General features: G+C 44.9%; 3 protein-coding genes across 16 annotated transcripts; all 3 read right to left on the reverse strand.

Annotated features, from left to right (window-relative positions):
- Nucleotides 1-225: 225 nt before the first annotated feature.
- Nucleotides 226-54558, reverse strand: STIMATE (STIM activating enhancer). Of its 3 annotated transcripts, none has more exons than XM_019947607.3 (8): nucleotides 54249-54558; nucleotides 18554-18602; nucleotides 16385-16480; nucleotides 12833-12954; nucleotides 7659-7771; nucleotides 6542-6619; nucleotides 5643-5792; nucleotides 226-3823 (listed from the first exon to the last, which is right to left on the reverse strand). In XM_019947607.3, the coding sequence occupies exons 1-8, from the start codon at nucleotides 54406-54408 to the stop codon at nucleotides 3707-3709; spliced, it is 885 nt and encodes a 294-aa protein (XP_019803166.1). In that variant the 5' UTR covers nucleotides 54409-54558; the 3' UTR covers nucleotides 226-3706. The 3 variants fall into 3 exon arrangements, with proteins under 3 accessions (XP_019803166.1, XP_073667334.1, XP_019803167.1); XM_073811233.1 differs by lacking the exon at nucleotides 54249-54558 and adding an exon at nucleotides 19043-19400; XM_019947608.3 differs by lacking the exons at nucleotides 226-3823; nucleotides 5643-5792; nucleotides 6542-6619; nucleotides 7659-7771; nucleotides 54249-54558 and adding exons at nucleotides 7778-8945; nucleotides 19043-19315.
- A 1403-nt stretch (nucleotides 54559-55961) lies between these two features.
- SFMBT1 (Scm like with four mbt domains 1) lies at nucleotides 55962-188385 on the reverse strand. 5 transcript variants are annotated; one of them, XM_073811222.1, is made up of 23 exons: nucleotides 188158-188383; nucleotides 172492-172524; nucleotides 117663-117817; nucleotides 108378-108472; nucleotides 97489-97729; nucleotides 93698-93838; nucleotides 90851-90939; nucleotides 87443-87689; nucleotides 86644-86738; nucleotides 86032-86133; nucleotides 83986-84136; nucleotides 81488-81570; nucleotides 79006-79132; nucleotides 77831-77944; nucleotides 75820-75862; nucleotides 73570-73634; nucleotides 71214-71353; nucleotides 70355-70464; nucleotides 69102-69277; nucleotides 64721-64899; nucleotides 64295-64540; nucleotides 63305-63433; nucleotides 56767-62189 (listed from the first exon to the last, which is right to left on the reverse strand). In XM_073811222.1, the coding sequence occupies exons 3-23, from the start codon at nucleotides 117688-117690 to the stop codon at nucleotides 62049-62051; spliced, it is 2742 nt and encodes a 913-aa protein (XP_073667323.1). In that variant the 5' UTR covers nucleotides 117691-117817; nucleotides 172492-172524; nucleotides 188158-188383; the 3' UTR covers nucleotides 56767-62048. The 5 variants fall into 5 exon arrangements, with proteins under 5 accessions (XP_019803190.1, XP_073667323.1, XP_019803187.1 ...); XM_019947631.3 differs by lacking the exons at nucleotides 56767-62189; nucleotides 172492-172524 and adding an exon at nucleotides 55962-56631 and having other exon boundaries at nucleotides 188158-188385; XM_019947628.3 differs by lacking the exon at nucleotides 172492-172524.
- A 9610-nt stretch (nucleotides 188386-197995) lies between these two features.
- On the reverse strand, nucleotides 197996-255429 carry RFT1 (RFT1 glycolipid translocator homolog). Of its 8 annotated transcripts, none has more exons than XR_012334633.1 (15): nucleotides 255307-255429; nucleotides 251903-251988; nucleotides 249736-249852; nucleotides 248401-248590; nucleotides 247723-247824; nucleotides 243955-244092; nucleotides 237042-237120; nucleotides 232746-232796; nucleotides 231897-232027; nucleotides 230628-230772; nucleotides 224909-225014; nucleotides 219449-219698; nucleotides 218837-219120; nucleotides 209888-210007; nucleotides 197996-207170 (listed from the first exon to the last, which is right to left on the reverse strand). XR_012334633.1 is itself a non-coding variant. In XM_019947686.2 (13 exons), exons 1-13 carry the CDS (start codon nucleotides 255367-255369, stop codon nucleotides 218953-218955), a joined length of 1626 nt encoding a protein of 541 aa, XP_019803245.1. In that variant the 5' UTR covers nucleotides 255370-255429; the 3' UTR covers nucleotides 215704-218952. The 8 variants fall into 8 exon arrangements, 3 of the variants coding, with proteins under 3 accessions (XP_019803245.1, XP_019803246.2, XP_073667337.1); XR_004528574.2 differs by adding an exon at nucleotides 212129-212277 and having other exon boundaries at nucleotides 197996-210007; XR_002178945.3 differs by having other exon boundaries at nucleotides 197996-210007.
- Nucleotides 255430-288231: the final 32802 nt, after the last annotated feature.

A 288231-nucleotide genomic window follows, 5' to 3' on the forward strand; every position in this document is an offset into this window, starting at 1 on the left:
TAGCTTTTACTCGCATTAACAGGGAAGTGGAAATGGCAAGAGTATGTTTGGTTTGTTTCCCCTTGGCAGGTTTTGGCTTCCACATCTGCCAGAAGGAGATGTCAGATTCATTCTCACTCTATTTTCTGGGGAGAACCTTCTAACTCACTGGGGACATTTTCTTGACCCCCCACTAAGCTGTTTCAACTTCACAGAACACACAACCAACAACCACAAAAGTGATGGTTTCTTTTTTTAAAAAACTGTAATAAGATGTCAAACTTTATTGTAAACCACTTTACAATGTTAAGTACATCGTCTTCCCTTTCATTTCAAAAATGTGTTTCTGTGAATCGTAACACCACAGATTTAACCACCCGCGCTGGGAGGGCAGTGGAAGTCGGTCATGGTTTGCTTACGTAGGTCTGACCTCTAATAAACTTCATGAAAAGAGAAATCAAATTAAACCAACCCACCCACCCACTCAGGAGCTCAAGGCCCCTCCCCAAGAGCGAAGCCCTTCAGAGCTGCCAATGTTTCACAGGGTAAAACACAGAGCTCTCCACTCCTAGTTGGAAATGTGTGAAACTTCTAAAGGCCAGCCCTGCCCCCTACAAGGTGGCTGCCTGGCTGACGGCAAGTTCCCAGAGCCGTCTGCATTTGCTTGGCTGCAAGAAGGCCAGTGAATTGCAGTCTGGAGGGCAGAGAGAGCTGCTGACAGCTGCTGCTCCTTCCAGGCTCCTGGGGCAGCCTTCAGATGGGGACTCTGGGCTACAGCCTCCAGGCCCACACTGAAGAGGGGAAGAAATAACCTGAATTTGAGCCTTTATGTATTTCCCCTTTAAAGGCATGACAGGTCAACCTAACCCATGACTCCTTGTTGTCAGGAAGAGGCACAGGTTAAAGCTTGAGGCAGGAGGCCACCAGTGTGCCCGAAGGCTAATTGACAGGCCTTCACGTGGCAGGTCTTTGGGCTGAGCAGACCAAGAAGCCACTGCCTGGGATCTCACCAACATCCCTCCTTGCCATTGTCAACAACCCACTGTCAGTGAAAGGAAAAATGGGCAAGAACGATCTCTTCCATTCGGATACGACAGTTCTACCTCATCGGGTTATTTCTCTCAGTTACAAGAAACTTGTTCATGGCCTTGACTTACAAGTTTCCATTATGGGTGGCTTGGCTGAGGTCCAGATTTGGACAAATCAGACGGATGGCGCACAATACACAGTTGGTGTTTTGTGGTTTCTCAAGCACAAGGATGCTTGCCATGTGGCAGGTGAAGAGCTGCACCTCATAAGGCACCTTGGAGCAGGTGGTGAGGAAGCTTATCCTAGGGATAAGGCCAAACACATCAGGCCACGCCGTTTAGGCCCGCACGCTGACAAGGCCCTGTACGATCAGACTCCCTGTTAGACGTCCATGTCCTAGTTAGCCAGCTATACAACTGACGCTCAGAGACTAAAGCCCTTTCAAAACCAGGATACAGGGAGAAACCACTGCTCGCTCGCTACCTCTTTGTCCCCCAAACCCACTGCCCAGCAGGCGCTGGGATGAGCCTTGAGATGAGCAGATCATCTGGGGTCTGTATAACCCAGTTTCCATCCTTTACACCTGTGGCTTCCCCACCCTCGTCCCTGGTTTGGAAACATGAGGAGCTCAAGACTGAAAGTGAAGCTCAGATTCTGGGCTCAGGGAGGTGCAGAAAACAGCTGTGGCCAAAGGTTATTCAAACCAAGACAAAACAGGAGGACAGAGTAAGGCAAGTCAGCGATGCCTGCCACCTACCGGGACCGATGTCAGTCCTGGTCTTCCCAGTGGGGAGCCCCCCACTAACACAGCGGAGGGTGGGAGGGGGGAGGAGCATAAAATGAGAGCAAAGCTAAGGGAGAGTGGAGATGGGCTCCGATCTCACCCTGCTCTCCTCTCCAGCTGCAGGTGCCCAGCGTAACAGAGTCGCCGCCCACTGCAATTCAGGTCCCAGCTCCTCCGGCCCTCTGGACTCCTACAGGACGACAGGCTGAGAAGGCCTCCGCAAGGCTTGTCCCTCCATGACCCACACAGGTGAGACCGTGGGAGGCAGAGGACAGGCCCAGGATGCCTGGTTTAACAGCGTGGCTCACATGCCACAATTCAGACACAATCTGTTTGAGTGACACGTTTTTATGTAGGTTTTTAGGTAGGAACCTAAAAAGAAGGTTCTGGGTGGTGTGGCCTCCCTGCACTGATCTCACTTCCAGCTCGCACCTTAGCCACGCGGTTCTCTATTCCTAAACTTCCATGACTGCCTCTGGGTTGGGACAAAACACTGGGCTGCTGCTCCCACAGCAGGGCAAGTGCCTGGGTCTGCCCATTCCACTGCTGGGCAGCAGACTCCCAAAGACACGGGGCCTATGCCCATGCTGGGGAGTGGGGGCTACAAGCTTTGAAACACCTCGTCCTGCCTGTGGACGCAGAGAGCAAGCTCGCTCACCTCCACCCGCTGCTCTGGAGGATGTGAAAAACAGGATCACTTGGTCAGACAGGCGTTCTCTAGAAGATGAGTTGACAACACTAAGCTGACAGGCAAGGCGTAGCCTGAGAGGAAGTTCCCAGAGCTGGGTCCAGAGCCTGGTTCTGAAGGCTGCACCATGGGAGGCGGGGAGGCCAAGACTGTGTTTTAAACTTCAGATCTGGAGGCTCTGAAGAGAGGCAGGGAACAAACAGGAGTGGCCTCAGAGTCTCAATTTCTCTGGACACAAAATCCTCTTACTTACGCTTCTTTTTCCAGCATGTTTCAGTAAGACCTCTAACCTGCCGGCAGAAGTGCCAAGGAGCTGGTGGGCCCTGGGCAGAGCCCTTCCTATTCCACCCTCACAGGGCCCTGGATCCACATTTGGACTGGCCACCTCCTGCTCAGGCCTGACCTTTGCAGAACCACCGGGTTTGTTGATTTCAGATGAGGGCCCACCTCCCTTCCTACCGGAATCATTTACCTCATCTGATCGTAGATTACCTAACAATATGCCAAATAAAAAATTCCCGACTTTTTCCACCCACCAGTTCACAACCCACGAAAGGCAAACAAACCCATTTCTTTGGGGATTAAAAAGAGTTTTTAAATACAATAGTATGAAAATATAACTTAAAAATATAAAAGTTAACAGTATACGGAAGACTTAAAAATCTATGTTTTGCCCATGAGTCCCATAGGAAATAAACATATACTCAAAAAACATTAACACTGTGACAGCTCATAAAACCAGCTATAGAAATCAATAGTTACAAAAGCCATTTCGAGTAAGAAAGCGTTGCGGTTCCAACCTGGTCAATGTGTAACTTTTAGCCCCCAAACGTGTTACGTCTTCACATTCCCCCGAGCCTTGGCGAAAGGCTCCACCCACGGTCTGTGTGCACGTGAGTTCTCATCCTCGAGGCCACCCGGCCAGACGCAGGACAGGGCTTCTGGGTCCCTCACAACACCGCTTGGGACGACAACACACAAACAAAATGCCTCGCTTGCATATTTGGTCAGTGTTTGTAGTGCAACTGAGTGGGGACCTCCAGCTGCCACGCCGGGCCAGCGGCCTCCCTCCCTCGGGTCACAGTAGTCTAGGAGTGGGCAGAGACCGTGGGAGGAGTGGAGGTAGAAGAGGGGCAGAGAGAGGAGGGGAGGGAAGACGCAGCGGAGTGACCCTTGGCCAACTGGCGGCTGGCCGGGCCCCGACCCGACCCCAGCTTGAAGATGCGTCATACAGGCAGCCCGAAGCGGTGCTTCTTTTTCTTCACGGACTTCAGGGGGGTCAGTCTCCGGAGGTCCTCCTCCACATCGGACTCCTCCATCTCGTCATCGGCCGAGATCAGGATCTGAGTGGTGGAGAGGGGTGGCCCTGAGTCACTGCCTGCAGTGCCCTCTTCACCTACCCACCCTGGACCCCAGCACAGAATGCCAGCCTGTCTAGGAGGCCTCAAGTGTCGGGTTTCTTTAGGAGACGGTGATGGGGAGGCCCTCTTTACAGAGTGAGACAAGCTGGCCCACCCCAGACTTTTTTTTACACCACGTACATCCACGGGCTACTGATACCAGTGCTGAGTCGATACGCCTCCCCTCTGCTCCCGCTTCTCCATCCAACCTCCGGCTGTGACCGAACCCACGTCAGAGCAAACTTAGCCTACGGTCATCCTGGCAAAAAAGCCCAGTCTTCATACATGGAGCCCTAGGTCCTTGAAATTGGTTCAAATACAGCAAAAGCAGACTGAAAAGCCCCGTTCTGAAAGGAAAACACCTGTGGGGCACAACATAAAGCAGGGAGATTTCAGAGTGTCTGCTCTGAGCCAACCTGGTAAACTTCTGAAGACAAACAGAAGCCCTCCGCTCTTCTGAGCCCCCAGAACGATGCAGCCACGCAGCTAGGGCATCCAGGGCAGACACTCGTTCACTGCCCACCTGCCTGGCTCCACAGACCTCAGAGCACCAGGGAAGGACTGGCACAGCCCAGGTCAGGATGGAGAGGCCCGAAGCGCACCTATGCAAGGGGAGCTCATTCTCCTCCCCGGCAGGGCGGTCTCACCACCCCTCCCTGCAGGGCTTCCTGCCTCCAGTCTTGGTCCCCTGATCAAACACTCTGGCTCCCTATCTGCTGCACAAGCACATTCCCATTCCTCACCCTGGATCACAAAGCACCTTGCCCAGCTAGCTCAATCCTCTGCCTGTACCTACTTCTTGTCATTCCGTCCTACCCTCCGGAATATATGCTACTCTGGCCACAGTGAATTTCACATTAGTACCCAAATGCCAAACCACATGACCACAACCGCTCAGGAGCAGCTGCTTCTGCCTGAAACACTGTTTGTCATTCACCTAATGTTCACTGCGCTGTTACAACCCGACAGGCCTCGTGCCAGATTCTAGGGACACCTAGAGAAGAGACGGGCTTCCCCTCTGTCCTCCATCTAGTCAGCTTTCAAAGCTCCCTCCAGGACGCCCCCAAGAGCTAAACCAACTGTTCCAAGTCCTCACAGGGCTTTGTCAACGCCTCAACCTCCGAACTTATCGCAGAGTGCTACGATGGGCTGTGCAGGCGGTCATCTTCCTTGTCCAAAAGTCTGAAGGCCTCAGCCATTTCTGTACCCCCATCCCCCAGCGCAGTGCAGGTGCAAAGTGAGTGCTGTGGGCTGCCTAGGACACACAACCTCGCCTGCACGCTCCTATTTATGACCACCAATCTCCCTGAAGTCCAAATATTTGAACTCAGGAAACTTGAAAATACGGGGAGGTAAGGTTCTCCCTGGGAGGTCTGGCTACTCCTACAGAAGTTTCCTGGTGGCTTAGCCAACACTTCCCTTGCTCTTTGGACAGGCAGGGATTCAAACGCCTTGATGCTTAAAGGTCGACGACCAGGCCCACACATCCGTGACGGCTTCCCTGGAACAAGGCAGCTCCTCCCTTTCCTGTCTTTCTCCACTGACAGAGGGGCTACTGGAGGCAAGCCACCCCCAACAGATGCTCCAGCTCCCAGCCCTAGGAAGGCCCACGGGACAGCAGGAGTGGGTCCAGGCTGGATGGGAGCTGTCAGCCTCCTCTCCCTCCCGCTGGCTGGCGCTGGACTCAGCACTCAAGAGAAGGACAGATGCAAACACGAGACCAGACCCCTCCTGGGTCAGCGGCACGAGGGCTTGGCCCTACCTCAGACTCCGACTCCTCGTGGGACGCGGCCCTTCGGTAGCGGACCTTGCTGCCGTTCCTCGAGTCCTGGTTGGCTCCCCTTTCTTCTAGTTTAGCTTTCGTCCTTCCCTTTCTCATGAGGAAATTGTCCACTACCCAAAACATCAGAGCCTGGGGGAAGGAAAGTGCAGGTTACTCCGGGATAAGCCATTTGTGAAACCAAGCTGAGCAGCCCCACACCCATCCTTCTCACCCCTGCTCCAGATCACAGCATCGAGAACCAGGGAAAGGAAAACATCCGGGCCCCCTGCTCTCTCTCTCAGCAGTCTACGAAGAGATTCCCAATCTCTATGTCCCTTCTTCTGTTTCACCCCAAGGGGTTCTGTGGTGGTGACTGATGGGGACAGCCTGCTCCGGGTGCCGCAGCAGTTGGCAGAGCGGGGCCTGAACCAAGGTCTCCGGACTCCTAGTGGGGACTCCTCCCCTGGGCCAAGCAGTTGGCCGGCACACCTGCCACATCTGTCATCCCCAGGTTCCTTTACCGTTTTCTTTTCTTATTTCTTAATTTCTAGCCAGAGTGCTCATGAGTTCCTCTTGGAGCCCTGCGGTCAGGAATAAACGACGGGGGTGAATTCCTGACGATCTTAATCTTAATCTAGAAGCTGCTGTTACACACAGAGCAGGGAGGGCAAGACAAAGATCCCAGAACCCTTCATTTTGCACAGAGGCCCCGGAGCAGGGATGTGCATGTTGAGGAAGCAATCCTGCTATTTCCAGGTCCGGGGTGGGGATAGGAGGTGGCAAATGCTTGCATGGAGGGACCCGAGGACTATAAGGTGTTTTCTCCATCAGACTCAGAATTCTGACAGATGCGGGAATGCAGGGGGCGAACAGGGTAAAAAATGCAACAAGGCACTGACATTGACAAAGAAGGGGACGATCAGCATGACGATGGCCAGCTTCAGGTCTGGGTTTTCAATGGGATTCAACAGGGCCACCTGTAAAGAGAAGCAGACTCAGTGAGGGTGGAGGAGACCCCAGAGAAAGTTTGGGGCAGGGGTGGGGGAGTGGGGGGTTGATGCGGCACTGGAAATCACCCACGAGGCCTTGCGAGGGGGCTTAGCTTAGACACTCCCCCCAGAGCCCTGATGAGAACAGCACCTCACACCCAGGGCCGCACAGCCCCCAGACCTGACAGCTAACAAGGGACTGACGCCCTTGGAGACCACTGGGAGCGGTTAGTGCTTGAGAAGTGAAGTGACGCGGGGATGGGGGACAGGGGTGGGGCGGGAAGCACTTTACGAAGCAGGCACGGGGTGGGGTTGGAGAGTGTGAGGAGAGGAGGAGGTTGGTGGGCGCTCATCACAGCTACTAGCAATGAGGTGCCGACCACTTTCTAGCAGAAACCCTGCACCCCAACCGCCTCCTCAAGGGCAACAGCTCCCAAAAGCCTTGGTTTATTTTCTTAAAAAAATAAATCTCAGCCACAAATAAAACCAAAGCAGGCCAAGATCTGAGTTACTTGTCCCCAGAGTCTCTTTGGCTGGTTTCCTGTGGGCAGTGGAAGCTTAACTGCACAGCCCTGGGGCCAGAGGGCAGGGTTAGGAACCATGGGAACCTGTGACCAGCCACACTGCCTGTGGCACCAAAAGCTTGGTTAAACCACTGGCCAAGAGAGGTGTATGAGGAAGCACCTGCAAACGGAGAGAACACCCACTGACAACACTTACAGTTAACCGACCACCGTAAGCAAGCCCAGGGTGGGGACTGTATTTTCATGGGCTTTATATATTCCAAGGCTTAATCTAGAGCAGACGTGTATGGCCGAAGTGGAAGGATGCTACGTAAAAAACTGACATGTTACTGCTCTTGATAGGTAGCCAGGAGCTGCCCCATCAGAATCAATCCAGGTGTATTCATGGAGTTAAAAACAACAACAACAACAACCAATTTGGTTTCCCAATAGGGCTGGGGTCGGGGAGTACTGTCCTGCTTAGCGTCTCGAGGAGCTGGTAAAGAAGGGAACAGGAGGCAAACCTTCTTCCACTGAAGTATGAGGAGGACAATGAAGACGACAGATTTTTCAAAAATCATGATCACGATGTAAAGGGCACACTGTCCAACCCAGGCTCCGCACTGCAGAGGGTCTCCTGCAGGGAGAGCGGGCTTGGTCACGCGGGGCGCAGACACCAATGCCCCGCCCCCCCACTGCCCACAGCTCCTGTGAGCCCTCACACCCCACGCCACCCCAGAGCTCCTGAATGAGCCCTCCAGAGCACCAAGAATCAGCTCGGCCGAACAAACAAGTGTGGGTGTTTTAAACAAAATCAGAGAATTCCTAATTTGGAGACACCAAAGTGGCCTTTCTTCCAAGACAGCCCTAGATATAATTACAAAGCACTAAAGTTAGTAAGTGCCCATTGCTGGAGCTCAGAAAAGCTGGCTCTTTTTGTCCACTGGCAGCAGAGGCTGTGTTAAGCAAGACTGCTATTATTATCTGTTGTTGATTTTTCCAGTGGCTGTAGTGCTACCCATCCTTTCCTCCGTCCATGAGCGGGCTGAGGGTTTGAATCATGAAGGCAGCAAATGACCTCTCTGTTTGCCTCCTACCCCTGGCCCACTCTCCCGGCCATTCCTGCTGCCCTCAGCCCTGAAAGCAGAAACCTGACTCTGGGGAAATTCAGATTCTGTCTAGCGGGGCACCCCAAAACACCTTGGGCTGGGGACATGGAAGAAAAGAGAGGAGCCAAGGTGAGGAGGTGCTGTGACAAAGGTCCCTCTGTGATCCCATTGGTCACTGTGCTAGAGAAACAGCACAGGAATCACAGGAATCCAACAGTCCGTACTGGGGGACACTCAGTGCCTCCAGAAAGTTTCAAAAGGGACTTGATGAAGGGTGGAGGACCCCTCCAGGGAACATCCTACATCCTCAGTGACAGGCAGAACCCAAGGGATGGGTGAGTCCCTGGGAGCCACAAACGCCTCCAGAGCGAGAGACCCAGGGGAGAGTGGGGGGGTGGGGGGACGCCGCCAGGGGCCACTCTGGAAGCCCTGCCGGAGCTGTGTGACCACGTTGGCCCGGAGAGGGCTAGAGAGTAACGCTGCGGGGGAGACAAAGGCCCCAGTCCAGGCTGTGAGGAGAATCTGGCCTCCAGAGGAACATCCGGCTTCTCATTTGATTCTGCAGTTTCTGCAGCAATCCCTGTCCAGCATGGGTGCCGGAGGCCCGCAGCCTTGCCAGCTGTATGTGGTGGAAACGCAGTGGACACCTTCCAGCAGCCGTAATGGACACAACCCCAGGCCATTCCCTTTTCTGGAAAACCTCTGGAGAAGCGCACAGAAAACATGCAGAAAGACGTCACTGCCTCTTCTGCGGTGTCCTATTTACTTTCACATTTGAGCCAAAAAGCCATTTCAGAAGTGCAATCTCTCCTAACTAGATTTTTAATGGAGTTTTGTAATCCTTTCGGTAAACTACCTGATGTTATTGAGGAAAGTCCTCAAGAACAGCAGCTGAAAATACTTGTTAAAAACTGTTAAGTGAAACGGGGGACAGTCAGACAGAAGCACTTGGTAGGATTGGGACTGAATCCCAATCTAGTCTGAATTGGGACTAGTGTGTTTAAAAGTCAACATAACGAGTTAACATTTAATATCAAAAGAAAATATACTTGCTCAGAGCATGCTCACTTCATTTGCTCCAAGTTTTAAGTGGCCGACAGAAAAAGAAGATGCTTTTCCTTCTCAGGGGGCCTCACACTGCCCCCTGAATTCCACTGCTCTGAGTTTCAGAGCCACAACTTAAGAGGCAGCTGCCTCTGTTTTTCATGTAGATGCTTGAGTAAGAAAGTCTAAAAACACGGTGAGGACTTCCCTGGTGGCACAGTGGTTAAGAATCTGCCTGCCAACGCAGGGGACACGGATTCGAGCCCTGGTCCAGGAAGATCCCACAAGCCACGGAGCAACTAAGCCCGTGCACCACAACTACTGAGCCTGTGCGCCACAACTACTGAAGCCCACATGCCTAGAACCCATGCTCCGCAACAAGAGAAGCCTCCACAACGAGAAGCCCGCGCACCACAACAAAGAGTAGCCCCCACTTGCCGCAACTAGAGAAAGCCCATGCACAGCAACGAAGACCCAAGGCAGCCAAAAATAAATAAATAAATAAACAAACACAAATAAATACATGGTGGAAAAAAAAGTAAAAAGTCACATGTGACCCCACTCTCACACACCGTTTCCTCCAAGCATCCAGCCCTCGTAGCCACAGCTGGAGTGAGCGCACATGAGCTGGTTTTTCTGGTTTGTTTCATTTGAGAGTCTGTCCACAGCCTCGTCTTTTAAGGACAGACAAGCCAGGCATTCTCGCGTGCTCTGCTTTTTACCACACTGGACACACTGAGGTATGTGGGCGTTTGTTTTTGTTGGATTATTTCCTCAGGATAAATCACAGGGATGGATGGGACCAAAAGGACGGAACACGTCTGTAGAGAGGTCTCTGGAGGGAGCACAGGGACAGCGGCGGGCAGCAAAGTCCACACACCACTGGTGCCCAAAGGACAGAGACCTCGTTTTCAGGGATTCTGCCTAAGGAAGAGCAGCCTGGTCTTCAGACTGCAGACACCACGTACTCCCTGGACCCTGTCTCGCCCCTCAGGGCTGTGTGGTCTATTCCCCACGGCCCATGTTTTTGTTAGCAAGTTCACCTTCTCTTCTAGGGACCATGGAAACACCTAGAAAACAAGCCCCTTTTCTTCTCTCACCTGAGAAGAGAGCTCTGTGGCCTACCTGGAACTACTGCCTCAAGTGGATGGGCCGGTTAACAGGTGCAATAGGTAGAATAATGTCCACAACCTAATCCCCAGAACCCGTGACTATGGAGCTACTGTGGCAGAGACTCAAGGCTGCAAGTGGATTAAGGCTGCTGATCAGCTGACTAAGAGAGAGCAGCCTGGCCTATCCAGGTGGGCCCAATGTAATCACAAGGGCACTTTAGAGTGGAAGGAGGTGGGGGAAGGTCAGAGCGATATGATATGAGAGGAAGTCAACCTGCATCTGCTGGCCCTGAAAATGGAGGAAGGGGCCACGAGCCAAGGAATGTAGGTAGCCTCCAGAATGTGGAAAAGGCAAGGAAACCGATTCTCCCCTTAGAGACGCCAGAAGGAACCAGTCCTGCTGACACCCTGGTTTTAGTCCATGAGACCCATGTCGGACTTCTGAACTACAGACAGTAAGATAATAAATTTGTGTTGTTTTAAGCCACTAGTTTTGTGGGTAATTTGTTTTAGCCGCAAGAAAAAATAATAGAAATTGACAGAAATAGAAACCAGGTAACTGACATCCACCACCCTTCCTCAGCCTGGGGAGGGAGGACCCGGACGGTCCTCGATAAAGGGCAGCTTCACGTGGAAACACCCTGGCTTGAAGACTCTGGTTCCCAAAGGCAGGGGTGGGATGACGCAAGGGCAGGGGCTGAGGCAGGCTAAGTGGGTGGAGGAGGGTGGCATGGAAACAAGAGGTTTAAACAACCACTGCCTTCTTCCTTTCAATCTCTCTTAAGGATGCAAACAAAACACACTGGGAATAGGTGGTACCATAATGTCCAGCGTATCAGGACCAGACTTGGCCTCCACTCCCAGGTCAATGAGAGGCATGACTGGCTACGAGTGGCTCTCTCGTAGCACTGCTCAGCTACAGTGGGGTCGAGAGCCCTGCCTTCCGGAAGGGATCTTAACAGCAAAGAAGAAGCTATGAGCACTGCTCTTGGAGATGGTGGAAGGATTGCACATCTCAGTGTAGTAGCCAAGAGGCCCTCCAAGCTGTGCACTGTCTGGGTGAGCTTCCTGTGTCACTCAACCCCTGTGGATGCCTATCCTATAAATGAGGATGATGTTGCTTTGGTCCATGTGCGCTGTGGTCCATTTCCATCCTCCAAGTTGAGGAGTCAGTGACTTGGAGCTTCTCTGCAGCCCTCCCTGGAGACACAGGGGCGCACGCTGTGTGTCGGACACTATCTTAAGTCAGTGACTCATCAGGCATCAAGTAACAAGGCTAAGAAAAGCCCTTCCCTGAGCTCATCTCCCGTCAATGGAGACAAACAATTACTTAAGATTTCTAGAAATACCCAAGGCACTCACAGCCAGCTCCACGAACCGGCTCCCCTTTTAAATGTCAGTCCCTTGTGAGTCTTCAGCCATGTAGGAGTGAGCGGCCATTGGGCCCAGAGCCATGAGCTCTTCAGGAGGTGTGACCAGGAAAGGAGAGTGGGATCCAGAATCCCACGGTCGTTCCATCACAGAATCCCTCCTTCTTGTCCCACGTGCCCCTCTCATGGCAAAGGCTCCACTGATGTTGTTCCCATGAACGGGAGCTCCTGGCTCCAGACAGCAAGGCCTGTTGTGAAGGTGGGAGACAGCTAAATCCCCAGAGCGGGGCAAGGCCAAAAGAAGCCCCTCTCACCAGCAGCCCCGCTGAGGGCACATCGAGCTCTTTCTCTGGGGGTACCAAGTAAAAGGCACTGCATTTGTGCCCGGAGCCAGCATGAAGGCAGCTTCCTACCCAGGCTATATCCCATGGGGTATGGCAAGATGGAGTGGGTCAAAGCTGGGCCAGCATCCCCAGGTCACCTGTTTCAAGCTGTGTCTCTGTGAGTTGAGGATTCACCTGGTGTCCCTGGTGACCGTACATGCCAGATGCTGGGGTGGGGGCAGCCCACGGTCAGCAAGGTGACTTGGCCCCAGGGTGGGGGGATGGACACTCCAGTCCTGACCTTGTGAGCCCCTGTAGTGGAATGGCCCAGTGACAGGACAAGCACAGACATGCAGCAAAAAGAGGGGCAACTCCCAAACTGAGAGCCGCCTCCCATCTCTCTAGTGAGGTGGGCAGGTGGTATGAGCCTGGTGGGAACTGTGGCAGAGTGAGGTGGCCTTACAGCCCTGCAGGTGAGGGCTGTGCCCCTCCCTGCCTCTAGGGTGTCTCCTGTCTCCTAGGAGCCTAGGCAGCGAAGCAGGCACCCACCTGCCTCGGGCATGTGGCAGGAGGTTGGAGCTCAGGCTCCAGAACAAGCCTCCCCACCACACAGAGGACACAGCCACCAGCTCTTGGACCTTCTCCGAACCCAACGGCCTGGAGGGCTGTACGGGGCAAGGAGCAGAGCCCCCTCCAGGAAGCCCCCTCCACAGCCCTGTCTAGCGTCCGTGGTACGTTACCATATTCGCCAAAACGCAGGGACTCCCACTGCTGCCACTCCACCAAGACGCTGACGGCGCGCACGCCCATGTAGATGAGCAGCATGCCCACGGTGGCGTCCAGGAGGAAGTTGATGAGGTACCTGTGAGGAGAGGGCACAGTGGCACCATCAGGAAACACCACCCAGGGAGCTGGGCCCACGTGCTTCCAGGGCCAAGGTCAAGGCTGGGGACCCAGCACTGTTTGGTCCTGTTCTGGGAGGTGGGAGCCTCCAGTGTGCCTGTGCAAGAGGCTGCAGGGCTCACCTCCGGGAGCCCAGGAAGGCCTCACGCCCCGGGACAGTGCACTGCTCAAAGTGGATGGAGGAGCGACCAAGAAACTCAAAAGCCCTCAAGTGTTCCTGCCAAACGAAGACTGGGACAGAGTGCCTGGAAGCAGCCAAGGAGGCCGGCAGCAAAACAGAACTTAATCGATAAAAATAATTTGTGCCATAACTGTTCACTCCCTGGAGGCCCAGCCCTCCCAAGGCCCCGAGACAGTGCTGCTGCAGCAGAGCAGTTCAGGAAACGGCCCCCGGGGTTTCCTAGACCAAAGAGGGCAGGGCCCTGTGGCCCCTGCTCATCCCTGTGCTTCAGAGCTTGCCATGGAAGCAAGCACAAGTAAATATTTCTAAAGAGAGAGCTTAACCCCCCATGGAAAAGACAAGATGATGGAGGAAGGAGAGGAGGGTCAGAAGAGCATGCCCACCCTGACCTCTCGTTCTTGTGGGGTCTGTTTTCATCTGTCCGACACACACTCCTTCCCTCACCAAGGAAAGGCCCCTGGCTCACTGGCCTTCCCTCGAGGGCCCTGAACACAGGCTGCAGCTCTCCAGACAAAGCAGGAGACAAGCAGTCACGGGGTCAGGTGCTAGCCCTCTAGATGCCACATGGCTAGGAAACCCCCCTAGGGAAGCTCTGGATACCACAGACCAACTGCAGCACTGCTGAGCTGCTCAGGCTTGAGACATTTTATGCAGGCCCATGGCCCCAACCCCAAGGCCCAGCCTCAGCGGCCTCAGTGACATGCACAGCACTCTGAAACCTGAGGGAGCATGTGCTGAGGGGGGAAGGGGGCGGCTGCCAGTGCCCTGGAGTGGTGAGAAGACCAGAGGGAGGGGACGGCCTTTTCTTCCTGCCTGCCCTTCCTCTTTAAAATCACAAGGGGTCACTCTCAGACCACAGACCAGAGGAGGCATAGCGACTGCTTCCCAGGCAGTTTCTCCAAGTTCACAGCTGAGCTCTGGCCCTAGGCTAAAGCTGCTCTCAGATGCTTAAACTGCATTGGTTTCAAGTGGTTCTGACATCTGGGACCCATCCTGAAAATATCAAGAGAACCTGATACACATGCATGCATTAGTTCATTCATCCCTCACCAAACACTGATTCGAGTCTACTGCGTGCCAGGCCTTAGGAATAAAGACAGAAAGCTCTAGACTCTATACGCAACACAGGTGACACTGGCAGCCAACAGGGTATCCTGTGGGTCCCGGAGCCAGACTGGCTGGGATCAAATCCCCGCTCCGTCACTCTTGAGCTGTGTGAACTCAGTTAAGTTATATAAATCTCTCTGTGCCTCGGTTCTCTAACTGTAAATGAGGATAATCCAAGTATCTATATTGCAGGGCTGTTATGAGGATCAAACGAGTCAACATACGTGAACAGTGCCTGCCACGTATCAGGTGCTACACAAATGTGCTGTTACAATCACAGCCCCGCGGATGCCACAGAAGCCAGACTGCCACCCAGAGCAGTACCCCCAGCACGGGGCACCCCTGCAGCCACAGGAAGTTGTTCACCCTCCTCTGTTTGTACACTTCTCCTCTCCCTGAATTGACTGGCTTCCCTTCTAGGTCTGTAGAGTACCAAGACGCCCCAGGTCCAGCCCAACCCTTCCCCCACTTGTAAAAAGTCACAGGGCTATTCGCGGATGATGGGGCTGCAATGAATCCTGCTGCAGCACTTGCTCTTCCACAGGCCAGGACCTCTCCACTCTGTGGGGCAAGGCCTGCTCTGCCTGCCTAGTCTCCCTCCAACAGCTCTTCAACCGACTGCTGGAGCTCACCTGTCTTTCCTATGTTTTAACGACAATATCCTCTGATTGAGCTATTAACATCTTCATTGGCAAGTGCCTCTATGACTTCCACCGTTGCATGTACTCATCATCTCATGAAACCTTCATGGTGATCCTGGGGATCTGGATGAGGAAACAGAGGCTCAGGGAAGTTGAGCTGCCTTTCCGCTGATTGGCCTCCCATTCAAGGGCTCTTTTCACCACACCTAACTCCATTTTGGGCCTTTTCTCCTTTGGCTAAGCACTCCAGATCTGTCAGCAGTCCCCTCTCCATCCCAGCTGTGATTCAGTTTGTCAAAGTCCACCAGTGACCAAGGCGGCACCAGGAGACAGGGTTCCTCACCCCAGTGCCTCCAGGGTGAGCAGCTGGCTCTCAGCATATCCTGGCCAACCAAGAAAATCCACCAGAGGATGACACAAGCTTGCCGCTGGGCTCAAGGGTTAGAAGAACAAGGCCCTTTCCTAATCAACTGCCCTATGGGAGGATCGCCCTTCCGGCCCCATGCTGTGGGACTACACCCTAACAGATTACAACCTATCCAGGTCTTAAGGTAAAAAACCCTGGGGAGGGAAGACTTTACAACCTCCTTCTGAATCGGGACCTGAACTAAATCTCAAAATTACACACTGTCACCGAACAAGAGAAGCTTAAAGGAATCTTCCAGTTCAAATGGTCTTAAATATACACTGAACCTCTTGGCAAGGGACTCACCAGCCCTCCACCCCACTCTCCCTCAGAGGCACAGCAGGGCTGGGGGGCATTCCAGGCAGAGAGCAGTGCGAGCAAAGGCAGAGAAGCAGGAGACAGCTGGTGGAGTTGAGGGCCACCAGGAGCAGCCCAGCATGGCTGGGGCACTAAGTTTGAGCGAGGAAGGCAGCAGATGGAGCCAGGATAGGGAAGGGGAGCATCCTCTTCTACTCCATCTGCTAAGAGTAGCACTGTTCGGGTGCTGTCCGCAAGGAGGACAGGTATCATGGCCCAACTGGGGTTTTAGGCAGACAGCTTTGGGGGCTGTGTGGAAGGCACACTGACTGCACTGACAAGGCAGAACCACCCATGGTCTTCAGGTCAAAGAGGTCAATGTTGGTCAATAAATGGTCAACAATGGCTTTGACCCTGAATGGCTGACACCACAGAGAAGCCCCTATGTGTACTGCTCCAGCACAGACACTCCTTTGGGGCATTATGTTGCTTTGCCAGGGGCTGCTTGGAAACTGGGAGACATAAAGGCACTAGAAGGCCAAGGGACAGAACTTAGGTTGATTAGCAGAAAGCCAGAGCACAGGGCAACTGTCACTGGGCAAAACCTTAACACCCAGCACGCACACAACAATCTCTCAGATGAGCACAGAGACGAAGGGGAGTTGCCCCCTCCCCAAGCTAGAGGGAACATGACTGGCCGCAGAAAGCAAGGCATGGAGGCGCAGGTGATGTTTGCACTCAACTATGGGCCACTTACAGTGAACAAGGGTCCTCTTCAGTGAGATCTGCTAGGTATACATTTGCAAAGTGGATGAACAGCATTCCTATGGCTTGTTTGGAAGTGTCTAAAAACCTGTACAAAATAGAATCAGCACTTATTATCACTCTGACAGGAGGGTAATAACCAATTTGGGGAAAATGATAAGTCTGAAACATGAAGAAAAAAAAAAAAAAGCCACTGGGGAGACCCCAAACTTCCAGTTACGAGTCACCTCTTCCTGGGACGTTGGGACTAACTCAGGCTTGGCGTTTCAGCCCCCTTTCAAAACCGTAACACTGCATCCCTGAAAGGCCACTGATTAATAACACAGATTTAAACACACGAAACACGTTTAAAATGTGTGTTTTCACTTTCTCTTTTTCTTTTTTTTTCTTTTTCTTGCGGTACGTGGGCCTCTCACTGTTGTGGCCTCTCCCGTTGTGGAGCACAGGCTCCGGATGCACAGGCTCAGCGGCCACGGCTCACAGGCCCAGCCGCTCCGCGGCATGTGGGATCTTCCCGGACCGGGGCATGAACCCGTGTCCGCTGCATCGGCAGGTGGACTCTCAACCACTGTGCCACCAGGGAAGCCCTCACTTTTTCATTTTTGTTACTTCAAAACAAAATGCTTGAACGCAGCTTTGGATGGGGTCTGAGGTGCCTCTACTTTAAAGAGCTCCCAACCGACTTCACACACAAGCTGAATGATGTGCAAGCTTAACGAGACTTGCACTCATCCAGCACTGCCTCTGGAACCCTAAACAACCTTCAGCTGCTGCCGCTTAAACAACGGGCTCGTTTGGGGCAGACAAACTTTTCAGTAAAGGGTCTGAGAGTAGATATTTTAGGCTGCGGGCCATCGTCCTCTGCAGCAACTACGCACTCTGCTGCTGCACTGTAAGAGCGGCCAGTCACTAGCAGCCCACTGACACTTTATTTATGGAGACAGACAGCAGTCAGATTGGGCCTGTGGGCTACAGCTTGCCAGCCCTTGGACTAGAGGACAGGAGTTTCAGAAAAGAAAAAACAAAGTTGGTAGTCGCTGGGACAGGTGGCAGGAGCACTGTGGAGATAACGTGGGCCCTCAGTTTCTCCTCGGCCATGAGCACCTGGGGACCACTCACAGTTTGCGGTCGAGGAACCTTTGGATTGTGGTCACCTCTCTTGGCCTCCCAGGCTGGGCATTCAGAATTGGGCCAGGCCACTGACAGGAGTGATAAAGGGGGCACACAGGCATGGGTCTCAGGGCTGGAACAGACCTTAGAGATTATCCAGACCAACCCTGCAACTGAGGCCTGAAAATCATTTCCTAAAATCACGGCAAAGTAGGAGCTACCAAAGGGGATTGTGTGTAAAACCCAACTCCACATTCCCCCAGGCCCCCCACCTAAGCTAGATACCCAGACTTGAGAGAAACCGACTGGTGGAAAATAAAAACGAATTATCAACATTGAGAAATAATGCACTGAAGATCAATCAAGAATATGCTTATAATTTTATTAAGGGGCCTTTATCACAGAGATTTATCGGAAGTTTCCTCTGGAGGGAAAGTAGCTATTGTTAGGACAGGTGCAAGAAAGATGGCTTCTTGAGGGCATTATGTTGTCCCGAGGAGCTGGCTGTCTCCTTCTAAGTGATTTATTTTTTTGGAGTTTTGTCTTTGGAAGCTATGTCTGAAGCTTTAACCACCATTTCTATGAAGGAAAAACTGTTGCCACAAGGTCATCCTGGGACTAAGAAAGACTAGTTTTGGGGAGAGGGGCATCTACATGGTACATTTGACTTATCTCCAAATTTAGATGATTTTTTTGCTTATGCATAGAGAGTCCAAAGATTTAACATAGTCCAACAACAGGCAGACATAACTAACAAAGCCTGCAGCATGGACTGATACATCTGTATCATCTTCCACCTCCCAAAACTAGACAGCAGAGTTATGACAGAATCGCCACCATATGGCTGTCACTAGCCCTATAGTGGGCTCAACAGTTATCTGGAGAAACAGAAGTGCTTTCATATTATACACAGTTCCTGATGATTAACTGGACTAATGGATTTCAACACTTTATGTTATGTATAATTGCTCACATTCCATGCCCCCCCCAAAAAACTCCCCCCCAAATAGTCAAAAGCATTCTAGGAATGAGTTAATATTTAAATACGCACCATATCCTCCAAGGACGTCTTTCATGCTTTGGTTCTCTGAAGCGTTTGACTGAAAGAAAAGATAGATATTCAGTACCTTTCTAGAGTGATAAGGAAGCAAAGTGCATTTAACAAGCTGGGGGTTCTCGGCACACTCGGTGTTTAAAACCACTGAGTCAGGGTACTTGCTCTTTAACATGGGATGATGTGCAAGAAGCCATGAAGGTCTCAGAGGCCCTGTTGCTACTGACCAGTGGACTCTTCCGAACGGGCTACTTAGGAAGAGTGGCTCCTCACAGCATGTGGAAAATTGTATTTTCTTCTTTGTGACAAGGGTCGCTCAGACAGGGGCTGGAAACCGCAAAGGGGAATGTAGCTACTTCTAAGTTCAGGGTCCAACGACAACCCATCCATCCGCCCACCCACCCAAACGTTCACAGAGTGCCGGCTCCAAGCCAGGCGCTGTGGAGACAAAGGCAGAGGCAGCTGTAGGGGAGGGCAGACACGTACCCGCAAGGGTGGCGAGCGCTTGAGAACAGATAAGTCTGAGGCAGAGTGAAGGCAGGAGCCCGCCTGCCTGCCTGGAGGAAAGGCACCAGTCAGGAAGGTGGCCAAGCCCAGTCCTGGGGACCGGGGACGAGGCTAGCAAACGGACCAGGGAGGGGAGAGAACAGCCGTTCTGGACAGAGCACACACCATGAGCTGACAGGCACAGGGACATGACGTGACAGAGTGTGTGTGGCATAATTTGATTTGGCTTTAATATAGCAGGTAACAAGGGAGACAGGTTGAGCAGCGTCCTGAGTGCCAGGCCAAGGAGCCTGGAATGAATCCTGCTGGGAAGGAAAAGCCAGGGAAGAGACCTAAGCAGAGGCAAAGACACGGTGGAAATGGCGGAAAAGCGGCTCTGAATTGTGTAGATGGTGGGTTTCTGGAGGTGGAGAGGACTGAGCAAGGATGCTGATTGTGTCCCAGCACCGGGCAGTGGCACTCCCAGCACAGGACAGTGGAGGCGGGACGCTCATTCAGCAACAGCCTGACCACGTCGAATGGCAAAGGGCTCCCCAGACTGACATCTTCACCTCAGGTGGGTCTGAGACATAATCGTTTACACTGAAGGAAACAAAAAAGTTCTAAGTGTCTTGTCCTCCACTGAAGCCCTAGGCAGACTTCTTTCTACAACGACTCTATCCACTAAAACAAACAATGCAAGTGCCGCATGTGTGATGTTCTCCCACACAGAAGTACCGAGGAAGAAACAGACATGATGGTAGCAGGCAAGAACAGACTTCTGGCAGAGCCCCAAGCTGCAATGAGGATGCAGGAAGAGGAAGGCAGGGAGAGAGAAACGGGTGGCCAATCAATAAGCCCTACTTCTCTAAATAAATACAGGCAGCCCCTGGGTTGCAAAGCAAGGACTGTCTATGCACAGAAATGAAATGTCTGGTGTTTAGAGACATTTTGATAGAGAGACCAAAAAGCAGGTGAAATTGTGAGGAGGGCTCTCATCCCGTTGACACATGACAGATCCAAAACATCAACAAGGCCGAAGAGTCTTGAGGGAGGAGCTGAGGGAGGCCCAGAGGTTCTGCAAGCATCCTCTGGGCTGAGGGGCTGGGGGCTCAGGAAGGAGATGCGGAGGGAGCTGGGCCAGGACAAGCCATCTGGAGGGAAAGCCCACAGGCAGGGCCAGAGCGCCTCCTGCTCATGTGTTCTTCTCCTCAGGGGAGTCTGTCCCCATCAGCATAAAATAAAGGACATCAAAACATAGCCCAGGAAGAATGTCCTCATTCTTAGGAGATACATGCTAAAGTACCAGAATGGGTACAATTTACTTTCAAGTGGTTTAGGGGGAAAATTATACATTATTTATGATAATTATATATAATAAATATATTATAAATGGTATAACTTGTAATTATAAATAATTACACTATAATTATAAATAAATACAAAGTAATTATATAATATTTATAATTATATTAATATAATAGACAATAAGTAAAGAGAAGCAAATACGGTGTTATGCGCCAAATTGTATTCTTCCTCCCACCCCCCTAATTCCCATGAAGAAGTCCTACCCCCAGGACCGCAGAATGTGATTACTTGCAGACAGGGTCTTAAAAGAGGTAATGAAAGTAAAACAAGGTCCATGGGTGGGCCCTAATCCACCATGGCTGGTGTCCTTACAAGGAGATTAGGACACACACATAGACTGAGGGGTGACCATGTGAGGACACAGTGAGAAGACAGCCACCTGCAAGCCAAGGAGAGAGGCCTCAGGAGAAACCAAACCTGCTGACACCTTGACCTGGGACTTGCAGACTCCAGAACCGTGAGGAAGTAAATTTCTGTTGTTTATACACCCATTCTATACTTTGCTACGGCAGCCGTAGCACACCAATACATGTGGCAACACAGTAACTGATAAACCGAGATGAAGGACGTTTGTGTATTCATTAAATTTATTTAGACTTTTTTTTTTAGGTCTAACATTTTTTGAAATAAAAAGCTGGGAAGAAAACACACTCTAGAAGAATGAACCAGTCCAAGCGTTCATCTGGCAATATCGATCAAAACTGTTAATACCCACACCCCTTAACCTGCAGTGCACTGACAGGTACGTGTCGCACAGGTCTTACTGCAGCACATGCCAAGATGTATATAGGTCTTCACTGTCATAACAAAAACCCAGGAAGAAGCCATCAATGTGGGGTCGGGTATATACATCACGGTACGAGGCAACACCATGCAGTTACTAGAAACAAGGTAGATCTGCATGGATTAATATGGGAAGACTTCCAAATTATATTAACAAACTGCAGAATAATATGCCTACCATGATTCTGTTCAGACCCATTTTTAAAGAATATATATTTCTGCTGGTGTTACGCAGGGGTTTTTTCCCTAGGATATGTAAGTGACTGTTAACAAAGGCTTCCTATGATGAAAGGAATTATGGGTCAGGGGACCCATAGACTTTTTGTATCATTCTGAATGGTTTAAACATTCTTCCATGTTCATATTGTTTTTATTTCCAAAAAAAAAAAAAGACAAGCCTGTGTCAGAGACTTGTATTAATGTAGCAAAGTGGGACATGGGAGAAGTGATGTGACTCACAGCTGGGCTCTGGTTCAAGAAAGGGAGAGGAAGGGTGTGTGCAGGCTGTCCGTGTGCGGGAGCGCCCTACATGGGACTCAAGAGTGGATTCAGATTCTTCTGAAGAGCAGACATGTGGCTCCTGCCTTCTCCCTCTCCATGTCCTACGCCCTTTCCCTAGAATATATGAGTCTAAAATCTTTTTTTTTTTTAAATTAAAGGAAGAAGCAGCATTAAGAGAGCTACTCTAGATCTAATTTGGAAAAGAACAGAAGATCCCGTTCACCCAGCCATGTGTTATTGAGGGGCCTGCTGTGCTATGGGGCCAGTTCAGCAGGCGACGAAATAGACAAAACCCCCCACCTTCCTTACTTTCAAGGGGGGAGAGAGGAGTAAACACAGAGCATGGCAGGCAGCAACAAGGGATAGGAAAGCAGGAAAGGAGTGAAGGGGCCTGGGAAGTGGATTTGCAGGGACAGATGAGGAGGCCCGGAAGGTGAGCATCAGTCAGTGAGAATCACCCGTGTCTGCGGAATAGCCGTCAGGCAGAGGCCAGGGATAGGCGGGAGTACGGGACATGAAGTCAGGCCTCCCAGGCCTGTGGCCCAGGGAGCAAAGGCTCCCCTTTGCCTGCAGTGACGAGGGGGCAGCTGCAGGGCAGGACGCTGTGACCTATAGTCGAATAGGCTCACCCCTGCTGCTGTGCTGAGCAGCCTTCAGGGAGACCAGTATGAGAACCCACGGCGAGGCAGTGGTGGCTTAGCCAGCTAGCAGCAGGAGAGGACGACAGGAGGTGGGATCCTGGCTGTATCTTCAACACTAAGCCGACAGGACTTGCCGACAGGGTGGATGGGGGGGTGTGAGAGGAAGAGTTGTCCAGGACAACTCCAGAGCTGGGAACTTACACTGTTCCACTGCACTTCTGGTTCTGGTTTGGTGGTGGTGAAAGGTGGGAAACTGAGGGGACACAAGACTTCTCTGCAGGTAAGAGATGAGGAGCTGCCTCCAGGTCCCTGATGGACGACGAGCCAGGTAACCGTTCCCAAACAGGCCTGTTCCCCACGGGGCTGTGGCAGCTGCTCCCTCAGAAGCTCCAGAGAGTGATTCAGGCTCGGCCCTCGGACAACCGATCTTTTCTCAATTCCTGGTGCTTCCACAGGATGGAGAGAACTCAGACGGTGCAAGAGGGCAAAGCAAAGGGCAATCCATCCTTTCTAACGTATCCACCAACATCCCCTGAGGCCGGAGGGCTAGTGGAGGGGAAGCAGGCACACCTCAAAGGTAGGCCAGGCCCCTGACACTCTGCGACACTGGAGCTGGAACCCAAGGTCGACGGAGCAGCGCCCAAGAGAGGCCCTCGTGAGACAAAGAAGGGGGGGTGGGGGGATGTTGAGAGTGGGGGACAGACAAGGGGGCCGTTGGCGCGCGCAGCCCTCGGGGGGCTCCCAGCAGGCTGTCTGCCTTCATGCACACACGTCCCAGAGACAGGTGTGGGGCCCCATCGCCAGAAAAGCAGTAGTGGCCAATAGCCAGAGAGATGCGCTGTGAGTCCTCTGCTACTATGTGACTTTATGTAAAAAGAAAAAAAGGAGGGGGGCCTCTATGATCTAGCAGGTTGACCTCAAAATTAAACAAGAGAAAACAGGTGGAAGCAGCTGGCACAGAACATGTGCTCAGGAAAGCAAACCACACCCTGCAGGCCGTGTCCTGGACCGTCTTCCCTCTCCTCCCCTCTGTGTCCACTCTTCCCAGACCTGGGGCCCAGCCACCCCATCCTGGTCCTGGTCTCTGAGAAGCGTGTGACCTAGGGTCTGCCAGCCACAACCTGACCTCTCCACACCAGCCGCCCTCTTGCGCCTGCAGGCAGCTCAGGGTTCTAGGAATCCCCCCAATGTTCTGAGTGTTCCTCTGTGGCTCCTTTCTACCTCCCAATGGCTCTCTCCTCCCTCCACAGGCTCTCCTTCCTCTGCTTGACCCTTGGGGAGAAGCCCCCCCTCTCAGGGTTTCTATGCCAAGGGTTCATCAGCCTCCTCCCCCAGCCCTGGCCCCCAGTGACCCTCCAAGTGCAGCCTGGTCCCGCAGAGTCGTGTCTCCTGCCCACCCTGCCAGTCCTGCCTGGCTTCCCCGTTTCTGCATAGAATGGAAGTCTCCTCACCTCTGGGGCCTCCATGGTCTCCTCCCCTGACTCTGTCAATCTCTCCCACCAACTCTGCAATTGAGGAGGCATCTGGATGTGTCCCTTTCCCCGTTTCTACCACTGAACTAGTCCAGGTCCTCATGACTGCTTTCCCATGCCAGTGAGACTGCCTCTTCCCAGGCTTCCCAGTCGCCTTACCCACCCACCTGCCCACCCATTCCCCTCCCCATCCCACCCACAGCCAGCAGGTACTCTGTGCTGAGGATACTAAAACGCATAACACAAACACAGTCCCTGCCCTCAAGGAACTTTCAGTGTAATTACACTGCACATCATTTAACTTACCTGAAACACAGCTCCCTTCTTTTCCAATCTTACTCATTTTTGAATTAAAATACATCTTTTGGAAGAGGTAAAGTGTATAAAATCCAGAGAGTACATTCTTTTGGTTAGAACTTGTAGGGTACATCTTTTTCAATCTCCTTTCTTTCAACTTTATATTTAACGTGGGTCTACTGTAAGCAACATATAGCTGAGTTCCCCCCACTCCAAATGTGGCTGGCAACTGAAGAGTGGTCCTCAAAAAGGTATGTCCAAATCTTCACCCTCAATACCTGTGAATGTGACCTTACTTGGAAAAAGGGTCTTTGCAGATGTAATTGAGTTAAAGGTCTTGAGAAGAGATAATCCTCAATTAACGGGAGGTGTGGGGGGTCCCTAAATCAAATTACAAGTACCCTTATGAGAGAGAAGAGCAGAGAAGAAGAAGGCCTTGTGAAGACAGGAGCCTAGGAACCTCTGAAGCCACCAGAAGTAGAAGAGGCAAGGATTCTCCCCCCTAGAGCCAGTGGAGGGGGTATGGCCCCGCTGACACCTGGATTCTGGACTTCGCGCTTCCAGGACTGTAAGAGAATAAATTTGTTTTGTTAAGCCAAGAAGTTTGCGATTATTTGTTATGGCATCCCTAAAAAACTAATCAGGCAATTTTTTTTACTTTTACTTTTTGTTTTCTTGGCCGCACCCGGATTGCTTACGGAATCTCCCTGACCAGGGATTGAACCCCGGGCCCTCGGCAGTGAAAGCACAGAGCCCTAACCACTAGACCACCAGGGAATTCCCTTTTCTTTTCTTTTTCTTTTTAAATTAAATTAATTTATTTATTTTTGGCTGTGTTGGGTCTTGGTTGCTGTGCAAGAGCTTTCTGCAGTTGCGGCGAGCAGGGGCTACTCTTCGTTGCGGTGCACAGGCTTCTCATTGTGGTGGCTTCTCTTGTTGCAGAGCACGGGCTCTAGGCACCTGGGCTTCAGTAGTTGCGGCACGTAGGCTCAGTAGCTGTGGCACGCGGGCTGTAGAGTGCAGGCTCAGTAGTTGTGGCTCACGGGCCTAGCCGCTCGGCGGCATGTGGGATCTTCCTGGACTGGGGCACGAACCTGTGTCCCCTGCATCGGCAGGTGGACTCTCAACCACTGCGCCACCAGGGAAGCCCTTAATGAAACTTTTTGCTTTGACAATGTGATCACTGAAAGGCAGCCTCAGCATGGCTGTAGAGTGCACTCATCAAGGCACGTGGGCGCCCAGGAAGCAGCTCAAGTGAGGTTGGCAAGACTGCCACCTGCCCTCCTCTCTGCCCACCTGTTCTGGGCCTCGGCTCACACCCTCCCCTGAGGGTACCAGGGCATAGTGCTCACTCTTCCAGAAGTTTTGTGTTTTTGGTGCCGCACAACAGGAAGGCAGTATGGGTGATCAGATTCTACCTGTTTCACACCGGCAACCTCGTCACTTGGTTTTGCACACACCTCTCTGAGTCAGCACCTAGAGGGCAGGTACCTGGCAATCCACTTCCCTGTCCTCCTCGGAGCCTCGCCAGTTGATGCCCCAGGGACTTGCTGAGTGGAGGAAGAGAGATGGGATTTTATACAGGGGTGTTTCCTTTTATATCACAAGGAAGAAGACCTAAGAGGTGGCATTGCAAGTCAAATCACAGGAACTGGAAGGGAAATAATTTCCTCAAAGCAGCTGCAGTCCTACTTAGAAACCGAGTCATAAAAAGCACAACTGTTTAGAAATTAAACCGCACAATTTAAGACAGCCATGTCCGTGCCGGGCGCACCCTGAGAGAATTAGAGTTAGACGCGTGTAAGGGGCAGTAAGAGGCTCCTGACTGGTGAAGAGAAAGCAGGGCTCAACTGAATGACAACGGGGTAAACTGGGCTTCAGAAGATGTGATTACCAGGAGGTAGCAGTCCCTTGAGCCCCTCTTTATCTGACGGCACTTCCCAAACCAGCATGAGGAGGGTGTAAAATCACCCCTGCTGCGGATACAGTACAGGAAGGGGCCTGTGAACCCGGCAGGCTTCTTGGCAGAGAGCTTCTCTTTGCCGTGAAAATCCACCAAGGCAATTCAGTTACAATATAAAACGTGTGGGACATTCACATTCTTACTGCTAAAGTGTAATCTTGAAGCTAGAAGGTGATCACAGACCACACAGCAGCCACTTCAGCATCTGGCATTTCACAGAGTGATACAACAGAAGACACCCTGGATGGTGCCACGTCACAGGCTACGGAAATGAGTTACAGGCTCTTCACCAGTCCCTGTGTGAGATCTCGGGCCTCGGGATGTGAGCAGGTTTCCACCCCCTGGGGTGGGGGAGGCTCCAGAGACTATGAGCTCATGCTTTCTTGTTCATCCCTGGGGGCAAACCCTCTCCTTCCAATGACCTGCAGCCAGAAAAAAACCCAGAGTTTTAGAGCCTTCTGCCCAGTGACAGGCTGCTGACCAGGACGACACTCTGATGGCCTCATTTCTCAAGCTGTACCACGGTTCAGTGGCTCACGCAACAGAGGCTTCCTGTCGAGGGTAACAGGCTGTTTACCAGGGCAAATGGCAAGCAGCCCCCACCCGTGCCAGCTGGGGATCAGTTCATAAACTAGGCAGTTTGGAATCTGAGTCAGAGCCGGAAGGGTCCTTGAGGGGCCAACCTCCTCGGTGTAAAGGGTGAGGAAAGTGGGAGGGAAGAGCTGATTTGTCCAGGAGCACCAGGTACTTAGTAGTGGAGCTGGGGTGAAATCCGAGCCACCTGAGACAGGCCTCCTTCTGTAACTGGTACCGGCTGGGCCAGTGACCTCAAACCACAGCTTGCTGGCTCTGTGTTCCCAGGACCCCAATCCCAAAGGACAGAAACTCCTGGGGGTGAGTAAATCCACCCTCCCCGATGGAAGCAGCAATCTAGGAAGAACCCAGAAGTGTTTCTGCACTTTCCCTAAATTATAAATGATCATCCCAATATCCAAGCCTCCTTAATGCTCCCTAGTGGTGTGAAAACCCCAGCGGTACTCAGTGTCTTCAGAGCAGGGAGAAAGTTCCAGGAAGACACTGAGGTAGCCTGCTGGTTGCCCCCCAAACCCACCGACCCCTCTCTTTCTCACTAAGGAAGTCCCTTCGGTAGCTTGCAGACTGTGTCCTCAGCCTCCCCTGCAGCTGGGTGCGGCTGTGTGACCAAGTTCTAGCCTAGGACAGCTGTACACCCAGACTGGGCTGCTTTTCAAGAAGTGAAGAGCCACGTGATTCTTACAAGGGACTAAAGGCAGTCCAGCTGGGGGTAGTTTGAAATCTAGTCCCGGCTTTATCAAAAGTTTTATTATTTTAAGCCAGTCACTTAACTCTTCCGGGTCTAAGTGTCCTCAGCTGTCTACGTCACAGGGTCAACGTTGGGACAAAAGCAGCTGTAGCAGGTGAGTGGTGTGACTGCCTCACCACCACCCTTCGTCAGGCGTTCAATCCAGGATCTTACATCATTACTTCTCATCTTCACAGCAACCGTGAAAGGTATCATCCTTGTTTTACGCATAAGGTCAGAGGATCTGCCAAAGGCCCAAAGTGGTACAACCAACATGTGCATCTACATCTACCTGATTCCAGCACCCACATCCTCCCCCCACCCCACCCCCACCAGCCAACCCGAGGAAGCCTAATCCAAGACAACGCTGGTTCTTGTAGGGCTGGACCGCAAGGGCAGAGAGAGCCCAGGAGGCTCCCTGAGGTCAGGGCCCACCTCCTCCCCGTAACATGTCCTCACGACTCTGGTTCTCTTCCCTTAAACACCTCCACACAGCAGCTGGAGTGAGCTGAGATGCCATGCCTTGCTTAGAAGCTTCCAGAGTCTACCCCACCTCCCATCCCTCAGGGAACACAAGTTTGACTTTTCAAGTTGGCAAACAAGGTACCCGTGGCCTGGCATCTCCCAACTTAGTTGTCACTCACATTGTCCCTTTGGCTTGGGAGGGCCTCCACATTTCTTCTCCTGGAAAACTGTTAGATTAAGTTCAGACAACTCTAAGACATGCCTCCTTTGCAACGGGGCTAAGCCTCCTGCCTCCCTCTGGCTCCTCAAGGTCTCCTATGCACACCCCTGGATTAACACTTCACGTGCAATACTAAGGCTCTGTCTCTCCCGCCAGACAATTAGTTAAGGAGGCACACGCCTCCTCAACTTATTCGTGTTTACACCCTCCGCACCCAGCTCAGCACCTTTTAGAAGGAAGCAGGAACTGACCGAACAAATGGAGCAGAGCACACTGGGCTTCGCCACAGGCCAGAGGAGGTGACACCTTAGCCCTCAGTGTGCAAAGCTCTGGGCTCAAAACCTCACGTCAGCAACTTACGTGGGGCCAGGGAATGTTGTTAACCTTTCTGGGCCTCTATCTGCCTCTCTATAAAGTGGAAGAAATTACAGCACCCGGTTCACCTCAGCATTAGCAAGACAATATATTCATAGAGTATTTAAAACTGTGCTTTATACTTAGCAAGTACTGTGCACATCACAGCAAGAAGGAGTAGAGGTGCTACTGTTAGAGGAACAGTGCATCCTCAGGTGTAAAGCCCAGCTGCAGACAGCAAGAAAGCACTCATCTGATTATAATTTGTAGATCCAGAGCCTCCCTAAAATCTTTTTTCTTATAGATTATAAATCATTGTGGTAAGTTTGGAAACCAGAGAAAGTGAAATTTTCTAAAATGTCACCATCTGAATACAACCAAGATCATTAGTTGTTATATCACTGTACTTCTGGTTCCAAATCTCCTGGCCTGCACTTCCCACGTGGGACCAGAACGAAGCTATAGCAGGCTGTGCTCTCTGTTCCCTGGTCCGTCAGCCTCCATCAGCCCCAAGGGTTGGCCACTGGAAGAACTCTCCAGATGCTGGTGCTCTGAAAGGTGAGCACTGAAGAGTGGTGACAGGGACACCCTGGGCAGAGCGGCAGGGCACAGCTCAGGCTGGCACGGCTGGGCCTCCCGCCTCACCACAGCAGGCAGCGAACACGGGACATGCTCAGGCAACACCGAGGGACTGACAGGACAGAGGGCTCAAGACCAGCTCGGAAGGCTCAGAAGGTCACTGGGGAAAAGGGCTGGTTCTTGTCAAGACACCTCACGCTGCTCTTAGCTGAAGATGGGAGATGCACCATGAAATCAACTCAGGGCCGCTACAGAATTTCTTCTACAATCAGAGCGAGGAAAAAATTTGAACCGACACGTCACCGATTCAAGAAACCATGGAATGAGACCCTGTCATCACACTCCGATCCAGGGGGAAGAGCAGGTTGGTGCTGCTGTCCCACAAGCTGGCTGAGCAGGTGCCTGCAGTGGGGGTTGCGGGGGGGGGGGGGGGACTGGGGTCAGAGTTCAGCTGAGGGTGTCCCTCCACTCCACTTAAAACTCGCATGGCCACAAATCTGTCAAAAGGCAAACTTTATACTTCAGAGCTGTGCACTTTATGTAAATGACACCCCCATAAAAATTTTAAAAACAAACACAAAGCCCTCCCATGCCTTTCTACAGCAGTTACAATAAAACGCATGCTCCTTCTCATGGCCAAGGTATCGCGTCACTTTGGGTTCTCTCTGCTTCTCTGACTTCATCCCCTCATCCCCTCCGGCCTTCTCTCTATGCACCACACTCACCTGGCTCCATCCTGCCGCAGCTGCACTTTCTGTCTGGGACACTTTTCTCCCAGTTTGCCAAGTGGCGGGCCCCTCGTCTCACTCTTGTCCCAGTTTCCGGGACACCTCCTTGGAAGCCTCTCCCAACCACCTCAGCTCCAGGTGTGCGCATCCTGCCTTGCCCCCATCCCTCAATCTCACTTCCCTATCTCGTTTTCTTCACAGCACTAATGCCTCTCACCTCAGAAATTCTTTTGTGTTTTCCTGACCACTGTCTTTTTTCTCCCCACTAGAAAGGAAGCTCTGTAAGACCAGGAACTTCTGCTCTGCTTACCCCACATTCCTAGCAGCTAGAGGGTGCCTGGCTCTTAAGAGGGTGCTACACAATATTTGTTGAACAAAGGAATTCCTTCAGTCTGTCACTTAAAGACATAGTTATTGAGTACCGTCCAGGTATCTATTTTTAATTCAATAAGTTCCATGAATTTGCACAGTGAGTTCTCCCAGAAGTTTGGTTTGCAAACCATTAGTCCTGCAACAGGACTAAAATTGCTTAGCTTTCTCTTTGGCGCCAAAGTAATCTGCCAGCAAGACTGCCAGAGGACACTACTCCGGATCTTTCCTCCTCCTAACTAACCACAAGGCAGGGTCAACCATCCTGTCAAGGCCTCCCTCCCCATATCTGGCCTTAGATGCAAGAACCGGACACTCTGTAATCAGTTTAAGTGCCCATGAATATTTTCTGTAAGGACTCTTTCTGGACAGATGAAGCCGAGGTTCTAAGTCAGCCAGCTTTAATCCTCCCATGCGTGGGTGGGCCAAAGGCTGAGAGAGAAGCGAGAGAAAAAGCTAAACTGTCTGGCAAATAAATATGCTTAGCCTTCTAAACACGGGGCCTCCTTAGAAGCACAGCTTCCCTGGGAGCAGGGTGGCGGTGCCATTTGCTACAGCTGATGACCTCAGCAAGGGTGGGAGTGTTCCATGGGGAACTCTTGGATGGAAAGAAATGATGGCTGATAAGCACACAAGAAGATACGCAACCTCAATAAGGTCAATTTTTAAAATGCAAATTAATAATTATTCTTGCCCAGATTAGCAAAGATTAAAACATTTGGTGAAGATATTAGGAAACAGGCACTCTTTAACTGCAGGTAGAAAAGTAAATGGTACAACCACTAGGGAAATGTGTGGAAGTGGATCTGTGATCCTGGTCCCCAGGATCATTAAATTGACGTCAGGATGGTCACAGTGAATGGAGCCTCCTGGGACCAGGGATGCTGTAGGCAGAGATGTTAGAGATGCTGCTGGAGGTGGACGAAGAGGTCTCCAGGATGCAGTGTGACTTTCAGAAGCAGGAGGAGCTACAGACCTATAAATATTCCTAATGAAGGCTTCATGGGTAGTGTAAATTCTCCTTGAACACTGACGGAAGCCGCAAGCGTTCAGGAATGGGCTGTCCTAGAAGGACTCTGCCCTGAGAGCCAGTGTCCCTGGGCAACTGGGGACCCTCTAGGCCTAGGGAACTCACAGAGATTTGCTGCATCTGCTCTTGCTGCGTCACCACCACACTGCTAACTGGATTCCTTGGCCAAATACATTTACGAACTTCATTTGATCTCCTAGTAGACGGAGACATGCATGGTTTTCTCCCTATCAATCCACAGATCACTTAAAAAGTTGCAGCAGATATTTTGGTAATGTCTATTTTGATTTTAAATATTTACACACTGCGGCCCAGAAAATCCACTTCTAGCATTTTCTTTTATTGTTACACTCATACAAATACCCCAAAGTCTGTGTAAGAGTGTATTGCAGCTTTGTCTGTAAGAGTGGAAGACTTAAAAACCACCTAAGTGTCTATCAATAAGGGAGGGGTTAAATGTAAGTTATCATACAGTGGAATTCAACTGTTAAAAAGTGAGGTAGAAATGGTACACTTGCAGTGGCTGAATTTTATGCTATATAAATTACACCTCAGTAAAGTTTTCTAAAAAGTGAGGTAAATCTATCTGCATTGACATGGAAAAATGCCATGTCACCGAAAAAAAAAAAAAAGCACTCACTACCTGGCTCACTCATGGAAAAAAGCAAGTCACCAAAACAGTAATGTGTCATTTTAGCCTATTTTTATTTTAAAATGATATATACATGCAGAAATTTGAAGGCACACACAATAAACTGTTAACCATGGGTAGCTCTCTAGCGCATGGAATTATAAGGAACTTCTGCTTTTTATGCTATGTATTTCCATAATGTTTTCTTTAGTTGTTTACAAAGAGCATGTTTGTGGTAGGAAAAAAAAAGGGGCTAAAAACAATTAACCGAGAAAAAAACTTCTGTTGCCAAAAACAATAATTTAAAAATGACAATAATACAATTTTGCACGTTAGGTTAATTTAGAGCCTTCCTCAAATCTAACTCCTTCATAAAATTTTTTTCTACCAGAAAAGCTTCCAGCAGGCAGGACTCACTAGAGATAGGAAATATGTCACTTCAGCCCATTCAGTCCACGTCAAGCAGGGGCAAGGATCATTACTGCGCCATTTGTCATCCCTGATGGACAAGATGTTCCACCATGCTCCTGTCAGTCAGGTCAGGGGCTCCCCTCACACCTGATGCTCACAGGCACAGGTTCAAATAAAATGCTTATCGTATATGTTTATATTTTACAGGATTCCCCAGATTCCCTGCCTTTTCAAAATTAACCAACCAATAATCAATCCTGATTGTGCTGGGTAAGAGGCCTCTGACTACAAAATTTCTTTACACAGCCCTCCACTGCAACCTCAAGGCTAATCAAACAGAAAAAGGAGTGGCCCCAGAGTCTGTTTCTCAGAGCTCACACCTGCAGCCTGGGCCCAGTGCCACCATGGAAGATGATCGTCGGCTCAGGCAGTGCAGAAGCTTGTCAAGCTTGTCTCACTGCTGCTTCCGACAGGCAGAGGAAACACCCACTCGCCCCACTGCTCAGTGATGAGCTGCAGACTACAGGGTGGGTTTTCATCCTTGTAACCCAAGGCTCTGAAATGATTCCAGCTGCTCAGGGTGGTCCAGACTCAGCAGAGAACAGAACATATACAATGGGTATAGGGACGTCGTGTTCACACCTTGAGCCTGGAAAGAGAGGGTGGAGGTCCAGCTGTACATTCACCCACCAAGAGTTAAACAGAAGCTGAGGACTGGACACAACGCTGCCACTCACTACCTGGCTCACTCAGCTCCAAGAATCTTACTAGGAGGAAAACCCCAGTGTACTGTTTCATTCATAAAGATGACTCCACTTGCCCTCTGACCTTCTGCAGGTCATATACTCTCAATGCCACTCCCTGGCAGTGGTGAAGGGGTCCCCCGGCCCCTCATCTCCCTCATCCAGTAGCCGCTGTGAACACTTTGGAAGCTGTGTGAGGGCAACTGGCCGAGGACAGGTTCACACCCAACAGGGTCTCCAACCAAACCCTGCCTCACCTTCGAAGAAAAACAACCTTGTCTCCTACCTAAACCCAACATGCATGGCTAATTCACCTGAGTTTCTAGGAGGGTTTCTGAGAAAGCCTCGTCACGTACGGTATCATCGTCATCATCAGAATACTGAAGTCTCGAGCTATGCCAACTCAATCACTCCTCACATCCACCCTGGGAGGATAGTATCATCCCAAGTTCTAGATGAAGAAACTGAATCTCAGTGCAGTTAAGGAACTTGCTGAAGTCTCACAGGTGGCAAGTGGTCGTCAGGACCAGAACCCAGGCCACTGCTGACCCTCACTCCCCACAAAACAAGTCTCAGCATCAGGACCGCCTGGGCTTGGCCCCTCGGTATAAACTGCAAAGTTTCTGAAATGCAAACCTCTATGTACAATCCAGACAGCATTAACAAAAGTCAAGAACAGCCTCCCGAAGAGAATTCACTCAGAAAATTTAAGTATAGATAGAAAAATAGTTCAAAAACTTTGTTCTGTACTGACGGTAGCTACAGCATATATATCCACAATACATGCATCATCCAAAATTTCAAGGCTTGCAGTTAAAGTCAATTCAAGTCTTAATGCAGGTGGAAACTGAAACTGTTTGCTGTTGAAGTTCGTTGGTACAGGCAGAGGCCACACCGGCTGAGGCTACAACAGGTCTCTGACAAGCGCTGCCCAAGGTTGGTTGCTCCTGCCACCACTCGGCCTCCCACACACAGCCCAGGCTCTTGGGCAGCCCAAGCAGCTGGAGCGGGGAGGGGGAAAGCCCCAGGTCTCCCAGCGTCTGCAATATCCCTCCACCATCCCCACAGCCCTATGCCCCCTCCCACTGGCTGCTGCTCCAGGCTCTGTGCTCCTGGGCTGTCAGGACCAAGTGCCACAGTTAGGAAGGTCTGCTCACAGACCAGAGAGGCTCCCACCGCCCATGCAAGTGAGGGGCACCGCTTTGTGAGAATACCACACATTTACCCAGCAGAAGACTCTTCCTCTGGGAATGTACTGGGGCTTCACCTTCTAACTGAAATGAGCTGATAAGCACCCTTAGCAGAGGAATTAATAGAAGAGCAGCTCTTCTCTTGATACCACAGTTATAAAACTACATTTAAGACCTTTTCCCTAGCTTCTCAACTCAGGGCAGCTGGCATCCAGAGTCTTCTCTTTTTCAACAATATACGTTGTGTAACCAACCAGAATCTGAGCAGAAGACAAGCAACAGAGTTCATTTCCTCAGTCCCAAAGCCTGGGAATCAGGTGTCAGGGCAGCAGAGACCAGCTGAGAAAACCTTAACTTTACAATAATATCCTGACTCCAGGGAGCCTTGGGACCTTAAGTGAAGAAATCATCAGTCCCCTATGAACTAAAATATCTGTAAGTCCTCCTTGGCTGGCAGTGGGAATCCCATCTAGAGTAGTCTGTCAGATGCTTCAGGCACCTTGGGTTCCTCTCACAGCTATTTTCACCTCTTCTCCACTTAGGAAGAACAAGTGGCCTGGGTGAGAGGAAGGAGTGATAAATGAGAAGTGTGTACGTCAGTACAGGTTGAGAGACGACATAATAAACCACAACCCCCAGGACTGGGCCCCAGGCTGTCCTAGGAAAGGCGGGTCTGGGTCAAATTAGGATTCCTGTACTCCCAGTGCTCTCTCTGTTCGTCTGTCTACTGGGATCCCTCCAATTTACCTTCCATGAGAGCGCTGGAAAAACCCCCACCACATGGCGTGGTGGTCATGAGAGGCACCATCAAGTTGTTCTGCATCCCTTGTCCTATCATGCAGGATGTGCATGAGCGGCCTCAGGGATGCCGCTAGGCTAGGCTGACAGCTTGGCTGAAGAGCCGGTGGAAAGGAAGTCAGCCTCCATCTCCTTCCTTGAGGGCTACGAACCACACCTACAGGTGGTGAGGAGAAGCCACCTGAGTGTGCTGGGTTTTGGAGAAGCACTTGCTGGGTGATCCGGGATTGTTTCACAATAGTGTCCGCCTTTGTTCCAGCCTTCCTAGAAGTCTAGAATGAACATAAATGAACCCCAGAGAACCAGCATGCCTTGGTCCTGCTATTTCTCACTTGAAACAGGCCTGCCAATGCCAGCTCCTGATCAGAAAGTCCTGGCACAATTCACGAGACCTCAGGAAAAAAGGAGGCATAGGGCCCAGGTCAGGCCTGCCTACCTGTCCTCAGACTCTCCAACTCAGCAACAGTGCTGGGAATATGCTTCCTTTGGGCTTGCTCCTCAACCAAGCTACCCGCGGGAGACTTAGCTAATAAGCACCTTACCACACCTGACACTGTGCAAGCAGAGCCAGAGGCTGAACCCCTGATGTGGGTGGACAAGGACAGAGCTCACTCATTTACTCAGGAAATGACCAAACGATCTGACACAAGAATCAGGATAGTGCTGACTGTGCCTAAGTACATTCTAGGGGCAAGGGAAGAGAAGGTGGCTCTGGAGAGACTTACTGAGTGCTCAGGGCACTGAACAACAATTCTATACAACTCTGTAGAACAAAGCTCTATACTGTATACAGGCTAGAACTTGAGCACTTCCTCTCCCTTAGCATTGAGATATGAGCCCCCCTTTGAAAGAGGGAGGAGAAGGAAGATCAATTGCCTCCTTACAGAAAAGCAACTTGAGAAGACTGAAAATGTGTAAAAAATCACCTGCACAGAATGAGCAGGCTCCACTTCAAAGATTAGCCCCTATTTGACTCCCACACACAACTCAAAGCTCATTATACAGCAAATTAGTCTGAAATTTATCTTGTATCAACAATCCAGTGTGGAATGTAGAAACTCTGATTTCCTACCGGTTATAATACAAGCAGTGAGCCAACAGGCTGGCTTGCTAAAGACGAGGTAAATAATAAGAATACAGGCGGACCTCATTCTACCGTGCTTCGCAGATAACTATGTTCTTTACAAATGGAAGGTTTGTGGCAACCCTGCGTCGAACAAATCTATCGGTGCCATTTTTCCAACAACATTTACTCACTTTGTGTTTCGGTGTCACATTTTGGTAATTCTCTCAATATTTTAGACTTTAAAATTACTATATTTGTTATGGTGACCTGTGATCAGTGACCTTTGATTTTACTATTGTAACTGTTTTGGGTTGCCACAAGCAGCGTGCATATAAGATCGAACTTAAGCCATAAATACTGTATGTTCTGACTGCTCCACCAGTCGTTCCCCTGTCACTCTCCCTCTCTTCAGGCCTCCGTTCCCTGAAACACAACAATATTGAAGTTGGGCCAATTAATAACCCTGCAGTGGCCTCTAAGTGTTCAAGTGAAAGGAAGAGTCAGTCAATGCAGCAAACGTCACTGCTGTCTTGTTTTAGGAAACTGCCACGGCCACCCCAGCCTTCGGCAACCACTACCCCGACCAGTCAGCAGCATCAACATCAAGGCAAGACCCTCCACCAGCACAAGGACTACTCCTTGCTAAAGGCTCAGATGATGACTAGCATTTTTCAGCAATAAAGTATTATTTATGTTTTTTTTTTTGCGGTACGTGGGCCTCTCACTGCTGTGGCCTCTCCCGTTGCGGAGCACAGGCTCCGGACGCGCAGGCCCAGCGGCCATGGCTCACGGGCCCAGCCGCTCCGTGGCATGTGGGATCCTCCCGGACCGGGGCATGAACCCATGCCCCCTGCATCGGCAGGTGGACTTCCAACCACTGCGCCACCGGGGAAGCCCTAAAGTATGTTTTAATTAAGGTGTGTACATTGCTTCTTTTAAATTAAAAAAAATATTTATTTATTTTTGAACGTGGAATGGGTGAACCTTTCAAGGGGAAACTTGAAGCTGTTGCTTTACTTTTCAACTCAATCTTAGCTGACACTCTCACGCTCTCTGCTGACCTAGGTGGCTAACAGCCCTCCAAGGCAAGAAAAAAGAACAAGGCACTAGATGCTGTCACCAGTGTTTCTGTCCATCCCTACAAGAGCTTTCCCTTCCCCTATTCTACTGCAACAACCAAAAAGGTATTGTAAGCTCAATTCAGGTTCTCACTCACCCAGACAAGGGGACATCCTATCAGTGCCATGAAGTCTACTGACGAGGGCAGCATGGACCCAAATGATGCCCTGGAGGGGTATCAAGAAGGACGTAGGGCCTGGTATTTATAGCACGCCTCGGCAGAGCAGGGAAGGGTGGAGGAGCTGACAATACAGAGGAGGCACTGGGATCACGATTTCCCAGCATGCCCTCTAAGAGCTCAACGCCACACTGCTGCACTGCTATTTGTTAATGTGGTGAAAGTTATTCTTAAAGTTAGGAACACAACTCAATTTCTCCCCAATTTTGTAATTTGCTACCATCAGACTTAACTCTTGAGATTATAACTAAAGATGACAAAACTTGTAAAAGCTTCCAGGAGCTGAGTTGATATGGCAGCATGTAAGGACTGGAGGCACTTGCTTTGGGTAAAAAAGGATCATCCTTGTTTTTTCTTTTTCCTGCCTTCATTTATGAAAGATACTTCTCACCGGATATAGAATCCTAGGTTTACAGGTTTTTACTTTCAGCATTTAAATATGTTGTTCCAGGACTTCCCTGGTGGCGCACTGGTTAAGAATCTGCCTGCCAATGAAGGGGACACGGGTTCGAGCCCTGGTCTGGGAAGATCCTGCATGTCGCAGAGCAACTAAGCCCGTGTGCCACAACTACTGAGCCTGAGCTCTAGAGCCCACGAGCCACAACTACTGAAGCCTGGAGCCCGTGCTCCGCAACAAAGACAAGCCACCGCAACGAGAAGCCCATGCACCGCGACAAAGAGTAGCCCCCGCTTGCCGCAGCTAGAGAAAGTCTGCGCGCAGCAGCGAAGACCCAACGCAGCCAAAAATAAATAAATTTACAAAAAAGATGTTCCATTGTCTTCTGGCTTGAATAATTGTATGAAAAGTCTGTATTAGTTCTTATGTTTATTTCCCTCTACATAATGTCTTTTTTCCTCTCGTTGCTTTTTACAATTTTGTTTTTATTATTGTTTTTCAACAATTTGATTATGATGTGGCTTAGTGTGATTTACTTTGTGTCTATCCTACTTGGGGTTTGTTAAGCTTCCTGGATCTGAGTTTACATTTTGGTTTTTTTTTTGGCAGTGCCTTGTGGCTTGTGGGATCTTAGTTCCCCGACCAGGGATCGAAACTGGGCCCAGAGCAGTGAAAGCACCCAGTCTTAACCAATGCACTGCCACGGAATTCCTATGTGAGTTTAGTTTTCATCAGCTTTGGAAAATATTCGGCCATTACTCTTTTTTTAAATTAAATTAAATTTTATTTATTATTTTTGCCTGTGTTGGGTCTTGGTTGCTGCGCACAGGCTTTTCTCTAGTTGCAGTGAGTGGGGGCTATTCTTCGTTAAGGTACACGGGCTTCTTATTGCGGTGGCTGCTCTTGCTGTGGAGCTTGGGCTCTAGGTGTGCAGGCTTCAGTAGTTGTGGCACGTGGGCTCAGTAGTTGTGGCTCGCGGGCTCTAGAGCGCAGGCTCAGTAGTTGTGGTGCACAGGCTTAAGTTGCTCCACGGCATGTGGGATCTACCCGGACCAGGACTCGAACCTGTGTCCCTTGCATTGGCAGGCGGATTCTTAACCACTGTGTCACCAGGGAAGTCCCTCAGCCATTACTCTTAAAATATTTTTTCTGCCCTTTTTCTCCCACCTCTTCTAGAAATCCAATTACATGTTGGACCTTTGATATTGTCCCATGAGGCTCTGTTTATTTATTTATTTTTTTGCGGTACACGGGCCTCTCACTGCCGCAGCCTCTACTGTTGCGGAGCACAGGCTCCGGACGCGCAGGCTCAGCGGCCATGGCTCACGGGCCCAGCCACTCCGTGGCATGTGGGATCCTCCTGGACCGGGGCACGAACCCATGTCCCCTGCACTGGCAAGCGGACTTGCAACCACCGCGCCACCAGGGAAGCCCTCTGTTCATTTTTTTTGGTCTTTTTTCTCCCTGTGCTTCAACTTGTAAAGCTTCTGTGGTTGTATTTTCAATTCACTAATCTATTATTCCTCAGAGTCTAATTTTCTGTTAAGTCCATCCAGTAAAATTTCCAGAAATTATATTTTCAGTTCCAGACATTCCACTTGGTTCACTGTTCTATCTTCCACTGTGCTCATTATTATTTTTTAGATTTAATTAATTAATTTATTTTTGGCTGCATTGGGTCTTCATTGCTGCATGCAGGCTTTTCTCTAGTTGTGGCGAGTGGGGGCTACTCTTAGTTGTGGTGCGCGGGCTTCCTATTGCAGTGGCTTCTCTTGTTGTGGAACACGGGCTCTAGGAGCGTGGGCTTCAGTAGTTGTGGCTTGTGGGGTCTAGAGCGCAGGCTCAGTAGTTGTGGTGCATGGGCTTAGTTGCTCCGCAGCATGTGGGATCTTCCTGGACCAGGGCTTGAACCCATGTGCCCTGCACTGGCAAGGAGATTCTTAACCACTGCGCCACCAGGGAAGTCTGTATATATTCTTTTTATCTGCGTACTTTTGCTCAGCGTACTCAACCATGTTGTTTTATCAGTGGCTCATTCCTTTTAGCTGCTGACATGGATTCCACTGTAGGAATATACCACAATTTGTTTATCTGCTCATGTGCTGATGGACATTTGGATTGTTTCCAATTTGGGGCAATTATGAATAAAGTTGCTATGAAAGTGCTTTCGTGGACATAATGTTTTCTTTTCTCTTAGGTAAATAAATATCTAGGGGTAAAATTGCTAGGTGGTATGGCAGGTGTAATTTTCTTTATAAGAAACTTTCCAACAGTTTTCCAAAGTAGTTGTACCATTTTATATTTCTGCCAGCAGTACTATAAGAGTTCCAAAGCTCACAGTCTCTTCAACTCTTGGTATCGTCAATCTTTTTAATTTTAGCCATTCTTGTCGGTGTACTGTGGTATCTCATCACTGTTTAATTTGTATTTCCCTGGTGATTAATGATATTGAACATCTTTTCATGTGCTTACTGGCCATTTGTATATCTTAATGTCTATCCTTTGCCTATTTTAAAACTGCATTGTCTTTTTACTGAATTGTAAGAATTGTTTACATATTCTGAATGCAAATGCTTTGTCAGATATTCATATTGCAAATATTTTTCCCCAGTCTGTGGCTTACCTTTTCATTTTCATTACAGTATGTTTTGAAGGCCAGAGATACTTAATTTAGATGAAATCCAATTTATTATTTTTTTTAATGGTTCAAGCTTTTTGTATCCTAAGAAACCTTTGCCTTTCCCAGGGTCACAAAGATTTTCTCTTACGTTTTCTTCTAGAAGTGTTACAGTTTTCACATTTACATCTAGAGCTGTGATGTATTTTCACTCAATTTTTTAAAAAGTTTATTTATTTTTGGCTGTGTTGGGTCTTCGTTTCTGTGTGACGGCTTTCTCTAGTTGTGGCAAGTGGGGGCCGCTCTTCGTCGCGGTGCGCGGGCCTCTCACTATCACGGCCTCTTGTTGCGGAGCACAGGCTCCAGACGCGCAGGCTCAGTAGTCGTGGCTCACGGGCCTAGTTGCTCCGCGGCATGTGGGATCTTCCCAGACCAGGGCTTGAACCCATGTCCCCTGCATTAGCAGGCAGATTCTCAACCACTGCGCCACCAGGGAAACCCTTTACTCAATTTTTGTGTATGGTATCAAGGCTTGTTTTTAAGCCATGTACTCTTTTTTTCTAGGGCTAGATAAGGCATGGCTCTTTTGAGGTGTCTAGTGAATGCCCCCAGTGTTCAACAACGTCTCTCACGTTAACTGGAAAGAAAAACCTCTTCCCGTCCTAAATAGTCCAGCTCATAGTGAAACTGAGCAGGGCCCTGTGAGGCCCCCAGGCACGGAGGTCTTTTTTGTCCCCCGTTTCTTGTAGGCAAGAATCCAGCCTCCATGACCTTATTCTAAGTTCCAAAGGGCAGATTCGAACAGTTGCTAATCAAGGGAGGAGCAGGCAAGAAACCACTTGAGGCAAGATTAAAGGGACCAGAGAAGCTCATCAAGATCAGGAGACCACCTGAGACGAGACTAAAGGAGTGCAGACCCTATACACACCCAGATCTTGTCAGAGACCCCATCCTTGAACCACGGTTGTAAAACCCTCATCAAATCATCTGGGGTTGGGACACACAGTTTTTTGAGGCAGGAGCCTGCTGTGGCCCCCTGTGCCGGGCAAAGTAATAAAGCTATTCTCTTCTACTTCACCTAAAACTCTGTCTCCAAGATTCAGTTTGGCACTGGTGCACAGAGAGGCAGAGCTTTTGGTAACAACAGCTTCCCCCTTGCTCTGTCTTTTGAGTTTCACCTATGCACACACAGATTAATATCCAGAAAAGGAGTTGAGACCTCTGAAGAAATGTCTTGAGCTTTTCCTCTATGTAGCCCTTTTTTCTCCATATTGTCCCTGAAATTTCCAATTGTTCTGGCTTCCTCAACTTTGTCTTCTCAACTCAGCAAGGCTGCTGGACTCCAGGTTGCGCCTCACTACTCTGAGATCTGGAAACTACCTCCAGCAGAAAGCTGAGGGGAAGACCAGAGGGCTCAGTTCATTATTTTCTTTTCCCTCAGGGATCCTGAGCTGCCTGTTGTCCAATTTCTGCAAACGGTTGTTTCATAATATTTTGGCCCCTTTTCTGACTGCTTATAGAAGGAGGGTGAGTTGTATACCAGTGGCCCCTTCTCTGGCAAAAGCCTCTTCATCTACGTTTGCATGGGCTCAAGTGTTCAATTTACCCACATAGGAAAGATTCCTCCAGCTTCAGTGACATGCCCTACTGGATTCCAATCTCAAAATGAAAAGCCTTTGGCTTTTCCTAGTCCACCTGTCATGCCTAGAAGAATAACTGCATTGATGCTCTCAGCGAAAAACCAAGCCGATGAGGGACAATGAGAACCAAATGGTGTTGAAGAACTCCACACACAGAGGACATGGAAACCCAGAGGTTAGAGAAGCAGCGTCCCTGCACCACGAATTGCATGTGAACACTGCACACACAGCAGTGAAAAGCCCCAGCACTGGAGTGAGACCCACCGGGTTTGAATTCCAGTATCCCACTTATTGGCTGCCACAACCTTAGACAATTCAATTAACCTCTCTGTGCCTCCGTTTCTCCAGGTATAAAATAGGGTAATACGAGTACCCACCTCACGTGGCTAATGTTAGAAGTAAATGGTAAGGCATGTACAGGGCTTGGCACATAATGAACACTCTACAAATGTGAGTGCTAGTATTGTCACCAGACCCAAAACTGGCCAAAGCACCTTCAGAGCCTGTGGTTCTGCCCTCCCACCCAGAAGAGGCTTTACAAGGAAGACTGAAAATAGATCCTACATTTAAATGGTCTCAAAATGCCTCCCCACAATTTACTTATTAAGTACTAGGGGGAAATGTTTCCTTCACATTGGAGACACTCAGAGGAACCACCTTACCCAAGATGTCAGAGAATGTCACCAATACTGGGATAAACCAACATCAGGTGCCTGAGGGTCTGACACACTGAAGAGGGCACAGCATCACTTATGCAGCATCCCCACCAAAAACACACAGCCTGGGTGTAATCATGAGAAAACATCGGACAAACCCAATCTAGGACATTCTACAAAGTCACTGGCCTGTACTCTTCAAAAGCATCAAAGCTAAGACGACAATGAAAGGCTGAGGAACTGTTATAGACTAAAGAGATGTGACAACTGAATCCAAAGTATGACCCTGGACCGGGAGAAAATAGCTATGAAGACAGTACTCAGGCAATTGATGAAATCTGAATATGGACTGCGGATTGACAATAACATGTTAATGTTAAACTTCCTGAGCATTAATAATTGTACCATGGTTCTAAAAGAGAACACCTGTGTTCTTAGAAAATGAATTCTGAACTATGTAGTGATTAGAGTGTAGTGATTAGAGAAGAGAAAGATCTCAGTTCCCCCACCTCCTAAGCCCCGTTGCTCTCCCTCTGAGCAGCTTCCCAGTAGGGAGCAAGCTTCTGCCTTGGCCTTGAGCACCAAGCCAGGGTGCCAGCACCAGCGCGGCAGCCAAGCCAGCCCAGCCCAGCCCAGCGAGAGGCAGAGCCATGCAGAGGCCTAACCTGTACAGTACAGACTGTATGTCCTTCAACTTCAAAGGAGAGTAGTAATGGCTAAGGTCGTTAGGGAGCGTGCTTCTTGGAAGATGCGGAGGAGATGGCGAGGTGGGGTGGGAGGAGAAAAGCACTTAGGGGAAAGAGGACTGTGGGTAAGGGGAGGAGGAACGGGTCTGGCAGGTGCTGGGGCTGAAAGAAGAGCAGCAGGTGGCATCTTGCTGCAACCCACTGTCTGGTTTCATGGCTGTTCTCCTTGGCCTGGGCTACAGTGCAGACTGTGGTGGCTGGAATGTCTGTAGCAAAGAAAGAGCTCAGAAACGAAGATGGGGGCACCAGGTCCAGGAGCCCGGCTGTCCTTCAAGATGCAGGATGCCATCTTAGTCCCAGGCAAAGAAGGACCCACTGCATAACACCACTGGCAGCCATGGCCAGTGGGAGCAAGGACCCAGGAGCTCCTGGTATGGTTCAGCGGTCCACCTGCTCTGAACAGCGTCAGACAACGCCCCCCGGCCCGAGCTCTCCTTGCCCTCACGCCTCACATCACTGCTGAGCAAAATTCAGCCTGAGCCTTGTCCACGCTGGCCCGGCCCGAGAACCTCCACTGCTGGGAGAACAAGATCACTGTATAACGGCTGCACCCAGGATGCTGTCCCATCCGCAGCAGTGGTCCTTGAACTCAGGCAGGTCCTTAGCAAGACTACAGTGCTTGTTGGATGTTTCCCCGGAGATTTTTACCTATTTGGTGTATTAGTAAATTATTTAGTTTAACACATGTTGAGAAAAACAAATCAATATGTAATCTGCTAAGCAGACTGAGACGCAGTTTAACATTCCTGTTTACTCTAATTTCATGTAACAGAACTGGATGATTTTTTTTTTTTTGCCAGTAACTGATGAGATTTCTCACAGAGAATTTGGGGACAGAATTATACAAGCAGGGCTCTTGCCAGAATAAACACATTCATTTAAGTCTCCCTACACTGTGTCTGTGGGACCCCAACACCCGGCCCTCGTCACCAGCCTGAGGGTGGGGCAGCGGTGGAAACAGCAGACCTGCAGTCCTCAAGCCTGCTGTCTGGAAACCCCAAGAGCAAAATCCCAGCCGGAAGGTCAGCGCATGTGTGCAGCGTGCCGTTCAAGGGAGTGCTGAGTGAGTCTCCGCTCCATGCACGGCCTAGATGGAACCACCTGCAAATATTTTAGCTCCAAACTCACTACCCAGATAGAAAAACCTGCTCTCATGCTCTGATGCCGCCGGGGCCAAGACACAGCGTACGCGGGGCTGGCAAGAGGCTCGTGTGTGCGCTCCCACTGTTCTCTCTTTCCTCAGGACCGCGGCCCGGCTTGTGTCATTTAACCCAGGAGTCGTCACTGCGTCATCTTTCTGCATCATTTTTCACGTTATTAAGCGAAAATGTCTTCAAAGAAAACGGAAAAGCCCATGAAGAACACTGATGAGCTTAAGAGGCTGGAAAAGCCCACGGACTAGAACACAAGCTGGGGGGAAATAAAGCCTTTTGAGAAAGGTAAATGTGTAAAAAACGCATGTGTCCCAAACTACTGTGCACACAACTTGGTCCATGAGAGAGAACAGAGAAAAAACATGAAGCTCTTGACACCTATCACTCATTGGTGATAGGAAAAGCCACAAATCCTCGAAACCAAGTCTTTAGAAGAAATTTTAGAGCCAAGGAAAACACTGGTTGAGCACCCCAGCCTAACCCTTCCTCCCCCCTCTCCCTGGGGGAGGCTGAGCCTCGCCAGCTCCTGCTTCCTCCTCTAGCAAAGTGGCTCAAGTGGAACCTGACCACAGCGCAAGATGCCCTTTAGAATGCAAAGGATGCTCTAAATCAAAGGGAACACGGTGGGGGGGTGGGGTGGGTCATGTCGGATAAGCTGGGGCTGCAGTAACTCAAATGAGAAGTCCTTTTCTCACAGGCAAACATGCGATTTCAGGGGCTGGCAACCCCGCGGTACTAGTGCAGGAGTTCTAGAACTTGCTGAGGACTGGAGTTCTCACGGGAGAGGTTCTTTAGCAAAGCCCAACCCCACCACAGCCTGGGGCCCCAAAGGGGCTAGAGGTTTCCAGGCTTATTCTCTGTGACCACACCCAACAGCTGTCCACAACCAAGGCTGAACCAAAAATCCAGGGATGGAAGCATCTCCACTTTGTCTACACCTGTGTGGAGTGTGGTGGACAGCCAACAGAAGCCGGTTACAAATAAGGAGCTGCTTCCCTTATTAGCTAAAAGCAAAAAGCAATGTCTCCAGAGCCACACGGCCTGGCTCTACCACTTCCTGGCTGTGTGACCTTGGGCAGGTTACTTAACCTCCCTGTGACTCAGTTTCCTTATGTATGAGAGGGAGACAATATTAGCACCCACCTCTCAGGGTGGCTGTGAGGACTAACTGGGCTAATACACGATGCCTGGCACTGAGCAGGCCCAGCAGGTCTGCCCACATCATCACACCACCTATCTCAGGAGGCACACTGCCAATAGGCTAGGGGGCTGGGAGAAGGTCAGTGGGTTCCCCTTTCTTTTCCTGCAGCCCCAAAGATACAAACAGTAGACCTTCCCTGGGAGACCCCATGAGGTCTAAAAGGAATGTGATGAAACTGCTTTAAAACAAAGGTTCTCAAAGAAACAATGCAAAAGGAGCCTGAGGTAGGGACTTCCCTGGCGGTCCAGTGGTTAAGACTCCGTACTTTCACTGCAGGGGGCGAGTGTTCAATCCCTGGTCAGGGAACTAAGATCCCACATGCTGCGTGGCCCGGCCAAAAAACAAAACAAACAAACAAAAGGAGCCTGAGGTAAACACAGAACCTGACTTAATTCACCATCCTTTTTAAATTGTAGAAAATAGGCCTGAAATTGAAAAAAGGCGGCTCTCTGGAATCCCTCCAAGCACACTGTCTCTTTTTCTGGGAGCCTCTGTCCCCACTATCTCCAGCCCCCAGAACGGATGGCCACGCTTATGATCTCCTACCTGGACCTTTGCCCTCACTACTCCCTCTGTTTTGAGAGCCCCTCACATCTCCTTCACCTCCAGTATTGTGACCAAGCAGGGCTTCCTCAGAGATGGTTCCCAAGGTCTCCTGGCAGAATCCCTCATCACTCCTCTCAAGTCTGTTCAAACATCTACAGCCCTCTTCACACTGCAATGGAATGATCTGCCAGCACGCACGCAGCCCACTCCAGCTGTGAGTCCCTCAGGGACAGGGGACTGGGTCTCAGCTCTTCTTTGTCAAGGCCACACTTGGCACCCAGGTCCTTAACAGATCCATTCTGCTAGAGCTCACATCAGAGTCTGCATGTGACTGAGTCTACAAACTGAACAAATGTAGGTCTTAACAGGGGTGATTTTCCCCCCAAGGGACACTGGGCAATGTCTGGAGATACTTTGGGTTGTCACAACAGGGGTGGGGGAGCTACTGGCATCCAGTGGGTAGAGGCCAGGGATGCTGCTAAACATCCTACAATGTGCAGGACAGCCCCCCAAAACAAAGAATTATCTGGCCCAAGATGTCAATGGTGCCAAGTTGAAAAACCCTGGGTTAGATGGATAACTTCCTAGCAGTGGAGTGATCTAAAAGAGATGCACGGACCACTTCTATGTACACAAGAAGAAAAGGATAACTCTTAGGGGCCATCCCTGACTCTTAAGATTATTAACTGTGCTCCTTATAATCATATAGCACCAGGGAAACAAATTCTGTGAAAACTTGCCGGTAACTTGAAATACCGAGGGCCCTGGAAACCCCTCCTCACGAGTTACAGAATGGACTCATGTACGCCTCCCTGCAGCTCCGGGAGGCTCCGCCTCAGAGGCTGGACCTCACTCCAGGGTGGGCTCGCCATCCTCACACAGCCAGGGCAAACCTTCACAAAGGCCAAGGCCAGAAAAGTGAACCTAAGATGGAATTCAAACATGCATGGAAGGACTGGTAGGTCTTTTCAAATTGATACGTTTAACGTTACCAATAGCCACAAAATAATCTGAAGTTCCAGATAATACTCTGGACATAAAGAAGAATCGTTAAGAAAGAAACTCGGAATTATACAAATAGGAAAAAAAAAGCGGGGGGGTGAAGTAGCCAGGGATAGAGAGTAATAAGTGCACCCGTGGAAAGGGGTGAAAAAAGGCATCGGGGGAAGTGGCTGAGAGAGACTGGGGCCTGAGGGACCCGGCTTACATCTCAGCTCTGCACCTACCAACCGGCACCTTGTGCTACACACTTCACCTGCCCACTGTCCTTGTTTGCAGAATGAAAACAACACCTCCCTTCCAGGTTCCTGTGAAGCACTGTCAAGTGCTGAGCACAAGAGCCGGCATACTAGGGACTGAGTAAAGAGCCAGTTGCAGGAAAGTGGGCTCCAGCAGCCAGTGTTACCACCTGCTACCACAGGACCTGGGTATGTTGAAGCCAGGGACTTGGATGCAGGTTCGTCACCTGTAAATGGGTTGCCCCAGTCCACCCACTGCCCGCTCAGGGCCCACATGAGACTCCGTAGGCGAAAACACAAGAAAGGGTCAGGTGAAGGAAGGAGATTATTACTTACACCAAAGTCACCTGGTTTGAGTGTCTGCTAACTTGGAATTGGCAATCGCTATACTGTCTGGGTTACAGTTTTTTTTTACTATTATGCAGTCTAAGAGAAGAGGGCTAAAGGTAAACATGTTGAGTAAACAAGACAGAAAGGGAAATGTTTAACCTAATTCAGAAAACAAGTTACTCAAGCACCTGTGAGATGTTCTTCAACTGAGTTCTGAATGTGAATACTGTAATGACAATGAGGATGACATCCCCCCTCCTACTATGGAGGGCCCAACATGTGCCTGACACTAACCCAGCTTCCTTACACACACCCTTCTAATCCTCAGTTCCAGAAAAATCATCACTCCCATCTTGCTGGGGAGGAAACCAAAGCTTCAAGAAATACGTGGGTTGCTCAAGGGCAGTATGTGGCAGAAGCAGAAATGAAACCCAGGTCAGATGGGTTCCAGAGCCAGGGATTCTGCTATTTTTAACCATTTGTAAAACTCCTTCAACAGGAGGAGACTTCATCTTCATGCAAACACTATACTAACTGCAGAGGATTTTAAACAGCTCATTAAAGCAGTTGATAGGTTCCAATAGAGCAACACTTGAAAAACAAAGGTATTTAAAAGGCAAAAAATGCATTACAACTCAGATTGTCCCCTAATTCAGATAACTCCCTCCTGCCCTGATTTTATTCCAAATTAGTGAAGTTTTATTATAAATAAAGGCCATCACCATTATGGATAAATGCTACCAGATGAATCAGCATTTAGAAAACCGAAAACTTTCTGAAAATAAAGACCCCCTAACGGGCCTCCATGCTAATGTTGGCTGCACTCCTTTCCCCTGTGGGCACAAAAGCAGCCTGGGACAGAATGCTCTTCCTGGGCCTTGGCTGGCACTCCGGGGTGGGGTAGGAAAGGAAGGCGACATTATTGACCGTGTGATGGGTGCCAGGCCCAGAGATGGCACCTTCACATATGAGCTCCAGCTCCATTTCAGCCATCACTGAGTTTCGTTATTTTACCAGAAATGAAAAGTTACCGGGAAACAGGATATTCACAAGATCTCAAAGTATTACCACCAGAGAGATAATGTATTAACTGCAAAGGGGAAAATGTACCCTATAAGGGAGAGAGCTGGAGACGTGCCCTCTCTGCCCAGTAACTGACCTTATCACTAACAGTGGGACTGATGTCACGTGCCACCTGGTGCTGTGTAACATGAAGCACGCAACACTGCTCACGCAGTGTTCTCGCTGTAAAAAAGGTTATCGCAATCTAATGGCTCCTCCAGACCAACTCAGGAAACAGGGGTCCATGAAACGCCCCAAAACCGCAACAAGGTAACACCCAGACAACTCCAGAAGGTGGGGCACCGTCCACAACAACTGGCCAGGACACTTCCAAAGGCAATGTCAGTAAACAACAACAAAAAACAAAAAAAACTCGTGTGTGTGTGTGTGTGCGTGTGTGTGTGTGTGTGTGCGCGCGGTCCACACTTTGCACCTGGTTAAAAACATAACCAGGTGCAAAGTGTGGACCTTGATTAGATCATAGTTTTTAAAAAACTCCAGCTATAAGAGACCTGTGATGTTAGGGGAAGTGTGAATATTAGATATTAAGTGATATTGCAGGGTTATACATTTTCTTAGGTGTGATCATGAAACTGTGGTTATGGGGACTTCCCTGGTTGTGCAATGGTTAACAGTCCACCTGCCAATGCAGGGGACACGGGTTCCAGCCCTAGTCCGGGAAGATCCCACATGCCACAGAACAACTAAGCCCACGTGCCAAAACTACTGAACCTGCGCGTCTAGACCCCGCGAGCCACAACTACTGAAGCCCGCATGTCTAGAGCCCGTGCTCCACAACAAGAGAAGTCACTGCAACAAGAAGCCTGAGCACCGCAAGGAGGAGTAGCCCCCCACTCGCTACAACTAGAGAAAGCCCGCGCGCAGCAACGAAGACCCAACATAGCCAAAAAATAACAAATAAAAAATAAATTCATTAAAAAAAAAAAAAGAAACTGTGGTTATATAGACAACTATTCTTATCCTTAGGAGACTCAACTGAAGTTTTTAGGGATAAAGTGTGATGCTGGTTGCAACTTACCTTCAAATGGGTCAGCCAAAATAAAAAAGTATAAAGAGATAAAGTAAATGTGGCAAAAGGTGAACAATTTCTGAATCGAGGTGGAGGGCAGATAGGCATTCATTGTATTATTTTCATCTTTTCTGTATACTTGACATTTTTTAAGATAAAAATTAGGATGGCGTGGGGACAGGTGATCCCAGGAAAGGTTGTCCCAACATGCCTATGTCTGTACAGAACACAAAGGGAGGCCAGTTCACCACGCGCCAGAACAGCAGGGACTCATTTGAGATTAAGATTTCAAAGCTGGGGGGCTTCCCTGGTGGCGCAGTGGTTGAGAGTCCGCCTGCCGATGCAGGGGACACGGGTTCGTGCCCTGGTCTGGGAAGATCCCACATGCCGCGGAGCGGCTGGGCCCGTGAGCCATGGCCGCTGAGCCTGCGTGTCTGGAGCCTGTGCTCTGCAACGGGAGAGGTTACAACAGTGAGAGGCCCGCATACCGCAAAAAAAAAAAAAAAAAAAAAAAAAAAAAAAGATTTCAAAGCTGGGTAGACTAGTCTGTGATGTTACTTTGGGCCTCAGGAAAAATGCTATCATTTCTCAGCACCATCAGTGTCCTCATAAAACAATGACACCTTCTCTCAGTTGGATAGTCCCCAAATCTGTAACATGAAAATAGGCAGGTAGATTTATCCAAGCTCTCAAAATGCTTGTTTTGTTAAAAAGCCAATCCTGTCTACACTTCAGCCCAGGACTCTGATGGTGCATGGTGAAGGAGGCTTGAGTCTGCTTTGCATTTACAGGTCCTGAGAGTAAATATACCCCTAATGCCAACACACACACTGGCCAATACTGACCTTTTGCTGATGGCTGGGCCACTGCCCTGTACTGGAACACACAGGGCAGCTCCAGGACTGCTCAGTTCTGCTGTGCTGTGACTTCACTGAGTCACACACTACAGATAAAGCCACCAAAACAAGCTGCTCGGCAGGAAGAGCATGACAAAGGTCCCTCGTTTAAAGCATTTCCTTCTACTCAGACCCCCGACGACTTTCAGTGACACTCCAGAAAACCTAGAGGGGGAAGGCCCTTTAAAAGCTTGCCTCTGAGTTTGTTTGGCTTTCCTTGGACACACAGGGTACCTTAGCCGAAGCCTCCGGAAAGTTCACCCCCTGAACAAGGCGATGCTGACACTGGGACATGCCAGCAGATGGCGGCTTGTATGTTTATGCAGCTTAAAGAATCAGCTATATAGATCAACTGGCACACCAACTCTCAACTGCCTGGCCAGAGACGTCTGGAAATCCGCACACAGTGAGTCGAGCACCAGGATGAGAAATCCCTGTGAGAATCAAAATCCTCTCCTGAGATATAAGAGGGTCTTCCTCCAGGTAACCCTTACTTCTAGGTAAAAAACACAGCAACCTGTAAATGGAGAAAAAGTAATTTTCTGGGTAGAAAAAGAAACATAAAAACAGTGGTCTGAGGATTCACTGAAATCAGGATGTGAAGTGATGAAAAATACCACACAGCCTGTCTGGCAGAGAAATGGGTCCATCCTATACAACAGAGCTGGTCCAACAGGAAAACGGAATAGTGCCTGCCCCAAGAACCGCGGAGTTGTCAGAAGTGTCCGAGCCCATTGCCCTGGAGGAGGAAAGCACTGGAACGGAAAAGACTGTGACTCCAAAGAGGAGAGGGACTGTTAGTTTCAACTGCTCAGGAGAGATGACTGGTATTTAAAATGTGCTTGGGAACTTCCCTGGTGGTCCAGTGGATGAGACTCCGTGCTTCCACTGCAAGGGGGCACGGGTTCGACCCCTGGTCAGGGAACTAAGATCCCGCATGCCACGCAGCATAGTCAATTAAAAAAAAAAAAAGAGAGGGAGAGAGAAAAAATATGCTTGAAGAAACCAATGATGGAATTGACAAAGGATGGAGTGGCCTCATCTTAACGAACCCAGACCTCCCTCAAGGGCTGCAAGGTGAGCAGTCTTTTCATGGGAGCCTGGCACTCCTGACAGCAGCTCTGCCAGACTGAGGAACAGGCACTGTGACCAGGAAGACAGCCAAGCAGCTTGCAGGAGCAATTCCTTGAGACCACCTCCACTCCCTTTCGTTTTCCCCAATAAAGTCCATTTCAAAATGTAAAGCAGTTCCTAAGAGATTTCCTCCTCTTCCCAGCCCTGCAAAATGGAAAAGCGCCACAGTTCTATTTTAATAGAACCAAGAAGTTAAAGAGAAGAAAGGTACTTCCCTGACTGGGTCTCGATCAGTGGGACTCCCCTTGGGCTGGTGTCTGCTTCTAGGTGGGAGAATAGGGCTCTCGATCCATGTCCATGCCTGTATTCAGGGCAGACACGGCTCTAGCCTTTCCAACTCTTCCCCCCATCACCCCTACTCACCACTGTCCCAGGACCTACTACCCAATGCCACAAGCTCCCTCCACATCTAGCCTTACACTGAGCAAGAAACCACTTCCTAGTTCCACCTTTGCATACGGAATATACCAACCACGGCGGGATTTGCACTTGTGCTCACAGTGAAGATTAAGAAGTGACTGTGTCCCTGAAGACTCGCAGGGCCAGCACCATCACTCTGAACACATTCAACCCAGCACACTTCTCAGCTGTGAGCAACTCCGCCTGTCATAATCACATTTCCCTCTCTGAATCACAAGTATCAAACCCCAGGGAATTAGTGGGGCCATCAGCACCAATCAAACCCATGAAAATAGCCAGGGCTATGCTAAGAAATCTTAGGTCAGGGAACAACACAAAACCTAAGCCTGGAGTTCCTTTAGGGAGAAAGGAAGGCCAGCTGGAGGAGAGAAACGTGGGGAGGGGAGTGCAGACCCACGCACAATGTCTCGAACATACAGACATACAGTTCATGCACCCAAGTCAGAAGCTGATTTTCGCTAAGTCATCACAAATTATTACTGTGGGAACAAGTGGGTATTTGTTCAGCAGGGAAAACAGCAAGGCAAGTAGAGACTAAAAAGGAGAGAAAAAGTAGCAAACATATACAGTCTGGGACTTGTTGCAAGACTTACGAAGGCCAGGCAACCAGAAAAAAAGTGGTGTCCAAGAATAGCCTCTTCAAGGTTCCCTAAAGCTTGGGAGAATTCACCCAAATAAGCCACACATCATAAACAAGCAAAGCTGCAACTCCAGCAACTGGACCCTACAAGACGCACACACACAGCTGCAGGATCCTTCCCAGATGCCAAGGAGCATAACTTCTGCAGGAACTTCCCATTCTGCCCACGTGAGCACAGTGGGGAAATTTTGAGAACAAGTCATTTTGGAAATAACACCTCTGTCAAAATAGTTATAACTCTTCCTTTCCCCGAAATGCAATCACAGAGCTACTAGGTCTCTTGTCACTTTAATAAAAGGAAGGATGTACACTAAGAAAACATAACCCCTCAACACGTGGCACACATGACAACACGTTGGAACTTCTAGTTTTCCAGAAGGGCTATCTGGGGCTTTCTTCCCCATTATGAAGCTCTCAAGGAAGGGCCCCTGATGACTTAGCACAGGAATTCTAAGACCTCCTCAGACCCTCTGAGTCTGCTTCTCCACTAAGCTCCTAAGTTGCCCAAGTCTCATGGAAAGGAAGGATACCTGAAATATAAACAAAAGTGGGCTGGGAAAGGGAACAGCCAGGGGAGACTTGAGATGCAACTTAATTAGGAACGGTTGGGGCAGAGATGGAACAGGTGAGCCTGTTCAGGAAAAGGAGAGGAAAAAGGAGATGCGGGGAAGAAGGCACTCTGGGTGGGTCCGGCTCCAACCAAAACAGAAAATTAAGCTGAGGGTGAAGGGCCGGGGCCGGGGGAAGTAGTCCTGGGAACGGAATGCACGGCCTAATAAGCCAGGTATTGCAAGGTGGCAGAATTTATATGCGAACGGGATATAGTAAATCCTGAAGTGAAGGTGAAGAAAAAAGCTCAGTATCAGACTGGGGGCGAAGGGGAGGCTAAGAAGAGCCTTTAAAAGGGGGCAGAAAAGAATATGCCTTCCGGGGGTCATGGCCGTAGGCTGTTAAGTAGGGTAGCTTTAATTTGCGATGACACGGTTGCAGGGGGGCATCTCAGAAGAGAGGTGTGCGCGGGTGGGAGAAGAGTACTAGGGGTGACCCCTGACAAGAAGCTGCCGCGATAAGGCAAGGGACCCAGGACCCTGGGTCGGGGCCAAAGCTCCCCCTCGTCTGGGAATGCCCAGCCTGGGCTCGCGGGAGGAAGACACCTTCGCCAAAGGGCCCGTGTCCCCAAGGCCTGAACTCCTCAGGCAGGAGGGTCCCCGAGGCCGGTGGGCCCGAGGCTCGCGGCGCAGGGCTTCAGGAGGGCGGGGGTCCCGGACTCACGCATCAACGTGCTGAAGGCCACGACGCCGAGCAGCCCCTGCAGGAAGATGCCGAAACTGTGCATGAGCGCACCGCTCTCGCAGCGGCCCGCGCCGGACGCTACGGTGGAAGGCGGCCCACCCGGCAGTGAATGGCTCGAGTTCCCGGCAGGACCCTGCATGGCGGGCCTGGCGAGGGGCGCTGGGCGCCGCCGCCCGGCCGCCCGCCCGGCCTCGCTACCTGCGGGGCCCTCGCCACCGAGCCCAGAGCCCGGGGTCCGAGACGGGAGCCGGTACCTCCACCCCGCGGCCGACTCGGCGCCGCGCGTAACGCGACGTCTGAGACCGCAGCGCCTGATTGGCCAGGCGCGGCGTGGGGGCGGGCCTTGGCCGCTCCTACTCTCCCCCCCCACCAGGGGCGGGGCTCCGGCCGGAGAGGGAGCGGTGTTTTGGATCCTGACCACAGGTAGGACAGACCAGGTGAGCTGGGCTGCGCAAAACGGATTGAGAGCCCAAGCCCGGACTCCGAGCTCCAGGTCGGGAGGGCAGGAGCAGGGAAGATCTGTGACGAAATTTTTTTTTTCCCTCTAAGATAAACCCCTGAAGAATTTATGAAAAAATACTTCTGGATTCCACCCCCAGATTCCGATTCAGTTGTTCTGAGACGGTGGCCAACAATCTGCATTTTCGGCAAGCAGGCTGGATTATTCTGAGGCAGGTCGTGGAGGAAAACAATCTGACTCCGCACACAAGCATATTCTTTCCAACCCAGACCTTCGGTGTCCTTGTACTTTCCTTGTTAGTACCAGTATCCTGGCCAAAGGCTTGTCTTAGATTCATCATTCAGGCCCCAAATCGACTTTTCCTCCCATAAACGTAATTTAAATGGTCATTTCAATCCAACTGCCTTCATTTAAAAATATACAGGGTATATGCTGTAAACACGTGGATGTAACCCCATCTTGTTCATTCTGAATGTGATTCATAAAAGAAAATCAGGTTGTTGGTATTTGTCAGTCTCCAGGGCCTCCCTCCACACACACTCACATTTATTCCCACTCAACCCTTTCTGACTCCTCAGAACCTGCTCCCTTCCTCTACTAGGGCCTTTAGTCCCCATTCTGTCACCTACCCTCTGAGCTGCCTCTGGCTTTTCTCCCGACACCTCTTGTTGGTGCTCTCAGGTCCCTGACCAGGACTGCATCCACTTAATGCCAGTGTACACACAGTATTATTCTAGTAGACACTGGGGTACACTTGTTGAACAATAAATACCAAACCTAGGGAAAGTTCCCCTAAAGATAGCTGTCAAGAAATTCCAATTACATAAAAGGTTCAATGATATCCAAAAGCTTTCTTGGTTAACAGGAATATTAACTTGATTATCTGGGGAACACAAATGCTACTGGCTCCCTAGAGCCAATTCTCCATCCCTTCTCTTACAATGCACTTCCACACCTCTGTGCCTTTACATGGCATTCTAGCTGCATGGAATACTGTTCCCTTTTCCCTGCTCCATGAACTGCTACTCATGCTTGAAGGCCTGCCTGACACCCCTGTCCCCACTGTGCATCCACATTACCTTGTGTGTGCTGCTCCACTAGCACTTTTCAGACTGCTAAATTAGACGGCTGTACACACCTCTCTCTCCCAGCTGAGTGTAAGCCTCCTGAGGGCAGGAACTGATTTTCTCTCAGCCTTGAATCCAACATAGTGCCTGGCACAGAGAGCATGCAACAAAATGCTTTTTAAATTAAATTGATTTTTAATTTATAAAATTAAAAACTCTCCACAAGTACTGACCATGGGAAAATACAGAAAATCAGGTTAAGAAAATAAACAGGTAAGGAAAAATTGCATTACCGTCTTAAGTCTAAGAAGGTCCCTTATGGGTATGTATGCTCAACAGTTACAGTCCACGTTTAGAGAGAACCAAACAATAGGATGTGTCCTTAAAGCCGAAGAGATTGTAGTTGGGCATAAGGAGATTATTAATTGTTTGAAGACACAGCTCAAGGAAAATTGCACACAGAGCTGAAAAATGAATTTTTTTGACAAAGCAGTGCTCTGCACATCCAGATGTGGAGGAACCCTAAGGCCTGTCGCTGCTGTGCCAAGGCAAATGTAAAGAACAAGAAGCAGTCTTCAGCGATCGGGGCAGAGTCCTCGGTGCCGGGAGCAAGCTCACTATGGGAAGTTCTGCTCTTCCTATCTTTTCTGAACGGCAATTAAAAAGTACCCAGATCCAGAGGGGAAAGGATCAGACAGAAGGATGGGGGGAGAATTCTGGAAAGGTTAATTTTATTGAAGCAGGAAGGAACTTTCTCCTCCATTCAGAGATGATTCTCTGAGGTCCCACTGGAAACAGTTTTGAAGGATTTACTCTGGTCAAGATGCCTTCTTTGCTGTCAAAGGAAGTTAAATATACCTTAAGACCTGTTTTAATTTTCTCACGACCACTTAAAACTGTCATAACATACCACACGTTTATATACACTCTTATTTACAAACCAAAAAAAAAAAAAAACCCACGCAAAATATTCATCCAAAATAGTTATTTTTTAATCCCTTGAAGTTATACCATCAAACTTGATGGGAGTTATTTTAATAGGTATTCTTGTGCATATTTCTCCTTAAGTATACTTTATCCTCAATGCATAACTTTTAAAATTAAGAGAAAAACAGTAAGCAGGAAGGATACAACGCAATATGCATTTCATTTTGTTCCAAACAAGCAGCTTAAAAAAAAAAAAAAAAAGGACAACATACATTAAAGTGCATCAGTTCCAATGAGTTAGTATTAGAAAAGGGCCTAAGGACAGTGCTGGAACCAGCCAGGAGTCCCACACTGGCAGGCCTCTGATTGTCTTCAGAGAATAGTCAACAGCAAAAAAAAAAAAAAAAAAAAAAAAAAAAAACGGAAGAGAAAAAAAATGAGCACTTAAAAATCTCAAGAGAAACATTCAAAGTACACTTCCCTAGAGACTTCTTGCAAAAGGAGATAAGTTTTAATTTTGTCTAAACTTTGTAACCTCTCTCAGTCATCTGCTTTGTGACTTGATTTGCCCCAAGAGCCTACCTTCATCCTTTCAACACTATTTGCTCACGCTCACATCCACTCTGCCAAGTTAGGCATGCAGTTAGATAAACGAAAACACGTAGAAACCCGCAGGACTGAGTTCCCATGCATCCTGAGAACAGGCACACCTATTAGCAATGGTAGCTTCATGTCACTAGCCAGTGTCATCCTTTGCCTCCAGAAATAGTCGGAGACCCTTGCCTCCCACAGCTTTAACTCCATTACTGCTGGAGTTAAAGACATGTCCGGCAAGGCTGTGGCTTGTTTCCCTTTAAGACAGTCCTTTGCGATAGGCCACGGCACCAGAACAGACCCAAATGGTGTGTCAGGTCAGAAAAGACATAAAGGAATGGAGTTTTAGGCCTACTTCTCCATTCCTCCAACCCCCACTCCTGGTTCTGCTGGTTCTTGCAAAAATCTAAGACTTCTGAAACCCTAGAACGAAGAAAATCGATCTCCAGTGCACTTATGGCCCACCACCTTCACCCCTAAGGCTGCCCTCAGAAACAGAACTACCTGTCAAATCTGGTACAAGTACAGAGGAGATCCCAGGTGAGCAGGCTTGGAACCAGATCCATTTGGACTGGGCTTGGAGTTTAGAACTCTCCTGCCAAAACTCCAAGTCCATAGGTGACTTATTTAGATAAATTCAAATTTCCAAAGCATATACATCCTGACACAATGGGAGGGAATCATCAAAATTCACTAGCAAAACATTGTAAAGTGAATAAAATCAAGGAAGAGTTATACGTGCATGAAAGTGATTGATTTCTTTTTGGTTTTGCAGGAGGCTCTGTCCTACAGGGTTTCCGAGCCAGCACCATGACCATGACACATGGTTACTTTGGGTGGACCCAAGACCAAAGACATTCAAATTTTTAAAGGGGGTACCCAGTCCCTACTGAGACTTATACTCCATTTGCTAGTGCTCCCTTCTCCTTCATCTTCAAAAGGCCAACTGATAACACGGAACACTTTTGAACTTACTTACACACACACACACACACACACACACAAACAAAACATCTCCAATATACAGGACCAAAGTTCAAACTTAGTGTGTGTTTCCACTGCCGAGGCTATGCTCCTAACAGCTCTCTCAGAGTATCTGTGGGCATCAATCAAACCAGCACATGGTGTCTTAAATAAATGTCTTTGGTGATAGGCACCAAGTAAACAGAAGTGCCTATGATAGTTTTCCCAATGTCCCCATTTAGTTAAATCTTACCTACAGTTCCCTGATGTTCTGTGTGTGCCCCAGAAATACTTTCTGGCTTGGGGGAGGGGATGGTTCTGAGTACTATCCAACCTGAGGCCTCCTAAAGCTTTTACTCTGTATTCAGTTATGGTATTAGTGACTGAATTGGGACAAGAGAACAAGTAAAATGTATTCAAGTCCTCAGGAAGCTTTGGTCCAATGCCCTCTCTCTCACAGTGAGAAAAATTTTACTTCCAGGAGAAGGAGCATATAAAGGTCAAGTTCTGAACTGGTTTTCTATGACTGCCTCTATCGTAATTCAATAAATATTTACCGAAGAAGCCCATCCCTTCCAGAGGTTGGTAACTATCCTTCCCTGACCTCTTATATCTATAAAGTAGATGCTGGGAGCCACCTACAACGCTAAAGAAAGGCAGATAGGACGAAAGCTCCCATTAATGCATTTCCTGCATTAGCCACCACAGTTCTGCTTCAACGGAGAGGAATGGAGGTGGTTTACAAATGAAAACAGCACAGTCCCCAGAAGCCCACAAAATATAGTCAAAATGTCACAGCAAATCTTCGCATGCAGTAAAAGGTTTCCCTAACACACCAACACTACAATAATAGGCTTATATTGGTCAGTCAACTTCAAGGTCCAGGAGCATGATACAATCCATTCACCTGTTTCCAAGCTTGTCAATTCAGGATCAAAAATGGATCCTGGAAAACTTTCTGACCTTAGGGAGGCTATGGAGCCAGCTGAAGGTGAAATTTAGACAAATGCAGTCCCTCATAATGTACCTCGCACAGATTTAAGAGGTTGGTATCTTTAAAAACCAAAGTTCATATACCTATTGCAACATAACAAACATTTTACCCCAACATGGTGAGCTGTTATCAGGCTTAATATATGTTTTAGAATCACGACAATCAGACTGTCACTGCTGGCCAGTCCAGCCCCAGCCACATTATGAGGCAAATGGAGTCTAAATTTTATACTTAAAAAATAAAAAAAAAAGCCCCGTGCCAAATTCCCAAACAATTATCCTCTCTCCTGTGACAGCCAGGGATAGGGACTGGGGGTATATAATACTTCTTTAATGTAGTTGCCTGATAAACTATTATCTTGGTATGAGAATGCAAAAAATAGGAAGTAGGTAGGAATAGTAAGTAGGAAACCCTACTTACTTGTCTAATTTAGAGTCAGCTTCTCTCTGGGAGAAAGCTGAGCTTGAATAATCATGGCATAAATAGACAAGCTGGCTGGGGCCCGACTCTACCTGATCAGAGACTACTACTTAGGGCCGTGTGTTTCATCTTGCAGGGGCTTTGCCCCCTCACCTGTGAAGGGAGGTGTTTTAAATTCTATGGTTTCTGAAGAAGTCAAGAGAGAGACAATATAACATATTCACTGTTGCATTTGGTAAATTCTCTCTTATAGAAAATCTCATTTTCCTAAATAAGACAACAATGTTAATTAGTTCCAGACTTTTTTTGTTTCATTGATCTTCTTCAAGGAACTCTTTGCCTTAGTGCCTTGACTGCTGAGCTCTCAGGAAATTTTATTATGCAAGATACCCGCCTCCCCCACCCCCACCCCCACCCCCCTCCCGCCGAAACTCTATCTACTTAATGCTAACTGTTCCCAAGCATCACATATATGCTTCTCTTCCAGGGGCATAGAATGAATCAAAACTTTAAAAACTATATCTCCGATAAGTTCAAACATATTAACTTCTACTTAAATGAAGCGTCTTTCCAGGTATATCTGGTAGTAACCTAAGCAAAGAGTTGATGCTTTAATATATGGTTTGGTTGGAGGGCCTGAGTTAAGGTGGTTCATAAATTATCCAATGAAGAGAAGATTCAGATTACAAATGTTTGCCAAGGTCCATAAAAACACGTGGGGCAGCGGGGGAAGAGAAGGAAAAAATCACAATCAGTTTAAATTTGTAATAAAATTACCTTATATTTGTATAGCTGTTTAGAATTTACCCAGTTTGTAGTTTTAAAACATTTTCAAATCTTGAAGAGGAATGATTAGGTTATATATTTGCAGGTAACTAGGATAATTAAAACACACACACACACACACACACACACACACACACTCAGCAAAGCAAACCATTTAAAGGAAGCAACCCATGTATCTTTCCTCATTCCACATGGTTGGAACAGTACAGCAAACGCTATTATTCTATAATAGCTAACAGTGCAATCATAAGTGAAAATTTGCCTGTTTAATACCAACTTGAGCTGGGTCAAAAGAAACACCTAAAAGGAAACTTGAGTTGTTGAGTGGGAATTGACCGTAGAATACATTCAATTTAAAGGTTCAACCAAAGAAAGAGTAAACGTGACTAGGCAAAGACGTTTCTAGAATCCTTAACCATCTCTCAATCTCTATCCAGCCACTGAGGACATACTGTGACGGAAATGCCATGCTCTGCATCACCCCTCCTAAAACTTATTTTCTCTGTTGTGCTTCTACACTATCTGCCTGGAGACACCGAGAAAGATGGGGAAATGGGCTTTACTGTGGGTCCAGGGAACACCTACTGATTTTTACCCAAAGTGAGGACTCTCAAAATGAAAGACAAACAACTATAGAGAAAAGTAAACACAAAATAAAAGCCTCTGAAGTCCCTCTGAGAACTAACAGGGAGAAAGCAATTCAACTGAAATAGCAACAATCTTTGAACTACTTGAAACAGGCAGCCCAACCTGGGTCAAGATGCAAAACAATGACAGTAGAGTTCTTAGATCAGTCAGTTAAGGAATTGGTGTTAAGTGCCACACATTATTTTTAAGAAAGCAAACAGTGTTTTTTTTCCCTCCAACTCTGTCATAGTTTTAGTGTTCATGTAGCTTAAAAATGGTATCATTAAAACAACCTCATACATGGCTATAAGCTCAATTATCAACAGAGGTAGTAAACAAAGGAACTCCTAAGAATAGATTTTAAAATGGATCAAAGTGTGACTGTACATTCAAAACCCTAGAGCCACATAATCATCCCCAAAATGAACTGTTTTAATTTAAAAAAGCTTAAAAAACACAATGACAATGAAGCACTGATGTGCCTTAGGCACAGTCCCATATCAGTGCTGACTTAAAGCTATGTTCTCTCTTTCCAAGAAAGAGAAAGCAGAGAACAAAGTTCAATCTACAATGGGAAGGAACAGAAAGAACAAAAAGAAAACCAAAAGGGTGCTTTCCAGCAACCTAGATTATTCTTCGTTTTCAGGCCACACCAGTGGAAATGCTTATTCTTCTATAGGAGTCTTTTCTTCACAACCTTTATTTTTTTTAAACTGCAATCTGCTGAACAAGAGATGCCCACATTTTCACTGGCAGGAGAGCCACTTCTGTGCAGTTTTTGCTTACTCAGTGTGGGTCCTCCTTCCCTGAAAGTGCAAAGAGAGCAAGCCGACACCTGCAGGGCCCAGAGCCCCAGGACTATTTCAGCTCCACTTGTAGAGCAGGGCGAAGGATTTGCTGCATTTGTGCTTCAAAGATACAGCTCACTTTGGTTGTCCTTCTCAGTTGGCAAACTGTTCATAAAAAGCAAACTTGATCCTCTCTATGTGATGGCAAAGTTTGATGGCAGGGCCCAGTTTTAAGTCCATGCACTCTTGAACGGTGGGAAGGGTAAGGAGCAACAGGGCCTGCCCATCAATTTCCTGTTAAAGCATAAAATACAAATCATCTGTGATGTGCATATGAGTGGCAGCTCGACCATTACAGCCCTGGTTCACTTCGCTTTGTCAAAATCAAAAGTCCCTGTGCTTTTCCTTTCATCACTTTTTCCCTTTAAATAAGTATCACACACTTCCTTTTAAATGCCTCTCATAGTCCTCCATACTAATCAATCTTCAGAATTAGTAATAAAGGGGACTTCCCTGGTAGTCCAGTGGTTAAGAATCTGCCTTCCAATGAAGGGGATGTGGGTTCAATCCCTGGTTGGGGAACTAAGATCTCACATGCTGTGGGGCAACTAAGCCTAGGCACTGCAACTACTGAGCCCACACGCTCTGCAGCCCGTGTGCCACAACTACTGAGCCTGTCTGTCACAACTAGAGAGCCCGTGTGCCGCAACTAGACAGAAGCCTGCATGCCACAACTAAGACCCAACACAGCCAAATAAATTTAAAAAAAACAGAATGTGTAATAAAAGTTTTACCAAGGGTAAGAATCCATTCTGCTCTGCAGAAATCCAGTAAATTAACTAGCCTAACAGTAACCGGCAACTAAATGTGCCAGAAGAAATATCTTTTTAGAGGACTCTTTCTAAATCTGAAAGAAAATATTACCTATAAACTGCAATGTTTTCCTACTCTGTAACATTCATAAAAGCCTGACCAGCTTTTCAAAAGATGTTCAGTTTTGAATCTCCTCAATTATCAAAACAAAATTTATTTCAATATTTAAGGCCACAGACTATTTCTGTTAGAGCCTAACACATTATAGATGTTAATTATTTTTTAAAACAAGCAGATCGTTATTTTGGAAAAGAGGAGGATAATTAAGTATAGCATGCGTAATTTTAAGCTATTTAATAGGGGATGGAAACAAACTCTTAGGAAAAATGAGAATGCAATAATAATCTGCTTCAACTATGGAGGCAGTCAGATAAGTAACTTTTTATCATAGTTCTACTCCGGAGAAGGGAAATAATTTTTTTTGTTTTGTTTTGGATAGAAATATTTTTCCTTAGACTTGTAAATAAATTGCTATTACCTCCACAGACCTCTGCTAAAGAGATACATTACTAAAACCTCAAGGTCTTTGTGATTACCTGGTCTAGGAATATTCTTGCTAGCGGAGCACAGTCGGTGGATCTGATGAACCGCACAACATCCGCCACACTCCACTTCAGGGGGTTACTGTCCAGGTGAAGCCTTTCAGAAACTTCAATCCTTATTTCCTTCATTCCCCACAACAAAAGCAAACCAAATGGTGTTAGAACTATTTCATTCTAAGAAATTCTCTACATAAAGTCATAACCCTTTAAGGCAGGATTTAAAGTGGTTTTAGGACATGATTTCTCCCAGCAAGGATGGCAAAGGTCCATACACACTAGCTAATCAGGAAATGTTTGTCTTTTATAATAAGAAATATTAACAGACAAGAATTCATCTCAAAGTTTCAGCACAAATAATTTGGACAATTTAACAGAGAAGAATAGTTTTAAAATCTTCCACTTGTTCCTTGGTTTATTTCAGGTCACTCTCTGGCAGGGTGCAGAAGTAGATGGGCTGGTATTTCCAATAAGAGAAGGCTTAACTAAATTATCAGGAGAAATCGTTTTTAACCACTTCTGTTCACAGACTATATTTAAAAAGCAATCCAGTTTTAAAACACTAACTTAACTGCCATTCTTATAATGCATGTATGTGTTAATATGCATGTATGAATCTACCAAACAAAATGGTTTAATCAGAACCAAAAAGATAACTTATTACTACAAAACCATATATATTATGAAAAATATCAAAAGGCAGCTTTCCCTAAACTAAATGACAAGTTACTAATAAACTACCAATGAAACTTTTTTTTACTTAAAACAAGCAGCCATTCTGAGAGAGACTTTCCTCCTGATAAGTAGTTGATCTCCAAATAATCCTTGAAATGCAAGTAAATCACTGAATTTGGGATGTTTTTAAAAAAGACCCAGGAAATTCAACTGAAGCCATAGTGAAATAAGTGTAACACCAACATCATTAACGGTTAGATTCTAGAGGGAAATTGTCAAGAGAGAAAAAAAGACTAGTTTTAAAACGGGTACCTTTGGTGAAGGAGGTTTATTCTCATCATCAGAAAATGAAAAAGTGCGAAGCTCTCTTTTTCTTCTCTGTCTGTCTGGAGGCAGTGATGTGGATATCTCACTTTGGGTGGGAGAGGAGGAGCATGATTTTTTTTCTGACATTTCTGACTCTTCCTGTAGCTCATCCTGTTGCTCAGATGTACTGCCCTCACTTAGGGAATCATCATCCCCTTCATCTGGGTCATCCTCATCTTCACCTCCACTTCCCTAGAGGACAAGGAGAGAAGTCTCATTGAAATTCAGGACAAATCAGTTCCTGGACCACGAGACCATCTTCCATTGGCCGGAGATCCAAATAGAAAGACCTGCAGGTATTCCTTCTGTCTGTATTGTAAACCAGGGATCGCTTGGCTTCTAGACATTACAGGTACATCATAGATCTCGTACCTGGGGAGAGCCCGCTGGGGTATTATCAACAGATGCAGAGGAGCGTTTCTTCTTATGAACAAAAACATTTTTTCGCCTCTTTCTCCTCTTACTCGCTTTTTTCAGGGCACATGCTAAGTTACTATGCCCACCAGGTGGCCTCCCAATTCTTTTATTTTTCTTCTTTCCATAGTAGTGTGCTAAATGTGAATGACAAAGAAAAATGAAGTAGCTTCATTATTTTTGTGTACCTCAAACCACAAGAGATTCCACTAGCATAGCACAACATGGGTACAGTGTATTTGATTAAGGTTAAATTCCATACAATGGAATAATCTTGACTATAGATTCTGAATATACAGTTTGATTAGTAACTGACAAATGCATAAACCTGAATAATCCTCCCCCTAACAAGATATAGAATATCTACATTAACCTAGAACGTTTCCAGGGTCACTTCCTAGTTAGTCCCCCTCACCAGAAGTAATCACTATTCTAATTTCCATCACTATAGACTAGTTTTGCCTCATCTAAGGAATCATTCAGTAAATACTTTTTCCAACAAGGCTTCTTTCACTCAGTATAATTTTTTTTAAGTGTTTCTTTTTTATTTAATTTTAACTTTTCTTTTTTTTTTTTTCTGCGGTACGTGGGCCTCTCACTGCTGTGGCCTCTCCCGTTGCGGAGCACAGGCTCCGGATGCGCAGGCTCAGCGGCCATGGCTCATGGGCCCAGCCACTCCACGGCACGCAGGACCCTCCCGGACCGGGGCACGAACCCGTGTCCCCTGCATTGGCAGGCGGACTCTCAACCACTACATCACCAGGGAAGCCCTTTTTTTTAATCTTTGGCTGCATTGGGTCTTCGTTGCTGCACGTGGACTTTCTCTAGTTGTGGTGAGCGGGGATTACTCTTAGTTGCACGGGCTTCTCATTGCGGTGGCTTCTCTTGCTGTGGAGCACGGGCTCTAGGCGCACAGGCTTCAGCAGTTGCAGCACGTGGGCTCAGTAGTTATGGCACATGGGCCCTAGAGCACGCGGGCTTCAGTAGTTGCGGCGCGCAGGCCCTAGGGCATGCAGGCTCAGTACTTGTGGTATGCGGGCTCTAGAGCGCAGGGTCAGTAGTTGTGGCGCATGGGCTTAGTTGCTCTGCGGCATGTGGGATCCTCCCAGATCAGGGATCAAACCGCATCCCCTGCATTGGCAGGCGGATTGGCTTCTTAACCACTGCACCACCAGGGAAGTCCCAGCATAATGTTTTTGGGTTTCATCTATGTTGTGTGTATGAGTAGTTCATTTCTTCATATTGATGAAGAGCATTCCATTGTATGAATATACCGGTTTATCTATTCTCCTGCTGATGGGCCCCTGGTTGTTTCCAGATTTTGGCAATTATTAAGTTGTAGTGAACATTCTTGTACAAGGCTTTTAGTGGGCAATGTTTTCATCTTCCTTGGGTAAATATCTAGGAATGGAATTGTTGGATCATATGGTAGACATATGATTACCTTTAAAGAGACTGCTAACAGTTTTCCAAAAGGGTTATATAATTTTACACTCCACCAGCAATGTACGAGAGATGTAGCTGCTCTGTACACCTCTGCCAACATGTGGGATTGTCAGTAATTTTCATTTTAGCCAACCTAGTGGATATACAGTAATTTCTTATCGTAGTTTAAATCTGCACTTCCCTGACAACTAATGCTACTGAGCACATTTTCATTTACTTATTGGCCATGTGCGTATCTTTTTTTGGTGAAGCGCTTATTCAAGTCTTTTATTCACTTTTTAAAATAGTTTTCTCTGTTTAATTTTTTACTGAGATATAATTCACATAACATAAAATCCGTCATATGTACACATTCAGCAGTCTTTAGACACAGACTATGAATGAATACACTGTTGTGCAGCCATCACCACTATCGAATACCAGATCATTTTGTTTCTCTTTCTATTTACTTATTTTTAAATTGAGGTAAAAGTCACATAACAAACAACTAAATATATAAAAATGTACAATTTAGTGGTATTAGTGTAGTCACAATGTTGTACAACTACCAGCTTTCTCTAGTTTCAAAACTCCTCTTTTTATTGAGTTGTGAGAGTTTTTAATATATTCTGGAGACAAGTTCTTTGTTGGATATATGGATTAAGAATATCTTCTCATCTGTGCGCCCTCAGGGATGCCAAAACAAACAAATAAACAGAATATTTTCTCCAGACTGTGGAATGTCTTTTCCTTTTTATAAATAGTATTATTAAGAGAGCAAAAGTTTTAATTTTGGTAATGTTTAATGTATTAGTTTTTCCTTCAGGTTAGTGAATTCTGTGTCCTCTCTAAGCAACCTTTGCCTAGCTCAAGATCTTCAGGATACCTCTTTTGTTTTCTTCTAGAAGCTTTATAGTTTAGCTTTTACATTAGGTCTATGATTAATTACCTTGAATAAATTTTTGTATATAGTGAGGTGGAGCCAAGGAGCTCTGTTTTTGCATTTTCGATTTGGATATCCAATTGTACCAGTGCCATTTGTTGAAAGAAATTCCTTTCCCATTAAATTTATCATTTTTGTTGAAAATTCTTTAACTACATAAGTTTGTCTCTATTTCTGGACCCTCTATTCTGTCCCATCACTCTATTTGACTATTCTTTCATCAATACCCCACTTTTGATTACTATAGTTTATGGTAAGACTTGAAGTCAGATAGAGTAAGCCCTCCAACTTTACTCTTCTTTTTCAGGATTGTTTTGACTATTTTAGGTCCTTTGTATTTTCATATAAATTTTAGAATATAGAGACAATTCCAAAAATGAAATATATGTAGTTTAGCTCTGAGTTACATATTAAAGTAATATCAAAATATAATGTAATTTTTTGCAAAAAATGAATACTAAAGGATATAAATCCATTTGATATCATTCAAATTACTAATTGGGAAAAATTATAAAGAGTCCTAAAATCTAGGCTAATTTCAATTATATCATTGTGAAAGATAAATTCAAGACAAAAAGCATAACATAATCCACATACATCCAAAGGCTCTAATTGGTGTACTTATACATGTGCTTATATGAACAGTACATTTCACTTGGCCACTAATAACCATTGCAATTTACTAAACTAAGTGCTGAATCTGACACAATAATAATAAGTTAGACAAACTCTGCTCTTAAGGAGTTTATAATCCAATAAATGTAAGTAGAAACTAGGTTAGATACTCTCATATGATTTTGTGATTCATATACTAATTAGAAAACTTGTCACGCTAAATATGGACCTTGGATCAGCAGCATCACCAGCATCTGGGAACTTGTTGGAAATGCAGACACTTAGGCCCCAGATACCCATGGCATGATGAACCAGAACCTCTGTTTCAACAAGATCCTCAGAATTTGCACGGCCCCAGATACCCATGGCATGATGAACCAGAACCTCTATTTCAACAAGATCCTCAGAATTTGCACGCATGATAAAGTTTAAGAGGCCCAAAATTAGAGACCCCCTAAAAGAAATCTTCAAGTTTAACAAGGTAAAATCCACCTCTGTATTAATTCTCCTAAGTGACATCAGGGCTTGTGGGATTTAAGGATTTAAGGAAAAGTAGGATCAGAATTTTGTGTTTGGGTAACAATGCCTTGACAAGACTCCAAATTAAACATTTCATTCTGAATGCCTTTTTTTTTTTTGCCGTTTCACAAAAGAGAAGACAAGCAATGAGAGGCAGCAGGTGTTGTTATGACATACTCCTGCCTCCTGCCCAGCACTCTCACCCCAATGTCTGCACAGCTAGCTCTCCTGCTTCCTTCACTTCCTTGGCCACCTGTATGAACAGCACCCCACCTGCTAGCCTTCCTCACTCTCCTACTTTGCTCATTTTGCTTCATTTTTCTCCATAGTACTTCCCTCTATTTGTTCACTTGTTTATTATCTATCTCCCACATTAAGATGTAAACTCAGTGAGGAAAGGAATTTTTTTCTTTACATTTGTATCCCAGTGCTAGAACAGTGGCAGCACACAGTGGACCCGTAATAAATACATGCAGACTGTATAAACAGATTCCATATCCCATTAGATGCAACAGTTAATTTATATACACTCTGTACATAAAGGTTGGCAAACTAGGGCCTGTAGGCCAAATGTGACCCATGGCCTGTTTTGGTATGGCCCACAAGCTAAAAATAGTATTTACATTTTTAAAAGTGTTCTTTTAAAAAATTAAAACAAAACAAAAAGAATATGCAAAAGAGATCCTATGACCCGTAGCCTAAAATATTATTATCTGGCCCTTTATAGAAAATGTTTGCATACCTCTGCTATATCTGAATGTCTGCAAAATAAAAACCTTCTAGGATATGAGATATGGTCAGCTGCTACAGTTAACAAATTTAAAAAACTTGACTCACTATATTTAGTCTTTGTAAGTACAGAGCAGTTCTCTGAACACTTATCCAGAACCATCCGTGGACCAAAGAGATTAGGACAGCACTCCAGTTTGATACAGGTTTGCCGGCAGAATTCAGTCACCCGATCTGCTGTTTTCACTATCTCGACAGTAGCTCGGTAACTCTTTCCTTTGTATCTGCCATTGGAAGACATCAGATACCAAGTTTATTGGGCTAGTGATTACAGAGAAAAATCAAGTATATTAACAGACCTGAAAAATATTTTTGCTTCTTAGAATATTCTATGTCCTTTACAGTTTGAGGACTCTGAAAACAATGAGGAATTTATATTGTACTTAAATTTATAATCTAGTAAGCTATGACAACTAAAAGCTGACTTTTTAAATTAGCAAAGTAAGGTCCCCGCTTTCTGTTCCTATGTTTAAGGTTTTCAAATAACTTCTACACTAACCACTAAAAAAACAGTGACTTTCATTAAGTCTTCCTTGACCCTACAGTAGTGGTTCCACGAGTATGGCCCACGGACCAATATAACCTGCCAACTGTTACCCATCCATGACAAGATAAGGTCAGAAAACAAGAGCAAATGTTTTATAAACTTTCACAGTAACTTGCAGAAGTAATTCTATGGCTCTTAAATCTAGTAACAAAAAAGCTGTTCCTGCATTGTATGTCTTTTGAATTCCGTATTTTTGTAACTCATTTTTACCATATTTTATAAAAGTATAATAGGATAGCAACTTAAAAAAGAAAACAAACGTGGTCCTTTACCACAAATAGTTGAAGAAGCCCTGCCCAAGGGAACGTAAGTACCCTAATATTATCCATGGAAGAATCAATTCTGTGACCTGTTAAGCATGATTAAGAATAAAGGGCAGGGGGGGCTTCCCTGGTGGCACAGTGGTTAAGAATCCGCCTGCCAATGCAGGGGACACAGGTTCAAGCCCTGGTCCGGGAAGATCCCATAGGCCTCGGAGCAACTAAGCCTGTGTGCCACAACTACTGAGCCTGCGCTCTGGAGCCCGCGAGCCACAACTACTGAGCCCACAAGCCACAACTACTGAAGCCTGTGCGCCTAGAGCCTGTGCTCTGCAACAAGAGAAGCCACCATGATGCAAAGCCCACGCACCGCAACAAAGAGTAGCTCCTGCTAGCCACAACTAGAGAAAGCCCGCATGCAGCCAATGAAGACCCCTAATGCAGCCAAAAAAAAAAAAAAAAAAAAAGAATAAAGGGCAGGGGAGCCTACTCACTTGGCCTTGAGGACTTCCCCACATCCATGCCACACAGAGTCTTTGTCCAGCTGCAGCTCCCGAAGGACACGACTGGGTTTATAGGCTGCATTGATCAGTAAAGTGAGGACCTGTGCTCCATTTTTAAAGCAGAAATATGGGTTGGGAGGAGAAAAGCAGATGATTAGAACCTTGCTATTCCCTAGAATGTCACCTAGGTGATTAATTCTAGTCATATTAATTGACAAACGTTAACAAAATAATAATACTGAAGATATGACAGTTGGCCAAAGTTGCAAATAAGACAGTAATGAGACCCTCTTAAATATTCTAAACATTATGGTCAGGAAGAAATAGGCACCACAAATTTAAAATTACTCTAGCATTTGCTTCCAAATCCTTTCCTAGTCATGGTACACACAGAAGCTCCGGCCTCCCCAGGCACAGCCTCACCACCCTAAGGGCTGATAGGTTTGGAACCCTCACATCTCTTACCCACAGTGCAGCACCCTGCCTGGGAAGCTCAAGTCCAGCAGATGTGTATGTAGTTCTATCACGGTCCCAGGTTAATACCACACAGCCTCTCAGGCTTAGACTACTCTCATGTTCACTCCTGCATGGTCCTCACGTGGCCTCTGACAGAAGACCTTTCTACACTGACAGAGGTGAACCTGCCACGTGAAGAACTGCTTAGGTGAATGTTTCCTATGGAGCAAAAATAATTATGTGCCTAGTTCACTGTCCAATACATGAGAAAAGTGAGTCACTTTTGATAAAACCTAGAGTTGTCACACCTACGGCACGCTGATCCTTGTCTGGATGAGTCTACCAGACTGCTGTAAAATTTCTTAAATTCTTCTACTCCAGGCGGGAACCTTACCTCTCTGAGGACCAGGACACAATTCCCGGGTCCCACACATTGAGGCAGCTCAGCGATCCTTCCTTTGTTAAGATATGGCCCTGAGAAGCAACGGTGGTTGAAGTATATCTTTGGACAGCAATATTTTCCATTAATCATAACTGAGAAATGAAGAGAAACAAATATTCAGAACAGAATAGTTTTCTACCCTATGTTTCCAAAGCTGAATTACTGAAGAAAAAACCCAGCATATCCACCATTACATAAAGTCAGGACTTAACTTATTTTGGAGTTTAACATACTGTCTGAGTGTGAAATACCTTATACTTACAACAAGTCTATTATAGAGCTATCACTCTGCTGAGATCAACAACATCCTTACTGCAGATTAACTCCTGGTTAATGCAACATTGTTCCAGAGCCCCACGCTTCTATCACTACAGGAAGTGGAGGATTTACTTCAAGAACTCATGATGATTGCTGAAGATCAACGACTCAATAATCAATTCTAGAATATTTCTAGACAGTGATGGTGAATATTACCCAGAACTACAGTTTGTCCCCTTAAAACTACCAAACTAGTATGCTGGTAGCATTTGGTGATGTGGGAGCCCACCCATCACTGCGATTCCTCAGAGGGATAAAAGCATTCTGTGACCACATCTCTAAATTCTTTAGGTATTACGGGGTATAACTAGGCCTAGAGACCCTTCTCTTCAACTATTTTTCTGTATGAATACTGTACTCCAATATAAGATTTTTTTAATTCCCTCATATGAGTAGTTGGCAATTCAGCTACTAAATGTAAAAAAATTCAAGGACACTAAAACATTTTCCATTTTCATATAAAGCAAAGAAAGCTCTTCTGATGGACACTGCCCTGTTAATCAAAAGGAAACGAGCGTGTACACTGCCCAGTGTTGATAGCACCCTGAAGTACATAGTGTTCATTCTCTAATTAAGAACCCAGTCTTAGCACAGTGGTCAGCATGTCGGTGCCCACTTCTCCATTTGAACTCTGTCACCCAGATCCCCTCAGGGGATGCTCCCTGCTGCTGGGAATGTTGGGAGTTTACAGCTCTTAGTTGTGAGTCTATCCTGGAATATCTCTCAGTCCAGAACTGTCCCTCAGTAGGAGAGAGCTACCTTGCCCAAGGTCCCACCCTTTGTGAGGTGGGGAGGGAGAAGCAACTCACTTCCAATAACTGACCAAGGAGGGAGTACAAGGGTGTGGCCACCACACCTCTAGGGACACACCACTGAGGGACACTCAGTGGCTATACCAGCTCCAAGGCTCCCTGTGGGACTGGAAGAGACTTCTGTTACAACTGCACTGTGACTCAACTTCTCCCTCTGCCCAGTCCTGCATCTTTTACCCTTCCCAGGAGTGTTTCAAAAAGCACTCCCCAATGAAACTCCTGCATGCAAATATCAGAGTCTCAGGCTCTGTTTCCAAGGTAACTTGACATATGACAAAACCCAAAGCAAACATATTTTGGCTGTGGTCACATGAGATATTAATGTCTTAATTCTTTAGTTTTAGTAGGTATTAGAACGTTCAGTAACATGTCAAAAATAAGGAGTCATGCAGCCCTGATCCTCTATGTATAAATGATGTTATGAAAAGGCAGTGGGTAGAAGAGAAAAAAGTGCAGGTTTTGAACTTGAGAAAAATTTGAGTTCCATTTCTGACCCTTCTACTGTAAGCTGTGTGACCTCTTTGAGCTTTGGTTTCCTTTCTTTTCTAGGCATTTACTAAATACCACCCAAATGCCTAATCTGTGCTAAAACACACAGAGCCAAGATGCTAAGCATTATACAACCAGCAAAGTGGTGTCAAGAGTAGTTCCAAGGAGCCCTGGTCAAAAGGCTTGGGCCTCCAGCAAGGATCCTTGTCTAATTTATCAGGCATTGCCTCTGGAACAATCTGTTTTTCAGTGTTTTTTTTTTTTTTTTTTAATTGCAAAATATATATACAAAGTATGTATATCATAAAAAGGGTTTAAAGAAGAATAAATATCTATCTCTTAACCACCCAGTTTAAAAAAAGAGCACGATCTGAAAAGCCTAAGTTTCTTTATTTAAACTCAGGGATGATATATTGACCTCCAGAGCCTTTAACACTGACAAGTGATCAGTAAATAATGGCTAAAATATTATAATGTCCATTTATAATGGACAGAAATACCAGCCTGAAGATAATTATTAAACTAAATATATCTTAGACAATTATAACTCTTTAAAATCACAATTAAGAGACCCCTCTATAAAGCTACAACCCATAAATCAAAGGTATTGTTTAATAAGTTATTTTTAGATATAGTCCATTAAAAGAAGCTAAAGGTTGTCTTTTCCCTAAGATTGCATGCACTTATACCTGAGTCTGTGGAGCTCAGCTCCTGATTCTTCAGACCCTCATGGACAGTCCTTGAGGATGGTATTCTGCATCAAGAAAACACAACAAAATAATGAGATAATTCCTAAGGTCAGTAAAATGTGAGGATTAGTTTCCTTCAAATCTAAGAAGAAAACAAATGTGGCAGATTGCAAAACTGGTAACAAAAGGTGCTTCCTCAATTGTACTTTTTTTAGAAACAGCAATTGTTTTAAAAACCATGGACATGTTCTAAGGGGACAACAGTCTGTAGACAGTACTGTGATACTGCATGTTCCAATGAACTTGCATTCATGTGAGCAACAAATTATAGAATTCCTTGTTGGATTCTTAAACTGCAAGTAAACTACAGATGGTCCCCAATTTACAGTGGTTCTACTTAACGATATTTCCACTTAAAGATGGTGCAGGAGCAATATGCATTCAGCAGAAACCATACTTTGAATTTTGATCTTTTCCCTGGCTAGTGATATGCGGTACAATCCATGTTCCTGGGCAGCAACCCAGTCAGGCAGGAGATCACAGGGTAAACAATCAATACACTTACAACCTTTCTGTTTTCTGCTTTCAATACAGTAGTCAATAAATCACGTGAGTATTCTTTGTGGTAGATGATTTTGCCCAACTGAAGGTTAATGTGTAAGTGTCCTGAGCACATTTAAGGTAGGCTAAGCTACGATGTTTGGTAGGCTAGGTGTGTTAAATGCACTTTCAACTTATGATATTTTCAACTTAACGTGCGTTTATTGGGACATAATCCCATTATAGATCGAGGAAGATCTGTACTTGTTTTTTTAATAGATGAAGAACAGAAGCATTTTTATATAGGGTCTGTTTCCTTCTATCAGTTTCAAAATTAAAGACAAATTACAAAAACAGAATTACACCATATGCAGCAATCACTGAAAAAGGCTAATTTATCTTTTCAGAATACTTCCTCACTAAACCTTTGGATCAGTCTCGATGACTAAGTCAAGGAAAAATCCAAAGCCAGTTTTTTTGTCATTGCTTTCTCAGTCCTCTAGCTGGGTTAGAATGCTGCAGCCTTTCTCTCCACCACAACTGGAGAGAAATTATTTTATTACTCACATAGCCATGAAAGCAGCTATAAATTATACAGAATTTGCTACAGACTGACTGAACTGTGTTCTCTTAAATTCATATGTTGAAGCCCTAATTCCACCCCCACCCCATGTGAGTGTGTTTGGACATAGGCCTTTTAGGCAATAAATAAGGGTGGGGCTCTAACCCAATAGGATCAGTGGCCTCATAAGAAGAACAAGAAAGAAAGAACTCCCTTCCTCCTTGCTCCTGCCATGTGAGGACACAGTGTGAAGATGGCTATCTGCAAGCTAGGAAGAGAGCCTTGACCAGGAACCAAATCAGGCTGGTACCTGATCTTAGACTTCCAGCCTCCTGAACTGTGAGAAATACATTTCTGTTGTTTAAGCCACCAGTCTCTGGTATTTTGTTCTGGCAGCCTGAGCTAAGACAGAATTGAAAACCCAATTTTTAAAAATACACATGCACACAAAATCCCTTGTATTTTAAAGGCACCACTAATTCTTTGCTTTTCAACAGTGTGTATGAAGGAATGCTACAAAGGGCTTTTTTTTAAAAATATTTATTTGTTTATTTACTTGGCTGCACTAGGTCTTAGTTGCAGCAGGTGGGATCTTCGTTGCCACGTGCGGGATCTTTGTTGTGGCATGTGGGATCTAGTTCCCTGACTAGGGATCGAAACCGGGTCCCTCGCATTGGGAGTGCAGAGTCTTAACCACTGGACCACCAGAGAAGTCCCAAAGGGCTTCTTAATGGGAGACAGAAGCACTCCTCTGAGTGTGACTTTTCTTGTAGAGTTGTTGTTTTCTTCCTCAAGTTCTTTTCACTGTGACAAATCATAACCTGATTTAAAATTTTGTGTTTTCCTTAACAAATACCAGCATAGAGACTCTATTTCCTCTCTTATTCAAATGTCTTCAGGGTCTAAAAGCCAAAGAAAATTCAATTTGGGGAACATCTTGAGAATGCATTGTACCCTTTTATATATAATGCCACTTTAGGAAATGCTCATATTGTAAGGAGAAGTATATAAACTATCAAAAGCTGAATTAAAGGATTATGCTTCCATCTGAGAAAACAATATATGAGGAGATATATTCTCAAATAGTTATTTCTTCTTCTAGATATTTAACTTTCAAATGTCAACTATTCAAACATACTATCACTTACTGTTTTTCTGGTTGAACCACTGCAACTTTCCTCTGTTTGTGTACTGTACAAAGAAAAAAATATATAAATGTCAAGAAAAATTAAAAGACAAAGGAAAAGTTATATATGCATTAAGCTAACTTTAGCTTACAGCTGGCCTTTGAACAACATGGGTCTGAGTATATGTGGATTTTTTTCAACAGTAAATACTGTAGTACTACACAGTCTGCAGTTAGTTGATTCCTCAGATACAAAACCTCAGAGACAGAGGGCCAACCATGGGACCTGTGCATTTGCAGATGTTGGTATCCATGGCAGGTCCCAGAACCAATCCCCCACATATATGGAGGGACAACCATACACAGTTCACTGGTCTTTAGTGTATTCACATAGTTGGGCAATTATTACCACAGTCAATTTGAGAATATTTTTATCATCTCAAAAAGAGACTCGGTACTCCTTAGCAATCACCTCTCCACTTAACCACCCCCGAGCCCTAGGTAACTACTAATCTACTTTTCCACTCTCTAGATTTGCTTGTTAAATCATAAATGGAATCATACAACATGTATGATTTGTGACTGGCTTCTTTTACTTAGCATAACGTTCTCAGAGTTCATGCAAGTTGTGGTGTGTGCTGACACCTCATTCCTTTATATTTCTGAATACTATTCCATGGTGTGGAGATACCACATTTGTTTATCTATGCATCAGTTGATGGACATTTGGATTGGTTCCACTATGTACATTTGTGTACAAATTTTTATGTGGATATATGTTTTCATTTCTCATGAGTATATAGCTCTATATTTAACACTTCGAGGAACTGCCAGATTGTTTTCCAAAGCAGCTACACCATTTTATTTCCCCCCAGAAAATATTCATAGAAGTTGGCTGTCCCAGGGAGGCTTAAAAATATTATTTTTGGTTTCTGTATAAAGACATAGTAATACTTATAGTACTTGCTAGTTAAAAAAACACAGAACTAGGTTTTTGGGTTTTTTTTTCTTTTTTTTCGGTACGCGGGCCTCTCACTGCTGTGGCCTCTCCCGTTGCGGAGCACAGGCTCTGGACGCGCAGGCTCAGCGGCCATGGCTCACGGGCCCAGCCGCTCCGTGGCATGTGGGATCTTCCCGGACCAGGGCACGAACTTGCATCCCGTGCATCGGCAGGTGGACTCTCAACCACTGCGCCACCAGGGAAGCCCTCAGAACTAGGTTTTAAATATAGGTGACCCTTGAACAATGCCAACCCCCAAGCAATCGAAGATCCATGTATAACTTTACATTCCACCCTCCGTATGTGCAGTTCTGCATCCGCGGATTCAACCATCCAGGGGTCATGTAGTACTGTAGTACATATTTATTGAAACAAATCCACATACAAGTAGACCCACACAGTTCAAACCCACATTGTTCAAGGGTCAACTGTACTTTAAAGGAGCAAATTTTATGGTATATAAATATCTCTCAATAAAGCTGTTTTTAAAGTTGGGGGGCGTCACTTTAAGATTAGGTCACAAAACATGGGAACTTGTGTCTTGCTCAATCTCTTACTCTCTTGCTTGCTGGCTCTGATGGAAGCCAACTCCTGTGCTATGAGCTCCCCCACAAAGTGGCCCACATGACAAGAAACTGAGGGAAGCCTCCAACTGACAGTCAACAAGGAACTGAGGCCCTCAGTCCAACAGCCCACAAGGAAATGAATTCCTGCCCACAGCCATCTGAGTAAACTTGGGAGCAGATCCTCCCCCAGTTGGGCCTTGAGATGACAAGAGCCCTGCTGAGGCCCTGAATGCAGCCTCACCAGAGACTCGGATCCAGAGGTCCCAGCTAAGTCTAGTCAGATTCCTGACCTACAGAAAATGTGAGATAATAAATGTTTTGTTGCAATGAATGATTTCCTATGCAGAAACAGATAACCAGAATATCATTTTATTTTTCTCTGAAATGTCCAGATTCATCCTACTTGGTAACAGCCACACAGCAAATTATTTAACAATCAATCCTTTGACCCAGAAATAGACAGCTACCTCGTGCTCGGCGAGGAGTGCTGAGGGGATGGCCATTGGTTTCACACCAGCCCAAAGGAAATATATCCATGGATTCCACATTCACAATAAATTCAGGTATGGGTTTCTTAGAACCTGTTTAGATTTAAAAAAAATTTTTTAAAGACTATTAAATAGCTTTCTTCATAAACTACTTTCTAGACAATGTTCTAGTAGACAGTGTTCTACTGTTGCAATAATACAGACACAAAGTCTCTTAAGCAAGTTCCCTTTACACAGAAGTCATACTTTTTCATGTGTGACAAACATTAAGAGAAAAAGCAAACTGTCCCCCAAGCGTAACTGTATAAAGACCAAAACAGGTAGTCAATGTACAGGGTGACCCTTAGTTAGGGAACAGCAAATAAGCACCTAGAACTACCAGTAATATCATTCAGATGGTTGACAAATATGGTCGTCAATTCCACGAAATAACTGGAAAATAAAAGGCAAACGTTATAGTTCTACTCAATAAAAACATTACTTCTGGTACTCAGAAACAAGCCAGAAGTTAGACTGGTGGGCTCAAGTCAGAAAGTGATGTAAACAAAGTTGCTCAGCAGGGGTTGCATAAACATGTACAGCCAATACTGTCCTTGACACCTATGTTAAAGGCCAATTCTACAAACCGGGAACAACAGTAAGGACCGAGTCTGACTACTCAGCAGTGAAAAAAAAGAAACCCAGGCATAGTTAGCTGTAGTGCTGAGTACTCACATACTACTTTCTGTCCACAAACCTGTCCCATCACTGAATATTACTTTTAGCATAATATATCTTTTCAATTTTACATACTTTTTGGTTCTACTGGTTGGGGGCAACCAAAATATAATCTCTTGAATAAGCTAGTTACTAATGCTCATGCTCAAGTATTTTGGTCACATCAAAATATATGCTATTTAACTTGTATTTTCCCGTTCAAGAAAACAGGGGGCCATATAAGTGAAGGCTTTTATTCATATTCATTTCCTAAAATTTGAAGGTCAAGGACAGGAGGATGAATTTTTAGCTCAGAGTCTTACATTACAAATTAGAAGTCTCTGAACAAGACCCCTATTTAGCTAATCAATTAAGTTTAACAAGCCACATTACAGGGGTAAACAGGAAGGCAAAGAAGAGTGGTCAGACGAAGGCTTCTCAGGGGTGTTGACGCTTACCCTCCAACTGGAGCCACAGGTAGGAGCCTCTCACTGCAGTAATGGTGGCAACGCACACTTCTTCAGGGAGAAGAGGGTTCACTGCCTCAAGCTTCATGTTCTCCTTAAATTCATGCTCAGAAATTGACTAGAAGATAAATTAATCAAATACATACTCAGTATTAACTCACGTGCTCATCTGAGAGAACTTTCCAAGTAACAGTTAATCCTAGAGCAACTCCTCCATTCCACACCCCAGGGTAACTGTCCCTTTCCCTCCCTACAGAAGATAAGATTTATCCTCCAGAGGGTAAAACAACAGATCCCTGGGCAGGAGGACACAGGAACTATTGAGGGCATGCATGCTGTCCAGAACAGAGATTAGCATGTGGAATGCTGAGACCCAGTCCCTGCTACTACCCTCCATGCGAGCAAATGGAAGAGACTTCTTGTGGCAATATGAAGCACAAGAAGGAACACATAAAGACATGGATTTAGGTTTCCCCAACAAATGGCCAGACAGATCTTACCCAATAGGGAAGTTCAAGGTTGACAAGCCCCACCCACATGCTCAGAGCTTCCAATCAGCTTTTTCTTTTAGTCTCCCATTTCTTAAATATAAGCAAGCAAATTCCACCAAGGAATTACCAGATATCTAAACATATGAAAACTAGAGACCAAAACAGACAAAACAAGCAACTTGGAGAAAACAGATTATGTAAGAAGAAAACTCACAAAAGGTGGGGGTAATTAACATCCTCTGAAAGATGAGAAAAACTATTGCATCTTTAAAATAAGAACAGTATGTTATTAAAAATATTCAGAAATAGTTTTTAAAAAGTAAAAATGTGATATCAAAAATTAAAAACTCAAAATAAGGGTTGAAAGATAAAGTTTAGGAAATCTTCCAGCAAGCAAAGCAAAAAAAAAACCCCTAAGAAACAGGAAAAGCGGTGGGGGTGGGGAGGGTGCGGCAAAATTGGAGGCCTGGTCCAGAGGGCCACCAAAATGAGAATTCCCGAAGGAGAAGAGAGAAAAAGAAAAGGAAATCAAAGAAGAGATCCAAGGGAACTTCCCAGCACAGAGAGGCGCAAGTTTCCAGAGAGAATGTGCTCTCCACGACCCAGCACATGGGTGAAGACAGGCCAAGCCATAGCTTGACACTGAAAGGGAGTGACAAAAGAGATTCTATAACTTTCCAGGGATAGAGAAAAGGGCAGGTCATATATGAAAGATCAAGAATAAGAATGGCTTTCAACTTCTCAATACCAACACTATAAGTAGAAAACAACTGAGGTTTTCAAAATTCTAAAGTGAAATAACTTGCATTCTAAAATTCCACATTGAGCCAAACGATCAGTCAAGTTAGTAGAGTGAACATATTTTCAAACACCAAAAGTCTACTAACACTTACATCTCTTGCATCCCATTTCAGGAAGCTACTGAGAGACAGGCTCCATCAAAACAAGGGAGTAAACCAAAAAAGAAGAGGCCATGAGATATATAAAACAGGAATCCCAAGTCCTAAGAAGAAGGAGAGGCAATTCCTTGGGTGACACAGCAGAGCAGTTTCCAGAATTAAAACTACATGGCAAGCCAAGACAGTAACCTGTCTAAAAAGAGGTTGCTAAGAGGGGTGTCTCTAAAAAATATATATTAGACATGACAGATTTCCTGATACGCTAATAGTTTTGAGAATCTACTGGAAGGTGTGGGAAGAACTAGTATTATAAGCAAAGAAAACTAGGCTATGAAAAACAAGGCAATTATTAACTTGAGGACAAATAAAAGAAGAAAATAATCGTAAAATACTATACTGCTAATCTGTGAGTAACACCTAAATGCCCATGATAATGTAAATACTCAAATTCAGACTTAACCGAGAATTGTAATATCACTCTAATAGGAAGAGCAGATAGGTAAGACAGAGGAGAAAGGTAAGGTAAAATAGCTAGATTACTCACTTACTGTAATACAGAATTGAGAGACACATCTAAAATTAACTCAAAAGATAGCCGCGAATTATAAGTGAGGAAGTATAAATATGAGAAAAACAAACAGTGAGAAGAATAGGAAGTGAATACTTCTGGGAAGGGAAGCCATGGAAAGGGACAGAGCAGGAAACTGTTGTTTTACGTTCTAAGCTTTTTACTGCTGTTTGGCTCTGTAAACCATAAATAAGTTTAATAATTTTCTCTCCTTAATATTTCATCATTTTTTCATATTAATGGACCATCAAAACTAATCATAAACTAAAATTTTAAATTCACATGATTTCAGCTAATAAAAAAAACCAAATTGATAAACTGTTAAGCTAATTAAATTAACAAATTAACTTCCGCAGCAAATGAAATTTTCCTTGGACCATTTTATTACAATCAACGAGAGGCGTTTTGGGGTTGCATGAGAGAACTGGCTTCAGAGTAAACATCATTACAGCAAGGGAAGCACAGCAGTCCCCAGCAGCCCCGAAGCAGTGGCCCTGAGGGGACAGGATTCTCACCGGAGGGAAGCACCTCTGGGGAGCAGCTTCAGCACCACACTGTTTGAGGTAGTCGGCCCAATCAAAGTCCTGGCCTGGGTAGCCTAGGTAGGGACAAAAGAGCAATGATTCACACCTCACATGCCTGCCTGGCTTTGCCACTCTGCCAGGTGTCCACCCACAACTTCTAATTTTGCTAATTTGAGGACTTCGATCATTTTAGAGAGGGGAAATAACACCCTATTAAATCCAAAGTATTAATTTTATAAAATAGAGCAACTCTGGATAAATTTTTAAACTCACACTTCAAATTAGGCATTTATTTGAACAATATTTTATATGATTAGTTGCTGACAATTTACCAAAAGAATTTAAGACAGTTATGACTGAATTTGATTTGTGCTAATAAATCCCACCTCTAAAGGAGAGAGACCCAGGGTCTAAAGGAAAAGAGCAACCTACAGCACTATCTAATCGGTGAAGACTTTTTTCTTTCGTAAAGCTATTCCCTTAAACATGTCTTAGCAACTACTAATATTCCCAGCACAGGTTTCAGATTCGTGTTCTATAGAATCTCAGTGCTCTATAAGCTGAATCATGAATTCATTTCAGGAAAAAAGCTGAGCTTAATTCCCCGCTTAAGCCTACAGGTTCTTGGCAGAAGCCCTTCTAACCTGACACCCTGATGGCACCGGCTCTGTGCAAGGAGCTGGACTGAGTCTGGCTGCCCCGCCGTGTCTGAGCTCACCTCCACTCCCCAGAGCTCAATTTACCACAGGCACAGAGCAAGCTACTCAAGAGCACACCAGCCTACAGCCAAACAGCCCATGCAGTCACCTCCTCTGCCCACCTCAGAGTGGCACCATGTTCTCTCTGCCTCCCCCTCAATTCCTGACAGTAAATTAACTACCATTTTTAATTACATAATCTACTACTTTCCTTCTACTGATATTTACAAAGACAGCTGAGTTGTCTACAACAATGCTGAGAGAGGTGATATCTTTAATTTTTTTTTTCTTCTCATGTAATGGCAGCAGGCAGGATAAGGAACTTGGGATGTTCAGAGCATTCCTGCAAAGCAAGAACTTGCTCCTGTAGGTATGTCCCCCCAACCATCACCACCAGGCAGGCACTCCCACTGTCTGTTCACTGATGAGGGAGAACCTGGGGGGTTGTTACGGTTTTCCCCTATTTACTCATTGAAGGAACTGCCATTCTCACTTTTGCTTCCCCCGTGACTAGTCCAATGCCTGGCTCAAAGCAAACATTCCACAAAATGTTTGATGGATGAATGAAGGCTGAACGGAAGACAAAGGTTCAGAGTCTGTGACTCTTATTAACAGAAAAGAGCACTTCCAGCCCAGTGTTCCAGCAATCACCATTTAGAAAGTGAAGCTATGTTTTACTAAGAGCTTACCAATAAAGTATATACACGGCCAGTCAAATAATCTGATTTGCTGACATAAAAATCAGATAAACACCTTACACTTCCAGATACTCTAAGTTAAAAAAATACCTAAAATTTCAGCTCAAATAAGTCATATTTAGTAACCTTGATTAAAGGGTCAAAGATTAAATTTTGCAAAGTTGCAAACATGAGGAAAATGAGTTGCTACCTTCCTACTTACAGCCTGAGTTCTACTTTTGACCATAAATCTCCCTCTGAGGTCCAAAGAGTCTCCCTCTAAGAGGAGGCCCAGAAACCTAAAAATCAGTAATCTACCTCCTAACTCTGGCTCTAAGGCCTCTTCTCATAAATCAGCTCCCAACACTCATTGCATCCTACCCTCACCCCTGTTGCCTCCCAGCAGACACAGATGGAATGAACTAAGGAAGCTGCATGGAACCCCAGGATGTTATGAAGATATTTATCAAGGTAGTAGGACATACTTTATTTACTAGGTTTCTTTTCTTTTTTTTTTTTTTTTTTCAGTATGCGGGCCTCTCACTGTTGTGGCCTCTCCCGTTGCGGAGCATAGGCTCCGGACGCGCAGGCTCAGCGGCCATGGCTCACGGGCCTAGCCGCTCTGCGGTATGTGGGATTTTCCCAGACCGGGGCACAAACCCGTGTACCCTGCATCGGCAGGCGGACTCTCAACCACTGCGCCACCAGGGAAGCCCTAGTTTTCTGTTTTTTTTAAAAATATTTATTTGGTTGCACCTGTCTTAGTTGTGGCAGGCGGGCTCCTTAGTTGTGGCTCGCCAGCTCCTTAGTTGTGGCATGCATGTGCAATCTAGTTTTCTGACCAGGGATTGAACCCGGGCCCCCTGCATTGGGAGCGCAGAGTCCTAACCACTGTGCCACCAGGGAAGTCCCTATTTACTAGTTTTTAAGCTTAATTTATAACTTTTAAATATGTAGATACTGGAATATAGGTCTTTGTTTACTCTTGTCTTGGGCCCCCAAAACATTAAGGACAGGATTGGGTGTGAGGAGAGAGGGGGACAAAAGATCCAGGTAAAGCCATCTGATAAATCTCATTTTGAAGCAAACAAGTCAGAAAAGAATGAATACACACCAGGAGGGGGACTGATGTGTAAACCATTCTTCAGACCCCACTGCACAGGGAAAATACCAGGACTGTCAGCATGACACACGAAGGATCGCTGTGCACGATTCTCTGGTCGCAAATCATCCATTTCCACCAGAAAATACTTCTCATCAAAAACCTGTATGTATGATTTAACACATAAAATAGACAAATTTTGATTTTTTAATTGGGGTATAGTTGCTTTACAATCTTGTGCTAGTTCCTGCTGTACAACGAAGTCAATCAGCTATATGTGTACATATACCCGCTCCCTCTGGGACCTCCCTCCCACCCGTCCCACCCATCTAGGTCACCACAGAGCACCAAGCTGAGCTCCCTAAGCTATACAGAAGGTTCCCCCTAGCTGTTTTACACATGGTAGTGTATATATGTCAATCCCAATACGTGTATGTTTACGCATGCGTGCGCACACACACACACACATCATTTCCTTGGCATAGCTGAACGTGTTACAAAAGTTAATAGCCACATTAATAGTAACATTAAGTGTTTTTTAATACTACTACTAAGCACTCAGTAAATGTTATCTCTGTGTCAGGCACTGTTTAAGTACTTTTTTTGTATGAATTCAGCTTTAATCTTCCTAACACTCTAACGAGGTACCATTATCAACCCCATTTTGCAGAAAAGGAAACTGAGTTTAAAAAGCAGTTAAATAACCTGCTCCATGTTACACTGACAGGAAGAAACAGAACCTAGATTTAAATCCAAGTTGTTGAGCTCCAAACAAAGCTTAGTTCAGGCTCAGTGAGGGGTCAACTACACCAGTTTATTAGATCAGATCCTAGCCTAGTTTCAAATGCCAAAGAGAAGGTTTTATTAAACTCCCCTGGCTCCTTACCACCTACCCTTCAACTTCAGGAAGGACCTTCTGATTCCACTGCAAGTTCAGAATCCCTTCTTGTTCTTTTTTTCCCCCTCCTTTTGTGAAGTTACTCTTTTTTTTTAAAAAAAAAATAAATTTATTTATTTTGTTTTATTTATTTTTGGCTGTGTTGGGTCTTTGTTGCTGCACGCAGGCTTTCTCTAGTTGTGGCAAGCAGGGGCTACTCTTTGTTGCGGTGCATGGGCCTCTCACTGGGGTGGCTTCTCTTGTTGCAGGGCATGGGCTCTAGGCGCATGGGCTTCAGTAGTTGTGGCTCATGGGCTCTAGAGCGCAGGCTCAGTAGTTGTGGCACACGGGCTTAGTTGCTCCGCAGCATGTGGGATCTTCCCGGACCAGGGTTTAAACCCGTGTCCCCTGCCTTGGCAGGCAGATTCTTAACCACTGTGCCAGCAGGGAAGCCCCCTTCTTGTTCTAAGAATAATCTTCTTCTAAGGTAAGGAAAATTTAAATCTCAACAGGTCAGACGATTTAGTGTCCACATAACTATTCCTCTTGTCACACGTGACTTTTGGTTCTACTTTCAGTAAATGGGCTTCTGCTCTACTCTTAAAACGAAATCCTCTACCTTATGCCTCAGTTCTAGTTACTGAGTAACTGGGCCTTGACAACCTGCCCAGGTCTTGTGGTTACTTCTAACAAGAACCTCGCTTTTGTCAGTCTTCCAAAAGATTAAAGTCTGGATCTGGAATCCATGGCTGGAGCAATCCTACTGGCAGATCTTGTGACACTAATCAACTGTTCCCCACACATCTGCTCACCCAACGAGCCCTGCACCTAGCTGGACACTGATGACACTGCCTGCCTCCAAACTTTTCAGATACCGTGGGCCACCTGCCGCTTAAATCTCCTCTATAGTTATGTACAGCCAGGCCTGCCCCAAAGAATGTGCAGCCCACCACTCTGGTGCCCAGGCTTTGGTTAGCTGGGGCAGCCAAGCTCTGACAAAGGAATGGGCCACAAAGAACCAGACATTACAAATGTAAAATGTGCACAGAACTAATTCTAGCCTCACAGCTTAGGAGAAACAATGGGTTGGATTAGTGGAGTTTGAAGATTAAAACACTACCAATTTCCTAAACCAGTCACCCTGACAAGAATTCTTACCAAGAGAGTTGCCTCCATTTTACCTTAACAATTGTAGCAGGAGAGATCCCAAAAGGAGACCAGGGATCCACAGCTTCCAATTTCATATTTACAGAGAATGAATGAGCGCCGATCACTTGTTTATCCTGAAATGCAAATGCCAAGAGGGAATAAAATATAGTATCTGCACATTAATTTTATACTCATATATAGCTGAATACTACTCTTAATTAAAATAATGGAACTGTCCAGCTTCTGGTAAATAATCTAATCCTATAATTGTCTTCCCAGCCTGGAAAAAATTATTTAGGAAAAAAATAAAACCCCAAAGGAAGCACTCCTACTCTCTACATTCGGAACACGAGGGTCATACAGAGGAAAAAACAAGTTTATTTTATAACAAGTCAAGGCTATGTAGTTAAGAGTAGAAAAGAAAAGACTCAAAATGCTTTAAGAGCGCTTCGGGAAAAAACCTGGACTACTTTTAGGAAAAAAGGATGATCATCACTCTCGCTAGCCTTCACACCTCTTCCCTCCTTCAGGCATCACAGCACTCTCACTGACGCCAGGGATTATTTTATGCTTTGCAGCTCCCCCATATTGCTTTACTCTACTGTGAGAAGATAAGTACCTATCTACAACATTTTTGTTTTTACCTTAAATAAGTAAGATGGTAACGGCTCTTCCTCCTCCTCTTTCACTTTGGCCAAGATCTCTTGCCACTCAACTTCAGTTTTCAGATGTCTGATGGCTTTAGTTAAAACAAGACAGGATGCTTTAAGTGATGTGAGAACTGACACATTTTATAACTGCTCTGAAACCATTCACATAAAAAAGTCACTTTCCACTGGGAAAAGGAAGGGGTTCAAGCCCACTTATACCATCTTTATTCAGAGAACCTATAACTTTAACTTCAGTACCTCGTCTCCTCTGTTCAGAACCTGGGTAGTGGTTTGGTGAAAATACCTACAGTAAGATCATAAGGATTGCTGTTGTCCACAAAATAATATAATATAGCATCCAAATTGGGGCACATAATAATGAATGTAAATTGATTCAAACATTAACTCCTGTTTTAATATTATTGGGATATCTTTTAATCAGCAATTTGCTTTGAACTCAAGACCTGTCCTACTCCTGTAACTATGTACATGCTACCTAGAGAATTTTTCTTCAGTTTTGGTAACGGATCAGTATGAGTTGGGGCAGAAGTTAGTAAAAGTTGGAGCAGAAGGTATATCAATACGTGTGGCAAATTACTAAGGCAATAAAGCCAAAAAAAAAAAAAAAGGCATTTAACTACTCCATATACATTTTTTCAATATCTCTATTATGTAAACTAACAAAGGCTTCCATAATATGCAGAATAATGTATTTTTCAGTCTCATAGATATTAATAAAAATATAATAAACAATAATGTAATATTAAAAGAAAAATGTTATATTGCTCCTCACCTGATGGGGGCTGAAGCTCATATCCCTGTTGAGCAGCCCAACCAACATGATGAAGAAATGGATCCAAGTAATACAACCAATGTTCAAAATTATCAGAGCTCTCAAGTCCTTCATAACGCAGCTTCAGCCTTCCTCCAATGTTGTCTACTACAGTAACAATCCAAGTACTTAAAGATTCCTGGAAAGCTTGACATTCCAGTCTGGAACCTGGAGCAATGAGATCTAAAGGATTCCTCCCATTACGGAGCTGTAGGTAAAAAAGCAAAATGATTATATAAGAGAGGTAACATAATATTTTTAAAATCAAGTTTTAAATGAACTCAAATTAACCTTTATATTTTTACCCATTCAAAGCTAGTGGCACTGAACTGCCTAATATCATACAAGTCTCTATAGTATTATTTCTGGTGATATGAAAATATTTATCTTAAAGAAAGATTTCTGTCTCTAGGACTATATTACAGTTTCATCTAGAAAGAATTTTTAAAATATCATTACTTAGTCTCTGTAAAAGCAAATATGATCATCATTTAAAAAAAAATCAAATATGACAAAAGTCAAAATCCCCCACAATCCTACCTCCAGGAAAGAACCATGATAAACGCTTTGGCATATACTCTCTGAGAATGGGTTTTCTACACACAAGTCAACATCCACCCGTGTCTATCTTTTTCTCTTTTGTATTTTTTGAAAAATGTATATTGTTTTTCAATGTGTGTTTGTCACTTAATATTTCATAGCTATCTTTCTATTATAGCACATATAAATCTCCCTCATTCTTTTAATCTGTTTTATTGACATTATGTATTATACATGGGCAGTAATTTATCCACTTATCTGCTGATGGCATTTCAGTTCTGATTTTTTTACTCATTTCACAACGATGTTCTTATGAATGCAATGAGTGTTCTGATTACACTGAGGGAAAGGAAGAGTTTAATTCTCACTCTCTAGATACATATTAAAAGCTAGAAAAAAGAATAAAAACAAAGGCTGATTCCAATATCATCACTTAACCATTTCTTAATGTTCAAACTTACATTTTTTTCCTAATAAGAACTGCTCAGACTTCCCTGGTGGCACAGTGGTTAAGAATCTGCCTGCCAATGCAGGGGACACGGGTTCAAGCCCTGACCTGGGAAGATCCCACATGCTACCGAGTAACTAAGCCCATGCACCACAACTACTGAGCCTGTGCTCTAGAGCCCGCGAGCCACAACTACTGAACTCGTGTGCCACAACTACTGAAGCCCGCATGCCTATGGCCTGTGCTCTGCAACAAGAGAAGCCACTGCAATGAGAAGCCTGCACACCGCAACCAAGAGTTGCCCCTGGGCAGCAACAAAGACCCAACGCAGCCAAAAATAAATTAATAAATAAATTTATAAAAAAAAAAAAAAGAACTGCTCTATGACACTTACATATTCATATACATGAAAAAGAACACATGAACAAATGAAGGAACACATTCACAGCTAAAGATAAGAACAGCAAAATCAAGGTCAATGTACTGCAGGATACTTATTAATTCATTTGTTCATGATTTCATTCATTCATTCAAATGTTACTGAGTGTTTAGCCGGGCCCAGACTAAACGTAATTAAATGAGTCAGAGCACAGGCATACATCTGAGATATTGCAGGTTCAGTTCCAGAGCACTACAATAACGTAAATATTGCAGTAAAGTGAACCATACTAATTTTTTGGTTTCCCAGTGCATATAAAAATAAAGTTTAGGGCTTCCCTGGTGGCGCAGTGGTTAGGAGTCTGCCTGCTGATGCAGGGGACACGGGTTCGTGCCCCGGTCCGGGAAGATCCCATGTGCCGCGGAGCGGCTGGGCCCGTGAGCTGTGGCTGCTGGGCCTGCGCGTCTGGAGGCTGTGCTCTGCAACAGGGAGGCCACAGCAGTGAGAGGCCCGCGTACCGCAAAAAAAATAAAATAAAAATAAAGTTTACACTATATTGTAGTCTATTAAGTGTGCAACAGCACTGTCTAAAAAAAAAAAAAGCACATATCTTAATTTAAAAATACAAAACAAAAACCAATTACAATAATAACATCAAAGATCACTGATCAGAGATCACCATACAAATATAATAATAATGAAAAGTTTGAAATATTGTGAGAATTACCAAAATGTAACACAGAAACACAAAGTGAGCAAATACTGTTGGAAAAATAGCGCCGACAGACTTGCTCAAAGCAGGGTTGCCACAATGCTTCAATTTGTAAAAAATGCGGTGTCTGAAAAGCACAGTAAAGTGAAGCACAATCAAATGAGGTATGCCTATATAAAATATAAAGATCACCTAGAAACAGAGTGTTCGCCAATCAAGTTTAAAGAGGAATTGTGAATGGATCACAGAATTAAATATAACAGTTAACACTATAAAACATTTAGAAGAAAATATAGGAGTAAATCTATATGACCTTGGGTTAAGCAAAGCCTTCTTAGATAAGACTCCAAAAGTACAAGCAACAAAAGAAAAAGATAGATAAATTGGATGACATCTAAATAAAAAACTTTTGTTCTACAAACAATACCATGAAGAAAGTGAAAAGACAATCTACAGAATTGGAGAAAATATTTAAAAATCATATATCTTGATCTAGACTTGTAATCAGAATTTATAAGGAACTCTTACAACCCAATAATAAAAAGATAAATAACCCAATTTAAAAATGGGCAGATATTTCTCCAAAAAAGCACATAGAAATATGCTCAGTGTCATTAGTCATTAGGGAAATGCAAATCGAAGTGAGATATTACTTCACACCCACTAGGATAGCTACAACCAAAAAGAGAATAACGGGTGTTGGCAAGGATGTAAAGAAATTGGAACCTTCATAAACTGCATTTCACGTATGATACAAAGAATGTTGCTGGTACGACAGATAGTGACAAAATGTAACTTAGAAACGTCATAATCAATAAATTTATTTCACAAAAACAAGAAATCTATTTTCACCAACAAGCTCAAAAGCTATACTAATTTAAAAGAACTGCTGAAAGCAGGCAGGTGGTGGTCCAGTGTCTTCCGAGCAAAAGAAAAGGGGTCTCAAGTCACCTGGTGTGGGAGTTACAAATGTCCATGCTGAAGTAGAGTCAGCCCTTGCTCAGTTCCAAGTGAGAGCTCAAAATGGCCACATTTTCCAACTGAGTGAAAGAATCTGGAAAACTAGATTTTCATGTGTTTGCAACTAATTCAAAAACCTTTTATGCACTGAGCAAGCCACCAGTTTGCAACCTCTGAAGGTAAGTTTACACCCCCCAATACCTATGCCTATGTCTGTACTAATAATGCTGATCTGTCTTGGAGTGGTAAATGAGCATGCAATTTTAAGATTCCTTGGACAGGAAGATTGGAAGGGTTTTCCACACTGATTCTGGAAGCAATAATACTCACGCCCTCTAGCAGCGGAACAGGAGGACTACATGCTCCCATCAGGGTCTGTCGCAGAAACTCATCCAGATCAGACACTTTATCTCTGATGCCTAGATGAAGGAATCATACTGTCAGCCACAAAACACACAGAAATTAAACTAAGCAGAATACAGAGAAACTAAACGAGTGAAAATGGTTTAGAGGTGCATGTGTCATTTTAATATTTAACAGCCCAAAATATTGCTTCTTTGACAGCTTAAAAATAATCCTCCTCTAGACAGAGCTACTTCCTGGTTAGTTTAATAAGAGTTGTGTCCAGAAAAAAGAGAATAGGCCCAACTCCCTGTTAGTATAATTTTACCCAAAAATGAACTACTTTATTTTTTATTATGGAAATTTTCAAATATATAGAAAAATAGAGAAAACAGTATAATGAATCCCCAGCTTCAAAAACTGTCATTTCATGGTCAACCTTTATATCTAGACCAGGAGCTGTTAGCAAACAACAAACTGTGGGCTAAATCTGGCCTGTTGTCTTTACTGTAAATAAAGTTTTATTGGAACACAGCCAACATCATTTTTTAAGTACTGCTTTCACATTACAAAGGTAGAGTTGAGCAGCTGTGACAGAGACCACAGGGCCTGAAAAGCCTAAAATATTTTACTATCTGGTCCTTTACAGCTACTTTGTCAACCCTGATCTACATCCTCACATACTCCCCCCGCCCCCTGTGACCCAACCGTGGATTATTCAGAAACCAATTCCTGATATCATGTAATTTCATCTAATATAATCTCAGTATAAATTTCTAAAAGAAAATAACTTTTTGTATAACCACAATAACATCACACCTTTAAAAATTACAATAATTCCTTCATATCAAATACCTAGTCCATGTTCAACTTTCCAAAATGTCTCAAAAATGATTTTTTCAATTTGTTTGGTCAAATCATGATACAAATGAGAGCCATACATTGCAAATGGTTAATATATCAACTAAATCTCTTTTAATGTGTACGTATACCCCACACTCCCTCTTCTTCTTGCAGCATATTTGTTAAGACTCAACATTTTGTCCTATATAGAGTTTTTCAGAGTCTGGTTTTACTGGTTGCCTCCTTGTGGTAACCAGTTGCTCTACTGTCCTTTTCATTTTCTATAAATCAGTATTTAGATCTAGAGGCCTGATCAAATTCAGATTTGACTCTCTGGGGTGGGGGGTAAGATTACTTCATAAGTGGAGTTGTATCTTTCCATCAAGAGGCACATTCTTTCTGGTTGTCTCTCCTTCTGTGATGTTAGCAGCTTTTAATGTTCACTACATACATATACTGATTCATTAGGGGCTAAAAATGGTGATATTCTATCACCCCTTCTTCATTTACTAACCAAAATACTTCCATAAAGAAAAATTTCTCTTCTTTTACTATTTGATCACACAAAGAAGGCAGGATATATGCTTGATTCTCTTTATTCTTTCTCTGTATTTACCAGCCTTCAAAATTATCATTTGGTTCTCCAGCATCATCCCAAAGCGACCAATGAGGGTTTTGTTTAAAAGATTCACCATGAAGTTACAGATTAAATCACATATATGTTTCAGGCCACTGCAGCTACTGTCCTATTGATGCTCAAAGTGTCTCATCTTTAAGAAGAGGGGGTCTCTTCAGGTTGGCTCCTGAGTCCTTTGACTTAACCGTAGTAAATAGTTATTGATCTCTTTTTCACTTTTGGTATAAAAAGATGTTCCGTGCTCCTCTTATACATTTCCTGCCCCAGTCCAGCTTTATCCCACAATACACAAATAATGATTTCAAAATAACATCAACTCTACCACCAACAATATGATTACTAAAAACAGCTTGAGTTGTTGTTGCTACTTCGGCAATTTTTTTGGTTCCTTTTGGCATAGCCTTATTAGGGACATATATTTAAATTACTGTATTTGAAAGTCACTGAAATAGTTGTTCTCTGGGTAGTTACTTCACAAGCTCCATACACAGGTTTCTTTACTTGCTTCTGAATTTTTTTTTTTTTTTTTTTTTTTTTGCGGTACGCGGGCCTCTCACTGTTGTGGCCTCTCCCGTTGCGGAGCACAGGCTCTGGACGCGCAGGTTCAGCGGCCATGGCTCACGGCCCAGCAGCTCCGTGGTGTGTGGGATCTTCCCGGACTGGGGCACGAACCTGTGTCCCCTGCATCGGCAGGCGGACTCTCAACCACTGTGCCACCAGGCAAGCCCCACAAATTGCTTTTTTAAATTTAATTTTGCTTTATAAGTTATATAAAATATTTACATGGTTCAAAATTCAAATCTACAAAATAAGGTACATTCAGAAAATCCACCTTTTAACCTTGTCCCCTTCATCCTATTCCCTTCTTTACTCACAGGCAACTTTTTAAAATGGTGTATTCCTTATTGTTAATCAACTATAGTTCAATTAAAAAAAAAGATTCCTTTAGTTTTAAAAAACAAAGTTAACACACACATACACACGCATTCATACATCTTCCTCCTCCCTCATTCAATACATATTTTTCTTTATTCATATAACAAGATATCTGGAGACCATTCCTTGGATATATGTACATGGACCCACACTGTTTCTTTTTTTAATGACTGACTGCACCTTTTATTATGAAGTACTCTTCTTTGGAAAGGTGATACACACACACACACACACACACACACACACACACACAAAGGAATATTACTTAGCCATAAAAAGAATGAAATAATGCCATTTGCAGCAACATGGATGAACCAAGAGATTATCACTCTGCTGTACACCTGACATCAATGTAACATTGTAAATCAACTATACTTCAATTAAAAAATAATAATAAAGTACCCTTCTTTGTTTCTTACAGTGCTTTCTGATCTGAATTCCACCTTTGTCAGATATCAAGACTGAGACTCCTGCTTTCTTTTCTATTTGCATTTGTCTATGTATCTTTGTCCATCCTTTTATGTTTATTCTTTCAGAATATCTCCATTTAGGTATGTCTCCTGTAATAGCACAGAAGTGGGTTTTATTTTGTGAGCCAACCTGAATTGTTTACTTTTAATAGAAGAGTAAGCCCATTAACATTTATTTATATTACCAAAACATACAACCTCAATTCTGTCATATTGTTAAGTATTACATAAATTGCTTGTGTATGTGTACAGTCTTTCACTGTGATCTATTTTATTTAAATATATACTTTTTCTTTTTAAAATCTATCTTTTGGCATTTAGAAAGGTTTGTGTTTTTATTTCTTCTGGTTACTTTTTTTTTTTTTTTTTTGTGGTACGCGGGCCTCTCCCTGTTGTGGCCTCTCCCATTGTGGAGCACAGGCTCTGGACGCACAGGCTCACCAGCCATGGCTCACGGGCCCAGCTGCTCCGCGGCATGTGGGCTCTTCCCGGACCGGAGCACGAACCCGTGTCCCCTGCATCGGCAGGCAGACTCTCAACCACTGCGCCACCCCGGAAGCCCCTACTAATATCTTTATATAACAATGTTAGTCCTCTCTATTTTCGGACTATTTTCTATTTCTTTTTTTTTTTTTTTTAATAAACAATACTAAAGTTAGCTATAATGTCTTTCTTTTCCTCTCTTTCAGCATCTCATTTCAGGTAATAGCCTTTTACTCCCAGTTAACACTTAAAAGGCAATTAGTTAAATTACTAGGCAATAAACCTGTTTTAAAAGGGGAGGAGGGATGAGTAAGCTTATACCACTGTATTCACTTGCTCGCCCCACTGTGGTCGCATATTTTTTATAGTTATACTGTATTTATGTTGTCAGAGCATGTAGCCTTAATATACTATACTGTCTCTCTTACAACAATCATTTAGCTTGAAGTTCTACAGTCATATATACATTTAGTGTTTCACTAACAATTCTCAAGCTAATGTTTCTTCATTTGTTTTTCTTTTCTTTTAAAAACATTAATTAATTAATTAATTAATTTATTTTTGCAGTACGCAGACCTCTCACTGCTGTGGCCTCTCCCGTTGCGGAGCACAGGCTCCAGACGCGCAGGCTCAGTGGCCATGGCTCACAGGCCTAGCCGCTCCGCGACGTGTGGGATCTTCCTGGACCGGGACATGAACCCGTGTCCCCTGCATTGGCAGGCGGACTCTCAACCACTGCACCACCAGGGAAGCCTGCTCTGGAAGGATTTTATTCTACCCTTTTTTCCTCTTTTTTAAATTATCCTAACTTGACCTTGTATGAGACTCAACTGAAATCATTTTCTCTTGTTCATGTTTAAATGAGGTGAATTTTCCTATACTCTTAAGATGTGATAGTGGGCCAGGTAGCTTCATGCCTCTAGAGCTTCCTCTTACATTGTTTTTTCACAGAATGTTAAGGGCAAGCTAGAAGCCCACCGATAACCCAGGACTCTACATTTCTAAATACCATCCTTCAAAAAACAAAATGAAACAAAACAAAAAAACCTAGGGCTCCCTGGAGAAATGGCTGATTTCAGGGCTGAGGCAGGGACAAGTTTCCTGAACAAGAAACTACTCAAAGAAAAATGGGAACATAGCAAAGGACACATTTGCCAGCTTGAAGGGGTGCCCACTGGCCAAATCTAGGACAGTCTGAGCATCAAAATAAATAATGATAGTAAGGATTATAATCCATTGAATAATACTCATAAGTCTATACTGACATAGATACATAAATACACACATGCATACATAAATACCTGTGTGTAAATGGTAGAAAAGAGAAAGCTCTTTCTATAGTAGAAAGCCAATTATGAACTGAAGAAGGAATTAGAAAATGCCATTTGGTAATCATTAGAGTAATAACTGTTTCAGATAAAAATTATCAATGGATGCCAAAAATAGTGGGTGAAGTTTGAAGAGTAATGAGATAGTTACATAATCTCAAGGTATCTTCCCACAAGATACTTACTAAGTAAAAACAGTAAAAGCAATTTTACAGTGGAAAAACTTGGCATATACCAATTTAATCAAGTGATGAAAGTTAATATCACAAGTTAGTTACAGGACAAACCAATAGCATGTGTCTCCTGATATGATGCACCAGAAGGACACAGCATCACTTCTGCATTTCTCCTACCAAAAGTGCACAATTGGGCTTCCCTTGTGGTTGAGAGTCTGCCTGCCGATGCAGGAGACACGGGTTCGTGCCCCGGTCCAGGAAGATCCCACATGCCGCGGAGCGGCTGGGCCCGTGAGCCATGGCTGCTGAGCCTGTGCCTCCGGAGCCATGCTCCGCAACGGGAGAGGCCACAACAGTGAGAGGCCCACGTACCGCAAAAAAAAAAAAAAAAAAAGTGCAAAATCTGAATCTAAGTAAACATCAGACAAACCCAAATTGTGAGACATTCTAAAAAATAGCCGGCCTGTACTCTTCAAAAACGTCAACGCCAAGAAGGACAAAGAAAGGTTAAGGAAACTAGAAAGATATGACAGCTAAATGCACTGAATCCTGGACGAGGAAAAGACATGAGGAATAATGAACAGTACTCAACCCAGGACATAATGAACGTTCCTGGGAAAATCGGCCTGTACCTTTCAAAGATGTCAAAGTCATGAAAGTCAAAGAAAGCATGAGGAACTGTCCCAGATTAAAGGAATCTTAGGAGACACGACAAATGAATGTTAACACATGATCCAGGATTTTCTTTTACTGTAGAAACATTTTACTATAAAAGCATTATTGATAAAAACTGAACAAGGTCTATAGATTAAATAACAGTATTGTATCAAAGTTAATTTCCTGATTTTATTTTATTGTGTTCATGAATGTCCTTGTTTTTAGAAGTAAAGGGTAAAAGGAAATCACATGTTCAACTGACTCTCATGGTTCATTAAAAAAGCCTGTGTGTGTGTGTGTGTGTGTGTGTGTGTGTGTGTGTGTGTGTGTGTGTGTGTGTGTGTGTGTGTGTGTGGGAGAGAGAGAGAGAGAGAGAGAGAGAGAGAGAGAGAGAGAGAGAGAGAGAGAGATAGAGGACAAAGTAAATGTGGTAAAATGCCAACATTTGGGGAAAGTTGGCAGTAAGTCCCCAAGAATTTTCTATAATATTTTTGCAAATCTCAAGTATTTCTGTAAATCTGAAATTATAAAAAAAATAAGAAGTTGAAAGTAAAGCATATAAGGTCTGGAATTTTCTTAAGGTCTGTCTTTCCTTTCTGCACATTTATATGCCCCTTCTCTTTCTTTTGTCCTATTGTCTCTGTCGTACTTAATTTGGATTCTACTCCCAGTAGGGCTCTTTCCTGAAAGTGAGCTTCAGCTGGTTTATTCTAAGGGTCCACAGGTCCCAGATTGCTTGTAGGTCATAAGAGGGAGGACGATAAAATCAGAAAGAGAATCAATCTGGCCCAACGTACTCAAAGACAACCAGACCTACAAGTCTCAAACTTAAGAGAGCCTCACAGACCTACCCGATTATAAGCAACAGATGCTTCCTATGAATGTCATAAAAGCCTGAAGCTTAGTGAGCACAGAATATAATTTTTTTTAAAGGGAAATGTAAATTATTCCTTATAAATACTGTCATTCAAAATGCTAACCCAAAGAAGTTAGGTAGACCTATGTGCTTGGGAAACTGAAAACCTTAAGACTGTGGACAGCCCAAATTTTCCTACATCAATACCACATCATGCCTTGATACGAAGTATCGCATTACCTTCCGGGGCTTCGAGGGTCTTCTTATTCTGCTCACACCACCCAATGGGGTAGAGGTCAGCCTTCCTGATGTCACACCAGAAGTCTGCTCTCCGGTCCTCCCCGTAGCCATCGTAGCGGAGGAGGAGCAACTGCTCACAGGTGGTAATGATGGTGGCAACCCAGTAGGTTTCAGGATCGGTTTTCACAACCACCTCCAGTTTCATCCCAGGAGCAAATCCATTCTGCAAACGTGTGTCCACCTGAACAGGGAAATGTTATTAACCACCAGAAAAACATCTCAAATGAATACTTCTTTGGCCAACATTCTTTAAGACTTACAATTCTGAAGCACTAAATGCAATAAAATCTTCTCAAGGGAAACCTGAGAAATTCCAATTCTAACTCACAGGAGTGATCCAAACAAAACAGGGACTAGCAATGCTGCTCTGTTCCATCTGACTCTGAAGGAGCTTTAAGAGAACTCAATATTCCACCAAAGCAGTCTATTATGATTATAGAATATGCTTTCTATTAAGTATACAAATCACTGAATGTTCACCATTTTAACAACCTTCAACACATTAAGTTTTCAAGAGTGATTTCTCGATCATTCAAAAGAAAATTTATGAAGCTAGAAAAGGTAAAGGACAAAAATAAGTTATACTGATAATAAATTAGTATAATATGTATCATACAAAAGGAGCCATATTTCCCAGTTTCCCTAAAACAGTCTGTGTTTACACCCGTTTTTCTTGAATAATAATAATGCCTCTTAACTCTCCCAAAAGTGTCCTAATTTAGATGATAAATTATATGGTCACAAAGTTAGGGGTCTGCAATTCTGGAATTCCTGTATGTGTATACTAAAATTAAATAAATATATTATGGATAATGAGAGCCAGGTTTCTCACTGTGGGAGAAAGAAGTAAAAATAAGAAGAGGGGAATGGGACTTCCCTGGCAGTCCAGTGGTTAAGATTCCACGCTTCCACTGCAGGGGGCATGGGTTCAATCCCTGGTGAAGGAACTAAGATCCTGCATGCCATACGGCACAGCCAAAAATAATAATAATAATAAAATAGAATAAAATTTTAAAAAGAAGAAGGTAAAACCAGAATGAATCTTGTGGTGTTGATCTGAAATCAGAGGTGTGGATGCCAAAATGACTATGACGACTATGATATCTGCATAACCTCAAAGGTTCTCTCCACAAAATTCTTCTTAGTCGCAAAAGGGAAAACAGTAACATGACGGTGAAGAAATCTGGCAGACGCCACCTTAACTACCGGATCAAAGTTAACATCACCAGTCCTAAAACATCAATATCATATACCCTTGATATCATACCAGAAAAGCACATCATCATTTCTATGACATTCTTGCCAAATGCATAAACTCAAGCTAATCATGAGAAAACCCAAACGCAAATTGAGAAACATTCTACAAAGTAACTGGTATATGATATGCGCTTCAAAAGTATCCAGGCCATGAAAGACAGAGAGAGAATGAGGAACTGTCCCACGCTGGAGGAGACGATGGAGACATGACAACTAAGCGCAATGTGGCCATGATAACCACTAGAAAATGAGGGGGCTCCTGGAAAGGAGAGGCCAGAGAGGGAAAGTCCGCATTCTGTGTAAAATTCCTCCCCATTCTAATCACTAACCTGCTGTACTCCTGAAAGGTAATCACTATCCTGAATTATAACACTACAGTTTAACACTGCCTGTGTTACAGGACTATGTTAGCAAAATTATGCAGTATGAATGTTTTTCTGTGTGGCGCTTCTCTTGTCCAACATTGCTTATGAGATTCATTTGTGCTGTTGCATGTAACAGTACTTTATGTCTTCCCCTTCCTGTATAGTATTCCATTATACAAATATGCCATAATTTATCCATTCTAATGCTCCTCATAGTAGGCACTCTGGGTAGGTCACAGTTTTGGAAGACTACTGATAATATTCTCATAATTATATGAATAGTTTTGTATGTCATTTGATGCATACCTACATGGATTCCTATAATAAAAAGACAAATATTTTCCAAAGTGGCTATACCAATGTACTCTGCCAGTAGTATACAAGAAATCCTTCTGCCTTAACATTCTAACCAACATTACTGTATTTTCTACCTTTTTCATTTTAACCATTTTGAAACACGTATTATATTATCTCACTGTAATTTTAATTTGCATTTTCTGATTATTAATAGAGTTGAGAACCTTTTTATTTATTAGCCATTTAGATTTCTTCTTCTGGGGAATGCCTAAATTTCTTGCCAATTTTTAATTGAGTCAATATTCTGGATACAGTTTGTCAATTACTTGTATTACAAATATCACTTTCTTGATGGTGTTGTTTGATAAACAGAAGTTATTAATTTTAATATACTCTGATTCATCAATATTTTTCCTTTAAAAAGTTAATGGTTTTTCTATATTTTTAAACAAACTTTTCCCTATCCGTAGAGGTCATAAGATATACTATTATATTATTTTCTAGAAGCCTTTTATATTGAGAACTAATATCCACCTTGAGTTAATCTCTGTGTGTGGTATTAGGCAGGGGTCAGGTTTTACATGTTGGAATCCGTTTGTCAATTTCTACTTAAATTTTTTTTTGCTGTTTGACTTGGGTTGCAGTCAATCTACAGATCTATTTGGGGAGAACTGACATCTTTACAATAGTGAGTCTTGCAATAGATGAACAGGTATATTCCTTCATTTTAACTTATATAAATATTTGAAGTTTCTTTGCAAATATTTCTTACATTTTATTCCTAGCTATTTGATATTTTTTATGTTATTGTAAATCACATCTTTCAGTTTCCATTTCTGTTTGTGGCTAGTATATAGAAATAAAAGGCTTTTTATATCGACCTTGTATCTAAAAATCTTGCTAAAATTACTCCTTAATTCTAATAATATAGCTGTAAATTATTTTATTCATCTGCAAATAATGACTTTTTCCCTTCCTTCCTAATTCTTATACATTTTAATTGTTTTTCTTACATTATATTGGCTAGATCCTCCGAAACAATATCAAACAGAAATCATGTTAACCAGCATGATTTTTGTCTTGTTCCATATTAAAAAGAAAGATGTATCATATTACCATTAATAAAGTTTGCTGTAGATTTTTTTATAGATACACTTCATCAAATTAAGGGAATTCCCATCTGTAGTTTGCTAAGAGTTTTATCATAAGTGGATGTGGAATTTTATCAATAATTTTCTTTATATATTGAGATGATAATGTGATTTTTCTCCTTTACTCTACTACTATGGTGAATTATGCTCATTGATTTTCAAATGTTAATAAGCCACTTAGGCCATCTTGTATTCCTGGAAAAAATCGACTTATTAATGTACTATCCTTTTTAAATATAGCTACATTTAGTTTGGTATTATTTTTTATGCTATTTATGCATTAGTCGTCATGAGTGACATGTCTCTGTAATTTTCCTTTCCTGAAATATTATGAGATTTGGTATCAAGGTTGTGCTGATCTCTAAACAAATTGGTACCCTACAATCAACATGGGATAGAATGATCAGACAGAAAGGAAACAGAAGACTTGAACAAGAGTATAAACCAACTAGAACTAACAGACATATAGAGAACACTCCACTCAACAACAATACACATTCCTCTCAAATGTACATGGAACATTCTCCAGGACAGACCACAATTTTAGGCAAAAAACCAAATCATACAAAGTATCTTTTCTAATCACCATGAAATAAAACTGGAACTCAATAACAGAAGGAAAACTAGAAAATTCACAAATACGTGGATATGAAACACATTCTTAAATAGCCAACAGATCAAAGAAGAAATTACAAGGGAAATCAGAAAATACTTTGAGACAAATTATAACAAAAATACATCAAAATTTATGAGGCAGCAAAAGCAGCATTAAGCAGGAAATGTGTAGCTGTATGTGACTGCACTAAAAAAGAAGGAAGATCTCAATCAACACCCTAACTTTACTTCTGAAGAAACTAGAAAAAGAAGAGCAAATTAAACCCAAAGCTAGCATAAGGAAGGAAATAATAAAGATTAGAGTAGTGATAAATAAAACAGAGAACAGAAAAACAATACAGGACTTCTGGGTTTCAATTTGACATGTAAGGATTTTTGGATGTTGGAACTCCTGTCCTAAGAAGAAAAAAAACCTCAACAAACTAAAAATCAACAACTCTTCTTAGATCCAGCAGAGAACTGAGGTCATAGGGCAAAACTGCTGTGCTCAAAATTGGAGACAGACAGACAGATACAGAGAATTACAACATACTAGACAGAGCAGAAACCTCTGCAGGACTAAAACCAGGGTAGGAAACCTCAAACTGTAATTAATGAATTGCTAGAGGCTCAGTATGGACAAGATTGAGAGGTAAAAACTCCATGGGGGCCCAGTCTCAGGGCGGCCCACGGACTTCTCTGAGTTTACCGCCCCCCCCACCCCCACCCCAGGAGTCCTATCAGGTTTTCACAATAAAGATCAGAGAAAAATCTCCTAGTACTTCTGGCAGAGGGAAGAATAAAGTAGCATTGTGAAATACATCCAAAGCATTCTGCTCTTAACAAGACTAACCCTCAAGAAAAACTATTTTACTAGGTCCTAATCAACTAGTTTTACCAAAACCTTTACCAGAGTTTTCCTGATCTAAGGTAAGGGAAATATGCAACTCCAGCCCCCTCTAGCCTCCAAAATAGGGGAAAGGATATGCACAACTCAGGTTCACTAAAACACTGAGACCAGTTCACAGGGCTAGAGAATGCTTTTGCTCTCCTCACACCTTACCACCACATCAAGAGGGCTCCTGTAAAACAGAGGAGACAAAATAAATGACACCAAAGTAAATTTTAGCCTCTGACACCTGTAGCTACAACAAACGGTAAAATCAACCTAACTTCTATCCAGGTAAATATAAAACACTAAAGACCTATTTATTTCTATTCCTTTTACTCAGTATATTATGTCCAGCTGTCAACAAAAACTTACAGAGCTACTAAAAGACAAAAAACACAGTTTGAAGAAACAGAGCAGACATTAGAACCAGGCTGAGATATGGCAGAGATGTAACACACCAGGAATTCAAAACAACTGATTAATATGATAAGGGCTCTAAATGAAAAGAGTAGACAGATGGATGATGCAAGAAGAGAGAAACTCCGAGGAAAAATCAAAATGAAATGACAGACACCAAAAACACTCTAACAAAAATGAAGCATTCCTTGATGGGCTCAACCACAAGACTGGGGTCAGCCAGGGAAAGAATCTGTGAGCTAGAAAAAATGTCAATAGAAACTTTCAAAACTGAAAAGCAAAGAGAAAAAAGAATGAGAAAGTTGGAAAAGAATACCAAAGAACTGTGGGACAATTATAAAAAGTGTGACATAAGTGTACTATAAATATTGGAAGGAAAAGAGAGAAAGAATAGAAGAAATATTTGAAGCAATAATGATTGAGAATTTCCCAAAATTAATGATACCAACCACAGATCCAAGAAGCCCAGAGAATACCAAGCAGTATAAATAACACAAAAAAATCTATACCTAGGCATAAGATACTCAAACTGCAGAAAAACAAAGACAAAGAAAAAACTCTTGAAAGACGACAGAGGAGAAAAAAAGACCTTACCTATAGAGAAGCAAGGATAAAAATTACATCAGACTCCTCTTAAGAAAACACTCAAGTAAGAAAATAGTGGAGTGAAATATTTAAATTATGTAAAGAAAAAAGACACCAACTTAGAATTCTGCACTCAGCAAAATAAAAGACTTTTCTCAAGCAAAAATTGAGGAACTTTGTTGCCAGTAATATTTCTTGCAAGAAATATTAAAATAAATTCTTCAGAGAATTCCCTGGCAGTCCAGTGGTTAGGACTCCACGCTTTCACTTCCGAGGGCCCAGGTTCAATCCCTGGTCAGGGAACTAAGATCCCGCAAGCCACACAGCGTGGCTGGGAAACTTCATTCATTCATTCCTCAGAGAGAAGGAAAATGATATATGTCAGAAACTAGATCTACATAAAGGAAGAGCAATAGAATAAATGAATAAATATATAATAAACATATAAAAGAATCAACGTAGATAAAATCTAATTTTTCTTATTCTTAATATATCTAACAGATAACTGTTCAAACTAATAACAGCAACAAATTATTTGGTGATTACAGCTTATGCGTAAGTGAAACGAATGATAACAATGTTATAAGGCCTGGGAGGGAGTAATTGGGAATACTCTGATATTAGCTACTGGCACTATCCATGAAATGGTATAGTGTTACTTGAAAGAGAACTTGGGTTAGCTGTAAATGTATATTGCAAAAACAAGGGCAACCACTAAAAAAGTTTCTAAAAGTATAATGATGTGCTAAGTGAAATAAGCCAACATAAAAGGACAAATATGTCCTTTTGTGCAATAGGCAAATTCAGAGAGACAGAAAGTATAATAGACGTTACTAAGGGCTGGGGGAGGAGAGTGGGAGGAGCCACCCAGGGGAGAAACCCTGAATACAGGGTTTCTGTTGGAGATGATGAAAAAGTTCTGGAAATGGAGAATGTTAGTGGTTGTACAACATTGAGGAAGAAGTTAATTTTTTAAAAACCTTTAACACTGAAGTGTTTTCAATATGCATCTTTTAATTAATTGCAGTCTACTTACAAATAATACCATACCACTTCATGTGCTGCACAAAGATCTTACAACCATATACTCCTAAATCCTCCCTCTCATCCTTTGTGCTATTATAGTTACATATGCTATAAACACACAATATACTGCTACCATTTTTTTGTTTGTTTCAAACTGGTATCTTTTAGAGGCACTAAAAATAAGGAAAACAATGAACTTTATATCTAGCTACATCCATGCCATTTCTATTGTTATTTCTTTCTGTAGATCTAAGTTTCTGTCTTATTTCAAATTCCTTCTGCCTTAAGAACTTCCTAATACTTTTTTGTAGATAATGAAACCTCTTAATTTTTGTTTTCCTGAAAAGGTCTATATTTCTCCTCCACTTCTCGAAAAAATTTCTGCTGAGGGAAGAATTCTGGGTTGATAGGTTCATTTCTTTCAATGCTTTAAAGATCTTACTCCACTGTGCTCTGGTTTAGATAGTTTCCCCAAAAAATTTCACTATAATTCTTATATTTGTTCCTCTATATGTAATGTGTCTTTTTTTTCCTCTGGCTGCCTTCAAGATTTTCTCTTTCCCTTTGGATTTCAGCAGTCTGAATATGATGTGTCTGGATGCATTTTATTGTTATTAATTATCCTGTTTTGCATTGCGTGAGCTTCTCTGATCTGTGGTGTAGTATCTTTGTTTTCCTTTGGAAAATTGTCTGCCGTTATCCCTTCAAACATGTCTTCCTCACCTCTGCTCTTTTCTCCTTCTGAGATTCCAATTACACACAAATTACACTCTTTTTTTTAATACTGTCCACAGCTGTTGGCTGTTCTAGTCTGTTTTTTCCCCACTTTTTTCTCTTTATATTTCAGTCTGGGCAATTTCTACTGACTTACCTTCAAGTATACTGATTTCTTCCTCATCTGTGTCAAGTCAACTGATGAGCCTGTCAAAGGCACTCATCTGTTACCATGTTTTTCATTTCTATTAGATTCTTTCTAATAGTTTCCATCTCTGCTGAAATTCCTCTTCTGTTCATGCATGTTGTCCACCTATTCTGCTAGAGCCTCTAACGTATTAATCACAGTTATTTAAAATTCTCTGACAGTTTAAACATCTGGGTCATACAAGTCTGGTTCTATTGAATGCTTTGCCTCTTGACACTTTGCTGTTTTTCTCTTCCTTCTGTGTGTCTCTCATGATTTTTCTTTGAAAGCTAGACATCCTGGGTAGAACAGTCAAGACTGAGACACATAGTATTTACTCCCGGAAATGAGCATGTTTCTTCTTAGGTCTTAAGTTCAAGAGAGAAGGTTAAGTCAATCTAGTTAGGAGTAGAGCTGGGTTTGGGTTTTATTGTTGCTAACAGTTATTCACAGTGTACCATAGGCTTCAGATTCCACTAGCACTGTCTGGTATTTTTGCTGTAGGCTCATTTGCTATACGGTTTTTTCCCTCAACATTAGCTGCTCCACCCTCACATTTAGATCTTCTCTTTGTGACTACACCTGTTGTAACTACACTTCTCTTTGTGACTGTCTCTCTCTCTCCACACTCTTGCCTCTCCCCCACAAAGAGACCTCTACTACCCACAATTTTCTAACTTGGTAGTGGGGGACAAGCATTCTCTGAGATTCAGCCTCAGTCTTGTGAGATTCTGTGTCCCTTGGTCTTGGGGGTGGAAACTTCTCAGTGATCCTAACCTTCCCCCAACTGTAGGGGACTTCTGATGCTCCAGCATGTATTCCTACTCCTCTCCTACCTACATCCCTTCCCCAATCAGTTTGATGCTTTTGTTCTTGAAGACCCAGGTAAAGCTTAGTGCCTTTCCCACAGTGGGGGTTCTTCTCTCCACCAGACATGCACCATGAGGAAGGCTTTTTCACTATCTTACACTCTTCCTCTTTGCAAATGTGGTTTATCTCTAATTCCTTCTTCAGCCCTGTCTTCTCTCCTTCCTTCGTGCCAAACTTGGTTATGTAAAACTCTTGCCGGTGGCTTGGACATACATTACCATTGCTCTAGAGCTCTGAGTTCTACCAGTTTTGCCCATGATCTGCTAGTCATAGCCATCCCTTCTCAACATCTTCCTATATCCATGCTTGATTTTTACTATATTTGGCAGCCCTTCACCATATACTGATTCAGGTTTATGGTTAGGCCAAGTCCTAATCCAGAGCAAAGCCCTAACTCTCTTCAATTTTATTAAGGCTCAGAGAGGAAGCTGCAGAAGAAAAGTGTGAAGCTAGCAGAGGCTGGTTCATGAGGTTGAAGGAAAAAGGACATTTCTATAACATAAAAGTGCAAGGTGGAGCAGCGAGTGCTGATGTAGAAGCTGCAGCAAGTTATCCAGAAGATCTAGCTAAGATAATGGATGGAGGTAGCTACACTAAATAACAGATTTTCAGTGTAGATGAAACAGCCTTGTCTTGGAAGAAGATGGAAGAAAATGCCACCTAGGACTTCCATAGCCAGAGAAGTCAAAGCCTGGCTTCAAAGCTTCAAAGGACAAGCTGACTCTCTTGTTAGGGGCTAATGCAGATGGTGAGCTTAAGCTGAAGCCAGCGCTCATTTACCATGAAAAACTCCTAGGGCCTTTAAGAATTATACTAAATCTAACCTGCCTGTGCTCTATAAATGGGAAAACAAAGCCTGGATGACCGCACATCTGTTTTCAACATGGTTTACTGCATATTTTAAGCCCACTGTTGAGACCTACTGCTCAGAAAAAGATTCCTTTCAAAATAGTACTGCTCACTGACAATGCATCTGGTTACCCAAGAGTTCTGATGGAAATGTACAAGATTAATAACGTTTTCACGCCTGCAAACACAACATCCATTCTGCAGCCTATGGATCAAGAAGTCATTTCAACTTTCAGGTCTGACTACTTAAAAAATACATTTCATGAAGCCGTAGCTGCTATAGTGATTCCTCTGATGAATCTAACAATTGAAAGCCTCCTGGAAAGGATTCATCATTCTAGATGCCTTTAATTACATTTGTGAACCATGGGAAGAGGTCAAAATGAACATTAACTGGTGTTTGGAAGAAGCTGATTCCAACCCTCACGGATGACTTTGAGGGGTTCAGGACTTCAGTGGAGAAAGTAACTGCCAATGGGGTGGAACAGCAAGAAAACTAGAAGTGATGCCTGAAAATGTGACTGAATTGGTGCCATCTCATGATAAAACCTGAACAAACGAGGAGTTTCTTCTTCTTCTTCCTCTTTTTTTTTTTTTAATCTTTTGGCCACGTCGTATAGCATGTGGGATCTTAGTTCCCCGACCAGGGATCGAACCCATTCCCCCTGCATTGGCACTATGGAATCCTAACCACTGGACCACCAGGGAAGTCCCAGGAGTTTCTTCTCATGGATGAGCTTTCTTGAGATGGAATCTACTCCTGGTGAAGATGCTGTGAAGATTGTTGAAATGACAACAAAGGATTTAGAATATTACATAAACTTAGTTGATAAAGCAGTGGCAGGGCTTGAGAATTGACTCCAATTTTGAAAGAACTTCTACTATGGGTAAAATGCTATCAAATAGCATTGCACCTACAGAGGAATCATTCGTAAAAGGAAGAGTCAATCCATGGGGCAAACTTCACTGTTGTCTTTTTTCAAGAAACTGCCACGGCCACCCCAACCCTTCAGCCACCACCACCCTGACCAGTCAGCAGCATCAACATTTAGGTAACACCCTCCACCAGCACAAAGACTACTCACTAAAGGCTCAGATGATGACTAGCACTCTTAAGCAATAATGTATTTTAAAATTAAGGTATGTACTTTTTTTTTAGACATAACGCTATTGCACACTTAACAGACTATAGTATAGTTTAAACATACTTTTATATGTACTGGGAAACCAAAAAATTCGTGTGACTTGCACTTTATTGCAACACTTGCCTTACTGTGGTGGTCTGGAACTGAACCCGCAACAGCTCCAAGGTCTGCCTGTACCAGACTATAAATCATTTTCTTCAACTGAAGAGGTTTTGGGGGTTTTTTTTGACAAAAATAAAGGAATATTCATGACTGGTCAAAAAAGACAGGCTGGCATCGAGTGGCAAAAAATGCACAAAACCAAAAGGGTTTTAGAATATGTCAAGTTTTCTTAATAAAAGTGGCAACAGGGGGGAAAAAGAAAAAGCACTCAAATTCTCTCAAGTATTCTACCTTAAAATAACTCTAAACTCTCTACTGATGGTGCAGTGAGTCAAAGAAAAGAAATATAGTAAGTCAAGCAATATAGTCACCGCTCACATGTTTAAAAGACCCGTAGGGAACTGCTGTGGATCCTGTCTCTTCTAGATAGTCTTCCCAGCTTAATTCCACTTCTTCCACTCCAGATCCAGCATCTGGAATTAAAAACAACACAAAAACAGGTAAGACTCAATTAAAAAAAAACTTAAGGTATAAAAACATAAACTTAGTAAACCTTACAATTTACTTCACAAGTTAATTGACTTTTCACACAAAATAACTAAGTATTCTTTTTAAATAGCAGGTTCCCTTAGTGCACTGATTGTCAATGAATCTCAACACCATAGAGTGTGACATGCTGTCTCCTGCTGGGATCTATCTGGGATTCACCTAAATAGATCACATAAAGCTGGTGAGAGTGTAACTACTATAAACCCTTTGTACTGTAATTTAGTATCTAATGCCAAATATCTGAGATCCTTAATAGGCATTTCAAACTTAAATTTTCAATCTGTTCTTCCTTAGTACTCTCCAACTGAGTAAAAGTTACCAATGGTTGATATTTTGACTCAATCCAAAAACTGTGGAGTTATCCTTATTTTCTTCCCTTTCTTTCACATCTCACATCCAATCCATCAGAAAATTCTGGGTACTACCTTTAAAAATATCCCAAATCTAATCACCTTCCACCATTTCTACTGCTATCTCTCTAAGTGCAAGGTCTAACTACAATATCTTTCACCTTTTAATCACACAATAAAATCTAAAATTTGGGAGACTGCAAAGGCCCTATGTGATCTGACCCCTAGTTCCCAACCCTGACTCTGCATCCCCAACCAGCCTCTTGTTTGCTCACTGCACTCGAGGGACACTGAGTTTCTTGCCACTCCTCTCTAACCATGTTCTTTCCTCGAAGTCTCTGCGTTTGTTATTTCCTCCGTTTAGACTCATTCCCCTGTCATTGACAGCTTTACGTCATTCAAGCCTCTACTCAACACCTCTCCAGAAAAGCCTTCCACCAGAAAGGCCTTCCATCAGTGTGCATCTAAAGTAGAAACCTCCAGCCTCTGCTTTCATTATCTTCACGGCATTCATTCCTATCTACAAGCATACCATGTCTTTTTATCTTCCCCATTAGACAATAAACTCTGTGAAGACAGGAACTTTGTTTTGGTCACTCCTACATCTCTGTCACAGCAGAGACTCAATACATTTTTGATGAGTGAGCAAAGATTCAAACACTCCATTGGAATCCAATAATCCCAATTCACATAAGCTCCCTAAGAGCAGGGTTTTGTTCACTGACTATCCCCACCGCCCAAAACAATGCCTGTCACTAGGAAGTCTGTGATAAACAGCTGCTGAATGAGTATACCCTTGGGGAGCCTGTGCTTTACACAAACACAAGGAGGCAAATACAAGGATGCTCACCACAGCACTGTTTCTAACAGCAACAGACAGAAGCAATCAGTAGAAGAATAGATAAATTATGGCAATCCTACAACGGAGTACTACTACATATAGCAGCTGAAATAAATGAACTATATTGACATATATAAATCTCAAAAAAATCACATCAAGTAAAAACAGCAGGTGCAGAATGAAAAGCACAAGATACAATTTAGGCTTCAAAACAAAACTGCAATATAATGTTTATAAATACAAATCAATAACAGTATAGAAAAAGGATGGGAAGAATATACATTAACAGTGCTACCTTTGGGGAGGGAGGGAAGCAAAGAAGATTAGAAGGAAAGTACAAAAGAGCCTTAAACTGTATTATGTTTCATTTAAGAAATGAAAACATGTTCAACATCATTAGGGAAATGCATATCAAAACCACAGTGAGATACCACCTCACAGTCATTAGGATGGCTATTATCAAAAAAGCAGAAAATAAGTGTAGGCAAGGCTGTGAGAAACTGGAATCTTTGTGCACTGCTGGTCTCGGAATATAAAATGGTACAGCCACAGTGGAAAAATTTTTGGTGGTGTCTCAAAAAATGAAAAATATAATTACCATATGATCCAGCAATTCCACTTCTGGGTATATACCCAAAAGAACTGATAGCAGGGACTCAAACAGATATCTATACATGAATGTTTATAGCAGCAATATTCACAATAGCCAAAAGGCGGAAGTAACTGACTCAAGTGTCCATCAACAGATGAATGGATAAACAAAATGTGCTATATGCATGCAATGAAATATTATTTAGTCATAATAAGGAAGGAGGGGCTTCCCTGGTGGCACAGTGGTTAAGAATCCGCCTGCCAATGCAGGGGACATGGGTTCGAGCCCTGGTCTGGGAAGATCCCACATGCCGCAGAGCAACTAAGCCCGTACGCCACAACTACTGAGGCTGAGCTCTAGAGCCCATGAGCCACTACAACTGAGCCCACGTGCCACAACTACTGAAGCCTGCATGCCTAGAGCCCGTGCTCTGCAACAAGAGAAGCCACCGCAATGAGAAGCACGTGCACCACAGCGAAGAGTAGCCCTTGCTCGCCACAACTAAAGAAAGCCCTCATGCAGCAATGAAGACCCAATGCAGCCAAAAATAAATAAATATATTTATATATATATATATATATATATATATATATATATATATATATATAAAGCACCACATCTCTGAAAAAAAAGGAAGGAAATTCTGACACAGGCTACAGGCTACAATGTGGATGAACCATGAGAACATTACACTAAATGAAACAAGCCAGCCACAAAAGATCAAATATTCTATGATTCCACTTACTTGAGGTAGTTAGAGTGGTCAAATTCATAGAGACAGAAAGAAGAATGGTAGTTTCCAAGGACTGGGGGGAGAGGGGAATGGGGAGTTAGTGTTTAATGGGTACAGAGTTTCAGTATGGGAAGATGAAAAAGTTTTGGAGATGGACGGTGGTAATAGCTGCACAATGACGTGAATGTATGTAATGTAATGCCACTGAACAGTACACTTAAAAATGGCTGAAATGGTCAATTTTATGTTATGGATACTTTACCGCAATTTTGAAAATGAAAACAAATATTGGACAATGTTAATTTATTATTTATTAATTTTTAAATTCTGCATTGTAGGTACGTGGGTGTTTCCTATATTGTTTTCATTTCTATGTATTTGAAAATTTTCCCTAGAAATACAACAAACCAACAAAGACTTTATTGGGAGCATCCTGGAAGTATGAGCCAGTAGAAATTCAACTTCCATCACTAAAACACAACAAGGCTGGACATTCATATTCATGGTCCTTGGCAAGAACCCTAGTCCCTCAAATAGCACGCTGATTTAAAAATAAACAACAACAACAATAAAAGCAGTGAATGAAAGGACTAAAATCTCTCATTCATCAAAAACTACCTAAAAACTGAGAAGAAACTAGACTAATGATCTGATAGAAAAGTCAGCAAAACACATGAAAAGAGAATTTATTTATTTTAATTTTAATAAATTTATTTTATTTATTTTTGGCTGCGTCGGGTCTTCGTTGCTGTGCATGGGCTTTCTCTAGTTTCAGCAAGCAGGGGCTACTCTTCGTTGCGGTGCATGGGCTTCTCATTGTGGTGGCTTCTCTTGTTGCAGAGCACGGGCTCTAGGTGTGCAGGCTTCAATAGTTGCGGCACGCAGGCTCAGTAGCTGTGGCATGGGCTCTAGAGCGCAGGTGCAGTAGTTGTGGCACATGGGCTTAGTTGCTCCGTGGCACATGGGATCTTCCCGGACCAGGGCCTGAACCCGTGTCCCCTGCATTGGCAGGCGGGTTCTTAACCACTGCATCACCAGGGAAGTCCCGAGAATTTATTTTTTAAAAATGCAAATAGTCCTTAAACATATGGAAACGTGTGCAAATTTATTCATTTTAAAAAAATGCAAATGGAAACTACACTGAGATATCAGATGGAAAAAATTCCAAAGTCTGACAACACACTCCATGGTGAGGCAGGTAATTAAGCAGGTAAAGCATAACGACACAACCCCGGTGAAAGAACTTGGCAATATCTAGCAAAATTACATATGTATTTACCTTTTGATCCAGCAATCCCACTTCTAGGAATCTATCCCAAAGATATGCTGGCAAAAATACAAAAAGACATATGTACAAAGCTACTGATTGCGGTACTATATGTAATACCAAGACTGGAAACAACCCAAATGTCCATCAATAAGGAACAGGGTGAATAAAATACGGTATATACATCCAGTACTATACATCTGTAAAAAAGAATGAGAATGATTTCCATATACTGATGTGGAATAATCTTCAGTATACACTAAGTGAAACAGCAAAACACACAGCAGTTTTTATTGTAGCTCTAGTTTTTGTATAAGGTGAGAGAGAGATGAATATATATGTAAATGCTCACACATATCTTTTTACATTTTAAAACATGAAAAATAGAATAAAAAGTAATAAAACTTGTTGTATATATGGAGAAGAATAAAAAGGATGAATACTATCAGGCTGAAAGTGGGAATGTTGTTATATAATTTTGACTTTGTAACTATGTATATACTTTACACAATTCAGAAACATTTAAATTAAAAATTCTAAAAACTGAAAATGAACTTAAATATGCCTAACTGTTGGTGTCAAAACCGCAAAGAAAACAGGATCCCTTTAAGTCATTAATAAAATACAAAATTTTGACTACAAACCCAAGTGGAATATATCTAAAGGCAAAAACATAAAGAAATCTTAAACTATACACTATTATCCTACTGATATTTGGAAGGTTGGTATTGTTATTGTGAAAAAATTATATGAATATTATAGGATAAAAACAAATAAGTGATGATACTAAAGACATTACAAAACAACACATTTCTAAAAGAAAAGAGACATGAATATAAAATCAAAGAAATAAAAACCCTGTAATTTTAAATTAAAATTGTAAATATCAGATGAAGCCATCTGATTTTCTTTTCTCTTCAAAAGACGTGTATTTCCTAGCTATCGCTATGGATAAGACCTAGAAGAAATGGCAATCTGCTATCAATGAGCACCCCAGCACCTGGATTGTAGACTGTAAATATCATATCCACTTAAAAAAAGAGAGCTCCTCAGAGAAATGGCAAATTGCAAGCTTGGGGCAGGAAATGTGCAAGAGGTACCTTGGAATCTTATTATACCAGAAAGCAAGGACTAGAACTATCAAAGATATATGACATCACATCCAAAGAACACAGGAACCAATCTGAAAGAACTCTCATTGGTCTAGAATGAGGCAATTTGATCATCAAATGAATGATGACAGCAATAGATTCAAATTCATATATAAAATATATATGTAATGTATATACGATATGAGTTAATAATAACACTTGAAAGAAAACAAATCAACTTCCTAAATAGCGGAGTGAGTACCTCAGTGAACCCACTCTTCCAGAAAAGCAGCAAAAATACTGGCTAAACAATGAAAATTGACCATTTCAAAGTTCTGAAATTAACTGAAGGCACAGAACAAACTGAAAAGCATCTATCAAGACAAGTTACAGAACCTCTGTTAGAATAGTGGGATTGTGGCTCTTTAAGTTGGAGCTATTCCCATCTTTCATTCCTCCCCAGCTCAAAACAAATTTTAGAACTGAAAATACAATAACCAAAAAACAAAACAAAACAAACTCCTCTACAGATAAGCTCTACAGCAGAATGAGGAGGACAGGGAAAGAAACACCAAAACTAAAGAGCAATAGAAAACACCCAATTTCAACAATGGAGAGAAAAAAAAATGAAAAGCGCCTCACAGAGCTATGCCACAATAGCAACAGACCTAACAAAAGTGTCTTCAGAGTCCCAAAAGAAGACAAAGAGAACAGAGCAGAAGAAGTCCTAGAAGAAATAATGGCTGAAAAGGTTCCAAATTTGTCAAAAGACATAAGCCTATACTTTTAAGAAGGTGAGAAAACTCCCAACAAGATAAACCCAAGGAAATCTGTGCACAGATACACAGAGTCAAACTGCTGAAAACTAGAGACAAAAAATCCTCAAAGCAGCAAGAGAAACAATACCTCTTTTAAGGGGAGTGGCGGGAGACAGAATTCCAATGACAGCAAATTTTCATCAGAAAGGGAGGCCAGAAGGCACAATATTTTTCAGGAGATGAAGAAAAGAACTTTCAACTCAGAATTCTATATTTAGCAAAAATATCCTTTAATAATAAGTGGCAAAATTAAGATATTCTCAGATGAAGGGAAACTAATGAATTCTATCACCAAGAGACCTACCCTAATAAAATGGCTAAAGGAAGTTCTATAAACAGAAATGAAATGACAGAGAAGGAATCTTGGAAAATCAGGAAGGAATAAAGAACAATGAAAAGAGTAAAAATACTGGAAAACATACTACATTTTCCTTCTCCTCTTGAATTTTCTAAATTATATTTGACAGTTGAAGCAAAACTTTTAACAATATCTGATGTGGTTCTCAAAACATGTAGAAGAATATTTAAGACAAGTTTATTATAAATAAGAGTAGGAAAAGAGACATAAAAATAGGTAAAATTTTTACACTTCACTCAAATTAACAAAATGATAAAACCAGCAGAGTGTGGTAAGTTAAGTATATATAATGTAATACCTAGAGCAACCACTAAAAAGCTATATAAAGAGATACACTCAAGAACACTGTATAGACAAAACAAAATGAAATTCTAAAAAAATGTTCAGGTAACCCACAGGAAGGCAGGAAAAGATAGGAACAAAAAAACAGAGAAAACAGGGCTTCCCTGGTGACGCAGTGGTTAAGAATCTGCCTGCTAATGCAAGGGAAGCAAGTTCAAGCCCTGGCCCGGGAAGATCCCACATGCCGTGGAGCAACTAAGCCCGTGCGCCACAACTGCTGAGCCTGTGGTCTAGAGCTCGCAAGCCACAACTACTGGACCCGCAAGCCACAATTACTGAAGCCCGTGTGACTAGAGCCTGTGCTCCGCAACAACAGAAGCCACAGCAATGAGAAGCCCGTGCACTGCAACGAAGAGCAGCCCCCCGCTTGCAGCAACTAGAGAAAGCCTGTGCGCACCAACGTGCTAAAAGTAAATAAATAAATAAATAAATGTATTAAAAAAACAGAGAAAACAAACGGACAAAAATGGCAGACGGGGCTTCCCTGGTGGCGCAGCGGTTGAGAGTCCGCCTGCCGATGCGGGGGACACGGGTTCGTGCCCCGGTCCGGGAAGATCCCACATGCCGCGGAGCGGCTGTGCCCGTGAGCCATGGCCGCTGAGCCTGCGCGTCCGGAGCCTGTGCTCCGCAATGGGAGACGCCACAGCAATGAGAGGCCCGCGTACCGGGGGAAAGAAAAAAAAAAAAAAAAAAAAGGCAGACGTGAGCCCTAACATATCAATAATTACATTAAGTGTAAATGATCGACACCAATTACAAGACTGAAAAAAAAAAATTTTAATGACTACATGCTGTTACAAGAAACTTACTCAAAATATAACAATTTACACAGGTTGAAAGTGAAAGGATGAGAGACTTCCCTGGTGGTGCAGCGGTTAAGAATCCGCCTGCCAATGCAGGGAACACGGGTTCGATCCCTGGGCCAGGAAGACCCCACATGCCGCGGAGCAACTAAGCCCGTGGGCCACAACTACTGAGCCTGCGCTCTAGAGCCCATGCACCACAACTACCGAGCCCACACACCGAAACTACTAAAGCCAGTCTGCGCCCTCTAGGGCCTGCATGTCGCAACTACCGAGCTGCGAGCTGCAACTACTGAAGCCCATGTGACTAGAGCCTGTGCTTCTCAACAACAGAAGTCACAGCAATGAGAAGCCCATGCACCGCAACAAAGAGTAGCCCCTGCTTGCCACAACTAGAGAAAGCCCGCGTGCAGCAACAAAGACCCAGTGCAGACAAAAATAAATAAAATTAAAAAAAAAAAGAAAGTGAAAGGATGAAAAGGATATACCATGCAAACATTAATAAAAAGAAAGTAGGAATAGGTAAATCTGTAGAGACAGAAAGTAGACATGGTTGCCAGAGGGTAGATTAAGCAAGAAATGACTGCTAATGGTTTCTTCTGAGGAGTGATGAAAATGTTCTGGAATTAGGTAGTAGTGTTGGTCACACAACTTTCTGAATATACTAAAAACTACTGAACTGTATACTCTCAAAGTGTAAATTTTATAGTATGTGAATTATATCTTTAAAAAATATTTCAATAAAGATGTTTTTAGGAAACCTCAATAGTTAAAAAAATTATTAATTAAAAAGCAAACAAACCATATGATTAATAAATGAGCCAAAAATACGAAGACATGGTACTGAAGGGGATACAGGGATAGCAAATAAGCACCTGTTCAACATCATTTGCATTCAGCCAATAGGGGAAAGAAAATTAAGACCAGGATGAGCTATCATTACACATCTATCAGCATGACTTAAATAAAAATAGTGACAATACCAAATGGCTGTGAGGATGTGAAGAAATCAGATCTCATATACTGCTGCTAAGAATGCATAATGGTACAGCCACTCTGGAAAGTAGCTGTGCTCCTCGGCATTTATCCCAGAAAAATGAAATTTATGTATATGATTGTTTATAGCATCTTTATTCATAAAAACCAAAAACTAGAAGCAACCAAAATGTACTGCAACAGATGAACGGTTAACCAAACTGCAGTATATCCACGGAATACTAGCAAGCAATAAAAGGGAACAGACTACTGATACATTCAAGAATTTGGATGGATCTCAGGGGCATTATTTTGAGTGAAAAAGTCCATCTCAAAAAGTCACATACTGTGTGGTTCTATTTATGTAACATTCTGGAAATGACAAAATTATAGAGATGAAGAACCGATTAATGGTTACCTGGGGTTAGGGAATATTGGGGAAGAGGAGTAGGTGTAACTATGAAGGGGCAGTACAAAGGAGCTCTGTGTGGTGATGGAATAGTTCTGTATCTTGACTGAGGTGGTGCTTACAGGAATCTACACGTGATAAAATGACAGAACTACATACATTTTATACATAGCTTTTATACTGTACTATACTTAAATGAGATGTAACTTACAGTAGAAACTGAGTGAATGGTACATGAGAACTGTCAGTATTTTTGCAAGCTCCTATGAATTAATAATTACCTCAAAAGAAACTTTGTGTTTTTTTTTTAACGAAGTCTGCTCATAAAAGTTACTTACTTTTTCAACAAACATGCTGAGTACACGCCCACCCCCACCCCTCAGTGCCAGGTTCTCTGCCAGGTACAAAGAAAGACAACTCATGTCTTCAAAGAGCTTCCCATTTAGTGGTAGACAGATAAGCCATACAACATAACACAGGTAAGTAATGGAATTCTGCACTCTGAAGAATGGATTTTGCTCAGCAAAACCAATACCTGCATCAATCTGCTGCTCCCCGTTCATTTCCACAGCACATGGGTGATCTCCTCCCCACACAGAGGACAGGCCTTATAGTTATGCTACAGTCTGAAGATTACTTGCAGTTCTCAAGCATCTGTTCAATGGGCATCCAAGGGTCCAAATGAAAGTGCTGAAAAATCAAAAAGAACACATTAACAGGCTGCAGCCCAGTGTTTATTCAGTCATAAGACATGATACTCTGGTGGGTTGAAAGGGCAGATAAAACAAAAATACACTGGCAGAATAGATGGAACTAGAGAAAAAAAATTTGACACCTTTTCTAATTTTGAAGACTGTGTGTGTGTGTGTGTGTGTGTGTGTGTGTGTGTGTGTGTGTGTGTGTGTGTGGAGAGAGAGAGAGAGAGAGAAAGAGCTATCAAGACCTTGATATCTAAAAATCACAAAAAATCAACATATATATGAATCACTACCCCTTCAACTTAGATTATAATACTGAGCTATCCACAAAAACTCTAATTCCTAATGAAATCCTGGGGGGAAAAGTTAGCTTTCAATGCCCTGTCTTAACCAGTAAATAAGATTCAGGATACGACATATTATTTTATCTAGTTTTCTATTTCATTTACCTAGAATATTATGCAGAACCAAAAAGTATCAACTATATTTGTCTACAATTACACTTATAAAGAGAGCTCAATCCCTCCAAAATAACCTCTGAAACCATTTATTCTTTTTTAAAAAGGCTTTATTGGGATATAATTCACATGCCAAAATCTCCCATTTTAAGTGTACAATTCAATAATTTTCAGTAAATTTACAGTTGTATAACCATCACTATAATCCAATTTTAGAATATTTCCATCACCCTGGAAAGAAACTTCATTCCCCATTTGCAGTTCTTCTCCATTCCATCCCTAGCCTCAGGCAACCACTAATCTGCTTTTGTCTCTAGAGATTTTGCCTCTTCTGGACATTTCACACAAATGAAATCATACAACATGTGGTCTTTTGTGGACTTCTTTCACTCAGCATGTTTTTGAGGCCCATCCATGCTGCAGCATGGATGAATCTATTTATTCTTGCTTTACATACATGTAGAACAATCTAAGATACTGCCTTTATATATGCCTAACAGATTAGAAAGAGTAAATGCAAGGGGGAAAAGGAGCTGCTGCAGGAAGGCGTGATGTGAACTAACCTCAAGGGCAACAATGCAGAAAACTATAAAGGTGGAATAGCAACTCAACAGCCACAGCTGCCTGGGTGATACCTACAAGAGCAAACAACTCTGAACCTCTCAGAAAGATTCTGATCTGTATTAGATCCCCAGTAAAAGATTATCATAAAAATCTTTTAAACACTAAGAAAAAATTAGTTTAAATTTTAACATACTCTTTGAAAAGGTACAAGCTACCTCAAGTACAACAGTGTGACCTGGGTGATAGGGATACCCAGATTCTAGTCCCAGCTCTACCCGTAACTAAATATGCAATCTTATACAGACTATATTATGTCCTTTTTTTTTTTTTTTTTGCGGTACGCAGGCCTCTCACTGTTGTGGTCTCTCCCGTTGCGGAGCACAGGCTCCAGACGTGCAGGCTCAGTGGCCACGGCTCACGGGCCTAGCCGCTCCACGGCATGTGGGATCTTCCCGGACCGGGGCAAGAACCCGTGTCCCCTGCATTGGCAGGCAGATTCTCAACCACTGCGCCACCAGGGAAGCCCTATTATGTCCATTTTTAAAATCTGTAAAATGAGTGTAACATTTTCAGATTTTAAAACTAAATTTCATATTGAGCATAGAGAAAATCTTAATAACAGTTAAAATTATGGATATCCCATTTGAGGTAACTGCCAGTTATCCAAAATCTTTTCATATAACAACATAAGCACTGAAACTCACACTTTCGCAGATAGGAACAACTGAATAGAAACCTGGTAGTGAGATTTAAAGCCTCTAAATAAGCTTTCTTCTCTCAGTTTACTTTCCTACCCCAAGCCCAAAACATTCAAACTGTACCATTCCACCTGCCAATTCATTCACTCCCCATATTTATTAAACACTAGCTCATTACCATCCACTATTCTAGGAAATAAGGGTAAAGCAATCAAGAGAGACTTGGTTCCCGCATTCATGATGCTTATTTTCAACTGGTGTAAGACAATTTAAGCCAACAATTTAAAACAATTATTTAAAGTGCTATGAAGGAAAAGCAGCAGTAGGTGCTAAGATAGAACATAATGGCAGACCTAACCTAAACTAAGAGGTCACTGACAGCGTCCCTGGGGCGGGGAAAGGTATTTAAGCTGACACTAAAGGGGAAACAGCAGTTAGGCAAAAAGGGCAGAAAGGAAAGAATAGTCCAGGAATAGGGAGCAGCACATACAAAGGCTCTAAGGTGGGGAGGAACTGAGAGCAGGCCACTGTGGCTGGAGCATGGGAACCAACCGGGTAAGTGGCACACGATGAAACTGGACAGAAAGAGTAGGAATACCGCAGTTGATACAAACTGGGGATTTACCATAAGCTGGGTACTGTCCAAAGCACTTAAACATATTAATCCATTTAATACTCTCAACAACTGGACAAGGTGACATCACTATCATGAGGAAACAGGCACAAAACAGGTACTACCTGCCAGTGTCCCACAGCTAGTTAAGTAGGAAAACCAGGTCTCAAACCTAGCAAAACGTCCACATTATATGTCCTCAAACGCTGTATTATAGTGCCTCTCAATGGGAAGCAACCGAGGGTTTTCTTAAGCAGAGAAAGGATCAAATCTGTGTTTTTAAAAACATCACTCTGGGAAAAAAAAAAAAATTACTCTGGACCCAATCAGAGAAACCATAAAGGAGTGACAAAAACCCATAAAAGTATAAAATTTCTACATGGCAAAAGACACCGTAAATAAAAGTCAAAGATAACAGAGTAGGTCTTAAAAGTTCTCATCACACACAAAAAATTTTTTCTAACTATGTATGGTGACAGATGTTAACTAGATTTATTGCAGTAATCTTCACAATGTATACAGATATCAAATCATTATGCTGTATGCCTTAAACTAATATAATGTTATATGTCAATTTTACTTCAATAAAAATAAATAAATAAGACAGTTGAGATGGGTGAAAATATTAACAACATGTAAGATAATGGATTAATTTCCAAATACAAGCTCCCATAATTCAACAAGAAAAAAAGAAAAGAAAAATCGGTAAAATATGTAATTAATCCATACTAAAAATGAGAGTTAATACTTACAAAAATATGCTCAATCTCATTAGTAGTGCAATAATGAGACTTTTTAATCAAATACTATTTTTTTCACCTTTCCAACTGGTAAAATTTTTAAAACTGAAAATCTCCGGAGTTGGCAAAGAAGACAGACAAAGGGAGAGAGTATATATTGGTACTACCTTTTTGGAGAGGAATTTAATGATAAATAATTTAACATATAAAGATTTAAAAGACAAACTCTTTGAGCAATAATTCTACTGTTAAGAACCTTTCACACAACACAATATGTGGAATCTAAAAAAGTGATACAAATGAACTTATTTACAAAACAGAAACAGACTCACAGACATAGAAAACAAACTTATGGTTACCAAAGGGTAATGGCAGGGGAGGGATAAATTAGGAGTTTAGGAATAACAGATACACACTATATATAAAATAGATAAACAGCAAGGACCTACTGTAGAGCACAGGGAACTATATTCAATATCTTGTAATAATCTATAATGGAAAAAAATCTGAAAAAGAATAGATATATATATATGTATGTATAACTTAATCACCTTGCTTTACACGTGAAACTAACACAACATTGTAAATCAACTATACTTCAATAAAAAATAAATTTAAAAAAAGCACTCTTGAACAACAACAAAAGAACCTTTCACACAACACAAATGTGTGGAAGGCTACATAGCCAATGATGTTTGCTGCTGTATTATCTGTAACAGTGAGAAACCAGAAACAGCCTATATGTCCATCAAATGTGAATGAGATGGCTACAGACATTATGATACACCTACACTAGGAAATAATTTGTAGTCATTAGAAGAATTCAAGTAGATCCATAAAAGCATATGGGAATGTCATCTATATTCTCAATGAAAAAAGCAAGTGAAGGACAATTATTATTTATATTAACTTTTCAAAATCCTGTGTCCATTGTTTACTTGGCTATGTGACTTTCAACAATCACCTTATTGGTGCCAATGACATCACTAATAAAATGGAGTGTAACAGTACTGTACCTACCTCACCGGACTGTCAGGATAAGTAGGATAAACAATGAAGTGCACGTAGCATAGAGCTACATAGTAAATGCTGAGTTAATGTTAACTGTTATGCAATATTGACAGATTCAAGTTCCTATGGCACTAACTTAGGGTCATTTCTACATATAGTCTTGAAACTTCATCATGGGTCTGATGTAACAAAATTATCTGTTGGTTTACTAGGTTGTGAAGATGTCATCCACTGCTTACACTCATAAACTCTTGAAATACGTCAGCATATTTTGTGCAGCGAGCCACATAGTGCAATAATAATAATAATTATTATTAATAAATCTTCAAAGCCAAAAAGACATGAGTTGGGGGAAATGCAAGTCTTATGTAGCTAAAACTAAGAATGTAACTTTTAAAAAATTAAGTTATAATTAACACACATTATTACATAAGTTTCAGGTGTAGTGATTCAGTATTTTTTAAATTTTTCTTTCTTTCTTTATTTATTTTTGGCTGCATTGGATCTTTGTTGCTGCGCGCGGGCTTCCTCTAGTTGCAGTGAGTGGGGGCTACTCTTCGTTTCGGTGCGCGAGCTTCTCATTGCAATGGCTTCACTTGTTGCGGAGCACGGGCTCTAGGCACATGGGCTTCAGTAGTTGTGGCTCACAGGCTCTAGAGCGCAGGCTCAGTAGTTGTGGCGCATGGGCTTAGTTGCTCCGCGGTATGTGGAATCTTCCCGGACCAGGGCTCGAACCTGTCTCTCCTGCATTGGTAGGTGGATTATTAACCACTGCGCCACCAGGGAAGCCCCCAGTATTTTTATACATCACTGCAAGAAGACCATTTACCATCTGTCAACATACAAAGTTGTTAAAAAGGGCTGTGACATTTTTTTGATCTTACAGCATCACTTAGATTTTAATAAATAATCAGTTCATTGTCTTAATAGTATCATGAGAAATAAACTGATGAAGCCTTTTGCTGTGGAACATCTGTCAGATCTTTCTCTTTATTGCTAGTCTGCTCTCTTTTTATGCAGTGAGGAAAAAAACAATAAAATATCAAGGAGCTTAAAATATAAAAATTTAATTCACTTTTCATTTATTTCCTATTCATGTTAAACTGTTTTACTGTCTTTATTTATCACTGATTTTGGTATTATAATTCCTCTTGTGGTGACCAGAATACATCAGAATTATTTATTTAAATAAGTTCTCATGAACTAACTAATCTGGACCTTGTTCATCTTATTTAAGAATCTTTCAGTGAACTAAACAGCAGCCTAGATATTTACAGGAGGTTCTAATAAAAGAGACTAAAGCCAGTATTTTAAAATAGGAAACACTTCTAAGAAACAAAAATAACAATTTAAAAAAGCAAAGCTAATTGTACAAAACCAGCTTTGATGTCAAACACACACACACACACACACACACACACACACACACACAGGCACACAAAGAAAACAGAAACAAAACCCAGGTAGAATAAAACTGAACTGAATTCGCTACTTCATTTTTAGTGATATATCAATATAAAATAAAACCACCATGGAATACTTATACTTTAATAGATTTTTAAAAAGATCTAAAAGTCATCTGAACAACAAACAGCTACATGATGCTTCCCCTCCCATGCTATTTCAGTTTACCCATGCAGTCCACACTCTCAGCTTACACTACTCAGCTGAACGTTAATGCTCTTGATTTTCAAGGCTAAGATTAAACACTGAGTAAGAGTATTTATAATGTAGAAAAGTTACAATAATGCAAGAGAGATTTCTGTAGCATGAGTCCTCAGCCAAATGATTTAACATGTTGGATATAATTTTTAAAGCACTTAGGAAGAAGGACAGAAACTCAGTGTGACTATAAAGATATGACCTAGTATGTATGGTGGTTGCAAGAAAATGCTTTAATTCAGTAAATATTTACCAGACAGTTAAAAGGAAAATTCCCACTAACTAACATGCTTGAATTTGCACTCCTCTCCCTCAACCGAACAAATGGAAGGTCAGTAATAATTTCAAGTATGTTGTAAATATGGTAAGTGCAAACAATTCAGCAAATCAGATGCTCCATTTTGGGCAGATTTGCAAAGTTAACCCTGCCCTTGACGGTAAATGCTAGTGGTAGAGTCACTGTATTTTTTGTTCCCCAACAGGTGTTGATTTCAGTTGGCCTTTCACTCTCCACAAGGGTTAATCATCACTCCCTGACCTTGTGCACATCTTATTTGACAGGCTATCTAAATTAAATCTTATGCTTCCATCTGTCAAATGTCAATGTAACTTGATTATCATGGGTAGAAATTTTCTATTGTTTCATTAAGTTGTTTGTTGTTATTGTTTTTAACCCACTGCTACATGTTTAACTAGGGAGATAAAAAATAAGTCTGTTAAGTTGACACATCTTAGCCACTCAAATCATCTAAGTTAAATCTGACCCTAACTTAACTTTTTCATGATTATGTAAATGCAACACAGGGCACATCTATCTCAGCTTTACAAATCAGTACTTATTAATTTACAAAACCAGTAAAAGCTTTAAATAAAACCCACAACTCAAGAATACCCTAATTTTTTAAAAAGGTGCTCAACATCACATCATCAGGGAAATGGAAATCAAAACCACAGTGAGATACCATCTCACACCTGTCAGAATGGCTATTATCAGAAAGACAAGAAATAACAAGTGTTGGCAAGGATGTGGAGGAAATCCCTGTGCACCACTGGTGGGAATATAAATTGGTGTAGGCACTGTGTGAAAACACTATGTAGATTCTTCAAAAAATTAAAAATAGAACTACCATATGATCCAGCAGTTCCACTTCTGCGTATGTGAAATGAAAGGAAATGAAAACACTAGCTCAAAAAGATACCTACACCCCCATGTTCATTGCAGCATTATTTACAATAGCCAAGACATGGAAGCAACCTAACTGTCCATGGATGGATGGATAAAGAAGATGCTGTGTACACATATATACATACACAATCGAATCATTTTGCTATATATATATATATATATATATATATATATATATATATATATATCTCAAATCACAGTGTTGTACAACTTGGACTAATACAATGTTATATGTCAATTATATCTCAATCTTTTAAAAAGCCAAATTATGAGGCAATATTTTAAAAGGGTTATTTTGGACTAACAATGAGAAATTTTTAAGTAAAATATGGTACAAGCATACATTGTATTACTACATGGCCAATAAAACTGTGTTAGAGAAATGTTTTCCTTCCCAATCAAAATCCCAATAGGGTATTTTATTCACCTTGATGAGCTAATTTTTAAATGCATCTAAAAGAGAAAATGTACAATCTAGCTACATATTTGTAAAAGATGATATATGATGAAGCTAGTTCCTTCTATCAAAATATTAAAATAGTGTAGTATTAGTGCAAGAAAAGACAAATACACCCATAAAATAGAATGAGATTGAGAAATAGATGCATTTATATGAGAGTACAGTTTGTGATACAATGGCATCCCATATCAATTGTGAAAGGATGAACAAACTAATAATAAAGAATTGGCTATCCATTTTGGGAGGAAAAAAATTAGATCCTTACTTCATGCTGCAACATAAATAAATCCCAGGTGAATTAAAAGAGCAAAACATGAAAATTAAGACTCCAAACAAATTAAAAGAAAAACACAAGAGAATATGGTTATAACCTTGGTATAGTATAGACTTCCTTAAGCAAGGAAGCTATAAAATGGATACATTTGACTACATAAACATTTAAAACTTCTGATTAGCAAAAAGACACCATAAACAACTTTCAAAGCCAAGTTAATAGACTAGAAAAAAATACTGCCAGCATATATCAATATAATAGACAAAGAATTAACAGCCATAATTACAGAAAGCACCTATAAATCAATGAAAAATGACCAAACCTTATAGGGGCAAAACAGTCAGATATAAACAGGAATTTTACAGAAGAAATGCAAATGACTTAAAAGCATATGAAAATATGTTTAACATCAACAGCTAAAACAAGTTATTTTTCACTCACAGATTGGCAAAAATAAAAGATTAATAACACCCAATATGGGTAAAGATATGGAGATATGAATGCTGCTATCACCGGTTGAAGAGCACAAATGGATGCGACCCTTTTAGAAAGAAATTTTATTTCATCAAAAATTTTAACCTGTATTCTCTACAACCGAGCAATTCAATTTCTAATATCTATTTCAGAAAACTATCCAAAAAATAAATAAGCAGCATAACGATTTCAAAGAAAGAGATTAAATTGTTCTCACTTCCAGGGCATACACAGAGAAGACACTCCCACACGTACAAAGTGCAAAAGCCTAAATGTATGCTTGAGCAATGTCTGTGGCTAGGGAAAAACTGGAAACCTCAATATCAATCAGTAAATTAGGGCACATTCGTTAAGATGAGAGTTAAAAAGAATGAGATAGTTTAATGGGTACAGAGTTTATGTTGGGAGTGATGAAAAGGTTTTGGGTATAGACAGTAGTTTGTGTGTGTGTGCATGCTTATAAAACATACTCAAACATACACAAAACTACATATTTCTATAGTATATACATTTCTTTATATATCTACAGATACTTTTTAAATGATCTGGAAGAATGCATCCAAATCACTACCAGTGGTTACTTCTAGGAGAGTGAGATTCAGGAATAGGGTAAAAGGGAATTTGTGCTTTATCTGCTTTGAATAAACATTTTATGATAAGAATGTAGTCATATGTGTACTTCTATGACTTAAATTTTTATTTTAAGAAAAAAATGCATTTACTGACATGGAAAGTTATTTATTCATTCTTTCAACAAATATTTACCAGAAACCTACTCTGTGTTAATAAGCCCTATCAAAATATTAGGGATGTTATCAGTGAAGAATACTGGCCAAAATCCCTGCCCTCATGAAGCTTATGTTTTAGTGGGAAGGAGAAAAAGTACTTTTCGAAATATGGTAAGTGATAGAGCTGGGCAGGGGAGACGCATAGGCTGAAAGTTGAATGCGGAGGTTGCGAGGTGGGGGTGGGGGGGGCGGGGACCGGGACGAGGAAGGGGGGGGAGCGTCACTGAAAAGGTAACATTTGGACAAAGACTTGAAGGACAAACAGAAGGAAAAAGCCTGCCAGCCATAGGGAAAACCCAGAACAAAGGCCCTAGAATGAGGACATGTGAGGTGTGTTCTAAGACTTAGCAAGGAAGCCAGGGTAGTACAGGCTACATAAATAAGCAAGCGAGAGGAGAGGCAAGACAGCTGCCAACCTCCCACTGTTTGCCACACTCCCAGTCTCCTTTGTGACTGTCTCCCACCTACAGTCCTTAGGGAACTATGATATTTACCAGGACCCTGCTCCTCTGGGGGTGATAAAACATAAAGGCAAGGCTGGTGGGAATGTACAATGGTGCAATCCCCTTAGAAAACAGTCTGGCAGTTCCTGAAAATGTTAAACATAGATTTACCATGTGACCTAGCAATTTCACTTCTTGGTGTATACCCAAGATGACTGAAAACATATGTCTACACCAAAACTTGTACATGAATGTACACAGCAGCATTATTTGTAACGTCAAAAGGTAGAAACAACCCAAATGTCCACCCACCCATTAATGGATAAATAAAATATGGGGGACTTCCCTGGTGGCACAATGGTTAAGAATCCACTTGCCAATGCAGGGGACATGGGTTCAATTCCTGGTCCAGGAAGATCCCAAATGCCATGGAGCAACTGAGCCCGCGTGCCACAACTACTTAAGCTCGCACGCCTAGAGCCCGTGCTCCGCAACAAGAGAAGCCACCATGACGAGAAGCCCGCGCACCACAACCAAGAGTAGCCCCCACTCACCCCAACTGGAGAAAGCCCATGCGCAGCAACAAAGACCCAACACAGCCAAAAATTAAAAAATAAAAGAAAAATAAAATATGGGATATCTAACACAATGGAATATTATTTGGCCATAAAAAGGAACAAAGTACTGATACATGCTACAACATAGATAACCTTGAAAATACTGTGCCAAGTGAAAGAGGTCAAACACAAAAGGCCACATATTATATGCTTCCATTTATATGAAATGTACTGAAGAAGCAAATCCACAGAGACAGAAGGCAGATTAGTGTGGTTGCCCAGGCTGGGGGAGAGGCTAATGAGGAGTGACTAACATGTACAGGGTTTCTTGCAGGGGTGTTGAAACATTGTAAAATTAGGTGGTTGTGATAGCTGTACCACTCTGAATAAAAACCACTGAACTGTACACTTTAAATAAGTGAACTTTATGGTATGTAAGGATATCTTGATAAAGCTGTAAAAAAAAAAGGTAAAAAGATAAAAGCTGTAAAAAAAATATTAAGGACACAACTGTGCTTTTAAAATAACATTCCCATTTTCAAATCCAGAAGCCAATAACAAAAAGAGACAAGGAGTCTGGGTCACCATTAGGATATGCAACAGAACAAGGAAAGATAATTTAGCTGTCACTGTTGTGTATTAGTTAAGTCAATGCTTTAAAAGATAAATTCCAAATTTCTGTTGTTTAATCCAACAGATATTTATTTCTCACACACATAAAGTCCAAACAGATGTTCCTAATGAGTGGGGCAACTCCCCTCCACGTGGTAATTCATGGAGTCAAGTGCCTTCTACCTCACACCTCCTCCACCTTCAACAAAGGGTTCTCAAATCTTCGAGTATAGGGGGATCACTCATGGGAGGTTCTCCTGGGCCAGGCCTGCAAGCGGCACCTCCCTTCTACCCACGGTCTGCTAGTTAAAACTTAGTCATGTGACCCATCTGCTCTAAGGGAAGCCGAGAACTCTAATGCAGTACTTCCCGACATTAGTAAATATGAGTGTTTAGAATTAGCATTGCCATATTCTAGAATTCATATCAACAGCTAATATTAGTTATTTTATTTAAAGAAGCCTCTATGGATCAACAGTAGTGATACAACAAACTGCCATGGAATTGCTTTCTCAATTAATCAATAAATATTTACTGAGTACATACTATCTGCCACATATTGTTTTAGGTAAACAAATAGAGGGGTGGAAACCTTGCCCTCACGGATCTCACAATCCAGCGCGCGGAGACAGAAAAACAAAGTGTATATAGCATATTGAACAAAAATAAATGTTAGGAGGAAAATGAAGCAAGGAAGGAGGACGGAAGTACTACTTTCAAAAAGGTGATTAAGGTCTTAGTGATGAGGTGACATGAGCCCACACCTGAGGGAAGAACATTCCAGGCAGGAAAAGGAGTAGTTCAAAGACCCTCAAGTGAGAGCTTGTGCAGGATATCTGAGGTCACTGCTGTTGCAGCAGAATGATCAAGGCTGGGATCTAGGAGGTGAGTTTAGAAAGGTACCAGGGAGCCAGATTACATGTACACCTGTAGGCTGCTGTGAAGATTTTAGTTTTGGGGAAGCCACTGGAAGATTTGGGCAGAAGAGAGACACAGTTTGACCTATTTTTTATAAAGGTTATCCTGCAGCTATGTTGAGAAAAGACTGTAAATGGACAAGAGTAGAAGCAGGAAGACCAATTTAAAAGACGCTGGAATAATCCAGGTGAGAGGTGTTGGTGGCTAACTCCAGGTTAGAAGCAGTAAAAACACTGAGAATAGTAAATGAGAAACTGGATGTGGGGTGTGAGAAAAGAGCGTTACCTGGGCTGACTCTTTAAGTTTTTTGTCTATGCAATAGAAAGGATGTAGTTGCCACTTGGGGAAAAGCAAAGTCTAAAGGAGGAGTGGTTTGAGGAAAACAAACTGAGGGCTTCAATGCAAAACAGGGCAATACGATTGCCTTCTTCATTATTAAGGGTTTGCTCTTTGAGTGTTCAGGGAAATTCTTTTTCAATCAACAGAATTATTACTATGTAAAGTGTTTCCAATTTATAAGCTATTTTCTTTATCTGCTATACTTCATCTGAGCAAAATAACAACTCTTTACAACAGCTAGATGGGTTCAATCCTTATCTTACACCTTGGGAACCTTCTTGTCATCTTCAATCCCTCTCTTACACTTCACCTTTTTTTTCTAGGTTTACTAATCATCCATGAAGGCACTTCCTCATACCAGTTTAGCAATATATGCTGTCTTATTGTCTTATTTTAAAACCCCAAATTCAATACCCACAAATTTTCCATTAAAAGCACTTAAATGTCCATTTTTCTAAGCCTTCTTTAATACACATCTAACAAAAATTTCAGACAATTTTGAAAACTGAATCATACTATAATGAGGTTGGAAATTTTATGCCAACCAATTTATAAATTCCTGGTTCACAGTTGTAAGTATGGCCATTCTGCAGTCCTGTTTCCTCAGCAATTGTTAATTAGTACCAGGGTACTAAGCACCTACACTATGCCAGATACGAAGACTACTAAATCATGGTTTTGAAATTATCTTTCACTGTACCAAAATATGACATAAGCATTTAAAAAGCATTTCTTTATCCTCACATTATCTTGTAAGCTGCAGAAATAGCAGATCTTCTAGAGCTCAAATATTATCACATTTCTCATTGATTACAGGCTTTATTTACAGGAGCCAGTAGCACGAGCACATGTTAAAAGAGTCAATATGTCTTTAATCTGATTAAATAAAGAGGTATTTGATTCACCAACACAAACGCTGTCAAAATGTACCACTTTTAATAATTTTATAAAAGGATTACAGGAAGAGACCATGTCTGGTTACAAAAAGCCAGGAAACTATTCTCTAATTCCATGGTTGCTGTTTCTCAGCCTTCTCATGTCAAATGACAGATAAGAAACTTCATTCCAATGCAACAAATGCTTGTTAGCCATTTATCTTAAAAAAGAAAAAAGGTAGAAGTAATATTTGAGTATCTGCTATGTATGTGCCTGGCACTTTTTTTGTGTGTTATACGGTAAATAAAACACTGCCCAACAGTACGTGGTAAGCATAATATAAGTGTTAACTATTTTAAAATTATATCTTATTTAATCCTAACCATTTACTTATCACATACATGATAACCCCATTTTACAGATAAGGAGACTGAGGTTCCGAGAAGTTAAATAACCTGTCGGTTTATACAGCTAGGAAACACCAGAGGCAGCATTTGAACCCTAGCCTGATTCCTGAGCCTAAACTCCTCTAGTTTTCCTGTAGCTCAGGATGACTGTGAAGTGTCTATCTCCTGTACCACAAAGTGATGGCCCTAAATGATTTACACTCTAGTTCTTCTGTTTATTCATTTATTTAACTTCAAGGTTCTACACTGTTCTACTACAAGGGTAAGTAACCAGGAGTCTGAATGGTACCTAGATAGGTGTTGCCATCAACGAATTTCTCCCAAAATGTTATTCTACTAGGTCCTTAACTAGGTTAATTCATATGAAAGAATAAAAGCCTAAAAACTCTGAATTAATGAACACTTGAAAAAAGAAATATAATTTTCTTATTCTTTAAGTGAATGATAAACTAATCTCCAAAGAAGAGGATTTATGAGACTTTTGCTTAAAGTGTTAAGATTTTTTTCTCAAGTACGTTTAAATTCCCACCATACTCCTTTATACACCTAGAAACTACTTTTTTCATAGCACTGTACAAAGTTAAGCCCAGTCCAGTTCAACTCTCTCCAACTCTGTAATGGTCACTACTAGCACAGCCTAATATGTCTTTCCCTCCATCTCTTCCTCATTGCCACCAAACTCCACATTTGATCATGACGGCAAACTCCACATTTGATCATGATGGCAAAGTCCCATGTTCCACATAATGGATCATGCTCAGGCAGTCTCATTCCCCTCTGTCAGATAATTGTGTTCTGAGTCTTCCTTACGGCTATGTGACCCAGTCCTGGCTCAAAAATAAGAGAAAACTTACTGGGGAGCTTCTGGGAAGTATACTTTCATTCCTAATAAGAAAGGCAAGATAGTTTCAAAATGTGTAGAATCTTTAATATCACCCAGTGTTCACCTTGCAGTGGTAACTGGCACAGCTAGGGTTAGCAAACACATCCCATTACAATGTATACAGACTATGTATTCTACTTCTTTTAGGGCCTCTGCAATGCTAGATATGGACATACACTAGAAAGTAAACTCCACAAGACCATGCATTGTTTCATTCAACTAATATTTACTAAATGCCTAGTACATGCCAGGCTTTGTGCTGGGCACCAGGGTAGAGTCATGAACAAATGAGACATTAAAATCCTGGCTCCTAAGACACAGTTGGTACTCAAATAATACTTGTTGAATTAACGAACTGCAAATTCAAATGATTAATTACTGAACTAAAACTTTGGTAGAATAAATTGGTTTGGGTTTTTTTTAAAGAATAAATTATTTTTAAGCTGTGAAATAGTAAAAGTTTAACTGAAACTAATATTCAGATAATTTTTATATATTGTACCTTTAGACCAGTTTTGCGGTACGCGGGCCTCTCACTGTTGTGGTCTCTCCCGTTGCGGAGCACAGGCTCCGGACGCGCAGGCTCAGCGGCCATGGCTCACGGGCCCAGCCGCTCCACGGCATGAACCCGTGTCCCCTGCATCGGCAGGCGGACTCTCAACCACTGCACCACCAGGGAAGCCCCCTTTTGACCAGTTTTTGTTATACAACTAAAATATATATATATATATATATATATATATATTTAAATACCAGAGAATATTCAGTGTAGTAAGTATTGGTAGGCATTTATACTTATTATAAGCAAACTGGAGAATTTCCAATTTCTCACAAATAGTGAGAAATTGTGCGTGCGTAAACTGAAAGAGAAAGTGTTCCTTCAGTATTAATTTCGCTATAACTCTAAGGAATATGTTTAAAGAGTACACTAAATACAGAGAAGCAGTCAATGAAGATTTAAATCAAAATTCAAAATCTGATTTCTGGCCCCCCCAAAACAAAAAACAAACAAAAACTACTGGGAGAGGAGGAGCTTCAAGATGGCGGAAGAGTAAGACGCGGAGATCACCTTCCTCCCCATAAATACATCAAAAAATACATTACATCTACATGTGGAACAACTCCTATAGAACACCTATTGAACGCTGGGAGAAGACCTCAGACCACCCCAAAGGCAAGAAATTCCCCCATGTACCTGGGTATGGCAAAAGAAAAAACAGAGACAAAAGAATAGGGACGGGACCTGCACCAGTGGGAGGGAGCTGTGAAGGAGGAAAGATTTCCACATACTAGGAAGCCCCTTCCCGGGTGGAGACTCCTGGTGGCGGAAGGGGGGAAGCTTCGGGGCTGCAGAGGAGAGCGCAGCAACGGGGTGCGGAGGGCAAAGCGGAGATTCCCGCACAGAGGATCAGTGCCGACCAGCACTCAACAGCCCGAGAGGCTGTCTGCTCACCCGCCGGGACAGACTGGGGCTGGGAGGTGAGGTTCAGGCTTCGGTCGGATCCCATGGAGAGGACTGGGGTTGGCTGCGTGAACACAGCCTGAAGGGGGCTAGTGCGCCATTAGCTAGCTGGGAGGGAGTCCAGGAAAAAGTCTGGAGCTGCCAAAGAGACAAGAGACTTTTTCTTGACTCTTTGTTTCCTGGAGCGCGAGGAGAGGGGATTAAAGGCACCGCTTAGGGCTTCCCAGGTGGCGCAGTGGTTGAGAGTCCGCCTGCCGATGCAGGGGACACGAGTCCGTGCCCCGGTCCGGGAAGATCCCACATGCCTTGGCGCAGCTGGGCCCGTGAGCCATGGCCGCTGAGCCTGCGCGTCTGGAGCCTGTGCGCCGCAGCGGGAGAGGCCACAACAGTGAGAGGCCAGCGTACCGCAAAAAAAAAAAAAAAAAAGAAAGAAAGCACCGCTTAAAGGAGCTCCAGAGATGGGCGCGAGCCAAGGCTATCAGCGCGGACCCCACAGACGGGCATGGGACGCTAAGGCTGCTGCTGCAGCCAGCCACCAAGAAGCCTGTGTGCGAGCACAGGTCACTATCCACACCTCCCCTCCCGGGAGCCTGTGCTGCCTGCCACTGCCAGGGTCCCATGATCCAGGGACAACCTCCCCTGGAGAACGCACAGTGCGCCTCAGGCTGGTGCAACGTCACGCCAGCCTCTGCCGCCGGAGGCTCTTCCCACATCCGTAACCCTCCCTCCCCCCGGCCTGAGTGAGCCAGAACCCCTGAACCAGCTGTTCCTTTAACCCCGTCCTATGTGAGCGAAGAACATACGCCCTCAGCCGACCTACACGCAGAGGTGGGTCCAAATCCAAAGCTGAACCCCGGGAGCTGTGAGAACAAAGAAGAGAAAGGGAAATTTTTCCCAGCAGCCTCAGGAGCAGCAGATTAAATCTCCACAATCAACTTGATGTATCCTGTATCTGTGGAATACCTGAATAGACAACGAATCATCCCAAATTGAGGAGGTGGACTTTGGGAGCAACGATATATATATATTTTTTTTCCCTTTTTCTCTTTTTGTGAGTATGTATGTGTATGCTTCTGTGTGTGATTTTATCTGTATAGTTTTGCTTTTACCAATTGTCCTAGGGTTCTGTCTGTCCGTTTTTTTTCTTTATTAAAAAATTTTTTTTCTTAATATTTTTTATTTTAATAACTTTAATATTTTATTTTATCTTCGTCTTTCTTTCTTTCTTTTTTTTCTCCCTTTTATTTGACCGTGTGGAGGACAGGCTCTTGGTGCTCCAGACAGGCATCAGGGCTGTGCCACTGAGGTGGGAGAGCCAAGTTCAGGACACTGGTCCACAAGAGACCTCCCAGCTCCACGTAATATCAAATGGCGAAAATCTCCCAGAGATCTCCATCTCAATGCCAAGACCCAGCTCCACTCAACAACCAGCAAGCTACAGTGCAGGACACCCTATGCCAAACAACAGGAACACAACCCCATCCATTAGCAGAGAGGCAGCCTAAAATCATAATAAGGTCACAGAAACCCCAAAACACACCACCAGACATGGACCTGCCCACCAGAAAGACAAGATCCAGCCTCATCCGCCAGAACACAGGCACTAGTCCCCTCCACCAGGAAGCCTACACAACCCACTGAACCAACCTTAGCCACTGGGGACAGACACCAAAAACAACAGAAACTACGAACCTGCAGCCTGTGAAAAGGAGACCCCCAAACACAGTAAGTTAAGCAAAATGAGAAGATAGAGAAGCACACAGCAGATGAAGGAGCAAGGCAAAAACCCACCAGACCTAACCAATGAAGAGGAAATAGGCAGGCTACCTGAAAAAGAATTCAGAATGATGATAGTAAAGATGATCCAAAATCTTGGAAATAGAATGGAGAAAATACCAGAAATGTTTAACAAGGACCTAGAAGAACAAACAGAAATGGGGTTTCCCTGGTGGCACAGTGATTAAGAATCCACCTGCCAATGCAGGGGATACATGTTCGATCCGTGGCCTGGGAAGATTCCCACATGCCGTGGAACAACTAAGCCCATGTGCCACAACTACTGAGCCTGTGCTCTAGAACCAGTGAGCCACAACTACTGAAGCCCACATGCCACAACTACAGAAGCCCGCACACCTAGAGCCTGTGCTCCGCAACAAGAGAAGCCACCACAACGAGAAGCCCGCACACCACAATAAAGAGTAGCCCCCGCTCGCCGCAACTAGAGAAAGCCTGCACACAGCAATGAAGACCCAATGCAACCAAAGAAAAAAAGAAAAAAAGAGTAGCCCCTGCTTGCTGCAACCAGAGAAAACCCACGTGCGGCAACAAAGACCCAACGCAGCCAAAAATAAATTAATTAATAAAATAAATTTAAAACAAAAACAAACAAACAAAAAAAGAGATGAACAACACAGTAAATGAAATTAAAAATTCTCTAGAAGGGGTCAATAGCAGAATAACTGAGAAAGAAGAATGGATAAGTGACCTGGAAGATAAAATAGTGGAAATAACTACTGCAGAGCAGAATAAGGAAAAAAGAATGAAAAGAATTGAGGACAAGCTCAGAGAACTCTGGGACAACATTAAACACACCAACATTCGAATTATAGGGGTCCCAGAAGTAGAAGAGAAAAAGAAAGGGACTGAGAAAATATTTGAAGAGATTATAGTTGAAAATTTCCCTAATATGGGAAAGGAAATAGTTAATCAACTCCAGGAAGCACAGAGAGTCCAAAACAGGACAAATCCAAGGAGAAACATGCCAACACACATATTAATCAAACTATCAAACATTAAATATAAAGAGAAAATATTAAAAGCAGCAAGGGAAAAACAACAAGTAACACACAAGGGAATCCCCATAAGGTTAACAGCTGATCTTTCAGCAGAAACTCTGCAAGCCAGAAGGGAGTGGCAGGACATATTTAAAGTGATGAAGGAGAAAAACCTACAACCAAGATTACTCTACCCAGCAAGGATCTCATTCAGATTTGATGGAGAAATTAAAAGCTTTATAGGCAAGCAAAAGCTAAGAAAATTCAGCACCACCAAACCAGCTTTACAACAAATGCTAAAGGAACTTCTCTAGGCAGGAAACACAAGAGAAGAAAAAGACCTACAATAATAAACCCAAAACAATTAAGAAAATGGTAATAGGAACATACATACCAATAACTACCTTAAATGTAAATGGATTAAATGCTCCCACCAAAAGATACAGACTGGCTGAGTGGATAAAAAAACAAGGCCCATATATATGCTGTCTACAAGAGACCCATTTCAGACCTAGGGACACATACAGACTGAAAGTGAGGGGATGGAAAAAGATATTCCATGCAAATGGAAATCAAAAGAAAGCTGGAATAGCAATTCTCATATCAGACAAAATAGACTTTAAAACAGAGACTATTACAAGAGACAAAGAAGGACACTACATAATGATCAAGGGATCAATCCAAGAAGAAGATATAATAATTGTAAATATTTATGCACCCAACACAGGAGCACCTCAATACATAAGGCAAATACTAACAGCCATAAAAGGGGAAATCGACAGCAACACAATCATAGTAGGGGACTTTAACACCCCACTTTCACCAATGGACAGATCATCCAAAATGAAAATAAATAAGGAAACACAAGCTTTAAATGATACATTAAACAAGATGGACTTAATTGATATTTATAGGACATTCCATCCAAAAACAACAGAATACACATTTTTCTCAAGTGATCATGGAACATTCTCCAGGATAGATCATATTTTGGGTCACAAATCAAGCCTTGGTAAATTTAAGAAAATTGAAATTGTATCAAGTACCTCTTCTGACCACAATGCTATGAGACCAGATATTAATTACAGGAAAAAATGTGTAGGAAATAGAAACACATGGAGGCTAAACAACACACTACTTAATAACCAAGAGATCACTGAAGAAATCAAAGAGGAAATCAAAAAATACCTAGAAACAAATGACAATGAAAACACAATGACCCAAAACCTATGGGATGCAGCAAAAGCAGTTCTAAGAGGGAAGTTTATAGCTATACAAGCCTACCTTAAGAAACAAGAAACATCTCAAATAAACAACCTAGGGCTTCTGTGGTGGCACAGTGGTTGAGAATCCGCCTGCCGATGCAGGGGACATGGGTTCGTGCCCCGGTCCAGGAAGATCCCACACGCCACGGAGCGGCTGGGCCCGTGAGCCATGGCCGCTGAGCCTGCGCATCCAGAGCCTGTGCTCCGCAACGGGAGAGGCCACAACAGTGAGGGGCCCGCGTACCGCAAAAAAAAATAATAATAAAATAAACAACCTAACCTTACACCTAAAGTAATTAGAGAAAGAAGAAGGAAGAAAACCCAAAGTTAGCAGAAGGAAATAAATCATAAAGATCAGATCAGAAATAAATGAGAAAGAAATGAAGGAGATGATAGCAATGATCAATAATACTAAAAGCTGGTTCTTTGAGAAGATAAACAAAACTGATAAACCATTAGCCAGACTTATCAAGAAAAAAAGGGAGAAGACCCAAATTAACAGAATTACAAATGAAAAAGAAGTAACAACTGACAGTGCAGAAATGCAAAGGATCCCGAGAGATTACTACCAACAACTATAGGTCAATAAAATGGACAACCTGGAAGAAATGGACAAATTCTTAGAAATGCACAATGTTCTGAGACTAAAACAGGAAGAAATAGAAAATATGAACAGACCAGTCACAAGCACTGAAATTTAAACTGTGATTAAAAATCTTCCAACAAACAAAAGTCCAGGACCAGATGGCTTCACAGGCGAATTGTATCAAACATTTAGAAAAGAGCTAACACTCATCCTTCTCAAACTCTTCCAAAATATAAAAGAGGGAGGAACACTCCCAAACTCATTCAACAAGGCCACCATCACTCTGATGCCAAAACCGAGAGAAAACTAGAGGCCAATATCGCTGATGAACAGATGCAAAAATCCTCAACAAAGTACTAGCAAACAGAATCCAACAGCACATTAAAAGGATCATACACTATGATCAAGTGGGGTTTATCCCAGGAATGCAAGGATTCTTCAATATATGCAAATCAATCAACATGATACACCATATTAACAAATTGAAGGAGAAAAACCATATGGTCATCTCAATAGATGCAGAGAAAGCTTTCAACAGAATTCAACGCCCATTTATGATAAAAAAAAAAAACCCTCCAAAAAGTAGGCAGAGAGGGAACTTTCCTCAATATAATAAAGGCCATATATAAAAAACCCACAGCCAACATCGTCCTCAATGGTGAAAAACTGAAAGCATTTCCACTAAGATCAGGAACAAGACAAGGTTGCCCACTCTCACCACTCTTATTCAACATAGTTATGGAAGTTTTAGCCACAGCAATCAGAGAAGAAAAAGAAATAAGAGAAATCCAAATCAGAAAAGAAGTAAAACTGTCACTGTTTGCAGATGACATGATACTATATATAGAGAATCCTAAAGATTCTACCAGAAAACTACTAGAGCTAATCAATGAATTTGGTAAAGTAGCAGGATACAAAATTAATGCACAGAAATCACTTGCATTCCTATACGCTAATGATGAAAAATCTGAAAGTGAAATTAAGAAAACACTCCCATTTACCATTGCAACAAAAAGAATAAAATATCTAGGAATAAACCTACCTAAGGAGACAAAAGATCTGTATGCAGAAAATTATAAGACACTGATGAAAGAAATTAAAGATGATACAAATAGATGGAGAGATACACCATGTTCTTGGATTGGAAGAATCAACATTGTGAAAATGACTCTACTACCCAAAGCAATCTACAGATTCAATGCACTCCCTATCAAATTACCACTGGCATTTTTCACAGAACTAGAACAAAAAATTTCACAATTTGTATGTAAACACAAAAGACCCCGAATAGCCAAAGCAATCTTGAGAAAGAAAAACGGAGCTGGAGGAATCAGGGTCCCTGACTTCAGACTATACGACAAAGCTACAGTAATCAAGACAGTATGGTACTGGCACAAAAACAGAAATACAGATCAATGGAACAGGATAGAAAGCCCAGAGATAAACCCACGCACATATGGTCACCTTATCTTTGATAAAGGAGGCAAGAATATACAGTGGAGAAAAGACAGACTCTTCAATAAGTGGTGCTGGGAAAACTGGACAGCTACATGTAAAAGAATGAAATTAGAACACTCCCTAACACCATACACAAAAATAAACTCAAAATGGATTAAAGACCTAAATGTAAGGCCAGACACCATCAAACTCTTAGAGGAAAACATAGGCAGAACACTCTATGACATAAATCACAGCAAGATCCTTTTTGACCCACCTCCTAGAGAAATGGAAATAAAAACAAAAATAAACAAATGGGACCTAATGAAACTCAAAAGCTTTTGCACAGCAAAGGAAACCATGAACAAGACGAAAAGACAACTCTCAGAATGGGAGAAAATATTTGCAAATGAAGCAACTGACAAAGGATTAATCTCCAAAACATACAAGCAACTCACACAGCTCAGTAACAAAAAACCAAACAACCCAATCCAAAAACGGGCAGAAGACCTATACAGACATTTCTCCAAAGAAGATACACAGATTGCCAACAAACACATGAAAGAATGCTCAACATCATTAATCGTTAGAGAAATGCAAATCAAAACTACAATGAGATATCATCCCACACCAGTCAGAATGGCCATCATCAAAAAATCTAGAAACAATAAATGCTGGAGAGGGTGTGGAGAAAAGGGAACACTCTTGCACTGCTGGTGGGAATGTGAATTGGTACAGCCACTATGGAGAACAGTATGGAGGTTCCTTAAAAAACTACAAATAGAACTACCATATGACCCAGCAATCCCACTACTGGGCATATACCCTGAGAAAACCATAATTCAAAAAGAGTCACGTACCAAAATGTTCACTGCAGCTCTACTTACAATAGCCAGGACATGGAAGCAACCTAAGTGTCCATCAACAGATGAATGGATAAAGAAGATGTGGCACATATATACAATGGAATATTACTCTGCCATAAAAGGAACGAAATTGAGTTATTTGTAATGAGGTGGATGGACCCAGAGACTGTCATGCAGAGTGAAGTAAGTCAGAAGGAGAAAGACAAATACCGTATGCTAACACATACATATGGAATCTAAAACAAAAAAAGAAAAAGAAAGAAAATGGTCAGAAGAACCTAAGGGCAAGACGGGAATAAAGATGCAGACCTGGGCTTCCCTGGTGGCGCAGTGGTTGAGAGTCCGCCTGCCAATGCAGGGGACACAGGTTCGATCCCTGGTCCAGGAAGATCCCATATGCCACAGAGCAACTAAGCCCGTGCCCCACAACTACTGAGCCTGCACTCTAGAGCCCACAAGCCACAATTACTGAGCCTGCACTCTAGAGCCCACAAGCCACAACTACTTAGCCTGCACGCCACAACTACCGAAGCCCCTGCACCTAGAGCCCATGCTCCGCAACAAGAGAAGCCACTGCAATGAGAAGCCTGCGCACTGCAATGAAGAGTAGCCCCCACCCGCCGCAACTAGAGAAAAGCCCACTCACAGCAATGAAGACGCAATGCAGCCTAAAAAAAAAAAAAGAAAAGAAACAAGGGAGTCTGGCAAGAGGAAAGATTAATACTTAAAAGGGATCATCGAGAGACCAGAGACACTAATAGTTTAACTGTAAGAGCTCAGCTCAGACAAAATAAAGCAGAAACCTGAAAGAAAGGACTCCAAATGTTTTTGAGATTCTTAGTTAGCACAAGGTTAAGGAACTGACCACAAACCAAAAGGACCCAGAAGTTCAAATCAAGCCTAGAAAGTTACTTAATTGTCTTTACCTCCCAAATAGCTACCAATGTGCTCATCTCATTATAGGCAGCACCCTCAAAAGGAAGACCACTGGGAGCAGAGGAAAAGTCTGAAAGCTCCTTGATAACTACATTAGAAATAAGAGAAGCAGGTCAATTAAATGAGATACTAAGTGCACATACACATGCCAGGAAAAAAGGGGGCATCAGACCAGACCAAAACAAACCACCATCTGACAGTCCACACTTTTTTTTCTCCCTCTAAATTCCTAGTTGCTTTAGATGTAATACTGTATTTGCAAATTCTCTGACTTATGAATTGTTTGAAGTAACATAAAAGCCAATTATAGTTCATTAAAAGCCGACTATTCTCTGTGTGTGTGTGTGTGTGTGTGTGTGTGTGTGTGTGTGTGTGTGGTGTAAAATAAGGGTGCAACTTAATTTTTTTGCATGTGAATATTCAGTTGTGTCCCTGTATCATATTTTGTTTTTTGTTTCTTTTTTAAGTTTTTTGGGGGGTATAGTTGTTTTACAACGTTGTGTTAGTTTCTACTGTACAGTGAAGTAGAGTTCCCTGTGCTATACAGCAGGTTCTCATTAGTTATCTGTTTTATACATATTAGTGTATACATGTCAATCCCATTCTCCCAGTTCATCCCATCCCCACCCCCACCCCGCTTTCCCTCCTTGGTGTCCATACATTTGTTCTCTACATCTGTGTTGCTAGTTCTGCCCTGCAAACCGGTTCATCCGTACCATTTTTCTAGATTCCACATAAATGCGTTAAGATACAATATTTGTTTTTCTCTTTCTGACTGACTTCACTCTGTATGACAGTCTCTAGGCCATTCCACATCTCTACAAATGACCCAATTTCATTCCTTTTTATGGCTGAGTAATATTCCACTGTATATATGTACCACATCTTCTTTATCCATTCATCTGTTGATGGACATTTAGGTTGCTTCCATGACCTGCCTATTGTAAGTAGTGCTGCAACGAACATCGGGGTTCATGTGTCTTTTTAAATTATGGCTTTCTCTGGGTATATGCCCAGTAGTGCAATTGCTGGGTCATATGGTAATTCTAGTTTTAGTTTCTTGTGTTTTTTTTTTTTTTGTGGTACACGGGCCTCTCACTGTTGTGGCCTCTCCCGTTGCGGAGCACAGGCTCCGGACGCGCAGGCTCAGCGGCCATGGCTCACGGGCCCAGCAGGTCTGCGGCATGTGGGAATCTTCCCGGACCGGGGCACGAACCCATGTCCCCTGCATCGGCAGGCGGACCCTCAACCACTGCGCCACCAGGGAAGCCCTTCCCTCTTTTTCTTGATGAATCTGAAAAGCCGACTATTCTCTTCAAGAGAATGAAAAATCAACTGAAGCTGAATAATGAGTATAACTAAATTTGTTCTACCCAAAGTTCAGCACAGTAAGTATCTTGAAAAAAAGATCACTCGGTAAAGCCAATACAGGTGCCTAGAAGAGAACTCTTCTTTGACTTTGTGCCTTTGTCTTCATCAGTTGGGCAAATGTTTCTCTAAATAGTGAACAACAAAATTCACATGCCGGGGAATGGCAGATAGCGAAATAATGGACCAGACTAACTATAAAAATGAGACCCAGCTTAAATCCCCCGGCCACCACTTACTAGCTCAGTTTCCTTATCTGTTAAATAGGGAATATGGTAAAGAGCTGTTGTGAAGAGTAAATGATAATTTACACTTACAGCAGGTACCTAATAAATCCTATCCATCAGAATATTAGAGATATGTTTAAACCCTCATGTTTCCATACAACCATGTCTTCCCAGCTAAGGAAGTTATTAGGGATCATAAATTTTAGAGGCTACTGAACCTACATTACAACTTTCAAAAGTTCAGGAAGTTCAATAAAATATTTTAAGTGGTTAATTTAGGTCTCTAAAAGGGAGGAAATCAAGGTATATGAATGATCAACACCATATCAAAAGTAACTGGACAGTTCTGGTAAGGAAGCATGTGGCCTCAAAAGCCAGACTGCTAAGGCTTGACAGGTGCACAGCCTGCTTGCTGTGTGGCCTTGGGCAAGTTACAGAATCAATTTATGCCTCAGTAGGCTCTTCTGTAAAATGGAGATGTTAACAATAGTACCTATCCCATACAGCTACTTTGATTATTCAATTAATTAATGCACGTAAAAGTTTACAGCACACTAAGCCCTCAAAGAATATTAGCTATTATTGCTTTAACAAGGCTCTTATTAGAATGAAAATACCTTTTGTTTCTAAAATGATTCCCAGACCATACATAGTTGAAACACCCTCTTATTTATTTATTTATTTATTTATCTATTTATTTTTGGCTACATTGGGTCTTCGTACGTGCTTTTCTCTCTACTTGCGGCAGGGGCTACTCTTCGTTGCAGTGCTCGGGATTCTCATTGTGGTGGCTTCTGTTGTTGCGGAGCACGGGCTCTAGGTGCACGGGCTCAGCAGTTGTGGCTCACGGGCTCTAGGCACGCGGGCTCAGTAGCTGTGGCTCACAGGCTTAGTTGCTCCGCGGCATGTGGGATCCTCCCGGACCAGGGCTCAAACCCGTGTCCCCTGCACTGGCAGGCGGGTTCTTAACCACTGCGCCACCAGGGAAGCCCCCGGAACACCCTCTTTATTTCTTTATTTTTCTTACCAAATATCCTCCTAACTCCTCCTAGCAAAGTTATACAGTACACATTTTTTTAAAAAATTAAAGTACATTTCTTTATTAATTCTTCTTTGGTGTAATGAAATGACATTGAGTTAGTTTAGAAAACAGTCAAAAGGCTAAAAAAAGAATCAGTGATCAACAGCCATCACCGAAAACCTTAGAATCAGTAGGAAAGCACAAAAACAAAGCCTTTGCCCCAAGGGAGTAAAGAGGCTTCTGCCTACCCCAGAGGCCTCGAGAAGAGAACCAAGGGCAATTTGCAGTGATTGATGTCTTCAGACCTCTGGGAGGCTTCACTTTTATCCAATCATTCACCAAACTTGAACTCCCACTCTTTCTCCTCAAAGCTTTCAACGGAGGGCGTGATTATAAGGCAGAATGCTTTGGGGAGTTTGCTGCTTTGTTTTGTTACATTAAGCGCACAGGTATTTTTAAATAGCTTTATGTCAGACTTCACAGACTCCTGGACTATAATTACGTGTGCAGTACGATTAATTCATTGGAATTTTTTAAAAGAATTTAAGGCCCTAAAAGATTATCAGCTATAAATGCCAAGTAACTTTGGATAGGCTATAACCACTCAAAATCACTATATGTATCCATACTGCATGAGCAGACAAAACCAGTCCCTCAACACCTCCCAACTCCAGGGCAATGCTGCTGCCCCCTGAGGCATCCCTGGAAAATAGCATGATGGCGACTGTCTATTGCAAAACACTGGGCCATTATGTTGTGGTCCACAAACCTAAGAAGCATGCTGAACGTTTAATAATAATGATACAAGGAACAAGTATAAGTTATTTAGAAAAAGCATACATTATTCAGAAAACAAAATAACTCTTCAGTAGCTTTTAAAGTAAGTGCTTCCGGGACTTCCCTGGTGGCGCAGTGGTTAAGAATATGCCTGCCAATGCAGGGGACACGGGTTGGAGCCCTGATCTGGGAAGATCGCACATGCTGTGGAGCAACTAAGCCTGTGTGCCACAACTACTGAGCCTGCGCTCTAGAGCCCATGAGCCACAACTACTGAGCCTGCACTCTAGAGCCTGTGAGCCACTGCTGAAGCCCAGGCACCTAGAGCCCGTGCTCCGCAACAAAGAGAAGCCACGGCAATGAGAAGCCTGCGTACCACAACGAAGAGTAGCCCCCGCTCGCTGCAACTAGAGAAACGCCCGCACGCAGCAATGAAGACCCGACACAGCCAAAAACAAATAAATAAATTAAATAAGTGCTTCCAAAAAAGGAGTAAACCTCTGGTCACTACTGGAGATATGCTGCAAATGCGTTAGACCTATAAAATAATTCAGTGCAAAGTATTAAATAAGCATGAGAAAAACAAAGTCTAAATTATGCTAACTAATTAGGAATCCAGTTAAATTCATACGCAAGGGACTTTCCTGGTGGCGCAGTGGTTAAGAATCTGCCTACCAATGCAGGGGATATGGGTTCGATCCCTGGTCCAGGAAGATTTCACATGCCACGGAGCAACTAAGCCCATACATCACAACTACTGACCCTGCACTCTAGAGCCCGCGAGCCACAACTACTGAGCCCACGAGCCACAACTACTGAGCCCACGAGCCGCAACCACTGAAGCCCACACGCTCTAGGGCCCATGCTCCACAACAAGAGAAGCCTCCACAATACGAAGCCTGCACACCACAATGAAGAGTAGCCCCTGCTCGCCACAACTAGAGAAAAGCCTATGCGCAGCAATGAAGACCCAACACAGCCATGAATGAATGAATGAATAAGATAAATAGATAGATAAATAAATTCATATGCAAGATGTAATAGATAAATAAATAAATTCATATTCAAGATGTAAAACCAAAACCCTAACTTAGTTGCAGCTTGTTATTTGCTTTTGTCGATTTCAATACCCACATATATTAATATATACAGTGAACATCCTCTAAAAACTAGAAGTGCCTATGCTAAATATAGAAAGATTTTTGGTTAAATCTCCATACTTTTTAAACAAAAACAATGACTCCTCCCCCACTTCTCTATTCTTTCCCTAAAAATGAGTTATTTTTCCTGCCATTAAATTACTATTTAAGTAAACTTAAATACGGTACTACAGAGGTTACCAGTTTTCTAAGATTAGCACTTACCAATTCCACTTTTTAGCGTGTAGTACAAAATTATCTACATAATATTCAATCCTTAACAACACTGACTATGCTGCGCTAATTTTCATATTTTATAAGAAAAAAATAGTTCTTACAAAGTATAAAACTTCTTTCAGTTTGAAACAGAGACAGGTGCCTGAAGTCATCAAAACAAGCTGAAAAGAAATCAAAACTTTGCTATCTGCAAGTTAACAAAAGGTAGGCTTGAGGTAAATAACTGGTGATTAATGTCTCTTTCAGAGGGAAAAAATTTCCAGCACCATCTATGAAAACTGTTCTGACTCACATTCCAAAGGCTGGTTGTTTTTTATGATGAGGGGTGGGAGGGAGACATGGTTATTACTTTAATTGTATTTAAACTGTTCAGAAAATAAATAAATGAACTAGTTGGTCAAAACACAGCCACTCACTCAGGAAAAACATCATCATAAAGATAATAACAACTCAAAGTACACCCTATAAATCATTAACATGTTTTCTTCAGTATTTTCTTATAGGATATGAGATTATAAATACAGTATTATTTTCTATTAAAGTAGAAAAGAGAACTCAACTCAGTTGTTTAAACTCACAGTCAATTCCTCCAAAATGATAATTTGAAGATTATCCCAGGCTTAGATATATCAAGTTGGAATTTCATGCCCACCAGTCAGATGACAGACAAATAGGACACTCAGTCAGTCCTTGCTGACTTGGAAACCAAAATCCAATGCTGGAAGAGGCTTAATATCAAATCTAACTACCAAAAAGTCATAAGCTCACTTCAAATTCCTCTCAAAGCAATCTTTTAAGAAAAAAAATCAATAAGCTATTCAAACACAGAGTACTGCTCTTGCTTGAATCTTTAACAAAATGTCAAACAAATTCAGACTGCCAGTTAGACTTCAAAGAGCCACCTTATTGAAAAAGTCTTGTCAAGAAAGGGAGGGAGGGAAAGTTTCTCCCATTTTAACAAATCCGCTAATGAGAACTAAACATCATGGAATTTTGGCCTTGGGAATTTAGACATCAGCACACCTTGTAAAACATGTGAAGAAACCCAATAAATAAAAATTACTACTGTGGGGTTACCCGGTCAACCTTGCAATTTTGGAGGGATACTGATGGAGTGGGGTGAAGTATGAAGAGAATAAAATACTTTTTCCACCTTACTCAAATGAGTAATGAAGTTCAACATATAAACCTTTTTCCCTTTACTCGTTTTTTCCCCCAAACAATTAAATACTTTATGCTCACATCACTGTCTCATTTTCAAACATTTGCTTAGTGCCATCAGGAACTATACCTAGCACTATATGTTTACAATACATTAAGTCAACTGCCTGGATGATTGTTTTTAAATCTTTCTTTGTCTCACTAAATAACTGATATTGGTGAATCTGAAAGTTAGAAAAAACTTCAATAGGTCACATCTAGTCCAATGACCCTCATAGTTTTGTGATTATATGCCATTCTCATGCCTTAATATTTCCACAAATAACATCTCTCCGTTAACCTATGGTGCTTCTCTAACAAGTCTCTCCCCGCCCATCCCTGAGTAAGTTGTCCGTTCTGTGTTCCAACACCATCAATGATACAGTACAGAAAACTCCCATGTATACCTTCTGTGACAATCTGTTCTACTTCTGAGCAGCTGCACCACATAGTCTGTCTTTGAACTGCCCCCAACTTCCAATGGATTCTACCCATATCCATTGCCCATTCAGAATGAGTTTGCACCTTCACACATACAAGAGCCCTTCCCATAGCTGAAAGAACAGTTCTCCCTAGTCTTCCTTGTCTTCCCATAGCTGAAAGAACAGTTTCTTTCTTTCCCATAGCTGAAAGAACAGTTCTCCCTAGTCTCCCTAGACCATCCTAGTCTTCCTCTGAAACACATTTCAGTGTCTGTATCCCAACAGAATACAAAAGAATAAAATAAAACCTTAAAATGATTTTGATTTCACTTTACACAGTCCACTACTTATGTGACCAGGCAAAATATTTCAAAACTAAGTTTGCTCAGTTAATTAGACTTCGATACTGAGATCTTGGTAATCAGTCTTGATGGACCAAAGAACTGTTCCTTTCTCATTATGTTTCTTTAAATTTAACCAATCATAGAACTAAATAGACCTTTATTCCAAAGATATACTGATGGCCAACAGATACATGAAAAGATGCTCAACATCACTAATCAGCACGAAAATGAAAATCAAAACCACAATGAGATATCACCTCACACCTGCTGCGGTGGCTATTATCAAAAAGATAAGAGAGAACAAGTGCTGGTGAGAATGTGGAGAAAAGGGAATCCTTGTGCACTGTTGGTGAAAATGTAAATTGTGCAGCCACTATAGAAAACAGCATGGAGATTCCTCAAAAAACTAAAAATAGAACTATCATACAATCCAGCAATTCCACTTCTGGGTATTATCCAAAGGAAACAAAGTCACTAAATCTAGGCTGATCAATTAGTATAGAAACTTTCCCCACCCCTGGCCCCATCCATCCACTTAGTTCTGACCACTCTAAGCACCTGCTACCTACAGCTCCAATTAAGAGGTACATCTACTTACAAAACACTACAGAGTTACTGTGACATTAGTATTTAAAACAGATACACTGACAGCCAAAAAAAAAAAGAAAAAGAAATCATCCCATTTAGGGAGAATTCTGAAAACAGGGTTAATAACTAAGGTACAAAAAATGAAAAAGAAATAGTAAAAACTCAGTAGAATGTACGTCAACTTTATAACTTTTCTTATTTACAGTTAAGATCAAGAAAAGAACAGAAAACCTTTTCATAACAATAAAGCATCATAAGAGACAGCAGCATCATAAATCAGAGCTCTAAAAACAGAAAAGCAAGCAATTACTATATATTCACTATAAAATACTATGCTGGGAAAAGATAAGGTCAAGCTTGCAATGTGCTCTTATAAAGCAATAATTCAGGATACATACAATCTTTGCCTACAAAGAAGCCAAGGAGAACACTTTACAGAGTTTCCAACAGAAGGATTTGTTCATAAGCCATTAATGCAGAGACAGAGGAAGAAAAAAAAAAAACAAAACTCAACTTGCTAATTAGCTGAAACTTTGTCTGCCAAGTCATCTGGGAAATGGTGCATTAGGAAAAATAACCCAAACGACTTGTTAATAATAAGAGTCACTGCATTTGTAACTAAAGAGATCATACACAACTATACCACTGGATAACGAAATAGAAGATAAGGAGTTCTTTTAGTGAAAGTAATCCAGCTAACACATGATGAAGGAATGACAGAATCTCTGATACAGTTAATGCATCTGAGTGCTGACCATCAACAAACAGTTTACACCAATCACAAAACAAAAAACAAGCTGAAAGGTTACTTGCCTAATCATGGAAGAACAGAACACCAACTATGAACACACAAAAAATCAAACCTGAATCAGATTGAGCTTCTAGATCCAATAGAGAAGTCAGAGGAACATGGTAAACATCGACCTCGACTTTTACCTCACACCATACATAAAAGCTCAAAAGGAATCATTAAGCTAAATATAAGAGCTAAAATGTCAAAACGTAAGAAAAAAAGGAGAAAATGTTTTTGACCTAGGTTGGCAAAGATTTTTTAGATATGACCCCCCAAAAAGCACAAACGACAAAAGAAAACATCAATAAATTGTGACTGTATCAAAGTTTAAAAGTGTTTTCTCTTCAAAGATTCCATTAAGAAAAAGAAAAGCCACAAACTGGGGGAAAAATAATTGCAAAATATATGTCCAATAAAGGATTTGTATATAAAAATTCTTACAATTCAATAAACAATCCAATTTTTTTAAATAGGCAAAAGATGTGAAGAGACTCTTCAACAAAGATATATGAATGGCAAATGAGCACATGAAAAGATGCTCGACTTCATTAGTCATTAGGGAAATGCTAATTAAAACCTCAACGAAGTATCATTACACACCAATGAAGATGATTAAAGTGAAAGACTAACAATACCAAGCGTTAAGAAGGATGTGGAGAAACCGCAGCTCTCACACAATACTGGAATGATGTAAAAGAATGTAAAATGGTACAGCCACTTTGAAAACAGTCTGGCGGCTTCTTAAAAATTTAGACCCAGGGGCTTCCCTGGTGGTGCAGTGGTTGGGAGTCCACCTGCCGATGCAGGGGACGCGGGTTCGTGCCTCAGTCCGGGAAGATCCCACATGCCGCGGAGCGGCTGGGCCCGTGAGCGAGCCATGGCCGCTGAGCCTGTGCGTCCAGAGCCTGTGCTCCGCAGCGGGAGAGGCCGCAGCGGTGAGAAGCCCGTGTACCGCAAAAAAAAAAAAAAAAAAAAAAAATTTAGACCCAGCAATTCCACTCCTGGGCATCTACCAAAGAGAAATGAAAATATATCCATACGAAGACATTTACACAAGTGTTCACTGCTATGAACTGGAACCACCCAAATGTCCATCAGGTAGTGAATGGATAAACAAAATATGGTATATCTACACAATGGAATACTTCTCAGCAAAATACAAAGGAACAAACTACCAAAACATGCAATGATAGGGATGGACCTCAGAAATAACACACTGAATGAAATATGCCAGACACAAAAGGCTACATACTGAATGATTCTATTTACATGAAATGTGTGGAAAAGGCAGAAATGTAGAGAGAAAAGCAGATCAGTGGTTGCCTGGGGCCAGGAAGAGGCAGGATGAGTAAATGGTCAAAAGATCATTTTGGGGGTGATGGAAGTGTTCTAAAACTAAATTTCGATGATGGTTGTACAACTGTATAATCTTACTAAAACTTATGAAGCTGTTCACTTAAGGTGTAAAATATGCCTCAATAAAGCAATTTTTAAAAAAAAGAGAATTAAGAGACCAAATGCAATGCAATGGCCTTTTGGATCCTGTAAACAATATTTTAAAATTTATTTATTGTGGTAAAATATGCATAACATAAAATTTACCATTTTAATCACTGTTAAATGTATAGTTCTGTGGCATCAAGTACATTCATATTGTTGTGCAACACATTTTTAAAAAGTAACAGCATGTGTGGGAATTCCCTGGTGGCACAGTGGATGAGACTCCACGCTCCCAATGCAGGCGGCCCGGGTTCGATCCCTGGTCCAGGAACTAGATCCCACATGCATGCCACAACTAAGAGTTCACATGCCACAACTAAGGAGCCCACAAGCCGCAATTAAGGAGCCAGCAAGCAGCAATTAAGGAGACCAAGAGCCACAACTAAGACCAGTGCAACCAGATAAATAAAATAAATAATTTTTTTTTTAAAGAATAAATGGTGGAGAGGGCATGGAGAAAAGGGATTTATTTACTTGTTTATTTATTTATTTATGGCTGTGTTGGGTCTTCGTTGCTGTGTGGGCTTTCTTTAGTTGCAGTGAGCGGGGGCTACTCTTTGTTGCGGTGCGCAGGCTTCTCGTTGTGGTGGTTTCTCTTGCTGCAGAGCACGGGCCCTAGAGCACATGGGCTTCAGTAGTTGTGGCTTGTAGGGTCAGCAGTTGGCGCTCACAGGCTCTAGAGCGCAGGCTCAGTAGTTGTGCTGCACCGGCTTAGTTGCTCCGCGGCATGTGGGATCTTCCCGAACCAGGGCTCGAACCCATGTCCCCAGCATTGGCAGGCGGATTCTTAACCACTGCACCACCAGGGAAGTACCCATAACCTATTTTAAAATGTGTTTTCTATGGAATGGTCCAGTTTGTACTTTTAAAAGTTCAAACACGATTTGCACTATGTATTGTGATATTTCTGAATTACAACAGAAATAAGAGAATTATCATTTCAAATTAACTCAACATTCAGCAGTCAGGAGATATTCTCCTCAGTTTAATTTGCACAGAGTAAGTGCTCATTTAAGCACCTGCTAAAATGAACTGTACTGAATAACTGATGCCTGTCCCGAGCATCCTAAATCCCATAGTCCAAGACCAGTGACTGCCACCCAGAGCCATACACAAACTCATCACCTAGTCAGCACCAGCTTGCTAAACCTGGAGCACAAATTTGCAAAACAGCCTCCTCTTTTTTCCAACAAGTAGTATGGTATTCATGAAGTACTGAAGCAATGGGAAAAACACAATCATTCAAGTTAATTTAATCAAGGTTGTTATACCTAGATTTTCAGTGGTTGGTTGTTGTTTTTTTTGGTCTTAGCCCGAAATATTTTACAAAATTATGGTATTTAGATTTTCATTCCAGAAACAGAGCTATTCTTTTTAGATCTTAATTTCAAAAGAAAAAAACTTCTACAGGTTCTGCATAACAGCCAATACCACAAGTCAAATTCTAATCTTCACGTGGAAGAGAATTCAAAATAGTGATGATGGGACTTCCCTGGTGGCACAATGGATAAGAATCTACCTGCCAACACAGGGGACACGGGTTCGATCCCTGGTCCGGGAAGATCCCACATGCCGCGGAGCAACTAAGCCTATGTGCCACAACTACTAAGCCTGCGCACCACAACTACTGAAGCCCGCCTGCCTGGAGCCCGTGCTCTGCAACAAGAGAAGCCACCGCAAGAAGCCTGCGCACCGTAACGAAGAGTAGACCCCACTCACCACTAAAGAAAGCCCGCGCACAGCAACGAAGATCCAACGCAGCCAAAAATAAATAAAATTAAATCTTAAAAAAAAAAAATAGGGCTTCCCTGGTGGCTCAGTGGTTGAGAGTCCACCTGCCGATGCAGGGGACACGGGTTCGTGCCCCGGTCCGCAAAGATCCCACATGCCACGGAGCGGCTGGGCCTGTGAGCCATGGCCGCTGGGCCTGCACGTCCGGAGCCTGTGCTCCGCAACTGGAGAGGCCACAACAGTGAGAGGCCCGCATACCGCAAAAAAAAAAATAGTGATGATACCAATTGGATTTTTTTTTTAATTGGAGTATAGCTGATTTACAATGCTGTGTTAGTTTCAGGTGTACAGCAAAGTGAATCAGGTATACATATACATATATCCACTCTTTTTTAGATTCTTTTCCTATATAGGCCATTACAGAGTACTGAGTAGAGTTCCCTGTGCTATACAGTAGGTCCTTATTAGTTATCTATTTTATATATAGCAGTGTGTATATGTCAATCCCAATCTCCCAATTTATCCTTCCTCCCCCCCTTTCCCCCAGAAACCGTTAAGTTTGTTTTCTACATCTGTGACTCTATTTCTGTTTTGAAAATAAGTTCATTTGTACCATTTTTTTAGATTCCACATATAAGCGATATCATGTGATATTTCCAACTGGATATTTAATAGTATTAAGGAATTAACTGATTTTTACATGTGATAAACATGTATGGTTTAAAAAGTCATCATTTTAGAGATAAACACTGAATTATTTATGAAGTGATAACTCTAGTTTTGCTGTATAACAATACAGTGAGGGAGGCAAAATTATGTGTGTCAGAGAAAAAGAATACAGATAAAATAAGCCAGCCACGTGTTGATAATTGCAGAAACCAAGTAGCAGGGCTTTCTGTTTCTATGTACGTTTGAATACTGTTATAATGAAAAGTAGACCATAAAAAAATTAGTGATAAATCAGTCTTCTTAGAGGCTACAACAAAGAAGCAGCAGCAGCATTAATTGCTGTAAACACAGAAATAAAGAGTGTGCATGGTAAATGACATCCTGATATTCATGGATGCTACTACTCTGAAAAAACCTGCTGCATTCTCAGCAGCGTGAGGCGACTCCCACGACTAATATCCCAAATTATATTTTGGACATCACGTCCAAAACACATTACATCCAAAATGTATTTTGTATTTAGAGATCTTTCTGGAAAATCAATGATATTTAACAAGTATGTATTGACTAAAAGATCATCATTGTTATCTGAGTATTTCCAACTTCTGACCATTCTTTTCTTCAACAACCCATTCTTTCAACAGTGAATGTTGAAGTTAGAGCAGTAAGGGAAAAAAACTGTCTATCATTGAAAATCCATCTAGATATAATACGGAATTTCAACTCAAAAGGATGCAATAACACCAATTATTAGATCACATTTGGTTACTGAAACCTAAACTCATGGTTCTTCCTATTTTCTATTCTCACAGCATGGGACATTTTTCCCATTTTGCCCATAGTACACAAGAGCATTTCTTTTTTTTTTTTTTCTTTTTAGTAGAATGGATTGCTTTTAATGACTTCAGTTTTACTCTGATCTTCATTTTTAATTATGGTAGATAATCAAGTGGCAGATTCCTCAGATTCTGAGACACAACTTCTTTATCATTCATGTACAAAAGGGAAATACTGGGTCTTGTCTTGAGCCCCTTTCAGCACCTCCAGCATCCACTTATATCATCTTCGGCACCCCATTTGACCCCAGCTAATACATCCAACTGCTAAGCTGAAGCAGTCCATCCCTGGTACCAAAATGGGTCAAAAGAGAGGGACAAAAGGGGTTGCAACTGTCTCAGTTTGAAGCCTCCTTCTTGACAACAGTGTACTCACAGTGCAAAAGTGTTCATCTTTTGCGGAGGCAAGGGACAAGTTTAAGTCAGATGTGCTGTAACTTTTTTTTTTAAGATTTTTTTTTTTGATGTGGACCATTTTTTTAAAGTCTTTATTGAATTTGTTACAATATTGCTTCTGTGTTATGTTTTTTGGTTTTTTGGCCACCAGGCATGTGGGATCTTAGCCCCCTGACCAGGGATTGAACCTACACCTCCTGCACTGGAAGGCAAAGTCTTAACTTTGCCTGGACTGCCAGGGAAGTCCCTGTAACTTTTCTTTTTTTTTTTTTTGCGCCCCTGTAACTTTTAACGAAATTCAAAATTGGTACAGAGCAACAATTTTTTGCAGTGCAAACTCAGTTTGTGTTTTTGAAAAGTTAGGCTTTGTTTTTGTTTTGTTATGTTTTTTAGATAATCGATTTTTTTTTAAATTTACTTAATTTTGGCTGTGTTGGATCTTCGTTGCTGTGCGCGGTCTTTCTCTAGTTGCAGCGAGCAGGGGCTACTCTTCGTTGCGGTGCGCAGGCTTCTCATTGCAATGGCTTCTCTTGTTGTGCAGCACGGGCTCTAGGCACACAGGCTTCAGTAGTTGTGGGGCATGGGCTCTAGATCACAGGCTCAGTAGTTGTGGCACACGGGCATAGTTGCTCCGTGGCATGTGGGATCTTCCCGGACCAGGGATTGAACCCGTGTCCCCTACATTGGCACGCAGATTCTTAACCTCTACGCCACCAGGGAAGCCCTTTGTTTTTGTTTTTAAATTCTTCGGAGTTGGGTTGAATTAATCACTTTTCTTATCAATTAGAAAAAATTCATTGAACACTACATAAATATGGGAAATATAAAACACATGTTAAATATGGTCCCTATACATTGAAAGCACGTAATGCCAGCTGGGCAAACCTAACAGTGACCTAAGAGGCCAATGATGACTACCAAGTGCTCTGGACAGACCACACACAATGGGAGCAAAGCAAAGGAAGGCCTTGGTTTGAGCCAGGTCCAGAATGAGGATGTAACTGTGAAAAATGGAGAAAATGAAGATAATTCCAGGCAAAAGGATACGAGCAAAGGTACAGAGTTGGCAAAGTGCAATGTGTATTTCAGACACAGCAACTAGACCAATCTGGTTTGGGTTGAGAGCTTCAGTACAAGTGACAAGACAAGACTGGAAAGCTAGGCTGACACTAACCTGGAGGCCTTATTTACCACAGGTTTGGACTTCAACCTGAAGGAAATATGGGAACACTCGAACAGAGTTAAGTGCCATGAAAGTGAATGGTAGTGTACATATAGAAACATGGGCAGTAATGCTCAGGATTGGAGTGGGGAGGAAGAAGAGCCTGGAACCTAGATCAGGGGATGCTTACTTTAGTAATTCTAAAAAGAAGACCAGAGACACCAGAAGATAGAGTGACAGGAAAGAAACACTTCATTTATATAAGATGTCTGCAGTTTCCAAAAGACTTTTCCTTTAATGAGCTCATTTTACCCTCAGAACAATTTGTAAAGTAGAACATCTGTCACATTTCATAAGTAAGGAACTGCTGCTCAGGGCATTTCCTTCTATGACTATCTGTCGGTCCATGTTTCTTTTCACGATTACTCATCTCTTAACCACTAGACTGTAAGCTCCTTGAGGGTATGCAGGAACCATTGATTTGTTTGCCCTGGAATCTCAGCTGCATTGCAAAGAGCCCTGCTCAGTACCTGATACCAGAAGATATTCATTTAATACATGATACATGAGCAAGCAAATAACTGAAGAACACATTTCCTCTTCCACTCTTGTGCCAATGACACTGAAATGTTTATTTTGTTTTGCTTTGTTTAATGTTTGTTCTGACAATGGAAAAGCTTTGACAATTACACTACCTTTTTTTTTGGCAGTTCCTAGACAAGAAGACCTCTTTTTTCCCCTAGGTAGGAGAGAAGAAAAATGCACAAAAGGGAATATCAGGTTCTCTGTCACCTTCACAGTAGTATCAGAAAGTCACGCTAAGTGATATATTACTAAGGATACAAAAAGGTTGACAATTGGTAGTTATTTTTTTCAAAAATGTTCTATTTTTTTGCAGAATGGAATGGATACTAAGATTAATAGCCATGCATATGAGCACTTACAGTGCCAAAGGTGAGAAATCCTGGCCTAGAACACTTGATGCCAAGAACTGAGAAAATGCTCCAAAGAATGATGGACACAGGTCAAAAAGACAAAGAAGCCAGCTTAACGGGGCTCCCATTGGCCAAATCTAGGACAACTTACACAGAAATAAAAATAACAAGTAACAAGACTATAGCTCACTGAATAAAACAGAAAACCATGAGTCCATACTTATATAAATTAATAAATCAATAAATTTAAAAGTTTGACAAAGAATGGGATAGTTACATAGTTTCAAAGTACTTAGTCACAAAATACTAATTAATTACAAATGGAAAGAGGGTAATTTATCAGTGGAAAGCCTGGCACATACCACCATAAACAGATGATCATCAGAAGTAGGACAAACTGAAATCTGTACCTCCTTTCAGGGTACATAAGACACAGCATCATTTCTGTGATGTTCCTGCTGAAGACCTATAACCCGAGTTTAATCTTGAGAAAACATCAGATAAACCCAAATAGAGGGTCATTGTAAAATATATCAGGCCTATAATCTCCAAACACATCAACATCATGAAAATCAAAAGAAAGGCTGAAGACAACTTGACATCTAAATACGAAGCATGATTCTCAACTGGATCACTTTGCTTTTACCAAAAAAAGGGGGCAGTGGGGAGGTGGGAGACTTTATTGGGGCAATTAGTCAAACCTGAATGGGGTCTGAGGTGTATTTGATGGTAATGTGTCAGTGTTAATTTCCGGATTTTGAGAGTTATATTGTACGTATGTAGGAGAATGTCCTTACTGCAGAAGTAACACAGCAGGGTATTCTGGAGTGATGGAGCATCAGATGGACAACTTACTGCCAAGGACTCTGGGGGTGGGAAAACACTTTCCCTATTGTACTTATAAGTTTTCCCTGTTTTTGGCTGTTTCAAAATTTTAAAAATATTTTTAAATGATTGGTTATCTCTCCAAAATGAAAGTAATAAATATAATCTTAACACATACACATGTATTCTTTCCAACAAGAGTGTTCTCTTTGTAAGACGAGTACTAAACTGAGTCTGGCATTTGATCACTAGGAAAGTAGAGCGAAACAGTGTTGTATAACAAAAAACAAAAGGCCAAAACAGGTTTTCCACATTGTAACCTTGACTTCAAACTCCAGTTCATCACAAATGAATTCATGGCCTTGGAAGATTTTTTTACCCTTCTGAGTCTCAATACCCTAATCTATAAAGTGGGAATACCACCTTTTTTACAGAGTGTCTCTGAGGATGAAATAAACTGGTTTCTCTGAGAATGCCTTCCAGATTATAGATACTCAAGACTAATTCTCTCCCACTGCTAAACAATCTCTTTACAGCTTGCATCTAGTTAGTAAGTTTACATCTTAGTAAGCGTAAGGAGTACGCTTCCTAATATCAAACAACATTTCAGGTTAAAGGGATATTAAGGCTCCTTTACTCCAATACCCCTGCTTTACAGAGAAGGAAATGAGACCCTGGACTTACGCAAGGCAAAGGCAAACCACTCCCATCACAGAGACACCAGCACTGGTTGGGAGCTCCAAGCACTGTGACACGCTCTCGTTTCATCTTCACAGAACTTGGAAGCAAGCATTATAATGATTTTGCAGGTAAGAAAACCAAGGTTCAAGCAAGATTAAGAAACTGACTCAGAATTCAGGTCTCTCTGACTCCAACATTCATGAATTTCCCACTAAATGCTAACTCTATTATTTCCAAATGTGATTAAGAAAGACACCACATATGTATGTTTAAAAGGGTTTTCTGTACACTATGCACTCAGGAAATTACTCCCTTAACCCCACAGTTCCCTGTTATCACTGTAAAACAGAAATTATTTAACCCCCAAGTCTTCGTCCATCAACATCCTCAGCAATTTACAATAATCTTGTCAACTCCCCCTATCACAGACTTGTTTACTAAAAATCAGCAACAGTGTCAAATTTCTTAAAATGTCTTCCTACCTTAAACAGTTTCTTATTCCTACTGTTTACAGCAAGGTTCTTCACCTGAAGTGCTAGGATCCATGAAGAGAATTCAGGGGCGCATGAATGTGAATGAGAGAAAGCTGTTACATCTGTTTTAACTAATCTCAAATTGAAATTTAAGATTTCCTTCAAATATGAGTGTAGGCGACACAGCAATATTAACAGTAACTTTGTCACCACAGAAAGAACACATATCTTCATATCACATTACAGATGATGCAGATATACATAAAGATTTCCTTTTTAATCCTATGTATTTTATTTATTTAAAACCAGCAATCTGAGAATGGTCTACAGGCCTCACTAGTTTACCAAAGGGATACATGCATATCAAAAAGCTTAAGAACCCCTGGTTTTGAAACACAAAGCTGTTAATCTGCTGAGAATTTGAGAGAATAAAGGGGAAAAAACTTTGGCTGTTAAACACATGAACCACTTATTCATTCAACAAATATTTACTTGGTTCTTGTTCTGTGCTGTACTGTGAAGCAGCTATAAAGATAAAACATTGCCCCTTTGCCTCAAACTAGTGGGAAAGGAGACAAAAGCAAGTAACAAGGTTAGAATGTCTTAAGGCCTAGAGGAAAAGGGCAAAAGAAACCTTTGAACTCAAAGAAGAGGTCTTCTGTTTTCTCACTAAACAAACAAGGCACAATTTGAGTAAAGGGAGAAGAATCAGAAAGCTCTTCTAGCTCTCAGTTGCTCCTACAGCCTGGAGTGCAGGGGGCTTCTGGCAGCCCATCCTTAGCCCAGGAGAAGGCAAAGGGAGACAGCTATCAAGAGGGAACAGCAGGACTTCCCTGGTGGTCCAGTGGGTAAGATTCCACGCTCCCAATGCAGATAAAACCAGATCCCTGGTCAGTGAACTAGACCCCGCATGCATGCCGCAACTGAGAAGTCCGCATGCTGCCAACTAAACATGCCGCAACGAAGATCCCACGTGCCGCAGCTGAGAGCCAGCGCAGCCAAAATAATTTGAAAAAAAAAAGAGAGAGAGAGAGAACAGTTGGGCAGTGACTGGACACGGCTGCCCAGCCAGGGCAAGTAGCTCATGGATCCTGATTTAACTCTCTGTAGAGCTGGTAGGCCCTTTCTATTCCACAGATGCTCTGGGAAAATTAAACACGAAATTTTCTTCACTTTCTTTACATAATGTAGATGGGAAAACGTACAAGGGGGTAAAGTGGAGCCATGTTTCAAAATAAGATGACATTCACTTAATCTGTACAATCAAAATACAGTATGTCTGGGGCTTCCCTGGTGGCGCAGTGGTTGAGAGTCCGCCTGCTGATGCAGGGGCACGGGTTCGTGCCCCGATCCGCAAAGATCCCACATGCTGCGGAGTGGCTGGGCCCGTGAGCCATGGCCGCTGGGCCTGCGCATCCGGACCCTGTGCTCCGCAACGGGAGAGGCCACAACAGTGAGAGGCCCGCGTACCACAAAACAAACAAACAAAAAAAAATACAGTATGTCTGACTAATGATATTTTATTTATAACATAGTATTTACAGTAGCTGACTGAGAAAGTGGCAAATGAGTCTCTCTCTATATATAGAACTTAACTTATAAAACATGATGTTTAATTAATTTGCTCACAGTTTCCCCCACTGAATTTTAATTCCACAATATTTGTTATACCATATCAACAAAACGGCACCAGGTAAAAAATAAAACCATCCCAGGGGAATACCACCAACCTTATGAACATCTGTTTTATATCTTTATCTTTAGAACTGTCTTCCAATATTTACCAATGCAATTAGAAACCCACATGTTTACAATGTTTTCTCAACCCTTCTCGCAACTGACCTCCACCTACTACTGAGCACCTCTTTCGTTCCCAGCACTACACTAGGGATGGAAGATCATGATACAAAGGTCAGTCTTGCCCTAAAGGATTTTACAGTTAGGGACAGAGCCACCGGGGGAATTTCTGAAATGCAAGACATTAGAAAACCAGCTGCACAGAGAAGGAAAAGTTAACCGTGAGTCAAGATAGCTGCCAAAAAAAAAATAACAGCTGCATGTAAAAGTAAAGAAACTTCATCTTGAAGAAGAATGGACAGAACCTTGGAAAGGTAGAGGAAAGAGTAGAAGACATTCCTAGCAGGGCAAGCAGGATGCAAAAGGCAGCAAGGCAGGCATGAGACTGGCATCAGCTGTGTGTATGGGTGGGGAGAGTGTGCTTGCACGTAAGGTGGAAGGACAGATCAGTCTGCTGGTGTATAGCATAAGGCCACACAGAGGGGTGTACACAGTAGAAAGTTACATATTACACAAAAGGCACCAAATAGGAAAGACTCGAGGAGTACTACATTTTAAAGTTTATCTGTCAGCTGACATACACAGTTAAAGGAAAATTAGGACTAGAGGCAGACCAGCAGAAAACAGCCCAGAGATGAAAGGCTGAGGGCTTGGGGCAGAGAAGCAGCCATCAGAATGGTGAGGAAACACTAAACCTAAGAGATATTTCAAAGTAGGAAATAACAGAAAAATCAGAGATGACTCCAAATTCTGTCATGTGAAAGGCCAAATAGTAGTGACACAGAACTGAGGTTTTGGGGTGGGGGACATGTCAAAGACTGGTGCATCCTTTATGACTGATACGGACTCCTGGGTTAAGAGTAGGCCATCCAGGTGAAGTCCCAAAGGCAGGTGAAAATCAGGCTGCTAAGAGATGACAGAGTAAGACAGGCTGGGCTGTAGATTATGAGTCACCTGGCAAGTGCAGGCAGCTACTTCTCAGAAAAACCCAAGAGGAAGAAAAGGAGGTAACAAAAAGGGGAAAGGAGGTAGCACTTTCTGCTGGCCACTATCAAAGTCACTTCACATACATTAAATAGAGAAGAAATATAAATGCAGTAAGTCAAGAAAATGCCCTCTCGCAAAGAGTGCACCATCAACAAAGACAATTATGAAAGGAAGTTCAATGGATAATGAAGACTGAGAAAAGGGCACTGGACATGCCAATGCAAAGATCACCGGCAGCGGCTGAGAGAGCTTTCCAGTTGTGTGGCAGGAGCAGAGGCTGCAACGTGGGTGGCTGAGAGGAGAAGGCGGGGATACAAAGTGAATGCAGTGAATAAGAAGCAACCATATATTTAGGTATAAAACGAACAAGCAGCAAATGGACAAGGTTTAATGGCCTCTTAAAAAGGGCAGCAATGTCGAACAGTTCTCACAATCCTTTGTTCACCAAAGTAATTAGGAAAACACTGACCAACAAATCCAAAAGTCAAAGGTTAGCGCCCATACTTCTCATTATTGAAGGTGCTAGAATTAAAGGAAAATGACAGGCACATTTTAGTCTTTGCGAGCTCAATTCCATAATGACCAGAGTTCAGCTATAAATATAACAAATTAACATACACTGATTGGAACATATTCTGTCTTCTTTACAGTTGAAAGGTTGTGAGTGCTGAGAGACCAATAACAAAGACACAAAGAGCTTGTTAAGCTATAAAAAAAATTACAAATATTTCACACTAACTTTTTGAAATCCTAAACCATGTTTTTATAAATAAAACATTTGAAAGACCAATCACAATCATCTAGAAACTTGCTATAGGAATTGTAGTGCTATAGAATTTGATTTGCAAAAACACTCACTGGTTCAATGGAAAATTTTTTCCATGTTTCCAGTGTTGAGCCTTAAACAGAGATAGTCCCAGCCAATCATAAAACTTGCTAAGTTACAACTTATGCATTAGTTTGTACTCAAAATAATAAAAGTACTCATTCTTCAATCTTTTATCTGAAGAATAAACTCTTCTACACGGGGGGACTGTAAGTAACAGATAAATTTAGAATGGGCAGAATATGTCATCATGAATACAACTCTTAGTGGTATATATGGATGAGTTCAAAGCTGACCAGAAGCTGACCAGACGCAGTGTTCTGCTAAAAATCCACTGTTTTAGAATTTCATAATACTGAAAGCAATGCAAGAACTATGCCACCAGATAAAAAAATTCTGGACAAGTTCCTTAGAGATTCTTAAATTTGTTCAAAATGTAACAGTATTATACTTACAGAGTCATTAACTCAAGATGCAAACCTCACTTGTTACAAAGCATGTAACACCATCTTACCATATAGAAAAAAAGAGCAGTTTTCTCCATCAAGGACATACTAATGATTTTCAAGAAAATGATGGAAAATAAAACATTGCATTTATGAACATTTCCCTGTGCCTTATATCAGAAACATTCCTCCAAGTTACTATTGCAAAAAGAAGTACATTTTGTTTTAGAATATAATCATGACCTCTAAAAATCTTCTCCTGTGAAGAATTTTTACTTATAACTTGAAATAGCAGAAAAATCTAGAATTGACAAGAAAAAAAAAAGGTAACTCCTAAGAATTAAGAGTGATTTAAAATTGCATCAGGGGGACTTCTCTGATGCTGCAGTGCTTAAGAATCTGCCTGCCAATGCAGGGGACACGGGTTTGAGCCCTGGTCCGGGAAAATCCCACGTGCTATGGAGCAACTAAGCCCGTGCGCCACGACTACTGAGTCTGCGCTCTAGAGCCCGTGAGCCACAACTACTGACCCTGTCTGCCGCAACTACAGAAGCCCACATGCCTACAGCCCGTGCTCCGCAACAAGAGAAGCCACTGCGGTGAGAAGCCCTTGTACTGCATCGAAGAGTAGCCCCCACTCACCGTGACTAGAGAAAGCCCGCGTGCAGCAATGAAGACCCAACACAGCCAAAAATAAAATTAAAAAAAAAAATTTTTTTTAATTTACAAAATAAAATTGCATCGGGATTTCCCTGGTGGTCCAGTGGTTAAGACTATGCGCTTCCACTGCAGGGTGCATGGGTTCGATCCCTGGTCAGGGAGCTAGGATCCCACATGCCACGTGTGCAGAAAAAAATAAAATAAAAAATAAAATTGCATCAATTTTGTTACATTCTACGAAATGATTACAACTGCATATATTACTGTGTTAGCTCTTGTTTTTTCTTTTGCCAAAATGCTCTCACACTTTCATTACTATTAGATAATAATCAGTTAATTGATAGCTTCAATTGCTTTAAGAAAGAACATAGCTTATTTATGCAGCGTCATTTCCTTTAAAAACAGTCTTGAGATCAGGGAGGAAGACAGCTGACTTGTTGTGCCAGGCATTGTGCGATATAATACCTCATCCATTCCACCACCCTCTGAAATAGTCCCGTTCTAAACAACAAGGTCCTAATGTATAGCACAAGGAACTATATTGAATATTCTGTGATAAATCATAATGGACAACAATATAAAAAAAGAATGTATATATGTGTACAACTGAGTCACTTTGCTGTATAGCAGAGACTGGCACAACATTGTAAATCAACTATACTTCAATAAAAATAAAAAATTTAATATATGGTAAAAAAATAATAAAAAAGTAAAAAAAGAAAAAAAGAAATAGTCCCATTCTAAAGGCCAGGAAATAAGGTTTATTTTATTTTTGGCTGCATTGGGTCTTCGTTGATGCACACTGGATTTCTTCTAGTTGCAGAATCTGGAGCTACTCTTGGTTGCGGTGCGTGGGCTTCTCATTGCGGTGGCTTCCCTTGTTGCAGGGCACAGGGTTTAGGCATGAGGGCTTCAGTAGTTGTGGCACACGGGCTTCAGTAGTTGTGGCTCCTGGGCTCTAGAGTACAGGCTCGGTAGTTGTGGTGCATGGGCTTAGTTGCTCCGTGGCATGTGGGATGTTCCTGGACCAGGGATCAAACCTGTGTCCCCTGCATTGGCAGGCAGATTCTTAACCACTGCGCCATCAGGGAAGTCCCCAGTTAGTGCTTTCTGCATCTGTTTTAAAAAATTTTTCCCCACCCTGAAGTCACAATGATCTTCTCTTATTATTATTACCTAAAATTTTTAAAATTATGCCTCTACATTCAGTTCCTTAATCCATCAGCTACAAGGGAAAGATTCAATTTCATTTTTTTCCACTACATGTAAAACTGATTATTGGGAACTAGATCTGACCCCAGTAACTAAACTCAACCACTGAGCAAAACAGGAAACTAACGAGATTCTTCTTTTGTTGAGGACCTACTAAGCCAGCTATGAGTATTTTACATACTTTATACAAATATGCAATAATTCTGCGAAGTACACTGTTACTATTCCCATCTTACAGATGAAAAAACTGAAGCTAAGAAACAAGTCCAAGGTGTTAAAAGATAAAGATGGGATCCACATCTGTCTCATCTAATGCCCGTGTTCTTTCTACCATACCACACTGTTTTAGGTTAAGAATTTGATCTCTGGATAAAAGAGGAAACGTTTTCATTTGAGGATGCAGTAGTCACTTTACTCTCCAGGTCTGCTAATAAAATGATGCTTACTTTATTTTAATAGTCAGGGAACAGATATTTATTGAGTGCCTATTACCTGCCAGGTATTGTTCCCTACTCTGGGGATCAAGTGATAAACAAAACAAAGTCCCTATCCTCTTGAGGGCTTACGTCTAACCTGCTCATAAGTAGTCTCCCATGTCCCTTCTGCATGACCCAGTCTTACACACTTAATAAAGAAACACTTCTTCAGGCTTCCCTGGTGGCGCAGTGGTTGAGAGTCCGCCTGCCAATGCACGGACACGGGTTCGTGGCCCGGTTCGGGAAGATCCCACATGCCGCGGAGCGGCTAGGCCCGTGAGCCATGGCCGCTGGGCCTGCGCGTCCGGAGCCTGTGCTCCGCAACAGGAGAGGCCACAACAGTGAGGGGCCCGCGTACCGCAAAAAAAAAAAAAAAAAAATACTTCCTCAAAAGCAGAGCAATAGGACTGCAACATGTTGCACTGTCAAGTTTAAGGCTGAACTTAAATAGCAACTTGAAGAAATTTCACCATTTCACACTGACAGAACGCCATGAAAGAAAGCATTGCCATGCCTCTTCCCTTCTCCTGTAGCTTATACTTTCACTTTTCAAAAAACATTAGCAATATTTCCAAATTACCTTAAAAAAATGAGCATGACTTCTTGTAAGCAAAATAAGCATACATCTTGTGCTATTTCTTAACCCTTTTCTTTCCCTCTTTAAAAAGATGCATTTCTATATACAATAAGCAGTAATAAACTTCTGCTTCATTTCTTTACTACAAATGGGATGTCTATGCATATTCAGAAAATAGAAGAATTCAAGAACTAGGAGAGAAACTTCCCTGGCGGTCCAGTGGTTAAGACTCCACGCTTCCACTTCATGGGGCATGGGTTCGATCCCTGGTCAGGGAATCTAAGATCCCACATGCCGTGTGGTGTGGCCAAAAATAAAAAAAAAATTAAAATAAAGAACTAGGAGAGAAAAAGAGGTAACTATTGAGAGCAATGCGAGAGGCCAAGTACTACCTTTATTTTCCCATCACCTGCTTGCATCTGTTTCCATCTTTCAGACAAAGGAAACGCCCTTTCCAGAGGCTCTAAATTCCACCCCTTTCACCCACTTAATAATATAACACCATCAGTTATTCCTTCTGTACTACATTTCCACAGGATTAGTCACATCAGAGGAACATACAAACACTCTAATGCTGCCATCTCAATAATCAAAGAAAACTTCTCCTGACCCCGTCATGCCCTCTAAGAACTCCATTTCTCTGCTTTCCCTTCACAGTAAGAAATCTCATCTCAGAAGCTTGTCTACATGTGCCATTTCCTCACTTCCTCCCCAGTCTGGTTAGTCTATCCTAACACACTGACATTACTCTTGGCCAGATCACCAATGACCTTTCAATCACCAAATCCAATGGTTTCCTCTCTGGTCTCACCAGGCCCCCCATCTATAAAGTAAACTACTCAAAGCATTTTCTCCTCTCAGCTACTGTGACACTACTGTCCTGGTTTTCCTTCTTCCTCTCTGTCCAATCCATCTCACTCTCTTTTGCTGGCTCCTCCAGAATCACACAAACCCTAAATCTTGGAATTCCTCAGAGCTACGTGCTGAGTTCTCTTTTTCCCGTATACATCCAACATTCTCTTCCTAGGCGATATCATGCAAATTCATGGCACTTGCTCCCTGAGCTCCAGACACATATGTCCAACTACTCATTTGGAATCTCCATTTCAATGTTGCACAGGCAAGCAAAACAGAACTCTAATTTGCTTCTAAACCCAACCCTCTCCAGGCTTCCCCATCTCAGTGATAACCAACCAAGCCAAAAACTTAGAAACCATGGTCAATGGCCCAATCACCCTCACTCCGTCCATTAGCAAATCCTACTGAGTCTACTGTGACCATATATCTTGAAATTAACCACTTCTCTCCATTTTCACCATCATCCTAATCCAAGCCACCTGGACTATTGCAGTAGCCTCCAAACCGCCTCTCCTTTCACACTTGGAAGTCTGTTCTCTACGCAGCAGATAGAAATCTTTTTAAAGGCAAAGCAGAGGGAATTCCCTGGTGGTCCAGTGGTTAGGACTCCGCGCCTCCACTGCAGAGGGCACGGGTTCAATCCCTGGTTGGGAACTAAGATCCCGCAAGCCATGCGGCACAGCTAGAAAAAAAAAAAAGGCAAAATAGATCCTGTCACGATCGTACTTCAAGCCTTTCAGTAACTTCCTAAGTAATAAACTCCAAACTCCTTACCAGGATCTACAAGGCCCTGGAAGGTCTGGTCCCTACTTAACACTCCATCTTCCTTCCAATCATACTCCCTCTGTTGGTTCCTAACTCATCTCAGACTCTTTCCTAAGTACTATCCCCTTGCCCAAAGTGCTCCTCACACAGCTGCTTCTCACCCTTCACATCGTAAGTCTAAAAGTCACCAGCACAGGAAGATTTTTTCTCATCACCCTATCGAGCATGTCCTCATCTTATTCTCTAACATCACTCAGCCTACCAGCCAAGTACTTATCACAAATACTAGCTTCTATTTATTCCCTTACTAGTTTATTATCTCCCTACTTTCCCAAAATACAAGCTTCCCTGTTTGGGTTGTACATGCAGTGCCAATAAATATTTGTAGAATGAGTGGCAGAAAGAAGAAATAATTCAAGGACATAGGAAGGAGAGAAAAGAAGGGAAGAAAAGAAAACATTTCCTATCTATAGCCAGGTTTCCACCAGAGTTTTATAATACAGATTTTTCCATACTGTAGGTGAAAGTAGAGGTTCGCTGTCGGCTAAGTTGAGCCTAACAGTAATATTCTATATATAACCTATTTGTAAAGTACAGCTCTAGCAGCAATCTGTTTATTTTATACTCAGTGCATTTCTATTGAAAGATCAAATTATTGCTTCTCTACAACTAGTCTCAGGAGTTACTAGTACACACTTAAATTTGCCAATGTAAATGAGGAGAAAATTTTGCTTAAAACATAATGCCAAGAGGAGAAAAAGATAATTATAAAATGCAAGCGCTTTATGCCTAAATGCATTAGAAAAAATCCCTCTAAAAGAGCAAAATGTTAATGAGGGGTGATCGGTAAACGGGATACACTGTTATAACCTCTTCGTTTGTGTATATTTAAAATTTCCCATAATAAAAAGTTAAATAAGAGTAAATGCCTCTAAGAAGTCAAAAGTATCTCGGGCTTCCCTGGTGGCGCAGTGGTTGAGAGTCCGCTTGTCGATGCAGGGGACACGGGTTCGTGCCCCAGTCCGGGAAGATCCCACATGCCGCGGAGCGGCTGGGCCTGTGAGCCATGGCCGCTGAGCCTGCGCATCCGGAGCCTGTTGCTCCGCAACAGGAGAGGCCACAACAGTGAGAGGCCCGCGTACTGCAAAAAAAAAAAAAGTAAGTATCTCTGGGTCAAAGCTATTTTCCTAGCTCAAGTGAGCTCTGTTGCCCTCTGGAGACTTAATTTAAATGAACTGATAACAGTTTCTAAAGGTGTTTTCTTAAGACATGGGCTCCTTGGGAGTGTCTGCGGGCCCTCCCACTGGCTCAGTGTCACTGACTTCCAGCCCAGCCTCCTTTCTATGACAGTCTGCAACAACCACAGCTCAAAAACAGAGCAACTTTAGGGGAGGAATAAAATCGTTTAAAAGGAGGAAGTAGTGGAAGCATGCAGAAAGGGAAAATAAATGATTTTTGCTTAAACTTAAACAGAACATTTTTTTCCTAGAATTCTGATAAGGCAATATTTCTGTCTAAAGCGCACTTCAGGGCTTCCCTGGTGGCTCAGTGGTTGAGAGTCCGCCTGCCGATGCAGGGGACACGGGTTCGTGCCCTGGTCCGGGAGGATCCCACATGCTGCGGAGCGGCTGGGCCCATGAGCCATGGCCGCTGGGCCTGCGCATCCGGAGCCTGTGCTCCGCAACGGGAGAGGGGAGAGGCCACAACAGTGAGAGGCCCGGGCACCGCAAAAAAAAAAAAATAAATAAATAAATAAAGCGTACTTCAGATGCTGAAAGGGACTTACAGAAGACTAAATGCAAATCCACCAGAGGCCAGCATCCCCAGCCAAAATGGCCCTCCTCCTCCATGACTCCAACATTTCAAAATGTTGCTGCTGTCAGTGGTAGAGATGCTGATGTGAAGGCCTCATTTATTAGGTGGCACAGAGAACAGAAGAATGTAAGCTGCTCTGGCAGTAGTTAATTTTTTTGCTACAGAAATACTCTGGTCTATGGGAAAACAAAAATCATAGAAGTTTATTTTCAGTTTGTTTAGACTGAAGAAAATAATCCTATTAGGAAAGTAAGGGACTACAGCTAGTCACAATTTTAAGACTGATTTTATCCTTACAAGTGAATCCATGAACATAATGAGATGGATCCAAACTGGCACATGAAAGATCCATTTATTTAGTTTACAAGTAGAAAAGGATCATTGTTTAAGAAAAATAATTAGCATTACAGAAATCCAAAATAACCTGATGAATGAAATAAGCTAGTACTTGAACATAAATTATTTAATTCACCAAAAACATGATAAATTATTCCCTGAAGATAACTTTTAACATTAAAAGCCCTTAGAATTTCAGATTTAAGGAAAAAAGCAAAGATGTGAATTTCATAAATAAATTACAGTAGAATTCTAAATCTGTAAATGTAATCACTGCATAGGATTTCATTTTGTCTTTCTTTTTTGGGGGGTAGGTGGAAGAAGTATTTTTTGATCTATCAGTGACAGACCTCACATCCAAGAAACAGACATTCAACCTAAAACCCTAGGCCAATTTTAATTGGGGCCTAGAGAAGCAGGGAAATAGGCAACAGAAGTCCCACTAATTCCTACCATTTCCACTATGATCTCCCTCCACATCTTGAGAGATTTAAATGTTGCCATCCCTAATCAAAAATAAGCTTATCAGTAATAGATTCATGTCATAAATACTGACGAGCACTGAACATGAATATAGTTTGCAATCAAGTATATTTAGACCTTGGTATCCTTGTTCATAAGCGAGAAAAGGAGCAACAAGATGCTGGCAATGTGTCTTGGGGGGTGTGGGGGCGGTAAGAATGATCTGAGCAGCAAAGGGAGGAGCACTCAATCAGAGGTACCGTAAATACAAGCCTGTCACATCTTAGACCAAGAACTAATATCAGGGCTCTGAGTAAGGACTATAATCAGATTAGGAGAAGCCAGTATGATCTTGTAAGTGACAGAGATCTAATCTGGGACACAACTGGGCCTAAACACAGATTTTCTGAACTCACGGAAATGAGCACTTAATCACACTAAGAGATCACGGCCACAGTGAAGATATGTTTCCTGTCGTGTTCCATTTCGAGAGGCTGAGTTCAGTTTTGTGGTTCAACACATGGATGTGACTAGGCTAAGTTGGAATTTAATTCTTAGCTTTTAAGGTTGCACTCATGATCTCAGATCTTACCCTTGCTATTAATTTAGTTTGTCCTACATCTAAGTTTATTTATCTCTACATATGAATTAAATAAATACCACCTGTGCTGGATAGTTTATGTTGGTACTCAGCCCCATGTTTAACATCCTAGACTCTCCCTGAATCATCAGGTGTGAATCTGCATCGCCAGCCCCCCTTGTCAGTTGTGCTCTCACTCCACTCTGGCAGCAGCCCTGGCAGGCGTTCCTGCTTGGCAGTTAGTGAACTCCAGCAGTATAGGTGAAAAATGGTGGTGTGTGGGCTCTACGCAATACCACCTTCCTCTTTGCTCCTCCAGCCCTTCCTTTTGTATCCAATTCCTAGAATCATACCCCCCCTTTTTTTAATTGACGTATAGCTGATTTACAATGTTGTACCAATCTCTGCAGTACAGCAAAGTGACTCAGTTATACACATAGAATTGTATCCCCTTTTGATTGAAGCACCTAGGAGTGGTTTCCTGACTAGACATTGTCTGATAGCCTACCAAATTCAGAATTTATATAATTCACAACCCAGGGTGGGGAGCTATGCTATAAAATATTCATTCATCCATTCAGTCAACAACTTCTTACTGAGAACCTACTGTAGGCAAGACCCTGTTCTAGGTGCTAGAGATACAACATAGACAAAAATCCCTGTCATCAAAGAGCTAACATTCAAGTGCAGGAGAGAGATAATACACAGGCTAGAGAAGTAAAATACACAGTGTTAGATAATAAATGCTAAGGAGAAAAAAAATAATCAGGGACAGGGATATGAAATTTTGCAAGAGGTTGAAATTTTTCTTTTTTTTTTTTTTTTGTGGTACACGGGCCTCTCGCTGTTGTGGCCTCTCCCGTTGCGGAGCACAGGCTCCGGACGCGCAGGCTCAGCGGCCACGGCTCACGCGCCCAGCCGCTGCACGGCATGTGGGATCTTCCCGAACCGGGACACGAACCCGCGTCCCCTGCATCGGCAGGCGGACTCTCAACCACTGCGCCACCAGGGAAGCCCGAAATTTTCTTTTTTTTTAATTGAGGTATAGTTGATTTACAAAATTAGGTACTAAGGGGCTTTCCTGGTGGCGCAGTGGTTAAGAATCCACCTGCCAGGGCTTCCCTGGTGGCTCAGTGGTTGAGAGTCTGCCTGCCGATGCAGGAGACGCGGGTTCGTGCCCCGGTCCGGGAAGATCCCACATGCCGCGGAGCAGCTGGGCCCGTGAGCCGTGGCCGCTGAGCCTGCGCGTCCGGAGCCTGTGCTCCGCGACGGGAGAGGCCACAACAGTGAGAGGCCCGCGTACCACCAAAAAAAAAAAATCCACCTGCCAATGCAGGGGACACGGGTTCAATCCCTGATCCGGGAAGATCCCACATGCCACGGAGCAACTAAGCCCATGCACCAACTACTGCACTTCTGCTCTACAGCCCGCGAGCTACAACTACTGAAGCCCACACGCCTAGAGCTCATGCTCTGCAACAAGAGTAGCCACCACAATGAGAAGCTCTTGCACTGCAAGGAAGAGCAGCCCCCGCTCGCTGCAACTAGAGAAAACACACGCACAACAACGAAGACCCAACGCAGCCAAAAATAAATAACTAAATAAAATAAATGTACAAAAAAAAAAAAATAGGTAATAAGTTTCAGGTGTACAACATGGTGATTCACAATTTTTAAAGGTTATACTCCATTTATAGTTATTAAAATATTGGCTATATTCCCTGCACTGGACAATATATCCTCGTAGCTTATTTATTTTATACATAGTAGTTTGTACCTCTCTTAATCCCCTACCCCTATCTTGCCCCACTTCCTACTGGTAACCACTAGTTTGTTCTCTATATCTGCAAGTCTGTTTCTTTTTTGTTACAGTCACTAGTTCGTTTTATTTTTTAGATTCCACATATAAGTGATATCATACAGTATTTGTCTTTCTCTGACTGACTTACTTCACGGAGTGTAATACCAGGAGGGTTGAAATTTTAATCACACAGGTCACTGAGGTGATTTTGGGGGAAAGACCCCAAGGAAGCAAGACAGCTAGTCATGCACATATCTCCAGGAAGGCATTCATGGCAGAGGAAACAACACGTGCAAAGGCCCTCAGGTGGGAGCCCCCTGGGATTATTGGAGAGCAGATAGTGGGGAGGAAGTCTGAGAGGTGGGAAGGCTAAGCCGTGGAGCCTTGTGGGATATGACAAAGACTTGAGTGAAAGCAGGAAATTCTGAGCAGAGGAGTGACATCATCTGACTTACCTGTTAACAGAATCTCACTGTGTCAAGGGTAGCCTGGAGGAAGCAAGGGCAGAAGGAGGGGAATCAGTTAGGAGGCTACTGTAATAATCCAAATGAGACTGGATGATAGCTAAGACGAAAGTAATGACAGTGAGGATGCTGAGCAAATTCTTAATATATCTTGAACTCCTATGTGATCATTAAAAAGTCACGGGCTGGTCCCTGAAATTTGCTGAAATCCACAACAACAGAAATTTCTAGGGCTTCCTTGGTGGCGCAGTGGTTGAGAGTCTGCGTGCCAATGCAGGGGACACTGGTTCGAGCCCTGGTCCAGGAAGATCCCACATGCTGCAGAGCAACTAAGCCCGTGCACCACAACTACTGAGCCTGCGCTCTAGAGCCGGTGAGCCACAACTACTGAGCCTGCACTACAGAGCCCGCGTGCCACAACTACTGAAGCCCACGTGCTTAGAGCCCGTTCTCCGCAACGAGAAGCCACCGCAATGAGAAGCCCGTGCACCACAATGAAGAGTAGCCCCCCCCCCAGCAACTAGAGCAAGCCCACGCGCAGCAACGAAGACCCAACGCAACCAAAAATTAATTAATTAATTAAATATAAATAAAATTGATGATGCAGGCAACTGTACCCTCCTAGGTTATTAAAAAAAAAAAATTTCTATCTGACTCCTACCAGGTGAGAATATAATTGGCCAAAGAAAATGTAATAATTGCAAATTAACTTCCTATAATATTCAATATACAGAAAAATTAATACATAACATGCCAGGGTTATAAAAATTTTAATAAATCAAAACAGCAAATGACTCACATATAAGCACTCAGCATAATAACCTCCCTCAGCAATGAAACAGCAAATTAGGGGAACTCAACAGATAACAAAGTAAAAAGTTTGGGGCCCATTTAGGATATACTGTAATCTTGCCAAGCTGCATGCTTATGGACACAAGTTAACAGAGTTTCCCCTCCATCCCCGTGTTCTGACTGCTGCTCACTCCAGTTCCAGGCAGGTCCCAATGAGCCTGCCTTCAGTTTCAGATATAATAGCCCAAGATCACTGTAGCTAGTTGTTTGCTTCTTCTGGTACTCTCAAAGAGGGAAAGTTGGTGGGAACCTCACCAAAGTTAAACAGCTTCAGGAGGAAGCAGCACTAAAGATAAAGGCTTGGAAAGGGATTTGAAAAGGAAAAGTTCAGAATTATTTTCTTATTTTATACTGGACCTTGTCTCCATTAAAAACTGAAATGTCGGGGCTTCCCTGGTGGCGCAGTGGTTGAGACTCTGCCTGCTAATGCAGGGGACACGGGTTCTAGCCCTGGTCTGGGAGGATCCCACATGCCGCGGAGCAACTAGGCCCGTGAGCCACAACTACTGAGCCTGCGCGTCTGGAGCCTGTGCTCCGCAACAAAAGAGGCCGTGATAGTGAGAGGCCCGCGCACCATAATGAAGAGCTGCCCCCGCTTGCCACAACTAGAGAAAGCCCTTGCACAGAAACGAAGACCCAACACAGCCAAAAATAAATAAATAAAAAAATCACAAGTGCCACATGCTGTAAGTTAAATTCAAAGTCCAATAAACACTGTTTAAAAAAAACCAAAAACTGAAATGTCTTAAGTCTGAGAAAGTCTTACACTAATAATATATAAGTATTCAAAGATTACTCACTCCCTGACCTTTACTCCCACAAACATTATTCCACAAAAACCATTTCTCAAAATAACACCCTACAAAAATGTTAGCCCCTCCTCCCAGCCCTGTCAAACTATCTTCCATAGGAGGCACTTTGTACCTTTCTGACAGCACTTAAATAAGCACTAGCTATTTTGTATCATATCTTATCCTGGTACTATAAGCTTCTCAAGGGCAGGGAATTTACTCAACTTTGTATTCCCTAAACTCCTGGCACCACCACTTTATGAAGTTTTCTGAATAAATTTCTATGTCAACAGATCATGGTACCTCCAATTCAGTAGAGAGGAAAAAACCACAACTTTCTAATGCAGCAATAACGTTCCTGCCTCCAGGGAGGGGTAATGTCATTCTCACAAGAGAAGGAAATTCAGTGCCCACTACCTCAAAGTGCCTCAAGGTCAGCACTGCTGACAGTCCTGGTGTGCACACTGACCAATCGGGAGTGCCTTTTTCACCTGAGAGGGCGTTAAAGCAGAGTTTCTGTGTAAATTTATTAGGCATTATCCACAGGTAATTTGCTTGCTCTACAGTCCTCTTCAAATCCTCTGACGTTAAAACAAGCCTTCAAACCATTGTTTCTTCCACCTGTTCTTTAAACATTGAACGGTCCAACTTGCCAGGCTACCCTGTTGCTTACAATGCTTTTCACAATATAAGGAACTTGGCTAAATCTAATTGCCGATTTCTATACTTCTTTTTCCTGAGATCACTTATTTATTTATTTATTTATTTATTTATTTTTTTGGCTGCACTGGGTCTTCATTGCTGCATGTGGGCTTTCTCTAGTTGTGGCGAGCGGGGGCTACTCTTTGTTGTGGTGCGCAGGCTCCTCATTGCAGCGGCTTCTCTTGTGGTGGAGCAGGGGCTCTAGGTGCACAGGCTTCAGTAGTTGTGGCGCATGGGATCAGTAGCTATGGCTCTCAGGCTTAGTTGCTCCGCAGCATGTGGGATCTTCCCGGACCAGGGATTGAACCCGTGTCCCCTGCATTGGCAGGCGGATTCTTAACCACTGCACCACCAGGAAAGTCCTGAGATCACTTTCTGAAGGCACCTTATCAACCCATAAGAACTTGCTTTTTGCCATACTATGTTATGCTGTCTCTTTGCCACAAGTCCAAGTCTACAAGTTGCATCCTTCTGTCTGCCTTCATGGGTCAAAACTACTCACTAGAATACAAAATAAATGGCAGAAAGAATGCCACAGCAAAGCAAACGCACTTGACTCCGGAAAGCCCATAGTGCACTCAGCGGCTGCAAGCCCCTGCAGGGAAGGGCACTAGCACTTGTGGACCAGCAGTGCCCGCCCGTTGCTGGCCCAGTGTGTGCACCCTCTGCACAAGCGATGACAGCCCTGGGTTAGGAATATACTACCATTTTTTGATGACAGTATTTTAGAGGCAATGGCAGTACACAGAGGAGATACTGATGGGGGTATGAATGTAAGCTCTGAGGGAGTGTTCTCAAGTTCTTCCAATAAAGGGTAAGAAGTAAGAACTCAGATTACTGAAATATAATAACACTTTAAGATTCAGCTACATAATGCATCAAGATTCCAAATTCAGTTTCTTCAGAAGTTACGATACTGGAACCATAGCATTCTGTTTAAAATTCCTTATCAAGTAGCTCAGATAAAAAGCAACTTAAAAAAAAATTAGCTGTATTACTGCCAATGAACAAAATACAAAAAAATTTCCAGAAAATAATTTGTTAGCCGATCCATGCTGCTGTGATTTTCTCAAAACCAAAACACAAACACAAATAAACTAAATTGATAACAAGCAGCACACACACAGGTCTTGGGCTTTAAAGGCATGGTTAACACCTCAGTCTGTAGACATCTTCAGACATCTCAGCCTCCCAAGACTCGGCTGGGAACTCTGCCCCCTCTACCCCTCCTGCCCCACAGGAAGAGGAAGGAGTGGCAGAGACTTTATCTCCTGCTCCCCTTATTCTACTGCACCCAGTGCTGAAGAACAGTCTACTTATACAAACACATTAACTCAGAAAAAACACATTCAGTATTAGAAAGTTTGTCTTAATCCAAGCAAATGCAGTTATCATTATTAGTCCATGACACTGTTTATAGCATAAAAAACTGGAAATACTGACTGAATAAATTATGGAGCAGCCATTAACAGACTACTAGGCAATCATTAAAAGAACAAGGCAGGGCTTCCCAGGTGGCGCAGTGGTTGAGAGTCCGCCTGCCGATGCAGGGGACACGGGTTCGTGCCCCGGTCCGGGAAGATCCCACATGCCGCGGAGCGGCTGGGCCCGTGAGCCATGGCCGCTGAGCCTGCGCGTCCGGAGCCTGTTGCTCTGCAACAGGAGAGGGCACAATAGTGAGAGGCCCGCGTACCGCAAAAAAAAAAACCAAGGCAGATCTCTGTGAACTTGGATATATCCAAGACATTTTAAATGAAAAGAGCACTACCAATTGAGTTTTTTGAAGTGGGTGGAGAAATATATATTATACAAATAGAATTTTTCTGGAAGAAAACAAAAAAAACTAGAGATAACAGTGGCCTGCAGAAGGGACTGAGGGAACTTCCCTAGCAGTCCAGTGGTTAAGACTCCAAGCTTCCAAGGCAGGGGGTACGGGTTCGATCCCTGGTTGGGGAACAAAGATCGATGCGGTGTGGTGTGGCCAAAAAAAAAAATTGTACAGAACGGACTGAAGGACTAGGGATATCAGTAAAGGAGTACTGTACACTCTTTTTCACTATTCAAAAAATATTTTACTACGTACCATGTATCCCTGTTTAAAAAAAAAGATTAAGGGAATTCCTTGGAGGTCCAGTGGCTAGGACTCTAGCTTCCACTGCAGGGAACACAGATTTGATCCCTGGTCAGGGAACTAAGATTCTACATGATGCGCGGCCATGGAGTGGCTGAAAAACAAGCAAACAAACAAAAAGATTAAGTACTTAAGTCTGTGATTATGATAAAAACAAAGCAATGCAAGAAAAAGTGATGCCTATTAAAAGAATTTATTATCTCTAAATTCTTTGTGGCAACATTTGAATTCAGTAAAACGGGTGGGTGGAGGGGTGGTATAGGAAGAGGTTCATTCTACCCACAGTAACTTTCAACTTTTTGCCAACCGTGATTAAAAAAAAAGTGTATACTTCCTCCTCAAACCAAGATGCAAAAATCCCTTAAATGTTTGGCTCCACTGTAATCAAAGTTTAAATGATTCAAATATATTAATAGATCTGCAACTAAAGTTCAATTACATTTTACATGTTAATATCACATACTATGAGTAAACAGTTTTACATAATATCTTTTAGTTTCTAAACAAAGAATTTCAGAATTACTGAAGAGTCCAAATTTTCTAAAGTCTCTCCAGTCAAAAATCAGTTAAGTAAAAAACTAGAGTATTGACTCATTTTCCCTTTGTGCATGGAAGCAGAACAAAATATATCAAACCAAAAAAAAAATTTTTTTTTTCATTAAAAAATAGAGGGTTTTTTCCCCCATAGCGTCACAATTTCCAAAACTTCTCCATTTCCAGGCAGGACTGAGGAGGGGGTGGGAAGGATTATAGGCAAAGTCTAAGTCTGGTCAACCCTCTTTCACTTCTGTGCTGCCTCCCCTGTTCTCAGGTACCCCCAGTCCTCATACAGATACAACATCGTCAGCACTCCCACCACAGTAAGAGCATCAATTCAATTAACAATGGTGGGAGGACAATGGATCCACTGGATTTTATTCTGAAGCTCAACCTGGGGCTCATGCACCTGCAAATAACAGGCTCTCATTAGTTACATGAGGGCAAAGGAAGTATCAACAGAATTGCCCCATCCTACGCTCATATAGAACCAGACTGGTGATTTCCTCTCTGTAACTACTATCATGAAAAGTAAAGCAAATGACTGGAGCTAATGCCCTTCAATTTGATTTTTACTAATGGAAATCCATTTGTGTCAAAGATCTGAAGATGGGCAGTTATCCTCGAAAAAGTGATGTTATAAGTTATAAAGAAAATGAAGTTGAGGAAAGGAATGTGGCTCACCTAAAACAATAAACAGACACTCCAAGCTGCAAAATATGACAAAATATTGACTTCTCATAAAAAAAAAATTCTGAAGATTCAAAACTAAACTATAATACTGCCCCCAAATCTCCAGAGTTTAAAAAAAATTTTTTCTTACATCATCTATAAGTTGGTTGTTTATTCATACCTCCACGTAACATATATGTATTTGCTACGCCCCATTCTCAGTACAGGGATGCCATGCTGATTAAAGGACAGACCTGGTTCCTATCTTCATGGAGTTTACAACAGCGAACAGAAGAACAATGCATTAGTGCACTGTCTAGTTTTCCCACAAGGAACAATAAGGGAAAACATTCCTGGAGTAGGTTTTAATATTCTCTACAGTGGGGCTCTAAAACACTTTATAATAAATTAAACTTTTAAATTCAAATATTAGAATGAGCTAAAAATAAGATAATTTCACATAGTGGTAAGTGCCATGAAGAAAACCAAACAGTAATGAGACATGAAAAGCCAGGGGAGCGGAGGTAAGGATGTTTAGGAAAGGTTTCATTACTGAGCTGACCCCTCTGATGAAAAGGAACTAAATGTAACAAACTCAGTGTACTTGGAGGGACAGAAAAGACATGTGGCTCGATTGTGGGAAAGCAGGCGGAAAACTGGCAGAGGTGGGCAGGGAACAAATCACAAAGGGCATTACAGACCATAAAAGGAGTTTGGATTTTATTGTAATTACTATGGAAAGCCACTAGCAGGCTCTAAGCCTAGGAGTGACAAGACAGGATCTGATTAAACATCATAGTTTCTTGTTTAGCAAATAATACATTTTAGAGTAGAAATAATGTTATAAATGATGGTGTTGCAGTATTGCTTCTATGCTTTCGTTCAGCTATAACTCATCTACTGTCTACTCTCTGCTACGTTGTATGCAAGGTACCAATAAAGAATAAAACAGGGTCTCTCATCATGAGCTCTCAATCTGGTATAGACACTGAACAAATAATTACAATTGTAATATTCACAAGAGGAGAATATGTAGAATACTGTGAGTACCCAGGGCAAAGGGTAGTTAATCCGGCCTGGAGAAGTCCAGGGAGGAAAACTCTACAGGAGACCTGAGTCTTACAGGACAAGCAAGAATCTCCTTAGTGTAGTCCCCTAAGCACAACACCCAAACCACTGGTGGAACATGAGAAAATTTAGGGGCTGCTGAAGACTTTCTTTTCAAGTATTTACATAGCATCATTAAGGTGGAATGGGAAAAAGAGTTAACATATAAAACATGAAACTGCAACTTCACAGGTATTGCTCAAACAGGATTTATTAAGAACTTCAAATGTACAAACTTCTAGTTATAAAATAAGTCATGGAGATGTAATGTACAGCATGGCGACTATAGTTAATAATATTGTATTACACATTTGAAAGTATCTAAGAGAGTAAATCTTAAAAGTTCTCATCATAAGAAAAAAATTTTGTAACTAGGTATGGTGACAGATGTTAACTAGACTTATTGTGGTGATCATTTCCCAATATATACAATTATCAAATCATTAGTTTTACACCTGAAACTAATATAATGTTGTATGTCAATTATACCTCAATTTAAAAATTAAATTTTTTAAAAAAAATTTCACTAGCATTTGGTTTTCCCACAACACTGAATATGTGGGTAGTCTAAATATCACTTCAACAAGTGGGTCTGTGCTCTCTGTATATGTATGTGTATGTGTGTGTGTATGTATGTATGTTAACCATTGTGTACTGGGGTTAAAAACTTTTTTTAATACCAACATTTTTTGCAGCCATTTTTATACTTAAGCCAAGACAACCTTTAATCAAAATTTTCAAACAGATTTTGAAAAAATTCCAAATACTCTCCACTTAAGACTCAAAAGTTATGAAAATTTTCCTGATTTGTTTTATTTTTCTATACATATGTGCATATATGTATACTTTATGAGCCATTTGAAAGTGTTGAAGACATCATGAGACATCATGATACCTCAGCTCTAAACTCTTCAGCTTGCTTCTCCCAAGAATAAGGGCATTCTCATATATAGTCACAACACGATTATCACACTTAAAAAAAAAAATTCTTAATATCTCCTGTTATGAGGTACATAGTTTGTAAAAATTTTAAGTACAAAGGCTTTGTTGAGAACCTTGGGAGTTCCCTGGCTGCCTAGCGGTTAGGGTTCCAGGATTTCACTGCCAGGGCCTGGGTTCAATCCCTGGTCAGGGAATTGAGATCCCGCAAGCCACATGGTACGGCCATAAATAAATAAATAAGAAACTTACTGAAGGAATATATTTGGATAAAACGATTAGACTTACTATTACTTGTATTTCATTATTTTTATTTTTAAAATGTAATAATGTTTTATAAAATTTAAGTTAAAAAGTCAAAATTTTAGGAACTTCCCTGGTGGTCCGGTGGGTAAGAATCCATGCTCCCAGTGCAGCGGGCCTGGGTTCAATCCCTGGTCGTGGAACTAGATCCCGCATGCATGCCACAACTAAGAGTCCGCATGCCACAACTAAAGATCCTGCATGCCGCAACTAAGATCTGGCGCAACCAAATAAATAAATAAATATTTTTAAAAATAAAATAGTCAAAAATTTAAAGTAAATTTTTTAAATATTGAAAGAATAATTATGGTAATCAAATATGGCCAAAAGCATGAGATTGGTACGTGCGAGACTGATATTTGGGGAGCCTTGTGTTAGTGGAGGACACACTGGACATGCAGAGGAGAGTATGTGCAGAGGACCAGGGTGTAGGCGTGGCTGGAGGGACGGGCGTGTGTGAGAGGGGGCTAAGCTGGGCAGGTGAGGGGACAAGCTCCTCAAGGATTCTGTGCACATTCCTGAGGAGCCTGCACTTTCCCCTGCTGGCAGCAGAATAAGTTTATGTGATAAAATCAAGTTTGTTTAGAAAGAGCTATCTGGCCACAGTGTGTCAGATGGATTGGAGAAGGAGGGGCAGAGGATGGAGGGTATGGACAACCATTTGGAGGCAACAGAACATATTTTTAACTGCAAATATTTAACATTTTAGTTATATTATGGGCTGAACAAACCTGCTATACTGGTAAAGGAACAAAACAAAAACAGTAAAACTAAACTAAGTTTACTTGCATGTTCATGTTGTAGAAAAGCAGCTTTTAAGAGAATAAGATAAGTTAGTAGAGACTTCCATAAAACTTGAAAGAAACCCTTGGGCACTTTTGAAGGTTTCAGCATTTAAAGGAGTTGGCTCTTTTTAATACCTAGTTTCACTTTCCAAAGTGGCTTTCCTTTTCCTTGGCAAGATTCATCGCGGAGTTAATTTTATATTTACCAGTCACAATTAAAATAAAACCAATGGGAAAGAGGTGGGGTGCAGAACAGATCAAGTGATTTTCCGACAAGCAGAGTGCCCTCAGGCAGTACTGAGCAACTCCAGAAAGTTCCACTTACAGAGTCCAAGGACCAGATACCAGCTCTGCCTCAGAAGAGGAAGAGGGCAGCACCAGAAGGCCTAAGTGGCAGGACAGGATACTGACCCTTCACTCCCCTTCCACCAGAACTCTAGTTTTACTTATTTTACATATTGGGTTTCCTAGAAAGATTTCACTTAACAAAGGGTCCCATAGCTTCTAAAAATGTTTGAAAGCCAAGGAGTCAGAACTGCACATTCTTAAGTAAAGGGTTGGTAATTCAAGAATAAAACTCAGTTCCACGGGAAAGCTGTTGGGGGAAAAAAATGGAAGCCATCACTAAGAAAGAAGGTAAAAAAAGAGACCTAGGCAGATGGGCCGGCTAGAGGAGTAGCTTTAAGGTAGACTGAGGGATTCTGTTCAGGACCTGTAGATTTTGAGAGGCCAGCAGAGCATCCAAACCGGACAGGCCCAGAGAACAGAGGATATATGGATCTGAAGCTCAGCAGAAAGGTTTAGGGGGGCATAAGGGCTAGATGAAGTCTAAATGTGGGGGAATCCACCAAGGGAGGGTCTGAAAAGGTCACAGAAGGCAAAAAGAAAAGGGTCTGCCTCGAGCTAAGATTGTGTGGAGCTAGTGGCACATAGGGCCACTTCAGGAGGAGACCCTGAAGTCTCCTTCAGGGTCTGAAGTGGGCAGTCTGTCCACAGCAGAGCAGGCACAGGCTGGACTGGCAGGGGTGGTACTCAACAGAGCAGAAGCTGCAGAAGGGCAAAGGGACCAGAGTAAAGGGTACTTGGCCAGGAAGCAAAAGACTGGACAATGGGTCCAGGCTTAAAGGGGCTGGAACTCTTTGAGAGGAAAAGGAGGTTAACAATGAGGTCAAAGATGACACAGGAAGAGTAGGGAAGCCTCTCAAGGAGGTGGCGGAAAAAGAATACCACACCAGAACCTGAGGTTTCAGTAGTATAGCTGCTTTGGAAAGAGCTCCTCTCAAAGTTAATAGAAAGCCAAAATCAGGGTAAAGGTCAACGGGTGGGCTGGGAGGAGAAACGGTTTTCAGAACCCTGTTGTGCCTTAAAGCTCTAGATCTGGCTGTAGGAGTCATGGAGCCTTCCTCAAGCACTCACAGCAGAGAAGGAAAGCCACCCTAGAAGGCAAAGCCAGAAGAGCCCACCCAGCCCACTGCTTCCCGTGTCACAACTACTACTGGCAACAGAGCCATTTAAAATTTCTCTCAGTTCACCCAGGAGCCCTTAAGGAAAGCCAGGCACAGATAATGCCTAAGAGCAGATTAAGTCTGTTTCCCAATTTGTGTACGGTGTTACTTGTATCAATATTAACAATAATAAAAACTTATGTATATTTTAAATGCAAATACAAACCATGATTGAGGACTAAAATCAACTTCAAAAGGGAAACAAATGAAAATAATAAGCATCAACTATATTAAGAGGTCAAGGGGTTCAGATATCATAAATGACCATAATAACAATCAAATACCCGAAGTTTTTCATATTTCTAGCTTTAGCTACTGGATCACCTACCCCTGCCCATTTTGCTCAATAATAAAAATGAAACCTGGACATCCCTGGTGGCACAGTAGTTAAGAATCCACCTGCTAATGCAGGGGACAAGTGTTCGATCCCTGATCCGGGAAGATCCCACATGCCGCAGAGCAACTAAGCCTGTGCGCCACAACTACTGAGCCTGCACTCTAGAGCCCGTGAGGCACAACTACTGAAGCCCGCACGCCTAGAGCCCGTGCTCTATAACAAGAGAAGCCACCGCAATGAGAAGCCCACGCACCGCAAGGAAGAGTAGCCCCCGCTCACCGCAACTAGAGAAAGCCCGTGCGCAGCACCAAAGACCCAACGCAGCCAAGAATAAATAAAATAAATTTTAAAACTATTCTGGGTAAAAAAATATATATAATATTTTGGAATTAAATCGAAGTACTTGTTGGTTAACACTTTAAACTGAATTTCAGCAGGAAAAACTCTTGAGGTATTTTAATGATCGATAAATTTCTCAGTCCATCTCATGTTGTCATTCCAAATACGACTGTCCTGCACTTGCAGCTGCCAACAAACCTCCCTCCATCTCTCGTCTAAGACCCTCTCCAAATGTCATCTCAGCCCAAAACCAACTTTCCCAAACCAAGCAGGTACTCTCAACTGCCCTATCCACCCCAAATCAGTCTAGTGATTAACCTTTCTCTAGATTAAGCAAACACACCTGCATGCAGCACTGTACACCATGTTAGAAATGCCACTGTATAGCCTTTACCCACACAGTCCAGTGCTTGGCTCTGCAGTTACTCAACTATCAAACCACAAAGTTCAGCAGGGACCTAATACCTTTAGCACAATATATAGATAACATTTTTTTTTAATTATGTCCTTGAGTGATGATCTAAAGTCAAAAAGAGCTGAATAAATTTATAAACATCCTCTTGAATAAAAGAGACTAAAAAATAACTACAAATCTTTAGGTGCCTTGCAGCAACAGGCAAAGATTTACAATCAAACTTGTTAAAACGTCTACAGTAAAGTCATAATTTTTCTTTTAATAACCTGTCTTCTTAACCTCTCTCCCACTTTTGTAAAGCTTAAAAATGAACTTGTAACAACCTGACCACATCCTTTCTATTGTAAACATTTTCCAATGGGGCCAGTTCTACTTGAAGTATAGAGTCATATCAAAATCCCACTCCCTGAAGTCTAATGGTTCAAAATCTCCCAGGTAACCAAAATCCCCAGAGACTTTCAGCCAATTTAACAACTATGTACAAGAAAATTTTTTTTCAATTACAAAACATTCCAGTTAGAAAACAAATTCTATTTACAGAGATAAAAATACCCTGCCATAACCAAACCATACCATTTACTGATTAAATGTTCTTTCATTCTCATTTAAATTATTCTGAAATACTGGTTAACAGACAAATAAATCCAGAAAGAAAAGTTTCAGGAAATTATAAGATAGAAAAGATTTAATAAAAAATATTTAGCATTCAAAATACCTGCCTTATGGTCTTCTGCTTTCTGGATTGTATTCATTTCTTTAATGTGAACATGACATGAAGTCATAATAAAAAGGCCAATGAAGTTTGGACAGTTCAGCTTTTCTATAGACTTCAGAGTCAAAAGATATCAGCTTCTACATCATCATTCTACAGCTAAGCCCAGTCTAGTCACCACTGTGAAAGCAAAAGTACCCTACAGAAGCTGCAAGATTATGAATAAGAAAAGCATTTTTAAAGAGAAAAATCATAGTTTACAAAAAAACAAAAGACGGAATTTCCTTTCATATGTGCTTCTCATTTTGCATCTCTTCAGTCGCATCTCTCAAAAATTTAACAAATTTTAAGTTAAATATCTGATAATGCCAAAGCTAAGAAATCTAAAATGTGCCACCAAAAAAGGAAAGGAGGAAGGAAGGGAGGGAGGGAGGAAGGAAGGAAGGAAGGAGAGATAAAAACTGGTGGATCAGTAACAACTAAGTGATGAATTACTTTCCTAATGATGCTATGAATCTTGGGGTAGAGTGATCAAATTCAGCTTAGTTTTTGGCTAACTGTCTGACTTAGTCACAGAAAAACACAATTATTCAGCAGAATCATTTCACAAAAGAAAATCTTTGAACTTTGTGGACTACGCCCCATACATCCCTACCACAGGCCTCAGACAGTTCCCAACTTTGTATCACACAGATGGCCATGCAGTAGAAAAACACAGACCTTTGTGAGAACTAACAAGAATTCACTTACAACCTCTAACTCCTCTCCTTTAGCATTAGAAACAAGAAAGGGTACAAGAATATACTAAAAGGCATTTGGGTAGGATAAGCAAATTGCTGAAGTACTTGCTTCAGGGGGGGAATGTAAGAAACCCAACTTCCTAGGTCTAACACAAAAAGGTATCTTAATCATGTTGAAATTAAAAAGAAAAAAACACACCTGATACAACTTTTAATTACTTTTTGTTTTTGCTTTCATCGCTAGAGTTTTAATGATTTGATAAACCAGGCAAATATCCTGCATATATAAATCAAGTTAATTGCCGTCATTTAAAAGCTTTATGCCCACATTCTTTAATTCACTGAACTTTAAAAAATCCATTTTCATTTAATTTTCTCAGCAAATTCTAGGCTTTAAGGAACTGACTCATCTACTGACAACTTAAATCTGACTTGTTGGGAAAGTTCATGATTCATCCTTCAAACTTAATGTCTGCAAATATACCTGTATTCCAAAAACGAGAAATAACAGATTAATACAGGTCCCATGTCCACAAGGACTCCCAAAAACCACAGATCCAAACCTGCACAGTACTGCCTCAGCTAAAAAGTGATCTTCTGACTAAGAAGTCTCCCAGGTCAGAATTTTTAGTTATTTTAGATATTAAAAAAAGTAAGAATTGTTATAAAACATCAGGATTAGGGCGAAAACGACCATGACCGTAACTCCAGGTTTACACACATGTTGTCCTTCAGTTTATTAATATTGCCCCCTTTCACCCTCAAAAGAGTTCTGCTGCAAAGCAAAACTTACCAGTGGTGATGGAAGTCAGTATAGTGATCACCTTGGGAGGGGGAAGGTGTTTACTGAACGGAAAGAATGTAAAGAGAGCCCTTTGGGAGGCTGAAAATGTTCTATATCTTAATCTGAGTGTAGCTACCAAAGCGTATACATACGTAAAAAGTCATTGAACTCTATGTACTTAAGATTTTACTGTAAGTTAGGCCTCAATAAATAAATGAATAAATATATATATATAATTTCAAAAACATATTAAAATACATGTGTAACTATCTTTCCAGATAATTACATGAAATCATCCAGAGCTCCCAAGATATTTTCTCTAAATGTATTTTAATAAAGATGCACATTGTGAGCACTTTTATGTAGAACCTTTCAAAGTACAGACCGAGATTTTTTTAATCGTTCACTTTAAAAAGTCACCGAATTTTAGAACTGAAAGCAGCAGAATAATGATCCACTCATCCTCTAACTCTGCAAATAAGGAAAACCAAATCTGTAAAGGGTAAGAAACATACCCAAGATAAGACAGCTAGTCAATGACAACAGCAGTAATGTAACTGTTTCCTGATCTTGGGCGACTCTCGTTTCCACAAAGCAGTTACTTTTCTGACATTATAAACAAATCTCAACTCTGAATCTACCTGTGGCCTAGAAAGATTCAACATATCCCTCAAAACACGAGGCCAACAGGCCCCAAAGTGTATGCAAGAAAACACTCATCTTCCTTCCTCCTGTCAAGAAAGTTGACAAATGAACAATTACATTTTCAGGCATTTTGCTTGCGATGCAATAAAGTGTGACATCTGAAAAATGTGGTTCCAGAGGAGAAGGCATATGCAGGGATTGACAAAATCCATCTTATTTCCTTTCAAATCTCTCTGATGGTTTCTTGGTTCTCAAGACTATATCACTGCTAAGTAGGGCTCACGAAACCTCGCTCAGGGCCGTCCATCCGCATGGCTTTGAGAGAACCGCTGGGAATAACGCCCACTAAATAAAACGCCTGGCCCTGCCAAGGGTGTCCTACCCCAATCCTGGCGCATAACAAAACGTGCAGGTGACCTGTCCTTTACGGCTCAGTTTTAGAACCCAGTGAGCAGCTGACATCTTGTGAAAAACTTAACATACATCCTTTCCGCGGGAATTTATGTCTGTTCTCACAAGGCGTTTCTGCTCCCCACAGGGCAGGCCTGCCTTCTCAGGACACTCTGCTCGCCTCTCCATAGCCTCTTTTCAAGGTCCAAAACGAGACTTTAAGAACAGAAATCGAAACGGTCACGGACCTCCCGAGCGGCAAGCCCGGCTGGGGTCGAGCAGCGGGCTCCCCGCGAGCCCTCGGCCCGCTCGCGCGGCGCTAGGAAGTCCCAGCGCACTCCACCACGCTGGCCCGAAGCAACCGGTTGCGGCGGCCGCTAGACGCTCAGCGGCCGCCTCGGCCCTGCGAAGTTCGGACCTCCGCGCGGGCGGCGCGCCCCCGGGTCCTGCTGCGGGTTCGCGCCCCGGCCCGGAGCGAGCCCGGGGGGCGGGTCCGCGGGGGCTCGGCGGGCGGGAGCGCGGGACGCGCGGGGAGGGGCGCGCGGCGGGCCCAGCGCGCCGGGGAACTTGGGCGCCGGCGTTGCCGCCGCCCGGCCACTTTCCTTTCACGCCCCAAGGCTGCCGCTCGGCGCGCTGTCCGCCCGGGACGGCCGGCTGCCGCCGCCGCGGCGAGGCGCCCAGGCGCGCTCCTGCTGCCCGGCAGGCCGGCGCGCGGGGACGCGCCAGGCCGCGCGCGGGCGCCGCGTTTCCCCCACACACACACCCGCCCCGCCCCCGCCCCCAACGTGCTGCCGCCGCCCGTTGGCGCCTCAGACCGCGCGCCCGCCGCCCTTCGGCTCCCGGCGGATTTTCGTTGCCAAAGTTGCGTGGCCGCCTCGAGGGGGACGCCGCGCGGTCCACCGCCCCGGCGCCGCCGCCGCCCCTTCAGGCCGCCGCGCGGGAAGGCCCAGTCGGCGGCCCCGCTTTTTTACCTGTCGGGAGTTTTCGCGCGCGCACTCGCTCGATCGCTCGCTTTTCCCTTCTCGCGCTCGTTTTCTTTCTTTTCTTCTTTTCGTTCCCCCGTGCGGGCGCTTTTTCCGCTCGCGCCGCCTGCACTCGCCCGCTCGCGCCCTTCTTCCTGCTGGGCTCCGCGGAGCGGGGCGGCCGGCAGCTCTCCCCGCCCCCCTCCACCCGCGCTCCGGCGGAGGCGGCGGCGGCGGCGCTCAGCGCTCCGACTCATTCCAATATGGCACGGGCGCAGGGCGCATGCGCCCGCGCCCCCCCACCATCCGCGCTCCTCCCGGCAGCCCGCGCCCCTCGCGCCGCACGCGTGGCGCCCCCCGGCCTGGCCTCCCAGAACTCGCCCGCTTGTCTTCCCGCACCGCTGGGCGGTTGCGGGAGGCGAGGCGGCCGCGGACTGGGGTCCTGGGGGGTCCAGCGCCGCCAGCCGCCCCAGCCCCACGTGCCCGCAGCCCACAACTTGCAGCGGACACCCCCGAGGCCGTGGCGCAAGGCAAGCGGCGGCGCCTCCGGCCCCCGACGGCGCTGCGACCCCGCGCTGCCTGGCCCCGACAGGGAGACGCGCCCCCAGGGACCCAGCGCCCACCGTGTCCCTGCTCCAACCCACGAGGGAAGGGTCCCCGCGCCTCACCTCGGGTTGTGGACAGAGCCCAGGAAACCGGGTGGCGTCCCTGTGTAGATTTTGGCGTCCGAGCCGGGGGAAGCGCGATGCTGTCGTCCGCACGTGACAGCCTCCGGCAAGATGGCATTAGCGGAGGAACGGACCGAGCGACAGCTGGATACCAGATCGGCGCGTGTCGCCGTGGGAGAGGGCTGCGTCCGCCCGCCTGGCCCACGTCGGAGACGTGGCGCGACCCTTGAGATCTGAGAAGGCACCCAAGTGCCCTCTGTCTGCGAAGTCAGACCCGGACCCCCGGCACACCCGGTGTCTCTAGGCTTCCGCAGGAGGTGCCCTGTATATCCGAGTTTTCCTGCCGCTCGGGGCCCCGGCGAGGGGGCACAAGACGGCTGCCGAATTCCGCCGGGAGTGCAGGGGGCCCGGGGTCGGGACAGAAGCTCGAAGGTGGCTACAAGCCAGCCCCGAAACCCGAGGTGCCCACGGGCGTTATGTTCCCCGAGCTTGCCCCTTCCCCAGCGAGGGCAGGTGCCAGTGGGACACCCCTATCCCCACCTGCTCTGGAGAGTTCCATGCAGGAAGAAGTCCCTGTGCCGTGGAGACCCAGGAGTGCCTGGACTCCCGGGCCCAGGGAGGAGGTCTCCAAGAGGGCTTTGACGGCTCCTGCTTTTCGGGGAGGAGGAGGCGCCCCCACCGCAAGAAGGAGGTCTGGGGTGCCAAATGCGGCTCAAATCACTTCCTACTGACCTCAACCATCGCGCTGGAAAATATTACCCCACTTTACAGACAAGAGTTGCTCAAAGTCACGCTGCTGGCTAGATTTGAATCCAGTTTTTTTGTTTGTTTGTTTTTGTTTTAACTGCCACTGAAAAGAATAAGAAAACCAGGGAGAAAGAAACATGAAAAAAGAATAAAGTATCCATAATACTACTACAAAATGCAACTTTTTACACATGAAACCTTCCGCTTATATGCACGTCTTTACATAGTTGCAACCACACATTCTCTTTTGTGTTTGCTACCATCGCTAACATTTTTCTTCTGTTCACACGATTCATTTTTAATGTGTGCAGGTATCCTCATCCATTCACTCAGTCTCTTAATATTGCCTATTTTGGTTCCTTGTAATTGTTTGCTAATGTGTATCTTAGTTCTGCACTTGGAACAAATTCCTGACAGTCGAATAACCAGGTGGAAGGTTAAGGAACAGCAAGGTGTTCTTGCCCCACAGTGCCATAGGGCTTCCCAAAGAGCTGCCCCACTTACTCTGCACCTCCCAGGAACAAGTGTAAAAGAGTTCAATACACATTTCTAAGCGTTGGGTACCATCATTTTTTCTCCCCTATTTTAACGGTGTCTATTGGTATTTCAAGGTTACTTCAGTATTTCTTAGATGACTTTAAAAAGAAATGTTTTTTCCATGCATTTACTATTCTGTATTTCCCTTTCTGTAAATGATCTGTTCATATCCATTCATCTTTTGGGGACTTGAACCTCTTCTAACATTGAATAAGCATTTTTTATGTTATAGATATTGCTCTTCTGTCATAAGTGATCCAAATATTTCCCAGTCCATTGTTCTTTTTTGTTTTATTCAATCTGTCATTCTGGTCCTTTGTGATTTTTTAAAATTGTTTCAATGCAGACAAACCTTTCTTCGACCCATCTGATAGTCTTATTTTCTGCTAGTTTTCTAAAACTTCATTTTACATCTAGTTCTTTGGTGATTATCCATGGCAAGTTCATTTTGCTGTGTGGGGTAAAATATAGATTTAATTAACCACCACCATCACCAGTTTTTATGCAGTCACCATTAATTAAATAATTCTTCCCTTATCCTTTGCTTAGTAAAATCTACTTTTATGCTAGGCTTTTGATTTTGGTTGGTCTATTTCTGAATTGTCCATTTCCTTTCACAGACTTTGGTTTAAGCAAATACCATGTGGATCTAATATTGGTTCTTTAAAATAGGTTCTCACATCTGGCAGGGCTAGAATCCTCCTCATGGGGTCTTCTTTTATTCAGAATATCACTTGATATCCAGACTGGTTTAAGTCCGTACACATTTTAGGATAATCATACAGGGCTTAAGAGTGCTGCCTTTGGAGATGGGATCATCCAGGTTCAACACTCACCAGCCCTGTGACCTTGGCAAGTTGCTTATCACCTCTAGGCCTTATGGTCTTGGTCTGTAAAACGGGGATAAAAGTAACACCTGCCTCACAAGCTCAATGCCTGTCATATAGTGTATATATATATATATATATATATATATATATATATATATACTCAGTAAATATCAGCATTGTTATTGATATTTTTCCAAAAAAAAAGGGATTTTGCATGGAGTTACGTTAAACCTATGAATTCATTTAAACAGATCAAATACTCTATAATATTTCATTTTCCCAACCAGGACATGTGCTATCTTTCCTCCAAATATGTTAAAACTCAGACAGAAGCGAGGTCCCTCGTTGACTCCAGCCTCTCTCTGTTGCTCACCTTCACGACCCCTGAGGAAGAGGAAGAGCAGAAAGCCACAAGGAACTACCATGTAAGAGTCTGGCTTGTGCAGGGCCCCGTGTAGGTATGGACATGTATGCACATGCAGGAAATCTTCTTTACCCTTTGCAACATCCCCCAGGGCAGGTCATGGCATTCGCTATGGACAAAGAGCAAACTGGGAGTTTCCAGGTCACTCAGTGAGAGCCAGAGCCAGACCACAAACCTGGTGGACCAGCCCCTCAACCCCTCTGCCACTTGGAATTTCGTATAGTAGTTATTCACAGAGGAGGCAATGCCAGAGAAGCATGGAGGAAACTGACTTCTGATCATGGCACACCCCTGCTCAAAAGCCTCCCAGGGCTTCTCGTTGCACTTTGAAAAAGCCAAAAGACTTACTTTGGCCTCTGAGACTGGGCCTGGCCATCCTACAAACTCACCAGGCACCACTCACCAGTCTTGCTTGCTGCAGTTCACCTGTACCTATATCCTTTCCATCCCATAAGTATGACAAGCCCCTTCCCACCTCAGGACCCTTGCACACTCTGTTCCCACTGCCTGGGACACCCTCCATCCCACCTCATGCACCCACCTTCACATAGTTAGTACCATCTCATTGTCCCAGTATCTGTTTAAGAAGGTAGTCTCCTGGACTTCCTCCTGGTGGTGCACTCGTTAAGAATCTGCCTGTCAATGCAGGGGACACAGGTTCGATCCCTGGTCCGAGAAGTTTTGACATGCCACAGCACAACTAAGCCCGGGCACCACAACTCCTGAGCCCGTGTGCCACAACTACTGAGGCCCGCAAGCCCTAGAGCCCACGCGCGGCAACTACTGAGCCCACACACGGCAACTACGGAAGCCCGCGTGCTCTAGGGTCTGCACACCTAGAGCCTGTGCTCTGCAACAAGAGGAGCCACCGCAATGAGAAGCCCACGCACCGCAAGGAAGAGTAGCCCCCGCTCACCGCAACTAGAGAAAGCCCGTGCACAGCAACAAAGACCCAACACAGCCAAAAATTAACAAATTAAATAAATAAATAAATAAGAAGGTGGTCTCCTTAGAGAAGTCTTCCCTGCCCACTCCACCTAACAGGTTCTCTCTCTCCCCACAATTGGTACCTATAATTTATATCTGTATTTTTGTCATTTTGTGGGGTCTGTCACCCTGTCTAATAACCCCACAGACATCAGTCCCCCTGAGGGCAGAGATGTGCCTGTTTCATTCACTATGAAGCTGGCCCTTTCCCTGAGAAGCAGCAGGTTGATGAGAGGGTGGCTAGTGGGTCAGCTGGCAACATCCGAGACCAGAGGTTGGCACACCCATGACGTACCCTGGCTATTCCCAACTCAGTCTCCACTTCCTACTGGTTCTGGGGGTGGAGGCTATGACCTCCTGCCCTCACTGACCAAGGGGTCAGCGTGTGATCATTCCGTATGAACCCCCGTCCCCTGCTACTTCCAAGCAGTCCTACTCTCTGCAGGTGGGTGTCAACTCAGGGCCTTGTTCTGAATGAGAGCATTAGGGCCAGGCCTGGACTCTGGGGACCCACAGAGCCCTCAGCCAGGACATGGGCCCATTTTCCACCCAAGAAGAACTTAAAGTTCTGCAGCCTCCCAGGCCCTGCTGTCAGCAGCCCTCCATTGCCACTGACCAGCCAGCACCCTTCAATCAGCCCAAGGGAAGCAAGTCACATGATGATGCCCTGTGGCTAATCATGCAAAGGATCAAGTAGACCACCACCAAAGAGTCCCTGCTTACACCATGCCACTCTCCATTGAAGCCCAGTTCACTATGCTGGCCCTGCTTCCCTAGGGGCACAGGCCACTGTCACGTGTCCCTTCAACACCTGCCTGGCTCCACCTCCACATCTTGGCTCCTGCAATTTCACCCCGCCAGTCATCCCTCTCTCCTATACCGTGTTGTAAGGGAAAGAGCAGTGTGCTTGGAGGCACACAGCTTGGGGGTCAAGTCCAGATTTAGTCACTGTTTATTTATGAGACCTCCTTTTTTAAAATTTTAATTTAATGTATTTATTTTTATTTATTTATTCATTTTTGGCCACGCCGCGTGGCTTGCAGGATCTTAGTTCCCCGACTAGGGATCGAACCCGGGTCCCTAGCAGTGGAAGCACGGAGTCCTAACCACTGTACCGCCAGGGAATTCCCCAATAAGACCTCCTTTATGGGACACTTCATATCGCTGGGCCTCAGTTTCCTCACCTCTATAAAAATGGGGATAAAGCCACCTATCTTGCTGGGTCCTGAGAATCCAAGGCAGTAACGTTCATAAACACTCTTTGCAAACTGCGAAGCACAACAGAATTATAATAATTGGCCTGGTCCAAAGCCACTTCCTGCAGGAGGCCTCCCAAGATCTCTCCACTTCCTTCTCTGTCTACGTAGGGCACTTAGCTTGCTTTTCCCCAGTCACCTACCTTAGGAAAAGCACAGGCTCACCAGACCCCATTTCCATCCTTGAGTATCACAAGCCCAGGGCTATGCACAATTCATTCCCAGGGATCCCCCTCTACCTCCACAGCTCTCTTTTCCCAATTCATGGAGGAAAACAAAATTAATGGGCACAATGTCCTCAATTTTATATTATTGGGCCATGCAATTTTCCTAAGCCTTTTTGCCCCTTCAACTTCTTATCTGCTAACAAGAGTTTAAGGGCACAGAACTGGTGACCAAGAATACTCAGCAATGCAGGGAAAACAAGGCTGGCATTTATCTTTGGGGTGATGAAATGTTCAAAAATTAGATATGGTGATGGTTGCACAACTTCATGATATACTAAAAACTGCAGAACTGTACACTTTAAAAGGGTGAATTTTATGGTATCTGAGTAATATCTCCATTTAAAAGTTGTATGAGAGAAGTCTGCAGTGACTGGTTCCAAGGACACAGGCCTGTAGCCCTTGGATCAAATGTGGCCCCAGGTGGAACTTTACTTGACCTGCACAGTGAGGTTTTTTTACAATACTCTTTTTTTGGGGGAGGGGTAATTTGCATAGAGTAAAATGCACCCATTTTATAAGTGTGCAGTCTCTGAGTATTGACAGAGGTAACCACGACCACAATCAAGATACAGAGCATTCCATCACCCAGAAAGTTCCTTCCATCCCCTTTCAGTGACTCCCCTGCCCACAGGCAACCACTGATCTGACTTCTTTTCTTTCTTTTTTTTTTTTTTAATTTATTTGGCTGCATCGGGTCTTAATTGTCTCCATAGTTAGTGTTGTCTGTTTTTAAAAAATTCATCATAGAATAATACCTTTTTGTGCCTGTTTTTGGGATTCATCCACATTGTTACATGTATCAGAAGATTATTCCCTTTTCCTCTGATGTTCAACCACTCCTTTATTTCAGGTTAAATAATATTATTTTAATCACACAGAATGCCCAAGGAATGAAGATTCAGCACCTCTCTTTTCTACTGGTCTTCAAAATATTGTACCCGTATCAGTGAATTTTTGAGCATATACCCTCCAGTATGTTTACTTATGTTTAAATCATTATTATATACACACATACTATTATATCTAGTAAAATATTACATGCATTATAAAACATACACAATATATAGAAATTTTTAAAGGAAGAAGTAAAGGTAAGATAAATACTACTTTAATATAATTTTCATTTTATTTATCAAAGGAGTATAATCATTTTGGCCCTCACAAATTATTATATTAAATGATTATTTTTACCAATATTAAAAAATATACGTGAAAAATAATATTGTTAAAAAAAGGAATGGGATTAAAAATGCTTCTTTTTTTACACTGCTGAAGTATAATTGAAGTACAATAAACTACACATATTTAATTTTATAATCCGATTCGTTTTGACATATGAATATACCCATGAAAGCATCATGACAATAAAGAAAACAAATATTTTCATCACCCACAAAAGTTTCTTCACATTTCTTTGCAATTCATCCCTCTCTCTGCGAACATCCCCAGGTAGCCACCGATGTGCTTGTTCACTACAGTTTAGATTGCATTTTCTAGAATTTTATATAAATGGAATTAAATAGTCGGTACTCTTTTTTTGCCTGTCTCCTTTCATACAACTTAATGATTTTGCGATCCCTCCATGCTGTTGCATGTAACAGTAGCTCATTCCTTTTTCTTACTGAATAGTATTCCATTGTATGGGTATATCACTATTTGTGTATCCGTTCCCTTGTTGATGGGCATTTGGGTTCTTTCCAATTTAGAGCTATTATGAATAACGCTGTTATGAACATTCATATGTAAGTCTTTCTGTGGATGTGTGTTTTCATTCCTCTTTGTTAACAGCATATATATTTTGTAATATATTAAATATAATGTACTAGAAATATTCCTAATTATTAATTAGTAATATAACATATGATCTATGAAAATATATAATAAAACAATATGAAATACTAAATCTATAGAGATATGTACGTGTGATATGAAATGTGTAATATGTAAATGAAAATATAATTTATAGTATATAATAAAATGTAGTTAATATAACATGTATTAAATATTTTGAATATATATAATAAATGTCCCGTCAACAGTCACACACATTAAAAAGTATATATATATATCACACACATACATATATATGTAAATACCTAAATACACATACACACTTTTATCTGATGTGTATGTCTTTGATGGGACATTTAGTCCTCATTCCCCGTGGTCCTCTACCCACCTGTTCTGAAAACCACATTAAAAAGAAGCAGTCACTCAGGCTTGACCCCAGAGAGGTCACTTCCAAGACCTGGAGGTCAAGTTGGGGCTGAGGAGCTGGCATTTGGAATCAGGACACCAAGGCTCACTATGCTGGCCAAGGGCTCCTGTATTTGGCTACTTGCCACCCAGGAGCCAGGAGGGAGTAGAGAGTAGGGCCAACTCAGGCACAGAACATTCTCCAAGCCTGTCATGGCCTCCTAAAGGGTCAGAGGTGGGAGGTTCATGAAGAGAGCTGGCCATTGGGCCCTTGGAAGGGAGTTAGCAGGGTAAGCCCACCAGGAGAGGAAAGAGTAAAGGGCGACATGACAGTGGACCCTCCCAGCCTCTCCCCAAAGCCACCTGCTGGGCTTGGGCAAGCGCAGCCTCCATCCCTTTGATGCTCGGAGTCCTCTCTCCATCCCCTGCCTGCTTGCCATGACTGGAGACCACAGTCCCCGCCTGTCCCATGCCCTCCATCGCACTCCCTGCCTCTTCCCATGCTACCATTTTTCCTTTTTTATTAAGGTATAGCTTACATTCAATAACTATTAGGATATTGGTATGAATCTATAACATGTTAACACGGACATTCATTATGTTTGTTTGATGCCTGTTATAGCAACAGGGAAGCTTAATCTCCCTGATAAACAAGAGCCTCACAGTTACCTGGCGGGGCTTCCAGCCAAATGTGTGGTACCACTTCTAGGCCCCCAACTTGTTTCCCTGCTTGTCAGCACTGGGTGGATTTGGGAGGAAAGAGATTTCTGCATAATACAGACAAAATCAGAGATAATGCCAATGGACCTTGCTTTACCCGGTAGCTTTGTACAAAATGAAGTGTAGCCATTTGAATTCTAATTTTCTCATTACTTACTTTATAATTCCTGAGATGTGTGATCTTCATTCCTGTTGGGTCTTGCTCCTAAATCCTCAAATTTCCGTTCTCCACTGTCTTCAGTCAGTTCTGGAGCACAAAACCTGAGACAGTCACTTTTAACTTCCTGATATCAATTATTTTATCCTTATAATCTGGCTAGTAACATTTGGGCTGTTGAAAGCAGAGCAATGCACTCAAAGATGTCTAGAGGTTCTTTCAGCTCAAAGATTTGGGATTGGGCTGTGAACACGATTGTGAATATTTCAGATAAGGAGTTTTCCAAGCAGCAGAGCCAGACTAAATCATTCATGCATGCTTCCTCTCATTGATGCCAGCTGTGTGCCTGCACAGGTGGGACTGAGGTGCACAGACAGATCTATTAAATGGCCAACCCAGAAGTGCTCCAGCTGAGTAAAGTCCTCCCGAGGGTTGGTTCAAAGAAAGGGGGTCCTAGAAAGGGCCTCTCTCCAAGGAAGGAGGCCTGATTTCTTCTCCTGAGCTGGGAGCAGAAAACCTGAGTCTGCTTGTCCCTTCTCTCCCAGGGCCTGGCTTTTCCTCTGTGCAGGTGGGGAAGGAGGAGAGGCTCTATAGACCCTCCCAGCACCTTTGTGCTGGGTCCTCTGATAGATTTACTATGGCAGCCAGGAGGCACTGCTGGGGAGAAGCAGCCTTGGCAGGTGGGGGCAGGCTCTCTGCAGACAGCAAACGTCTTGTGCACTGTTCTTGGTGGGACCCCAGCAACCAGAGGATTAAGTAAAAGCATGCAAGTAAAGGTCTTCTGTGGTGCCCAACTTGTAGTCTCCCACATCAGCCAGATCCTCCATTGTAGAAGGACTCTGGGTTCCTGGAGGATGCCTGCCCCCTCGAGCAGCCAGGCTCACTTCCAGATGAGAAATGGGGTGGGCTCTTTGAGGCAACCGAGGGTCTGGAACAGAGGGACTTCCAAGGATGAAGAACAATTGGAATTCACATTCATTGCTATTGTCAGTTTCCTATAAAATTAAACACACACTTACCCTGTGATCCAGTTTCTCCACTCTTCGGTTAAATTTACCCAAGAGAAGTAAAAACACACCCACACACAGAGACTTGCACAAGAATATTCAGAGCAGCTTTATTCATAATAGCTGAAAACTGGAAACAACCCAGAGGCCCGTCAACAGAAGAATAGGTAAATTGTGGTATATTTATACAATGGAATACTACTCAGTGATAAAAATGAATGAACAAATGTTAGGCGCAGCAACATGGGCAAATCTAAAATAAATCATTCTGACCAAAAGAAACTGGACGTAAAAAAGAACATGCTGTATGACTACATTTACTTGATGTTCTAGGACAGCAAAACTAATTTCTGATGATGGAGGTCAGAGTAGCAATTACTTCTTGAGTGGGTGCTAGAGACTGGGATGGCACACAGGAAATTTTCTGAGGTGATGAACCTTGCTCTGGTCATGGTTACATGGGTGTCCATCTGCATCAGAGTCATCGGGTTGTACAGTCCTGATTAGTGCTTTTTACTGACTGTAACTTATTTCTCGATAGGAAAAATAAGCCTCCAGGATGCACTCCGAAATGAGGAGCCTCTGGGGGAGGGGTGCTGCAGAGAAGCAGGCAGAGGCCCTGTGTGTGCGCACTAGCGCTCCCTTCATCCAACCCATCCTTCAGGAGCCTGGCTGGGAATTGATCTTCCTGGTTCTGGTCTCAACCGAATGTCGAGTGCACTGGCTGGTGAATGAGATCATATACATGTAAGTGGCAGTTTACAGCATGGAGGGCTTGGAGGAAGATCACAATCGGACAGGCCACATCATGCCCTCAAGTCAGCTGGGCCACCTGTCACCACGAGACTCTGGGTTTTCTGAGGCCCCAGGACTGCCTGGCTGGGGCAGGGCATAAGGTTAGCTATAGCCAACCTTGCTGGGAAGAAGGGGCCCAGCCCAAGCCTCTCCTAAGGGGTAGCCCTGGTGCAGAGGGTGACAGGGATTGACCTTAATAGACCTTACCCACTGCACCCAATATAGACTAATCTCATCTTTGTTTTTTCCTGCCCTGTCTTCTGCCCATGCTCAGCCTGTCCACTCCTTTTTCCATCCAAGCACCAGCCCTTCCTCAGACTGCCCCCTACTGGTTACCTTCTGAGCACTGGCTCTGCAGAAGAAATGACCCCAGGGGGTCCACACCCACACCTGTGGCAAGACATGGTTGTCCACATGTGGAAACACATACCACACACACACTCATTCACACACATCCCGGGAGGATCCCCGGCAACAGGCGTGGATTTATAGACGTGCACAGGTGCCTACGGCCGTGGGCACATAAACTATTGCCGCCGTGATAACAGTCACCATTTATTGGGTGTCCACTAAACACTGGGCAATGTCTGATCAGCGATTGCTTGTGGTCCACTTCACATGTGTGCAGCCCTTGGCTAGATGGTCTGTCCATGTGTGGATTCATTCAATTCTCACCACAACACTGTGTGGCAGGTAGTATTCTGCCTACTTTAAAGATGATGACACAGGAGCTCAGAGAAAAGTCACCTGCCTGTGATCATCCACCCAGACACTCAACATAACCCCAAAGCACTGCAGCCAGGCAGAAAGCCCAGTCCGGCCCCTCTCTCCTACCTCTCTCCCTACCCTCTCCTTACCCTCTCCAAGGTGGGGTCTCCTTTGGTCAGAGGGAAACAAGCCCATGGCATCCCAAGAATGGGCTTTTTTGAAAGCGCATTTCCATCATCAAATGGGCTTGCTCTCTATTTCCCTGGAGCTCTTGGTGGCTACTGGCCAGCAGATCCTCAATGCTGTTTGGTGGGATGCGGGGTGGGGGGGGGGAGTGGGCATAGAAAAGGCACGGTGAGCTCAGGGAGGGCTGGGAAAAACATCTGAGACAGGCCCAGGAGAGCCCCAAACTTGACACTTCAACCTCTCCCAGCACCTGGCCTGGCGGATGCTAGAATCCACACTGAGCTCCCAGGACCCGGACCCTATCTTCCCACTGCCCAAAGCACCTGCCTGTCTGTTGCTTCTTAATCTCCTATTCTGGGTCCTCCTTCGCCCCATTTTCTAGAAGCAGAAAGTGAAGGCTGAGACAGATTGGGATTTGTTAATTCAGAGTGAGAAGTCCAGGAAAGGTCAATCTTTTCCAAGTGAGTTGCTTTGGGGCAGTTCCCCCCTAGTTAGATTGAGCCTGAGCAGGGACCATGTCAGCTACACCTCCAGCCAGCCCTGCTGTCAGATGTCAGGAAGAAACCTGGGGCCAGGATGTAGTTCAGATCCAGCCTGGAGGAGAGGGCCCAGCAGGCCGCTGACCTCAATCTCCAAGTCTCCCGGCCTTGGAGAAGGAGCTGAGGTCAGGGCTCTGCTTCAGGAGAGGCCTCACCAGACAGATCCTGCCTTTAAGATGTAAAGTTATACATCTTAAATATATACAATATAAATTAATTAATTAATTAATAAGTAACATATAAGATGAGTAATGAAAGAAATTCACATTGAAAGGAGATGTTTTGGCAAAGTGTTAGTGCAACAAAGTGTTGTTAGTGCAACAAAGTCTTCTGATCCTGGGTGTGAGCTCAAGAGTTTGGAGGGTGATTTTTTTTTTTCTGTTTTTTTAGGCTGCACTGTGTGGCATGCTGAATCTTTGTACCCCAACCAGGGATCGAACCCGTGCCTCCTGCATTGGGCGTGCGGAATCTTAACCACTGGACCGCCAGGGAAGTCCCTGGAGGGTGATTTAGCACCTGCCTCTCAGCTCAGCGAGTTCAGTTCTCAGCATCTCTGAAAGACCCCAGAGGAGACGTGCACAGGGGTGTCCGTTGTGGCAGTCTGGAATAGCACCCCACTGGAAACAGCCTAGACATCCAGGAACAGAGGAACAGATAAGCCCATGGGATATCCATATAGTGCATGTCCTCTGCTGCAATTACAATGACTGAGGAGGGGGAGGGGGACATGGCTGGTTTGGGGGTGCTGCATGTCCACAGGAGCACAGGCTTTGCCAGACGCACAGGCTGTGCAGGAGCACCTGGGTCTACAGTCTGGGAGGGGTGTTCTGCTAGACATTTCCTGCCCTGCTTGGCTTCCCTCACGTCCCTACCTGTCCCCATCCCACCCCAAATCTTATTGTGGGGGGTTGGGAGAAAAAAGAAAATAAACTCTGAAAATAGTTTGAGATGTGAGCTTTTAAAAGAAAATGATTGAGTCTTGAAGCCAAAATAAGGGGACAGAGATAGGAAGTCAGGGCGTTGGTGGCAGTGTCATCATGGGATGGGCTGCCTGCAGGGCCAGGGCATTAGCACAGCTGAGCACCACCACTGGGACACAACCATTTCACATTCACAGGACATTTGATAAATCATCTATTTGTGTTAAACACACATTCTCCTAAAGCACTTTCTTTTTTTTTATACAATAAATCTGTTGCTTGGGTAGCACAAGTATAATTATTCTCCTTTTATAGAGAAATATCAAACTCCTAACCCTTGTGAACCTTGAGCTTGTGAAGAACAAGGCCAAGGGAGCCTTTCAATTTAATCTTACTGTATTACATTTTAAAAATGAGGATGTTTTTTGGGCTTCCCTTGTGGCGCAGTGGTTGAGAGTCCACTTGCTGTTGCAGGGGACGCGGGTTTGTGCCCCGGTCCGGGAAGATCCCACATGCCGCGGAGCGGCTAGGCCTGTGAGCCATGGTCCCTGAGCCTGCATGTCTGGAGCCTGTGCTCCACAACGGGAGAGGCCACAACAGTGATAGGCCCGCGTACTGCAAAAAAAAAAAAAAAAAAAAAAAAAGAGGATGTTTTCATGTACTTCTTATGTAATAAAAACTAATTTTAAAAGTTAAAAAAATTGTTTTAATTGAGAACAAGGAAGGAAGAGAGAGAACTGAAGTCAAGGAGACCAGTGAAGAAGCTATTGGTGAAGGGGTGGTGTGGCCGGAGTCTGGGGGTCCCCATCTGTAAAATGGGTGCACTGAATCCTATGGTCACTGGAGCTGTTGAGAGGACCCTAGCACTATTGGAGGTGCACTCTGAAGTCTGTGGGGTTTGTTCCCCAGATACTTGGCTGGAAGACAGGGTTCCCCCAAGTACCCTGTTCGGGCTGGCCTGTGGAGCTGCCCTCCCAGGCGTGCCTGATGCTCACAGGTCTCAACACACCAGGAGGCCAACTGGGCCATAGAGAAAGATCTGGCACAGGGCTACCTCCCCGACCAGACCCCAGCCCTTAACAGGGCCCACTACTTCAGCCCAGCAGCCCAGTGGGGGATCTCCATGCAAATCAGCTGTATGAGCTATAGCTCAGTTCAGACCAGAGCTCCAGAAACAGGCCCCAAAGACACCCTCATTCTCTACTGCTCCAAGGCAGTATTGGGACAGCTGGACTCAGCTTCTAACTGCTCGGGCCCTCACCGGAAATATGATGCCCAGTAGCTCCATGGCCTTCGCCCTCTCTGGGAAAGGGCAGAAGTAGGGCAGCCTGGGTCAGGAACTCCCCACTCCCCGCCCTGGGCAAAGAGCTCCAAGCCTGGTTGGAGGAACAAGGCCAAACAAGGGCTTAAACGCAGGTCCTTGACTCCTGTGGCTGTAAGCACAGCCTCATGAGGTGGACAGGGCCACCATCTGCTCCCTTAATTGGCACCCACTTCCCCACTAGCACCAAGGGGCCATGAAGGAGGCGTGGTCACAGCATGGACAGCTTCTCACACAGCTCCTCCTGCCCAGGGGTGGGGTGGGCATCCTCAAGGAGCCTGTACCCGGGAGGTAGTGCTCCTGGGCCTCGCTACCGGCCAGGCCCGGATGAGGCAGAAGCCTCTGGCTGGGAGAGGTAGGGTGCAGAGACACCCCGTGCTTGCTGCAGCTAGCTACCAGGGCCCTGTGGGCACACACGCATTCATGTCTGGGAGGGTCATGGGAGGGTGTCTCTGCATGTGTGATGGCAACGCTGCGTGGTAGCTCAAACACAGGCTCTGCCGTCCCTCTGCCCGGGCTGGAATCCCTGTACCACCATTGCTGGTGTACCTCGGGCAGACAAAAGCCCCTCTGAGCCTCAGTTTCCTCATCTGCCAAAGCAGCATGATCCCAACAACTCTGACCCCACGGAGTCTTTGTGAGTGCCTGGGTCACGGTCAGCCCTTGGTCTACTGCAAGCCAACGCATGGGGTGTGGCCAGCTGAGTTCCTACCTGCCTCAGTGTCCCCAGAGGAGGCTGAAGAGCCAGTGCTAATTGCTCCTCTGCCGCTGATATTCTAAGAAGGGAGGCGAGGTGCTGAGCAGGCTCAGGAGGGGAAAGCCTAAAGGCTCAGCGAGGGTTTGTGGGGTGTAGGGCCCAGGTGGACTTCTGGTCAGTGCCCCAGCCTCTGCTGGACCTGACTAGCAGCCATTCAGCATTTGGCAACTGTGTCCAGGGCCTGCCTTGCCATTGTCTCCCACCACCCTGCTCGCCAGCCCTTTGGAAGAAACACACGGGAGGGTCCTGCCCTCTAGTGGCCGCCGGCGGTCAGGCCTCTCCTTTTGGATCCCAGGCCTCAGAGGAACCCACTGCCCACTCTACCTTTTCCAGTGCCGGCTTCACAATAACAAGTCTGTTTTACAGTGGCTAAAACTGAGGCTGGTCCTAGGAGCCGGCTCAGCTATCTTAATCTCTGAGCACCTTTGAGCCCTGAGGGCCCTGCTTCCGGGCTCTTGGTGGTCCTAGGGTCACAGGGTCTGTGTCCACTAAGAGGGAGGCCTGACTGTGCCCAGGGTGAGGGTACTCACGGACCATGGTCAACACAAGCAATACAGGAAGCAGGGAGAGCCTTAGCTCTGGAATGGGGCACATGCTTCTGCCCAGGTTCCCCACACGCCCGCACCCCTGCTTCCCCCATTGCAGCCTATCATCAGGCTATGACCAGTGCCTATGGATGGGGGGAGACCACAGGAGTTGAGAACTTAGCCTAGGGCTTGACACAAAAGCTGCTTTGCTTCTGGACACCCCCGTCTGTGCCCCAAGTGAAAGGAGGCGGGGACCTGGGGAAGGAGGGAAAACTAAGGGGAAGTCACGCCTCTCTAGGGAGGGCCTCTGCATCCTCTGTCCCTCAAGGGAGGCACAAGTGTGAACCCATCAGATAAACAAGTCTTTCCTTGCCTTTACTGAACCATGAGCTGAGCCTGGGACCGGGTCATTCCCCCAGGCCCTCCATGTCTCTCCTGCCAGCCCTGGAGGCCTCTTCCCTTCATTCCTGGAGTCTGAAATGCAAAGAGTTGTGGCTCTGTGCCAGGCGCTGAGGATTCACATGAACAAAGTGGGCCTGCCTGGCCCTGGGGCAGCTGGCACCTAGGGTAGGAGGTGGCCAGTGACAGCACAGGCCTCTGCAGAGAAGCACTCAGCGCACACGATGCCCAGTCAGTCCCACCCAGGCCCCACAGAGACCCCGTGGCTCTGGGCAAGGGCCCGTCCCAAGAAGCCTCTATGTTCTGACAAGGACATACGAGCTCCAGGCACACACCCCCCCACGAATCCCCACTCACGCACACACTTCCTGCTCCCAATTAGCACTAATTAGACAGCAGGAGAACCCACAGACCGTGTAGCAAAAGCAGTCAGGTCTGTGGGGTCCCAGGTAGGCAGTCCCCATCAGGCACCAGGTGAGAAGGGCCTTGGGGGAAGGGCCCTGGGGTCCCTGCTTCTCTGAAGGAGGATCAAGTGACAGGGCCACATCTGCCAGGGACCTCAGTGGTCCCTCTGGAAGACGGGAGCTGCCCCAGGGCTGGGGCAGACTGGAGGATGGGGAGCCTGACAAACACCTCCTTTGAGGCCTTCCCCCAAGCTCCTCATCCCAACCTAGCCTCTCCAGTTCCTCTGCTCCCAGTCCTCACTCCATACGTCATCCACTCATTCATTCATTTATTCACTCATTCATTCATGCATTAAGTGTCCATGGACCTCCTAGGACCAGGCCCTGGGACCACAGACATAGACATGAAGCTGATCAGCAGGGCCGTGCAGGTGGGTATGAGGGCAGGCGAAGCTCCTAGTACTTAACTCCCCCACTTGAGCAGCCCCTTCCTCTACCACTCACCCCCACCCAGGCCTGGGCCCAGCTTGGCATAGATTACAGGGGGCAACCATCAGATGGCTTCTTTCCATTCCTTATGGAGACAAGGAGGCCAGGCTGGCAGTGCAGTGTGCTTGTGAGTGGAAGGATCAGCCCCACACCCTCCTTCGTGTGGCTCTGGTTGGCACCCTCTGGGTGAGGCTGTTGTTCCCTTGGTCATTCAGACTGGACTCAGAGGATAGGCCAGAAAGGCCAGCTGTGCACATGCCCGTGACCAAGCCTGCGGGCACAGCGCTAGGAAGTCATAGGATTTGGGGGGTAAGAGGAAAAGGGGGGTCCAAGTCCCAGTTGCTCTAAGGTGGGGCTGGAACATGCATGACTGAACAACCCGGGCCCCAGACCCCAGGGTGAGGGCCCTGAGCCAGCCAGCCCCCTTTACACCACACCACACAGCTCAGGCCCTCAGCCGCAAGCTGGGGTGGTGGGAAGAAAGCAGGTGTGTCCAGCCTGGCCCCTGTTCCCCAGAACATCCCCATCAGGGAAACAGAGGCTGGGCTCTGCTCCCCTCCCTTTCCTACCTGGGAGACCAACAGTCCTGGGCAATTTGGTGTTGCCATGACAACCACACACTTTCTTCTTCCCTACTTAGCAGACTGAATTTGAGCTGCCAATTAAATCGTGGTGAGTTGTCTGTTTAGAAGGCATGTGGCTGCTTGGAGACATCTATGCATCTTCCGTTTCCCAAGTGTCTCTGATGCCCACTCCTTGCTTCCTGATGGCTGAGGCCAGCGAGACATGTCCTGTACCAGCTCCCGTGTCCCAGGGGCAGTCCTGGCCCAGTGGCAGCATCCCCTGCCGGTCTGGCCTCCGTCTGACAACACTCTGGTGTGCAGCTTCAGGGGCGGGTGGATGGTGGTCATCAGAGGCCCCAGACCATGCACAGTCCTCTTCCGTGTGAGGCACAGGGCTTTCCAGCAAGAGCTCTGGACTCAGAAGGCTCTTTGTCCCCTTCAGGGTGTGCGCTGCCTTTAGGGGCTCGGCGGCCTTGGCTGGGAATTGCCTATGTGTGAACAACTGGATGACCAGGCCCCCTGGGGCCCTCGGAACCACGCTTTCCCAGGAGCTCACCTTAGCTGACTGTGACCAGCAAAGGAAAGGAGCCGCCTCCAGTGCAGAGCATGGTGGCTGGGGTCAGAGCTCAGTCCCCCAGTGAAGGAGACCTGGGGTGGCCTGTAATAAGGGGGTTGCCAGTGGCCCTGGAAGGCACGTGTCAGCCTGGCAGTTGCGTAAGGGCTGGCTCAGCCTGTTCAATGGGAGGTAGCCATGGGCAGTCAGAGAATCGTGTGGACCTGGCTGTCAGGCAGACTTGTGGCTCAGCCTGTTCTCAAATCTGCCTGGGACAGGGATGGACGTGGATGCAGGGGAACTTACCAGGAAGGGTCACTCAAGATGAGCAGGGAGACCCGCCTCTGCCCTCTGCAGTCAGGGCTGAGGCCTCTGCCCCACGTTCAATCCTTTTTTTTCTTTTTTTTGCTGCACTGCTCAGGTTGTGTGATCTTAGTTCCCCAACCAGGGATTGAACCCGGGCCAATGGAAGTGAAAGTGCCATGAGTGTCCTAACCACTGGACTGCCAGGGAATTCCCACAAGTGCAATCCTGCTGCAGGTTAAACCCACCACGTGGGCTGCAGCATCCTCCGGTGAGGGGGTGGTGGCTCTTGACCGTAACTCTATCTCCTGGGCTAGGTCCACATCTCTGCCCCCATTTACTACTGCTGTGATGTTGGGCAAAGTTCCTTAACTTCTCTGAGCCTTTTCCCTCTGGGGAAGGGAGGGGCCCACAGATGGGACCGTGAGAGTGGAGGAGGGGGGGTGAGGGGCTCCCTGAGCAAAGTCTCCAGGGAAAACACAGACTCCGTGATACTTGCTGAGATTAGTCACGTTGCCAAGAGCTTTATAGTGTTTTCTCAGAGTTTTATAATTTTGTAGGGGACAGCATAAAGTATTTTTAAAAAAGCAAATGAAATAACGAGACCATTAATAGCTTGAGGATTGTAGTAGAAAGGAAATAGGATACTACTTGGTTTAGCAGAGAACAATGTTTCTATAGTTTTAACCATGTGAACATGAATATCAGTTTACCCCAAATCATAACACTGGGAGGATGGGAAGGTAAGTGTGCAGGGAGATGGTCATCAGAGCTCATTTTTCCATACGAGGAGGTCAATATTCTAAAGCAGAAACAATCAAGAAATAGCATTATAAGCAAATTACTTAGAAATATGAAGGGAAACAGAGGAAGGAATGATGCAAAGAACTAAAACAATGGGCCAAGGAGAAGGAAGCTTGGAGGGGGGCAGAACCTGCCCTTTGGGGGTTATCTTTTAAAACTATGTACATGTGTTTTTTTGATCAAAAGTAAAACTGAAAATAAAAATAGTTAGAGTTTAGATAGAAAGCAGGCTGAGGCTGGAGAGGTAGAGTAACTCGTCCAGGGTGGCAGAGTTGGGAGACAGCCTAGCAGGGATCCACATGCAGCTCTGAGAGCTTGGAGTGACCTTGTCAAGACCATGGACTCCACCTATGGGCCGGGGGCTAACCAAGCACCCAGGAAGGCTGCACAGATAAGGCCTCAAGCCTAACCGGCTGCACCCTATGCCTCTGGGCAGGGAAATAAGGCCCAAAGCCACTTCCCTGAGGAGATCACGTCACCCGGTGGGAGGAGCAGGAGCAGAGGGTGGTTTCACTTCCTTTCTGTTTACTGGTAACTTTAGTTCCCAAGTTCCCCATCCAGCCAGGCTGATTAGTTAGATTCTCCAGGGGGAGGCCTGGGGTATCAATGACTTGCCTGACACCTTGGGAAGCAGTTCCCTGTGCCAGACACACTCCACCTGCAGCCAAGGAGGCAGTGGAGCCTGGAGGGTCGGGTCCTCGTTGCTGGCTTGTGCTCACCAGAGGCACCAAAGTCCACTGCTCCTCCAGGAGTTTCCTGGCTTCTGCAGTGGGAAAGACAGTCGGCTGAATGACCCAGTGACAGGCTGCCATGATCTCACAGTTACCGCTGAGCATGGCTTGGGTGCCTGGCATTGTGCAAAGCCTCTTTCATGTGAAAGGAGGGGTATGGCCCACTGGTTAGCAGGTCCTGGGCCTGGGCTCCAGGCTGGCTGGTCATTAACACAGTGTGACCTGGAGAGGCTTCCTTCCATCCTGGGGCTTCCTCTGGGGTGAAGCTGGGGCTGAGAGGCAGGGCCCTGCTCTGATACAGCAAGAGTGGTCTCAGGCTCCATCAGTGGGCAAAATGCAGAACAGGTCTCTGTGTCAAGATATTCTCTACCACGTGGTTTACAATGTAGGGAAAACTGGGGACAACTTAACTGGTACACCGTGTAGTAAAAAAGAACAATGTAGAGGGCAGTGTGTACATGGCAAGATGTGTGCACCACATGCGAAGTAAAAAGAGGCCATGGACAGGATGGGGCGTTTCTAACTGTCTACAGGGCACTGACTGCCCAGGATATTTTATAATTTACAACTTATAAGTTAATATAAGAAATACCTAAAATACATAATGCTGTCAGAGATAAGATCATTTGCTACCAGGAAGAACAATACCCGGAGATATTTTAGACTCTGTGATGATTTCTGCTCTGGTCTAGCTCCCCTGTCTGAACGCAGGCCCAGGCTCCAGCCTCAGAGCACACAGGCCCACCTGCTTTCCCACTCTCCACTCAGCCCCAAATAGTGCTGCATGGTGACTTTTTCTTGGCCCCCACCATGGTCCTAGAGCAACAGTTGAGTAGGGATTAGAACCTTTTGTAGATGGAGAAGAGGATCTTATGAACAGACAGCGGCAGGCCTGGAATTAGAGCGTGATTTTCAGGCTCCCTGGCTCTGTTGATTATCTGTATCAACAGCTGGTCCCTGGAGCCAAAACATCATCTCCCAAGCTGCGAAGACAACCAGAAAGCTTGCAGAGTTGGGGGAGAGGCCCACAGAAGCTGATGGGAGTGGGGAGGCCTGGAGCACCGGGCTCTGTGGCACACCGAGGTCACAGGCTTTTGAAGAGAGCAGGAGGAGGAGGAGCAGCAAGAGGCAGGCCTGACGGACCCCCACCACGCAGACCCCAAAGGCCAACAGCCTTACTCCTCCCCCAAGGAGCGGTGCCAGACCCAGACGTGCCTGGTGTCTCCCTGCTCTCCTTGAGTCCTAACTGTGGGCAGAACACGCTTCCCTTCTTAGGAAAATCCCACCTTAATAGTAGCACTCAAGACAGAGCCCTCTGGGCACCCTAAGTTCTGGCCTTTCTCTTCCTCCCAGCTGCTTCTGGAAGGGGAAAGCTGGTTGGTCTGAACCTGGTATCCTTTATCCCAGTCCAGAGAAGGAAAAACAACAAACGAAATAGAAGTTTATAGAGGTTAAGTCTGAGAGGCTGATGGCAGAGGCAATGGTTGTTTTTTGTTGTCTTTTTTAGGGTGAGGAGGAAGAACTCAACAAGTTTCAGATCAGCTTTGATGAGTGGGTTCAAGGTGAGGACACTGGCAAACTGGAGATCGAGGCTGGCGGCGGGGGGAGTTTCGGGAGTGTCCTCACAGCCACCATGGCCCAGGCCTAAAGCTGAGGTCAGGGGAGCCAGTGCCCATGGCTGCCCACCCACACGGCGGGACCAACGCAGACCCTTCCATTTTCTTCAGAAGCTGCCGACAGCAGCTGGCCCTCCTTGGACAAAGCCACATTCTCTTCTGTCACCTTTTTTCTTTCTGCTTTAATCTAAGGCTACAGGGAAATTTAAACTACCAGTTGAGGTAATTTCTGAAATTGCTGAAAATCATTTAACAAGCTTTGGAAGCATCCCCTCTTGCTCTGGGGGGGCCACTCAGGCTGAGCCTGAAAGAGGTCATTTGCTGGCTCTCCCTGGAAGCTGTGGCTTTGCTTCCCCAGGCTTGCCTACCTGAGTTGGCCAAGAGTCAGAAGGCCTCCGGCAGTCTCCGTTACCCATGTCCTCACTTTCTAAGCTCCTCCAGGCAAGATGGGCTGAGAAGGATCTTTCGTTTCCTCTTCACCTGCAGCGCTGCCTCCAAGAAAAGGGGAAAGAAATGTTGCCACTGAAGGGAAAAAGACTCAACCACATGCATGTCTGTGGACTGGGTTTAGGTGGGAAGGAGGGAGCAGGTAGGCGTGAAACAAATGTTCCCAGCGTCCACAGTTCCTCTCTGTTCAGCAGATTTATAATTCCACTCACAGAGCAAACAGGCTGGTGCAGGGCACCCCCTGCTCAGTGCCCCTCCATCCTCTCATGGAATCCTTGCCACATCCTATGAGGCAATTGCTCTAATGCCCAGTTTTAGATGCATAAACTGAGGCTCAAAGAGATTAACTACCTTGCTCAAGGTTGAAGTGGGGATGGGTCTGCCTCCAAGACCCTCTCTGGAACCCACACACAACCTGCCTCCCTAATTCTCAAGGGAGAAGGAAAATAGGGCTGTTGGAAGAAAGGGAAAGGAGTGTGATGGGGTCAAGAGCATGAGCAACTGAACCTGACAGGGGCGAGGGCCCAGGGGGTGGAGAGGTGAGAGGTTGGAGGCTGGATAGCAGGTGGTGCTGGGGTTTAGTGCCTTCTGGGGGTGACAGGGCTAAAGAAAAGTGGTTAAATCTCCAGTATTTGTAGTGTCCTCACTTCTCGCTCCTTTGCTGGTCCAGCCGTAAACAGGCCTTGAGTGGGTTAATAGGAGCGAGGGTGGGGAGAACAGAGCTTGGGCTGGGGAGGGGGTGGGGTGGACAGCATCAGGAGAGGACTGGCCGAGGGTGAGGAGCAGAAGAAAAAGCGGGCAGGGAGGTGCATACACAGGACATGTAGGGAGTCTTGCTATGGGTTGTTTTCTCCAAGGCTTTCAGAGCTGCATTTGCCTGTCCTACCTCTGTTCTCCTTCCATCCTCCCTGGGCTGTGCAAGGTGGGCTACTGACAGATGAGGAAACTGAGGCACAGAGAGGCAAGACCTCCTGCCTATGATTACAAAGTGATGGAGTGGCCAAAGTTAGCTGCCTTCCCACTCCTTGGTGGTGTCACCTGGGGTCAAGGCCACCAACAGACAGGGGACCATGGGATACAGACAACTTTTTCTTTGTAACGCAACATAATTTTTGGCCAGATTTGTTTCTCCCAAATACTTTTTTTTTTTTTTCGGTAAGCGGGCCTCTCACTGTTGTGGCCTCTCCCATCGCGGAGCACAGGCTCCGGACGCGCAGGCTCAGCGGCCATGGTTCACGGGCCCAGCCGCTCCGCGGCACGTGGGATCCTCCCGGACCGGGGCACGAACCCGAGTCCCCTGCATCGGCAGGCGGACTCTCAACCACTGCGCCACCATGGAAGCCCTCCCAAATACTTCTTATGCATGCTAATGCCTATGCAAAACAATTACCTTAAATTCTTTAAGATGAGATAAAGACTGAGGTGGGAGAGGAATTGTGGGAGAAAAAGTCATGGAAGGTCAGCAAGGAGGTTTAAAACATTCAAAATCGTGGATTTCAAACTTGCTGGGTTTTTTTGTTTTTGTTTTTAACAAAAAGAACCTTTTTTTCAAGCAAATTCTTAGACTAACCCCTAATTTTCAAAACAGATAAAAAGGGTGCTGCTCCAGTTGGAGTTGCAGCTGGATGGCCCGTCCATCTCCTCAGGCTCAATGTTATCCCTACAGCTCAGATCCAGCCCTTGTTAACCCGAGGGAGGAACGGAGCCCAAAGGTAGATGGTACCTGACATGTGCTCAGTGCGCCACAGTTGGTAGAGTGAGGGAGGCTTGTTCAAGATCACCCATTGAGTTAGAAAAGGGCAGCCAGGCTGGAGTATAACCATGTATGTGACACCATGGGCCGCTTAGAAAGCAAAACTCTGTTCGTGTACTTCAGAAGGCAGACATGGACACAAGCGGACTTCCCTGGTGGTGGTGCACATGGAAGGAACGCCGTGGGCAGGACACCTCTGGGTTCTTCCCCCCAGAGCCTGGCTCTCAGCCATGTGTTTGTAGGGTTGCTGCAGGGACAGTTGAAAAGAGCCGAGGATGAGTGGCCAGTGCGCTTGGGCATCTTGCCATCAGCCCCGCATGATGTCACTCCCACTTACTAAAGAAAAAAGAAAAAAAATGCAAGTAGCTCTATCACTTCTATTGCCCCCCAGAGCTGGACATCTGCACACCTGCAAGAACATCCTCTTGTCATTGGAGAGATGCCACTTAGGGATTTCACAAGCCACATGAGGAAGAAAGGAATCTTCAGCTCTAGCTCAAGAACATAAAAATGCGCTGTGCTAATCTGGTTTGTTCATAAAACTGTTGTGTTAATGCCCTGGGGGAAACAAAAAGGAAAGCTATTTTAGCAACATTCCCTAGTTTGGTTGGGATTACGTGTGGGGGAAAACATTCCCGTTTCCCTGGCGGCTAAGGGTTTTGGTTCTCCTGGGTCCTCATGGTTCTCCCTGCCTGGCCGTGCCAGTCCCTGATGAGGGCTGGACGAGAGTGTGCCCTGAGCCCAGGGGAAGCTGGGGCTAGTCAACGCTGGGGTTCACAACACACACCTCCCGAAAGGACCGAGGCTCCTGTGTCACCCAGAGTTGTCTCATAACTCTCCTTCTGAAAGATGCCCTCTGGTCCCCCTGATGCCACGCTCCCTGGTGTCAATTTTTGTGATTTTCAAAAAGCAGTGCAGAGAAGTGAATGAAGAGCCACAGTGAGTCAGGCTTTCATTTCAGACTCTCCTTCTCTCCCGCCTGACACGGCTGCATGGAAGCCGCACACTATTAGTTCCACATAATTGAAAAGTGTGTCAGGATCTCTCAGACACGAACCAGAAACATGCTGCTCATTGTCACCTCCAACGTGACTAATGCAGTCGTGTCTTAATTAGTCACTGTTTCCTGCGCTGACAGCATCAGAGCCCCGTTCCAAGGCCCCAGTTTGTGATGAGGATGAGATTAAAGGACTGAGAGTTGCCAGGTTTCCAGGTCCCCTTCCCACTGAGCACTCTGAACCCAGGTGGCCTCTGCCAAGTGCTTTGGTCAGACCAGGGCAGCACTGTGACAGTAGAGCCAACAGGGACACATTTTTGGATGGAGGGAGGTAATGAGACAAGTAAATGGTGGACTAGAACATTCCCTCACAAGTCGGTTGTTACATCACAGGCCCTTGGGCAGCTCCTCTGAGGCTGAAGGGGCAACTCCGGATGAACTATGCCACCTGGCCCAGCCCCTGCCCAGTGAGAGCTGACTGAACTGGGCACTCATCTGCCCCGAGGGTGGCCCATCCACTGGCTCCCTTATGACCCATGGCCCACAGTAGCTAGCCTGGGCCAGTTCCATTTCTCCTCAGGGGCTTTGTGTACAGAACAGAGCTTAAACCCGAGAGGAGAGACTGCAGGCAAGAGATAAAAGGTGGTGAAAGAGACTGTCTCAGGACCTCCCTGGTGGCGCAGTGGTTAAGACTCCATGCTCCCAATGCAGGGGGCCCGGGTTCGATCCCTGGTCAGGGAACTAGATCCCACATGCATGTTCCAACTAAGAGTTCACATGCCACAACTAAGGAGCCAGTAAGCCGCAACTAAGGAGCCTGTGAGCCGCAACTAAGACCCAGTGCAACCAAATAAATAAATAAATATTAAAAAAAGAAAGAAAGAGACTGTCTCATCATTGGAAGAACGTGGACCTCTACCCGAGAGCAGCACCTATTTCTGGGAACTCCTCCTCTCATTGCCCACCAGCCTGACTGCCCACCGTCTGGGCCCCAGGACAGGTGGGTATCACCCCAGTGTGAAGCCAGGAGGAGCACAGAAACCAGGAGCTGCCCCAGCACCCAGCACCTGCTAGCCTCATGGTGAGGTAGCCGTCCAGGCACCCCCTCTCCTCCTTCTAAAGCCCCCTGGGGCCCTTTGTTCATTCAGTCTCATAGGCGCAGAATCCAGGGCCCTTCAACTCTTCAGGAACCTACAGAAATGACTGAGATGGAAAAAAATTTACTGGATCCAAACATAAAGCTTCAAAGCTGATGTTCAAATGTCTATAGCACATATCACCAGGAGAGTTAGCCAACCACAACTCCTGCATACTTACATACCTGTTATGCTCAGTGTGGGACAGGGTGTACTGTAACAGCTTTGACAAGCCGTGGGGAGGGGTTTCCATGAGCGTGCTGCAGCCTTGACAGGGTTCTGGGTGCACCTACTCTGGTGAGGACCCCGTTCGTGAAGGGAAAGACCTAACTCCCTACAGCTCACCTCTAGCACTTGCCGTCTAAGCCATACTACCCCAGAAGGATGGAGAAGCTGACAGGCCAAGAGTTGACTGCACTTTGGGACAGGGGCACCTAGCAACTTCGGCTAATTAATCTGGAGGATAATTAAGAAGTATTTATAAGACTTCCTTCATTAGGCCCCTAAAGGAGGCTGAACTACATTAGGAGCCCATTTTCCCTATTTCACTCTGATACACCCAGATGGTTCTGGTTAAGAAGGAATGACACTAAGTGGGGGGACTAATTCTGCCACAGTAATTGGGGTCGGACTGATGATGCAAATAAATGAGTCTTCCTTTCCCCCCAGACTCTTCAAATAAAACACCTTTCTTGCTACCCTTGAAAGTTAATTAGGGACTTCCCCAGTGGCCCAGTGGTTAAGACTCTGTGCTTCCACTGCAGGGGGCGTGGGTTTCATCCCTGGTTGGGGAACTATGATCCCACATGCCGTACAGCATGGCCAAAAATAAATAAATAAAATAAAGTAAAATAAAATAGAATTTTTTAAAAAAAGAAATTTGGGCTTCCCTGGTGGTACACTGGTTAAGAATCAGCCTGCCAATGCAGGGGACACGGGTTCAAGCCCTGGCCTGGGAAGATCCCACATGCCGCAGAGCAACTAAGCCCATGTGCCACAGCTACTGAGCCCACGCTCTAGAGCCGTGAGCCACAACTACTGAGCCTACGCACCACAAATACTGAAGCCCTCGCACCTAGAGCCTGTGCTGCACAACAAGAGAAGACACCGCAATGAGAATCCCATGCACCGCAATGAAGAGTAGCCCCCGCTCACCTCAACTAGAGAAATCCTGCATGCAACAACGAAGACCCAATGCAGCCAAAAATAAATAAAAATTAAAAACCCTGTTTAAAAAAAAAGAAATTAACAAATATCAATAAAATATTTACAACATTAAGGACATTCACTCAGGTAAATAGCAGTAAAACAAATCACTTTCCACCTGCATGTGATTGGCTCAGAAGTCTCATTTCCAAATAAAATACACGAGTCAAGCAACCGAATGAGGAAGATATAAAGGTGAAGGGGTACCCTGGACTCCCTAAAAACCACAGGCCTAAAATCACACACTTGTCCACCCTGCCCTGATATTAGTTCTGACCTGCCAAAAATGGCTGCATATTTAAAAAACATGACCAAGACAAGGACAGGCCAGACAGAGAAGATAGGAAAGAGAGAAGTGCTATCAACAATGGGGAGCACTACTTTGGGCAGAAGGGAAAGGCAGTGAATAAACTGCCAGGCCTGTCAGTCTGGGACACAGAAAGCTCCATCGCAGGGGCCAGGAATCCAGCCTCTCTTTCAAAGTCAGAATCATGGTCCAGTAACGTCAACGTAGGGAAAACTGTTCTGATGAGGAATAAAAACGATTCACATACTCAAGGTACTTGCCCACTTTCCTTTTGAAATTTAAGAGTTTTTGTTTCTTTTTTGCAAGGAGAAGTAGTATGAAACATCTTCACAGAGATGTGAAGAAAATAATTTATTCATTTTAAAATGGGGAAATTGACATGAAACTAGCAACATGAATACATGGTTTTAAAAACAGACAGGAGGGAGGAGATGCCCTGGTGAATTAGGTGGTAAGTGGCAGGGAGTGGGGCAGAGTATACAGCATCTCCTGAGCCAGAAGTCACAGCTGAGGAAGCGTTAAGTAGCACAGCAGCATCCCCTCACGGAGGGACCTGACAGGCCAAACCTGAAGACACCAACACACACGTGGCCAGAGCAGCACAGAAAGAAGAAATGCTGTTATCCTCACCAACAAAAGCTTCTTCGTTTCATATATGGATGTGCCTTAGAGACTTGTTTCCATGGGAAAAGTAGCCTCACTATATTTTGAGTGGCACTTAAAGCCTCAAGTGTGATTCCCCTCAAAAACCCTTCTTGGGTAACGTGGGGCAGCTCAGCACCCATGTATGCAAGCACCCTGAGGCACAGGTGTGGCTCTAGGGAGACGGGGGAAAGCCCCAGAGCGAGTGGTTGGGCCCAGCTGTGCTCCAGGAAGCAGCGGGGACAGAGCCAGAAGCCATGGGCTGCAAAGGGCCTGCTGCCCAAGTGCTGGAGCCCGGGAAGCAGGTGTTAGTAATGGGACAACACCCGCTTCCCAAAACCCTGGGCCATGGGGACTCCTCTTTCTATAAACGGGGAAGCAGGCCACAGGAAGCAGCCCCCGGTGGCTGTCCCAGCTGGCCATCTCTCAAAAGGCGCTGGCCCTGACTGCGGCAGCCCTGTGCTGATAGCAGAGCCCGGCTGCATGGCGACGAGATGAGCATGAGCCCTTGCTGTCAGACACAGAGACTTTCCAAGCTGGAGAACAGAGTGGGAGCCGTGGTGTTCCTGCTCCCGAGGAGGTGGGGCGTCAGCATTGCTGCTCAGACAACGGCAGCTGTCTTCCTGGAGCTGGGAATGGACACTGTGAACACGAGCATGACTGGGCCTAGGCACTGCCGCTGGTGAGGATAATGGTGTGTGCCAACCTGTTTGCCGAAAAAGCTGGTCCCAAAGTCCTGCCCCAGAGACGCAGAGGCAAAAGGTCTGGAATGGATCCTGGAAACCTACATTTCTAACTTGCAATCCAGGTGATTCTGAGGCAGGTAGTGCGAGGCCCACACTTTGAGTCTGGGGTCAAGTGGGCAGGGGTTGGGTGACAGGGTTCTAGGGGAGAGAGGGGTGGTCAACGGCAGCAGAGAAGGAACTTGTGAGGGCTGGAGGCCCATTTCTGTGCATTCAAAAGACAAAAAAAGTACTTGGAGGGCCTTTCCTGGTGGCGCAGTGGTTAAGAATCTGCCTGCCAATGCAGGGCACATGGGTTCGAGCCCTGGTCCGGGAAGATCACACATGCCGCGGAGCAACTAAGCCCGTGCACCACAACTACGGAGCATGCACTCTAGAGCCTGTGTGCCACAACTACTAAGCCCACGTGCCACAGCTACTGAAGCCCGTGTGCCTACAGCCCGTGCTCCGCAACAAGAGAAGCCACCACAATGAGAAGCCTGCACACCGCAACAAAGAGTAGCTCCCGTTTGCCACAACTAGAGAAAGCCTATGCGCAGCAACAAAGACCCAACTCAGCCAAAAATAAATAAATAAATTTATTAAAAAAAAAAAAAAGTACTTGGGGGTGGGGGGCTGCCTTCTGTGTGTGCCACCCACCCTACCCCACGGGGCAATCAGTTCTTCTGAGGTAGGCTGACCCTGCCTTACAAAACATGACCAAGCCCATGATTCTGGAGGGCCTCTGATTGTTCAGTGACACCTTGCATTTAGCTACTTTCCCTGCAATTAATACGAAGCATTCTCTCCTTGAATAGATAAAAAGGTGTCCAGGTGACTGGGTCCTAGTCTTGGTGCACTGGGTGGGTCTTTATCCTTGGCCTCTTGGCTTTGGCTCTAGGCCAGTGGATTTAAATGTGTGCATTTCAGCCAAACTGCCATCTGATACAAGCTATCCTGCTCTCTGGGTGTAAACATAGAAAGTTTGGGGACGTCGGGGCTAGATGATTACTAGCTATTACCACCCAAGATATAGTCTGTGCATGTAGCTCCAAAGGTCAATCACATCTAATTAATTAATACATTACATCAGTTAATATAGTAATACATTAATGAAAGAAGAAGAATGCTTTGCTGCCTGAGAACAGCACCTGCTGGGTGCAGGGCAGGGAGGCAAGCCTTAGCCTGGGCTCACACTGTAGCCTGAAGGACCAGATCCGCAGGCCTGCCAGTCTTGTCCTGGGGCTGGAATTCCGGTGTACTGACCAGTGCTGGAAGTAACAGGTCAGCGGGAGAAGGGTGTGATTCAGTGACACATGCCATATAGAATTTACCCTATTTCATTCTGATGGAAAAAAAGACACCTCTATTCAACTTTAGTTGTCATCTGTGCAATCTCCTCATGAGAAGTTACAGCCAACTGCAAAGTGGTGTTCCCTTCAGAGTAGCTCACGAAGGATCACAGTGTCCTTCAAAGCCCTCCTCTCTCAAGTGGCCAGGCCAGAGGTCGTGAGCCGGCTTGCCCCTGCTATGGGAAGACATGTGCTGGCCTGGGGGTGGGGGTGGGAGTGGGGGACAGCCATGAAGGGGAGAGACATGACTCTGCCTGGCTAACTGTGGGAAATGTGATCTGAAAGACTGTGTCTTCATTTCTTAGATTTCTCATTGAGCAATATTTCTCCTTCGCTAAACAACCAGGCCACAGTGTTGACGTGGGGAAAGCCACAACTCCAGGGCCAACTTGTTCTTGTTTGGTGCACAACATCACATAACATCAAGTCTCCTTCCAGCTTTTATGGAATATGTTAAATATTCCTATGGAGGGTAAAGTGGCTACATCTCTCCTTCTGGGCCAGAAGATTATTAACTATTATCATCCAAGATAGAGTTTGTTGGAACATGTAGTTCTGAAGGTCAATCACCACCAAAAAGAATTAACACATTATTCAAAAAGAAAAATGCTGATTATAACAAAATGGTGAAAAAAATAATTGCATCTATTTTAAAAGCTTTTTGGTCTTCCCTTAAAAACGGAACTCCTCCTTGCTGTCTGAAATCTCAAACGGATACTAAGGGTTTGGTCTGGTGGTTCGCTCCGATGACTCACCTGTGTGTTGGTCTCACTCCACTACAGACCCCTAACTGGGCTCTTCTGCATAAAAAACATGTTCCACCATAAAACTGCCCCACAGCTGGTCCAGGTGCCACAGGGCTTCTGCGAGGTCACGTCGTTTTGTCAGTGAGTCTGGACACACCCAACTGAGTCCTAAGAAAGTGGATCAGCTTGGTCTCTGTGAGGAATGCTGTCCCAAGAGTCACTCCCAAACAGAGGGCCCCCACAGCGACGTGCACCAGCATGGCTGGCCAGCCCCGCTCACAGCAGAGGAACACCTGCAGAAAGAAACCACTGTCACTGCCCCGGGCCCCCAGCTGTACCTCCTTTCTCTGGGGCAAGCCACGGGGAGTGGAGGCCCTACTGCTCCAGCTTCCAGTCAGGTAAAGGCATGACAGCTATGTACTAGGGTCTACTCTGTTCCCACGGGTACCACTGATCAGTCATTTCTATCATAAGATGCTGTCCCAGAAGCTTAGGGGAAGGGGTAAGAGGAAGCAAGTACTTGTCCAGCTGGGTCAGGCAGAGCAGGAACGGGATGCCTGGAACGAGGGACAGTGGACATGCTGCAAAATCATGTGGTGTGAAGGCTGCAGGGCGCCTCACCTCGGAAACAGCAGTAATGCCACCACTGAGGGCAAATGCCCCGAGGAGGACTGGTGACAGGAACAGGCCGGCCAGGGGCTTGTGGGGACTCTTCCGGTAGTAGCGGTGGATGAAGCAAAGGCTCTGTGTGATCCGAATGCCCATGTTGAAGCAATTGGCCAAGATGAAGCCCACGCTGCCACACCAATGGGTCAGGAGATAGGATAACAGCAGGAACGAAGATGAGAGGCCCAGCATTGTGAAATTGTACCTGGGAAGAGGGAGGCAAGCAATGCAGGGCAGTGGGTACCTGGTCCCAAGGCAGGGCTGCTGCAAAGAAAGTGGCTGTGAACATGAATTCACAGAAAGCACCTTCAAGTTCCCGCAATCCAGCTGATTTTCACAACATCGAATGCTAAGTGGACAACATGGAAATGTCACTGTCCCTTTCACCCCTGAATAGAAGAGTAAGAAAAGGAACAACTCAACATATTTATGGTGTTTAAGGATAGTAACTGGTTAGTTTAAGTGACACTGTGATCAAAACACATAAAAATCCTTTTCAGCCTGTCTTTAATGTGAGACACAACAATATGACACGGGTAACAATTACATGTGAACAGGCACTCTGACAGGTACTGTGAGGGGTGCTGGGGATGCACTGGTGGATGAACACACGGCCCTTTCCCTGTGGAGCTTGGATCCGTTTTATGGACAAGGAAACCAGGCAGAGGGAGGCTAAATAATTTGCCTAAGGAATGAGCCTACACCCCAACCTGACCCCTCGCCCCTAAACTTTAGCACCTCATACCGCTTCCCTTGCAAAATGCGGAAGCCCCATAACCTTGGCCAGTGGATCTCACTCAAAGCAAGTGACCAGCTTCCATAATGAAATGGAAACAGGGAGCAAGACCTGGACCACCTTCAGGGTTTCCCAGACTCTTACACATCCCTGCTCTGCTCTCTACATCTCCAGAGCTCTGTGGGTTCTGTGACTTGAGGGATTATACTGCTCCTTTCACTTCTATGATTCCAGAGCAGCATGTCACTTAGTTATCTCCAGTTTTCAGTTCTCAACTGAGTCTCAGCAGAGATAAAATAGCTGCCACAGTCTTCCAAAAGGCTTGTGGTACATCCATGAACAAAATTCTCCAGCATCTCATTTCTGCCTAGCACACAGCTGGCATTCTAAGTGTATAGTTGTTGAGGGAACCAAACTCCTTAGATCCCCAAGCTGTGTCAGCTGGGTTAGGAAACCTCAGAGGCCACCACTCGGGTTCTGTACAGAAGGGAGGGGTGGTAAGAAAGCCACTGTGGCCTCCAAATGCCCAGATTCCCAAGGTGCTATGGGAGATATAATTCATCAGAGAGGATAGCAAGAACACACACACACACACACACACACACACACACACACACACACACACTCTCTCTCTCTCTCTCTCTCTCTCTCTCTCTCTCTCTCTCTCTCTCTCTCTCTCTCTCTGTACTCAACAGGGGAGGTATGCTTTCATCCAGAATTCCAGAGAGGGAATTCATTTGCTTCTCAGTTGAGAGAGTTTCTTTTAATGAGTAATGGAACTACAAGAGCCCACATCTTCAAAGGGGAAGTTTCTTCACTAACTGCTAATCAATGATCAGAATGGCCAACTTTATAACGGGCCACTGAGGCTGGGCCAGTACTCTGACCTCTTTTCCAAAAAGAAGCAGAGATGTGTAATCTGTTCAGTTTTTTTTCAGAAACGATCTCAGAAAGGTTTATTAAGACCAATGCTTGGAGTTTAGGCCACAGGTTCACAAACTTTCAAAGTCATCCTCACCCAGCTCCAAGTAGAATGGAAACAATGAATGAAACTGGTAGGCAATTCATGCTAATTCAAGCAGGGACAAGTTCCATGGTGTGGCTTCTTTAACGTAGCCATTTGGGAGGTGCTGATGATGACGGAGTCCACTGTTTTTAACTAGAAGAGGGCTCTGCAACTATTGAACTTTCCAGAACTCATAAATCTATAGCCTTAAAGACATTATCCACTTCAGGAAAAAATGAGAATTTTAAACATAAAATTAAAATGCCACTTTTTGAGTCAATGGAAAATTAGTCAGTGACAATGATTATTTTCTAAGGCTTGGTTAACACAGACAGGAAGTTATTCAATCAGGCTTATCAAAAGATAGATGACTGCAGCAGCAACTGAAGCATTCCCCAGTGGGTGCTGGTTGAAAACATCAAGGCACAGCTATACGTTGTAGCCTTGGCAACCATGCAAAGTATGGTGCCAGTCTTGTGTGCACTCGTCCTGCATTCAACAGTTATGGAGTCCCACTCCACATTGGGCACTCAAGGGCCAACAAGTCAGCAAAAGGAGCTGTCAGCCTTGGGCCTCTGCACCACTGTCCCCTCTGCCTGGAAGGTTCGGCCCCATCTTTGCATAGCAGACTCTTCTTGGTCATTCAGGCCTCAGCCTAAATGCCACCTCCTTGGAGGGGCCCCCCAATCTAAAAAGGCCCCAACTCTCACTAGATAACCCTGTTTTAGTTCTCTGCAAAGCACAATACTTTCTTGCTTATTTACTTGTTTGCTACCTGCCTTCCCTACTGTCAGCTCCAGGAGAGCAGGGATCTCTTTCTTCTCTTTTGTTCATTGCTGAATTCCTGGAGCTTAAAGAAATGCCTGTTAGAGAGTAGATGCCCAAAAAGTATTTGTCAAATGGACAAAAGAAAATGAGATATCCTTAACAAAACACAACAAAATCCTTCAGTGGAGCATAATGTAAAAGCCATCAATTTTATGCTATACATATTATGAGGTTATTAACAAAAAAGCCACTTGCAGTTCAATGGACATTCTAATATTTCACATCCAACTAAATCCCCTATTTTTATTTAGAAAAACACTGATTAACCTGTAGGTAGTTAACTAAAAGCCATGATTTCATCAGTATATATTTTTCAATCCAGAATCTGAAATGTAGGAGGTAAATCAATCATAACACTTAACTAAGCTGCTCAATTCTACTATAAAAATTCTTACTATCGTTTTATGTCTGGCTAAATTCATAGAAAGGGAAAAATTGCTGGGGTCTGTGATGAGCCCAGGTGCTACCTGTGTTCAGACAGGACTGAGGGTTGGGGTCAGGGGCCCAGACAGAAAGGGGGCTGCTATGTTTAATACAAACCTGGAGACCATGCTTAAAGGCACACACATTTTACTCTTAGGGGAAGTGAGTTACTTCAGATGAGAACAAGGCCCTGTCTTTTCTCTATGTTGACTACTAATACCATGAAAATAATTTTCCAGATTTTAATATACTGTTCTGATCCCATTACTACAAATAACTTAAAAAGTTGCTTTCTTTGGGTCAATGCAATGTAAGAGAAACCAAAGCAACCGGCCACTGTCTATATTCCCTCATGATTTGTTGCAAGATATATATTTTTAATGTTTTAATCAGGCTTAGTGTTGATTCTCCCCCTCAACACTAATGCTGAAATTGTTATAACAAAATTGCCTTCAAAGAGATAGATTCTTAGTCCAGAACTCTTTCCACTACACCTCAGTGCCTCATTTAGTACGCTTTAAATTATATTTTTAAATTATTTCATGTTAGAAGCACCTTTCAAGTAAAAACACAGTGCTTTCAAAATTAAACTTAGAGAACATTTTATCCACTAAAAAAAAAAAAAAAAAAAGATAGACTCAAAGCAGTTTATAGCTATAAATTTAACTGTCTGAAGTAAAAACCATGTCTAGACCACCATTTGAAAACTATGGGTTGTGACCTAAAAGTAGGCTAGGAAATCAATTTAGTGGGTCATGACATGGCAGTTTAAAGAATGAAATAGAACAGAATTAAAAACCATCAGTGTGTCCTGTGCGTAACTGGGGTACTTGTTGCTTCATGGAAGCTTCCTTTCAGTCACACCCAAATATGCACTGGGTCACAGTGTTCAATGCAGTTTTCACTCTGAAAGCTGGTCTGAGCCAGCGGTTCCTAAGGCCTTCGCTATCTATCATCAGCAACCTCCTGGAGCTGAGCGATAAAAGACTCCTTGGCCTAAGTTCCTAAAATTCCAGTTCAGCTGGTATGGGAGGGGGCCAGAACTTTTGAGCAATCTGGGCTGGGACCACTGCCCTAGACTCCAGTTCTCAACTACGGTGTAGCATACAAGGTCACCAAGCCGCTGTGAGACAGGCCCCAGTGGGAAGCAGACAGAGGCTGCTCTGAATGAGGGGAAGGGTTCGCCAACTCTCTGAGTACCTTTTTCCTATCCCACCCCCACACTGGGACTCTGAGGGATTTCAATGGCACTCAGGGCACTACAGAGGCAGCATGAAACCCCCGAGGGACCCAGACCTCAAGGGGCAAAGGGATAAAGAGGGCCACTCGCCCCATTACCTACACCCACCCCTTCTCTCTTCTTCTTCCTCTCTCTTCTTTGTCCATATCAGTTTTATCCTTCTCCTCAACTGCACTCTGCAGTGATGTCTTCAGATACCACCTTGCTAATTTTGGCATCTGGGACACAAGAGATCAATTATCCTAGGTGTGGGTCAGAGGCTCTTACCAGGAGTTCACATCAGAATCATTGAGGAGTTTTAAAAAAACATTCACTAACAAACGTAGTAAGGTAGATAGCTAGTGGGAAGCAGCCGCATGGCACAGGGATATTGGCTCGGTGCTCTGTGACAGCCTGGAGGGGTGGGATAGGGAGGGTGGGAGGGAGGGAGACGCAAGAGGGAAGAGATATGGGAACATATGTATATGTATAACTGTTTCACTTTGTTATAAAGCAGAAACTAACACACCATTGTAAAGTAATTATACCCCAATAAAGATGTTAAAAAAAAAAAAAAAAAAAAAAAACATTCACATGCTCAGGGCCTGCCGATTCTGTAGGCGTGGTAGGAGAGAGAGTGGTGGGAGTAGGGTGGACAGGAATCTGCATTTCTAACAAGCTCCATGGGGCACTGTGACTCATAACCAGTGTTAAAAACTACTGCTTGAAATTCCAGGGCAGAGGTCCTGACCTGGGGGTCAATGGATGGGAAAAAATGTGGCAAAACTTGTATGTGCACTTGGGCCTTTCTCTGAGGAGAGGTGTCACAGATCCCCGAGATTCTGCAAGACCTACAAATCAGATTCTATAGATCTGCATCTCGTAGAAGCTCCTTGGTAACCCATCGGAGCACTGGGCAAGGAGGTGGGTGGAGGAGTGGATCTTGTCTGGTGCCTGCCTCTGCCAAACTGGACTAACAAAACCCTTCAGGGCCCTGACTTCTCTCTTCACAAAGGGAGGCAAGGAGCAGTGGCTGCCCCCAGCCCTACTGTGGGGAGGACTTACTGAATGGTGCCTGAGGAAGGCACCACACTCCTGGTTCTAGAAGAGCCTTCTGTAAATGCATGTTCAGAATGAAAAGAAAGAAGTTACTTCATTTTGGCTGAAGGCCATAATTAGAGGTTTATCTTTAAGGTTACCTACCTGTCAACCTCCTCTTTGCTCATGGCAGCAAATGTGAAACATTCGGTCACTCCATTGATGGCAAGCAGGAGGACGTAAAGGCAATAGGCACGCAGCAGGACAGGACCTGTAAGGAAACAACCCACTGAGACTCCAGAGCCCAAACGGGAGGCCCACATGCACCCTCACTTTGGCAGGTTGGTCAGAGAACACCAGAGCTGGGTCATGAGCCCTGCTGATGTCATCAGTGGGCAGACGCATGCTTGAGCCTATGGTCTTAACTATCTGGAAGGACTCCCAGCATTCTACAGTACTAACTAAAATAAACAGCTGAAAACAAAAGGACAATTAGGAATAAATGTACAGATCTCTTGCCTAACAACTAAAAGCTTATCTGGCCAGCAAGCAAATCTCACTTTTTAAATCAGCATGAAGAAGCCTGCTAGTTTGAGCACCTGGGGACACTAGTGGCCCTGCATGCTGAGAGAAACTCAGTTGAGGAGGCCCTGAAGAAACCCAGGGCTCAGGAGCAGCAGGAAACTACAGAGATAGAACACCCATAACTCTTCAGGGAGAATCAGAGCCTGCGAGGTTATTTTCTCCTAAAACAAAGTGATGTGATTCTAGAGCTAACTAACAAGCTTTGGGAAGATCTGCTAACAAAAAATCGGGAGCCTTAAAACGAAATTGATCCCCTCTTTTTTTTTTTCCCCCCTGGCTAAGCTGCGCAGCTTGCAGGACATTAGTTCCCAACCAGGGACTGAAACTGGGCCCTCAGCAGTGAAAGTGCCAAGTCCTAACCACTGGACCACGAGGGAATTCCCTGATCCCCTCCTTTAAGAGGGCTATTACTGACAGGCAGCCAAGCAGTTTCTAATAAAATAAACATGTACTTAACCTATGATCCAGCAATTCTACTCCTAGGTGTACAACCAACAGAAACAAATGCATGTGTTCACAAAAACATCCATAGCAGTTTTATTCCTAACAGCCCAAAGTGACCATCGACAGGAGAAGGGATAAACAAACTATGGGCCGTCCGCACAAAGAAATACTTCTCAGCAATCAAGGAGGAAAAAAACTACTGATGCATGTAAGAACATGGATGAATCTCAAAAACATTATATTGAGGGAAAGAAGCCAAACATGAAAGTGCCCATGCTATATGATTTCATTTATATGAAATTCTTTCTAAAAGCAATACTAATCTATGGTAACAGAAATCAGAGCAGTGCTTGTCTCAGAGTTGGAGGGGGGCAGTTGACTGGAAAGGGTCCTAAGAGAACTTTCTGGGGTAATAGAAATGTTCTGTATCTTAATCTGGATGTTGGTTACATGGGTGTAGATATTTGTCAAAAGTCATCAAACTGTGCTCTTTTTTTTTTAAAAAGCATTTTAAAATTATTTATTTATTTATTTATTTATTTTTGCCTGCGTTGGGTCTTCTTTGCTGCACGTAGGCTTTCTCTAGTTGCGGCGAGCGGGGGCTACTCTTCGTTGCAGTGCACGTGCTTCTCATTGCGGTGGCTTCTCTTACTAAAGAGCACAGGCTCTAGGCACGCGGGTTTCAGTAGCTGTGGCACGTGGGCTCAGTAGTTGTGGTGCGCAGGTTCTAGAGCGCAGGCTCAGTAGTTGTGGTACATGGGCTTAGTTGCTCCACGGTATGTGGGATCTTCCCGGACCAGGGCTCGAACCTATGTCCCTTGCATTGGCAGGCGGATTCTTAACCACTGCGCCACCAGGGAAGCCCCCAAACTGTGCTCTTAAGAGGACAGCATTTTAGGGCTTCCCTGGTGGCGCAGTGGTTGAGAGTCCGCCTGCCGATGCAGGGGACACGGGTTCGTGTCCCGGTCTGGGAAGATCCCACATGCCGCGGAGCGGCTGGGCCCAGGAGCTGTGGCCGTTGAGCCTGCGTGTCCGGAACCTGTGCTCTGCAACGGGAGAGGCCACAACAGTGAGAGGCCCGCGTATGGCAAAAAAAAAAAAAAAAAAAAAAAAAAGGATAGCATTTTAATTTATGTAAACTAGACCTCAAAAAAGAAAAAACTTAACTGCTAAAAGAAAAGGGAAAGGCGGGGGGAGTTCCAGAGTCTCAGAATCTGAAACTTATTCATGGGTTTATGAAAGCTGCTTAATATGAAACATCCCTGCATCATGGGGACCCTAAATAGTTTTATGGCCATCAAAAAGGACAAAAGGACTACTAACAAGGCAGCCCTGATGGCCCTCTCTTGGGTACACATTGTACCATATCCTGTTGCATTTCATTCCCCAAGTCGCTGCAGAAAGTAGCCTGGCCCCCACTCCAGCTGTGGGATGACTCCAGCAAAGAACGCAGGGACCAGGTTCTGCCCTGTGGTGGCTCGAGGCTATGCTCAGTGTGCTTCCTGCTTCTCTCCATCCTCCTCTCTCTGGCAGAGAGGAGTGGGGCTCCTCTCATAACCTGCACCTCTCACTTGGTAACTGAAAGCTGACGGCATGTGTGAGTCTATCTGAAGGTGGATAGTGAGCTGCTTTGCAATGTGGAGGACACAAAACTCCTGCATGAAACGGTGATTCAAGTAGAAGCGCTTTGAGTCAATTTTGGGGAAAGAGGTTGGAATTGGGGAATTTGTGGATGGAACCGTAAACTATGGATTGAAGTGAGTGGTAGTATGGCTTGAATTATATATCCCCTTCAAAAGTAATCTGAAGCCTAATAGATCTGGATCTATTAGAGTGTGATCTATTTGGAAATAGGTCTTTATAAAGATAACCAAGTTAAAATGAGGTCATTAGGGTGGGCCCTAATCCATTATGACTGGTGTCCTTATAAAAAAGGGAAATTTGGATGCAGAAACAGACACTGACAGAGGGAAGACAATGTGAAGACACACACGGAGAAGACAGCCACGTGATAGGAGGAGTTAATGCATTTCCAAGCCTAGGACTGCCAGCCTACATCCTTAGCTAGAAGAGGCAAGGAAGGATGCCTACTCTGGAGATGTCAGAGAGAGCACGGCCCTGCTGACACGTGGATTTCAGACTTCTGCCCTCCAGAACTGTGAGACAATCAATTTCTGTTGAAATTAAGCCACCCAGTTTGTGATACATTGTTATCGCAGCCCTAGGAAACTAATATTAGGGGATTGAGAAGAAAAAAAGATTTTAAAAAATAAAAGAGAAGACACTGCTTTGGGAAAGCAAGTGTTCTCCTTACTTGCTGCAAATAATAAATCCTTCCTTCTCCAGACAAAAAAAAGTAAAAGAAAGGGCAAGAGAGAAGCACCTAAGAGATAAATGTGAGAAATCTCAGGGAAGTTCACTGAATGTATTTTTCTTTAGGATGGAAAAGCTAGGTATGAGAAAGACTTCTGAGAAAAGTCTCAGAGCACTTCCAAAGCTCCTAATTATATACAGGGCTAAGCCCAAGTAATGCAAAGCAAAACCACAGTGCCCCACGAACGCCTGCCTGTGGTGCGTCCAAGTCCTACATTTGGAGACAACAGCACAGAGGCCTCTTGAGAGGCCACTTCAGGTCATAGGTGAGTCCACTTCACAGGTGAGGACAAAGAGCAACATGCAACTGGGGCAATGGAGGACAGCAGCATTGCAAGGTCCACTTTCAAAACTAAGTGGTTCCCATTCTTTTCTGATTCAGTAAGACTTTCTGGAGAAAGTCAAGTTTTGTGAGGTAGTTTTAAGGGAACAAAAAAGACTATGGTGGGGGGCGGAGGGGGGCAGAGAGCAGTAGTGTTAATGTTTTCTGGCACAGGAAAGGCATTCGGATATGCAGCACTAGTCCGAAGAGTCAGGAGTAGGGCAAGGAGAAGATGGGTGGAGTGCAGACGAGGGAAGGAAAGCCGACAGGCACCCTGGGGAGACAAAATGACCCTCCCAGAAGGCACAGAGAACTGGAAGTTTGGTCAAAATGAGAAGCAGTTGCAATGAGGAGACAAATGCTAGAAGACCTTGCCAGGACAGGGATGCTGATGGAGGCCTGGGCCAGGCAAGAGACGACAAGGGTCCTAAAGATCCTGCAGCAGCTACACCAAACCACACATCCTTTTCAGAGACTGAGAAACCAGACCACTCTCAAGACTCTTCTCTCTCTGAAGATGAGACAGAGGGGATATCTTTTTGAGTCTAAAATTATTAACGACTCTGGGGCTTCCCTGGTGGCGCAGTGGTTGAGAATCCGCCTGCCAATGCAGGGGACACGGGTTCAAGCCCTGGTCCGGGAAGATCCCATGTGCTGCAGAGCAACAAAGTCCATGTGCCACAACTACTGAGTCTGCGCTCCAGAGACCGTGAGCCACAACTACTGAGCCCTCAAGCCACAACTACTGAAGCCCGTGTGCCTAGAGCCCATGCTCCGCAATAAGAGAAGCCACTGCAATGAGAAGCCCGTGCACTGCAATGAAGAGTAGCCCCCACACACCGCAACTAGAGAAAGCCTGCGTGCAGCAACGAAGACCCAACGCAGCCAAAAATAAAAAATAATAAATTAATAAAAAATAAATAGAATTATTAATGACTCTGACATAAACCATCAGAGATAGAATTTATTACCTTAGAAATCAACTAACACTGACCCTTTTAAATTCTCAAGACTGGTACCAGCATCTCACTTGAGTAAAAGGACCACACAATGACAATGGTTTGTTGATATATCTTCTATGATAAACGAATCCAGCAAGTGAACATTACATGGATGGGACGGCCCTTTCCTCGTGGCACTGTCCTGTGGTTGCATTACAAAGGCTGCTCCTTGGTGATTACCTTTCCAAAGGTGCAGAGCTGCTGTGAAATAGCCTGTCTCGATCTCTGCACACTGACTTGCTAACGGCATCTCAATGCGGGCCTCCCTGCAGTTGCCTGACCCAGGGAGCCACAAACCACGTCATTGGTTTCATGGCAGGTGTTTCTCCAAACTTAACAACCTTTGCTGTCAAGCAGAAACTCGGCCCTTCTTCCCCTAATACTAAAAGTTTGGGCCTATTATAGTGGAGACTAAAACATGCCAGTGACGTTGTAAAATGGCACTGGAGAAGGCCCTTTACATTTGAGATAGGGCAGCAGAAAGAAGTCTTCAGGGTTCTTGTCTAGTGACCTGAGGAATTAAAAACATCTTTGCTAAACCCAAGATGAAACACTCCAAATGGATTGCCACCCCACGACCCAGCGCATTTTGAAACTGGTGAAGTTCCCAGGGCCCAGCGATGCTGTGAGACGCCCAGTGGCCTGGGCACCAAGTGTTTCAAAGTTAGACACATTCAATACTTTCTCCTTCAAAACCCAAGAGTCACTGGACTAAATATACCACTTTATTTGCCGAGATCAATTTCATTCTCTGCAAATGGCTCTGGGTTATCCTTCGGAGGCTTTTGTCCATCAGGCCGTGAGATTTATGTGGCATTTACTATCTGCAGATGTGTTTAGTACCAAGCGGAGACTCATCAGAGCCTGCTCTCTTCCTTCCTCGCTTACCCCAGAAGGAAGCAATCGGCAAAACACATTTTAGGGCTGAGACGAAAGCCAAGGATTCATAACAACTGCTCCAAGTGAGGTTGCGGGACTGATCGACCTGGTGCCAAAGCTCTAATTGCACCCTGAGCTGGTTTGACCTCAGGTGCCCCAGCTACCGGCAATTTTCCCTGCACTGACACACATGTCAGTCGTGTGTTTGAATTTTGTAAGACTCTTCTAAATATTTCGGTTTGGAAATTAGAACAGATCTGGAAAAACCTCTTGTGCATACCTGATCCTGAGCTAAGCATGGCCCCTCCATAGATGTCCAAAGCCAGTTGAGAATAGGCAAAGCCGAAAACAGAGATGGTCAGGCCAGTGAGCAGGGCCAGCTTTAGCAGGGACTCCAAAACCGCGGCGGCCACAGCAACATCCTCCTTGGGCCGGGGGAGAGGGAAGGAAGTGGGATGAATCATGAGCTAAAGAAAAACTTCACATCTGACTTTCTCCCTTTGCTGTTTTACAGATCACTCTTTCAACTGCTGAGGGCCATCACTGCTTTTCTGTAGCCTGGGTTTGTTTCTATGTCAATTAGCAAATGGAGGGAAAAAGACAAAGTGTACCTCCTTAGGCAGTGCAGGGGAGGGTTAGTTTTTAACTCATTTAGGATAAACTATCTCAAATGTTGCCTAGGAAACACTCACTTCCCCCTCTGACATTTATTCTTAAATGGATGAGTTTTTACATTGTTAGCTAGCTTTGTCACCGTGCTTCTCCTGACAAACAACTCCAAACCCTGATGTTCCTGGAATCTACACTTAGGAAAACATTCCTACATCAGTCTGAGAACCAGATTAGCTCGTTTTGAAATACTGTGCATAAACTGTATTTTGCAAAATGTCTTCTAAGAGATGTAAGAGGCCAACTTAGCTTGCTTCTAATTCTAAGACAGACATTTTCAATGGTTCTAGGAAAAGGGAAGTTTCCACAACCAAATACTCCTGGATTAAAATCTCTTCTGTTTTTACTGGCTGGAGTATATCAATTCTCAGAGTCAGAATGGAGCTCTGGGTATGTCACAGTCCTTAAGAAGCTAAACAACTGGTGTGGTGAGCGAGACCAAATGTCCGCATGCTTTCCTCCCCGCACCCTCAGTTAGCCTTGACCCCGTCTCTGCATCCTTCAGTTCATCTTTTGTTCCTGAGAATCTGAGGATGGGGGAGGCAACCTCATTCTTACACCTAAGACTAGACCATGGAAGGAGGTCTGCGCTGCGCTGGGGACAGCCGCAGAGAGTTCTGAGAGGGCTGGGACAAGAATAAGGTCACAAAGAAGGACAAAGGGTGAAAAAGAAGGGCTGGTCAGGGGAAAAAGGAGAAGCTGTGAAAGAAGAAGTGAGCTCAGCGTCCTGCCATCATTCAGAATGTGATAGAAGAATGAAAACTAGAAGAAAATTTCAGAGCTAACAGAGGGGAACAGATAGCTCCACGTTTCTGTCTGTTTATCCTGCACATAGACAGAGAATTCACTTGGGAGATGGTGACATAAGAACCAAGACTACCTGCTTCTGAAGTGTAGCATCCTTTTCTCTCTCCAGCACCTTAGCAAAGAATATATAAAAACTCTCTTCTATTGGCTGGAAAATTAATCTGGCCACAAGGGAGCCAAGATTATTCACTATATCATACACGCCTACAAAACAAAAAGGAAGAAATAACAATCGTATTGGTTTTTCTATTTGAATTTTTATAGCACCATTAAAATTTTTTCTAATTTAATTTTTTAAATTAAACTTTTTGAGATAATTATAGATTCACTTGGAGTTGTAAGAAATAAAAGAGAGATCCATGTACCCTTTACCCAGTTCCCCAAACAGTAAATTCTTGCAAAACTATAGCACAATATCACAACTGACATGGATACAGTCAAGATACAGAACATTTCCATCACCAGCATTTTTTTATAAAAGTCATTAATGCCAAGTTGATTTTTTTTTCTATTTTTATTTGCACTACTTTGGGATTATATTCAAAAATAAATGTGAAAAAAATATTAAGACCTATATAGCCACACAAACATGGAGCAAATCGTTGTGACTGCAATGAGGTCCCTTTTCCCTTAGCACACTCTGGCCCCCAAAATGAGCACCAGAGCTCTGCAGAAAGCAGGGTAAGGGCAGAGAATCTCAAAAGAGAACTTGCCACCCATGTCAATGAGAGGGGATAGTCAAATATATATTTATAAAGACCTACAATTTTTAATCTTCAGGATTCATTTCTTATAATCTTTTTGTAAAAAATAGTCTGCAGGTTCATTTTTTCATTAAATGTATCAAACTGCAGAGAAAAATATGAGAAAGTATCTACTAATAGTTCATCTTTAATTAAAACAATACAGAATTTCATCTTACCCTGATCCCCAAAATTTAACACGTTCAAAAATGTCATCACATATCGCTCGCCTGTAAATGGAAAAGCAAAATAATTAGCATTTCAAATGTACAGTATTTTCTTCTTTCCTTTTCTTTTATCGTCTATCATCTCTTCCAGTTGGTAAATACTCTCAAAGGAGAAAAATTAAGTAATCAGTTAAAGACATGTTCCTTGTCCTAATGTTGATTTCAAATAATCTCAAAATAATAACAATTTGGAAAGTGCAGGGGGCTTTACTGACAACAAATTCCCAAACCAGTTAAATTAAAAACAAAACAAAAATCAATAAAACCAGTCTGATAAGTTTTTCAAAAAGTATGAGGAGGGCTTCCCTGGTGGCGCAGTGGTTGAGAGTCCGCCTGCCGATGCAGGGGACACGGGTTCGTGCCCTGGTCCGGGAAGATCCCACATGCCGCGGAGCGGCTGGGCCCGTGAGCCATGGCCGCTGAGCCTGTGCGTCCGGAGCCTGTGCTCCGCAACGGGAGAGGCCACAACAGTGAGAGGCCCGCGTACCGCAAAAAAAAAAAAAAAAGTATGAGGAGTTACTAAAATGTTAATGATGAAAATGATTATCTCAAGTTTTCAGGGAGGTCAGATAATCTGCGTGTAAATTCTGTGAAATGAAAGGTCCATGATTAAGTGCACAGACTCATCAAAAGTTTCCTCTTTGGGTGGATAAAGCTCTGTGGAGGCTGGCAGTTCCCTGGAGCCCAAGTTCACAATTCAAGACAGTCTAATGCTTTCAAGGTGAAGACACCAGCCCAGAGCCCTATTCCCCACCCTCAACTTCCATGAATGTTCTTATTATCTGTGAGTGGAAAGCACTGACCACTATGGAGGTGGAGCACTGAAGAGTGTCCATAGCTCTGAAGGGCCAACTCTCACCTCCTAGCAACTTGCTCAAAGAGGAAAGCAATATTAAGAGATGAGAAGCAATGTGATCGCAAGTCTCTCTTCAGCCCTTCCCTGCCTACAATCTTCCAGCCACTGCATTTGTGGCAGGGACCTCTGCAAGTCTTCCCAGGCACAGGTCCTCAGGCACTGCACTAGTTCCCATCTGTATCTCTGCTCTGTTCTGATCCATCCTCACCACTAACAGTTCCAGCTTTTGCAAATACAGATCTTAAGTCAATCCCTGTCTTCACAATTTTAAATGGCTCTGTAGTGTTTGCAAAAAGTCCAAGCGCCTTGATTCTGCATTTGAGGTCTTTTATTATTTAATTATTATTATTTTTTAGAAATTTATTTATTTTTGGCTGCGTTCAGTCTTCGTTTCTGCGCGTGGGCTTTCCCTAGTTGCGGCGAGCAGGGGCTACTCTGTTGCAGTGCACGGGCTTCTCATTGCAATGGCTTCTCTTATTGCGGAGCATGGGCTCTAGGTGCGCGGGCTTCAGTAGTTGTGGCTCACAGGCTCAGCAGTTGTGGCTCGTCGGTTCTAGAGCGCAGGCTCAGTAGTTGTGGTGCATGGGCTTAGTTGCTCCGTGGTATGTGGGATCTTCCCGGACCAGGGCTTGAATCTGTGTCCCCTGCATTAGCAGGCGGATTCTTAACCACTGCGCCACCAGGGAAGCCCTTGAGGCCTTTTATAAACTTACCCTGAGCTATCTTTTTGGCCTCCCTTCACCAACCTCACCCCCACCTCCCACCATCACACCATCATCCTCTGCTACACCCTACACGGAGGATTTAGCCCCTCCAGCTGCCCTGAGTCAGGCTGGGCTGGTGTTCCCAGCCTCAGCTGTTGGTATTCTCACCACCTGCAATGGCTTTTCTTCAGGGGCTTCCCTGGGTTCTGGCACAAAAGGCCTCTCCCTCCCACGTTCTGTGAGCTCCCTGAGGGCAGGAACCATGTCTCAGTCATCTCCGTGTGCCTGGCTGCCTAGCAGAGCTCCAGGAAATGAAACAGCACTCAAGAGATGTCTGGCGAATGAGCTGCCATTTCCAAGTACAGCCCCTCACAGCCCTGTATCAGAGTTAACGACACAAATGCCTGGGGAGAGTCTCTGGGGAGAGAATGAGCTCCTTGAGGCCACGTCCTGTTCCTCATTCATCTGTGTATTCTCAGCACCTGACACACAGTGTTTAGGAAATGTGGGGGCAGAAAGTAACAGCATTTATATACACACACATACACATATACTATACACACACATATACTATATACACACACATACACACACACATATATACTATATACACTCACTCACATACACATATACTATATACACTCACACATACATACACACACATATACTATATACACTCACACACACACATACACATATACTATATACACTCACATACACACACATACACATATACTATATACACTCACACACACATACACATATTCTATATACACTCACACATACACACATACACGTATACTATATACACATACACACACTCACACACACACACACACATATACTATATACACTCACACATACACACACACATACAAATATACTATATATACTCACACATACATATACTGTATACACACACACACATACACATATACTATACACTCACACATACACACACACACATACACATATACTATATATACTCATACATACACACACACATTTTTGCTATAACAATAAATGATTTCAAATTTTTTAGAGCTGTAGTTTTTAGAGAAGAAGAATCTGGGTGTCCTTGTTAAGTCCCTTCCTTACTTCACAGCCACAGAGAGGGAGGCCCTGGAAAGTCCCTAAGGGCCCTCTGCCAGCCAGGTCAGGACGGCCCAACCATGGAACAGGCCCAGCTTGGGAGGCTTGAGTGTGTAGCTGACACCTGCCACTGCAAACACATCTAGCCACTGCAGTCCACACAACCAACTTAGGGCCACTGCTTGCAACCAACTCAGGACCATTCCTCAACTCATTCAAACTGTCCTTTAAACTTCAGGAGGAAAAAAAAGTGCATTTAAGCAACACCCCTTCCCAAAACTCCCTCCATTGTTTTGCCTGTTCTAACAATAATGGGAACTATCACAATATACAATTTCACTACAGTACCTTTCTTTATCAAAAAATACTTGCTGAATACCTATTATGTTTCAGGCCTGGCAGGGTGCCACGGAGACAGTGGTGAACAGCACACTCACTGCTCTCAAGAAACTTAGCGTTAAGGCACCTTCACTCAGCTCTCCGAAGGCTTCTGACATTTACTTCCTCCAGAAGCCCTATGAACAGTTTCACTTCTGTAATGGCAGCATTATGGGCTCAGACTAGAAACATCCATTCGCAAAGTTCAGGGAGCCCTCAGGCACCTCCTGGTCCTATCCTTTAACTCACAGATGTGGAAAGTGAGGCTTAGGGGGGTTACTTCCCTTTGGAAGCATAATGAATAAAATAAAGAAGGTGGAAAAGGAAAAACAACAAGATAATAATAATGATGTTTGTATTAGAATGCTAGAATTATAGGAAACTTTTCTATTTTCCAAAATTCTTGTAATGGGGTTATATTATTTTCATAATTAAAAGATAATTTTTGAAAATATTTAGAAACACGTTCAGTAATAGATATATAGATGTACAGACACACGAAATTTATAGAGAGAAATTACTACTTTCAGCAGCTTATAGCCGCCTCCAATCTCATTCTTTGAACTAAAGCTGGGTATAAATAAACCATACGTATATATAGAAAAATTACATATACTTTCAGCTCCTGGTTTGCCCTCTGCTTCAGAGCTCTGTCACTGTTAAACTGGAAAGTCCCCAGAAGTTGGAAGGCTGACCAAACTATCCCACAGGTGAATTTTATTGTTAAAGAAAATAAAATGAGAAAAACATGGTCTTAAAAAGTGCAGAAAAAGAAGTGTATAAAAAGTTAGGAAAATGAGATTACAGATAGTTTTCTGTATTTTCCAAACTTTCTGTAATTGATATAATATTTTTATAATACATTTGTTTAAACGCTGTTAACATGGGTTCTGGAGTTAGACTTGGATTCAAATTAAATTGCTCCTCATTCTTGCAGAAGTTATGTAACCTCACTGACCCTCAGTTTCCTCATCCATAATAAATGGGGCCAATATCTTTCTTACAAGGCTGTGGGGAGATTTAAATTAGACAACTGAAGTATCAAATTAAATAAATGTTAGTTTCCCTCTCCTTGTTTAAAAAACTCCCATTTCTGAGGGTCCTCTGCCCTGGGGGCTCTAGGCAGCAGGTGGTCTGCATCTAGGCAATCATCAGTTCTATGGAATCCCCTGGCTGATACTTCGGTTTCCTGACTGCTCAGAGAGACCTTTTACTTACCTTCTGTCAAAATCTGTTTCAAGAAAGACTGTTTGAAGAAACTCCAAGTCAATTTAGCCTCTTCCCAATTTACAAAAGCCTAGAAGAAAAAACAAAATAAAACAAAAACTCCAGGTATTCCAAGTCTAAGAATACAGTAATACTACTGAAACTCAGTTTGGTCTCTAAATCCCAATTTGGATAGTCCCCACTAATTTTTCATTTACTGCTAAGCACACAGAAAACATCCAACGAATCCTGGCAAAGAACTTACATTCCTAAATGTGAAGGCAAAGTCTCTGGGTGGAAGAGCCTCCCTGTGGGCCCTGCCCAAGATTCATTCACTGAGACCCCTAAAGAAATGTGCTGTCCCCTTGCTGCTGCCCAGAGAGTAAGCTGACCACATGGAACACACACAGCTCACAGTCAGTTCTTCCCTTAAAAGACGTCTGAAGCATGCCAAGCTGCAGGACAAGTTCTGCTCAATGTACGTCTTAGTGCTTTATTTAGCCAGCCAGGGTCTCTTTACAGAAAGCATATGAGCTTGGCTTGTATATTTCAAAAGAAAGTAAGGCCTTCCAGGTCAGTTAAACCACATAGAATTGGAACGACAGAGAAAAGGAAAACAAAAACAAAAAACAAACTTCTGATATGGCTCTTCTCAAACTCTCAGGGGGAGCAACAAACTGCCCATTTCCTAGGGACAAGGAGGGTAAGAAGGAAGCAAATGCTTAGGAAGGGCAGAGGTCAACCTGTAAGAGACAGGTAGCCTCAAATCCAGACAGCTGACCACAAAATGCAGGAGAGGGGCAAGCTAGCTGGACATGACTTCTTTTTTTCTACTTCCAGTTCCTTCTAGGGGCCTCTCCTCAAACATGAAGGCATCCTGGGACTCCAGAATATTCAGTTTAGGTGTTAGGTCCTTATTCTCAGGGTACCTGCATTTTGGAAAGTTCTTATTAACTCAGTTGATGACTTTTGAAAGGTGGGATTTCAGGGGGCTATTTAGGAGGAAAGGGGTGAATCTCAAGGCCAAGCCCACCCCACCTCTCTAAAAGGTCGATTTTAGCTATGGAAGCTGGCCCAAAGGCAGGTGTAGAACCTGTCCCAGTCACATGGGCCCCTGCTCTTGGCACAAAGCCCATCTGTGTAGAAATATAATGCATGCGATATATATGATTTTTAATTTTCTAGCAGCCTACAGTGAATAGTGAAAAGAAACAGGTAAAATTCATTTTAATATATTTGATTTGACCCCAAATATTATCATTGCAACATGAAAATACTAGAAGCATTTCATATTTTTTATATTAATTCTTTGAAATCCAGTGTGTATTGATTGAGTGCACTTACAGCTCATCTCAATTCAAAATGCTCTGTAGCCACACTGCCCTGTCCACATTACCATTTAGGACAGGGCAAGTCTAGAGTACCCTTTGAAAGCAAGAGTCATTTCCAGTCCTCAAATCTCCTCACCCTTTGGTTTCAGAACCTTTCTTCCATATTTGGAGGACAGTTCTGAATCCTGCCAAACCACACTGACTTCAGTGCATCATTGGACCTGGAGCCAAATGCCAGGGGTAGCTCTAGTCCAGGAGGAAATTTTCCTCAGTGAGAAAGAAACTAGGCATTTCCTTTCCCCAGAACAAAGAGCGCCAGACCGCCCTACACCACTAGGGGACACTGTGGACCATGTCATCCTCGTACACTGATCCCGCCCATAGTTGGCTTCAGGGGAGCCTGGGTACAGCACCTTCTCTCTCTCACACTCTGCCCCCTCCATGCCAGGTGGTCCTCTGGAGGGAGCGAGGGGTGTGATCTGCAAAGCAGTAACTGTGCTCTTTTCAAAGGAAATGAACAGTTACAGTGGGCCCACAAGGCTTTTGTGAAGCCTACTTGCTGTTAGGCTGTGAATTGATTTGGAAAGGTGGCTGAGCTCTTTAAAAAATAAAAATAAAAAGTTCTTTAGGAGAGTGAAATCATGACAGTGCATCTGATCTTCAAGCTTATACTTGAGCATTCCTTTCTCCTAATGCCTTCAATTTAAATGGACCCATGGTTTGGAAGGAACAGCCACACTGCTTACTAACTCCAAAATGCTCATTAAGGACACAGAGGCAGGAAGTCTGATCAGAGATTGGGTTTCTTCTCAGAGGCACCTGCTAAGTGGTGGAAAAAAGAAGCACTCTTCGGGCTTTTACCATTCTGTTCTGAATGGATTTGCCACTTCGGAAGGTCAAAAGAGGCCTCTTCCCCAAGAGCTAGGTTGGTATTGCTGAGCTGGTCTACAGGCTGTGAATTTCTCCAGAATCCCGTGACCAACAAGCCATTCCACTGCCTCCCGGTACTGATGGAGAAACTGAGGTACAGGTGGGGAAAGGTGATGTGCAGTACCTCTGGAGAAGGTCTGGAATCAGAACTCAGGGGCTTATTGTGCTTTAACCTGAGTCACTCTTCCACTTCCCAAACTCTTCTGACTCAGAATGGTCCAACCAGCTGCATCTTTAACCACACTGACAAGAGTCACCAGGGCCACGGTCCTGTCCCCTGCCCTCCATCACCTCCACACCCCACACAGCACTCTTTCCTCTCCCTCTCGCTCCAGGGCTATCGACTGCCCTGGTTTCGTCCATGCTCCCACTTCCACCCACCCTCCACTGTCCTCATCACTTGAAAAGTGATAGATGATTGCCACTGCCTCGTCCAACCTTTTCTCTCCTCATGGTAGGGTTCAGGCTTTGGATTCAAGCTCAGAGACTGGGGCTCAAACTACAGCTCCTCACTTTTTGTTGTTGTTGTTTATTTTGGCTGCGCTGGGTCTTAGCTGCAGCACAAGGGATCTTCGTTGTGGCATGAGGGCTGCTTCTGAGTTGCGGCATGCATGTGAGATCTAGTTCCCCAACCAGGGATTGAACCCAGGTCCCCTGCATTGGGAGCATGGAGTCTCACCCACTGGACCCAGGGGTGAGACTGGGGAAGTCCCATTCCTTACCCTTTTTTTTCTTTTTTCTTTTTGGCTGGGCCACGGCAGCATGTGGGATCTTAGTTCCCCAACCAGGGATCAAACCCGTGCCCCCTGCAGTGGAAGCGCAGAGTCCTAACCACTGGACCTCCAGGGAATTCCCTACAGCTCCTGACTTACGGACTACGAAGGCCATGGGCAAAATACTTAACTTTGCTAAGCCTCAGTTTTCTCACCTACAAAGAGGGATAAGAAGTCCTATCTCCTGGAGCTGGTATGAGCATTGAATGAGAGAAAACTAGACATGATAAATTTGTAACAGATGGTAAGTTTCTCAACACAAGCAATTAGACCATGGTACTGTTCAAAAACCTTTCATTAGGCTCCACTGCCCTTGAATTGCACTTGGCAGCACTGAGGCCATTACTACCCGGCTCTAGACCAGCACACCGTCACCTCCTTCCCCCTTTTGCTTCCTCACCTCTCCCCTCCCCAGCTGTCCAACCAACCTAAGGACCCAGTCATCTCTGCAATCCCAATTCCAACACGGTGATGGGCACATAACAGGCCCTGAGCAAATGTTCTTCCTTCCTACAGCCACGAATGCTCATTTCTACCACAGGTGCACATTCACCTCTGCCCGCTCAGGCGTCAAGGCCTGGCTCAAAAGCAGCTTCCTCCATGAAGCCTTCCTTGACGCTTGCAGATGGAATTCATCAGTTCTTTCTCTGTGCTTCTATCTTGTTAACACTAGACACACAGTGTAGTTAGCAGAGTACACGTGTTATCTCCCCACCACAGTGCAAGTTATGAGCACAGGGACCTCACTCAGGGCACCTGGTAAAGTGCTTAAGACAGGATACTGCTTAGTACATGCTTGCTATGTTAAATTCCTCAGCTTTACTTGCATGCTAGCTGATCTCTCATATTAAATCCCTCAGAAGTGTCAAAGAATAGAAAAGATGTAAAAGGCAGCCGTTATTTGAGATGTCATTATTTTAAGGCTAAATAAGTAACATTAAAGAAGATAGAATTCTGGATTTCCCTGGTAGCACAGTGGTTAAGAATCCACCTGCCAATGCAGGGGACGCGGTTTTGAGCCCTTGTCCGGGAAGATCCCACATGTCGCAGATTAACTAAGCCCACGTGCCACAACTACTGAGCCTGTGCTCTAGAGCCTGTGAGCCACGACTACTGAAGCAAGTGCGCCTAGAGCCCGTGCTCCGCAACAAGAGAAGCCACCGCACCACAATGAAGAGTAGCCCCCGCTAACCGCAACTAGAGAAAGCCCACACACAACAACAAAGACCCAATGCAGCCAAAAATTAATTAATTAAAAAAAAAAGAAGATGGAATTCTATAAGAGGAGGCAAGAAATCTCCCAATTTGGTCAAGTTGATTGTGAATGCAATTTTTTGACCAGTTTCGTAGAAGGGAGCCCCCAGGGCAGAAAGCTGTTCTGGAGAGTCAAGTTAGGCATGTTGCTGGTGTAGTCATCCACTGCATTCAGATTTGTCTCGTTTCTTTTCTCTTTAAAAAAGTAAACTTGAATAATGAATTGTTCTACCTGGAATCTCCCAATCTTTAAGTAAATAAATAATTACTTTGGGCAATAAGCCAATTTCTTTTGGAAGACTTCATAGCATAGAGATTTAAACACACAGACTAAAGTTTTTCCATAGACAGAAGTTAGAGAGAAGTGGGTCCAAAGCCAGCTGTGTGATTTGGGGTTCATCACCTAATGTCTCTGAACCTCAGTTTTCTCACCTGTAAAATGGGAGACAATAGTATTTACCTCATAGGATTACTAAGAGGATTAAGGACAGAAGTCCAAGTACAGTACTTAGCCTAAGGCCGGGCACAGAGTAAGTGTGCAGTCAATGGCAGTTATAACGGCTCTTTGTCAAAGTTCAAATACTTTCACAGAATTCTGTAAGTCTTTAAGAGGGGCCTCAGAGGTTGTGTAGACCAACAATCTCACCTTAAAAGTGAGGACCCTGAGGTCTGGAGAGAGTCCTGCAGGCTTCAGATCTGTATCTACTGCCTCCCAAATGCACAGGAAGCTCCCTGAGGCTAAGAAGTCACCTTCCTACGTGTCTGTATCCCAGAGAACACCCAGCAGGGGCTGTGTTCTGTCAGCAGGAACGCTGCCACCATCATGTGTGACAGGTACACCCAACCTTCTTAAGGTCAAGACTTCTGTCCTGACAACATGAGCATGGGTACTTTCGGGACAGATTGCCAGATGAAACCGCTGAGCTCTCAGCAATGTCATCAGCGTCTGCCTGGCTAGGATGCTCGAGTGGAGCTACTCCTGCTCTCAGAGCAGCAGTGGGATGCTGATGATGGTATGCGCTGTCACTTATGGATGTGCACTCATGCCAGGCCACAGTGTTAAGCATCTTATATGCCCCATCTCATCTGGCTCTCACAACCACCTTAGGAGGGAGGTATTCTTATTATGCCCATTTGACAGATAAGGAAACTGAAGGTTGGAGTTCTGAGCCCGTCACAGGGTTAAGTACACACTTGTCAGACTCTTTTCCTTACCCTCTCTATCTTTGCCTGTATTAACAGTAAAAACGCTCCTTTCCAAAATACTGCTGGCTGCAGGCGCTGGTCCAGTATGAAAAGCTGGCCAGGCTTGGTACAGGTGGGCCCTGGGGAGCGCGCAGGGAGGGGGACTTTTCTGCACTCTCAGACCCGCTCTGTGGGCAGGGAGCAGAAGCTCCAGGCAAGAGAAGTGATCTGGAGTCCTGATCTGTTAAGCCTGCAGATAAGGCACCATGGTATCCAAAAATTGTCATGTTGATTTAGGTTAAAGGTAAGATCTAGTTGATCAGAATGGAGAACTCTCATATAACAAATAAGAACATATCTGGCTTTGCTACATAATTTCTCGTTTTTCTTGAAAAGCTGCATAACAAGATTCCTTAAGTTCTGAGACTTAAGTCCCAAATACTTTATTACATTTTCAAGTAATCACAAAAGAGCTATAAGGAGAAGTCCAGCTGAAGCCTTCCCTCAACTAAGTGCACCACATCCAGCAAGCAAATAAGTACGAGAAAAAGGGAAAGTGCATCAGCCCAGATGGAGAAGGTCACAGAGCATCTGTGCAGAGGCGACGTGGTAAGACATCACATGCACGGCTCCTGGGCTAGAGACACTAGCACTGACCCCACCAGAGTCAGGAGATAAAAGTCAAATGGACTGAAAGTTGCTCTCACACATCAGCCTCTGGAATCCTCAGTGGTCTACATGGGGAAGCGGATCACCTGAGAGAGCAGCCTGACACTAGGCGAAGGAACTCTGCAGGGCCCCTCCCTGCTTTGTCAGCACCCTCCAGACTATCTGTGCTGGAGGTCAGTCCCGGGAAAAACCAAGAGACGCAGCAGAACAGAGAGAGTGAGCACAGTGGTGAGAGCCCTGTGCTCTGCTGGGATTCACGCCACTCCAGCTCCTGTCCTCACTCTGACCCTCACCTTGGGCAGGTAATTTAGTTGCTAAGCCTCAGTTCCTCAACGCTAAAATAGAAGTAATAATGTCATCCCCAAAGAGTTGTTATAAGCATTAAATAAGGTATGTAAATCATCCAGCACAGGGGCTGGCAGAGTGATTTTCAACTGGGGGCAATTCTGTCCCCCAGGGGACACTCCACAGTGTCTGGAGATATTTTTGGTTGTTACAACTTGGGGGTGGTACCTCCTGGTATCTAGTGGGTAAAGATCAAGAACGCTGCTAAACATCCTACAATGCAAAGGACAGCTCCCACAACAAAAATTATCTGGCCCAAACTGTCAATAGTGACAAGATTTAGAAATCCTGGCTGAGCACATAACAAGCACTCCATAGACATGAGTTATCAAATTATCTTTATTATTTTAACAATAAGCAATAAAGTTGTCATTTCTTTCCCTCAAGGATAACTAGCATCTGTGATTAAAATGATAACAGACAAAATACATTACTTACTCTACTTCTCGTAATAGTGGGTAACAGATCTGTCATTCTGGAGACAGGAAGAACTTGTTGCTTGGCTGATTCTGGGGAGCCCAGTAACTTTGTGAAATAAATAACATAGCAGAGCACCAGAACTGCAGTATAGAAAAGCTGAAAAAAGAAAATAATGGGTTTAAATTACACTGTTTTAATGTAAGCATAATTAAGATACAACTATAGATCTGACCTCAAAGGCCAGTCAAGAAATAGAACTGTCTTAATTAACTGTACTTTCTATGGAGCAATGTCTCACCCTCTGGAAAACAGCACTACTGAGTATGACCCAGCTCCACTGCAGCATCTCTAGGGAAAGTGTCACACTTCACCTGACTGGGAGAACAGAAGTTCTTCTAGGCAGGCAGAACATAAGTTCCATGACAGACATCCACTAGGACAACCACCACAGCAATGTCAGATACGTTCTCCGAAGATTCGTATTTGGACAAAGGGATGGCTCTCCCAGCTAGACAGTACACCTTGAGAATCCATGTGTTCCGGCTGTGCTAGTATCCAGGGACTTGTCCATCATCTAGGGCTGGGGGTTTTCCATGAACCCCAGAAACCTGTGACACTATGATTAAAAAGCAGAATTGAGCTGCTGGCTCTCCTTTCTGCCTAGTGCATGGGTAGGGCAAGAGCTACTACAGGATGGGGAGGGACAGGGTGCTAAGAGGCTCCACCCCTTCCTCTTCCCATCTAGGACAAAAAGATGTCTTCTGGCCATGAGCAGCAGCCTGGGGTTTTGTCTGCAGGTTGGGGAGGAGTATCCAAAGAGACCCTTTTCAGGAATTCCCTAGCAGTCCAGTGGTCAGGACTCTGCACTTCCAATGCCGGGCACCCAGGTTCGACCCCTGGTCAGGGAACTACAATAAGATGCCACAAGCTGCGTGGCATCGCAGGGAAAAAAAAAAAAACGAAAGAGCCCCTTTTCGTAAGCTCCCTTATCCCCTCTGCCCCTGAGAACAGTGCACACTAGCTTAAGAAGTACTGGGACCTCCAGGCCCCACTTTCAATCTGGAAACACCAAGGCTGCTCCTTTAGTAAACGCACTAAGAGGAGTCTGGGTTTAGCAGGTGTAGGCTCCTCTGCTCTCCACGCCCATCCATGCCTGAGGACAGACTCACCATCTACTCTCCTTCTTTCACGCCTTAAAGCCTTTAAGACACAAGCAGCGCTGTGGGGAGCCACACCACCTGATGCCAACATCCTCTGTAACAAGCACGCTTTTCTAGCCCCCTTCCCTGCCTCTCTCCATCTTCCTGCTGACCAGAGCCTGGGGAAGAGCAACAACCTCTTTACAGAGTATCCTAACTACACGATCCCTTCCCCTTTTTCTAATTGAGGAAATAGTCACATAAATTGACCATTTTAACCATTTTAAAGCATATAATGGCAGTGGCTTTTACTACATTCACAATGTTGTACAATAACCACCATTATCTAATTCCAGAACATTTTTCATTACTCCAAAAGGCAATTCTGGACCCATTAAGCAGTCCCTCTCCATTCCCCCAGCCCCTGGCAACCACTAATCTGCTTTCTGTCTCTACAGACTCACCTATTCTGGACATTAACATATTAATGGAAACATATAATAGGCGGCCTTTTGTGTCTGGCTTCTTTCACTTAGTATCATGTTTTCAAGGTTCATCCATGTTGTAGCACGTATCAGTATTTCATTTTTATGCTGAATAATATTCTATTGTATAGATATACCACATTGTGTTTATCCATTCATCAACTGATGAACATTTGGGTTGTTTCCACCTTTTGGCTATTGTGAATAGTATTACTATGAACATCCATGTACAAAATTTTGTTTGAACACCCATCTTCAGTTCTTTTGGGTATATACCTAGGAGTGGAATTGCTGGATCATATGGCACTTCTACATTTAACTTTTTGAGGAACTGCCAAATTGTTTTCCACAGCAGCTGTACCATATTACATTCCCACCAGCAATGTATGAGTGTTCCAATTTCTCCATATCTTCACCAGTGTTTGTTATTTTCTATCTTTTTGATACTTGCCATCCTAACTGCTGTAAGGTGGTATCTCATTGCAGTTTTGATTTACATTTGCCTAATGACTAATGATGTTGAGCATCTTTTCATGTGCTTATTGGCTATTTATTTGTGTATCTTCTTTGGAAAAATGTCTATTCAAGCCCTTGACCCACTTTTGGGATGGTTTGTCTTTTTGTTGTTGAGTTGTAAGATTTCTTTATATATTCTACAGTGACTCTTTTATTTGAGTTATGATGCCATGGGGAGAGGGGCCAGTTCAAGGAGGAACCTGGAGGCAGGTTGGAGAAAGGGGAATCCCAGCACCATAGGTGGGGCTCACCTGCTGATATGAGGTGCTGTTGGCTCTTAGACCTCTCCCACAGAGACTGACAGAGAATATACCAGAGAAGTGCTCTCAGAAATCTTATAATAAGGATGTCAATAAACTCAGAATTGGCCTAGCTGACCTATGATCTATGACGTATCCTGGGTGGGAACTATGACAATGAGAAAGTCATAATGCAAGTAACTTTCCCAAGAAGAGTCAACCAATAACTGGGCATCTCTACTGCCCTCCTATCCTATTAGGGAGAGTCCATCACAAACAATGATGAATGTTGAGAACTGTAGTTCTAGATCTAATAAAACATGGCAAAAATAATCAGAGATAACTTCTCTAAAATATGCAATTGTAGCAAGCTACTTTTAGGAAGCAATTCTCATTCTTTTTTTTTTTTTTTTTTTTGCGGTACGCGGGCCTCTCACTGTTGTGGCCTCTCCCGTTGCGGAGCACAGGCTCCGGACGTGTGGGCTCAGCGGCCATGGCTCACGGGCCCAGCCGCTCCACGGCATGTGGGATCTTCCCGGACCAGGGCATGAACCCGTGTCCCCTGCATTGGCAGGCGGACTCTCAACCACTGCGCCACCAGGGAAGCCCCTCATTCTTAATCTATAATTTTAAATCTAGCTCTTCTATGTTTCGCAGAAATATTTGTACTTTTTGCCTAGGACATGGGAAACATTTTCACATAAATCATTACTAAGAATTTTAACTTGTCTTCCAATACATTAAGAAAAAATTACAAAGTAGTTTGTACTATGAGATGGTCTGATAACTATATGATCTTTTTCAGTTTTTAAATTAGCATTAGTACTGTAGTTACATTTTTAATAGAACTAGAAATATGAACTAGAACTAGAAAATGAGATGGAATTGAAGCCAAAATTGCTAAAAATGAAAACGTACCTCCTATGACTAGATTCACACCCTCTGAATTATGAGAGATTTCAATCTAAGTTTAAAACAGGCTTGGCAGAGTTTCCTGCTATTCTGAAAACAATTGATTGAAATCCAGGGAAAATAACACACATGTAATTTGATTCCCACTCCACCCCCTTACTGCTTTTTCTCTCCTCCATAGGATTGTCAGACAATCAAAGATCAGTTGGATACGGGCTGGGCTTGCCCACAGAATGTCTAAAGGAGTTTTTATGTCTGACAACAAGGCCGGATGTGGCCCTCACCAGGTCCCCACAAACACCAGCAGTGTCAGTGTATGCAGCAGGATGGACATGGCAGCCAGAGGAGAAGCAGTGCCAAGACCACCTTTCTAGAGCTTCCAGCCTTCTCCACATGCATGAATACTGTAAATGTAAATCACTGAGTAACAGAAACAAGAAGTAAAAAACAGATGGAGAAACAGATTATACAAAAGTTAAAAGTCGTAACTCTTACCTGGGCCAAAGAGAAAATATACAGTCCCCAGTGAGGCAAACACACCACGAGAAAAGCTGTCAGGACGCTCTTGAGGATTACTGACAGGCTCTCAGCAATCACCTGCAAACTCATGGTAAAGGGTACACTTTACAAACATTATTAAAAACTAAAGATGCAAAGGAATCCCAGAAAATCTGGGATAGTGGTTACCCTGGTGGTAGGGGTGGGGCATATGGTTGGACACAGTATTAATAATATTCTACTTCTTAGGTTGGGTGGTAGGTTCATGAACCTTCAGTATATTATCATGCTTTAAGATTTACATATATGTTACACACTATATTCTTTTGTATGTATCAAATAATATATTTTAAAAGATGAAAAGCTAATATCAGTATACAACTAAATAGAATCACTAGAAAAATCTGAAAAACGTCCTTTTAAATTCTTATTTACACTAATAACTTCGCTATTAACAAAACCTGTTCTTCATTAATAGTGTAGCAGAGGTAAACTTCAACCAAACTCATCTGACAAATCTCAAGTGAATGAACTGAACTGATCATGTTACCTTTTTCCAAATATTTTTTTAGATGCAAATCTGAAAAGACCATTCTCTCCTATAAAAGCATTTTTTAAACACCACTCTTTCTCCTATTCTTCTCATTTCTCATTCACAGCAGAAGGTGCACTGACCTTAAGCTTGACAAACATATGTGCTTGTGCCAAGACCCAGAAGGGCTCTCCCAGAAGTTCCACCACTGCCGAGAACCCAAACAACACCACTCCAGTTCCATAGTGGGGGATGACGTCAGGATCGGGCACTGCGAGCAACTGTAGCCAGGCCCACCCCAGGAACACGGACCAAAACACACCCAAAGGGACTCTAGAAAACGGAAAAAATGTCTCTTAATATGCTAAATATAAAAATAAAAATATATTAAAATAGTAACATTGAACAGAAAAGAAATATAGTCATAATAAAAATAGCTACCAAAAAAAAAAAAAAGCTACCACTTATTCAGGCACTTACTACATGCCAGGCATATGATTCACCCCCTTTATCTCACTGACTCCTCACAATGATACTCTGTCATTACCCCCATTTAAAAGATGAGGAAACTAAGGCTGACAAGCATTGGGTAATTTGGCCAAGGTCACAGACAGCTATTCAGGGCAGAAGTAGGACCCAATCCTGATCTAACTCCAAAGGCTGCACTCCGATCCACTGTGTTACAATGACTCGTAAGTAAAACTCCCAGAAGTGCCTGCTGTTTGCACTAGAATAACTGAAGGACGGTATACAGCTGGTCCTTGTACCTCAAATAACTGGTAGTCCAGTGCACAGTATTCCTTTAGGTGTGACCAGAGAGCACTTCAATATGACTGGGTCGCTAACAGTCATTCCTCTAATAAAATAAACACCTACCGGCCCTTATGACAGTCATCTCCATGAGGTAATAAGGAGTTATGCAAGGGCAGGACTGGGAAAGCATTTTAATCACTAGCCCTCCTGGCAGGGATCGAACTGCAGAAAAGCCATTACAATTTTTAGCTGATGTACTTGGTCCTCAAGAATATTCTAAAAGGCTCAGAACTGAAATCAACATAACAAAATTGAGGAGAGATACAAAGAAACCCTTAAAAGGCTTTCAAAAAATAATAAGTGGCTGTTAAAAGCGCAGAAAACACTCTAAGGAAAAAGGTTAGGAATAAAAAAGATGGCACAGGTCCAGTGGGAATCAAAATAGCAGAAACAGCCTCCAAAGAGGGTAGGAGTGGGGTTAGAAACGTGGCACAGAAACCCCTACCCGGAGCTTCCTCCTGGCTCCTGGCCATCCGGAGAGAAAACAGCCGGGGATGCTACTTCACACAGATGTTCTCCCCTTCCTGTCCCACGCCAAGGGCCCAGAAGCCCACTGCAAAACCCAAGCTGGAAACTATTCAGCTTTAGGCAAGTGTTGCTGTTTAATTTCTCACACTTATCACGCTTGCCTCCATGAAACCGTCTCTGGCCAAAGCACGACTCACGTTAGCCACAGGAGGTTGAGGGTCTGGCTCCAGTCCCGCTGGGTGCTGCCACTCAGACATGCTCTGCGGAAGGCCTCTCTGGCCAGGAAGATGGTGGTAGAGTAAAGCAGTGTTAGCCTGTAAAGGAAAAGCAGCAATCAACATGATGTCTAGTTTTTTCACAGAGACAACTTCTGGGATTTTGCTAGCAAACGGGAGGAGGAAAAGTCTTGGTCATAAATCACTGGTGGTGATTGGTGGGGGGCAATGGTTTCTTACAGAAGCCCCCTCCCCAGCTAATCTGATCCATACAATAGGAGAGTTAGGAACCAAACAAGGGACATATGAGTGTGTGCCTATAAGAGTTATGCCTAGGACAGAAACTGCCACAGAGGCCCCCAAAGACTGCAGCCTTTGTGCCTATACAGAGGTGTGGCTCTGACCATAAGGAGGAAAAAAGGACAAGATATGACCGCACACAGCAAGCGGGCCTCTTGGTCACCCGGAGACTGGTGACCTAATGACCCCTATGAAAGAAGCTGAGGCTCTATTGAGTAGAGAATCTCAACACAGGCAATGAGGCTGGCAACCACTACTGGGGCCGCTGCAACCCAGATGGGCAAGGCTTGCCCACATTCCTCCTTGTGGGCTTACCTAGGTGGACCCTCCTGCACCTTAGCAAAGAGTAGCTACAGTTCCCCTTCCTCAACAGGCAGTTGATTGGATGAAGCTAGAATGAGGATGGCCCAGGGCTAAGGTACCTGAGGTTGTCCAGGGACCATTCTGTGACCCAGTGCTTCTGTCCCAATGAGACTGAACTATATGTTAAGCAGGTGGACAGGCCAGACAAGGGCTGTCAATGCAGGGATCTGCAAATCTGGGAGAGGCCCAAACTGCTTTAAAGTCTGAGTACCTAAGAGGCCTTGGCCCTCTTCCTTCCTGCTTTTACAAGAACATTTCTTTTTTTTTTTAATAAATTTATTTATTTATTTATTTTTGGCTGTGTTGGGTCTCCGTTGCTGCGTGCAGGCTTTCTCTAATTGCGGCAGCTGGGGCTACTCTTCGTTGTGGTGCGCGGGCTTCTCATTGCAGGGGCTTCTCTTGCTGTGGAGCACAGGCTCCAGGGCGGGTGGGCTTCAGTAGTTGTGGCACGTGGGCTCAGTACTTGTGGCTTGCAGGCTCTAGAGTGCAGGCTCAGTAGTTGTGGCACATGGGCTTTGTTGCTCCGTGGCACGTGGGATCTTCCCAGACCAGGGATCGAACCCGTGTCCCCTGCATTGGCAGGCGAATTCTTAACCACTGCGCCACCAGGGAAGTTCCAAAAAGAGCATTTCTTAAAGTATGGTCCCTATTTCAAAATCACCTGAAAAACTTGTCAAAGTACAGATTCCCGGGCACCTCCTCAGTCCTACCAGTTGCAAAGCTCTCCAGATGATTCCTTTGCCCATCAAAGTTTGAGACCCTTCTCTAAGCTCTGAGAACAGAGCCAAGAGCGTATGTTCGGTAAATATTAGATGTGAAATGCTGTCTGGAACATAATGTCTTGTTTACTAGGACATGAAGACACACCTGGGAAGCTGAGCTATACTGAGCACTCACATCACTTCATATACTTTTGTGTCATTTGTGAAGACAGAATATGTGTGGGTGTCCTTAAACAGACGGGAGGAGAGGAGAAGAAACAAAATCTAAAAGACAAAGCAAGTTGGCTTTCTAAGAGCTTCCAAGGAACTAATGACAAGGACACAGCTCTCATCCCACTGCCACTTTCCAATTATAAAATTCACCGAGGAGGGAAGGAAGGGGCTGTTCCAGCCCTGCAATTACAAAGCACATCCTCACGATGTGCAGAATTCCTGCTTCCTTTGCTGTCAGCAGGACGAGAACACAGGATTATACCTGAGTTGGAGTTTGCAGTGAATTACTCCCACTCCTCTCCTGGGTTTTAAGGCACAGCGGAAGAGCGGGCAGAGAAATGTGTATTTGGAGGCTGCTAATGGAAAACACACCATGGGTCCATTAAAAGCAACATCGCCTAATGCTTCTCTTCAGCCCACTGCTGAAACACTCTGCTTCTGGTAAAGGTCCATGCTTCTAAAATCCAAGGGTGACACACAGGTACAGCATTTGAAGAAAACCCGACTAGGGATGTGAGTTGTGGACAATGCCAGGGTACACCCCTTCTTACCTGACATTCACTATGCCAACGATTTCCTTTGACAGGAAGCGAAGAATAAATGCATTTAAGACAAAGGTGATCAATCGAAACAACACCTACAGAAAAAGAAAAAAAATAGATAAGAATAAATTATATTGGGAAGGTTTACTTTGCTGAAAAGAACACAAGATGGCTGCTCTTCTTAATGTAACGACACACAGCAGCTTCGCCAGAGAGTTTCTCTTTAACTGCTTCTGAAATCTCATTCCTTGGGGTCTCTCGGCACTCTCATGCAATGGTCAAAGAGCCCAAGAAGGCATGTGGAAGTCTCCCTAATTTACTGATTAGAAGAGGGAGGCCCTGACAGATTCACTGAATTTCTTCAAGTTCAGTCAGGCAGAAAGCAGAAATGGAATTCTAGGGAGCAGAAAGGGAATTCTAGTTAGTGCTTCACACTGGCCCTCCCTCCAGCCTGTTGAGAAAGAGCACACACTTAGCAAGTGGGAGTCTGCAGAATATAGCAGATTTACCAGGAATCATGGAATCTAACTTCTCCTTCTTTGCCTAGTTATATCTAAGGATCCGACAATGACATTTAATCTCTTTGAACTTCGGTTTCTCAATTAGAAAACAGAAAAGGCTATGTTTATTTACTGAATATTTGCCACTTGCCAGAGAGGAACTGAAATACCTTTCAAACAACTGCAATAAGATACTATAAAATAGAGGGGAAAGGAAAACAGAGTCCAGCTATCACCTTTTGAAAAGGATATATCCTGAGACTTTCAAGCCTGTGAATTCAAGAAAACCACCTGAACAAAGAATTCTTCCCATGAGACAGAGAAAACAGGTTGCAATTAAGTGAGGCTGCCAAATGAGGATGATGGCTGGGGTGCAAGCCTCACTAAGTGACACGCCCTCTGCATCCTGGCAGCAACACAGATGTAACTCAAGGGCACTCCAGAGCAAATGACAGATCACTTCTGTGTCAAGCACTCTCAGAGTTACACGTGAACAGTTGCAATCTGGAAAATTCAATCAAACTATGCCAATGGACCACAGTGGTCTGAAAATCTCCGGGGGAAGGTATGACCAAAAAGGGAGATTGCAGTCTAACACTGTCCCTGAAGTGTCACAGAGCAGCAAGGTCTCCAAAGCTAAGGTATCACAGTGTTAACCTTTATGGAGTCAAAGGTGAACTTTTCAAAGTCTGATGAAAGCTTGGTAGCCTCTCCTTAGAAACGTGCGGGTACGTAGACACCAAATTTTGTATTCAATTTTAGAGATTTGAAGCCAATTCATGCAGCTCTTAACGGAAAAAGTACTCAGCTGAGAGTCTCAACTCACCATTTAGCTAAACCCATCATCTTCTAAATTCTGTAAGCCTCAGTTTTCATCCCTGTCAAGTGAGGCTACCTATCACAGAGAGTTGATGACAAGGATCAAAAAACATCGTGGAAGTGAAAGCATTTTTGAAAAATGCATACAAATGAAAGGCATTAATACACTATGGCTGGCTCAGAGTTACAGAGAATAAGCTCTTAAATTCTTTCAGAACACAATGTAATTGCAAAGCTACCTCAAGTGTCTGCATTGTAATTTGAGAAAGCACACAAGACTGAATTAAAACACTCCAAGAAACCTAAAGATTATAGCTATTTAAAAAAAAAACCACATGCACACATTTATGTTAACTTCAAAGTTATCACTAAGAAACTTAATGTCTTAGGCTATATCCATATCTCCTAATTGGTTTGAATAAAGGTTTGAGCTAATGAAGCTATGAGGTTGCTCACACTCCCCAGTATTTGCTCCGTATAGTGGCCCTTATTAGCAACCCAGTCTTCATTTAACTTTGTAAAGGACTTAACAGTTTAAAAAAAAAAAAAAAGCCCTTTCACATCTGTTAATTACCTGACCCCTAAAAGCAACCTGGTGAATGCATGGGAAGCAAGTAAACTCGGAGCAAAGGGATTTGCCCACATGGCAAGCAAATGACCCAGCATGACCTTATGGGTAAGGCCACCCGACTCCTAGTCTAGTGTGTTTTCTCCTATGACTTGTTTTCTTTTAATGAAGCTAATCTCAGTAGTAAGGTATCATCAAAGGTTGAACAATCAACACTGTGGCTAAAGCACTGAATTCAAACAGTTATTAATGTTGTGAAATAGAAAAAAAAACACAATTAAGTAACTTAGGGTTCACCTAATTTAGCGTTAGATGACTAGCTAATGTTTATTAAGTGCATATCTTGTGCAAGGAATTCTTCTACATGCCTTACATAGATTGGCTCATTTCACCCCTACAGTGACCATTTTCAAAATTCATATTACCATAATAAAACTAGCTAACATTTATTAAGTACTTATGCCAGGCACTTAGGCATTTCACCTAATCTCCCTAATGACATTATGAGGTTGCATTATTGTTCTCATTTAAGATGAGGAAACTGATGATTGTAGAAGTCAAGAGATTTTCCCCAAGTGCAGGCATCTAGCAAGTGGCAAGGCCCAAACTTGAGCCCTAGTCTGCCTGGTGCTTTCTCCTAACCTCTATGTGAAATGCTGCCTCTCTAAAACAAGGGGAAAGGTCGATTCAGGACTTTTGTGAGGAAAGGTTGAATGGGTCAAGAGCGGGACACAGAGAAACTGAGCCACATGACTTAGAATGACCAGGTTCTAAGGTTAAAAGAATCTTTACAATACCATTTGGATCAACTGGCATGCACCATATCTGACGTGAAAATTTGGGCCAAGAAGGGAAAGTGACTTGTCCAAGGTCACACTGCCTTAAGGAAGAGTGCATACTAAGAGCCAGAGCATACTACTGTTAAGTGCAATTATCCGAATAACCCCAACCTAGCTTCACAGCAACCTTATGAGCTAGGTACTCTTACTGCCCCCATTTTCTGAGGAGGAGCTGAGGCTTAGCAGGTGAAGTCACTTGTCCTGGGTCATGCAACAAGGACATGGTAGAACCAAGATTCCAGTCCAGGCCTGTCTGAGCCCAGGTCCCTGTTCTTCGCCATGCCATATTGTCTCTCTGAACTCAGTGCGAGTCAGAGTTTGAAAAAGTGTTTGAGGGTAAGGAGTGGGACATGGAAAAAATAAACCCTTGCCTTAAAAATATGTGAGATTCTAGAGCACCAGAGGCACCCCTGCCACCTGATCTAACCTTCCCCTACTGCCATATGGGATAAATAAAGCTCAAAAGGAAAGTGGTTTGTTTGCAGTCTCCCAGCCAGGATTCTGGACGCAGGCTCCCAGCTCCGGGCCCAGGTGTCCCCTCTCGGCCGCCGCCGCCACCGCCTCTCGCGGAAGCCCTCAGTAGTAGCGGGGTCCACGCCAGGGCTGGGTCTGCCCCGGGATGGGCTCTCAAGGGCCCCAGGGCCACCTCCCCGTAAGTCCCGGCTGGGGAACGGCCCGGCAGAGTACCTGCAGGAGGAGACCAGAGGAGGCCAGCCGAGCCGCCTGGCCCAGCACCTCCCGGGGGCTCATAGCCTCTGCGCCCGGGATCCGTCACCAGTAAACGCCTCAGACGGCCGGCTTTGTCGCAAGAAGATAGCGTCACGGAGCGGCTCGTTCGCTGATTGGCGATTTTGTAGGGCGGAGGCGGGACACGGGAAGATCTGGCCCTTTAAGTGGACCGGCTTCGGATGAGTCAGCGTGGTTGCGCCGCATCGCCTTTCCCGTTTGAGAGAACGTGTGGTTTGTGTGCCTATGCCTCCCTGTTCCAAATGAGTTAAATACTGTGACCATACTAAGAGGCTCTATTAAAGTAGCCAAAGCCCCTTCTCTGAGGCACCCAGGCCACCAACCAAGAAACACTCACTTCCCTGGCCTCATCTGTCTAAAGGAACAAACTATTCACTGACCTCCGTAATAAGATTTTTGCCATTCGGCCTTCGCTTACAAAATCACGGACACGGTCCCCAGAATTAGACTAGACAGGATTGTCCCAATTTTACAACGAAAGAACTGAGGACCAGAAGTTAAATACAGCATCTTCATATGTGTGGTTTTGTGTAATCCTTTCTCAAGTGTTGAAAATTGGGACCTGTTGTCAGAGATGAGTAAAGTGAGACGTGGAGACGTGAAGTGACTTGTTCATGTATACATAACTTGTACCTGGGTGGAGTGGACCCCAGGCTCCTGATCCTAAACTTGCCTCCCTTGTCTGCATGCCACCAATTGTGAGGACAGAGCAGAAGAATGGTAGGAAAGAGCTTCATAAAATGTAAAGTGCCCGACATAGTCAGCTGTTGTTCTGTCCATGCTCCTATCATCTGCTATGCGGGCCATAGGAAGCCCCATCTGTCTCTTTTAGGCACTTGGTGATTTGACCCCAACCTACCTTTCAACCACCTTTCACACTTTCACTGCCCTTTCACAGCACATTCTAGGCTCTCGCCATTTGGATCCCTTACATTTCCTCAAACAGGCCCAAATTGGCCTTTGCTCTGCTGCCATCTCTGCCCAAAGTGCCTTCCTTTCCAAATGGCACTGCCTACCCTCCCAGGCCCCAGTGTTCTGACTTGTGAGTATAACAGCACCTGCTATGGACTGAACGTTCGTGTCCTCCCCAAATTCATATGTTGAAGCCCTAATTTCCAATGTGGTGGTAATTGGAGGTGGGACCTTTGGGAGGTAATTAGGTCACGAGAGTGGAGCCCTCAAGAATGGGGTTAGTGACCTTACAAGAAGAGACGAGAGAGATGAACTCTCTCCCTGCCATGTGAGGATACAGTAAGAAGGCAGCTGGCTGCAAACCAGGAAGAAGGCTCTCAACAAGAACTGAATCGGCCACTTTATCTTGGACTTCCCAGCCTTCAGGACTGCAAGAAATAAATTCCTGTTGTTTAAGCCACCCAGCGTATGGTATTCTATTACAGCAGCCTAAGCAGATTAAGGCAGCACCTGTAGGGCTTCCCTGGTGGTGCAGTGGTTAGGAATCCACCTGCCAATGCAGGGGACACGGGTTCGATCCCTGGCCTGGGAGGATCTCACATGCCGTGGAGCAACTAAGCCACAACTACTGAGCCCGCCTGCCACAACTACTGAAGCCCGTGTGCCTAGAACCTGTGCTCTGCAACAAGAGAAGCCATGACAGTGAGCGACCTGCGCACTGCAGTGAAGAGTAGCCCCTGCTCGCCGCAACTGGAGAAAGCCTGCACACAGCAACGAAGACCCAACAGAGCCAAAAATAAAAACAAATAAATAAATTTATTTAAAAAAAAAAAGACAGCACCTGTAAAGCACTTTGTAACCCTTTATAGCTCTTAGCACAGTCTGCTTTGCAGTGAAGAGACTAGGCTATGTCTAAACATCCCATGAGTTCTGATAAGGCAGGAATGAAGTCCATTGGCTTTGCCTCCTGCAGCAGTGGCAGAGAAAGTCCCCAGGACACCCATGAATGCTTCCTGACTTGTTATTGCTGCTATTACTGCTGAAAACAGACTATGGGGTTCAAGGCCTATGCACATCCCCCACTCCCATCTTGCCAGATTAATCAAGCTCTGTCTTATGGCAGGGGCTCAGAATGTAAGCTTTTGACTGTCAGACAGACCTGGCCCTGAATCCTTATTCTGCTACTCACTAACCAGGTGACCTCTATACGCTCAGCTATTAAATAGGGGATATTATCTGCCCTGTGATGGCAGTCGTAAGGAATATAGTAGACAAAAGTCTGGCCCTTCAGGAGCTTAAATTCTAGTGGGAGGAAGATTGAAAAAAAAAAACCCTAGTAAATAAATAATAAAATTTTACATAGGGATAAGTGCTATGAAAGAATGAAATAAGATAAGGTAATAGAGACTTTTAGATGGGGAGGGAGGGGTGCTGTTCCGGAAGGCAGAGCAAATTAGGCAACCACTTGGAGAGGAGAGCAAAATGCTGGAGGGTCGAGGTATTCAGCCTGTGGGCCGAGATGCCCAAGGCCTTGACCTGGGCTGCCTGCCTGCCCCCATGGACCTTGGGCTGGCAGGTGAGGTGGGCTCTGGCTCCCTTTATCCCAGCCAAGCAGCTGCCTCCTCCACAGCTACTGCTTGGAGCGCAACCAACCTTTTTTTTTTTTTTTTTGTCCGCTCTGCATGACATGTGGGGTCTTAGTTTCCCGACCAGGGATTGAACCCATGCTCCTGCATTGGAATCACAGGGTCTTAACCACTGGACCACCAGGGAAGTCCCCAAGAGCTATTCACGTCAACATACTCTAACCCTAGGCATCCAGGTGGGCTGGTCTGGGAGTGACTAGGGAATCGTTTCACTGGGGGCAAAGAAGCCAAAGGGAAATGCTCCAAGCTAAGTCCAAAGTGCAAAGCCTCCCAGGAGTCCAGGGTACAGACCCTAAGGGGCTTCTGGGCAGGGAGTCAGGGGCCCTTTTCTCTCATTCTGGAGGATAGGATTTAGCAAGGAGAGATTGAGCAGACACTTTGTGCCCAGAGCCGTGCTGGGTGCAGGGGTGTGTGGGAAAGAAGGAACTGTAATGAGAATCAGTGAGCACCGACCACTGACTCCATGTTAGGTGCTTGTGTGAGCACTGCACATGCATGTACTAACCTCTTCATCCTCTCAACAACTCATGAGGTAGGTATTACAGATGAGGACTCCAGGAGAGCTGCAGAGGTTGAGCTGCAGTGGGCTTGAAGTTGTCCCCCGCCTCTGTGCTGAGCCTCTCCAAAGGCCTTGCCTCTGTTAGAGGTATTGACACCAACAGGGCCTGGCACACTCCTGTGTGGAGGGCTAAGCACAGGGCTGGTGAGCTGTGACCCACTGGCTATTGCCTGTTTCTTTTTTTTTTTTTTTTTGCTATTGCCTGTTTTAAACCACCTGCAAGCTAAGGATAATTTTTTTTTTTTTTGCTGTACGCGGGTCTCTCACTGCTGTGGCCTCTCCCACTGCGGAGCACAGGCTCCGGACATGCAGGTCCAGCGGCCATGGCCCACGGGCCCAGCTGCTCCGCGGCATGCGGGATCCCCCCAGACCGGGCACAAACCCGCGCCCCCCGCATCGGCAGGCGGACCCTCAACCACTGCACCACCAGGGAAGCCCTAAGGATAACTTTTATAATTTTAAAAGGTTGGGAAAAAAATCAAAAGAAGTCTATTTCATGACACATGAAAATTACATGAAATTCAGATTTCAGGGTCCACAGTAAAGGTTTTTTTTAATTAGAAAATTGGAATCGCGGCTTCCCTGGTGATGCAGTGATTAAGAATCCACCTGCCAATACAGGGGACATGGGTTTGAGCCCTGGTCCGGGAAGATCCCACATGTCGTGGAGCAACTGAGCCCGCGAGCCACAACTACTGAGCCCGCATGCCACAACTACGGAGGACCACGTGCCTAGAGCCCACGGTCCACAACAAGAGAAGCCACCGCACTGAGAAGCCTGCGCACTGCAGTGGAGAGTAGCCCCCGCTCACCGTAACTAGAGAAAGCCTGCACGCAGCAAAGACCCAACACAGCCAAAAATAAATAAATTAAATAAATAGATTTTATAAAAGATAATTGGAATCATACTGTACATTTCCACTGTATTTTCAAATTATTATTTTTTTAAATTGAAGTACAGTTGATGTACAATATTATGTTAAGTTTCAGGTGTACAACATAGTGATTCACCATTTTTTTTTAATTATTTTTTTTTGCGGTACGCGGGCCTCTCACTGCCGTGGCCTCTCCCGCCGCGGAGCACAGGCTCCGGACGCGCAGCCTCAGCGGCCATGGCTCACGGGCCCAGCCGCTCCGCGGCATGTGGGATCCTCCCGGACCAGGTCACAAATCTGCGTCCCCTGCATCAGCAGGCGTACCCACAACCACTGTGCCACCAGGGAAGCCCAGATTCACAATTTTTAAAAGTTATATTCCACTTACAATTATTATAAAATATTGGCTATATTCCCTGTTTTCTAATATATCCTTGTAGCTTATTTATTTTATACATAGTAGTTTATACCTCTTAATCTCTACCCCTATCTTGCCCCTCCCCACAAATAAAGTTTTATTGGAACACAACCACATCCATCCATTTGTTTACTTGTTGTCTATAGCTACTGTCTTACTAGAATAGCAGAGTAGTTTAGCCTGGAAAACTGAAAATATTTACTGTCTGTCCTTTTAAAGAAAAAGTTTGCCAATCCTGGTGATCACCATTGAGCCCCGGTGCCTGACAAGCAGTGGACATTTCAATATTGAATGAATGAATCATACATAAATGAAATTTTAAGTTCAGTTTAAAAAATTTTTTAAGGGTGGAAGAGTTTTATTAGCCCATGGCAAGATACAAAATGATTAATGATGATAATGATGATAAGAGAGTTCTTTCCTGGTGGTTGCCTGGTTTGGAGAGCAAGTGACCCCTGGGAGAACACTAGACTATCACTGGTGGTCACAGAAGGAGCTGCTTCTCTGGGCTTCACCCCCCTCTGCCCCCTGCTCTCCATGGCAGGTAGCCTCCCTGCCAGGGAAAGCTGACCTGAGCTGGCTATTTTATTACAAAGCGGGAGGGAGTGCCAGGGCTGTCCCCCCCAGTTAGACTCCTGGGGCATCAGGGCAGGGAGGGAGGTGGCTGGTGGGTGGGGAGGCAGGATGGAAGATATGGGAAGCGGGACGTTGGACCTCAGCTGGGTGGAGGCAGAAGAACTGGGCATGGTCCTATACACCAGCCACTAGCTCTGCCCTGCCAAGGCTTCCTGGTGCCCAGAGTACCTCCACCAATGCCCTCCCTGCAAGAGAAACTCAAGACTCTGTCCCTTACTCAGAAGTCCCCGGGCATGAGAATTTGGCTGTGCTATTAGTAGTCCACATTTGCTGAGCCCGTGTAGGCACTATGCTGCACACTTCACTTTCATGATCTCCCACAGCAGCCCCACAACGTAGGCACCATTATTATCCCCATTTTACAGACCAGGAGACTGAGGCTTAGTGGGGTTAAGGGACTTGCCTAAGGGCTAGCAAATGACGGTGCCAGAATTTGCACCGGGCGGTGTGACTCTCAGACCCTTAACTAGGACTAAACCAGGTTGTTTATTGTTAGTGCTGATTTTTTGGCTCCACTTCAGCAGTTCTGATTCAGGAAGGCTGGGGTGGGCCTAGGAATATGCATTAACCTGCACTCTGGGTGGTTCTGATACAGTGGACCAAGCTCTGAGAAGCACAGCCTGAGGGCAGATCTTCAGGCACCTTGGAAAATCTGCCTCCTTCGGTGGGCTGGAAAATTCCGTCTGCTTAAAGCAAGCAAACTGAGTCCTGAGATCTGCCCCCAGGCCCATCCAGCCATCAAGGGGTCTTGCTCTCAGGATTGGGCTACAGTTCAGTGGTCAGGGCAGCGGGGACTGGAGGCGGTGCCTGCGGGAGGGCCTTGGGGAAATTTCATATCAGGAAGGGTGCACAGTGCAGCCCCTGGGTCCCAGGGTCTGCCCAGGGGTTGGGGGTGAGCAGCCACAGGGCCCTGGCCTTGTTGGCTCCTGTGGGCTTTGATTTGTGCAGAGATAAGAGAGTAAACTGCAATGTCCACTCATCAGCCTGGTTCATATCAACACAATGTCTATTCCAGAGCCACCACCCTGTGCTGGGCATTAGGAAGGAACATAAGGGTGAACGAGTCACAATCGCTGCCCTCTCAGAGCTCAGGGTCCCTCTCCAAGAGAACACGACTGTGATACCAGGCAGGCTGAGGTGGAAAAAAACAGGCAAGGGAAGCTCAGGGCTGGGGTCAGAGCTCTCTGGCGGGGGCATCAGGGAAGCTTTCCCTCAGGGGCTGTTTTTGAGCTGCACCTTGAAGGGAAAGAGGGCTTGGTCAGACAGAGGAACATGCGGGCAGAGAGAACACAGAGGAGGAAACTTGCCGAGCCCATTGGAGGACCCAGGAAGTGCCTTTGACTGCCCTGGAGTGCAGGAGGTCCTCCCTCACTGGTCTGTGGCCAGTGCCGGGCTGGCAGCCCTGAGAAGAACAGCAAGTTCATGGATGTGGACATGCATGTGTGAATGAATACAAATTCAGGCACATGTGTTCACATGCATGGGGGGAGGTGAGCGTGCATCTGTATGTGTGTGCCAGTCTGTTTGCGAGGATCTGCCTTCAGACAGACAAAGTCTGTGTGTGGGAGTGTGTGAGCATGCACGTGAATGCATACATGCTTGTGCGTTTATGTATGAGCACGGATGTGAAAATGTGAATGTAAGGTCACATGCAGTGCACGCAGCCAGTGAACGTGCGGGGACATGAAGGTGTGTGTGCACGCAGGTATACACATATGTAGGCTACTTCAGGGAGTCAGCCTTTGGACTTTCTGATTCTGGGTCCATGGCCCCCATAAGTGTAAAAATGGTTAACATTGTGAGTCAGGCCTCCACTTTTCATGCATCACCTCAATTAACCCTCTCATCAATCTTACATGGTGAGGGGACTTCCCTGGTGGTGCAGTGGTTAAGAATCTGCCTGCCAATGCAGGGGACATGGGTTCCAGCCCTGGTCTGGGGAGATCCCACATGCCGCGGAGCAGCTAAGCCTGTGCGCCACAACTACTGAGCCTGTGCTCTAGAGCCCGCATGCCACAACTACTGAAGCCTGCACGCCTAGAGCCCATGCTCCCCAACAAGAGAAGCCACTGCAATGAGAAGACCATGCACTGCAGTGGAGAGTAGCCCCCACTCGCCGCAACTAGAGAAAGCCCGCATGCAGCAATGAAGACCTAACGCAACCAAAAGTAAATAAATAAGTAAATAAATCTATTTAAAACAAAATTTTATATGGTGGGCTTATAATAGTTATATAATAATCATCTGAGTTGTTATCCCTATTTTACATATGAAGAAACTGAAGCTTAGAAAAGTAAAGTGACTTGCTCAGGGTTACCCAGCCAATAGGTAGCAGAGCTGGGATTGAGCTCAGACTGTCAGACCTCAAAGGCCCCCCTTTTCCATTTTCTGCAAGCTTCTTCTCAGCAATTCACAACACTCCCAGGGAGGAAACGCCCCTGGCACATTCCCGCTCCTGGCACATTCCCACCCCTGGCCTGGACCTGGCATAAACACCCAGGGCTTCTTCTCACATGCTAGCTAGGAAGGGGCTGTCCCTGGGGCCTGGCTCTTGGGACCCAGGGCTACACACATAGAAAGGTCACATAGAGGTGAAATGGGGCAGACTTTGTTTATCCAAAACCCCAAAGAATTTGGGCCAGAGCCAGTGGAGGCCACAAGCCTGAGCACATGGTGTGTTTGCTGCCCTATGGAAAAACAGTCCAGCATGGAGAGTTGCCCCCAGGCTCTCCTGGGCCTGTTTTCTCGAAGGCTACTTGCCAGCACCTGCTCCTGAAGAAGGTGGGGATCGAGCCTGGGGACCAGAGTAGGGTCGGGTACCAGGGCAGGCCCTTCCTGGACCTGACAGCCTGTCAGCGGCAGCAGCACCACCAACTTGCATTTGTGTGTTTTTTCTTGCATTGAGGACGCAAGTGTCATGTAAAAACCAAAACAGGCAATAACAATTTTTTAAAAAATAGGTCTCACAGAATCATTTTCCTCAACCATTTGGAGATGGACTGATCTAAGTTCAAATGTCTTTTAGGTAACACACTTCGTTTCTCCAAGCCTCTGTTTCCTCATCTGTAAAATGGGGATAATAATAATACCTGCCACATGGGTTATGGTGAGAGTTAAATGAGATAATGCATGCAGAGGCTTCCATACTGCCAGGCATATAGACTGAGCATGCTCAACAGATAGGAGCTATTAGTGTTATTTTCATTGTATTTGCATCAATAGAGCTGACATCGTTTCTCCCTGTGACCTTGGAAAACCATTTAATATTTGGACCTCCATCCTCCACCCCCATAGAAATTATTTTGACTCTTTTTTTCTTACACTCATTTTTTAAATTAATTTTTTTGGGGGCCCATGTCGCACAGCATGTGAGATCTCAGTTCCCCAACCAGGGATTGAACCCATGCCCCCTTCAGTGGAAGCATGGAGTCTTGACCACTGAACTGCCAGGGAAGTCCCAGGCTCATTTAAATGTTTTAAAATATATAACTTATTTTCATAATTCTGTACCATAAAATTCACCCCTTTTAAAGTGTACAATTTAATTGTAAATGAACTCTATTTCAATACAAATTTTAAAAATAATAACAAAATAAAATAAAACATTATAATATTAAAAAATTAAAAAATAAGGTGAACAGTTCAGTGGGTGTTAGCATATTCACGCTTGGATGGCGTTCTCCAACCATCACCACTGTCTAATTCCAGAACATTTTCATCACTCCCAAAAGAAACTCCATACTCATTAGCAGACCATTCCCTTTTCCCCTTCTCCTCAGCTCCTGGCAATGACTAATCTACTTTGTGTCTCTTTGTATTTGCCTATTCTGGACGTTTCCTATAAATGGAATCATACAGAATGGGATATTTTGCAACCAGAATCTTTCACTTAGCATTAATGTTTTGTAGAGTCATCCATGTTGTTGCAGGTATCATTGCTTCATTCCTTTTTATGGCTGAATAATATTCCATTTTATGGGTATATCACATTTTGTTTATCCATTCATTAGCTGATGAACATTTGAGTTCTTTCCACTTTTTGTTATTATGAGTAATGCTGCTATGAACATTTGTGTACAGATATTTGTGTGGACATGTTTTCAGTTCTCTTGGTTATGTAGCTAGGAGCGGGATTGCTGGGGTCTTGTGGCAACCCTGTTTTCCACGGTGGCTGTAGTATTTTACATTCCCACTGGCAGTGTATGAGGGTTCCAATTTCTTCACATCCTCACCAATACATATTATTGTCCCTGTTTTTGATCACAGCCATCTTCATGGGTGTGAAGTGATATCTCATTGTGGTTTTGATTTGCATTTGCGTAATGACCAAGGATGTTGAGCATCTTTTCATGTGCTTATTGGCTATTTGTATATCTTTTTTGGAGACATGTCTCTTCAAATCCTTTGCCATTTAAAAATTCTTTTTATTTTAGCTAACATTTACTGAGCATCTCCTGTGTGCTGACTTACTGGGATGGGAAGGGGCACACAGAGCCATGGACTCTGCTTGGGGCATGAAGGCTTGCCTTGCTCTGCCTCCCAGGGCTGTCACACTGGAGCATGTGTGTGATAGAAGGGACTCTGATCCAAGAGGGGAGGAGGCACAGACTGGACAAGAGCCTCGGGTTTCAGAGGCTGTGCCATGCACCCTCCCAGGGGCCTGCCTTGCCCACAGGCTGCCCTGCCACACCTGACACCGGTGTTACTGATACGTGGCAGCCACCCAGGTCACCAACAGAGGAGGTACCCTCTGGGTAAGCACCCTCAGGGAATCCCAATTTAAACCCATGGCCACCCAGCCAGGGCCCCCACACAATCCCTGGTCATCTCCAGGCAGCTCTGCAGGGTGAGTGGTAGGGATAGTGAGGCTGCTGGAGCCTGAGCAATAGGAAGACAGAAGGAGCCTACTCTGCCCCACACGGCTGTGTGCTTTAGGCATGTCCCTTGATGTCTCTGAGCCTCAGTTTTCTCATCTGTGAAATAGGAGACTAACAACACAATCTCTTGAGGTGCTTCTGAAGCTGAAATGAAATGATGCATGCAAAGGGGTTTACACAGGTTGGGACAGAGGAAATGTTCACGCGATATAACTCATGTTACTTTTTTGTCATCTGAAAACTGAGAGGGACGAGATGATCTACAAATGCTCGACTCCCTCCTAGAAAAGAGAGGTGATAAGGAGCCAGTGGAACCCCCACATCATATGAAAGGATCAAAGAGGCAGGCCAGACTCTCCCAGTCACAGCTACCTCTATGGGAAGGAGATGTCCTGATTTCAGGGGTACCCAAAAAAGAATTTCAGAGGCAGCAGCCCCAGGAGGGGCAGCCAGACCATCCTAGGAAGCTGTGTGGCCTCTGGGACTTTCTGGTCTCCATCCCGGCTTCGCCTCACCCCTCCCAGCCCGTGCCACGGCAGCCAGGAGCCTTCTCACTGGTCTGCCGAGCTCATGGCTGAAAGGAAGTACGTTTCCAGATACGGTGAAAATAGATCCTTCTCCAAATATGCTCATTGTGGCTAAGAAAAATAAATCGAACCAAGAGGGAAAAGAGAGCAAAGAGCAGCCATCAGATGGGGCCAGGCCTGGGCGGTTCTGGAGGGGCAAGCTGCAGACGGGTGGGGGTTGGGCTTGTACAACAGAATGGTATGTGTGCGTGTGTGTGAGTGTGTGCGTGTGTGTGAGTGTGTGCATGTGTATGTGTGCGTGTGTGTGTGCATGTGTGCGTGACTGACTTTAAGCATGACTGAGCATGTGTGATAGTAAACATGGGTATGGGAGTGGGTATGTGTGAATGTGTGTGAGTGTGTGGATGCAGGTTGAGTGTCTGAGTGCATCTGTGTGTCAGGCGAAGTCTGTGAGCACGTGCAAGCACATACGTGAGTATGTTAGCATTGCAAGTCTACGTGCAAGTGTGAGCGAGTACAAGTGAGTGCATATGACAGTGTACAAATGAGTGTGAGCGTGTAGGAGTGCAAATGTGTGTGACTTCCTGTATGTGTTCATACCAGAGTGTATGTGTGATTGTGTAAGCATCTGTGTGTGTGAGTGTGTCTGAGAAAATGTGAGTACACGTGCATGAGTGTTCACCTGTGTCGTGTGGTGTGAACATGTGAGCAAGTATATGTGAGTGTGTACAAGCAGGTGTGATAGGGTGTCTGTGTGTATGGGGGTTTTTGTTTATTTATTTTTTATACAGCAGGTTTTTATTAGTTATCCGTTTTATACATCTTAGCATATACACGTCAATCCCAATCTCCCAATTCATCCCACCACCACCACCACCCCCGCCACTTTCCCCCCTTGGTGTCCATACGTTTGTTCTCTACATCTGTGTCTCTATTTCTGCCTTGCAGGCCGGTTTGTGCATATGCACATGCTTGTGGTCGGTGCCCCAGGTCACTTACTAATGGTGGTGGCCCCAAGGGAAGGCAGAATTCTCTGGGCTTAGTCACTCAAAGCCCAGACACAGATAGTTCAAGAACATATTTCAGAATAGACCCGGCTGCATTTGTCATGGGGACTGCCTGTTACCTGGGGGCCAATAAGACTTCCTAGAGTTGCTGCTCTGTGGACCTCGCAGAGGCACAGAATGTCAGAAACCAAAGGGACTTGGAGCCCCTCTCCCCAAAGACTTCATGGTACATATGGGAAGACTGGAGCCCAGGGCCACACAGCTGGTGGGGGCAGAGCTGGGCTTGTGACTCAGGCCTTCGCCTCTCTGTCCAGTGGTCTTCTTGTGCCTCCACCAAGACACACCTTCTGCCTCTGTGGTCCATTCATCCAGCAAATGTTTACTGTGTACCTGTTGAGAGCTACACATCAAACTGGTCTCTAAGATACAGACCAGGATCCTGCTGCAAGAAGCTTTCCTCCAGGGGTGGAAAGGTAGGCTGTAAACCAATAGCCAAGTTGATAAGATAATTCCACATCCTGAAAAGTGCTTTGAAGTCAGAAAAGTAGGGTGATGCGATCCTGAGGCCTACTTCAACAGAGTGGTCAGGGAGGGCCTCTGCAGCGTGACATTGGAGCTGAGACCAGGGTAGGGTAGCCAGCTCCTCACAGCTGGGTCTCCAGACCTATTTTCTAAGTGACCTTCTAGGGGCAGGTGGAGCTGTCACAAGTGCCACAGTCCAGGAAGCCTCGACCACTCCCCTAGTCCAATTCTTTTTTTTTTTTTTTTTGAGAGTAATATTTTTTAATCTTCCTCTTTGGAATTCTGCAGTGGAAACACAAGGGCAGCCCCTTCTTTCTCCTAAACCCAGCAGAAACATTAATAATCTATCATATCCTTTTTAAAAAATTGAGGTAATTGTAGATTCACATGCAGTTGTAAGAAATAATACAGAGAGATCCCTTGTACATTTTGCCCACTTTTACCCAGTAGTAACATTTTGTGAAACGATAGTATGACATCACAACCAGAATATTGACATTAGTTCAATCCACCAGTCTTGGTCATATTGCCCCAGTTTTACCCGTGTATGTGTGTATATTAAGTTCTATGCAATTTTGTTACCTGTGTAAATTCTTACATCTGCCACTACAGTCAAGATACTGAACAGTTCCAACACCACAAGGACTCTTCATGTTGCTCTTTTATAATCACGCCTACATCACCCCCTTCTTAACCCTTGGCAACCACTAATCTATCCTCCACTTCTAAAATTTTTTCTTTTGAAAAATGGAGTCATATACACTATGGAACTTTTTAGAATTGGATTTTTTCACTCAGCATAATTCTCTGGAAATCCATCCAAGTTTTTGAATGTATCAGTAGTTTGTTTCTTTTATTTATTTCATGATATGGATGTACCACAGTTTAACCATTCACCTGTTAAAGAACACTTTGTACACAACATTGTGAATCAACTATATGCCAATAAAATTAAAATATTTTTTTTAAAAAAGGAACACTTTGTGCTCCCACTTTGTACTCACTAGCAATTAATGAAAGAGCCTGTTTTACTTGGTGTCCTGAGTGTTTCTTAACCCTTCAGGCATGGCACCTATTATTATTTCCATTTCAAAGACAGGGAAAATTGAGGCTTATCGTAAATGATTTTCCCACGATCACATGCTGTTAAATGGCAAAGAAGAGCTTGGAACTCAAGACAATAGGGCTCTTTCTACTACACCAGGCTTTCTCAGACCTTGACTAAGGTTGCTGGGAAAAGGGTGTAGGCAGAACCAGAAGAGAGATGTCGGAGGCAGGAAGAGCACTGGAGCAGCCTGGGTCAATTCAGGTCCTCACAGCTAACTTCAGTTCATAGGTTAGAAGAGCAGTGTCATGAAGCAGGGGGCAATATGGCTTATGCCCTTGAAATTGTTTCCCCTTTGCCACTTCAAGCCTGAAGTGGATGGAGCCCACGAGCAATCTGCCCACAAACCTGGGACCTGGAATGGGAAAAGGAGGACTCAACCTTTGGGTGTCTATCAGAGGATAAATGGTCAAGAATCTCCTTGGAAATGTAAAGTTGAGTGTGTCTCTGATGAGGTCTGAGGAAGTTGAGTCCCACGACAAGTGAGCTCTCTATTCTGGGGCAGGGGGCAGTAAGGGAGAAATAGCATTTTAATTTTTTTCTAGTGTGGTGGGGAACTTTAGGTCATTTACACACACACACACACACACACACACACATCCCTTGGGCAGGCTCGGTGTCTGGGACATGGTTCGGGGAAAGCAAAGTGGAATCAAAAATGGCAGGTCACTCTTTTGCTGCTGCGGCCGCAGGCATGAGTATGCTCAGGCTTCAGAAAAGGCTTGGCTTCAGTGTCCTCTGCTGTGGCAAAAAGAAGGTCTGGTTGGACCCCAATGAGACTAATGAGATTACCAATGCCAAATCCCGTCAGCCGATCCGGAAGCTGATCAAAGATGGGCTAATCATCTGGAAGCCTGCAACAGTCCTTTCCCAGGCTTGACGCTGGAAAAACACCTTGGCCTGCCGGAACGGCAGGCACATGAGCACAGGTAAGAGAAGGGGTACTGCCAACGTTCGAATGCCCGAGAAGGTAACCTGGTTGAGGAGGATGAGAATTCTGCACCAGCTGCTCAGAAAATACCGTGAATCTAAGAGGATTGACTGCCACGTGTATCACAGCCTGTACCTCAGCCAGTCTGGTCTGCCTTGCGCCCTAGACCGTGAACTCCTCTTGGCAGGACCTCGCTCAGTTTTTAATCACTGTCCATTTCCCTCCCCAGTCTAGCCCTTGCTTGGGCGCGTAGGCTCCATCTACAGTTGATAAACAAGAGAGTCAGGGTATGAGTCAGACCCCAAATCCCGAGAGGCACAGAGTCTAACTCCCCCCAATCCAATTCTGATGGGAAGTGATGGAGAAAAACCTCCTCCCTGGGGACTAGAGGAATCCTCCCTCAGAGAAGGCCAGAGATGAGAAGCAAGTCGTTCCGAAGGCTGCTGGGGCCCGGGAATCACTGCTGGGGCCATAGAGGAACCACCACCTCCACTCATGTCCTGAAGTGCTGGTCCAACCCTCATGAAAATAATAGTAACCACTGATGTCAACTAACGGTAACTACTGACGTTTGTTAAGCTCTTCGCATGTGCCAGGCGTATACCAGGGGCTTCAGGTGTATTATTGCATTTAACCTCCTCAACACACCTTAGGAAATGGGCAGTGATGTCACCCCAGTTTACAGATGAGGAAAGTGAGGCCCCACTGAAGTAACATGCACAAGGTCACACCACCAGGAAGGGGCAGAGCTGCCATTTGCACTCAGGCCTCTGTGACCCCAAAGACCAGAGGCCCTGAGCACACACCCTGGTGCCTGCCTGCTTGCCCTTCGCATCTCACTGACCTGGACCTTCCTGGCCACCCTGCCCCCCAGGATCACACTGCCTGCCCTTGGAGCTCCTACCAATTCAGGCCTCACAACCTACCACAGAGCCCTAAATTATGTCACCGTTTGAAAAGGCCAAGATCAACGTCATTGTCCTAACAGCCCCTATATGTGCCAGAAACTTTGGAACCTTTACATACGTGATTGCCGTCTTCACAAGAACCCTTTAAGGTCAAGATTATGTATCTCATCTAACAGCTGAGGAGGTAAAGGGATGGAGGTGGGGGTAACCTGACCCCAGAGCCTAATAGCCCCCATGCCTTCACACGGGGTGCTGGTGAAATGCTTAGCCTGTTTTATTCTGTTTAAGCCTCAAAGTCAGTGACTCTCTCCCACAACCAGCCTTACCTATGCAGGGTTCAAATTCATGCCTCGGCAATGCTACCAATGACAGAAAATCCCCAGCCTTTGTGGTCACTCTCAAGCCCTTGAAACCCCTATGTTGAAAAGGTGAATGCCAAGGGTTCTCCATGTCTATACCTCAGGGCTCTGCGGTATAGAGCATCTTAGTGTAGGGAGCCTGAACAAATGACTTAGCCCCTTAGAACCTTGATTTCCCCATCTATAAAGTGGGGTTATATGATAATACCTGGAGTCAGGTAAAACCAAGGTGATGTAATGGTGCCTGGCACACAGTAGGTGCACAGTAAAGATTTGTGGGTCCCTTGGTTAGCACTGGCCTTGAGACCCTTAGGGGGTGGTGCTGTCTGGAGTCTAGACGGTGGGGTAGAGATTTCAACTTCCTGGGTTTCTGGAGCCTTGCTTAGAGGGCCTCAGTCCTCAGCTCTCTCCCCCAGTCCCTGGTTTGGGCAGCAGCCCCTGGCTCTCCCTCTGGGAACTGTGGGGGTGATGCACAGGCCCAGCCGCTCCAGTTCCCAGATAAGCCGGGCAGAGGAGGCCACAGGTTTTCCAGACGGCTGTGTCCCAGAGCTGCAGCCGAGGGAAGGAAGTATGTGCTCAATGGGGAAGTTGCTGCCCAAAACACCCGGTTGAGAAACAAGGTGGGGAAAATCCACCAGGCTGCTGGGCTCTGGGGAGGGGATCTCCAGGGGTGGCACATGCACACCACTCTCTCCTCCTCTGTCCCTTTAGCCTGGAGGCAGTGGTGGCTTCCTGCTGGTGCTACTCTCTGGGCTGCCTTGCCTTTCCCCATAGCTTCTCTACTTTTCCATCACCTGTGTAATGGATTCCCTACATTCAGTTCCCTCTATTTGAAACACCTCAAGTGGCTTCTCTTTTCCTGTTGGACCCTGAAGTCCACAGAGGTAAGGCCACTTGTCCAGGATCAAAGGGCTTGCCTGTGGCACCCATCCTCTGCTTCCTCAGCCCCCTCTCCCTTTGGAGATCTGCCTTCCTCACCCTCACTCTGTGCCAGCTTCCTTCTGCTGTGTGGAGAGCTGTCTGGGAATGTAGTGAACTTAAGGAACTTCATCAGTTGATTCTTACTAAAGTATTACTGACTGATACTTGGGTATCCAGAAGAAGCTAGAACCTCATTGGGCCTCTCCAGGGGATCTGAGGCCGCAGAAGAGAGGCAGGCACTGCTAGAAACATTGCCTAAGGCATTTCTCTTCCTGTCTCCTTCCACCTTTCCCCCAGAGCCCCCAACAGGCTAAACCAAGCCACAGAAGTATGAGGAATGCACCCTGAAGAGGTTGACCCCTCTGCTATAGACGAGGATCAGAGCAGGGGAAGGGTGAGGAATGATTTGCGGTAAGTAGGCCCAGGATAGGCACATTCTCCTCTGTCTACTGTGGCAGGGGTCGGATTTGATGGTGCCTGAGGATACTTGGTCTCTGAAAGTCTATGGATCTGTGACTCATAGAGCAAGGGCTGGATTTCCCTGGCTTCTGGTCGCAATTCCTGTCGTGCGTGGCCTGCAGATCCCTACTCCCTCTGCCCTTAGTGTGGCCATCTGCTCAATGGAGAGGTTGGTCAAGCTGGTCCAGGTGGGCCCTTGAAGAAGACCCTGGGTATGTAGGCCGATTTCTCATCCACATCCAGGCCATGATTCTCCAGAAGCTCCTTTCAGGAATCTGCTGACCTCACCATACCTGCCCATCCTGCTGTCTCAGGCTGGGGGCACCCAGCCCTGTGTCCGCTTTTCCCTGTAGTCCAGTCTTCATGAGCCTGCCAGCCCATCAGTCATGGGTCTGGACCTCCCACCCCAGCTCCACCTTCGCCGGCTGAGGGCTCTTCCCCCTCAGAGCAGCAGGAGACACCACCTGGCCTGGGCAGAGGTCCACTCGAGCCCTCCGCCCCACCTCCCTCCCTCTATCTGGGGTTTCTCCTTTTTTCCTTTCCAGAAATGGACAGGAAACTGGGCCCATTTTAGAGAGATTATAAGAAAGATTTCTAAAAAGACTCTGAGAGAGGTGCCGAGCAGAGGGGACAGCAGGTCTCCTTCTGTGGGAGGCTGAGGTCAAGCCCTTCTAAGGTTTCCGCAGGCTCTTGGCTCTCAACCCAAGCAAATTAAAAGGCAGCCACTTCCCACATAAAACACTTATAAGAGTTGTGCTCTTCCATGAGGTGTGCTCCAGTTGACAGGTTGTCCTAATATTACACTTAGCAGACATTTAATGTAACATGTATAGAGTTTCAAGCTTCCTGTCACTGAGATGACACCCTGTGCTATGTGATCTCAATCTACTCCTCAGAACACTATACCACCATGAACCCCATTTTACAGGGGAGAAGACAAGATGAGAGAGGTCTGGCACCTCGTCTAAGACCACGCAGCCAGGGAGCACTGGGTCACTGTCTGGGTCTGCCTCTCCCCATAGCCTGGACCTTTGTCACCCTGGATTCCTGACTCTGCCTTGGGGACTCTGGGGTGGGGACTTCAGGTCTGCGGGGCTCACACCTCATTAGAAGAGCTTAGAGCTGCTGAATGGCCTGGCCTGATGGACCAGAGCCCTCCTCCTGGCCCAGTTAGGTGCTTGGCATCGGTGCCCCGGGACTCCTCCCAAGGGTGAGCTGCAGGGCACATGGTTTACCTGCCAGGAGCCCCGAGGTAGGAAAACAAACACCATAAATCATCAGGAAGCCTGTGTAAATATTTTATAGATGGGACAGTAAATAATGCAGCTCCCCGGACGTACCTGACCCAGTTCATCTGCCCCACATCCAGCACCCAGGCCAGTCTGTCTGGGCCACTCTCCTGCCTTGTATTTTTTAAACAAGTGCTGAGGCCCAGTGCTGGGCCTTTCATATGCACCATCTTCACTGCCTAGCCTTTGCTCATGCTGCTCCCTCTGCCTGGAACACCTTTCTCCCTAAGCCTGGCTAATTCATCCTCCTCCTTCAGGAGTCACCTCCTCCAGGAAGCCTTCTTTGATTTCATGGGTGGAGTCAGGAGTTCTTCTGGCTCTCACAGTGCCTAGGCTTCCCCCATGTGGGCTCTGCTCACAGGATGTGGTCATTTCCTAGTGACTTATCTGCTTTCTCTGTCAGCTCCAAGAGAGCGATCATATCCCTGGAACTGAGGGCAAATCTTGGCATATAGTAGATGCTCAACAAATAATGTTAAAGGATGGCATAAGTTATCTTGTTTAACCTTTAAATAAGTCTGTGAAGCAGGTGTTATTGTGTTTCTTGTTACAATTATCCTTATTTTACAGGCAAGAAAACTGAGGCTTAGTGGCAGTGCTGGGATTGACTTCCCACCTGTCTGATCCTGAATTTAGTGCTTTCTCAATCACCCATCCAGGAACACGTCTCTTTCTCCTACAGACCTCAAGCTCCTTGAATCAGGGACCCGCTGTTTCTGCTGGGGGGTCCTTGATCCTTGCCATAGGCTCTGGCACCCAGTGGATGCTAATCCACGTGTGTGAATGCCTACCAAAGGCAAGGCAGCAGTCAGGATCTTGTTGCCGACCTGGGAAGGAATGCACAGTGAGCACCTCGGGAGCAGGAGACTAGGTGAGGGGACTTATGACCCCCAGGCCCCAGAGCATCTCTGAGAAGATATGTGTCTGGGGAGGGTCTTGGGTCCCAGACAGAGGCAGCTTTGAAAGATGCTTGGATGCAGTGGCCCAGATGCCTTCCATCCAAAGGCACTGCATTACTTTGGGGCCAAGTCCCTAACCAGGCCATCAGAGCCTCAGAGGAACCTGAGACACAAAGACAGATGATCCTGTCTACCCTCTCCCCATCCTGTGTCAGGCGCTGAGAACGAGGACAAAGAAATCAGGGCACAGGCAGTGTGAGGTGGGACAGGACAAGGACAGCTTTGCACAAGAAGCCCTGGCCTGACCCTGGCCTCGATCCTTGGCAGGAGGTGGGCTGCAGAAGAGATGGAGGGTAAATGGGTTTCAACTGATGTGTCACTTGCGGCTGATTGTCAATGGCTCCCTGCAGCTCTGTTGAGAAGGATTCTGAGTTGTACCCCTCCGGGCTCAGTTAGAAGTGCTGTGATCGATTAGCAATATTGGCCACCAGCACAGAGGGGGGCACAGTAGCCTACTTCAGAATTTGTCAGCCCCTCCTTTCACCTTTCCTCAACTCTCAGCACAGAGTAGGGACCCAATAAAAGTCTGTGGGTTCATTGTTGATTACTAACAAGGTCAGCGCAGAAGTCATTTGGAGTTAGTCATTCATGGAGATGGAGCTATGAACCCAGGGCCTCTTTACTATTGTATCTGCAAGAACCAGAAAGGAAAAAGGGAGAAGAGAATGGGAAAGAATGACAGACAGCAAATGAGAAGTTAGATGCCCATGAGAACTTCTGGACAGTGTGGACTGAGATCCTGAACCCAGGCACAGCTCTGCCCTCACTAGTCAGCAGGAACCAGGAGTTTTCCAAGGCAAATTCCAGAGATAAATCTTGCCAAGGACCCAGGAGGTGGAGGCTTGTGCTGCAGGAGGCTGGACCCAAGCCTTCTATGCCCGGCAGACTCAGGCATCCCCACTGGGCCCAGGGCAGTGCAAGGGGCACATAGGGGTCCCAGGTGCAGCTCCTGTGTGAGCCCCTGTCCTCACATAGCTTCCCAGGTCGTGAGGGAAGAATACTGTGGGGGCCGGAGCAGGTGGGGCCGGGCAGGATGCTCCCTCTGGTCTGGGAGAACCTGGGCAGGACCGAGAAGGCTGACAGTGGGGCAGTCAGACTGTGTGCACCTACCCTTGTTCCCCCAGCCTCTCACTGCCCCTTGGATACCCACCCCGTGAGGCCACACAGAAAGGTCTGCACAAGCCTTCACAGCTGGGGAACAAGCCTCTGAAAGGGGAGCTCTGTCCCTCCCCTGCTAGCTGCCAATACCTCCACACCCATCGCTCGTCTGACTCCACCCAGGCCAGTTTCCAACTGTGCCCCCTACCCCCATCCCTGTTTCTGTGGCTTTAGGGGTAGACTGGCCTAGTGGCTATGAACTCTGGCCTGGAATTCAGAGCAGTCTGGGATGTAAGGCTCAGTTTGGCCACGTCCTGGCTGTGTGAGAATCGGCGTGTCATTTAGCATCCCTGGGTCTCAGTTTCCTCTCCTGTAAAATGAGGCTAATGATGGTCCCCACGTCGTAAGGGCTTTGTGGAAAGATTGTGAGTTAATAAACATTGTTATTAGTTCAGGCCCTGGTAGGTAGTGAGTACTTGATATGCAGGGGCTGGAATTATTGTTCTTATTATGATTCTAAGATTCTGAGACCAAGTTCATGTTCACCACATCCTCTGTAGAGTCCTGATTCCACCTGGACCCCCAGGGGACCTCTTCCAAGATTGGTAGGCATCAAGGTTGGTGGAGGGCCCTGGAGCTGGGGACTTGGAATGTTTTGAACCTGAAGGCCTGGGGCAGAGCAAAATGGGGTGGGCAGGGGTTCCCTGCAGCCCTGAGGCCCCTGGGCCTGCTGCGCTCTGGGCTATGAGCAGAGCCAGCCATCCCAGGCCACCTATAATTACCTTCTGGCAGAGCTCTGTGGCACTGGGCGGGGGCAGGAATTGTGAAGTTTTATTCTGATGCCCAGTCAGTGCCTTTGGGCTTCCCCACACCGGCTGACCACTGCCAGACACAGATAAAGATTGAGCTCTTTGGGGAGGAGGCCCTTCCAAGGAAGCTGACCTCTGAGTGCAGGATCCAAGAGTTCAGGACCCCACAGTCTCCACGGACCCACCTCTGCCCAGGCCCTGGGGGCCAAGGCTGCTCTGGGGACCCTTGGCAGCCAGGAGAGCTGATTGGAGAGTACTCCAGGGCCTCTTGGACACAGTGTGAGGCCAGAATGAGGAGGCTCCAGAGGACCCACAGTGGACGTTCCATCCTCGTCCTCCTCCCCACTGTCCCCTTCCCCTCCTCCCCTCAAGTGCCCAGGCCTTGGTCTTAGGAGGGCAGATGCTGGCATTGAGGTGGCTGGGAATGAGGGTGCCTCAAGGGCAAACCCTGAGCCTGAGCCGTCTCTGGAGGTCATGCACCCTTGCTGGCTGGAGCCTGGCCTTCCTCTCACCACCGTGTGCACTTGCACCTTCCTGCTCTCCCACACTGCTGCCCCCACTCCAGGCCTCTCACACACAAGAATTTATGCACAGACGCGTCCTTGTACACTCAACCATGTCAACAATTGCAGGGTGATGATGGAGGAAGTAATGGTGACTTCCCACCCCAAACTTCCCCATCTTAAAGCAGCAAGAGGTGGGGACTCAAGGGGTCAGCCTCCAGGTCAGGGAGAGGATCTTGTGTCTGAGTGCTATGGGCAGCAGCACAGGCAGGTCTGCCCCGAGCTGTTTCATCATGCATTGCTGCTCCTAATTCTTCTGGGCACATCCCCGCCTACTGCATCTTTCTCCCCAGGGCAGGGCTGGAATGTCTCTGGATCCAAAGAGGAGCTTCCAGGGCAGGGCCTGCCAGAGCTGCAGGAGGGTAAAGGACAGGGAGCCCCAGAGGCTCAGGCCAATCCCAGACAGCCTGACTTCCATGGGGAAGCAGCTTGGCCCTTTGCCCGTGGCCCTTTGCCCGTGGAGGCCCAGGGCCCAGAGGGGGCCAACAAACGTGAAGTGAACAGATGCTGCTGAGCACTGCTTGGGCATGGGGTGCCGCCCCGGGAAAGCCAGTCTTTGCTAACAGCCTACAGTATGCCTGACCCTCACAGGGTGGCGGCCATGTGTGTGGTGGCATGGGGAGTGATCTGGACGAGAGGACATGGCCCTCAAGGGGTGTGACCCTGCAGCTAGCAAAGGAACAAAGACATGCACAGTTTAAAGCTCAATCCTACAGGCACCAGGAAGGTCACGTGGTAGAATGATGACACCAGGGAGCCCAGAGACCCATAGGTAAAGGTTCCAGAACCAACAGTAAACGAAAGGAAGAGGGTTGGAGGTGACTCAGGAACCCCCTACACACAGTCACACCCTCACCCATGAGTCTGTTGGTCGGAGACCCAGCAGCCCATCCTTCAGGGCTGCGCACTGTGAGCTCACAGAGCAAAGGTCAGAAGGGCAAAGATTAGAGAAATCTCCCTGGACCTACACCCATATGTGCCCTTTCATGTCGGCAAACCTTGTGCTCAGGGAGCAGGCTGTAATCAGCTTCAGGCGCTGCTGGCCTTGGGGGGTGGGGTGGGGGGGTGGGGGGGTGGGGGGAGCTGGGCATGGGGGTGGGTGGGTGGAGGTCTTTGCATCAGCTGTGTCTCCACCCCTGCACTGCAGGTGCCATCAGTAGCATGTGGCAGGGCACTCTGATCCCTGCCCTATTGGACGCACAGACCCGGGCAGCATGAATGATAAAGGCCATGCCGCACTTACCCACTCATTTAAAGAGGCTTGTTGCAGCCGAACCTGCCTCCAGGCCCTTGCCCTTTCCTCTGCCTAGAATGCCTGTCTTCCCAGCCTTATCGCTTCCAGTTTCTGCCAGGAAAACCCCTTTCCCAAGGCTTCATTTCCCATTATCTTCAGCACAGGCCCAAATGCAGACCCAGGCCTTTGCATGGAATCCAAGGCCCCTGAGAATGTGAATCCCGCACTGATCCCTGAGGTACCCTGTGCACCTCATGCTCCAGCCCCACAGGCTCACCTCACTCTTCCTAGGATTGGCCTTGGATGTAGTCTTTGCTCCGACTGTGAGTGATTTCTCTGCCCCCTCACCACTGCCCGAGAAGGAATTCCTCCTTGTCTTTCTGGCTCAGGCCAGGGGCACCCTGTGGTGGAGCTGTCCTTGCTTCCTCAGCTCTAGTACAGGGTCTGGCACACAGTTGGTGTTTGCTAAATGATGGCAGGAGGGAAAGAACAATGAATTATGTTCTATTCTTGGCTCTGTTGGAGTCTGTGCTGGTTACCTGGGCAAGTCACTTTGCCTCTTGGGACCTTAGTCTCCCATCCATTTGATGGGGAGTTAGATGAGATGTTTTGCATTAAGCTTCTAAGAGCCTTAGGTTTTATGCAGAGGGATTCTGGCCATGTAAGCTTCCCATCCCATCCTTAAATGCACCCTGATAATATCAAAATTAAATCATATAACAAAAATAGCAGTAATCTATTGGGAGCTCACTCTGATCTAGACACAGTGCTAGACCCTCTTCTGTCTACATTCCCTGAGCCTCTGAGGGGCTATAAACAACCCCATTCAGAGATAAGGGAGTTGAAGCCAGAGAGGGGAGGTGACTTGCCCAAGGTCACACAACTGAGTGGCTGAACTCGCAGCAAGAAGCCCACCCCCAATGGCCAGGGGACTCCTGGTCTCAGGCTTGGACCTCCTGACCTCGGCCACTGCCCTTCAACACAACCTATAAGGACAGGCCCTTTTCAGGAGGCTCAGGCTCAGGGGCTTGGGCTGCACTGTGGGCTGGGAACCCTGCAGGCACGTGGAAGGGAAGAGGGGACACTGGAGGGCAGTCACCCAGGCATGCGGCTGCTCCAGCCCAGCATCCCTGCCAGGCAGAGGAAAACAGATGCCCAGCCTCCCAAATCATGCTGGACTCCATCCCCTCCTCTGGTGGGGACACTGGCCAAAGTCCACGCTGCCATCTGGGCCTGGCCTAAGCCAGGCAGAACATCTGCTCCGTTCCAGTTTCCTGAGGAATTGTCCTGACAATGCCCCTGTCAGAACCAACTGGAGGGCAGCAGAGCCGGTCCCCACCACAGCATCCTGCCTTTGTCTAAGGAAGGGGCAGGGACTCTCTGCAGGACACATGGACAAGCCAGGCCTTGGGCTCCTGCCTCATTCTCCTCTAACAACCTGTGTGGCCTTGGGCGGGGGTTTACCAGAGCCTCAGTTTCCTCCTCTGTGGGATGGGATCAGAATGCCTGCTCTACCCAGGTGGAGGCAATTAGATGGCAATTGGGAGGCTCGCCATGGTGCCTGGGGGAGGTTCCTAGCCAAGGGGTAAAGAGAAGAATGTATCTGGGTGGAACTGCTGAACCTGATGCCTGCAACCCTCAGAGTGGCCCACTCCTGTCCGTGCTCCCAGCATGTCCTCATGCGGACTTGGGGAGGAGGGAGAGATGGGATAGGGAAGGCAGTGGCCTCCTCCTTACCCTCACTGGGTCAATTAATCCTCGTGGCCACGGAGAGCTAGGGCTCTTATCATCCTTCGTTGTGTTTCAGAGAAGCTGAGCTACCTGCCCAAGGTCACACAGCCAGTGAGGGCTGAGCTGGGAGGGGAACCCAGAGACCAAGTTTAACTACTAGGAGCCTCTGCCTCTGAAGCCACCAGGTCCTCCTGCGAAAAGGCTGGAGGCTGCGACCTCACACAGACCTGGGGGCCCGCCTCTTCCTGACCTGCCGTGTGGCCTTGGGTGGTGACCTCACCCTTCTGAGCCTCAGTTTCCTCACCTGTAAACTGGAGCTGCCCCAAGCACTAAACGAGAGGCTGTTTTGAACTGCTCAGCCTGTCCTTGGCAGGGGCCAGTATCATCCTAGTGATAACTTAATACGTCCCATCCTGTTGCCTCTCTTGTATAGCTGGAGCTATCAAGGCCTGGAGGGGCAGAGGGGACTCCTGGGATTCTGAAGCAAGTCAGAGGCACCGCAGGGTGAGGCTCCAGCTTCACAGTGCTTGCCAGGCACCTCTTCAGGCATGCCCATCGGGGGCCTGTTTCTACCTGCATTCTGCTACAATCCCCACCCCTGACACAAACTCGCTTACTTGTGTGTGCTCAGGCCCACCCCAGCCCAGAGGTTTGGCCACAGCCTGGCTTCTCAAGAGCCTGGTGGGCAGCAGAGGCTTCCTTGGAGTCTTCTCCTCTAGATTCCGGCGGCTTCATGTGGGTGGTGTGGAAGGAGGGGGCTTGAGGAACAGGAGGGAAGACTGGGCATCACTGCCACCAGCTTCCCTCCATCCCCACCTCCCAGCCCCCCACACGTGCACACCAGCCGGCACCTAGGTGCACACACAAGAACCCAAAGCCAGATTTCACAGAACACTCCCACCACAACCCCTATTGCCCAGCACTAAAACCCACTCACACTTCCCCAATTTCCCTCCTCATCCTTTCTGCTTTCCCTCCAGAGAGCTGCTGCCGAGGCAAAGAGTGGCCCCCCACACAAGAAAGCTACCTTCCCACCCCAAAGGACAGACCAGCATGGTTGCTCTGCAACACAGTAGAGCTACAGCACACATCAGCATGAACTTCCCAGGCTTCCAGGTTGTGAAACCTGAGGCCAAGTTGAAAGTCTAGTTCATCTTCTTTGCAAGGCTCCCAAATCTCCCTGTGATCCTAGGTCTGCGGCCTGAAGCTGAGGCCCCAGTTCCAGTGCCCACCTGGGGAAACCTGGTACAGCTGGATGCAACTAGCTGGAGCTCTCACCCCACTGGCCTAGAGTGAGGGTGTAAAGGTTCCCACATGGGCCCCACCTGAGGACTTAGATTATATATCCCAGCCTTTGACCCAAATGCCACCCCCATCCAGAAATTCCAGCCTTGCCACTCTTCCCTCTATTGCCCTGGGACGACTGCCTGGTGCGCACAGGCCCTGAGGGGCTGGCCTGCGAACTGGCTGTGTTTCTGGCTCCCAGGGCTCACCATTCCTGCTGCCCAGGCCTGCCCAGCAGCCTGGCCACAGGCCTAGCTGCTGTGGCCAAGATGGCCACAGTCCGTTCCTGCAGAATCCTGTGGGCAGAGGCAAGGCCCAGGCATATGAAGGTGGTGGGGTGGGCAAGTAGCCTAAGGGTGAGACTCAGCTCCCTGGGGAGGCTCCTCACCTGGCAACCTCTGTCTCTGCCCACCATAGGCTGCTGGGCACTGAGGAGGAGGTGTATGTCTGCCAAGGGAGCTCGCAGCCTCGGGGAGATGGACATGAACAGCCCAGCTGACTGTTTCTAGTGCTGGGCCTAGGGCTGGGCCCTCTGCAGCCAGCATTTCAATCCATCCTCAGAGCAGCCTCAAGGGCTGGGGATTTTACAGATGAGGAAACTGAGGCTCAGAGATGGCTGGCATTTGCTCAAGGTCACACAGTGAGTTAGTGTGGAAGCTGCATGCTAGTTCTTCCTACTCTGGAGCGTCTGCACCATGTGGTTGGTGCCTCAGGAGAGGCCCTGGACAGAGGGGATGGGAGTGGGTTAGAACTGAGGGGAGGGCTCATAGGAAGCAGAGGACCTCTTTAGTTAGAGACAGGAATCTGGAAGTCTCCCTAGAGGAGGACCTTTTGCATGGGGCCTTGTTAGACGGCTAAGAGCTTGATCGAATGGCATCTTCAAGAGCAAAGCACAGCATGAGCACACCCAGGATGGAGGGTGCTGGCTGCGCAAGTACCTTGCTCAGGCTTTGCTGGTCCAACTGGCCCAACCACTTCTCTCGCCAGGCACTGCTCACTGCCCCTGCTCACAGCCCGGCCAAGAGTCGTTGGCAAACCCTGGGTGAAGGCTGGGTCAGGAACCTAGGATCCCTCATCCTGGCCCTAGGGTAAAATGATTAAGGGGTCCTGAGCCCCAGACTGCTCTGTCACCTCCTCACAGTCACCTCCTCCAGAAAGCCTGCCCGGATTGTGCCTTCCAGTAGGACAATTTCTAAGATACAACAACAGTGTCTGAGGAGATGAAATTACCCGTGCAATTATGAGAAAGCTCTACTTTTCTCTGTAAACTTGTCATTATTTTCCTTATTTGCTCTGGTTTTCATCAGAACAGCCAATGTGTGTCATTACTTCATTACTTTTCTAGGTTTCTGTGAGTCTCCCTCCCCATCTCTCACCACCCGCCACCCCCCAGCCCCAGTCCTCCCACCCAGAGGTCAGGCTTTGGTGCCTTGGACGACACTCTCGCCCAGGCTCTAGGTTGCACCATCCTTGAAACGGGCGTGCTCAAGTCTCCCTGACTCTCCTGGACGGAGCCAGCAGCGAAGGGCAAGGAGAAGACACCGCCCAGCGCCCGGGTCCAGGAGGCGGCGCCACTCCAGCCTCCAGGTGACGGCGCGACCCGGGAATACAGCCGGGTCATTTATAGCCGGGCCTGAGTCACGAGGAGAGGCGGACGCCTCCGCCCGCCTTTCGGAAAGGTCTCCCCGGGGCTAGGTAGGCTAGGCTGGACCCGGAACGCGGGAGACGTGCCTGCGGGGGCGTATGCGCCGCAGCCGCTGCTGGGGGGCGAGGCCGCCCCTACCCGCCGTCCCCCGTTTCCCACCGGCCAAGCTGGGCACGGTGAGCTGCCCGCTGCGGAGGGAGACTGAGGCAGGTGAGCGAGCGAGGGAGCTGCTGAGGCCGGCGGCCCTCCCCGCCCTGTGGGTGACAGAGCCCCTTCGACTCCGCAGGTGTCAGAGCCTAGTGTAAAACCTGGCAGATCTTAGCAGAGGGCGTGCTGCTGTGTGCGGGTGATGGGGGAGTAGGAGTGAGGCTGGAGAGCTGGGGGGTCACCTGGGTCTTTGTGCCAGGGGATAGCTGCTAGTCCGTGACTGCCCCTGACAACACCAATGCCCATCCACACCCCTTTGGTGGGCAGAGGAGTAGAGGAGCCCGAAGAGGGGACTCAAGAGCAGGGGCTGTGCGGTGGTCAGTGCAGGACTGGGGTAGTCCAGGGGCTGCCTGCTCTGTGAGAGCCCGGGGAAAGCCCTGTGCCCTGAACTCCCAGAAAGCACCTTCCCCTTGTCTACCGCAAGTATTTCTCAAGTTTCACCCAAAGATGTTTTGAGGACAGAACTTGTGGACCATTAGCCGGCCTCACCAACTCTTTGGTAGTTAACACCAGCATGGATTGAGCTCTGCCCCTAGTGCCCCACAATCTTGATCTCTTCCATCCTCTCAACCACCCACCAGGCCAATATTACTGTTCTCTTCTCCATTCCACAGATGAGGAAGGTGAGGCACAGTTACGACACAGGTCCAGGGTGGAGCCAGGATGTAAACTTGGCCTGTTCAGGCCCCTGACCTGGCACTTCCCTACCATTTGGTACTACCTCCAAGGCCACTTCCCTTACTTGTTGCTTACCCAGTGCCTGAGGCGGAAATCCCTGCCCATGGTCATCTTGGTGACCTGAGGCATGGCCGCAGGTTGGACCATGTTCCAAGTGCCCTTCTCACCTGCATGCGCTACCCCCAACAGGACCCATCCAGGCTCTGCCATCCCCCGCAGTTGCCCAGGAGCACCATCCCTGCTGGCCTAGGCCTTCTGCTCCAGAAACATGAGCCCACTCTCCCTTGGTCAGGCCAGTGCTCTGGATGTGATGGGGATGGTGATGGCAGCCAAAGCTTCAGGGACAGGGATGGTGATACAGAGAAGCAGAAACAGAGAGGCAGCATAGGAAGAGAGGCCGGAACAAGGACCAACTCTTGGCAGGGATCAAGTGGGGGACCCCATCCTGCCCCCTCAGGTGGGTGGGCCCCAGAGATGGAGGGAGGTCCAGGCCTTTTCCAGGTTGCTTGGCTGAGTCCTGGCCTTCCTGTGGAGGGGTGTGAGGGTCCCCAGGGTTAATGGCCTCTGGGTGGGGTGGAAGCTGCAGGGGTCAGGCTGGCGATCCTCTGGACTAACCCTCCAGGGAGCCTGCAGGGGGACAGCCCTGGGTGGATGCCCGGGGTAGGAGTCTGGAGACTGCTCAGTGCTAACTCTGCTGGGCCTGTTTCCTTGGCTGCAAACCTGGATAGGGGAAAAGGGAAAGCACCACTTCCGGGTGGCTGCTGTGGACCCAGCCCTGCATGGGGATTTATGCCCCATATCGTGAGAGGCTAACAAGGGCTCTTCCGAGGCCGACAGCCTGTGACTTGGCAAAGTGACCTTACCTGTGCCCCTGGCCAGTGTGAGCTTAGCCTCACCAGGTGCCCACCCTGGCTGAAACTGCACACACATCATCTCACCCAACACGTAACCACCAACATGGTTTGTCATCAGCCCATTTCACAGGTGAGAATTCAGGATCAGAGAGGTGTGGTCACCCGCCCAGGGTCATACAGTTAGCATGTGACACAGCCAAGACTTGCTCCCAAGCCTCAGCAGGCCCTTCTAAGGTCAGTACCAGTCGGGTTGTGGAGGCACAGAAGCAAGCTCACCTGGACTGTGCCCTGGCCCACCCAGTGTGGCACCAAAGGGCAACTCCGACATGCAGAGTGGCTCCATCCGAGCTTGGCCTGGATTCCCTGGACCCCACACAAGCCTGTTCTCCCTGGGTCCCCTGGTCCCAGGACCTGTCTCTAGAGGGAAGCCCACCTGCATCCTTTCTCTGCATTGACCACAGTGTGGCCTGCACAGCCTCAGCCCCTTGCCCTTCTCTGGGGACATCTCGCCTCCCCTTGGAATCTCCATAGGAGAAAGATTGGCTGAAGCTAGTGTGTGCCCACAGCCCCTGAGTTCATGAGTCTGCATAATCCTGAGGGCCAGGAAAGTGCTTCCTGGTGTCTAATTTAAATCCTTCTTGTTCCTGCAATACCAGTCCTGCTCTAAAGTAGTGGTTCTCACTCTCACAAGGGGTGGTTTTGCCCCCTAGGGGGCATTTGACTGTGTCTGGAGACATTTTTTTAAAAATTTATTTTACTGAAGGATAGTTGATTTACAATGTTGTGTTAATTTTGACTGTACAGCAAAGTGATTCAGTTATACATATATTTTTATATTTATATATATACATTCTTTTTTTTTTTTTTTGAGGTACGTGGGCCTCTCACTGTTGTGGCCTCTCCCGTTGCAGAGCACAGGCTCCGGACGCACAGGCTCAGTGGCCATGGCTCATGGGCCCAGCCGCTCTGCGGCATGTGGGATCCTCCCAGACCGGGGCATGAACCCGCGTCGCCCGCATTGGCAGGCGGACTCTCAACCACTGCACCACCAGGGAAGCCCTATACATTCTTTATCATATTCTTTTCCATTATGGTTTTTCACAGGGTATTGAATATGGTTTCCTGTGCTATACAGTAGGACCTTGTTGTTTATCCATCCTATATATAATAGTTTGTACCTGCTAATCCCAAACTCCCAATCCATTCCTCCCCCACCTCCCTCCCCCTCGGCAACCACAAATCTGTTCTCTATGTCTGTGTTTCTCTTTTATAGATAGGTTCATTTGTGCCATATTTTAGATTCCACATATAAGTGATATGGTACTTGTCTTTCTCTTTCTGACTTAATATGATCATCTCTACGTCCATCCATGTTGCTGCAAATGGCATTATTTCATTCTTTTTTATGGCTGAGTAATATTCCATTGTATATATGTACCACATCTTCTTTATGCATTCATCTGTCGATGGACATTTAGGTTGTTTCCATGTCTTGGCTATTGTGAATAGTGCTGCTATGAACATAGGGGTGCTTGTATCTTTTCGATTTATAGTTTTGTCTGGGTATATGCCCAGGAATGGGATTGCTGCCTCATATAGCAACTCTATTTTTAGTTTTTTTGAGGAACCTCCATACTGTTTTCCATAGTGGCTGCACCAATTTACATTTCCACCAACCGTGTAGGAGGGTTCCCTTTTTGGAGACATTTTTATCTGTCACGACTTAAGGGAGGGGAGCTACTGGCATTCAGTGGGTGGAGGTGAGGGATGCTGCTAAACATCCTCCAATGCACAGAACAGCCCCCACAACAAAGGATCATCTGACCCAAGGGTCAGTAGTGCTGAGACTGAGAACCCCTGGACTTTGGAGCCAGGTGGACCTTGGTTTGAATCCCACCTCTGCCATTTACTAGCTGTGAATCCTTGGGCAAGTGGCTTCATCTCTCCTTGAGACTGTTTGCTCATCACCAAAAGTGGCCCTAATAGTGGCCTTCACCTTAAAGTGCCTTGAGGACTGATCAGATTGCACACATCCAGTACCCAGCACAGGACCTGGCACCGGGGAAGCTCCATCAGTGATAGAGATTATTCTTCTTTTCCATTTTCCAAGGTGAACCTCGGGGTGTGGGAGCAAAGGTCTGGTGGCTGGCCCTGGAGCTCCCCAAGAGGCAGCCCTCCATTGCCCTCCCTCCAGTGATCCCTGGCACAGGCTGGGCCTATTGTTGATGTTGAGGGAGAGGCTAGGTTGGCCTCTGTGGACCTGGAGGGAGGAGCCAGGAGGGAAACTTGATCCCAGGTGAGCAAAAGTCACCTAAAGCTCACCTTGCTCCCCTTTCCTCCAGCCCAACCCCACGGAAGCCATGGGGTGGGGGTAGTGTGATTTGTGAGGACACAAATCACACTAATGAATGGAGTCCCTTAGCTCAGGGAAGTGCCATGGATTCACAGCTGGGCATCACAGAGGAGTGGCATTTGAATGGACACAACAAAGAGAGGTAGAGATTTGGGGATGGGTGGGAAATGGCATTCAGTCCCAGGGAACAGTGTGTACAAAAGACTAGTTGTGAGGAGTAGGGCATAAGCCCTATTTCCCAAATGATAGTCCAGTGTGACCTGAAGGTTCAGTTTGGTGGATAGAGCCTCCCCCAGTGGGGTAGGGGACAGGCACCAGTGCTGGGAACCTAGACAATAACCAGTTTTCAAACTAGGTCCTCCTTCTGGAATGTAGAGTAGCAGCCGCCCGCCCCCCACCCCAGCCTCCCATTTGTGGGAAGAATCATTGTAGTTTTTCTCTTTCCAGTCCAGACCACCCCCGCCACCCCCACCGACACACACTTAAAACAGTTTCAGGATTCACATCTCTGCCAGGCTCTCCATCCCTGGAGGTCTCATTGGACACCCCTTCCTCCCACCCCCACAGCCCTGTAACCCACTTGGTGTGGCCCCTTCTTCCCACCCATCTTCCCCAACCTAGGGTCCTCCCACCTGAACAACATGGCAGCACCTCTGCCCCTGTCCAGCCCGTCTCTTTGCCTGCAGCCACTCTGTCCATGCATTTCCCCCACAAGCCCACTCCACTCTAACAGCTGCAGCCACCTGCTCTTTGAGAAGACTAATGTCCTGGCCATGGCCTGTGTTAGCTGTGGGCCCCTTGATCAGGTCAGGCTTCCCCAGGGATTGCCTCCCATTTTCATCCCTTAGGTCTCAGCTGGGAAGAGCTGTGCAGACTGTCCTCTAGGTGGTCCCCCAGGAGGTAGGCCTGGAACTGGAACCCTCTTCTTTTCCTCTGAAAAGTGACGTTTCTTTGGAGTATGGAGTCATTGGTTTGGTTTTCTCATCTTTGGGGGCAAGGGAATGGATTCCCTGCGCCTTACTCTTTCCCCAGACTTGAGGCCCAGAGGATACCCAGTGAATGAAATGAATGAATGAGTTATGTCAGACAACCAAGTTCTAAGTCTGGAAAGGAAGATCAGGAGCCTCCCAGAGGCGATGGGGAACTCTGAAAAGCAGGGGCAGGAGGGAGGAATACTGGTGGATCGGGGTAGGGACTGCTCCCAGAATCACTTGACCAGCAGTGGTGGACCATCTAGAGCCTCCCGCCCTGGAGTCTTCCCACTCGTCTCCGGGGGCAGGGCCGGGACCAGCCGGCCTGGCGGCGGGCACGGAGCCCGGCCGCGTCCGCACTCCAGCCAACAGGAAGAGAAAGAGCGAGGGCCCGGCGAGGCGGGCCAGCTGGCGGGGCGGGAGTCCCGGGCGCGGGCGCTGGGAGCTGGGGAACCCCCTCCGGCGCCTCTCCGGCTCGCTGTGCGGGGCGTGGGGCGGGGAGATCGCCCCCCCACCCCAACCCCCCGG

Source organism: Tursiops truncatus, chromosome 10 (genome assembly GCF_011762595.2).
Source record: "Tursiops truncatus isolate mTurTru1 chromosome 10, mTurTru1.mat.Y, whole genome shotgun sequence".
NCBI classification, from domain to species: domain Eukaryota; kingdom Metazoa; phylum Chordata; class Mammalia; order Artiodactyla; family Delphinidae; genus Tursiops; species Tursiops truncatus.

What these genes read in the sequence shown, in the direction of transcription:
- STIMATE (XM_073811233.1), bottom strand. Translation starts at nt 19,277, where the DNA reads ATGCCACACACACTCTGTCACGTCATGTCCCTGTGCCTGTCAGCTCAT. An exon ending in AGACGTCCTTGGAGGATATG is followed by an intron (nt 16,481 to 18,553) that starts GTGCGTATTTAA and finishes TATTTTGTACAG; the next exon opens with GTTTTTAGACACTTCCAAAC. An exon ending in TCGTCCCCTTCTTTGTCAAT is followed by an intron (nt 5,793 to 6,541) that starts GTCAGTGCCTTG and finishes TCCTTCCCCCAG; the next exon opens with GCTCTGATGTTTTGGGTAGT.
- SFMBT1 (XM_019947628.3), bottom strand. Translation starts at nt 117,690, where the DNA reads ATGAACGGGGAGCAGCAGATTGATGCAG. An exon ending in GGAGCAGCAGATTGATGCAG is followed by an intron (nt 108,473 to 117,662) that starts GTATTGGTTTTG and finishes TTTTAATTCCAG; the next exon opens with ATGCTGGATCTGGAGTGGAA. An exon ending in GTGGTTCAACCAGAAAAACA is followed by an intron (nt 73,635 to 75,819) that starts GTAAGTGATAGT and finishes TTCTTGATGCAG; the next exon opens with AATACCATCCTCAAGGACTG.
- RFT1 (XM_073811236.1), bottom strand. Translation starts at nt 255,369, where the DNA reads ATGAGCCCCCGGGAGGTGCTGGGCCAGGCGGCTCGGCTGGCCTCCTCT. An exon ending in GAAACAGATTTTGACAGAAG is followed by an intron (nt 232,797 to 237,041) that starts GTAAGTAAAAGG and finishes TTCCATTTACAG; the next exon opens with GCGAGCGATATGTGATGACA. An exon ending in CATGCTTAGCTCAGGATCAG is followed by an intron (nt 225,015 to 230,627) that starts GTATGCACAAGA and finishes GTTTCCTTACAG; the next exon opens with GTCCTGTCCTGCTGCGTGCC.